The sequence below is a fragment of the Rattus norvegicus genome, chromosome 4 (genome assembly GCF_021556685.1).
Source record: "Rattus norvegicus strain SHRSP/BbbUtx chromosome 4, alternate assembly SHRSP_T2T, whole genome shotgun sequence".
In the NCBI taxonomy this organism is placed as follows: domain Eukaryota; kingdom Metazoa; phylum Chordata; class Mammalia; order Rodentia; family Muridae; genus Rattus; species Rattus norvegicus.
Genome location: NC_141537.1, coordinates 79,029,219 through 79,281,859, shown reverse-complemented (window position 1 = coordinate 79,281,859; position 252,641 = coordinate 79,029,219). Strand labels below are relative to the sequence as shown.

Below are 252,641 nucleotides of genomic sequence, written 5' to 3'. Positions count from 1 at the left end.
ACAGAGTGAATTCCAGGACAGCCAGTGTTACACAGAAAAATCTTGTCTAAACAAACAAACAAACAAACAAACAACAAACACCACCAACAACAAAACCCCAACATGAAGTGGAAACTTATGGGTTTTTCAGAGAATCAGTTGTGTTGGATGGTGTTTTGCTGGAGCAAACACATGAAGGAGTGTTTTCCTGATGTGGACACAGGTGAAAAACTAAGGCAGACTCGTGAAGCAGTTTTTCACTGGAACAGACACAGAAGAGAGGATTTTCTGCTAAAGCAAACACATGAAAGGCACATGATGGATTGTTCGCTAAAGACAAGCATGTATTGGTCTGCCTTACATTGTGTAGTTGAGCTCCATTTGTCAGGACTCCATAAAGAGAAACACACCAAAAAGTTCTGGTGTTCTGCTGTGTGGTCTCAGGCTGATTGGCAGAGTGATGTCAGCTGAGACAGATGCACATGGTGAGGTGAGAACTGTGGAAGACATGTGGTGTTTGGAGGGTATAAAAGGACTCAAGGGACAGTGATGGAGGCTGAGCTTGGCTTGCTCATAGAGCTAAGCTGTGCAATGCTTGTTGGTCTCCACTCTTTGCTGATCTTCGCTTCCCTGAGGCACAGCTGAGAACTTCTCCTGGAGTCCCTCCTGGCCCCTGCTGCTGACTCGTGCCTCCTGCTATCGTGACTGTACAGAACTGGTCTGCTGGTGTATCTGTGAAGTGTTAGCAAGTGAATCAAGCTGCTGCTGCTGACCTGTGCACTGAACTGCTGGTTTCCAGACAACACAGAGGGGAGTTGCTCCACAGAACCTTTCTAAACAGGCCCACTTTCCCCGTATCCTTCCTTTTCCACTATCTCTGGTGGGTAGTAGGCTACAAGGAAAGTTAAAGTGTTTAAGAATCATTAAAAATAGGATTTGAAAAAAAATCTAAGTTTAGGGTGCGTCTTTGCACTTGAAATCAGTTCAATTTTAGTTAATTCCAGTTATAGTCAAATTAATAGGCCCAAAATAGCCATTACAGAATTCATAATCAAAATGTTTTATTTTATGCAACCTACAGAAACTATAGGATCTATAGAAATACATGGTGGAAGTTATAGAATCAGTGACTCCCTCACCCCGGAAAAGACCATAGACTGAATCCAATTTTAATTAAAAGGTTTATTGAGGGGTTGGAGATTTAGCTTAGCGGTACAGCGCTTGCCTAGCAAGCGCAAGGCCCTGGGTTCGGTCCCCAGCTCCGAAAAAAAGAAAAAAAAAAAAGGTTTATTGATTAGCTGCTCGTAGGACTATCTCTGAGCCAAATTTGAGATTGGCATGAAGGAGAAGGGAAAAACTACACAAAGACCTTCAATATCTTTGCAAGCAAGAAAAAAGTCTGTTCTGTTCTGCCGAGTTAAGTGGTTAAGGCAACTCAAAACAGGCTTTTGGTGTCTGTGTAAGAAAGTCACAGAAGCAAAAGAAAAGAAGAAGAAAGCAGTCATAATATAACAGCAGATAGTCTCAGCTGTGCATTTTTAGGTTGGGGGGGTCACCGAGTCAGGATTACTGGGAATTTTGTAAGGGTCCATAATTCGCCTAAGAATGATAACCCAGACACGAATAGTATGCAAAAGTGAAGAGCTTTTTATTCTGCAGAAGTTCAATATGGGGGGGGGTCTACTATTTACTAAGATGGAGACACCCAAGTGAGCTCACAGGCCCAATTTAAAACACACTAGGGGAATTCCAGGGAGAGGTAGAAGGAATTCTGTCGGCGCCAGCACTGACCTGGTACCGAGAATCGGGCGAAAGCCTACGGGATGAAAGAAACACACACACACACACACACACACACACACACACACACACACACACACACACACACACAGGTTATCCTGTCAAGCCAGGAAAGGGGGAGAGAGAGAGAGAGAGAGAGAGAGAGAGAGAGAGAGAGAGAGAAAATGGAGAGCGGAGGGAAGAGTGAGAGTGAGAGGAATAGTGAGAGTGAGGAGGAAGAGTGAGAGAGAGAGAGAGAGAGAGAGAGAAAATGGAGAGCGGAGGGAAGAGTGAGAGTGAGAGGAATAGTAAGAGTGAGGAGGAAGAGTGAGAGACTCCTATAGCTTTATTCACCACTTATATACTCAAGTCTTCAGGTAGAAAATGTCTGGGAAGCACAGTGGGAAACCCTGGCTCGTGACTACCTGGCTCATGACTTTGGTAACAAAAGACCAACTACGAGACCTGAATTAATTAGGGAGAAATCCCAGAAGACCAGCCTAAATCTCAAGGATAAAGGCTGAGGAAGTAAAAGGCAGAAGTAAATTGACCACCACCCAGGTGTGGTCCAGGTGTGTCAGTTCCACATGCATCAGCGGGGCTCAGCAGAGGTCATGCAGTGGAGATATCGGGTGTTTACTACTTGGTCTTTTCTTCCTGTGCCATAAATACATGGGAGAGGCCTCTGTCCAACAATCCCATGACTTTTACTGTGGCCATGCAGTTACAAAGTGGCCAGGCCCAAATCCAATATGGCACTACAGAATTCCTTTATGTTGTTTGGTTGGCTCCATCTCTAGGAGAGTGGGGGTCCTCTGGATTGGCTCCAGAACCGTTGCTGGGCTTGCGGGGTTGAGGGGAGGGCACAGCTGGGAACTGGGGTCCTGGCCTTAAGCCAGGTAAAGGGCAGCTCTGACGGCAGGGCAGTTTCTGATTGACTGCCCTTGGCCTGTGGTTTTTCCAGTAATCGGCTTGCCTGGATTTGCCCAGTTCTAGGAAACAGAGATCCTGAACTGCAATGACTGGGAGTGCAGGGGGTGGCAAAGCTTCAAGGATGTTGGCAGTAGACGCTTAGGTGATCATCCTCGTAGCTTTATCAGCTAACCTGTTCCCTCGGGCTATTTCTGATGCCCTTTGAGAGGAAGCCATAATGCCTCCAGTAAAGCAAGTATTTCTCCCTTATTTTTGATGTTGTTTTTTTTTTCTTCAGCAGCCAATAATCCCCTCTCTTAGTACATGAACCCATGTACATGAGCTGTAGTAAAGGCGTATCTGCTGTCAGTGTAGATGTTAGCTAAGGCGCTTTTGCCAGCTTTAAAGCCTGGGTTGGAGCCTTTAGTTCAGCTTTCTGAACTGAGGTTCCTGGCAGCAAAAAACAGTTGCCCAGATAACAGTCCAAGTCCACTGCCACGGCCTCTGCATACCTGACTCACCCTGGATGAAGCTGCTCCCATCCATACATTCCACATCTGGCCAGGGTACATCAGTCAAGTCCAGCCTGATGTTCTGGACGTGCCCTCCAGAACTATAGCACAACATGACCCATCTATGGATGGGTCAGGTAGCAGGGTGGCTGAGTTAAGGGCAGATGATGGGTTAGCTCTATGCAAGGGGGATTCAACAGAGTCTGAAAGAGCACAGTCTGGTGTTGGACAGCCACTGGCTGGGTGGATTCTTGAGGGTCCCCTCGATAGTATGGGTGTGTGTGTGGGGTGATAGATTCCTGCCCGTTGGTTATTTTTGTCAGTGTCCTTGACTAGCAGGGCAGCGGCAGCCATGTTCTAGAGGTAAGCTGACTAACCATCCTTGGGCCACCAGGTCCAGCTTCTTAGATAAATAAGTCGCAGGTCTTTTCCATGGCCCTAAAGTTTGGGTAAGCACTCTCTTTGCTATGCCCTTTCTCTCATCCACATGCAGGTGGAAAGGTTTGCGAATGTCTAGGAGAATCAGGGATGGCACTTCCAATAAGGCTCTTCCTAGAACCTTAAAGGTCATGTCCATCTCAGGGGTCCATTCTATTTTTTCTTCTTGGCCCCTAGTAGCCTCATATGGTGGTCTGACTCCCTCAGTGAACCCTGGCACTGAGAGTCTGCAAAACCTGGCAGATCACAGAAATTCCCATACTTGCCTTCAGTTGATGGAACTGGGTTTCTAAGGATGGTTTCCTTCCAGGCATCCAGCAGTAACTTTAATCTTTTTAAGCAACTATTTTTTAATGATGGTTCTTAAATGTTTTAACCTCTCTTGTAGTTCACCACCCACCAGAGGTGTAGTAGAAAAGAAAAGATGTGGGGGAAGTGGACCTGTTTAGAAAGGTTCTTTGTAAGCAACTCTCGTCCATATCGTCTGGAAATGTGTGGTTTAGGTCACAGGTTAGCAGGAGCAGCTCAATTTATTCACAAACACTTTACGGATACACCATCAGTCCATTTCAGTAGAGTCGAGTTCATGAACATGAATCAATGGCGGTGACACGACCTAACAGAGACCAGTCTTAGCCTTGGCTGGAGTCAACAGGAGTGACCAAGAGGAATGCCAAGGAAAGTTCTTGGCTGTATGTCTCTCAGCAAAACAAAGAGGGCAAAGGCAGGAGACCTTACACAGCTAAGCCTATAAACAAGCCTAGCTCCTCCTCCATCACTGTCCATGGAGTCCTATTTATCACATGTCCTCCATGGGTCTTGTCTCAGCACATGTCTTGCCTCACCATGTTCATCTGTTTCAGCTGACATCACTCTGCCAATCGGCCTGACTCCATGGAAGCAACACGAAACCAGTGTTTCCTGTAGCAGAAAATCCTCTCTCCTGTGTCTGCTTCAGTGAAACATTTCTTCACAAGTCTACCTTAGTCTTTCACCTGTATCTACTTCAGGAAAACACTTCTTCACGTGTTTGCCCCCCAAAAATATCTTCCAACACAACTGACTTTCCAAAGAACCCTTAAGTTTCCACTTCAGGCCCCCCTTGAGTTTATACCCCAGATAGGTGACAACGTTAGGCCTTCTTAGAAGACATTCCATTGCCAAGTTGATTCAACTCCTGTAGCAGGTCTCATGTGGCCTCTGTCATGTCTCCAGGTCAAGAGCAACAATCAAGATGTCATCTACATACTGGAGCACAATTATTTGGGGGTGGGCCAACCGGTACTCCTCCAAGTTCTCAAATAGTGCCTTGTAAAAGATGGTGGGTGAGTTCTAGAATCCTTGAGGCAGACATATCCAGGTCAGTTGTCCTTTGAAGCTTCTCTCCAAGTCTTTCCATTCAAAGGCAAATAGAGGCTGGCTTTTGGGTAGACTAAAGAAGGCATCCCCAGGTCAAGCACCTGTACTTTCTGTGCTTGGGAAGGAAGCTGCTCAGCAGGGTGTACAGATTTGGAACTGAGAGATAAAAATCTGCTGCTGCCTTATTTACCTCCCTTAAGGTAACCTGCACAGGCGAATAGTCATTGGAATGGGACTTCTTGACCAGAAGGAGGGGAATGTTCTATGCTTTGGCAAGGAACCAGAATCCCTGTCTCCCAGAGCCGGTTAATATGAGGGGTGATCCCTGTTCTGGCTTCTCTGGGTATTGCCTGATTCAGGCTGGGTAGTTCCAGCCTTTAATTGGACTAGAACCAGGGCCTCGTGATAGGCAAATCCCACTGGATTTTTTCTGCCCTGACCTTGGGGATTTCTGCCAGAAATCTCTGAAGTAACAGCTTGGAGATGGGGCTAGTTGAGGGAACAATTTGTATTCTTCTTTCTAGAGCCAAGGTCAGAACATGGGTGGGACCGTTCTTATCTAGTACTTCCACTCCCTCTGGACCAAAATGGGTTTGGCCTCCCATTTTGGCGAAGAGATCTCTTCCAAGCATGGAGTATGGGCATCCAGGGGTGACCATAAATGAGTTACCTGTCACACTCCCAAGTCCACCTTTCTTTGTGTAAGTCCATGGATAGGACTCAGTGCCAGTTGCCCCTTGCACCCATAACTATTGTTTCAAAACAGAATATTGTACCCCCATGTCCAGCAGAAAGTCTATGGGCTTCTGACCAAGCCAGCTCAGTCAGTCAACAGGTTCTCCAGGAGGGGACTGAGGATTAAAAAGAAAAAGACAATTAGACAACACTGTAGCATGACCCCAGCCAGTTCTGAGGTTGAAGTGGGTTTACTTTTTCCCAGTCTGCTCTTTACCATTTTAATTACATGCAGATAATAAGGTCAGTTCTAGGTCAAGGAACAAACCAGGTACTAAACACAAATAATCAAGAACAAGCAAGGCAATAAACAAAGCCCCATGATCACTGTTTCTAGGGCTTATCAGGATGACCAAGATACCTGAGCCTACTTCCCTGTCCTAGCCCAATGTCAAATTCTTGCCTGAAGCCTACTTCCTTGTCCTGGCCCAATGTCAAATTCTTGCCAAGTTTCTAGAAGCAGCCCCAAAAGCTCTCCACAGGCTTGCCCTCCAACTTTAGGGTTACCCAGGGCGCATGCGGCAGGTGTGTGTGTGTGTGTGTGTGTGTGTGTGTGTGTGTGTGTGTGAGAGAGAGAGAGAGAGAGAGAGAGAGAGAGAGAGAGAGAGAGAGCCCTGACTCCCTCAGTCATCTAGGTCTTCTAATTCCAGAAATTTTGGGCCCTCTCTTTGATTATTTTCTTAGAATACTTATCTTAGCACACTCATTCCTCCAAAGGCCTTTTCCTTGCAATAGGCACATTGGTCCCTCTCTAGTGGAGGATGGGTTTTTCCTTTAGTGGAGGCTAGTTTACCTCTGATCCTTCTAAAAGCGAGGTTTTTCAGCTCTCTCTTATCAGGACTGCCTCAGCTCATGGCATTGAGTAGTACTTTACCAGTCCTGTCTGTCGATTGATCCTCGGGGGTCTCCTGGTTGTTGAAAACCTCAGTTATGGCTACTCAGTCAGTTGCTTACTCCAAAGCCATCCAGGCATTGTAGCTTCCAATGGATGTCAGTAGCAGCTTGCTTAACAAAAGCCATGTTCACAGCTGACCGGGTTCCTGGCTTTTGGGTCAAAAGTAATGCAGGTCTTATAGGCCTCAAAAACTTTTTTTTTCTTTTCTTTTTTTCAGAGCTGGGGACCGAACCCAGGGCCGTGCGCTCGCTAGGCAAGCGCTCTACCACTGAGCCAAATCCCCAACCCCTCAAAAACTCTAGATATTCTCTGGGGCTCTCATTCTTTCCCTCCATTACCTTGCTTACCTTAGACAAGCCTGGCCAACCGGCAGCCTCTTGGAGGCCCCCTATCAGAATCTGGTGGTAGACACAGAGCCTCTCTACCTTCAGCAGTGTTAAAATCCCAATTGGGTCAAGTCAAATAGAAGGCTGCATTGATATCAGCCTGGGCATGTGTAGGCAGCCGATTTGCTCCAAAAACCATTTTCCAGGTTGTTCTCACAATCTTCTTTCTCTCCTTTGTCATGATGAAGACCTGGAACAGTTGCTGCCAGTGTCTAACCTCGATACAGGATGAGAGTTCTCAACTGGAAGCAGGGATATCTGGAAGGTGCATAATAAATATACACAGACTATTCTTTGGGTACAAACTGACAGGCAATTTCAAGGTTTAAAGTCTCTCTCTCTCTCTCTCTCTCTCTCTCTCTCTCTCTCTCTCAGCTTAAGGCTGCACATATTCTGCATTCTCTTGCACAATCTGCTTTTTTTTTATTGCGGTTTTCTTTTCTCAAACTCCCACACTCCCACACTCATGCACACCTCTGTTCATTATCCTTTCACTCTCACACACACTCTTCATACACACCTCACACACATCTCACACACACCACACACACTCTCCTTTCACTCACACACACAGTCTTCATACACACCTCACATTCTCTCTTCACATGCATGATCTCACTCGATCTCACATTTGTTCTCAGACTCGCTCTCTCATTTGCTCTCACATTCTCTCTAGCCTTTCTCTTGCCCCAGTCTTTTATTGATAATCCAAAAGCAGGTAGAAAAAAGACATTGTATAATCATTGCCAAATCAAATTCAAAAGAATAACCCCATCCCACAAAGAACTAAGAATTACAATTGTTCCCCAAAGTTTCAAGCTTCCCCTATTCCCAGGCCTGTGGCCAAAATAATAGTAATTGTAAACTTATCATTATTTAAACTTTAACTTTTAACTTATACTTCAGAGCTCAAAGTTCCAAGGTCAGCTATTTGCATTTTCCTGTGAAGCTCTAATGATAAATGACAAGGACAAAGCTGCCAGGCAGTGGCCAGAAAGAATCAAGTTAACCCTTAACTCAATGGTTTCGCTAGCTTTCTGTTCCTTGCACACAATGACTCTCATAAGAGTCCCAGCATTTTGACTTAGTTTACTAGTGTATAATTTCATATATTCTATACTTCCTTATCCAGGAACCACTCTCAAATGTTATGTGAAACTTATTTCTTAACTTCAATAACTTTTTCCTTTCTAAGATTCCAATGTTGGCTCTAATTCATTTTCTAATAATTTCTTTAAAGTTGTTTTGCAAGTGAAGCATCAATCTGAAACTACTATTGTGCAGTTATTACATTGTTTCCAAGATGAGAACACACAGCATGCACCTGGGCCATTAGGGCTGTGCTGAGCTGTGCCCCTATGGCTCAGTTTCCAATTGTTTGAGAATCATAACATTAGTGAACATCTAGTTTCACAGAATTCATCAGAGCAGAAGGAGAAAGAAGTAGGAAAGTCAGATATGATAGAATAATTATGCACACCGAGGCCAACTGAAAGGTAGTCACACACAAATGAAATCTATACAGCCTTTGTCCAGGGCTAAGGTTAAGTTTAGGAGAAATGGGAACAACCAGCTTTTACAAAGAGCTGCTGAGGGCTACTGAGATGTCTCCATCCCGGCCTACTGCAGGCAGCCTCTTTTTTCAGATGGTGGGTCCCCTGGAGGGATGTGTCCCCTGCTTCTCAGGGTCCCAGACACCACCCTACTTTATAGGGAGCTGCCTCGGGCTTCTGAGATGCCTCCATCCTGGTCTACTGCTGGCAGTCCCTGTCATCGTATGTTGTCCCCAGCAAGTTGCTAACAGTCATCCCAAGTGGGCTGGTGAGTCAGCATGACTGAATCTAGGAGACTGTAGCTGGTTCAGAAATCAGATGAGATCTAGCAAGTTCTGCTTCGGGTTGGGCGTTGGGGGCATTCTCAGTTGCCCCTGGCTGAGTAACAAAATAGGCCTCCAGATTACTCCTGAAACAGAAACCAGAAACACAGAGACAGACAAGGCAAGAGACAACACAGTGCACAAACTTACCAATTAGGAAAACACTCCGTGGGGCTGGAGAGATGGCTCAGTGGTTAAGAGCACCAACTGCTCTTCCAAAGGTCCTGAGTTCAAATCCCAGCAACCACATGGTGGCTTGCAACCATCTGTAATGAGATCTGATGCCCTTTTCTGGTGTGTCTGAAGATAGCTACAATGTATATAATAAATAAAGGAAAACACTCCGTTTGGGTCAGGGGGTTCTCCAGCGAATTCCAGACCAGCCCCTAAATGTAATGGTCTGTAATTCAGTGAAGAATGGTAACCTAGACTCAAATAGTGTGCACAAGCAATACTCTTCTTCTTATTCTGCAAAAGTTCCGCATGCAGGGGTCTACTATTTATCAAGATGGAGATGCCCAGATGAGCTCGAAGGCCCAATTACAGCACTTTAGGGAAATTCCAAGGAGGGGTAGGTGATCTTTACCTTGATTTGTTGGGGCTCTTTGGGGTTGCCTAAGGCCGTACGGACATTCCAGAACCATACTGGGAAGCCTGGAAACTTTTGCTGGAAAGCTTAGAAACTGTTGCTGACTCATTGCCTTGCCCTAGGCCAGGTAACAGGGCAGCTTCTGATGGCTGACCTCCGCCTGTGGTTTTTCCACTAACTGACTTGCCTGGACTTTCCCGGTTCTGGGAAACAGAGATCTAGGCCTAGTCTCCTGAACTGCCAATTTGAAGTCTGTCCTCAGCCTGTTTCAGTCCTCTCAATGTATTGTCCAGGGACTGAGTCAGAAGCAAACAACTGGTAGGTACCAGCATGAATGGAGCTCCTTTACCTATAACAATGGCCTCATTTGTTTAATTTTTTGTATTTGTAATATCCTGAAAATGTCTCTTACATTCTAATGTAAGACTCTCAGAGAGAATCTTCCCTCAGGAGGGAGATCCTCAAGCCCCAATGACCAGTCCGAGTCCACCGGCTGTAATCTGTAAGAGGATTTTTATTGATCAGGATACACAGGTATCTGTGGGCGTCCCAGTCAATTTGGAAGACTGGCGCGCCTACCAGAACCAGGGACGGGCTTTTTATAGTGTTTTGGGGAGCAGAAGCAGGCTTACAGAAGCAGATGTATAGTTACAGGGATGTGATTGGTGGAGTAAATGGGGCATACGTGTATGTTACCTATTTTGGCTATAATCATAACAGTGAGTTAGCAAAAAGTACATGGTGGTCAGGGCTTCCGGGGGGTCAGGGACTTTTTCTTTTTCCTGCCAGGTGGCCCATGGAGCAGTGCCCATAATTTAGTCTGGTTTCTGCATTTTGTTTTCTTTTTTGGTCTGTTTCGTCTAAATGATGGGTCAGCTTGTCCCACATATCTAAAAACTTACTTTTTACTTCTATGGTTGAGGGCCTTGGGCTTGTACAATTCCCTTTCTGGGAGGGGGGTCTTTCATTCCCCCATTTTCTTTTTTTTGTCCTTGAGTGGAATCTTCCACTCAACTTGGTTAAGGTACCTCTGTTTTTTTGTTGTTTTACCATCTGATATTGTTGTCTCAGCACAAAAGTTTGAATAACTGAAAGACTATATCTCTTATTATTTTTGTCTGATCTGTATAGAAACAACATTTTTTTAGTGTAGCACACAGACTCTTTTTTTAAGGAATATCAGGTCTAATCTCTTATTTTGAAGGACTATCTCTGAGAGGGAGGTTAGGTGTTCTTGGAGGTCAGCTAAAAAGTCTTTTTTATTTTTTTTATATCTGAGTCAATGGCAGTTTTGAATTTTTTATAAGCCTTGTATTATAGGGCAACAGCAGATGTCCTTGTGTTGCCCTTGTAGCACCTAGATAGCCTTAAATAATTTTTAACTCTCTTTTGTGTCTTATTAAGTCTTTAGCATCAGGATTTTAATCTGGACACTATCTGAACCTATACACCAAGGTCTTTTAGAACTTTTAAACTTATATAGGTTGTGATCTCTGAGGCATAGTCCCAAGAAGTGTTAGGAGTACTAACATATGTAATGTTATATCATTTGTAATAAAAATCAAGCCTATCCTTATACCTATTTCGAGGGAACCCAGGGCAAACAGGCAAACATGAAATTCTTGTTTTTAAAACACACTCCTCAAGTGAGCATTATAGCAACCTCCCAATCACTTAAGTCTAGGGAGCTTTTTGAAGATCTGAGTGTCCCTCTAGGTCTCAGCTCTCAGCCCCAACAGCTAGTACGCTGCTGGTGAGGGCTGAGAATTGACGGCTGTCAGGGTGGTCAGCAGCACCAGGTACGGTCTTTTCCAGCGAGGCTCGAGTGTCTGGGCTCAGTGTAGCTGTAGTCTCTAACCTGGAACTGATGAAATGTCTCAGGGGTCCCCGGGGCATAGGCTGCTGTCAGCTGTGAGCAGATTTCTTTCTGTATCACCTGTAGGTCTTTTAGCCTGGCATACAAATCATTATTACTATGACATGTTGGTTCAGTAACATCATCTAATATAGTCAGGGGAGCTGAGGCCCCATATAAGATCTCAAAGGGGGTAAAGCTGAATCTGGAAGGGGTATTTCTTGCTCTGAAGAGAGCAAGAGGGAAGGAGTGTCACCCAGTCTACGCCAGTCTCCATGGTCAATTTGGTCAGGGTCTCTTTTAGAGTCTTATTTATTTATTTTACTTGTCCTGAACTTTGAGGTCTGTAAATATAACGTAATTTTTAATCAACCTCTAAATATTTGGCCACACCCTGGCTTACCTTGGCAACGAAAGTAGGGCTGTTGTCTGACCAGATTACCTTGGGCATTCTAAATCGGGGGAAGATTTCTTCTAGTATCTTCTTGAGGACTATTGAGGCCGTCTCTTGCTTGGTGGGGAAAGCTTTTACCTATTCCTGAAAAGATATCTATAAACACTAGGAGACATTTGAAATCATATTTTTTTGGTTTTATCTCTGTGAAGTCCACTTCTCAGTAGTATCTAGGCCGTTCCCCAAGGAGCCTCTTATCACAGTCTACTTTCTTGAAAATAGTTATCTTTTGGCATGGTATACATCAGTGTACTATCTGTTCTACGAGATACTTGAGACCTGTAACATAATATTTAGTTTTTGAAAACATCTGGATGAGTTTGTTTACCCCTAAGTGAGTCTATTGATGCATTTGTTTTATTATGGCCTCTGCCTGTAAAAATTGTAGCAGGATCTTTTTTCTCGTTGAGGTGTACCAGAGTCTCTTCCTCGGCCTGGCTGGGTCATGGAGGGCCCTTAACAGAGCCAGAATCTCTTTTTTTTCTTGTCCTCAGATGTCAGCAGGCCCCTCTGTTGATGGGCTGTAGCAAAGGCATATGTGCTGTCCACATAGATGTTAAGTCCCTTTCTCAGTCCAAGGGCTTTGGTGAGGGGAGCGAGCTCTACCCTCTGAGTAGAAGTGTCTTCTGTTAGGGCCTGAGCCCATATGATTCTGTTTTTATTTACCACTGTTGTCCCAGCCCATCTTTTTTTTTTTTTCTAAGAAGCTGTTCTCATCTATGAACCAGATGGCATCTACCCCATCTGTTGGCTGATCAGTCCGATCTTTATGCCACTCCTGTGCTTTAGTGAGCACCTGGTGACAGTCATGAAGGGGGGTGTCTAGGTCAGGGTCTGGGAGCAGGGTTGTAGGGTTTAGACTCGTAGGGGCAGTCTGGGATCACAAGGAACAAGTGGGATACCCGGCCCACGCCAAGGTCCACCGTTCTTCGGGTAGTCCATGAGTATCATTTGTTGTCAGTAGCCCCTTGTACTCAAGGTCTTTTGCTTGACACTAGCCCATTTGGACGTAGGAGCACAGAGTGTTGGGCCCCCGTATTTATAAAACAACTGGGCAGGCTTCCCTTCTATCTTAGCGCATAGCCAGCACTCTAGGACCAAGAGGCTTGCCTTCTGGGCTGCTGGAGAGGCCCCTCTTGTTCTTTCTGGGGCAGTCCCTGACCCAGTGTCCTTTTTCCTTGCGATAGACACACTGATCTTTAGCTAGGAATTCTCTTCTGTTGCCAGGTACTGTCTTCCTAGGTTCTCTAACTACTGTGGCCAGTATATAACATTCTTTCTGGCCTCTAGTAGGATTCTGTCATCTCAAGTGGGATGGTGAGAAAACAAGAAGAGAATCTAGAGAATAGAGGTCTACTGAAGAGGACAAATAGCATTTAGTCACACAGCTAAACCAGGAGGACTTTTTGGGACAAAAAGGCTGTTGTAAAAATAAGCACAAGCTTTGTGTCTGTGAAACAGAACAGCAAGCAGAGAGGGAGCTGATCTGTTACCAACTATCTCTCTGGACTTAAGAACTAATAACAAAAGGATGGAGAGATGGTTAGGACCTGGGTGCTAGATGCCAAGTGGCTGACATAAGAATTGTAACCAGTTCACCTGGGACTTTCAGGACCTCAGTAGCAGCCCTTTACCAAACTGTCTCAGTGGGCTAAAGGCCCATGGAAAAGAAAACATTAATCCTGACCTTGGCCACAGCCAAAGCCTGAATTCTAAATTTTGACTGGCAAAACAAAATTCTTTACAGTTTGTTGTAGATTCTTTTTTGAAACTATTTTAGGGGCTTCTCTGTCCCCCAACCTGGGGCATTTTGACCACAGGGGCAGGAACTGGCTACTGTGGGGATAGGATCAAAGGCACTCTCTATGTCAATGATGACTAACAGGGAAGGTTACTTAATGTTGGAGATCAACTCCTCTCTTGGAATAGGGCCAGCAGATAAGGCAGGCTCCCTTAAAGAACTTCTCTTAATGAACACTCTCCTTCTGTGAGCAAGTGTTGAAGGTCTGGTCACTGAAGGCAGTAACTGGAATTATTATTTTTTTAGGGCCAAAAGTCTCATAAAACAACCACTAACTCTATACCTATCTTTTTGTTGTCAAAGCGTCAACCCCAGCCGGCCTCATCACCTTGAAACTCCTCTTACGCTGACTTGGCCAGAGCTGCGCCACTGCCCACGCGCAGCCTGCAGCTTGCTAGCAGGCCTGTATGTTCACCACCCTCAGCCCCTATATTTTTCTACTCTGTGTTGTCCCTTCCTTAGAAGCTGTGAATGTTTAAGCAACAGGGAGAAATTTTTCTTCAGGATCCAAGGTAAAGCTTTCAGGCTCTTGTTAATACCTTCTTCAGACAGGGTCACTCACTAACCTGGAGTTCTTTATATACAACTGTTAACAGCAGCTAGACTGGACAAGTGGAGCAAAGGGAGGGGCATCTCTCCTTGGGGAGGAGGCTCAAGAGAGAAAGATAAAACAATTTTTTTCAAGCAAATTATTTCCAAGTTGAGCACCAAGAGGACCAAGTAAAACTCCTTGACAAACAAAGCAAACAGTTTTATGATTTTAAACACAGTCGTCAGTCTAAGATTTTAAACACAGTTGTCTGTCCAAAGTCCAAAAACGAAACAAAAGCCAAAAAGACACTCGACAATACCACAGAAAACAACCCAGACAAACAAGACCAAGACAAAGCATCCTATAACCAATTTCCACAGATGTTCAAAGAAAATTAGGACACAAAGAAGACAAACAATTCTAACAGTCAGACAGACAGACGCACCTCGCGGCTTCGGTGTCAAACTGAAACCAAAAATTCAGACAGAGGCGACGAGGGTCCGGATCCTTCAGCGGATCCGGCTCTCTCCTCTCTCCTCCAACCCAAAACCACGTATCCTTCCGATACAGGCTGAGCCCCGAAAAACCAGGCTCCAAACACCCTTGGAACGTCTTCCAGGGCTGCGGGGGAGAAGTCTGAGCTCGTCAGCTCCTTCTCTGGCCCGCCCAAATACAAACGGTATAGACCCAAGCCAAGTAACTAAGCATTTACAGAACAAGTCACAAAGCAAGACAAGACAGGACAAGACAAACACTGGCCAGCTTACCTCCCGGTGGGTGGTCGGTGGTCTCTAGGCAGAGGATCTCCAATCCCGGACGAGCCCCCATATGTAAGACTCTCAGAGAGAATCTTCCCTCAGGAGGGAGATCCTCAAGCCCCAATGACCAGTCCGAGTCCACCGGCTGTAATCTGTAAGAGGATTTTTATTGATCAGGATACACAGGTATCTGTGGGCGTCCCAGTCAATTTGGAAGACTGGCGCGCCTACCAGAACCAGGGACGGGCTTTTTATAGTGTTTTGGGGAGCAGAAGCAGGCTTACAGAAGCAGATGTATAGTTACAGAGATGTGATTGGTGGAGTAAATGAGGCATACGTGTATGTTACCTATTTTGGCTATAATCATAACAGTGAGTTAGCAAAAAGTACATGGTGGTCAGGGCTTCCGGGGGGTCAGGGACTTTTTCTTTTTCCTGCCAGGTGGCCCATGGAGCAGTGCCCATAATTTAGTCTGGTTTCTGCATTTTGTTTTCTTTTTTGGTCTGTTTCGTCTAAATGATGGGTCAGCTTGTCCCACATATCTAAAAACTTACTTTTTACTTCTATGGTTGAGGGCCTTGGGCTTGTACAATTCCCTTTCTGGGAGGGGGTCTTTCATCTAAGAGAGTAGAACTTTTTGCTGGATCTCACAGCCAAAGTTAATAACACAACTTGAGGTCACTTATAACTTAGACTGTACCTACTGTACATGCGAACTGTTGTTTAACCTGCCCCTAAGCCAACCCACTTTCTTGCTTTGGATTCCCATGTAATCGACTTTTACAACCTAAACTACAGCACAGGTGTGATCTTAAGTTATGTACCTTTCTATTCCCTGACCCAGAGTAATGCATGTGTTTCATTTCCCAACAGCAACAAATACAGAAGTTAAAAGCAACTACCTAAAATCTACCGTTAACGTTGATAAACAAAGGTATTTGTTGTCTGGGTCAATTGGGTTCAGTTGGAGCCAGTGACTGAATCCCTTGTAAGACTCTGTTAAGGATTTCTGTAAAGTATCCTGTTCTTTCTCCTGTATGATGCTTTCTGTGCTAGGCAGACAGGCAGACAGTCAGAGAGAGAGAGAGAGAGAGAGAGAGAGAGAGAGAGAGAGAGAGAGAGAGAGAGAACAGACACACGGGGACAAATGCAGGCATTGATTCAGACTCATAGAACAAACAGGAGACAGAGGCACAGGGAGCATGAAGGAGAGAAGTCCAATTTGGACTGACCTTGATTAAATGAATTCAAGGAAAAGTGTTTTTACTTCCTTACTTCCTTCCTTAATGTGATATCAATGTACAATTGGTAACTTGGAGTTAATCACTAATGTATGTATAATCTACACATTTTTCAAATCATTTTATTATCTCACTTGTAACACCATAAAACTGTAATGTAGACATTTTTTTTTTATCATCAAGGACTCTAAGGCTTAGAGTAGTGAGATGGCTGGGCCAGGAAGACAGCTTCTAAGACAGGATATTTGATTAGTACACATAGAAAACCTAAGTGTTAGCAAAATATAAAAGCTTAAATAGATGCTGTGTGTCAGATGCAATTAGATGTATCATGAAGAGATGCAGTTTGGGTGCCTCTAAAAGCCTCCAGAGATAAGAATGCTCAAGAATGGCAAGTTCCTGCCTGTTTTAAAGCAAGCTGCTTGGGAGAGGTCTTGTGGTCTTTGCTCTATGACCTGAGGTAGAGCCAACTGGATGGCCTTGAGCTGCACCACTGTAAAGGTGAAATGGTCCAGCCCCTACTGACTTGGCTTGGAATCCCCACCATGATGATGACATGATTCACCCTGCAAAGGGTGTGGGAGAGCCAGAGACATCTTTTATAGCAACTGGACCTTCCATAGGCTCAGTCTCCTTTCCTTGGGAGAGACTTCACGGGAGGAACTCTGGTAAGAGATAGGGACTCTCTCTTTGGGCTTGCAGGAACAAGACAAGCAGCTGGCAGGACACAGCTGAGGCGGTGTTCTAGGAAAAGAGAGCTAAGGAGCATTCTCGGCTTTGGAGGAGCTCAGAGAAAGGTAGACTAGCTCCATAGTAAGACACAGATAGAGATTTTAAAGAGCTAGCAGTTTAGGTGTAGAAGCAGTTTAGGTAAATAGATATTTTGTATATAGTTAAAAAAATTAAGTTACCTCACTGAGCTAGCAGGTTTTTACCTCAGTTTATGCTTCCCATGTCTTTACTGGTATAAATATTACTTTAATTTAAATGGATAAATATTACAGTAGGTAACAGAATCAAGAGCAGAAACTAGGTATTTTGCTTTCGTATCTGGTATTCAACAGTATTCTTTGTGGATGAGGGAGGACTTCTGCAGGTGAAAACCTAAGTTTACACTGCCAGAAACAATGTAAAACTGTTCATGTAGCACATATCTGTAATCCCAGCCTTCCTGGAGCTCGATTGGAAGCAGGACAGGAGACTCCTCAAATGTTCACAAGCCAGGTAGCCTTGGGTACACAGTGGCCAATGAGAGATGAGAATCAACATCCAAGGTTGTCTCCTCTGACCTTCACACACACATACACACACACACACATGGCATAGGCATGAACACATAACATGAACACTCGCACACGCATACACACACACACACACACACACACACGCACACACACACACACACACACACACACACACACATATCTGTCTTAGTTTGGGTTTTATTGCTGTGAAGAGAGACGGTAACCAAGGCGACTGTTATAAAGGCTGTGATATGCTCAGCCCAGGGAGTAGCACTATTTGAAGGTATGACCCTGTTGGAGTAGGTGTGTCACTGAGTGTGGGCTATAAAACCCTCATCCTAGCTGCCTAGAATCCAGTCTTCTGCCAGCAGCCTTCAGAGAAAGATGTAGAACTCTCAGCTCCTCCTGCACCATGCCTGCCTGGATGCTGCCCTGCTCCCACCTTGATGATAATGGACTGACCCTCTGAACCTGTAAGTCAGCCCCAATTAAATGTTGTCCTTTGTACGAGTTGCCTTGGTCATGGTGTCTGCTCACAGCAGTAAAACCCTAAGACAAAGGCAAACATTTAATTAGGGCTGGCTTTACAGTTTCAGAGACTTCGTTCGTTATCATCATAGTAGGAAGCATGGCAGTGTCCAGGCAGACTTGGTACAGAAGGAGTTGAGAATTCTACACCTTGATCAAAAGGCCGCCGGGAGGAGACTCTCTTCCATACTGGGTGCAGCCTGGGCATAAAAGACCTCAAAACCCACCAACACAGACACACCTCCTAATAGTACCACTCCCCATAGCCAAGCATTCAAACACTTGAATCTAGGGGGTGGGGGCCAAACCTATTTAAACTACCACATTACCCTTCCAATATTAGTACCAATCTGTTATTTCAGACAGTTGTGGAACTGAATGGGATTTGTTTTGTTTTTCTTTTTAAGAGAGTATTTTCCTATGCCTAAGAAGAACTAAATACTACATGTTCTCTTCCCCACTCCCTCCCAACACCTGTACCAGACTGGCTCATATGAGGTGCTCTCAACAAAATCTGTTGACAAAACCAATCATTCAGCATTTAGGGAAATTCTTGTTTGCTTAAAGATAAGTTCTCAGAGACTTGTCTACAATTAATTCCCACTAATTAAATATGAACATGACACAACTTGATAGGGGGAGGGAATGACGTTTATTTTTCCACCTTAAAGGGCACACTCTATCAATTACTCAGAGTTCATAGGGGTGGGGATTGATGCTGGCACTCCTCTTATCTGAGCGCCCCCCGGTAGCAGAGCCAGGAGGCTCTAGTTGGACCAGTAGACATTTTACAAAGATGTATACATTGTTATTCATGTCCTCATAGTTTCTCTTTTTAAAAATTTATTTTAATTGTGTACACTGTACACTGCTGGAGATTAACCAAGGGCCTCTCACATGTTAGGAAACTCATGTACCAGTGAGTTAAATCCACAGTACCCAACTGTCCTTAGCAAGGATAATCTAACCAACAGCTCTACCACTGCGGTAGGGCACTACTAGCCTCAGAAGGAGTATTTGGCAAAGCTCAACCATCTCCCTACCTGGGCAATGTATGTCCAGTTCAAACACCAAAGCAGAAGAGGCCGAGAGCTCAGCCTAGGCTCCCTGGTTGTCCTTTGACAGCAGAGCGGGAGGGGGAAAAGCCACCCCCTTGTTGGGCAATCAAGGGCAGAATGGGACTGAAAGACAGCTCAGTCTCCCCTAAAGTTGCCATCTACCAAGAGTATCAAATTTAACTATAGCCTCTGGTTCTCCAATCTGAATGATGCCTGGCACACCCCTAGGGAAAGATCATAAAACCAAATCTGAACATGGATCCTGTTATGTTTCAGAATACTTATCCACCAGACATAATTCCAGGGTGTTATAGACCCATGTGTAAGGCAAAAACAAAATGAATCAAAAGTGTGATTCTTCAGTTAAGTATCCTTAAAGTTTACAAGGGGAGACAAAACATTGAAAAATAAAAATTCAAGGGCGGCAGCGCGGGCGTAAGAGCAGAGCTTGCAGGGACAGGCCTTGAGCCTGGACCATGCAGAGCCTACCAATCATTCCTGTGCCGGTGCCGGTGCTGCGCCTCCCTCGGGGCCCGGATGGCTTCAGCCGAGGCTTTGCCCCTGATGGACGCAGGACCATCCTGAGGCCAGAAGTCGGAGAAGGTCGTATTCAAGATCCGCCAGAGTCACAGGAACAGCGGGCCCGAGCCGCTCTTCGGGAGCGCTACCTCCGAAGCCTCCTAGCCATGGTGGGCCACCCTGTGAGTTTCACACTGCACGAAGGTGTACACGTGACTGCCCAGTTTGGTGCCACAGACCTGGATGTAGCTAACTTCTACGTTTCCCAGCTGCAGACTCCCATAGGCGTGCAGGCGGAGGCCCTGCTTCGATGTAGTGACATAATTTCCTATTCCTTCAAGCTGTGAAGACTGTCTGCTCGTTCTCTTGTGGGCATTGCCGCAGTAGTCCAGGCCTCTGTTCTCAGCACCTTCCTGGACTTCGAAAGCAAGCGCCAACAAACTCTGGCTTTGGACTCAGAGGCACACCAAAGCAGAGACCACCTGGGGCTGGATGCTGATGACCCTGGCTCTCAAGAGGCTGCGGTGGGAAGATCATAAATTCAAGGGGGGACAGGCTGTGCCACAGTGGGAGGCTGCAACCACAGACATCCTAGGTCTTTCGTGTTGAAAGGAATGTTCTTCCTCACACTAGTGAACTTTACAGAAATAAATTCCAAGGCTAGGCCTTGCAGGCTGAAAAAAAAAATTCAAAATAAAATAACATGTTTGGTTTCAGACCCTGGGGACAAGGGACTGATATGTATATTGTACATAACAAAGCAGACCTGGCCTTCAGGTTCTCCCCACTATCTCTCAGTCTCTATCTGGTATACCATGCCCCAACCCTAAACTTTCCAGCCCAGGGCCTGGGCTGCCCTTCCCCTAGAAACTCTTCCCAAATATAATCCAGACATTTTGTTTCTCCAGCTTTTTTCTTCTACTTCCTTTCTCTCTCTGCACTTTCTCTCTTTCTCCCTCGTCCAACCCCCAACCCCCATGGCAACTGCCCTGGCCTCAGTCATTGGGGCCAGTGAACTCGCCCAAGAGCAGCTTCCAATATACCTGCCTATATGTGATCTAATCTGGTTTGAATTGGCTCATTTCACCAGTGGAGAAATAACCTCTCACATGTATCACAAGCTGAAAAACATGTTATGTTAAAGGAGCCAGTTCAGTGTAATGCTTAAAAACCCAAAGTGTTAACCTAAGGAATAAAGTAAGATGAAGAAATCAAGGGTATGCAAATAGAAAAGGAAAAAGTCAAATTATTCCTGCTTGTAGATTATGTTGTTCTATACTTACAAACTTTAAAAATTCTGATAGACACTTTCAGCAAACCAGTAGGATAAAGAATCAACATATAGGGCTGGAGGGATGGCTCAGTGGTTAAGAGCACTGATTGCTCTTCCAGAGGTCCTGAGTTCAAACCCCAGCAACCACATGTTGGCTCCCAACCATCTGTAATGAGATTTGATGCCCTCTTCTGGTGTGTATGAAGACAGCTACAGTGTGCTAATATATAATAAATCTTTAAAAAAAAAAAAAGAATCAACATACAAAAATCAGCAGCATCGCAATACACACCAGCAATGGATTATATGAGGGAAAGAAACCAAGAAAACAATTTTGCCACAATAGCTCCCATGAAATGAAATGCTCAGGAATGAATGTAAGTGGGTGACAGTCGGTCTCCGAATTATTAAAACATGTCAGTCAGGCATGGTGGCAGACATCTGTAATCCCAGCATTGCAGAGGCAGGGGCAGGAGGCTCACTCTGAGCTGAAACCTTACTCTACATAAAGAGATAGATAGATAGATAGATAGATAGATAGATAGATAGATAGATCGATCAGAGCCTATCTCAAAACAAACAAACAAAAAACAACAACAAAACCATTGTATTGTTTCTGAGATGAGAAATTACATTATACACTCACAATTTAGTGACCTTTGTATTTGATTTTTAAAAATAAAACCTTTAAGTGTGATGGAAAAAATAAATTGAGATGCCCACTTACCCAGGTCAGAAAGGCTGCCACCAAGAAAGATATGTTGTCAAGGACCCAGAGAAAAAGAGAACCTTCACACACTATTGACACAGTTGGGAATCAGTGCAGTCACTGTGCTGGCTGACAGGAAGGTGTCCCAGGTGCCCTCCTGACTGCCTCCTCCTAAGCTCTACCTTTGCCTACTAGATTAGAATGCCTTCCTTTTAAAAGTAAGCTCATGGGTTGGGGATTTAGCTCAGCGGTAGAGCGCTTGCCTAGCGAGCACAAGGCCCTGGGTTCGGTCCCCAGCTCCGGGGGAAAAAAAATTACCCCTGGGTGAAATGACTAAAAGTAAGCTCATTCAGAAAACAAGGGCAATTTTTTTAAACTCCTAGGAACCTGTGCCAGTCAGGCTGCTTACCAGAGGGTTAACCACTATTTAACTGTTTCCCATACTTTCTTTAAGACATGAAAAATATACCTAAAGCAGCTTTGCTTTCTTCCACAATTAAATATAAGCTTTGGAAGAATATCAATCAGTCAAATCAATAATCAATCAATCAATGGGGACTGATGAAATGGCTCAGTGTACATACTGCAGCAGACCAAATTCTCAGCATGGAGTAACATACAGACATGCATGCAGGCAAAAACATTCATACATATAAAATAAAATAAATCTTTTTTAAAAAATCTTAACTGGCTAATAAAAATACTTCCTCAAGGGCCTGGAAAGATGGTCTGCTGGTTTAGAGCACTGGCTGCTCTTCCAGAAGACCCAAGTCCAATTTCAGCACCTACAGGGTTGATCAAGACCTGCTGTAATTATAGTTCCAGGAAATTTGATGGACTTTTCTGGCCTTGTGGACACCAGGCACACACATGGTATACAGACATGCATGCACTCAAACACTTACACACATAAAAAAAATAGATAATTTTTAAAAATTAAAAATACTTAGGTTTTATTACTGTGAAGAGACACCATGACCAATGCAACTCTTACAAAGGCAAACATTTAATTGGGGCTGGGTTACAGTTTCAGAGGCTCAGTTCATTATCATCATGGTAGGAAGCATGGCATCATGCATGTAGACATAGTGCTGGAGGAGCTGAGAGTTCTACATATTCATTCAAAGGCAGCTAGGAAGAGTCTCTCTTCCGCACTGGGCAGAGGTTGAGCACAGGAGGCCTCAAAGCCTGAGTGCATAGTGATGCACTTCCTCCAACAAGGCCACACCTCCTGATAATGTCACTTCCGATAGGCCAACCATATTCGAACTACCACAAAGACTTAGCGTTTTAAACTGAGACAATCCATATAAACCCTCTATACTGAGGGTATAGTAAACCCAAGTGCAGGTTAGTTCATTAACAGATATCTTGTTCTTGAGTATCAACCTATGTCAAAAGTTATAAAATACACTGTTTTTTCATGAATGACAATGAAAGAAAATCACTCCCAATGAAACAATAAACAATGCTTTCTGTCAGTTTGGATCTTAAACATCCCCAAAGACTTGTGTATCAGAGGCTTTGTTCTCAGTGTGGTTCTACTGGGAGGTTGTGAAATCTTTGACAGGTTGGGACTTGGAGGAAGTCCTTAGGTCATCGGGGTATACCTATAGGGAGACCATGGGTCTATGGCCTCATCTTCTTGCTCTTCTGCTTCCTAACTATGAGAAATAGAATATGGTCTGTTGTACCATATGTTCCCCACCATTGCCACCCAACACCCCAACTGGAGGTCTCAAATCCGTGGGTCCATTTGATCATAGGCTGAATTAAAAATAAACCTTTTCCATTTACAAGCTGGTTTTTTTTTTATACAATGCCATCCATTTTGCCATCAAGAGTATTGATATTGAAGGCTTTTATTTTCAAGGCAGTTTCCTGTATCTCAGGCTGGCCTCAAGTGCTGAGAATGTCCTTGAACATCTGATCCTCTTGTCTCTGCCTTCTGAGTGCTAGAATAACAGGTATATTCCATCGTACTCTGTGCTGGCTAGCCTTATAACAACTTGATACAAGCAAGAGTTATCTGAAAGGAGGAAAACTCAAATGAGAAGATGCTCCCATGAGCTCCAGCTGTAAGGTATATTCTAAGTCAGTAATCAATGGGGGAGGCCCAGCCCATTGTGAGTGGTGCGATCTCTGGGTTAGAGGTCCTGGGTTCTGTAAGAAAGCAGACTGTGCAAGCTCCGGGGAGCAAGCCATTGAGCAGCACCCCTCCATGGCCTCTGCAGCAGCTTCTGCCTCCAGGTTCCAGCCCTCATAGAATTCCTGTCCCGACTTCCTTTGATGATGAGTTATAATACAGAAAAGTAAGACAAATAAACCATTTACTTCCCAAGCTGCTTTAGTCTCCGTGTTTTATCACAGCAGTGATAACCCTAAGATACACCCTGTTCATACAGTGCTGGGATGGAATCCAAGGCTTTATGCACACGAAACAAGCAGCGTGACCACTGTGTGACATCCCCAGGCCCAGTGGCGCAGCATTTATTAAGAAGTCTCCTCACGTGTTTCTAGGATTCACTACTAAGCTCCTGGCGTCCGTTTTGCAGGGCAAGCAGAGCAGCGACCCAACGCAACATGTGATACCAATAATGCATTTGGTTCAGCTGCAGTGGTGAAAATCTGAACAACTAATGACCGTGCTGGTGGACATCTGAATTCTGCTTTAATATATAACTGCCGCCTGGCTGATGATGATCGTAAACACATCCTGATTTCAGGGATGGCAAAGCGAATGATGAAAACAATCAGTCTTAGATTCTTTTTTGAAAAACTAATTCGCTTTTGTTTTTTGTTTTTTTTATTTTCTGGTATAAAAAAAAGTCTTATGTGGAGGCTGGAGAGATGGTTTAGGGGTTATGAGAACTGACTGCTTTTCTAGAGGTTCTGAGTTCAATTCCCAGTATCTACATAGTGGCTTGCAACCGTTTTGGCTGGACCCTGCTGGAGCCTGGGTCCTCTGAAGGGAGACTCTTAAGATGGGAGGTGAATCCTTGAAAGGAAGACTTGGTGGGCATGGACTCTTTCCTGAGGTGGGGGATGAGATCAGGTAGCTGTAGGTTTTACATGTGACTTTATGTGGCAAAGTTGTCCAGAACGGCATGCCACCTCTTGCTGATGTGTGACGGTCAACAGTCTCAGCAGCAGCCCCTTGGGTAGAGTCAGAGAGACACCAGGGCCTCTGGCAGAGAGGGGAAGCACACTGCTTCCCCAGTGACTCTCTCTCCACAAGGCCAAAATGACAGACCCTTTGATGGCAGAGGCTACCTCCTCACAATGCTTAAGACCAGGAGCAACCTGACTGAGGTAGTCCTAGAGGACGAAAGCCCTGAACCTGGTCCACTGACCAGTCTCAGTCTGCATTTGCACTAGTGAGATCTTTAGAACCTCATCCTTTAGGGTTGCTCCAGGGGAAAAAAAATGACATCAAATTCCTTGACTGGCAGGAAGTAAAGGCCAATATCCTCCAGAGACTTAATCCTTGACCACGTGGCCCAGCTGAGAGATCCACTCCCTATCTGCAGTTTTGCCTTCATCCACCCCACAGCCTTGGCTTGGGGCCATAACCATGGCCTCTGTGGCCTCAGGTGCCTGGGTCCTCAGGTCCTCCTAACCACCAACCGCACCAGCTCCATCTACCATTACTGTTTCTCCAAGAAAGAAGAGTTTGTTCTTTGACAGGATCTCACTGTGTAGATCTGGCAGACCTTGAACTCACAGAGATCCTTCCTCCTCTGCCACTACCTCCTGAGTGCTGGGGTTAAATGGAGTGCCACTCCCCTGGGCAAGAATTTGTGAGATTCTAATAAACTCAGAAGACAAGGTAAGTCTTTTTAATTAACCGAATGGTCAAAACCAGGCAGCTGACACAGATGTCTGCAATGAACAGAAGTTGCTGTAAATTTTGTAGACAAATGTTAAAGTTTCACTGTTTGCGACCACTAAAAGGAGTCATGTTCAGAGCTTCCAGCCAACGCTGTGTACACACATTTTCAAAACTCCAAACCTGTAAGGGCAGGGAGGATGCAGACAAGACTGAACCCGCCCTTTCCTCATCACTTCTTTTTTTTAATATTTTATTTATTTATTATATATTATGATTACACTGTCACTATCTTCAGACACACCAGAAGAGGGCATCAGATCTCATTTCAGATGGTTGTGAGCCACCATGTGGTTGCTGGGATTTGAACTCAGGACCTCGGGAAGAGCAGTCGGTGCTCTTAACCCCTGAGCCATCTCTCCAGCCCTCCTCATCACTTCTTACCTCTAAGTTTCATTCTGTCAACTAAAACAGAGAAACCAGAACCTCCTCCACTGATAATAAGCACTTTTAAGCGAAGTTCATTTCATCTCTAAGACGATTCATTTAAAACTGTCCTGCACCATCCACATCTTGGCTCGAGATCCATCCTTGAGGCTAGCAGTCACTAGGATCACCAGGAAGTTCCTCTCCTTGACCTCTGTATGCTCTTTGTCCAGGTCTCAGTTCTGAGTTTCAACCACTTGGGCAGAGCCCAGTTGTGTGTGGCTCTTCTGTTGATCTCACTCACGCTTACTGTTGAAGTCATCTGGTAGGCCTCCCGGCCTCACTGTAAGATAACCTCAGCCACATGTTTGGCCCCTGTTGTCAGTTTGTCTTTCCTCTCCTCGGAATGACCTAGCAGCAAAGAATCTTGGTTTTTTTGTTTTGTTTGTCGTTGTTGTTGTCATTGTTTTTCTGATAGTGACCAAACAGAAAGAGCAGAAACCTTCTGGACTCTAGGACCCTCTACCAAGAACTGAAACCGTGATTGCCCTGAACTGGTCTGTTGACTGAAACCATCACCAGGGAAGCCCAGATGAAAGCATGGCAAGAAACTGTCTTCTGGGAAGAGGATCTGAGTCAGTGCAAGGGTAACGCATTCTGTGAGGGGAAAAAAATGTGTGACTATTGTTTTATATATAGTGTCACACTTTATATATTAAAAGACAAAGTCCTGATCCTCCATTGTTGCTGTGGAATATTGGCCGTCCGTCTTCTCCAATCTAGCAACATACTCCAACTCTCTTTGTTCCTCCTAGGGCAAAAGGCAACCAACAATGAGTACAAGACGCTCTCCAAATACCCTTTCTCTTTCCAGAGCTATACATGTGGTTGGTTTTGTTAAATCTAGAGCCAAGTTATTGGACCCTCCTGAGCCCCCTCAGTGTTTGCCCCCTGCTGAGTCTTGCTGATGCTTGTGGATGCTTTTGTTCCTGACAAACAAACATCCCGATCTTTTTGTTTGGCACCTGGGCAGTAACCTAGGTTAATCAGTTGCTTTTTTTTGTTCCTATTTTTCTTCTGAGGGCGTAAACTTGTTTTTCCACTGTGCTTCCTGAAATTCTCCACTTGGTGAACTTGGGGTATATATTCTGTGAACCTCAGTAAAGCTTTGGCATTCTCTTAGACCTGAGTCTGTGTCTTTTGCTAAATCCCCCAGTTCTCAGAACCTTGGCGGTGTGGGCGTCATCACCAAATGAGACCTCCAACCCCCTTTAACTGTACCCTGCTGTAATTAAGGGATACACGCCTTTGATCCCAGTGCTCAGGAGGCTTAGGCAAGTGTAGCTCTGTGAGTTCAAGACCAGCCTGGTCTACAGAGAGGTTCCAAGACAGCCAAGGCTACACACAGAAACCCTATCTCGGGAGGGCGGGGGGCGGGGGGGGGAGACTAACTCTTGCTCTAACTCTACTGGTACTTGACACAGTGAGAACATCAGTGAAAGCATAGATGTCTATACCACTGGGAGTTTACAGATGTAACTACCAAGCATTATGTCTTGCCTTTTTTCATGAACAGCATGGCAAAAGTAACTGTCTTTTCTTTCTCTACTTTCTATTCAAATATGTTCTGTAAAAGACTGTATGGTCACACATGCCTGTGATTCTAGCACTTGGGAGGCTGAGGCAGAAGGATTTCAAATCAAAGTGCAGCCTGAGCTTTAAAGGTAATGCAGTCTATTCAGCAAGACCTTGTCTCAAAAAGCAAAATAATATTCGTCATCATCACCACCACCACCATTATCATCATCATCATCGGCCAACTCCTATGTTAAAGCACACCTTTATATATGTGTGTAGGCCAAGGAACAAGCTCAGATCTTCTTCTTCTTCTTCTTCTTCTTCTTCTTCTTCTTCTTCTTCTTCTTCTTCTTCTTCTTCTTCTTCTTTTCTCTCCTCCTCCTCCTCCTCCTCTTCTTCTTCTTCTTTTCTCTTCTCCTCTTCTTCTTCTTCTTCTTCTTCTTCTTCTTCTTCTTCTTCTTCTTCTTTCTCCTCTTCCTCTTCTTCTGCTTCTGCTTCTTCTTCTTCTCCTTCTTCTGCTCCTCCTCCTTTTCTCTTCTTCTCCTCCTCCTCCTCTTCCTCTTTCTCCCCCTCCCCCTCCTCATCCCTTTCCCTTCTGTAGGCCAAGGAACAACCTCAGATGTCATTCCTCGGTTGCCATTCACACACTACCACCATCCTGCCTGTTTGATCTCATGTGTCAGTCCTAGCCCCCCCTACTCCCGAGACACACACACACACACACACACACACACACACACACACATGCACACACACACTGCTGCCCCCACTTGCTCCTAGTAGGCTGGCTGGGGCCTCTCCTGTCTCCATATCCCATCTAGCTATAGGAGCACAGAGATTACAGTCAGAAGACACCACATTCAGCTTTGTATGGGTTCTAGGGATCTGAACTCAGATCCTCATGCTTGCACAGCAAGTGTTTCTTCCATAGAGCATCCCCAGACCAGAATGTAAATCTTACACTGTACATGCTCTATCAGGAGCCTTTGGGCGTGCTCTCATTTTCCTTCCGAGCCTCTGTTCCAGCTATAGGGGGGGAGGGGGGTTGCTCGTTTGTGGGGTTGTTCTTATTTAAGACAAGATCTCACTCACTATATAGCCTTGGCTGGCTCAGAACTCACAATCTAACCTTAGTGGCCTGCTTAAAATAATTCATCACATGGAATGCTTACATCAGATAAGTTACTCTGTGGTTGTGATGGATTAAGACAAAATATTAGCACACTTTAATCATTTGAACACAGAGAAAACATTTGTATGTTCTAAAACCCTAAAACTGACCAGACATCTCTTATTATGGGACATATGACTGAGAACTGCCTCTTTGCTTCCTCTAGCTCTAACCTTACTCCAGCTGTGTCAACATTAGCTAAGGTTTATTAATGTAAAACCCTATAAGGCCAGGTGTGATGCTGCATGGCTTAAATCCCAACACTCTGAGACAGAGGCAATTACCCTATGTAGGATAACTACGAAGAAGAATTACTTCTGTTTCCTCATATCATCTAACAGTTGTTCAAATATTGCCATATTCTGAGGATCTGGAATACTGACATCTGGAAGGCCTGGGCATGATCATCTTCATTCTTGGACCACTGACTGACTATTTTGTTCCATTAAAAAGTCCCCTATTAAGAGCTATAAAGATAGCTCAGTGGTTAAGAGCGTGTACTTCTCATGTAAAGGACCTATGCTTGGTTCTGTATACTCACACTGAGTTGTTCACAACTGCCTAGGACTCTAGCTCCAGTTTATCTGATGCCCTCTTCTGGCCTCTTGTGTGTGACATACATCACACACACACACACACACACACACACACAGCGAGAGAGACAGAGACAGAAACAGAGATAGAGACACAGAAAGAAAGACAAGAGAGACAGAGAGACAGAGTGAAGGAAAGAGAGAGCTGTAGGCATAAATTTTTTGCAACCTACTTTTAATAAGGGTTCAACTTCTCCTCTTGCCCACCACCCAGCAAAGGTAATGGAAAAGAAAAGTTATTGGAATATGGGGAAAGCGGACCCTGTTCAGAAATAGTTCTTTGGGAGCTAGCTCAATCTTCTTTCTCAGCAGTTCAATCCTGTAACAAACATCAAATACAACTTGGCAGCTTCAGTCCAGTCCTCTAGGCAGACAGACACCAGGCAGCTGAAGAAACTGCCAGGCTTGCGATCCGGTCTGAGGTGAGGTGGCAGAAGCTGAAAGCTGGTGCAGGAACCTCATGAGGTTCCTGAGCGAGTTTCTTTCAGTGGTGTCATTACCATAAGTTGAGCTCAACAATGCTATGTAAAGCAAACCAATACATGTGTGTTGTTAATGAAGAATAGCAAGGTGGAGCAAACCAATGATCAGTGCCCGTCTCCCACTGTCTGTGGGGTCATATTCACATTCCTTCATCAGGCGTCCTTTCACGTGTTTGCTATAGCAAAACATCCTTTCACCTGTGTCTGCTTCAGGGAGTCTTTCATGAGTTTGCTTTACAAGCCATCCTTTCACCTGTGTGCCCCAGCAAACATCATTTGACATAACTAACTTTCCAAAGAACCAGAAGTTTCCACTTCAGAGAAATCTTTAAAAGATTTACATTCTCACATATAAATTACAGATACTGATTTGTATTTCTTTCCAAATAAGGAGAGAGAGAGAGAGAGAGAGAGAGAGAGAGAGAGAGAGAGAGAGGGAAAAAAGAAAAAAGAACAGAACAGTCTTAGATTTACCCAAAATGATTGGCCTAAGTTCTTGATTTCTGCATCATTAAGCTGTTAGAACAATTTTAATGTGCTACTATTTTCGTTATCTGGCTAACTCCCAAATAAATGAGGCAGAGACCATAAATTTATTTGAAAAGCTTTATGGCACAATAGCTGATCAATTATTAATCTATTCTTTTTTTTTTTTTTGGTTCTTTTTTTCGGAGCTGGGGACCGAACCCAGGGCCTTGCGCTTCCTAGGTAAGCGCTCTACCACTGAGCTAAATCCCCAGCCCCTATTAATCTATTCTAATCCTCTAAACTAATCTAACCACCTTCCAGCCAAAATCCCCGAGATACTTGAATTTTAGTATGGATCTGCTCCATGTGTGCTCTCCTGGGGGCTCTTGGACCCTCTCCATTTGGTGAATTCTCTTCTCCTTTCTCTCCCATCCCCTCGCTGGAACTGGAAGTCCAGTCCTACTCCCTCCCCTGCTCAGTCATTGACTGACCAGTTTTTATTGACAAATCAGAGAATAAATGCAGAGTAATGTTTACACTATACTGAGACAGGAGATACTTGGAACAAGCATTACAGTGCCATGTCTGGATTGCAGACAGATATGATGGCAGAGAAATCAGTATTTGAATAATACAAGGATAATCTTTACATAGTGCTCAGTAACATTGTGCCAACATTAAGCAAAACTAAACAATAAATAACTGAGCAATCTCTGTACCAAGTATCATTTGAGCAATGTGGACTTACTAACACCTCACAATCATCCTAAAATATTTTTTGTTTCCATTTCACACATGAGAAAGCTAAAATTCAAAGATTTATTAAACAATTTGCCCCAGAACCTAAGTGGTAGATACAGGCTTTGAGCCCAGATATGTTTCCTAATATTTGCTTGAAAGATACTGAAGGCAGAAGTCAGACATATTTGTTCCCCAAAGCACATAATCATGCCTTAGATTTCTGATACCTGTCTGCTTCCCAGAGCACAGACCCTGAAAATACTGAGGAGACTAGTAGTGCTGATACAGAACTAAACAGGGTCAGATGGAAAACGTTTCTGAAAATCCCCCATGATCCCCTCCACACTGTGTAACTCCGAGCCCTTCGATGTTATTTTTTTTATTTAAATGAATGCTATAGAGATTGGAGGATCCTATTCAGTCTCCCTCAGTCATATCTCAGCTTTGCATTTACCAGCTGGGTGAGCATGGGGAAATTATCAATCTTTCGGTGTCTCGTTTCCCCTTCCCCCTCCCTGGCCAAATGAAAAAAGAATAGGAGTCGGGCTGTGGCACATGACTATAATCCTAGCATCTGTGGGGCTCTGACCAGAGTTTGAGGCAAGTGTGATTACACAGCAAGACTCTGGGGAGGCAGGGTTGGGGTGTTGGTGGAGAGAGTGCTGAGTGACTCTGCACTTACTTCACAGGATTACCAAGAGCCAGTATTTAGTCGAGCATGGTGGTGCATGCCTGTGTCCCCAGCACTAGGGAGGCAGATGCAGGCAGAGCTCTGTGAGTTTGAAGCCAGCCTGTCTGGTCTACATTGGGAGGCACACACCTGTAATCCCAGTACTCAAGATAGTGTGGTTGTAGGACCATGGATTCAAGGCTAACCTAGGCCAAATAGCAAGACACTGCCTCAAAATGGAAAGACATAAAGGAACCTTTCTGTAGTTTTTCTCTTTTTTTTCTAAAGTTATGGCATGCGTGTTTGCAGCAGTTTTTTGTTTTTGTTTTTGTTTTTTTTTTTTGCTTTGTTTTTGTTTGGCTTTTAGTTATTATTTGTTACATTGGTGTGTGTTATGCAAGAGAGAGAGAGAGAGAAAGAGAGAGAGAGAAAGAGAGAGAGAGAGAGAGAGAGAGAGAGAGAGAGAGAGACTGAGCATGCTGCCTTCCTCTTACATCCTCCCCTAACATGAGCTCTGGGTTTCAGGAATCAGTTCTCTTCTTCTACCCTGTGGGTTCTGGGGATTGAACTTGAAAGACCCCAGCTTAACAGCAGTAACGCCATTTTGCAAGGCTGTACTTAAGATGACTGGTTCAGGGAAAGGTTAGAACACTGAGTACACAGCGGCTGCCAAGCAAGATATGTTTGGTTGAAGGCCTGGCAACAGGACGACTTCGGTTGAGCACCTGACAATGAAAAAAAGCCCCAGGAGAGGTCCCACACCCTGGTGGGGGGCCGAGTCAGTCGTTATGTTCCAAGAAGGTAGCTAAGAAACTTGCCCCCGGGCTGAACCCTTGGGGGGCCGAGTCAGCCGTTATGTTTCAGGAAGGTAGCTAGGAAACTTGCCCCCGGGCTAAACCCTTGCCATATTAGAATCCACCAATTATATCCCTGTAACCATGCATCTGCTTCTGTATGCTTGCTTCTGCTCCCCAAAATCCTATAAAAGCCCATCCTTGGTTCCGTGGGGCGCGCCAGTCCCCCGAGTGACTGAAGCGCCCGCAGGTGCCTGTGCCTGTGTATCCCAACAATAAACCAAATCCTCTTGCTGATTGCATCCTGTGGTGTCTCGGTCTGGTCTTTGGAGTTGGAGGGTCTCCATCCCGAGGGAAAGTTCTCCCTGAGAGCTTTTCATTTGGTGCGTTGGCCGGGAAAGGAGATCCTCCACCCAGGGACCACCGACCACCCACTGGGAGGTAAGCCGGCCGACGTCTGTCTGTCTGTCTAATTTTGTCTCGTTCTACCTTATTCTGTCTGTTCTGTGAGCGCTCAGCCAGGTCTGTTCTGTGAGCGCTCAGCCAGGTCTGTTCTGTGGGCGCTCAGCCAAGTCTGTTCTGTGAGCGCTCAGCCAGGTTCTGTGAGCACTCAGCCAGGTCTGTTCTGTGAGTGCTCAGCCAGGTTGTTTGGAATTTGGGCGGGACGAAGAAGGAGCTGACGAGCTCGGACTTCTCGCCCCGCAGCCCTGGAAGACGTTCCAAGGGTGCTAGGGGCCCGACTTTTCGGGCCCCAATCTGGGAGAGGAGAAAGATCCGGACTAACGGCACCTCTGTCTGTATTTTTGGCTTTCAGAGGGCCCCGGACCTTTGCCACCTCTATCTGAGAAAGATCCGGACTAACGGCACTCTGTCTGTATTTTTGGCTTTCAGAGGGCCCCGGACTTTTGCCACCTCTATCTGAGTTTTTGCTTTCAGTTTGGTACCAAAGCCGTGCAGCACGCCTGTCTGTTGTTTGTTTGACTGTTGGTGTTGTTTGTTTTCTCTGTGTTCTAATCTTCCTTAGAACTAACATGGGACAGTCCCTAACAACGCCCCTAAGTCTCACTCTTGATCATTGGAAAGACGTCCACGACCGGGCACACAACCAGTCCGTCGAGGTTAAAAAAAAAAAAGGAAAAGGGCAGACTCTCTACACATCCGAGTGGCCCACTTTCGGAGCGGGATGGCCAGTGAATGGCACATTTAATAAGATCATTATTTTACAGGTTAAAGATCGGGTCGTCCACGGACATCCTGACCAGGTTTCTTATATTATCACTTGAGAGAGTCTCGCCTTAAACCCCCCCCCCCCGGGCGGAACCCTTCGTGGACCCGAATTGGCCTCCCCTCAACCCCCAGCCTGTCCCCTCGGCCCCGCCCGGTCCGCCGGCCACGTCTTCCTCTCTCTACCTTTGTGAAATCAGAGCCTTCTAAGAAACCTGTCCTCCCGGCAGACTCAAACTCCCCTCTCATAGATCTTCTCTCTGACAGGCCCGGCTAAAACGGAGGAGACAGAGCCGCCGGCCAGATCAGTTGCCGGGCCACAGTCTGATAAGGGTTTCTCCCCTGTCGCAGGGAGATTGCACAATAAGCTCGAGGTGATGCCAGATACAACCTCCCAGGCTTTCCCACTTAGACAGGGAACCGGTGGCCAGACCCAATACTGGCCGTTTTCAGCAGCTGACATTTACAATTGGAAACAAAACAACCCTTCTTTCTCCAAAGACCCGGTGGCACTCACCGACCTAATAGAATCTGTTTTACTTACCCACCAGCCTACTTGGGATGACTGCCAACAGCTCTTACAGGCCCTCTTAACCTCAAGAAAAAAAAAAAAAAAAAAAAAAAAAAACAAGGAGTGTTCCTAGAGGCCAGAAAGCATGTTCTGGGAGATGATGGGCGTCCCACCCAGCTGCCTGAGAAAATTGATGCTACATTCCCACTTAAGAGACCAAACTGGGATTTTAATACAGCTGAAGGTAAGGGACACCTACGCCTTTATTGCCAGTTGCTTCTAGCGGGTCTCCAAGGGCCTATACGACGCCCTACTAATTTGGCTCAGGTAAAACAGGTATTACAGGAAGCAGGGGAAACTCCCTCCGCCTTTCTAGAGAGACTTAAGGAGGCCTACCGTATGTATACTCCCTATGACCCAGATGACCCAGGACAAATGACGAGTGTCTCTATGTCCTTCATCTGGCAGGCTGCTCCAGATATCAGGACTAAGTTACAGAGGTTAGAAAATTTACAGGGCTATACATTACAGGATTTACTTAAAGAAGCTGAAAAGATTTTTAATAAGAAAGAGATAAAAAAAGAAACAAAGAATTGAGTCGAATCTTGGCCGCCGTAGTTCAGGGCCAAGAAAGGAAGGGAGATAGGGGGGAGCTCGAAAGGGGCTGAAGCTGGATAAAGATCAATGTGCCTATTACAAAGAAAAAGGACACTGGGCCAGAGAGTGCCCCAAGAAGCCTGGCGGACCCCGAAAGCCTCGACCACGAACCTCCCTCTTGGCTCTAGATAAAGATTAGGGAGGTCAGGGCCAGGAGCCCCCCCCTGAGCCCAGGGTAACGCTTAAAGTTGGGGGGCAGCCGGTTACTTTCCTGGTAGACACAGGAGCCCAACATTCAGTCCTCACTCAAGCTTCAGGACAACTCAGCGACCGGACAGCCTGGGTACAAAGAGCTACTGGTGAGAAAGAATACCGATGGACTACGGACCGCCGGGTTCAGCTGGCTACTGGTAAGGTGACCCATTCCTTCTTACATGTTCCGGACTGCCCGTACCCTCTACTGGGCCGTGACCTGCTCACCAAACTAAATTCATTTTGAGGAAGGAGGGGCCCGAATAACTGGCCCCCACGGAACTCCCCTTCAAGTTCTAACCCTATGAACCGGGACAGGACACTGGCTTGGGCAGAGACTGGTGGGATGGGGTTGGCGCTCCAACAGCCCCCCTTAATTACAACTCCAGTTTCCATAAAACAATACCCCCTGTCACATGAAGCTTATCAAGGTATAAGGCCTCACATTACGAGGCTTCTAGATCAAGGCATCCTAGTCCCCTGCCGGTCGCCTTAGAATACGCCTCTTCTGCCTGTAAGAAACCTGGCACTGGAGATTATAGGCCAGTACAAGACTTGAGAAAGGTCAACAAGAGGATAGAAGATATTCATCTGACTGTTCCAAACCCTTACAATTTGCTCCTGACTTTAGGGTTCAACATCCCACCCTCATACTCCTGCAAACCTTTTGAACTGTTCATCGATGAGAAACAGGGGTATGCGAAAGGGGTCCTAACACAAAGGTTGGGACCCTAGAAACGCCCTGTGGCCTACCTGTCTAAGAAATTGGACCCTGTGGCCTCCGGCTGGCCACCGTGCCTAAGGATGGTGGCTGCTATTGCTGTCCTGATCAAGGACACTGGAAAATTGACTTTGGGACAGCCACTCACCATCCTAGCACCCCATGCAGTGGAGGCCTTGGTAAAGCAGCCCCCAGACCGCTGGCTCTCTAATTCTCACATCAAGCCTTGTTACTGGATGCAGAACGGGTTCAGTTTGGGCCCGTAGTCGCCCTCAATCCTGCCACCTTGCTTCCTCTACCAGAGGAGGCAAAACAGCATGACTGCCTACAAATCCTCGCAGAAGTACATAGAACCAGGCCGGACCTATCGGACCAGCCTCTTCAGAATGCTGACCACACATGGTACACGGATGACAACAGCTTCTTGGCAGAGGGAGAGCGAAAGGCTGGAGCTGCGGTCACTACAGAGGACAAAGTGATTTGGGCGAAAGCCCTGCCTGCTGGTACCTCCGCACAACGGGCTGAACTCATCGCCTTGACTCAGGCGCTCAAGATGGCAAAAGGTAAGAGGCTAAATGTATATACAGACAGTCGTTATGCCTTTGCCACAGCACACATCCACGGGGAGATCTACCGGAGGCGGGGGCTGCTCACATCTGAGGGTAAAGATATTAAAAATAAGGCTAAAATTCTGGCCCTCTTAGAAGCTCTATTCTTGCCCAAAAGACTGAGTATTATGTATTGACCAGGACACCAGAAAGGGCACAACCCAGAGGCACGAGGAAACCGGCTGGCCGATGCCACGGCGAGAGAAGCGGCCATGAGCAAACAAATCTTGCCCTTAAATAGCCCAGACCAACCCACGCCCCCACCAGTGGGACAAACCAGTTGGGTTTACGCCCATGAGGACATAGAGCTCCTAAAAAAAAATGGGGGCCATCTACCACCCTCAACTAAAACAGTGGGTCTACAAAGGACTTTTGAATTGATCTCCTTTTTACATAAATTAACCCAATTGGGGTTTAAGAAGATGAAAACCTTACTAGATCGAGAAGAGATAAATCTGTGTTTTTTGAATCGGGACAAAGCGATACAAAAGGTGACTGAGAGTTGCAAAGTGTGCGCTCAGGTTAACCCGGGAAGGACCAGGATTGGACAAGGAGTTCGTCCTAGGGGACACCGTCCCGACATCCATTGGGAAATTGATTTTACTGAAATTAAACCAGGTATATATGGATACAAGTATCTCCTAGTGTTTGTAGACACCTTCTCAAGATGGGTCGAAGCCTTCCCCACAAAGCACGAGACTACAAAATGGTCACCAAGAAGCTCCTCGAGGAAATCTTTCCCAGGTATGACATGCCTCAAGCGTTGGGGTCGGACAACGGGCCCGCTTTCGTCTCCCAAGTAAGTCAGTTGGTGGCCAAATTGCTGGGGATTGATTGGAAATTACATTGTGCCTATAGACCCCAGAGTTCAGGTCAGGTAGAACACATGAATAGAACAATTAAGGAGACTTTATCCAAACTTACGCTTGCAACTGGCTCAAAGGATTGGGTGGCCCTCCTTCCCCTAGTTCTATATCGGGCCCGGAATACCCCGGGCCCCCATGGTCTAACTCCTTTTGAAATAATATATGGAACACCACCCCCATTTGTCCATTTCTTTGATTCAAACATTGCTGATTTTGCTGACAGCCCTTCTCTGAGGGCCCATTTACAGGCCCTACAGATTGTGCAGAGAGACGTCTGGAGACCTTTGGCCACTGCTTACCAGGACAAGCTTGAGCATCCGGTGGTGCCACACCCGTTCCAGATTGGAGACACCGTGTGGGTACACAGACACCAGACCAAGAATCTCGAGCCACGGTGAAAAGGACCCTACACCGTCCTCCTGACTACCCCGACCGCCCTAAAGATAGACGGAGTCTCGGCTTAGATCCACACACCACACGTCAAGACAGTCCGGTCTGAGGAATTGACTAATAACAACACTACACCCCAGACATGGAGAGTTCAGCACACTCCAAACCCCTTAAAGTTAAAACTCCTACGTGGCTCCTCCTAGCCCTTTTGTGGCCTAGAGTCAGTGAGGGAATAAGCCCCCACCAGACAGAAATTTCTTGACCAAGTCGAGTGAAAGATTTCACTCAAAGTTAGCAAAAAAAAAATGGGGGAATGAAAGACCCCAGCTTAACAGCAGTAACGCCATTTTGCAAGGCTGTACTTAAGATGACTGGTTCAGGGAAAGGTTAGAACACTGAGTACACAGCGGCTGCCAAGCAAGATATGTTTGGTTGAAGGCCTGGCAACAGGAGGACTGCCGTTGAGCACCTGACAATGAAAAAAAGCCCCAGGAGAGGTCCCACACCCTGGTGGGGGGCCGAGTCAGTCGTTATGTTCCAAGAAGGTAGCTAAGAAACTTGCCCCCGGGCTGAACCCTTGGGGGGCCGAGTCAGCCGTTATGTTTCAGGAAGGTAGCTAGGAAACTTGCCCCCGGGCTAAACCCTTGCCATATTAGAATCCACCAATTATATCCCTGTAACCATGCATCTGCTTCTGTATGCTTGCTTCTGCTCCCCAAAATCCTATAAAAGCCCATCCTTGGTTCCGTGGGGCGTGCCAGTCCCCCGAGTGACTGAAGCGCCCGCAGGTGCCTGTGCCTGTGTATCCCAACAATAAACCAAATCCTCTTGCTGATTACATCCTGTGGTGTCTCGGTCTGGTCTTTGGAGTTGGAGGGTCTCCATCCCGAGGGAAAGTTCTCCCTGAGAGCTTTTCAAACTCAGGTCATTGGACTTGGCAGCAAGCCTCCTTATCTGAAGAGTCACCCTACCAACTCTGATTTTTATTTTTTTATTATTTACATATTTATGTGAATGGATGTTTTGCCTACATGCAAATCTTTGCACCATTTGTGTGCCTGGTATCATGGAGTCCAGAAGAAGGTGTTCAGTTCCCTGTAACTGAAATTACTGACAGTTGTGAGCTGTCACCTGGTTGGGAATCAAACTTGGGGTTCTCTGCAAGAGCAGCCAGTGCTCTTATCCACTGAGTCACCTCTCCAGCCCCCAGGACCAGGCGCTTAACAGTTAATTTGAAATAAAGTTAGGGATTCATTTGGCTCTAAATTAAAGTTTCTTTCCATCTAGAGCAGTGGTTCTCAACTTTCCTATACTGCCACCCTTTTATACAATTCTCTGTGTTGTGGTGACCCAACCATAAAACTATCTTTTTTGTTGCTATGTAACTGTAATTTTGCTTCTGTTATGAATCATAATGTAAATATCTGATAGGTGACCCCTGTGAAAGGGTCATTTGAGCCTCCAAAGGAGTTGCGACCCATGGGTTGAGAACCACTGATTTAGAGTGTACCATTAGTAAAGTGGCAGTTTTTTATTTTTTTATGTGTATGAATGCTTTGACTGTGTGTATATGCATCATGTGCCTGCCTTGTACCTGAGGAAGTGAAAGGGGGGCTCAGATCCCCTGGAACTGGAGTTATGGGTGGTTGTCAGCCACTGTACTGGTTTGAATAGGTTTGGCCCCCATAGACTCATGTGTTTGAATGCTGGGCCCACAGGGAGGGGCACTATTAGGAGTTATGTCCTGTTATACTAGGTGAAGCCTTGTTGTACAAAATGTGTCACTGTAGGGGTGGACTTTGGGGTGTGCTCAAGCTCCACCCAGCAGGTGAGTCCTCTCCTGGCTGCCTTTGGATCAAGATGTAGAACTCTCAGCTCCTCCAGCAATATGTCTGCCTGGACGCCGCCATGCCTCCCACCATGACAATAATGGACTGAACCTCTGAAGCTGTAAGTCAGCCCCAATTAGATGTTTTCCTTTATAAAGTTACCTTGGTCATGGTGTCTCTTCACAGCAATGAAGCCCTAACTAACACAGTCACCATTTGGATGCTGGGTCCTATGCAAGACCAACAAATGCTCTTAACCATCGAGCCATCTCCCTGGCCCCAAGTCTTTGGGTTTTAAATGACACTTGTGGTTACTTTACATCTAACATTTTAGATCTATTAGAATGTTTGCCAATTTCTAAAACTTTAGGGAAAACAGACGGCTATATTTACCCATATTTACCTCTTACTTTCTGCATATCTAGTTTAGTAACCTGCATGGATATAATTTACCAAGCTTGAATTATTCACTGCATTGGCATAAATCCTGTCCTTCTCAGGGCTTAAAGCTAAAGAAGCATTGCTAGGAGTTGCTTAGACTTAAACTTGTAAGATGCAGGTTTGTTTTTTTAATTTTATGTGGATGTTGTTTCCCTGCGTGCCATATGTGTGCCTGCTGTCCACAGAGGCCAGAAGAGGGCATCAGATCCCCTGTAACTGGAGCTACAGACAACTGAGTCTCCACGTGGATACAGGGTGTCAAACCTGGGTCCTCTGCAAAAGCAATATCCACTCTTAACTACCGAGTCATCTCCCCAGCCTCAGAATTGCTAACAAGCACGTCCATCTTGTCACGAGTCCAAAAACCCTCTGCTCGGTGTATGTTACTAAAGGCCATGTATGCGTTAGGATGTTTTTTTAATTTGCTATTTGACAATTGCAGCCATGTATATGTTACATTCTGATCGTGCTCACTCCCATACCTTCTCATACCCTATGCTGCCTCACCCTCTTTTATCCCTGAGACTCCCACCCTGTGCCCCTCCTATTTTTGTGTCTTTTTGTGACCCACTGAGTTTAGCCACTGCTGCTCATATGAGCATAGTATGGAACTATCCACTGGAGATGGGGGTGCACCAGTGGCTATGACACTAAAGACAATGACTTCCCCTCTTTCAGCAGCCATCAACTGCCAAAAGCTCCTCAGAGAAAGGTGGGTGGGCAGTGCAGAGACTATTTTCATCTGTTACTGCCAAAAGATTGCTAATTGTCTACAATTCCTTTTTTGTAAAAATATCTTCAGACTTATTTTATGTGTATGAGAACTTTGCCAGCGTGTGTGTGTGTGTGTGTGTGTGTGTGTGTGTGTGTGTGTGTTTGTGTGTGTGTGTGTAACATGTGTATATGCCCGGTACCCACTGAGGTCAAAAGAAGGAACCACATCTCCTCGTACTGGAGTTATAGATGGCTGTGACACGGTGCTCAGAAAAGAACCAGGTCCTCAGTAAGAGCAGCAAGTGGTCTTTGCTACTGGGCCTTCCCTTCAGCCCCTAAACATATTTGTTCGTTCATTTGCTTTTGAAACGGGGTCTTACTATGTAACCCAGGTGGCCTTGACCTTCTTGGCAGCCCTCTTGCCTCTGTCTCCCTGAATCATAGGATGGAGATGCACAGCCACACACCTGCCGTTTTCTTAAGAACTCTTCAAGAAGGAAGTTAGGTGTGGTGGCATACACCTTGGGAGAAAGGCAGGCAAGTCTCTACGTTTGGAACCTGCTTGGTCTACATATGCGGTTCTAGAACAGCCAGGGCTATATACACTTACCTTGTCTCAAACAAACAAACAAACAAACAAACAAACAAACAAACAAACAAGAATTCTTTAAAAAAAAATCTGTTAGTCCAGCTATGGTGGCACTCACCTTTAATCCCAGCACTTCGGCAGAAGCAGGAGGATCTCTGTATATTGAAGGCTACTCTGGTTTACATATTAAGACCCTGTCCCCTAGACAAAATACCCATTTCTTTTCATGACTGCTATTGGGTAAAACACAATGAAATGAGTAAGAAGGACAGAAGCAAGGAATCCTGCAGTCTCCAGCCAGATAACACTGTTCTAGAATCTTCGTCTTTCCAGAGACATTGTTTCTCTTCTGTTTGTATACATAATTCTTTAGTATATTTTAAAATATAAGACAGTTTTTCAATCTTAACCTAGAGAAACTATAGAACTTTTCTCTTAGTGGCAACCTACAGTCAACAAAATATGATAAGCACTTGTCTACTTTGATCAGATGTGAATATTGTAGGAGTCCAGGAGTCATCCCTCAAACCACAGGAACATCAGTCTCAGTCACACAGGGAGAGTTCATTGAGCATTTGCCCCAGGACTGATTGATCAGGACCAAAAGTCAAACCCAGAAGTTGATTGCAACATTGAGTCAGATTCTATAGGGCTTTTTAAGCCTGAGATCTACAAACATCTGTAACAAGTTATTCCACTGATCAGGATATATGGATGGGAGATTTCCTTAGGAACATGTCTTTGTCATACATATTTCTTGTTCTCATTGGTCAGAGTATTTAACTGTTGCAGGAGGCTTGCTTTGCCTAACATTCATGTCTTAATTTGCCAACCAGGATGTCAGTTACCCATATACATGTCTCTTTGTGCCAAGCAAGTTGTCAATTCCCAGGGAGATATTGGGAACTTAAACTTTACTGGACCCCTACTCAAAATAGAAGTCTTATTCCAAATAGCTACAGGTATCTCTCTTATGGGGTCCAACCCAGGGGCATCTTATAAAAGCAAATACCTTAGAAGTTCACGTACAAGTTCAGGAAGTGCTGCTGGATACATGGTTCAGATCCAAGTTTATTGTGGCTAACTATACAAAGGAGTTCTAACTGACTTCTGCTGAGATTGGTTTCCAAGAACATGAAAGCTTAAAACATCCTAGAAATAGCAATAACAGCATGAGAAAGTTTCTTTATCTTGGGGTCCAGGAGCCACCCCACAAAACAGCAAACACCAATCTCCATTAAATAGGCATGGTTTATTGAACACATACCCCAATACTGAATGAGCAGAGCATCAGCTCAAACCTGTGTGCTGGTCATGGCCAGCTTATAAAGGCTAATAGTGCAAAAACTACAATAAACTCATACATAGGGGCTGCCTGGTGGTCAGCCCTGACTCAAGCCATTTTAGACAACAGTTCATATTGACCTTTAATGTAATGGGTCCTATGTGAAGCTTATAGTTGTAGAATTTAAGATTAGCACACCTCATAACTTACAGAACATAACAGGGTGTGACCCTCCTCTGAGTCAAGTTATTTTTCTCTGTCAATGAATGGCAGGAAACAGTATGAAATAGCTGTCAGGCATATAACAAATGGCTACAGCTATTCCAGGAGTCAGGCTTCAACACTTATGACATCAGTAAGAGCGCGAAATGGCAGTATAGACAGGTAATAGTTACGTAGGCCTTAACAAATATAAAGTAGAAAAGCTTTAAGATTTACTAATATAGCCAGGCAGGGTGGCACATGTCTTTAATCCCAGCACTTGGGAGGCAGAAGCATGTAGATCTCTATGAATTCAAGTCCAGCCTGGTCTACAGATTGAGATCTAAGACAACTAGGACACTGCAGCAAGACTCTGTCTCAAAAAACAAAACATAAACAAGACAAAAAATTACTAATATAGTGATTTTACATACACACACCCCATTTATAATGGACTTGTAACAGTGCAAAAAAAAATCTTCTGCATATGTTGGGGTCCAGGAATCACCCCACAAATCATCTGACACCAATCTCAGTCAAACAGGGATAGTTTATTGAATGCACACCTTAGGATTGATCAATCAGGGACATAGGTCATACTTGGGAGCTGAGATTGCAACCCCAAGCATGAATGATACCTAGCTTTTAGGTCCGAAATTCAAAAACAGCTGTGCCAAGTTATTCCACTAATCAGGATGTAGGGATAGGGAGCTTCCTTAAGAACATGTCTTTGTGGTACATTTATCCAGTTCCCACTGGTTGGGTTATTCAACTGTAGTGGGGAGACTTGCTTAGTTAGCACTCATGTCTCAACTTGCCAACCAGCATGTCAGTTACCCAGGAAGGGTCTTGGGAACCTAAACTTTACTGTCATTGGTTCTAAAGAAGGACAAGGGTTTGGGGAGTTTCCAAAATCACCAAAGCATAGAATGTAACAGAATATACAATGAACTCAGGCATGAGAAAGTTTCCTTGTAACAGCATAAGATGGCTGGCCAGAGACATAAGACAAAATGGCTACAGTATTATCAGACAGGCAGCAGTTACCCAGGCCTTAATATTTTTTAAAAAAATACATGTCTTCAGCCTTAAATGTTATAGAACTAGAAAATCGAATTGAATTAATTGTTGAAACTAGTTGAATTGATTTGAATTGAACTATTGAATGTATTAACACCAAAGTATCTTGCTTATAAATGTTCTACTGTAGCTGGGTGTCATGGCAGATGCCTTTAATCCCCTCACTCAGGAGGCAGAGACCTCTGAGTTCAAGGCCAGCCCAGTCTACAGAAAGAGTTCTAGGATATCCAGGGCTAAAAAGAGAAACCATGTCTCAAACAAACCAAAAACCCCACAAACAACCAACCAACAACAAAAAAAAACAAAAAACAAAAAACAAATAAAAATTAAAAGCAAAACCAAAAAAAGTTAATTGTAAAATAATCTTTGTGGCATTTCATTACTGTGAGATCCATATTTGTTGTTGTTGTTGTTTTATTGGGGGTTTTGTTTGTTTATGAACTAGTCTGGCCTGAAATCTTCTGTGTAGCACAGCCTGACCGTGAATCCAAGCCTGCCTGTCTCAGCCTGCTGAGTGGCTGGGATCACAGGTGTGAGCCATTGCGGCCACTTTGTGTTCTTCTTACTCATTTTAATTTTATTTGATTGTAGATGGACTTGTTGGGGTAGGTTTGGGGGGGTACTTTTTAGACAGGGTCTCACTATATAGGTTGGCTGTCCTGGAACTCTGTAGACAAGGCTGGCCTCAAACTCAGAAATCTGTCTGTCTCTCCCCACCCCACCCCACCCCACCCCAACCCCTTTGCTGTATGGGGATTAAAGGTATAAGCTGCCGTCACCACCTGGTGCAAATTCACATTTTATAATTACATTTATTTGTTTACTTTTGGTGGTGATGATGTGTTTGTGTGCCATAGTACACAGGAAGGGGCCAAAGCAAACCTTTGGGAGTCATTTCTCTCCTCCTACCATGATTAAACTTAGACCATCAGGCTTGGCAATGACTCTTTTACTTGCTAAGCCATCTTGCTGGCCCCCTAGCAAACTTACTTCTAATAGCATATGTCTTTTTAGGAACTCATAAGTTATATTTTAAATAATCTTCTCTTGAAACTTGAGAGAAAAAAAAATCAATGTTACAAGTACGTAATTCAAATATCCCTCCCTCCCAGGAGACTGTCATTGTGCTTGTAATATCCACTCCTAATTTGATTCTTTTGGTTCGGTTCGTTTTTAGAAATGCAGATTATCTGTTCAGCTACTCATTGGGGTTTGTTAAGTATCAGCTGACTATGATGTCTGCCCCTGTGTTCTCAATTGTTAATCACTGTGCTGGTGGGACCAGACAGGTGGGATATGTAAATATTTGTCCTTTCCTCACCTGCCCAAAAAAGAAAAAGCAAGCTGCCAAGGTAGCCCTCAGTCTAGCCAAAAGGCAAGGAACCCTACTGCTAACCCTGGCCTCCAGTTCTCCCAGCATCCCCATCTGGCATACCATGACTTCTGTCCTGAACTTCCCAGCCCAGGGACTGGGCTGCAATTCTCCCAGAGCCTCTTGTATAATCCAGACATTTTCGTCTCTGCCCAACTTCTCTCTCTCCCTCTCCCTACACATGTGCAAACATTTTCTCTGTTTCTTTTCCCCTCCCTTCAGTTTGGTGACTTCCTTGGCCTCCTTGCCTGCCCAAGAGCAGTTTCCCAATAAATCTGCTTATGCATACTCTAATCTGTCTTAAATTGGCTCATTTCACCAGCGCATTTCATAACTTATCAATGTTGGCAGGTGGTACTGTCTACATGCTGCGTTTTATGGCCTTTTAAATAGTCCTTCCATCATGGAGTCAGTATGCTAAGGCCTGGGGGCCTACTAATGTCTGGGGCCATTATGTCAAAATGGAAAATACCTTAGATTCCTGCATAGTTTTAAAGAGTCTTCCTTTCAGGGGCTCCAGAGCCTCCCCACAAACCTTTGACCATTTTCAAGATCATTCTTTTTACATGGAAGAAAAACTCAAGAGTCCCGGTTACCTGTCACTTCATGTGACACAGCCAGCCCCAAGCATCAGACACCCTGTTCTCCTGCTCTAAATGTGGCATAAAACTCCTTTGCAACCTCTGCTCACTCAGGGTTTCACATCCCTGGTGACGTTCTCTGTGCACCCTTAGTCCTGTTTTTCTCTCTAGCATGTCTACCTTGTCTATTACAAGCAGAAGTGATCAGAACATACCCATTCCATCACGACTCCTTCAAGCACCTTCTCCCTTCTACTCTGCCATTTTTAAAATTATGTAACCATAATTGAATTTTTGAGGGCAGGTCACTTCTCTTGATCATGGAATGTACAGTACAGTTCAAAGCAAAGAATAGGCACTTGGTAAATATTTAATGAGGGATAATATATCAGTAAAATTCTCATTTGATGCCCATCTTTTCTTAGAAATCCTTTCATTTTGGAGGGGATGTTCTTTCTAAAGACAGGGTCTCATTAGCCTAGGCTATCCTTGAACTCTGTCGGGGGACCAGACGTCAGAACTAAGCAAAGCTAGAGCCCTGCCCTGAGCAGATTCCTGAGAAGGGCTTGACCTTTTCAAAGAACTTGTCCCTGGAAGACTGTTGCCTCCTTGTCTAAGGAGAAGATCTTGCAGTTTAATGATTCACCTTATACCCCCGTTGAAGGAATCAGAGAAAGAACTGGAAGAGCTTGAAGGGGCTCGAGACCCCATATGTACAACAATGCCAAGCAACCAGAGCTTCCAGGGACTAAGCCCCTACCCAAAGACTATACATGGACTGACCCTGGACTCTGACCTCATAGGTAGCAATGCATATCCTAGTAAGAGCACCAGTGGAAGGGGAAGCCCTGGGTCCTGCTAAGACTGAACCCCCAGTGAACTAGAGTGGTGGGGGGAGGGCGGCAATGGGGGGAGGGTTGGGAGGGGAACACCCATAAGGAAGGGGAGGGGGGAGGGGGATGTTTGCCCGGATACCGGGAAAGGGAATAACACTCGAAATGTATATAAGAAATACTCAAGTTAATAAAAAAAAAAAAAAAAAAAAAAAAAAAAAAAAAACTTATGTCCTTGGGCACTTCCCAGTACCCCCCCCACCCTAAGCTTCAGTTCCTGCTTCAATTCCTGCTTCAGAGCTTTAAATGCTGTACATTCCTCTCAATAAACAGACCTAGACAAGGATACTGCTTGGTCTCGCTCCTCTTTCTCGCCCGTTCTCCCGCAGGTATGGGTCCCCCTCAACCCCCACAAATAACTGGGTCCCTGCTGGCGGGGACAAATGGCGCCCAATGAGAGACTCAAGGTATTTGTCCAGAAACCGACGCAGATAAAGTGAAAGTAGCTGTGCCGATCTGGTGTTCATGGCTGCACGCTCTCACTGCTCATGAGAGAAAGACGTAGCAGGTAAGAGTTTTCTGTCTAATTGAGAATGGGCAAAAAATGTCTAAGGAAGCGGTCTTTATCAAGGACCTTAAGGCTTCTCTCAGAAAGGGGAGTAAGAGTTAAGAAAAAGGATCTCGTTAAATTTTTTTTTGTCTTTGTGTCAGAAACTTGTGTCTTTGTGTTTTGTGCCGGCTAAACTCTGAGTCTGTATTTGCTACTCTGGGTCTGTATTTTCTCTCGAGTTCTGGAGTTCTGGTTTTGCAGTTGCTTCCATCTCGGGCTGAGAGGGAGGCTCCTGTCTCAGGAGAGACGCGAATGTGAGCGGTAGATGTGCCAGGGGCTTACCGATTGCACCCCTGGGAGATGTCCCAGGAGCTGAGAAGGGACCCCAGGGACGCCTGGGAAATTCCCATCCGGGTGCTGGTGAGGACTCCTGGTGATTCTCCTGGATTGAGAAAAGAACCGCCCTCCTGGCCGTCTGTATTTCCAGAGTTGTCTTTGTCTGTGTGTCTTAGGTCTTTCTTTTGTGTTAACTTGTGACTTTGACAATGGGAAGATTCTAGTTGGGAAGGAGGAGTGATTTGGAATCTGCTCCCCTTCATCTGTCTTTGGTGAGCTTGTGGAAGCTCCCATCTGAATCAGTTCAGTTTTGTGGTAATCTTGCGGCGGCCGCTTGTTTTTTGTTTTTAAAGGTTTGTTTATTTATTATATATAAGTAGCTGTCTTCAGACACAACAGAAGAGGGCATCAGATCTCATTCCAGATTGTTGTGAGCCACCATGTGGTTGCTGGGATTTGAACTCAGGACCTCTGGAAGAGCAGCCAGTGCTCTTAACCGCTGAGCCATCTCTCCAGCCCTTGTTTTTTGTTTTTGTGCGCACTTTTTTTTTTTTTTTTTTTGTCTGTTAATCTTTTGATTGTCTTTCTGTGTGACTGAATGCTATTTGCCCTCTTCAGCAGACCTCTATTTTATGGACTCTCTTCTTGTTTTCTCACCATCCCACTTGAGATGCTTGTTAGTAGCTGTTACAGGAAATCTATATGCTCACTTGAGGAATGTGCTTTAGAAACAAGAATTTCAAGTTTGCCCTGGGTTCCATTGGGATAGGTGTGGGGATAGGCTTGATTCCTATTGCAAATGATGTAACATTGCATATGTTAGTACTCCTAACACTTCTTGGGACTATGCCTCAGGGATCACAACCTGTATAAGTTTAGAAGTTCTAAAAGGCAGTCATAACCTTGGGGTGTAGGTTCAGATAGTGCCCAGATTGGAATCCTGATGCTAAAGACTTAGTAAGACACAAAAGAGAGTTGAGAATTACTTAGGACTATCTTAAGACTGATTCTAGGTACTGCAAGGGCAGCTACAAGGACATTTGCTGTTGCCCTGCAACACAAGGCTTATGGAGAATTTAGAACTGCCATTGACTTAGATATAAAAAGAGTAAAAAAGACTTTTTAGCTGACCTCCAAGAATCCCTAACCCCCTTCTCAGAGATAGTCCTTCAGAATAAAAGAAGATTAGACCTGATATTCCTTAAAGAAGGAGGTTTGTGTACTACACTAAAAGAAAAATGTTGCTTCTATATAGACTATTCAGGAGTAATTAAAGACTCCATGAGTAAACTTAAAAAAAGGTTAGAGAGACAGACCATCAGGGATGGTTCGAGAGCTGGTTTAGTAGATCTCCTTGGATGACTACTCTGATATCTTCGCTTATGGGACCCTTCTTAATTTGGCTTCTGTTTCTGATTATAGGTCCATGTGTATTAAATAAGCTAGTTACCTTCATTAGAGAAAGAGTAAGTGCTGTTCAGATTTTGATGTTACGTCAGCAATATCTTGTTTTAATTTAGTTCTATGATTAGAACTAGCCACTAGAAGAAGTGGGGGATGAAAGGTAAAAGTTTTAAAGTTGCCCCCCTAGACACAAGGTTTTAGAGCAGAAGAAACAGGTTAGGCCCCAGAATTGTATGTTCCAGGAAGATTTTCCTAGGACCATAGAATGGATAATTACATCGGCTGGTTTGACAACTCTCTCCTAGTAACTAGCTGACCATAAAGTTAGATTAAAATCTTCGAGAACAATCTTGAGAAGCAGGAAGCTTCTCCCAGGAACTAGCAGACCATAAAGTTAAATAATCTTGAGAAACAGGAAGCTCCTTCTTGTGATTTTTCACTGGTATTCTCGACATTTTCCAATGATGTCCTTCCTAACGCCTTTTCCCCAACAGCAGTTTTTTGGCAGCAATATCCTCTTTACTGGATACATTACCCACTTCCTTAACTTCCTTCCCACCCATCCCTTGCTGGTGGCACAAATCATACTTCTTGGAAGAGAACAGTCCCGTAAGCTCTTTGGAAGGGACCCTGATGCTTTAATCTTACCCTATAGACCCTCCCAGGTCTCTTGGCTCAGTCAACATGTAGATGAATGGACAATTAGCTGCATTGCCTTTCAGGGTAAGATAGATAATCATTACCCCTCAGATAAGTTGATACAGTTTTCCAAAGGTAACATGTGATCACCCTATGTTGGGAGTCCACCTTGTCTTTACAGATGGCTCCTCTAATGGACAACCCATATTTTCCATTGATGGTCAAATACAACAGTTTTAGATTCCGCTCAGCTGATAGAGCTTCAAGCCATCTTTGCAGTGCCAGATGTGGGGGCAACCTGTGTAGACTAAGACACAGGGTTTCACCAACCAGGTGCTGGTTGTGGATGCACACCATATAGACAGAACTTCCTCCCACTGAGAGTTAAGGAAAGGTGGAGATGTTGGGGACCGGACGTCCGAACTAAACAAAGCTAGAGCCCTGCCCTGAGCAGATCCCTGAGAATCCGCTGGCAGGGGCAGAACTCCTTGTCCTACAGCTCTTTCTACTCCCAAATGCTGGAGTTGCATCCTCAGCCACCATGCCAGCTAAATTTCTTTTAAAATAACTTTTGAGGCAAACCTGGCTACTCCTATTGTTGGCTTACAGATAATTCTACTAGGCTCCTTCTCCTTTTCCTTTTCTTCCTTCTCTTCTCCTCCTTTTCTCCCTCCCTCTCTCTTTCTCTTTCCACCCACCCCCTTTCTTCTACTCTCTGTGTTCCCATATGTTCCCAGCTGGTCTCTCTGTCCTTCTCTGCCCCACCCCCTGCGTCTACCCCCTTTCCAGGTCTCCACTTTCTTCTCTTCCCCCACAATAAAATACCAGATCTGTTGAATGGTGTGACTTCTCAGAGGTACACCTTGATCTGGAGCCCACTAGGTACTCCAGATACTCCAGGTACTCCCTTATTCTGAAGGACCCTAGTTCTTACTGAAGCGTAAGAGCTATTAAGAGGTTTGGACTGGTAGAAAGTAGGTAGGTTATGGGGTTCCTGTGAAAGACCCTAAGGGCTTTCACCAGCTTTACACCCACCACCTCAGGTCAATATTAGGCCAAGTACCAGCTTCCCACCTCTGGTCAAGGTTAGGCCAAGTTCCATTCTCCGCCCACAGCTTGCTAGCCTGTACCCCTAAAAAATATAAAAACTGCTTGTTTTAGCCATTCCGGGTCACCTTCTAGTCACTCGCCATGAGGGGCTGATTGAAGGTCAACCCCGATTTGAGGGAAAATAAAACTCTTGTATTTGCATCAAATTCTGTTCTCTTGTCTCACTTGGGGGTTCTCCCGAAAGTTAAGATTCACTTCGAGCCTTACAATTCCTGCTGCCACTGCCACTTTATATTTTATAACACCCATTCTCATAAAATTTCTGATAACAATAAAAACTTTAAGTTTTGGTTTTCACTCTGTGTTCCTGTTGCCAGTGATACTCCTCTTAGCCTGTAGTGCCTGGTGCCTCTCACTTCTGTATACAGGATTGTTTTCTTGCTTTTGGGCAACAGCAGAATTAGCAACCAGACATGAACACTTTGAAGGCATACTTGTGTTCTAAGATATGAAGTAACTCTTCTGTGTTAGGAGATAATATGAAAGAGATCCAACCCCACCTCCCTGCTTGCATCTTGTGTGAGAACTTCTACTTACTCTTGTTCTAGATGTGGTTGGTCACCTATGCCAATATGATGAGGAGCTCATTTATTTCCTGTTTGTCCCCATAAGATAGATGAGGTTGCTATGAGTTCACCACTGTTGCCTTTGGTAAAGCTATAAGGCAGAAACAACCTCTTCCCCCGACATTTGCTAGATAGCCCAGCTGTTCCTGAAACGATTAAGCTATGAGCTGTGGCAAAACTCACCAGAAACACTTGTGGCCAGCTCTGGGCCCAGAGCCAACAAGACCATGAGGAAAAGTCCACCCTCAGGAGAAGCCAGAGAGCATTGTGGGTAATATCTGGCTATTACTTGTCTTTTTATGTTCCAGGGAATTAAGACTCCCTGAACCTTTCTCAGTCACCTGAATTTCTCTGCCCCTAACTAATCACAATTTAAAACCGAAAACCAAGGGGGCTCTCAGAGACCCCCCAAAGAGCATACATGGGTTGGACCACGCCCCCCCAAATGTAGCAGATATGCAGCTCAGTCTTCAGGTGGGTCCTGAACAACTGGAGCAGGGTCTGTCCCTAAAGCTGTTGCCTGTCTGTGGAGTCCGTTCCCCTAACTCAGCTGTCTTGACCGGCCTCGGTGGGAGAAGTCCCTAGACCTGCAGAGACTTGATGTAACCTCTGGGTAACCCCATTCTCTCAGAGGAGAAGGGGAGGGGAGAGGGGTTAAGGGGCTGTGGGAGGGGAGGATGGGGGGACAACGATCAAGATGTAAAGTGAATAAATTAAAAATAAATAAAATTTTAAAAGAGGGCTGGAGAGATGGCTCAGTGGTTAAGAGCTCTGACTGCTCTTCTAGAGGTCCTGAGTTCAAATCCCAGCAACCACATGGTGGCTCACAACCATCTGTAATGGGATCCGATGCCCTCTTCTGGTGTGTCTGAAGACAGCTACAGTGTACTTATATATAATAAATAAAATAAATCTTTAAAAAAAATGTTTTGGGGCTGGGGATTTAGCTCAGTGGTAGAGCGCTTACCTAGGAAGCGCAAGGCCCTGGGTTCGGTCCCCAGCTCCGAAAAAAAGAACCAAAAAAAAAGTGTTTTAAAAGAAACTAAACAAGCAAAAGCAACAACAAAAACGGTGTTCCTATTTAAGAGAGCAGAAAAGGCCAGTGGATAATGCAAAAAAAAAAAAAAGAGAGAGAGAGAGAGAGAGAGAGAGAGAAAAGATTATATTATGAAAGTATTATTTTGTTAAATTGTTACTGATAATTCCAAAGTGTTTTTTCTATTTATATATTACTTTTTAACGTTCTAGACAAAACTCAAAACAAGCAAATAAAAAGAACTTCATCACTAATGTCAGAGGTAAGTCTCTGGCTGACATACTGAACCCATTCATATAAAATGCCCACAATGGGGTATCTACGGAGACATACGGCAGGTTTTCGGTTACAGCAAGATGGGAGTGGAGTGACTATTTCATAAGGATGGGTTTTTCTGGGGTGGGTTAGACAGTGGTGTTTGCAGGACAGCATGAAAACACTGAACCCATCCACTCTTGACCAACACAGTGAATGACTCCCTCAAACTCCTGGAAGTGCGTTTAAATGAGGACGCGCTGTGACTTTGATCTCAGCGCCCTCTGTTCTGCTCCAGCATTTTAAGTTTAGCACTATCAGAAGAGTAAACATAAATCACACATTGCAGCCGGGCACAGCGGCACACACCTTTAAGCACTGAGAAGACAGAGGCAGAGCTCACAACCATCATGATCTGTCTACATGTGAGTTGAGTTCCAGGACAGCCAAAGCTCGTGAAACCTTGTCTTGAAATAACAAAAAGAAAGAAGATATGGAAAACACATTTGCATGACTCTGTAGAAGGGCAATACTAATAGACAAGTTGATCAGAATGAAAAGGAAATGCAGTCCTAGCAATGTCCACGCAGAAAAGACTAGGGGGACGTGCGCTGGAGACCACTGTTGGAGAGCCCGGCAGCCTGCATTTCCAGCGTGTTCCTACTGCCACCTGGTGGCGGCCTTGGTCTGCAAACCTGGCAAAGTCCTACACTGAGGACATTTCCGTTGCCTGGCAATTGCTCTTCTCCAAGCTTGATCTAGTTGGAAGGGAAGCAAAGTGAAATTCTCAGCAGGGTTTGACAAGCCAACAGGTTAGTAACCTGGGAGGTCTTAACTTAGAGAAGAGGCAGACATCAAATTTCAGACATCCCCATTCATCCCAATACGCACGTTTGGAATTTGCCTTGTGCTAGATACTGCCCCAAGCTCCAGCAACAGGGCAGAGACTAAAACTAATAGACATCTGTGTCTCACATTGGTGTTTCTTTCAGCACTTCTCACATTGGCCAAAATACGGAATCAGCCGAGATGTCCAACAGGTGAGTAGATAACGTGAATGGAGGTTTTTTTGGTTTTTTTTTTTTTTGGTTTTTTTTTTTTTTTTTCGGAGCTGGGGACCGAACCCAGGGCCTTGCGCTCGCTAGGCAAGCGCTCTACCGCTGAGCTAAATCCCCAACCCCGAGAATGGAGTTTTATCCCACCATAAAGAACAATGGAATCACGATATTTGCACGGAAGTGTAAGGCGCTACAGATCATACCATTAAGCAAAATAACCTGGACAGAAAGACGAATAGCATATGTCTTTCACATGTCTGCTTTAGCGGAACATCCTTTCTTCTGTATGCCCCAGCAAAACATCGTTTGACATAATTAACTTTCCAAAGAATGGAAGTTTCCACTTCAGGTGTGATTTAATCATGATGACCTCTGTGCTACCCTTAGGACAAGGATACGCCTCCCTGCCCCTCCCTGCCCCACCCCGCCCCGCCCCCGACAATTATGTTCATCTCAGTTGTCCTTCCCAGACCCTTGTCTTGAGTTCTGTTTCTCAGTCATCTGTAGAACCTATCCTTCCAGAGCTGTGGGAATGTACTTCACAAATGGGAGCAGAAGTGGTTTACAGCTGTTAACCACTACACTGTGTGACTAAGGACACACCTCCCCCAGATCCTTTAAATGTTACAGATAATCTGTTGAGGTTTAGTCTTTTGCTAAATATTAGTTGCTCCCAGAGACCGAACATAGATCCAGGTAATACTAAGTGGCTTTGCCCCCAAGTTATCCGAGATCGGTGAATAAGGGTGTCTACAGCCTATAGCTATACAGAAGAGACATGGACGGGGTCAGAGGAAAACCACGAGGTGGAGAGGGAAGAAGAAAAATAGAGAAGATACGGGGTTGAGGGTAAGAATCTTAAGTTAATGGCCGTGTGGATTGGCTCATTGGAGTTAACAGCAGCCCTGAAGAAACATGACAAATTATATAATGGGATTATTGGTTGGGAAACAGACATAATAGCATAGAGGATAGATATCTGCCCAGCTCTGTGCTGATTAAGGCTTATGATAAATATAAAGGTTGTGTATGTTTATCTGGGAACTAAATGATGGGGTGGAAAGGCGGACTGAGATTAAATAATTTGTACAACAGTAGTCAATCTACGGGACTCATCTTTACAGAGGAGGCCAGGTACTTTACAAAGATTTTCATGTACACATGCCTAGGCTTGTGATACACACGGGACTGAGCTAATCATCAGGAAGCATTTTCCCAAAGTTTTGCTGTGCTTAAATATGCCTAAAATAAACTGCCTGGCGTCAGGACCAAGAAAGTTTGAACCAACCCCAGCTACTGAGTCGTCGTATTGAACCAGACTTCATTCTGGCCTCAAGTAGATCAATACTCTGCTGGTCTCAGTGGTCACAGATACACCCACCCCACATATATGTGGAACAGAAACTGACGTGCGTGTGTGTTTGTGTATGTGTGTGAAATGTCATAACAGTTATTTTTAAGAATTATTTTTATTTTATTTTGTGGGAATGTGTTTTCCCTGCATGGAGTCTAAGCACCACTAGCATGCCTGGTGCCCATACGGACTAGATGGCGGGTATGGCGCTCCCTGAAACTGGAGTTATAGATGGATATGAACTACCATGTGGGTGCTGGGAATGGAATTCAGGGCCTTTGGGAGAGCAGCCAGTGCCCTTAATCATTAAGCTATCTCTTCAGCTCTGAAACCTATTTTCTACATTAACTAAAACTTTTCATTTGTTGCTGTTCTGAGGCATAATCTCACTTATGATGCTTAGGATTTATCCTGAAGCCCAAGCTGGACTCAAACTTGTAGCAATTCTCTTCCATCTTCCTTGAAAGTACGGGCTAGATAGAAAAAGAGAGAGAGAAGCAAGGCTTTGCACCTCAGGCACACCCTCCACCACTGAGCTGCGTCCGCAGGCAGTCCTCAGATTGTTTCTTAAAGGTGAAGCAGGGCAATGTCATGAGTGAATAAATGGGAGTTGCACATACCAATTTCAATGCGTCTTATTATCCCAATCTTGTGTGCAAGAGAGGATGAGATGTCACATCCCTGTAACCCAAGCACATGACAGGCTGATGCAGGAATGGTCATGCATTCAACTCCATCCTGGAGGACTCCTTTCAAAACAAAATAAAACCCACGTTGCTGTAGGGGAGTTAAATAAGAAGCACACTATAGTAAGTCAGGAATGTGCAGCTTTAAATGCACTTGCAATAACACCATATCTTAATTTACATGATATTACATGAATAGAAGGGTATTTAGCAATGAGCTCTGTGAAAGAGGAAGAAAATTGATTTGTAACATTTGCCGACGCTCACAACATAAATCTTTCTGTTGTGGCTGAGTCCAAATCATTAAGAGTTTAATAACTAGCTCTCTGAAATGTCTGATAGGTTCTCTTTTTATATTCCAGGCTGGCCTTGAACTCCCAATAATCCTTCCTTCTAGACTCCTGAGTGGTGGGATCACAGACACAGATCATCATACCCAACAAATTACACCTATTTCAGGTCTTGATGAATTATTTGTGCTGGTGTTGCTTATTTTTCTTGGGCAAGAAGTATGGATACTAATGTTGCCAAACAATGTATTTCCCCAATTTATTTTTATTTATTTACATGTTTTACAGTGTTGAGGACTAAATCCAGGGCCTAGTACATGTTAGATGTGCTGGATAATTTGGCACAGATAAAGTCACCTGAGAGGAGGGAACTTCAATTAAAATGCCTCCAGCTGGGCGGTGATGGGAGTTCATGCCTTTATTCCCTGCACTCGGGAGATCTCTACAGAGTTTCAGGGCAGCCTGGTCTACAGAGGGAGTTCCAGGACAGCCAGGGTTACACGGAAACCCTGACTTGAGGTTAGAAGCCGAGAAGAGCAAGAAACTCACAGCTTTTCAGTATAACCCCATCTGTACGTATATTATTGTTTCAAGTTTAAAAGGGCAAATAATGGAAATGAGGAAAGCTCAGCTGGAAAACTGGGGTTTGGTTGGGTTTGTTTGTTTGTTTTGGTTGGTTGGGGTTTTTGTTATTTTTGTTTTGCTATGCAAGCAAGACCTGAATTCCATACCCAGAAAGAGCAAAACAGAAAGAACAGAAAAGAAAAAAAAACCTCAAAAACAAAAGCCCACAGTTGCCTGGCCAGGCGGTGATGCTCGCCTTTAATTCCAGCGCCCTGAGGATAAACAGACCAAAAACCAAATTGCAGGCTCTTGAAACCCGCCAATCTCCCGCGCGAGGCCAAGCGAACACAAAGCCTCCCGGGGAGGAGGCGGAGTTCGTGACGCCATCGCGGATCCGCCCCCTGACGTCAGGCGCCGGGGACACCAGGAGGTTTCTGGCGGTACCGGCGCCATTTTGCCCGAGCGTGCGAGCTAGTGGGAGTGGAACGCACCGGCCGTTGTAGCCGTCGCCTTCTTCCTCCCCACAGTCAAACAGCGCGGTGACTAGGCCGTCGGCCCTCGAGCCGAGACATATCTCTTGTTTAGTGCTCGGGAGCGCCTGGCCAACATGAGTGATGTAGAGGAGAACAACTTCGAGGGCAGAGTGAGTACAAAGCCGCGGGAGCCGTCTTCGGCGGCGGCCCGATGCTCCGGGGCTCAGGGACGAGCGCGGTCGGTCGGGCGAGGTTGCGGGGCCCGCAGGAGCAGCCTTGAGGGCCACCGCGAGCGCGTCACGTCCCAAGATGGCTTCGAGGTCCCCCTGCCTGCCCAGATGCCCCACTAACCCGCAGCGCTCCTTTCTGGCGGCTGACTGGTACCTGGCCTGGTCCTATCCTCTCCTGTCGCTCCCTTTCCTCTCAGCTTCCCATCTCTGCTCCGAGGTGCGGGTCCCCTGCGCGGTGGGGCAGGAGGCGGCGGGGCGCTCCCTCCGGCCGGATAGTGGTAGGTGCTTCCATCGGTGGCATCTCAGGCCACCACCCCTCCGGCCATCGCAGCGGGGTCCCGGGGTCGGAAGTGCGCGGGGCTGTTGTCGGGGCGGGGAATTGCTGGCGCGGGACTAGCTGGGGCCTGTGTCTCCTTGGCTGGCTCTCTGTTGCAGTGAGCGGCCGCGTCTCCGTCGGAACCGGCGGCGTCGCGTCTGTAAAGGCGAAAGCCTTGAGGTTGAAGGTGGGACCGAGCCCAGTGAAGTGGTTAGTCAACTACGCAAGAGCCTTTTCCCTTAATGTCCTCTAACCTTTCGCTTCTAAATGAATGTGGAAATGCAGTAACGCCTGTTTTTTTTAGCTGCTAGATGTTGGGCTCTTTATGTCTCAACTTCTAAAAGCTTTCTTTCCTGTGACCATTCATCTGAAAACTCCTTTACAGGTTTTTATGGCTAAACTGCCAAGACATCTTACTTTAAACCTTACATAACTGAACGAATTTCTTGTCTCAGTGTTCAAAAAAATAACTAATCAGTATTAACTCAAAAGATTACCTGAGATTTACAGACCCTCCCCCGTTTTTCTCACCCGTTCCCCAAGAAAAGGCTCAAGGTTTTCATTATTTGAGGTCTTGTGGCTATAAACAGTATACTCAGCTTGCGTATATTAGAAGTTACCGGTTTTTTGAGTTTTTTTTTTTTTTTTTTTTTTTTTTTTGGTTCTTTTTTTTGGAGCTGGGGACTGAACCCAGGGCCTTGCGCTTCCTAAGCAAGCGCTCTACCACTGAGCTAAATCCCCAACCCCCGGTTTTTTGAGTTTTATCCCGAAGTTACCCTAGTATTGGAAATTAATGGAAGTGAGCCCTGGTAAAACCATGGAAGGAAAAGGGAAACAAAAGTCCCTTGGTACTTACTGGAGGTCCAGCTGTTGTGCTGGTAGTCTAGTGGAGGAGGGGCGGGTGGAAAAAAACCACTGGAGGAGTTTGCTGGAAGGAAAGAATTTGTCCCTTTTGGAAGCTCAGGATTTAGCCACCTGTAGTCTGTCAGTCAAGTCGTACGGTCAGTTAGGTTTTTGATCTTTTTTATTTAATGCACTAGGACAAGATTCTAACTCCGTTTAACTTTGATTGGATTATTTGAATGAAATTTGCATGCAATGTAGTTGAACCTGCCTATTGTTTTTAGGGTTGTTTTGTTGTACTAACAAGGTTTTTTTTTGTTTTGTTTTTTTTGTTTGTTTGTTTGTTTGTGTTTTTTTTGAGCTGGGGACCGAACCCAGAGCCTTGCGCTTCCTAGGTAAGCGCTCTACCACTGAGCTAAATCCCCAGCCCCATACTAACAAGTTTTTAAGACCATGAAGTAAAATAAATATTTGCAGGTAGTTGTATTACTTGTGAAACTATTAGTAATTAGGAAAGGATATTTCGGTTTGTTTTGGTTTGGTTGGTTGTTGGTTGGTTAGTTTTTGTTCCTGGTTTGGTTTGTGGGCTTTGCATCAGTGTTTGTCCGATTGCTCTGCTTCTCTAATTTGTACTCTGGTGGAAGGAGTAGTGGATAATCACCACCTTACCCACCCCAAAATATTTAAGATTCCTATTCACTTTTTAGTTAAAATGTATTTATTAACCTAGTTAACAGATAGGAACTTTTCTAGCTCCCCTCTTCTGCCATTCATGGTAACAAAAAAAATTTTTTTTGAACTTTTTACAGCAGTATCAGTGGTTCAGTGAGTTGTCTCACCAGCACATTCAGGGTCAGCTCTTTATGATGCAACAGATATTTTGCTTCGTATTCTTAAATTGTAATTGAACAGACTTGTAATTACATAAAGAATTAGAAGACTAGAGGCTTTTGGGAATGTTCACCTTGATTTTTGTTGAACTTTGTGGGAGTGGAACACTCAGGCCTTTTGCGTGCCAGGCAAGTGCTCTACAATCCTTTTCTTTTTTTTTTTTTTTTTTTTTGGTTCTTTTTTTCGGAGCTGGGGACGGAACCCAGGGCCTTGTGCTTCCTAGGTAAGCGCTCTACCACTGAGCTAAATCCCCAGCCCCTACAATCCTTTTCTTAAAGCAGCTCAGTATTTAAATGTAGTTGTTGTTTGGTGGGTTTTTTGTTTGGGTGGAGGGTTGTATGCTTGTTTTTCCCTGCTGACCATAAATGCTATGCCCCCTTTTCATTGCCCGGGAAGATGTCTGAGGGCAACAAGATAAACAAGGTGTTTGAATGATATGTTGTTGAAATTATTTTTGTGGTAGTTAGTCTTCAAACTCTTCTCATTACAGTAAATTAGGAAGGCATTGACAGGTCAGTAGTCAAATGTTGGGCTTATGGAGTAGTTTTAACAGATTACTAATGTACAGATTTTTAGTTCTTTCCCTTCTGTAGGGATTTATTGAGAAGACTGCAGTAAATGACTGCACTGTATCTTCAGGTGTGACAGGGAGCATGTTAATCCCACCTCAGTAAAAGTGTTCAAAATTAGGTGGAGGCGTCCTAGATGGACCAACACTGAAGATAAAATACAACATTTTGGAGTTCAAACTCTTTTGGGTGCATTTTAGAAATAACCACCCAGGTGGTGCTGCTGGTGCACACCTAACACTTGGAGAGTAGAGGCAGGTGGATCTCTTGAGTTTGGCTACCCTGGTCGACTGATCGAGTTCCAGGACAGCCAGGGCTCCAAAAATCAAAGCCAGGAAAAAAAAAAAAAAAAAAAAAAAACCAAGAGGAGCTGGGAAGAGTGGTTAAGAACACTAACCTGGGTTCAGCACCTACATGGCAGCTCACCGCTGTCTGTAACTTCAGGTCCATCACTCACACAGACATACATGCAGGCAAAATAGTGCACATAAATAAAAAGTAGAAAGTTATAAAAGGAAAGAAGGAACAAGAACCAACCAAGACGTGGAAGACCACATGAGTCAGCCCCAGTTTACGTTTAGATTTTTCTTTGTGAAATGCACATTGCACTTCACTGTATTGAACATTAATAGAGTTTGCCAAAAGTATTCAAGCCATATTAGATTGATTGTGTGTTTTATTTACTTTATGTGTACGGGTGCTTTGCCTGCATGTATGTCTGTGTCCACACATGTGGAATGCCCAAGGAAGCCAGGAGAGGAAGTCACATCCTCTGGGACTAGGGTTGCAGGTGGTTGTGAGCTACCAAGGACTTGCAGTCTTAATTTTGGGTGACTGTCAATTTAAGTCTGGATTTAAAAACGAAACACTGTCATCAAAGTGTATCAGGTTAAGTGCTGAAATAGTGACACATGTGTAGTCGTGATGACAAAGGGTTTCGAATTCAAGGAGTTAGACTTGAACCCAACGTGCAATAAGAGCCACCTATGAACTTCATTTTGGCAACTCTAATTATTTATGGCAGAAACTCCTCTCAAGGAACACAGGAGAGTAATTGTGTCTTTACAAAAAGTCACAATCTGGATCCAGGGCTGGGTGTGGTGTGGCATATCATTGATTCCCAGCACTTGAAAGCCAGAGGCAGTCAGATCTCTCAAGTCCAAGTCAACCAGGGTGCTCAGTAAGGTCCTGCCCCCAAAACAAAATAAAAATCCAGACAGGCGGTCCCCAGCTCCGAAAAAAAGAACCAAAAAAAAAAAAAATCCAGACAGGTCCATAAACAAGTTACTTGGTGGGTGCATATATCAGTTTAGCAAGATGTGACGAAGATGTTTTGAGACAGGGTTTCACTGAAGCTCAAGCTCTTGCCTTAACTCAAGATCTTTTTGTTTCAACTGCTCCTAGATACTGGAATTTACAGCCAGAGGCTACCACACCCAGTGCTCTTTTGAATGTGGGAAAGGTGACTTGGTTTGACTTTCTTTTCTCTTTAAGTATCTCACTGTTTACTCCTGACTGACCTCACAATCTGAGATCTATTTGCCTCTGTCTCCTGAGGGCTGGCATCTGTTTATCACCTTAATAGAAATGATGAATTGTCTGCTTTATAAAACTTACCCAAAGTTAAGAGTTTTGCTCCTAATGTCCCTCATAGAATGTAAGAAGAACTGACATAACCCTTGTAATTCTTATTCTGGCCTCTTAAAAAGGGAGTCCGAGTGTAACGTCTCTTTGCTATGGAATGATTCATTGATGAAAGTGAAAAATTTACCTTTACTAATTGGAATTAAAAGTTGTATTTGTGTGCTGTAGAAGATGGCTCAGTGGGGAAAATGCTTGCTATAGAGCATATGATCCTAAGTTCTGAAGCCTGTCACCTAGATGTAAAAAGCATGTCTTGGCAAAGTGTGCCTCAAATCCAAGTGATTAGGGGATTCTCTGGAGTCCTTAGGCAGTTCAGCTAATGAGTAGATGAGCTCTGGGTTCAGTGAGAGACCAACCCTATCTCAAACAGTAAAGTGGAGTCCCAATGGTTCAGGCACACTCTTCTGGCCTCTGGGTATGGCAAATACAGGTTACTCAGAAATATATGCAGGCAAAACACACATAAAATAAAAAATAATTTATGAGCCAGGTGGTGGTACACACCTTTAATCCCAGCATTGGGATGAAGAGGCAGGCAGATCTCTTTGAGTTCGAGGCCAGCCTGGTCTATAAAGCTAGTTCAAGGACTACACAGAGAAATGCTGTTCAGAAAACAAACCTAAACAAACAAAAGGGGAGATCTTGTCTTTAAATAAGGAGAGATGGGATGTGTTTCCTTCACTTCTGGAATTGATTTACTGGCTTGTTTTTAAACAGTTTATTTGGGGTTTAAGATTTTTATGAGAATTGGAGAGTTGGCACAGCCGAAAGGAACCAGATTTTTTCTTGCACTGGCATCAAGTAGCTCACAAGGACTTTAGTTCCAGTTTCCAAAGGAACCAATGCCCTCTCTAGCTTCTGTAGCACCGGGGTGTAAGTGGTGTGCATAAATACATGTAACACAATTTTAATGGGAAGTTTGTGTGAAATTTAGAAATGAGATTTGTCATACTGCTTTAGTTAAGCCTCAGCAACTTAACACTTAGATTAATATGCTTAGGGAGGTGGGTAGTGTGGAAGTAAAAGAAGTGGCTGGGTTTTAAGAGTGTTGCTGTTTCTCCAGAGGACCTGAACTGGGCTTCCAGCACCCATGTCTGAAAACTCACCGCTGTCTGTGACTCCAGCTCCAAGGAATCCGTCACCCATTTCTGGCCTCTGCAGGCACCCACATGCACTAATACAGACATGTGCACGTCAAATCTTGAAGCTGGGTGTGGTGATACATGCCTTTAATTCTAACACTCTAGAGGCAAAGGCTGGCCCAATGCACATAGTAACACAGAGGTAACCTTAAATGAAAGAAAGTCGATCTTTTTTAAGTCTCTGGGAATGTTAAAGGCACTTGCCTAAAATTAACCCTGACAGCCTGATTTCAATACTTCCAACCTTCATGGTGGAAAAGGAGACCAGACTCCTCCACATGCACATGCTTACCGAGACACACAGACCAACACTCCCAGTAAATAAGTAAATAAATTTACAGAAAAGAGGTAAAACTAGCCAGGCATTGTGGCCTGTAATTAATCAACTTGTCTATAATCAGCCAATCCCTCTTAAAAGGGACAGGAGGAACAGGAATTGAAGACCAAGTTAGGCTAATGGCTAGCCAGCTCTAGTGACTCAGACCTATATTCTGCACTGTAGGAGAATTGCTATAGGTCCAGCTCATTGTGGGTTTCAGAAAACCTAAACTACCAGAAAAAGTAGGGGAAATGGGGGAAAGGTAAAGCTGTTTTACTTATAGTAGAAATAGTACTAAATTTGGTGTTGGGTTTCTTTTCTACTGTATTAAATGCTATCATTAAGTCAGTTGAACTACTGTTCTTTCTCTATTTCATCCCCTACTTTTAATTGTACAAATTTGCAAACTTAAAAAAATCTTAAAGCTTGAGTTTTTTAGATTTAAGATTTTTTTTTCACTGAAGGGTTTTGGTTTGCTAAATGGAAAAGTAGGCTTTTGGGGGGGGGGGCAATGCCTGTAACTCTCCACAGTGCATTGCTGTAGCTTTATAGGTTTGTGTGAGAAGTGCTAGGCATGGTGGCCCATGACTACTTCAAGAGAACTATTTGATAACTTAGTTTGACGAGAGAAAAGTGGCATGAATAATCAGCATAGTAGTTCCCTTGAACCTGGCTGACTAAAAATGTTTGATATTTTCAGTTGATGCTCAGGCATCTTGATCACCCTTAAAAGGTATTTATTTCTACTGCTGAGTGAAGACAAGTAGAACTGAAGTATTAGTGAAAAAAAAAAGTAACTGTCACATTGAGGCGAGGTTGTTAAATACTAGGAAGGTGGAAGGCCAATAGGAAATGTGAGCTGCACATAGGCTTTTGTCTATAGTCATGCCTTCATTGGCCGTTGGTAAGTTTTCTCCTGATAGGAGAAAAACAACGTCCACTCAGCTTCCTGCATGTTAGGAAAGCTCTCAAACAACTGAGCTATGTCCCCAGCAGTAGACTTTTGAAATCATTTTCACACCAGCTTTTGAAATAGCATTTTATCAAAACACGTATGTAAGCTGGCAGGGTTATGGGCAGCATTTAAAATTTATACTGAGGGGTTGGGGATTTACTCAGTGGTAGACAAGCGCAAGGCCCTGGGTTCGGTCCCCAGCTCCGAAAAAAAAAAAAGAAAAAAATTTAAACTGAAAGATTATAAATTTTACAAATATAAACTCATGTCACAGTTATGAGTTGATTGCTAGTTAAGAGTTATCCAGTAGTCTTTATGACATCCTAGTATATTAGACAAGTGTGATCATAAATGAAGTTAAGACCTGCCCCATTCTTCATAGAGAAAGAACTCAAAAAAAAGTGTCCCTGCTTGTAGACTCATTAAATAGAGTAAGCATGGTGTTTGGACAGCCAAAGTGCATTTTCTTCTTTTTAGTATATGATTTAAATTCACTAGTTTATTTTTATGGAAATTCCCACTTTATAAAGTACTGGGAAATAACAGGAAGTTTGTTTCATGTGATGTACATACTTGAATATATATAAATTTACTTTGCCTTACTTACTACTAAACTCTAGCTAAGCCTCTGTACTTTACATCCACAGTATACTGAGCATCCTGTTGTTCTTGTTCTGCAACAGTTTGTTCAGATAGCAAATACCAGAACCTGTTTGAGTTGTGCTTAGCCTTCTGCCTGGCTTCTTTCTAGTTTGTAGTATCTAAAGTAGATTGAAGCCTATTTAGTGTTTCTTTTATAATCTGTGATATAGGTCAGTATGAGTCCATGTTTCATTCAGCTGGGCAGTGTATTGTAAAGGGTTATTGGATATTGTAGCCAGGATACTAAGGACTTGTTAACATCCCTTCAGTGAGACAGCTTTAAGAGCTGGTTAGTCTGATGGGAGAAGACAGACCACCAACTCTTTCCAGCTTTTTTCCCCCTTCTTTGTAATTTAAATTCTCAAATTCTAAATAGTCTTATGAATTTTTTTTAAATTAAAATTAGCCAGGTGTCCCACATGCTTATTAAAATAATGCTTTTGAACTGGATGTATAAATCAGTGTGACAGTGCTTACTTAGCATGGGACAGTTGTGGGTTCAGTCCTTAGCTCTGCCAGAAAGAAGAGAACACCTTCAAAATATTTTTAGAGGATATTCTGCTATGCAGTGTATTTTGTTGCTACTCAAGATCTGGGGCTTAAGTTTATATTTAAAAAAAAAATTACTGAGTTTTTTAAGTCTCCAGAAGAAATTTTGGAGGCCAGCGAGATAGCTAACAGTAGGTAAGAAGGCATTGCAGCCATACCTCACAGCCTGAGTTCTGAGTACCAGTGGACAGGCTGCTCTTTGTCCACATGTGCACAAAACACAAATAAAATGTATTTAATTTTTGAAAGAAGTCGTTTTTCAGTAACAGTACTTATGAGAAGCTTAGAAATTTAAAAATGTACCTGGGCCATTACATTTTTGTCATGTTAAAGGGTTCATTAATCGTTTAAGAGTAAAAAGTACCTCAGAACAGGACCTTCTAATGCCTAATTGTATAACAAAGGCTGTGGTGCTTACATAAATGCTATTGTGACCTCTAGAGGGCCTTTTTGTTTTTAATTTATGTTTTTATGCACATTGGTGTTTTGCCTGCACATATGTCTGTGTGAGGATGTCAGATCCAGGAGTTACAGACAGTTGTGAGCTGCCATGTGGGTGTGGGTGTTGGGAATTAAACCCTGGTCCTCTGGAAGGGCATTCAGTGTTCAGTGCTCTTAACCTGAGCCATCTCAGCCCAGAGGAGGGTCTGTTTTATAGAAAGGAAAGGCAACAGAAAAAACAGGATTTGAACCAGCCCCTGAGACCGGTTACAAGCAAAATTAATTTTTTTCCTGTAAGTAAATATGTTGTTCCATGCTTCTGTCTAGGCATTTAAGAGTCTAAGATATGAAAGACTTAACACTGGATAACTAAATGGAAATGCCATTGACCAGGAAAATAATGGGTGGAGTTCTTGTTAAATATATCTTTTGATATTAAACTTCAAGAAAGGGGTCCCAGGATAGGGTGTTTACCTAGCACTAGGCCCTGGTTCAATTCCAGCACTGCAACTCAAGTTTGGTTGTACATGCCAATATATACTTGGGAGATAAAGGCTGGAGAAGTGGGATATCTTACTGCATAACAAACTGGTATGAATATATACTTTTGTAAGATTGAGCTAATTCTTTGTATTAATAACTAAGTCTTAAGTAGATGGATAAACCAAATCTTCATTTCTATTTTGGTTGTTTGGCTCTCATTTTAGTCAAGTTACATGGTTTTAGTCAGTTTTAAGCTATTTGGTAAGTTTTTACTTAGAACTTTCTCAGAAACTGATTTGTCATGAAGATGTATGTTTGTTGTCAAGAGATGAGATGCCCTTGGAAGGAGTGCAAATGTGCATACATGCAAAAGAAATAGAGGCAACTGGCGTGATACACATTTTCTTATTTGTACCCCATGGTATTTAAGTGGTACAAGAGCCAGGGATTTCTGTGAACTATAGTCCACCCTGGGTTATGAAATGCAAATGTGTCTCATAAAACAGCAGTGCCATATACTTGAGGTATTTATGAGCCAAAGTAAGGACTGTTAGAAACCTTGTTCTTTTCCCTTTAGTTTTTCTATGCTTACTTCAAAACATCTTTCTGGTTAATCAGAATAAGTGAAGATGGTAGTCAAAATTGGGAGAAGGTGTAATTTTACTATTTGTTGTGTCTTGATTTCTGGCATATGTGCTGTCACTTGAGTTCAGATGGTGTGCACAGTTATTTTGGCCTGGGATACTTTGATTCAGCAGTGCCTGAATTTCTTAATGTGGCTTATTGAAAGTTAATTTTAAGATCAGTAAGAGCCTTCAGCCTATAAAATAGTGGAAAATGAATATTTAGGTGGGGGGATTGCAGCTTATGTTGGAATTACCTATTTATATTAAAATTAGGGACTAGAATGGAACACGAGAGGGGAGGAGGGTAAAGAGGGTTAAAAACTTTAGAGAAATTCAGTGAATTCTGTTAGACTACACTTTTGAACATTTTTAAATACTATAAAATTTGGGTTTTTTTAATTTATTTTTAAATAAACTAGTTATTTGCACTTTACCTGCTGGCCTTCCCATTTGGTAGATAACATTCTGAACTCCAGCAGAGTTTTATAATCCCCACGTGCTTAAATATACTAAATGTTCTTTTTCCATTAAGGTTAATGTTCGTGAAGAAATTGAAGAGTTTTTTCCAAGAATGTGGAAGATAAATCAAGATAAAAGAAGGCTAATGAAAAGTATTAAAGATCAGAAAATTAAAATTGAATGGGGGAAAAAATTGAACAGAAGATTGGTCAGATAGAAGCACTTGAATATTTTTTTTAAGGCTATTTTGAATTGTTTGAATTGGGGAAGAATACACGAAGTATGAAAAATGAAAAACTCAATGAAGAATGAAGAGAAGTAGAAAGCAAGAGTGAAGTAGAATTAAAAGAATCTGGAAGAATGAATGGGTCCTAGGTTAAGTAAATGTATGGTTTATGTTCCAGTGTCTGTATGATCAAGTTGTAGATGAATTTGCATGATTACTTAGTTAATAGAAAATTGGTGATCTGGTTCAAGTAGGGAATTACTGAGGACAGTTAGCAGTATTAACAATGGGATATTAATGAGCTGAAATTTTTTTCTGGAGGGTATTGCCTAACCATTTGTTTTTCAGGAGCAATCAATATAAATAATTACCGTACTTTAAATGTTAGGTGTTAGGCATCTGCATGACCAGTGCCATTTGTAATACTGTCTTCTTTGTTAGGAGTCTCGCTCTCAGTCAAAATCTCCAACGGGAACTCCTGCTCGTGTAAAATCAGAGAGCAGGTCAGGATCTCGTAGTCCATCAAGGGTTTCCAAACATTCTGAATCCCATTCTCGATCAAGATCAAAATCCAGGTAAGCTTAAAATTTGTAAACTGCTTTCTTGAGTGTAAGCGGGGTTTGTCAGATCTCCTTTTAGCTTCATTTCACAGAAAGTTCACCATAGGCTTAGATTGCAGCATTTAGAAACCTTTCTTGGCATATCTGTTAGCTGCTACCCATTGAGTAAAGACACCTGCCACCATACCTGATTCTCTGAGTTTAGTCCTTAGAATCCAAAGGTGGAGCTGACTACTGCAATTGTACTCTGACCTCTACCCATAAGCCCACACAGGTACATGGTACATATACACACAATCAAAAATAAATTAGCAGGCCCGGACACACACACATCTATAATCCATCTCATTTCAGTCGGGCCAGAGCTTGCCAGTGTGGCTGTTGTAGCCAAAGAGCTTGCTCTAAGGATCCCTACCTTCTAAAACTGGAGTTACATGTCAGTCACCACACCCAGCCAACATTTATAGGGCTTCTGAGGGTCTGTACTCTAGTCCTCTGCCTTACATGGGGATAAGCCATAAGCCATCTGCCCACGTCAGAAACTGATTATTTTAAGGTGGTAGATTGGGCTACTATTAGTATTAAGGAAACTAAGGAACATCCCATTCAAATGCTTTTGCTCAGGTAATATTTTCGGTTTTATTTTATCCCTTTTTTAGAAGTCTCTATTCAAAACTTAGTACAGGCTATCTCAGTACTCCTTGCTCTAAATCCCTTTAAAGGTCTAGCACATTTTACTGTTTTGCTATTCTCCAAGTGCATCTCCATCTCTCTCCTTTTCATTTTAGACAGGTTCTCATGCAGCCCAGGCCGGCCTGGAACCCGCACATGTTGTAGCAGTGAAGGCATGGAGCACCGTGCCCTGCTGCTACAGCTGATCATTTCTGTTTTCAAATGGGTTCTCCTGCCTCTGTCTCCTGGGCCCTGCTTAAAGTCATGTGTCACCATGCTCTGCTCTGTCTCTGTGTCTTTCTTGCGTTTAATGGAAGGTGAAATGAGAGTGCAGAAATAGACTGAACGGGGATTTTAAAAATCAGGACCTGAATTTGATTCTAGTTCTCAGGACACATGTTTGACAGCTTATAACTAACCTCCTGTAACTACCTTCAGGAGATCTGCAATCCACTTCTGGATAGCTGGATGGCGTCTACAAACATGTACACATAGACATGTTCTGTGTGAACACAAGCAGGTGCCCATGGAGTCTAAAGGGGGATTGAATCCTTTACAGAAAATTGAATTGGAAACCAAAGTCCGGTCCTCTGCAAGTACAGTGTGCATTCTCTTTTTTTTCTTTTTTTCTTTTTCTTTTTTCTTTTTTTTCAGAGCTGGGGACCGAACCCAGGGCCTTGCGGTTGCTAGGCAAGCGCTCTACCACTGAGCTAAATCCCCAACTCCTACAGTGTGCATTCTCAACAAGCAAGCCATCACTCCAACCCCCAAAAATCTTTTAAAAATATTTTCCCAGGTCAAAGGAAGTATTAAAACTTCTCAGTTGTCACAGCACAACAGAAATGAAAGACAGAGAGCTAAAAACAGCCTGCTTTGTATGCAGTCTGGAATACAGAGGGAACAGGTCTAGTACTTTTTTTTTTTTTTTTTTTAAGAATTATTTTATGTAGTACACTATGAGTACACTATTGCTGTCTTCAGCCACACCAGAAGAGGGCATCAAATCCCATTACAGATGGCTGTGAGCCACCATGTGGTTGCTGGGAATTGAACTCAGGACCTCTAGAAGAGCAGTCAGTGCTCTTAACCACTGAGCCATCCCTCCAGCCCCTGATCTCTAGTACTTTATAAAGATTACTTACTAAGAGTGTTCTTTTTTTAAATCACGTTTTATGTCTATATATGTGTATCATGTGCATGTAGTGCCCTCAGAGACCAGAAGAAAGAGTCATCCCTGAAACTAGAGTTAGAGATGGTTGTAAGCCATCCTAAACCAAACCTGGGCCTTTTTGGAGACTCTTAGCTGCTGAACTCTCTCTCCAGCCTTGAGACCCAGTATTTTACCTGAGTTTGTTTCTTTAACAGGTCGAGGTCACGGAGGCATTCTCATAGACGCTACACGCGATCCAGGTCACACTCTCACAGAAGACGGTCGCGAAGTAGGTCCTATACACCAGAGTACAGGCGGAGGAGGAGCCGGAGCCACTCCCCCATGTCAAACCGCAGAAGGCACACTGGCAGCAGGGTATGTGTGCAAGAGTTAGAGGACATTTGTTTTCTCTTTCATGGATGTGGTCATGGCATAATACCTTGCTTTTTGAAAAGCTTCTGGGCTTTGTACAATCTTATTTAGGCCTAGAATGTTTTCAGCCTCTGAGACTTGCTGCTGAGTAAGCTCACCCCTTCCTAGTTCTGGCTGGCTGGTCTCTTCTGACTAAAAAGAAAAAATCCTCCACACTGATTTCAAACTGGCTTCTCACAGCTTTGACTGCATTGCTCTGCTTGGCCTCCTTCTAACCTTGGCAATATGTTCTAATCTTCTGGTTCCTCATTCTCCGACTTGTTCTCTCTGCAACACCTGTCCAGTCAAACTGCTTGCTCCTTGTACTGACCTCTCCTAAGTAGCTTTCCTTTCTGCCCTTAGCATGTGTGCTCTATGTGACAGGTGTTTGATGTGAGACACTGGAGTGTTTTGGTTTAATAGTTGGCTGTAGCCCAGCAAGTGGATCAGGGTGCTTGGCTGCCATGCTGGATATCTTGAGTTTAAACCTAGAGTCCACATTTTAGACATTGTAGAAAGAATTGTCCTGACTTCCACGTTTCGTAGCACAAGTCCATTTATACACACAGTACATGAATCTGTTTTTTTAAAAAATAGGTGACAGAGTCCAGGTTTCTTGGGTTCAACCTCCAGCACCACCATAACATTGGGTATGGTTCATGGATAACCCGAGCACTGAGGTAGAAATGAAAACAAGTCAGATAAGTAGTGAAGGATTAGGCATGGGAAAGGTGAATTCTTTGGGTACATTCTGAAAGTTGCTGGGGTAAGATAGAAAGCAGGACTGTTTGTAAGGCTATCAATAGCTATACAGTGTATTCCCGAAAGATCTTCATGTGTTTTGATCTTATATATTGAGTTCCAATTAAATTTAATTCTTTCATTCAACAGGCAAACCCAGATCCTAACACTTGCCTGGGAGTATTTGGCCTCAGTCTGTATACAACAGAGAGAGATCTTCGTGAAGTTTTTTCTCGATATGGACCTCTGAGTGGTGTTAATGTGGTTTATGATCAGCGAACTGGGAGGTCACGCGGGTTTGCTTTTGTGTATTTTGAGAGGATAGATGACTCTAAGGAGGTAAATCTGGTCTTACAATTTTCATTTAAAAGAGTTTTTGGTATGCATAGAGTATTAGTACTACTATGTAATTTCTAATTAGTAATAGCATTACTGTAAGAGGTCTATTAATCTACATTTCTGTAAACATGCCTTCTGATCCTGTGACCTGACTGGAGCTCTCAGTGTTGCAGTTAAAGTTGGTTAGTTTCGCTCTTCAGTTTTGTTTTATTGTATAATTAGATGCTGATTGAAATCTGACCTTATGAAGTAAATCATACAAATTAATGTCAAAAACTACAGTTGTATAAGTGCTCCTTTTTTAAATAAGCCCATATTCATGTTTAAATTAACCTAATTTTGATCTAATTCCCCATGTACAGATGCATACGTGGCTTTTCTAATCTGTTAATATGTTTGTTATTCTGTTCTATACTCAAACATGAATTGATACAAATCATAATAAAAGTTGGTGCCTAGTCCAAAGATAGTGCCCAATAATGGCATTTGGGGCTGAGAGGACATTTAGTGTGCTGGTGTGTAGAACATGTCATATATCTTAGTTTGTAAATTTTTTATCTAATGGGCACACTAATTTCTCATTATCAACATTTTTATTTTTTATTAGTGTGTATTTGGGGCTTTGCTTATTCCTGTTTGTTTTAAGTCATGGCCTCACTATGAATTGCTGGCTGTCCTCAAACTCACTAAGATCTGCCTGCCTCTATCTCTTGAGTTCTGGGATTTGCCTTATTTCAGTTAGGATATGAGCCAGACTTGGTATATAGTATGACTGTAGTCCCACTACTTGGGAGATAGATAAACAAAAATAGATCAAGGTAGGTAGAGGATGGGTACAAACATCCAGGCAGGCAGATAGGGGCAGAAACAGAAGAACTATCATTGCGCACGCGCGCACCCCAAAGTGGAATGAGAAGCTCAAATGCAGACGGCTGTGTTCCTTTACACTTGGCAATCACTAGGGGGCAGTATTGGCTTAGCTGTGTTAATTTTAAAACGGGGGAGGGGAGAGTGTAAAGTATTACAGGGATGTTTGCATCCCTTTAAATCGTTGCCTTTTTTTTTTTTTCCTCTCTCTCTCCTTTTCGGAGCTGGGGACCGAACCCAGGGCCTTGCGATTGCTAGGCAAGCGCTCTACCACTGAGCTAAATCCCCAACCCCTAAATCGTTGCTTTTTAGCTACTTAGTTTTACCACAAATATTGAACTACAAATTGAAGAGCAAGAACAGGTAGGTTAGGGTGGGCATGGTGGGGCACACCTATATTCCAGTATGAGGCAGAAGGACTGGTATAATTCCCAAGCCCTTCATGGTGACATTGATACCTAGTCTTCTAAGCAGGCAGCTGAGGGTATAGATAAAAGTCTGAAGGTTAAAGCTTAGTTCACTCTTCTGAATATCTGAGATGTTTGTCAGGGAAGCAGAGCTTAGTGGCTTTGTATCTGGGCAACACAAGTAGGTTCCAAATAATACTGAGCTGGAAATACTGACAGTCCCTATGCAAGCTACATTATTACTGTGCTGTTTTCAAAGGCAGATTTATTTCAATTATAAATACTTAATGCTTGATTTTAGCTAAAAAATGGCTTCAAGTTTAGTGAATTATGAGTCGCTTTCTTTTTCTCTTGTAGGCTATGGAAAGAGCAAATGGGATGGAGCTGGATGGTAGAAGAATTCGTGTGGATTATTCTATCACCAAGAGAGCACACACACCTACACCAGGCATTTACATGGGCAGACCAACTCAGTAAGATTTTGGATTTTACAGGGTAGAGTTAGGCTAGCATGTTCAGGGCTTGGGTGTAGGTCCGGGACTCCAAAGCAAATAAAGCCAGTTTATCAAAGATAAAACTATACTCTAGGAATGTAATAATGTGTGTCAAAATTTGACTAGGAAATTGAAAACATCTGCATCTCCCTCCCTTCTGTATCATTTTATTTTTATTAGTATATATTCGTATATATATATTCGTATATATTAGTATATATTCGACTGAAAGATGGCTTACCAGTTAAAAACATTTGCTGTCCCACAGAGGAACCAAGTTAGAACACACTTAGTTACATTTATGCATGTACTCCCTGTTAGCAAGATCTGTGCTGTGTTCTTTGCTGGGCATGGTGGTTTGGCTCCAGTCCTAATAAAGAATACCAAGGAGGCAGAGGCAGGGAGTAAAGACCTGCAAAAAACAGACTTGAAAAAGTGTCCCTTACTTGAAACACATGAAGAAAGAGGACTTAATTTAAATTCACTTCCCAGGGTTCTATATATTTGATCTTTTCTTTAAATATTTATTGTAGGGAGGGGCATATGGCTTGCAGAATTTGTTTCTGTCCATCCATATAGGTTCCATAGGTAGAACTCAAGACTTGTCAGCCTTAGCAGCAAGTGCCTTTACCCACTGACCCATCTTTCTGTATTTGTATTTCTTCCTTGCCTTTCAGGTATACTTTGTTTCTACTTCCCATGCTGTTACCATCTTCTTTGTTTAAGACAGTGTCTCTTCAGAGCCTTGGTTGTCTTAGAACTCACTCTGTAGACTGGCTGGCCTCACACTCACAGAGAGCCTCCTGTCTGCCTTCCAAGTGCTGTGCTGCACTTAGTTTTATTTTTCAGTGTGTGTTGGGAAGGGTATACATGAGCACAATAAATGCCCTTGGAAGCTGAAAAATGGTGTCAGCTCCCCTAGGGCTAGAGGCAGGCTGTTGTGAGCCTCCCTGAGGAGTGTGGAGAATGGGATAGTGAAGAGTAGCGGGTACCCCTGTCCTGCAGTTGGTACTACATGATCTGGGTGACAGCCTTCCCCCTTTGTGTTTCTGTAGCAGTGGTGGTGGAGGTGGCGGAGGAGGAGGTGGTGGCGGCGGTGGTGGTGGAGGTGGTAGACGGCGAGATTCTTACTACGATAGAGGATATGATCGAGGCTATGACAGATATGAAGATTATGATTACCGGTACAGGTAATATTTTAATTTGGGATATCTTTACTTTGCCAAATAGTAGCATTATTCAGCACTTTAATGTTGAATGTGTATGAATAAAAACTGGATGTTGGGGGTTGGGGATTTAGCTCAGTGGTAGAGCGCTTGCCTAGGAAGGGCAAGGCCCTGGGTTCGGTCCCCAGCTCCAAAAAAAAGAACCAAAAAAATAAAAATAAAAAAAAAACAAAACTGGATGTTGGAACTGGGTAGTGGCAGTTGTTTGAGACACAAAGATAGGATCCCTTGAGCCCCACCTGTCAATATGGTTGGTGATTTTATATCTTTTCCAGTGTGGCGGGCAGGAGCTAGAGTAGATTTTAGGGCTGAGAGTGTCACTTGGTGAAACTATGATTCTCCAGTAAGTGTTAGTCCTGGGCTCAGTCTTTAGTACTGCTATGTGAGTTTTGGTTGGTTGGTTGGTTGGTTGGCTGGTTGGTTGGCTGGTTGGTTTTGAAGACAAGGTCTCAATTATGTAGCCCTGACTGGCTTGGAACTGGCTGTGCAAAGCAGCCTGGCCTCCATTAACAGATTCTATCTTTCAAGTATTGAGATTTTCTTTGTTTTTTACCTGTCTCTGTGTTGATGTGATGTGCTAATTCAGCTCTCATTTTTTACAGAAGAAGGTCGCCTTCTCCTTACTACAGTCGCTACAGGTCACGATCAAGATCCCGTTCCTATAGCCCAAGTATGTAAACTTTACTTTTGTATCATTGAGACCATCTTTCTAAGCAGTGGTTTATTTGGGGTTACTTGGCTATGGTCGCTGTTCATAGTTGAGAAGATATTAGACAAGTCAGACTGTAAGTAATTGTTTTGTTCTCTTTCAGGACGCTATTGATACCGGAGCGATTGTGCCCCAGGACTTTGCTTCCTCTTTTTGGTTTTTGGATTTCCAAGCTTCCAATGTTTCCTTTTAAAAACAAAAAACAAAAAAACCTGGTTTATTTAACCTCTGTGTGGCCAGTTGTGTTGCTGTTCTTCACCCTTTGTTATACTCTTAAAGGTGTAATTGTCTTTTCAGTAGTTGAACATCTCGAGTAAAGGAGCACCATGCTGTGCTTTGTGGTTCTTCTTTGCCTTACAGAGGATTAACTTCTTACGATGAGGAAAGAAACCATCTTTTGAAAGCTTTTTCTGATGGACATTGTAGTAGACATTAGAAATCTGTGGTATGACAAACTGCTTTTTAATCTTCTTTGGCAGAAGACAACACTTTGGATAGGTCAGTCCTGTCAGGCTTGTCTGGAGTGGCATGGAGCAGTTGAATAGTTGAGTGTAGAAAGTTTGAAGCTCTAGGAGAAAATATGGGACATTTCTTTTGAAGAATATAACTTTGAACGTAAAAATTAAGTCACCTTTTAGAAATTAAAAGCTTGTAATTCCTATAAGACATGTTGTATTTGAATTTACATGTTAAACCTTATTATAAACTTAAAGTGTGATTTTTATGTTAAGTTTACGGAAACTTTATTCCCTTAATCACTGAAGGACAACCTTTATTTATTACCTAGAACAATTGTATAACTTGCTGTTAGAAATTTTGGTATTGGGACATTGGTTACATGGGTTATTGTATAGGATCCTAAATAATACATGTGGGGAAGAGTAATTTCAAATAAAAGTTAATTTGAAAATGGGATTGTCTCTTTGATAACAGTGGAAAATACATATTTTATATACAATTTTGCTTGAGTTAACTAATTTCCCACCTCTTCCGAATTGTGTGTGTGTGTACACACCAATCCTTTTTCCTTTAATCTTTAAAAACCTATGTGGAATGTGAGCCGAGAGCATGAAGTAGAAGCAAGGATCATGGGATCAAGGATCATGGGATCAAGGATCATGGGATCAAAACTTCTGTGGAATTAAAGTATCAAATGTCCACCTTTTATTTCAGCACATGGGGGCAGAGATGGGATTTTTTGAGTTTGAAACTAGCCTGGTCTACTAGTTCTAGCACAACATACACCCTATCTCAAAAATAGTAAACCTCGGGTTGGGGATTTAGCTCAGTGGTAGAGCGCTGCTTTTTGCCTAGCAAGGCCTTGGGTTCGGTCCCCAGCTCCGAAAAAAAGAAAAAAGAAGAAAAAATAGTAAACCTGCTTTAAGTGTGTACAGTGGTACAGAACTCTAAAGACTACAATTGCCTCGAGCCCAAGTTTGGGCCAGTCTTGAAGGACTATGGGGTCAAACCCAGCCAATGAGGAAAAAACCTGCATTAGAATAGAAAACAAGTCTGTTTGCTAGCTTGGTTTGAGTTTACAAACCTTAGCGAATACGGGTGCATTCCATTATGAGATGATTCATTGCTGTGAATGTCCTTGGGCATTTTCTTGACCAATTACTGGTGTGGGAGGGTTCCCACTGTAGGGAGGTGGTGGGAACCAAACTCAGTTTTGTGAGCCAAGCCTTTTAACAACTGAGGCCTCTCTTCAGCACTTAAAAGTGGATATTCGAGGAGTTGGGGATTTAGCTCAGTGGTAGAGCGCTTGCCTAGGTAAGCACAAGGCCCTGGGTTCAGTCCCCAGCTCCGAAAAAAAGAACAAAAAAAAAAAAAGTGGATATTCGCTTAGGACAGCCATGCTACAAACAGACCCAAAGAAACCAAGTAACAAAGAGGGGCCCCTTGGTCTCAGAAGGGGAAGAGATTAGAATTTGGAGTAGGTGGAATGAGGGGACCGGGTGGGGGGAAGGGGTAAGGTTGAGTAAAAGAGGGATGAGACGGGTAGGATGGAGGGAGAGAACTGAATTGGGAGGGGCTGCATTTCTGGACAAGTGAGAACAATGGAAACTACCAGGAATCTACAAGGGTGACCTTAAGCCAAGACTCTTGCTGTGGGGGATATGGAGCTTGAACCAGACATCTCCTAACCAGGCAGGACTTCCAATGGGATTGGGACACCAACCCAGCCATGAAAACCTTAGAATTTGTCCTACCTATAAGATGTACAGGGGTAAAAAAGGTGGAACAGAATTTGAGGAAGGTCAACCCGTGACTGGCCCAGCTTGAGACCCATGTCACGTGACACTGCTTTATCTGCAGACAAGAATCTAGTATAACTCATCAGAGAGGCTTCACCCATCAACTGATGGCAGAGACCCAGAGCCAAACGAGTTGGAAATCCCGTTGAAAGGGGGAGGAAGGAAACACAGAATCAACTAACCTGGGCCCGCAGGCATGCACAGGAGGGGCTTAGGCCCTCTGCACACGTGTAACAATTGTGATTGAACTGGGGCCAGGGGCGTCTTGACTACACGCCTGCCTTTGGATCCCTTTCCCCTAAGTGGACTTCCTTGTCCAGCCTTAGAAGATGTGCCTAGATTTACTGCAATTTGATATGCCACTCATGGAATGTCCTGAGGAGAAGGGGAGGAAAGGTTGGATTGGGCATCTGTGAGAGAGGGAGGGACTGGGTGGAGAGGAGGGAGGGGAAGCTGTGATCAGGATGGAAAGAAAAAAACGGAGCAAACCATGGTAGCAAGTCAGTATGCAGTGTTTCTCCATGGTCCTTCTCCAGTTCTGCCTGGAGTTCCTGATCTGACTTCCTCATGATGGACTATAAGTACATTTGCTGAAACCAATGTTTCATTCCCCCAAGTAGCTTTTAGCCATGGTGTTTATCACAGCAAAAGAGAGCAAAGTAATGGAATATCTCGCATACATGCCGGCATTTACACTGCATAGGCGCACACAGAGGCTAGAAGAAAGGAATTAGAACGGGTTAAAGATGCTTGTCAACCACCACATGGGTGCTAGAACCTGAACCTGGGTCCTCTCCGCACCAGCAACAAATGTTCTTAACTGATGAACTCTCTCCAACCTCTAGGATTTCTTTAATCTGTGTAAACAAAATAAAAATAGGTAAGTTGGATGTGATCATGTATGGCTACAATCCCAGCCTGTGAGAGGGGAGGGCAGGAAGGTCAAGTGTTTGAGGCCAGCATGGGCTAGGTAAGATTGCCATGCACCTTGAATTCTAGCATGTAGGAGGCAGACAGGCAGTCATTTGGAGGTCAAGGCTATCCTGCTCTACATAAATAGTCAATGCTTCATAGTGAGACCCTGCCTCTAATAGATAAGTAAAAGTGATAGGCTTTAAAATAGTGGCAGGAAACACTGAAAATGATTCATACTCTGGTTTCCCAAGGTTTATGGCTTTGTCTTTTTGGTTCTGAGGAATGAAACTAATGCTTTGTGCATGGTATTAAGCAAGCACCCCACCACCGCACTGCCTCCTCCACCCCTCGGCTCTTTTTTTTTTTTTTTTTTTTTTTTTTTGGTTCTTTTTTTTGGAGCTGGGGACCTAACCCAGGGCCTTGCGCTTCCTAGGCAAGCGCTCTACCACTGAGCTAAATCCCCAACCCCCACCTCGGCTCTTTTAAAACAACCATAACGTTAAAAAGTTCAAAGCTCAGAATGAAGGAAACCGAGAGCATCACCTCCTATGCCTAGACCCTCCTTTACATTACTGGATGGGAAGACCACCATAAACATTACAGTCTGCTCCAAATTCACTCTTAAAACCTGAAGGCATTTCAACCAGAGCGTGCTGTACACGCCTGTTTTGGGAGTTGAGGCAGTAAATTGCTGGAAGTCTGAAGCTAGCCACAGCCCACCTAAAAACAAAACCAGCAAAAACAAACTTAAAAGAATAACACACACACACTCTCACGCACGCACACGTGCACACACACACACACACACACACACACACACACACACAAAACCACTGAGAATTCAGCATTCCTCAGGAAGTCATTTAAGGTTCAAATCACCCTCAGACCATGCTTTATGGGGCTGGAGAGATGCTCAGTGCTTTTGTTGCTGTTGTAGAGTACCTGGGTTCATCTCCCAGCACCCACTTGTCACCCCTGGATGCCTGGAACTCAGGTTGCAACAGATCTAGCCCCTCTTCTCACCTTGGACGCCTGCACACAGGTAGTGCACAGGCAGCAGACACATGTACATTTTTAAATAAAAAAAATTATCTTAGGGATGGACATGGTGGCCCATACCTTTAATCTCAGCCCTCAGGAAGCAGAGGCAGGTAGATCTATATGAGTTCAAGGCCAGCCTGGTCTACATAGTCCTTTTCTAGAACAGATAAGACTATATAGAAACAAGAAACAAACAAACTATATTGTCTCAAGAAACAAGCAAGCAAACAAAAAAAATCAACTATTAAAATAACTATAGTTCTAAAAGATACAGATGAAACTCTACAGAGTGAGTTTCAGGACTGCTAGGTTTTCAAAGAGAGACCCTGTCTTGAAAAATGTAAAATTAATAAATTAACAGGAATTGAACCTAGGGTTTACAAATGCTGGGAAGCGTTCTACAACTAAGCAATATCCCAGACCCTCTTAATGTTTTTTATTTTGAGGCAGAATCTTGCTAAATTATAATCCTCCTGCATCAGCCTTCCAACAAGCTAGTAAGTAGTTCAGGCTTGTGTCACAGGCCAGCTTCAATTTTTTTTTTATTCTAGGAACTAATACCATTATTTATTGAATTTCTTCTATCATTTCTTTAAAATCACCTTTCATGGGCCTATAGGGAAGGCTCAGTGGTTAAGAACCCACATGGTGGCTCACAACCATCTGTAATGGAATCTGATGCCCTCTTCTGGTGTGTCTGAGGACAGCAATAGTGTACTCACATACATGAAATAGATCTTAAAAAACAAAATCAAAAACAAAAAACCAAAACTATGTGGCTCAAAACCCTCTGTAACTCAAGTTCCAGGGACTCCAATGTCCTCTTCTGGCCTCCATAGTATACCACTTATATATAGGCAACACACCCATAATATATAAAATAAAAAGTAAAATAAACTTAAAATTTTTAAATCATCCTTCAGATGGGGAGATGGTATTCTAGTCAAGGTTACTGTTGCTGTGATGAAACACCATCTAAAAGCAATTGGGTAGGAACACACTTTCACATCATAGTCCATCACTGAGGGAAGTCAGGGCAGGAACTCACACAGGGCAGGCAGGAGCCTGGAGGCAGGAGCTGATGCAGAGGCCATGGAGGGGTGCTGCTTACTGGCTTGCTCAATCTGCTTTCTTATAAAACCCAGGCCCACCAGCCCAGGGATGAAACCACCACACTGGGCTTGTTTCTCCCCCATCAATCAGTGATTAAGAAAATGGGCTACAGGCCTGCCTACAGCCTGACTTTATGGAGGCATCTTCTCTATTACGGTTCCCACCCACCTCACTGATGACTCCTACTTGTGACAGCATGGATGGCTCAGCAGTGAAAAGCTCTCCTGGAGCACCAGGCTTGGATTCCCAGCATCCACATCTGTAACTCACAACCGTCTCTGACCCAGTTCCAGGGGCTCTCAGTCCCTCCTCTGACCCTTTGAGGCAAAACAGAAACTAAACTTAAAAAAAAAAATTTTGCTTATTTATTTCTTTCATGTACATGTACATTGTGGCTGTCTTCAGACACACCAGAAGAGGGCATCGGATCCCATTACAGATGGGTGTGAGCCACCATGTAGTTGCTGGGAATTGAACTCAGGACCTCTGGAAGGACAGTCAGTGCTCTTAACCACTGAGCCATCTCTCCAGCCCAAGTCTATGGTTTTTAAGATCAACCGAGTTGGGAAGGAAAAGAATGTTCAATTCCATTTTAAGTAAAAGTCACCTGTCTTTGTGTAAGAGCGCTAGGCTAGATATGTGCTATGAGAGAATGAACTGGAGCTAGGCATTGTAGCTCAAACCTGTAACCCCTGTACTGGGGAGGCAGAATTCGAAGGCCTGGGGAGTTTTCCAGGCCAGCCTGAACCTCAGAGTGAGATCTTGTCTTACAAACAAAGTCAAGGGGCATGGAGAAGAGGGGTTTAATTCCCAGCCCAACATGGTGCTTCTGAGTTTGAGGTCACAGAAAGCATCCCAGTAGGGCCAGGGAAAACAGAGAAACCCTGTCTCCAACAACAACAACAACAACAACAACAACAACAACAACAAAACAACCACCTGTCTGCAGCCCTGCTCTGAACCCAGAGGTCACCTGGCATGCAGCTGATGCACACCTGTAGAGGCACACGCACACACACATACAGTAAGTGAATAGTTTTTCAGGTTTTAGGAAGGGAGAAGGTGGGTGTGGCAAGGGGCACGCTTTGCTGCCGTTTTGTTTGGTTTTTGAGACAAGGTTTCTGTATTTAGCTCCCACTGTCTTGGAACTGCCTATGTACACCAAGCTAGCCATGATCCAAGGGGGATGTTTTCAACCCCAGCACTCCAGAGGCTGAACAGGGTTCCAGGGCAACCAGAATTACCTAGTGAGACCCTGTTTTAAAAACAGAAAAAGAGGGGCTGGGGATTTAGCTCAGTGGTAGAGCGCTTGCCTAGCGAGCACAAGGCCCTGGGTTCGGTCCCCAGCTCCGAAAAGAAGAAAAAAAAAGAAAGAAAAAAAAAAGAAAAAGAAAAAAGAAAACGAGAAAGAAGAAAAGGCAAGGGTTAATACGAGGGAGCAGGACCCGACAGATATCCAGGATACCCTCCAGACCTTGCAACCAACCCCTGGAGAGTTTTCACTGGGGACATGGCTGAGCTGATCTGAAAGGAGCTTCACGGAGGATTGGAGAGTCAATGGCTGTAGCGGGACTTGAATAAATCCTTGTTAGGGGACAGAAGCCTGAAGTACAGCTAACAAAGTATCACAAGGGAGGAACCGCTGTGCTTGTCAAACCGGAGCTGAGGGCGGCTCTGGCCACCTTTGGGAAGACGCTGGGTTGTTCACAGCTGAAGTTGAGCAGTGCGAATCCCACCTTCTGAGCCCGAACCTAAATCAGAGCAACAGGGGGAGCTCCTTGCTCAGCAGCAGTTCTAGAGATACGCAGCAAGGGCAGGGGTGGGGACTGCTAGGAGGGCTTGACCCTGGGGTTGGGGGAGGGGAGACCTGGGAAGTTGGTACAGCAAGTAACAGCACTTGCCCTGCAAGCCCTACAACCAGAGTTCCATCCCCCAACCCAAACAAAAGCTGGACTGCGTCAGTGGTGCCCGGCTGTAATCCCAGCATTGCTGTGTGAATATGGGAGGTGGAGACAACCCACTATGCCAACAAGGTCGGCAGAGAGACCCCTGACCTCCACAAGTGCACCATGGCATTCATGAGCCACTCATACAAAAATAAAAATTTAAAAGTTAAGAGTTAGTAAGCAAGGGCTGGAGAGATGGCTCAGTGGTTAAGACCAGAGGTCCTGAATTCAATTCCCAGCAACCACGTGGTGGCTCACAACCATCTGTAATGAGAGCTGAGGCCCTCTTCTGGTGTGTCTGAAGACAGCTACAGTGTACTTATATAGAATAAATAAATAAATCTTTTTAAAAAAAGTTAGTGAGCAAGGTAATTATTTTTTTTAAAGATTTACTTATTTTATGTATGTGAGTACAGCAGAAGAGGGCATTGGATCCCCATTACAAATGTGGGCCTCCATGTGGTTCCTGGTTATTGAACTCAGAACCAAGAGCAGTCAGTGCTCTTAACTGCTGAGTCATCTCTCCAGCTCTAGCAGAACTTATTCCGAGTTTTATTCTACGGCCCTTAATTTGTAGAAATTTACCAAAGGTTCAGCAATGTTCAAACTAAAATACAACTAGGCTATCCTCAGGTATGTATATAGAGTTTTTGAAATATTTAAATTTACTTAAAAATTAAAATTGTAATAAAATAATTTCATTATGAAGTTGCTTTGCATATATCATTGTAGCTTGTTCATGCTTGCCCCTCACCCACTGCCCTTTCCCATCCCCCACCCCCAATCAGTTGCTTTCTTTGCCCCAACTAAGGCCTCTTTGGCTTTCATGCCACATGTATGTGTGGAACACATGTATGTATAGACTTAGATATATAGACTTACTTGTCTTTCATTGTGGGTATTTGACTCATTTTTGCTCACTTATTAGTCTGTAGACAGCTAGGCAAGTTCTGTATCTTGGCCGAGAAGTCATATCTCAAGATCTCACAGTGGTGGGGCTGGAGAGATGGCTCAGTGGTGAAGAGCACTGACTGCTCTTCCAGAAGTCCTGAGTTCAATTCCCAGCAACCACATGGTGGCTCGCAACTGTCTGTAGTTATCTTGGTGCACTCTTCTGGCCTGCAGGCAGAATACTTTATGTAAACAAACAAACAAACAAGTAAATAGAATCTCACACTAGTGCCTCTGTTAGTTTTTTTAGGAACCTCCATATTGATTTCCATAGTGGTAGGCCAGTTTACATCCCACCAACATGATGTTTTCTCTTTCTTCCCGTGCTCGTCGGATCTTTTTCTTTATAGCCAGTCTGACTGGGAAAGATGGAGTCTCAGCGTAACCACTGTCACTGTCATCTTTTAAGACGAGTTTTGTTTTTTCCAGACAAGGTTTCTGTGTGTAGTCACTCTGTAGACCAGGCTGCTGTTGACCTCAGACATAGATCTACCTGCCTCTGCCTCCTGAGTGCTGGAATTAAGGTGTGCACCACCACCACGGGGCCTTAGATTTCTTTCTTTTTATTTTCTATGTCTGGGGGTTTTGCCTGCACATATTGCCTGTGTTTATATCTGTGCACAGTGCTAGCAGAGCCCAGAAGAGGGTGTCTGACCTGTTGGACCTGGAGTACAGAAGGTTGTGAGCCACCTTGTAGGTCCTGGGGATCAAACCTGGGTCCTCTGGAAGAGCAGTTCAAGCTCTTAATGACTGAGCCATCTCTCCAGCCACCACAATGCAGTTTTAGTTTGCATTTATCAGATGACTAAGGATGACTGGCATTTCTTCTTTGGAGAAATGTTGGTTACACTAGCTTATTTATTGATTGTATCTTTGGTTGGTTTTGATATATATTTTTTTTCTTTTCTTTTTTTTCGGGGCTGGGGACCGAACCCAAGGCTTCCTAGGCAAGTGCTCTACCACTGAGCCAAATCCCCAACCCCGTTGATTTTTTTTTAAAGACAGGTGCCGCACTGTGTAGGCCTGCCTATCCTGGACTTCGCTCTATAGTAGTCCAGGCTGGACTCAAACTCAGAGATCTCCCTGCTGCTGCTTCCTGAGTGCTGGGATTAAAGGCATGAGACATACTCTATGTATAAAAATGTTTAATTTTGTGCAATCTACTTGGTATTCTTGAACTGGCTTTGTTCAGTCTGATACCTATGAATCCCATTCTAGTTTCCATGTTGAAACCCGGTTTCCTCAGCATCATTTATCAGAGAGCCATCTTTCTCCCATGTGTGTATCCGCTCTTCTCTTCCATTCCTCCTGACTACCTGTACTGTCTGTCTGTCTGAGACAGTAGCCCTGGCAGACCTAGAACTATGTAGACCAGGCTGACCTCTGCAGTCTGTCTGCCTCTGTCTTCTGAGTGCTGGGATTAAAGGTGTGTGCCACCGTGCCCACCCTGTGTGTCTGTCTGTTCTGTGCAGCTTCTCGATGGTTTTATTTTTAAAGCTCTGTAATATAATTCGAGAATCAAAAGATCCTCTCTTGTATCATTGTGAATAATTTCCCCCTGATATTTATTTTATATGTATGCATGTGTGTATGTGTGTATGCACACATGCACACACATCACACATGTGCCAGGTACCCACAGAAGTCAGAACTGGGCATCAGAGCCCAAGGGACTGGAGTTCAGATCCCTAGCACCCGTGTAAATGCCAGGATGTAGCAGCCTACTTGCAATTCCTGCATTCAGAAGAAGATAGAGGTAGAGATTACGGTGCAAGCTGACCAGCTACAGTAGTTGTATTGGTGCTCTCAGAGTCAAGAGAGACCCTGCTTCAGTGAGTAAGATAAGGACCAACTAAGACTCTCAAAGACAGCCTGTGGTCCAACACACCACACAGGCAAACAAAGAAAACAGAAAATGTCCACTACTGTATTTGGGTGACATTTCATGCAGGCTATTGTGTTTTCTCCTTAGTAGATAGTAAGCTATTCTAGGAGCTGGAGAGGTCCTCAGGGGTGTCCTATGGACAAGGCTCTGGGTTTCCTCTCTAGCCCTGCAGAAAGGAAAAGAATCCTATTGGTGGAAACAGGACTGGGGTTACCTGGGCACAGTGGCACCTACTCATATTCTCAGGACTTTAACCCTGTCTAGAAAACAAAACAAACCAGAACACCAAAACAGGGCAAATAAAGTAGCAATGGCTGACATAATTTCAATGCATTGCTTTAATATACTGGCTGCCAAGGTGCATCTATTCCATTTGTGTTCCCAGGAAAACAACAGATGCAAAAACAACTTAGATAGGGAATGAAGAGGGGGAGGAGAGGGGAAGGAGAGGGAAAGAAGAGGGAAAGGAGAGGGGAAGGAAAGGGGAGGAGGGGGAAGAGGGAGAGGGGAAGGCTCTGCTCTGAGCTATCACCACACCCCTGGAAAGAGACAAAGTTCTGTAGTGTGGCATTTAATCAGCAGCTGGAAAGAACTCCCCAGAATGCCATCTGTCACCCTGGGAGATGCTATCATGTCACCAACACCCGGCAGGAAGTAGAGCTTCCCTCCAGTGTTCTACCTGCATTCTACAAGGCCTGGGTGTGGACTACTCAGAGCCACACAAAGAAAACAAAAATCTGGGGAAAGGTGACATATAGGTGGGTGATTTGCTGAAATGCACCCTGCACCCTTTAACGGTGGGCGGTCTGGAGAGCTGAAATCAAAGGGTGGACGACTGAGGCTCAAAATTGCTGGTAGGAAAGAGAATGTCAACTTGTTCATCAAATCCTGCATTTAAAGTTAGAAAGTAGGGGGTTGGAGTGATGGCTCAGCTTTTAAGAGCCCTGGCTGCTCTTTCTAAAGGTAGTGAGTTTAATTCCCAGCCACCACATGGTGGCTCACAATCATCTGTAATGGGATCTGATGCCCTCTTCTGGTTTATATGAAGATAGTGTATCCACAAACATAAAATACATAAATCTTAAAAAAACAAAAGTTAGGGGTTGGGGATTTAGCTCAGCGGTAAAGCGCTTGCCTAGCGAGCGCAAGGCCCTGGGTTCGGTCCCCAGCTCCGAAAAAAAGAAAAAAAAAAAACAAAAAAACAAAAGTTAGAAAGTAGGCTATCAATTCAGATGTCGTGTGTGTGTGTGTGTGTGTGTGAGAGAGAGAGATCCTATAGGCGGTAACTGAGTTTCCCGTGGCTCCTCGCTACCACTTCCTTTAGCACAATCCTGAGGACCAGGTGTCTCCCCAAAAACCTGTACCTCCAAGGGACACAGTCCTTTCTATTGGCCTCCATGGACACACTGTGCACATGTGCACCCTCACCGTCTACCATATACACTTCCCCCACAACTTTCTGTGTGTGGGAGAGGATTTAGATAAATCCTCCAAACAAAAACTTTAAAGATTTATTATATGAGTGCACTGTAGCTGTCTTCAGACACCAGAAGAGGGCCTCAGATCCCATTACAGATGACTGTGAACCACCATGTGGGTGCTGGGAATTGAACTCAGGACCTCTGGAAGAGCAGTCAGTGTTCTTAACCACTGAGCCATACCTCCAGCTCCAAACAAAAGCTTTAATATGGGTCCTTAGGGACGTCTAAGGGACTCTTTGGGCACAGCACTGACGTTTTTAAGGATAACACGCATGGCAGAGTGCTTCCTTGTAAGCCTCAGGGTGAGACCATACCTTAGGTAGCCATTTCTTACCCCCACATGGTGCTGCACTTGGGATACAAATATTTCTTGAATAAGTAAGTATACAAAACATTTTTGATGACAGCAGAGAGAGAACAAATGTATCTGTGCACTCAGCCAAGTGTGCTGAGTTCTGCCATTGACCTTCAGGTCAGTGCTGACCTCAGGACTTGGAAGGCACCTTAGAAAATGATGAAGGGTTTAGGGATTTAGCTCAGTGGTAGAGCGCTTCTTGCCTAGCAAGGGCAAGGCCCTGGGTTCGGTCCCCAGCTCCGAAAAAAAAAAAAAGAAAAAAAAATGATGAAAGATTGTGTGGTGCTCTGTGGTAGCCCCGCACTGCCTGCCTTTGACTGAAATTAAGACTAAGGTTTTCGGTGTCTTTAGAAAATTTAATACGAAGCTTAAGGACATTTTGAGTTGAAAAAAGTCAGTCTGTATTCCCAACCCCGTCCCTTTCAAGGTGGGATTCTCAAAGGAATCTCCAGAGAAAAATACTCCCCCACATACACACACCAGTCAGGGTTTCTTTGGTTCAAACTCTAATGCATAGGAGATCCCCCTCCTGAGGGGCTGGGGCCACAGACGTGCGCCACCACGTGGCTTGCAATTAAAAGGCACCAGTACTTTTCAGAGGGCTGGGGAGTATGCACTTGTCAGACTTGAACACCAACAATTAGATTTAAGCCACTTTTACTGAGAATTTATACACTGCAGGCTGGCCACTAAATAGCACCACACATCCGTTCAACAGGCATTTGTTCGGCAGATACTTTGTATAAAGCAGCATTTAAAGTACTGGGAGATTAGGAGTTATCAACATAGACGTAAAAAATAAAAAATCTCTCCTGAAGTTTACTTCCCTGTGGAATAGGTGAGACAGCCAAGGCTCAGACGGAACGGCTTGCCGAGGCACTGCTAAGAATGTAGGCTGTGCAGTGCTCATGCTTTAATTGGCTTTACAGTCCTTCATGCTACAAAATAAAAAGAACAAAGACAAGGGTGTTGAGCTGCAGGTGCACCGTCTGTCTGTCTGCCTTTGACTGTGTTAGGAGTTTGAAAGGTTTGCAATGCCTAGCAACTCAAAAATTAACAGCTCTAAAAATCAAGGAGAAGTGGATACAGGTTTGGTCGTTGTGTTTTTAAGTTATTACTTCTAATGTTAGATGATAATACCTCTTCTCTTACAGAGTAAATGTAAGAGCCTAAATAGCAAGATCCAGTCTCAAAACAAACTAGCAAAAAATAAGTAGTAAATATTTAAGTTTCTGAAGTGGAATAAAAGTTTTATAGATTTTTTTTTTTCTGTTTGTATTGCTGATAACTCCAAGGTGGCAGAGCCAGGTGACTTATTTTTTCTTGCCATTTGGGGCTATAAACCAATTAAGCTTTTCTACTAATTGACCGGTTTGTTGTCATTTGCATAATAAAATCCGTGTTAACGAAATCTCCTCTCAGCCTGCCTGAACTCTGAAAATTTTAGTCCCTCTAAACGTGTTAAACATCATAGGTGGGACCCGCAGTTAGAGCATTTTCGATAAATTCCAATATTTGCTTTAGCCCCTTCAGTTTTAAGTGAGAAAGAAATGGCTCCTAAACTGTTTTACTCCATCAAGCTCGGTTCGAGAACGAATTACCTGGGTTCCGTGCCCTGGCTACCCCTCCCAGCCCTTCCGACTGCACTTATCCCGGTTCTGAGGCCCCCTGCAGGATCTCCTCCCTCACAGCACCCGGGTCGTCCCCTTGCTTTTTGCGGTCCTCAAAGGCTCCCATCCTTGAAACCGAACAGAAGTTTTACTACGTCGAAATTCTTTAATTCTACATAAAATGTCTTGACTCTCAAAGGCAGTTCAAATGGATGTTTCCGTTTTGTGGGGGGAAAGGATAAGCCAGAGCTACTCACTGATTCACAGATGAATTTCTATATCTGTTTTTCTTAACAATTCTTACATCATACTTAAGAAAACAGCAAGAATAGAAGTGAACAGAGAAGTGAACCTGTGCTGAACATGGTGATTTTTCTTTTTTTTCGGAGCTGGGGACTGAACCCAGGACCTTGTGCTTGCTAGGCAAGCGCTCTACCCAGCCCCCATGGTGATGTTTTAAAGACCTACAGTCTTGAACTTAACCAAACCAACCAAACCAAACCAAAGCCAAAACCAACTAAGTAAATTGTGTAGACTTTTGCTTTGACTAGAATATCTTCTACTGGTTTCAACGGGTTACAGGTTTTTGTTTCTTTGTGGAATTTTTTGTTTTGTTTTGTTTTTTAGTGATCTGTAGTTTCTTTTCTACAGAATTAAGATACACGAGTAAAAATGTCTTCAGGAGCCTAATGGAAAGCCAGGCAGTGGTGGTGTATGCCTTTGATCCCAGTGCTAGCTGGCAGAAGCAGTTGGATCTCTAGAGTTCTCGAGGCCAGCCTGGTTTACAGAGTGAGTTCCAGGACAGCCGGGACTACACAGAGAAACCCTGTCTTGAAAAACAACACAACAAAACACAACACAACAAAACACAGCACAACAAAACACAGCAAAGGTGATGGAAGCAGAAAAGCAATTTTAAACATAGGAGGTACTGAACACGCACATGATTGACCATCCTTTGATATTTGATTCATTAATATTAATATTCACTCTATAAATTGTCTTATGGTAATAATTTGTTTTTGAAATATAAAGGAGACACAGAGGGAGCTCTTCTATGAAGATAGGTGGTTTTCCTTGGAAAGTGAAGATGTCCTTACAGATTTCTGTCAGGACAGTGGTCTGTGAGAGTGGCTGGCACCAGGGAAGGACAGGGTTCTACTCTACTTCTATTCTTCTGTAACTCCTCCCTCTCCCTCATTGAGCACTGTTTCTTGGTGTCAACCCATAGGAATTCCTTACTCTCTTGCATTTTTAGGGCATTCTATAAAATGTCTTGATGGTACACAGAGAGCGATCCAAGAGCCATTTCTTTCTCATTTATTTAAAATAAGGGAAAACTAAATCCCGTTTTCTGTTCCTGTCTTCCGCGGCGTTGGACCTAGCCTTGCTTTATGGCCAGGCAGGCAAAGCGCTCTGCTTCCGCGCACTGGGATTTATTGGATGAGATGTGGCCGTTGTTTCCACCTGTGAATATTTTAAGGTTTTACAGGGACTAGTGTTTCCAGGCACGGCACTGTGCACTGACCATAAAGCCTTCTTAAAGTGCAGTGGCCCAACAGCATCACTGACAGTCCCCATTTTAGTTTCCTTGCTGAAAACCGAATTCCACAAATATTTGCTGAAGGCTACTCAGTGGCCTTGTGCTGTAATAAAGACACAGAGAGAGGGTTGTATAAATCGTTTAACTCCTTTTACAGCCACGTAAACAAAGGCCTAGGAGGTGGGGAAAAGATACACCTAGGGTCACAGCAGGGCCAGCCACAGCCAGAGAAAACAGGCGTCCAGGCTCCGGATGATTTACAGGTAGATGAGGTGATTTTGGAAGAACACTCCCAACAAAGGACAGTCCAGGCCTTGAGTCATCAGCCTGCTCACTTCATGTATCTAGTCAGGAGTGAGAAGCCAGGACTCACGGCCAGTGTCCACCATTTCCAAGTGTCATCCAGCTAAATCTCTAGAAGGGACTAAAGGGAAGAATCTGAACCATGCTCTGGACACACACACACACACACACACACACACACACACACACACACACAGATATACACACAGACACACACACACACAGACACACACACAGAGATATACGCACACACACACAGATACAGACACAGACACACACACACAGACACAGAGACACACAGACACACACACAGAGACACACACACAGAGACACACACACAGAGACACACACACAGACACACACACACAGAGACACACACACACAGACACACACACAGACACACACACAGAGATATACACACAGACACACACACACACACAGAGACACACACACAGAGACACACACAGAGACACACAGACACACACACAGAGACACACACACAGAGACACACACACAGAGACACACACACAGAGACACACACACAGACACACACACAGACACACACACAGAGATATACACACAGACACACACACACACAGAGACAGACACAGACACACACACAGACACAGACACACACACACACAGACACATCCATTCATAAATAATAATCCACATTCCCCCACCCCCAATACACATACACCTTGCAAGGAAAGTAAAGCAAGAGCAACTCAAGGCCACAAGGAAGGGAAACAGGACTAAATCTAAACATTACATTTCTTGCCATTTGATGTGGCGAGGACTGGCTTAGCTCACCACCAAGTGTGGGCAAGGCAGCTGTTTGCAAAGCTTATCCCTTGGCCCTCAGACTCTGACCCAGCTGTGCACAGAAGTAAGCTGCTGGAGACATGAGCTGAGATCATGGGACCCTCTCCCTACCCCAGCTTTTCACATCTGATGTTATGAGGTGGGCAGAGACTGGGGTCAAAGTCGGGTCTTTCCCATTAGGCAGACATTCCATGTCTGGGCTGCACCTTCAGAGCTGGGTGGGACTTAAATCAGTCTCTGACTGAAGTTATTGAGGTGAAGCAGATGACTCTGTTTTCAAGAACTCCTCCAACCTTGGGTTTCTAGCAATAGTTGTCAATGACATCCAGAACCTCTGGCCAAGAAACACGAAGGCATTTAAAAAAGGGTAATGGTACCAGTTGGGCAAATCTTACCTTTGGGTTTCTTTCCCTGAGAACAAAATTAGGGGGAGGAGGGAGATGATATTACCACGATCTGAGTTAGCACTGTCAGGTGACATCATTCAGTTCACTAACCTTGCTGCTCTGAAATTATCTTATGAAATGGGTTCAATCTCAAGTCATAGAAGAGATAAGCTCTGTGTAATTCACATTACTAAACAGTCTCTTTAAATAGAACCTTTGGCACAGATGTGCAGCATTTTCCCACTCGGAAGACATACAACTTAACTCCTTTCTATTAAAGACAATGTTACAGGATATACTATGTGGGGTTTAGATCTTCATGTGTCTACTACCTGTTATAAGAGCTTTAAACTCTTGACTTTCCCTTACAGGAGTCTCATTTCTTGATTTTCCATCCATCCTAGCCTAGTCTTTTGAATATAAAGTTATTAAAGGAATATGTTGTTATACATACCAGGATTCAAAGTGTGGAACTTATAATTCCATATTACATTGCAGAGATTTTTTAATTTTTGTTTTTAATTTTTGTCTTTTTTGAGACAGGGTGTCTCTATGTAGCCTTGCAATCCTGGAACTTTCTCTGTAGACCAGGCTGGCCCAGAACTGAGAGTTCTGCCTGCCTCTGCCTCCATAGTGCCAGGATTACAGGTGTGCACCATGGCATCTAGCACATAATCCAATTTGTTTGAAATTGTTTTCAAAATGCTTAAATACTAAAACCCTAACCAGCTACACATATATAAAGCAAAAATCTCAAAACATAAAACCAACTTCTCAAATTATCTGCAATATTAAAACAAACACCAACATAATCACTTGCCCGCTGGGTATGTAATCCTGGCACTATGGAGGCAGAGGCAGGCAGAACTCTCAGTTCTGGGCCAGCCTGGTCTACAGAGAAAGTTCCAGGATTGCAAGGCTACATAGAGACACCCTGTCTCAAAAAAGACAAAAATTAAAAACAAAATTAAAAAATCTCTGCAATGTAATATGGAATTATAAGTTCCACACTTTGAATCCTGGTATGTATAATAACATATTCCTTTAATAACTTTATATTCAAAAGACTAGACTAGGATGGATGGAAAATCAAGAAATGAGTTATAGTAACTTAAGAATAAGGCATTTGAAGATAGTGTTTCTGCTGTCTGACTACAGGGGACAACTGTGTGCTTCAAAATCTAGAAGAAAGAACTTTGGGTGTTTTCATCATAAAGAAATGATACATGCTTTAGGAGCTAAGTGAATTTCATCTGACTGAAACAGATATAAAGTATGTTATGTACTGAAATATTAGATAATATCCCAGTTATATGTGTCCTTTTTATGTTTTTGTACAACGGTTAAAATTAAAATAAAAAAAAATCAACAAACTTGTTTCGTAAGTTAAGTCAGTGCTATTCACTCTAGCTTTTAGTAGGTTATATACCCGCAAGTTAATGCACATGTAACAGATTTTTATAATAACTCTAAGAGTTTTCAGCTAGACAGCCTTGGCTAAGCAAGCAATGTGTTTTGACTTTACACATAAAGTTACATAAACTGGAAAGACAAAACCCAAACAAGAACCTGAAACTATAAACTATTAGACTATTCTTCCTATAGTTAACTTCTCACCTGAATTTTTATTCTCACAAATTTGTAAGTAGCACACTAAAGTTGACTAGTGGATTTCTAAGATTGTTAAGAGGTAACAGCTCCAGAAATCTGACTTTGCTCTTTCCCCCTTGCTATCCATCCTTTTTGTTTGTAGTGCATTTACTTCTATTGATTGCCTCACCCAAGACAGTGAGTCAACCTCACACCCTGTTAGCAGACCAGATCGAGGTCACATATAAAGACAACGTGTAAGGTGGGGTTCACCTTTAATCCCAGCACTCTGATCTCTGAGTTCAAGGACAGCCTGTTCTTTCTACTGATTCAGTTACAGGATAGCCCCAGCTACACAGAGAAATCCTGTGTTTAAAAAAAAAAAAGAAACAATTTTATTATTGTAACAAAAATAGTCTAATTTTCTTAAAAAATGCAGTGGTCATTTATCTGTTTAAAGGTTCCATGTGTTAAAATGTTTCTTATCCTCACAATGGTGTTTCTCCTCCACTTTGTACTAAAATAATGCAGGAATACTTAGTAACCAAGGAAAAGGGAGTGCTATAGCAATACCGGGAGGGGCTGTTACTAGACTGCAACATCATCCTTCATTTCTAACCACTTGGAATTGTGTTAGTGACCTGCCTGGCAGCAACATTAAGGCTTATTCCCAGCTCCATTAACACAGTAAAAATATAATAAATCAAGACAAAAATAAATTACAGGACTCAGATTTTTACTTAAAAATGTCTTCTCTATATATTAAATTTCAAACATTGTTTTCACAAAAGGAGACCAATATTTCTGGCACTTCTTTCATAAGGGTGTTTGCTATGATTTTATTTACTAATAAAACAGTCCACATGAGGGTTATGTGCATATAGCCCAGAGAAAGGAAGACTCCTCATTTAATGGACAAATATAACACTTATTGAAATATTAGTCAGGATTACTTTTATTGGTATTACAAGTGATTATATTTATGTTTTAATAATGTTGGATATTTTACAAATATAATGCTAACTGAATATTACAATTTAGAAAAACAGACCCAGGAAGCTAATACTTGAAAAGATGTTCCCATTATTGTAGTGATGATACATGGAGGTACTGACAGTCACTAATTCCGCCTGGGTCTGCAAGGGAGCCTTATCCCCTCAGCTTTCAAAACAGTCTGAATTCGATGGTTGAGGAAAAATCCTTTGAAAACGTTGTGTGTCGTAGCCTGTTTTAACCTGCAACCTCAGATTCAGAGCACAAGTTCCAGCTTGCCTGACTCCTTCACCAGCTTCCATAGAGGGCTTCTCAGCGGGGAGGATGTGACGGGCTTTCTAAGTGCTCAGTAGCAAGCACAGATTACAGTCCAGCCCCGGGCCAAACTGCCCTCAGCAGAAGATTTGTTTATCCAGGGAACAGAGATAAGCCTTTAGATTGGATATACCTGTCACCAGAAAGTCAGCTTGTTTCTTGTTAATGTTCTATTAGTATTAAAAACAAAATTCAATTAAAAAGTTACAATATGGGCTCTGGTTAATATAAAATTTGAGTGTATTTCTATGGTTGCCTGAGATAAGCACCTTTAGTATTAATATTTTGGTTTTTTGTTATTGTTATTATTATTATTATTTTAGTTTATTTTGTTTGGCTTTTTAATACATGACCATGTATTTCCATAAAAAACAAAGACGTGATTTGAATTGTGGCAGTGCAGAATTATAAGAGCAAAATTCTAAGACTCTTTCCCAAAGACCAAGGCTGTGCATCTCTCTGGATTTAAAGCACATAACAAAATGTGACAATGGCAGGCAGGGATCATTCCTATTCCTGATGTTTTTGATGGACTTTGATGCTGTTATTTAGCTCTTGTCCTTTCTATGAATTAGACTTTAGTGGCTGGACTACGATAAACTGTTTATGAGGGAAGAACCATATGGTTATTCTAGCGACATAGGGAATTTCAAACTAAGACTTTTTAATTCTTGTTTATATCAAATACCTATCTTTCTAAGTCCCTGTGCATTCAAAACTTATGGAAAAAATATCCCCCACAACTTTGGAAAAGGAAAAACATTTCAGACTTTAAAAAGATAGGATGTTTACATTACCATGGAAAAATATTAAAAAGAAAGATTGCCTTAATGATTAACACTAGACCTCCAAAAATCAAAACTAAATAGAACTTGTATAAAACAGTTCCAGTATTGATATTAAATTAAACCTCCATCCAAACAAAACGTTCTCTTTGAGGAAGGCAACAGTACACTTTAACTGTTTATTGGCATATGCCTGTAAACTTGGCCCTCAGGAGGGGGAGGAGGGGAATCACCAGTTCAAAGTCAGCCTGGGCTTCAAAACAAAAACAAAAACAGTATCTTAGCTGATAAAAACAAAACAACAAAGCAAAAAACTGCTACTAGCATTTATATTAACTGTAACAATATATGATTGTTAATTTAATTAATAATATCGTTATTTTCATGTTAACAACACTAAAAAAGAGGAAGCAAATGTTTTAGAAGTATGCTAGGTTGATTTTGATAAAGATCTCAGATTAGTTTTTTCCCCCCAACTATATCTAATGGTATTATATTCTTTATGAACTTCAGCTAACGTACTTTTAAATGAAATCAAATCCTCAAACTTTGCCCCTACTGTGGGTTGGGCTCCCCAGCATCAAAACGTAATTGAACTCAAGAAAGAATGAACTTCGGTGAGTAAAGTGGACTTAGTAGTGAGGCATCATTATTTTTGCAAGCAAGGAATTAGAAAAAAAACTACTTTATTAAATCTAAAACGGAGCTCTTCATGTGTTAACAACATGAGGAATTCATCTGCTGGCCTCAGAGATTCCTTAGGAGGGGCTCTGTTTGGTTTTATCGAGAGAACTTTAATTCCTAAGGTTTGGAGAACAGAACTCTGGGATGGAGCACTCCAGCTGGGAGAACAGTAACCCAAGATGTGTCTGAATTACAGAGGGTGGGAAATGCCGAGCACCCCAGCACGCCCCTCGCCTTCCCATCCTCCTAGCATAGGTTTGGAGTATTCTCTGCAAGATTTTTCATGCTTGGATTCCTGTCTCACTCGACCCCTTTAAGTTAGTGCACTCTCTCTCAACCGGTCCTTCCACGTTTGTTGTGCAAGGGAAGATGCACAATAAACAAGTTTAAATACCCAACTCTCCAGCCTCCTCAGGCCCCTCCCCCTACAAACAAATGCCTAGCTCTTTTGTTTTCTTGGTCAGTCTGGAAAGACTATGAACTCGCCGATCCCCACCGAGTCTTTTTATGGAAGGTCTCATTCTCCCGGTCCCTAGAAGAATGGGCACTCTACAGTTTTCACCCATGGGAAGCAGTATAAAACAAGACACAGTTGCAGTAAGAGCAACCCTGCTAGCTACTACTTACCAACCCTACACAACTGATGAAATTCCAACTTCTGACTTAACGCTGAGCTTTTAAAAAAAGATCAATTTCTTAGCCTGATGAAAGAAAAGTGCTGTTTATACAAACCTTTGTTTTTGAGAAGACATTTGAAAATCTATCAGACTTTAGAGTTTTGGCTTGTTAGATTAATTTTGAAATTTATTTAAAAAAACTGCAACCTTTTCTTTAAAATTCTTTAATTTTTTTTTTTTTGGTTCTGCAAAACTACAAAAAATAAATCCCAAGCTAAAATTTCCAAATAACCTTACTTTTCACATTGAAAGTGTCTTAAGTTTCAGCTTATTTAAATACCTAGATTTTTAGTCTTGTACTATAAATTCAGTCTCTACGTTTTAATCAGTTTGTTCAACTCAAACCATTTGTGACTCTTTCTGGGGAATGATTTTTTACATAAAACCTTAGAAAACACCATTTATTTAGCCACATTAGTGAGATGTGGTTGAATTTTAAAAATGTGTTAAACACAGATTACCTCTATTTAAGTTCTTGACCAGCTCATTAGATATTTACAGTGTTTTTAAAAGCTGCTTGGATAAGTGCTTCACTACTAGATACATGGCAAATTGTTTACATTCGGTCCATATTTGAGACTAGATCTAAACAGTAGACTGAACAGTTTTCCAAGAACTTGAATCTGACTTACTACAGCTCAAAGTTAACAATACACAGAAAAATCTTTGAACTTATTGATTTAAGCCAATTTCCTCAAAGTCTTAACTATTTGCTGAAGAATAATCTTTTACCGGGTTTTAACTAAACTGAAGTTTTTTTTTTCCCTTGCCAAGACTTAAAAAAAAAATGAAAATTACCTGTGGATAAATCTGTTACATTTCTGGCTGGCTCGTTTCTTTTTGTCCAGATAAAGATTGGTAAAATCTTTTATGAATGTAGACAAATCAAACAATTTTATACTTCCTTTCTTTCTGTCACGACCAGAGTTCTGATCGTTATATTTTTAAGAGAAAAAAAACAATAGAAATGTATTTATAAACAGAAACCCACCAGCACCTAACAAACATTTTGGCTGTTTACCTTCTCGGTTACTGATTATTTCGTTTGTTTCGTACTTTTCCAAACCAATTTCGTATTTATTTTTTCTCACCGTTTCCACCAAACGTCAGTGAAATTAGTACATTTCAGCTACAGAATCGTTAATCCTTCAAGGTCGGTTTCAACTTCACCGGTCTTTGGGCAGCTTCAACGAAAACGTGGTCTTAGCATAGCTGACTTAACCCGGAATTTTTCGTTTGCTCTCTACCCCCGCCCCCCCAGAGGTTGTTTGGTTTGGGTTAAAATAACCCTGCGGACCACAAAGGGAGCTGGGGAGGGAGGGGGTTGAACGAGTTCTCCAGAAGTTTAGTTTCAGGCACCGGGGAACATATTTGGTTGTGCTTCTTTGAAATTAAAAAAAAAAAAAAAGGTAAAAGGAAAAAAGGAAAAAAGACAGACACGTTCGAAGACCTAAAATAAAAGATGAGCTCGGGGCAGTGTGTGTCCGAAGCCACGACCTCCAGGCTGGCCCCGGGTACCACGCGCTCCCGGACTTGGGGAGAACAGTTAAAGGGCAGGGAGCTACGAGCGGAAGCCCACCCCTCACCCACAGCACAGCCAACAAGGGAGCAAAGGGTTATTTTCGCGCCACAAAATATGCAAATACAGGGGCGGCCGGAGGGCCAATGGGTGGAGACCAGCTAAGACTCTAGGGGCGGCAACTATCGATGATAGGCTCGCTGCCTCCACCAATCGGCGAGCTGCTCCGGCGAGGGCGGCGCCTCTCTCGGCGCTGGGTGAGGGTCTGAATCCTGCGGGGCAGCCCGTCAGCGTCGGAGCCCCGCCCTAGGTCGCTTTTCCCCGCCATCGGCGGCCGCCCCGCCCCGACAGAGCAGACATAGCCTTCGTTCTTTCTCCGTGGGGACCGAGCATCCTCGAGCGTGCGCCCGCCTCACGAGTTTACAGGCAGTCTTCATGCATGGATGCGGCCGGGTGGTCAGGGCTCCAGCTGCCCATGAAGACTTTCCCTTTCGACCGGTTCGCCCTCTCGTCCTCGCTGTGCCGAGCCGGAGAAAGGAAACAAACCACCCCATCTTCTCAGTTCCCGGGCACCATGTTTAATACAGATAGAAGTGACAGATTCCGGAGTGAGAGCACACCCAGGTCTCGGATCTCGCCTCTGGTTCGAACAGAGTTCTAGCGAGCGGTACTCGAGAAGAGTGAAACGCGCCCACCCGCGTGAGGGTGTCGGGCCCGGGCCCGGGAGACTTAAGGCCGCCCTCTGCCCTGCCCACAACCTGTGGCTACAGCAGCGGTAACGAACCTCCTTCTAGGCATACTTTAAATTACACAGAACCTCAAACATTTTACTTTTTCTGGTCATCAGAAGAAATGCAGCTGTCGAATGTGTAAACAGATGGGTGGGAGTCCATCCTCCGTGGAATTAATATTAATTAGGGAGCTACAGTTGCTGAAGAATCTGTAGTGGTCCATATACAAATAATGTGAGAAAATTCTTTAAGGCAGCCATACAATTAATGTACGAATTTGAACAGTTAGACATTGACTTCATATACGTTTTGGAAAATTCATCAAGTATTTTTTTCGCTCGAAAAGCTAAATTATTAATTACCCAGTTTTTTGGTTTGTTTTTAATTTTGCCACGGCGTATATACTCAACCTCTCACATGTTTGGAAGATTGGAAGTGGTTTATGTCTACTTCCTTTTTGATGTTTCAATATTACTGGAGTGTTAAGGTCCTAGACAAAGTATCCAGTTTGTTACAACAATAATAACATTAAATTCACAGGAGCCCAGGAACGTATTCATTAAATCGCCACACACTTGGTTTAAATTCCAGCTGTTAAGACTTGTTTGACAGTGACAGACAAACATAATTTATCCCATGTTTTAAAAGTAGTTATTTCGTTAGGTATCATTTTTAATAAAACAATACAGTTATAAGGGGGTCATACAATTTGGTAGCAAGCTGATCGGTTATTAAAAAATATTAAGTTATATGATCAGACTCTTAAAGTGATGTCCAGAAAAGCAAACATTACGAATAAAAACATTTCTCCAAATAGGCACATGAATTAAGTACTACAAAAATAAATTCATAAATTTTATATTGATATTTTTGAGTGCCACAGAAGCTTAAAGGAATATATATTTTCCTTGAGAGCTATTTCTCTTTCAAAATGCATAAAGGCGAAGGATAGCTTTTTTAAATAGCTAACTTATAGCCTTAAAAATTCACTTCCAAGGTTGTTATTTTCAGATTTTCAATAGTTTTGAATACTGTGTCATAATTCCATGAAGACCAATTTACTAAATTAAGTTAGTGAAAATACTGTTAAAGTGTGTTTATATTTATAGTTGGGTTTGCTTAGCAGGAAAGAAAAACACGTTAGAAAGAGCAGTTACATTTAAAATGGATGATCTGACATCTTCCGGTTACTTAACACAAAATTGTAAGTTCCTTTTACAAGACAAAATACTCTAGATCCGTTCAATAATTTCACGTTTAAAAAATAAGCTGCTACTTGTGTTTTCTTTGAGAGATATTTTAAAGTATTAATAAGGTTTTTTTGAAAGAGTACACCATATCAAATTATCAGTTGCTGAAGGAGTTTGTAGTATGAAGCCTATGTTCTCTATTCACGTTTTTTCAACTTGCAAGAGTAGCAAAACATTAGATTTTTTGCCTATATTTTCTGGTTATATAGAACTTAATTTCAGTCATCAAAACCCGGCAATTTCTCTTTTCCATAAAATGCCTGTTAAAAATATATCACAAGTTGTCTTTGAAGCCTTTGAGTAGAGCACACAACCATTAAACCACAGTTGAAGGTGCTCACAAGGACAGAGGAACTGCCTTCTTTCCGTATTCCTGCTCTCTGGCTCACATTTAGTAGGCTCAGGAAAGGCTCCACCGGGCCCAGACCCAACCCCCCAACCACCATTGTGCTCGTTACCTACAGGGAAAATTATGAATGGCTCTCATAGTCAAAGGAAGGGAGAAAGAGCCGAGGAACAGTTCCCCAGCGCGGCCGCCACCTAAGGCTGACGCTGAACAGGGTTCCCTGAGAGTCCCAAGTTCTTTATCAAAAATTATTTAAATAAAAGTATCAGACCCCCCCATCCCGCCCCCCCCTCCCCCTTCGAAAAAAAAAAAACCACAGGAAGCGAGGGTTTCCCTTTAAGTACCGACTTTTCCCACTCGGCCACCCCCAGCCCCACAGCCTCCGCCCCGCGCCCCTCCCCCACGCGGCCAGCCCGCCCCCGGCCTCATTTATCCAGAGTCTTCTCGCAGCCGAGCAGCCAATGAACGGCGAGGCGGAGAGCCACCCGGAGCGCAGGCGGAGGAGGTGTCGCGTAGACACCCGCCCAGGACGCCGGCTCCCCTCCCCCACGCCGGCCCGGGCCGCCCCGTTCGCTCGCTCGCTCGCTCGCTCGGTTCCCGGGGCCCGCGAGGGGAGCGGCACTCTGCCCCCGGGTTCTACTTTCCCCGGTCTTCAGAGCCACCGTGCGAGTTCGAGATTGTCATTCAGATTTCGTTGTTAAGTGGCCCATTTTTCAAAAAAAAAAAATCGAATGGTTAAAACTACCGTAACTGCAACCGGCGGGACCCCTTAACCGCTTCCTGGTCTTAAGAGAAAAGGATCGTTCGTCTGACCCTCCCGAAGCTCGGACCCTTTCGCAACTAGCCGTGCCAATCGCGCCTGGCGCCGGCTGCAGCGGCTGGGCGCTCTCCACCCCCTCCCCGGCTCGGGGTCCCTCGCCCAATCTCGCTTCCCCTCCCCCTCTCGCTTTTTTTTTTCTCTTTCCTCCGAAACCCACTCTAATTGAGGCGCTGGGATTCCTCACGTGAGACGTTGATTTGTAGTTTGAACACGTGGCTCATTCAAAAAGCCGGACACTCGGAGCGGCTGCCCCCGCCCCGCTCCCCTCGCCGCTGCCAGTCACCCCTCGGGGTTTTTTACGGGGAGGCGGCGCCTGCCCCACGTAGTGTGATATTTTCACAGCCCGCTGGCCGCTGCCAAAGGGGCTGGGGAGGAAGAGACAAAAAGTAGTTTCCCCCCCCCCGCGCCTCCTCCTTTCTCTCGCTAATCCCGCCTCCTCCCCAGAGTTAGGAAGACTCGACGCTGGGCTCGTCGCTAGGTTTTTTTCTTTCTCTCTCTTTTTTTTAATACCCAGAAGAGGAAAAAGGACCCTGGGATCTGGTTTTCGCCCGCCGCTCCCGTGCTTGGGTCACTGTGTGTGGGTTTGAAAGGCGAGGGGAGAAGAACAAAATCCACCGGCTCCATCCTCCGCCGTGGGTGCTTTTTAATTTAGCATTTTTCCTCGGGTTTTAAAACAACCCCCTCTTCACAATGAACAAATTGTACATCGGGAACCTCAGCGACCACGCCGGCCCCGCGGACCTGGAAAGTGTCTTCAAGGACGCTAAGATCCCGGTGGCCGGCCCCTTCCTGGTGAAGACGGGCTACGCGTTCGTGGACTGCCCGGACGAGGGCTGGGCCCTCAAGGCCATCGAGGCGCTTTCAGGTGGGGCCCGCGCGCGTGGTCGGGGCGTCCCCACCTCCGCAGCTGCCATCCGGGACTCCGCTTGCGGGGCGGGCGGGGGTGGGGAGAGGGACGCGCTGTCAGTCGCGGGGTGCGGCGCGTGCTGCAGGCCGGGCCAGGCGGGCCTTGGGGCCCAGCGTGGACGCCCGCCGGGCCCTCTCTCTGCCCGCTGTCCCCCAGCCGTGGGGAACAGAAAGTGGCCTGAGCCTCACGCCGGAGGGAGGCCGCGTCCAGGCAGTCCGGCTCCACCCCGCTGCGTCCACCTCGCGGGGTCGTTGGAGCGAAAGGGGCAGGTGGGCGGCGGCGGCCGGCTGTTGCCAGAACGGCAGCCTTGCCACGCGCGGCGCCGCAGTCCCGGCCCGTGCGCGCAGCCGCGGCCGGGGTGTCTGGGTGCGCTTTGCCTGGATGCCCGAGGGGAGAACAGCTGTCCGTGCCTTTCGGTTTCCACGGTCCCCGCCGGACTGGAGGCCGGTGCCTTGATGGGTCAGCGCGTGTGGACCAGCACCCTGGCCGCCCAATCCCCTCCAGGCACCCTGGCTCTTTAATCCCACCGCCCAGTGCTCCAGGCCAACCTGGACCGGGACCAGAAAGAAGGCCGCGCGCCCCCATGGCAGGCTGTTTGTTGGGGGTCTACCTCTTGTAGATCTTGGGGTGCTGGGTGGCCCTCGGAGGGGGCCAGGAGACAAAAATTGCAAGCCAAGTGGTGAGCCTGACTATTGCTCTCCCTCCCCAGCTTTCTGCAAGTTAAAAAGCCACACCCACCCGAAGAGTCAGCTCTGCACCGTCGCCTTGCCCTGCTCCTCCCTTGTCCTTGAGTCGGGTGGGAATCTTGGGGCCCTGCTGAGGTCACCGAAGCTGGCTGTGTTTTCTCTTAGAGACTAGATTTCAAGGTGGGGAGAGCCGCTGAATCTAGCTAGTCGTCTTGCCTCTTGTGTGTCCACAGGTAAAATGGAACTACATGGGAAACCGATGGAAGTTGAGCACTCGGTCCCCAAACGGCAGAGGTGAGCCGATTTACCTTTTTTTTTTTGGCCCCTTTTTAGGGAGGAAGCACTGAACACAAATGAAAAGTAGGACCCTTTGGCTCACACGCTGGGGCCTCGGTTCAGCTTGCTCTTTTTCTGCTTGCGTTTAAGTTTATGGCAGGTGTGTGTGCGCGCGTTGATCATTCTGGGACGTAAATGAGGGCTTGTCTGCGGCCCTTGCTTCTGGGTTATTGTTCCTGTTATAAAAGCCTGTCAAGGAAGCTTTCGCAGCTATATGTTCTTGGCAGAGCAGGTTTAGCCCCTTCAACTGACAATCCGAGTTTCAAAAGGGAATAGTCTTTGAGAACCTACGGGATTTAGAATGCAGGGCCAGGACAGATGTGGAGAAGCTGGTCAGCCGTGGTGGGCGCTTCTAAGAGAGGAAGAACACAGTTGGCTTTGCTCTGGTTCACTGGCCAGCCAGCGGCCATTAGAACACAGTGAATGCTAGGGTCCTGGGGCCTTTCAAACACTCCGAAGTTTTTTTGTTTTTGTTTTGTTTTGTTTTGTTTTTTTCAAACAGTGCCTTTGTTCCAGCTTCTCCTGCCCCTTACAAATAATCACCAAGAGACGGTGAGGGCTGGGGGGAATCTGCTACTTCAGTGAGATTTCTCTGAGAACATTTGTAGCTGTCACTTTACAAAGTATTTGCAGGCTATTTTAGCTACTGAAGCTTTTTGGAGAAATGGCTCTTTTTCCCCCTCTGGACTCTGTAACTCTTAACTGGAAAGACTGTTAGCCTGCTGGGTTTTGTAAGGTGGGGCGGGTTTCTGGCTTGCTTTTCAATCTCACCCCCCCCACCCCCCTAACCTGGAGCAAACAATAAGCTTGAAGTTAATTCAAACCAGGGCTGTGTGTGTCTGGTTAAGTATTTCTGAGAGTGTGCTCTGGGGGACAGAGGGATTTGCCCTGCAGAGACAGAGAGGGCAAGAAGAATGCTATGTGACTGTTTTGAATGAAGCTCTCTTCCACATGAATCATTTCACATTCCTGGTTTTAGGAATAAACTGGTGTGGATACTTGTAGATTTCTTTTTAAGTCCTTGCTTAATTTCCCCTAAGATAATTGGGAAGATATTTGTGTAACCTGATTTCATATAGTAGAATGTAGTCTTTTTTTTTTTTTTTTTAAGTCTTCTAAAGTAGATGTGGATAAAAAGTATCAAATTGATCTTGGTTTCATAGGAATTTAAACAATTGAGGGACAAATCATTTGCCCTTAGGAAGTTTAGAGACCTAACCTGTGAATCAGCCATTTTGGAAAAACGAAACTTATTGTACACAAGCTTAGTTGGTTTTATGTTTATCCAGTGTATCTTAGTGTTTGTCAATCAGTGCCCCACTCCCCGCCCCCATCATTCTGTGGCTTCATTTATGCAGGTGAGCACTCTTCTGCTTGAGCCACATCCCCAGCTCTTGGCTTTTTAAGCAACTGTTGAATTAAAAGTAAGCAAAACAACAAAACGAAAAAACTGGTGCCAGAGGCCTTCAGCTTCAGAATCCTGGGTCAGGGCAAATAATTATAATTAACAAAGGAACTGTTCTGAACTTAAAACATTAAATGTCTTTTTACATTTAAATTTAAAAACCTTAAATGAGTTTTTCAGCTACAGCTAATGTGTTGACCTCTATTTGCTGTATCCTCTGCCTTTTATTTTCGGAGTTAATGTCTCCCCATGTGTGGAGAATTAATTTAGGAACTTTGGTAACAACTGCTAGTCTTACTCCTAAAGCTCTGCTTAGCCTGAAAACAGTTACTTGTTACTTTTGAATTGCAGGGTTCCTCTTTTGGAAAGCTAGGAGACAGTAACAAGTGGGGGCAAATGTTTACTGGAAGCTTCTTCAGTTTATTAATAACGAGCTTTTCCTCCCCCCCCCCCCAAATGCTTAGCCCAGTGACGTAAACCTTACAGGTAGATGGAAGTAAATTGACTGACCTTTTCTTTCTGATTTGGGAGCAGTTGAATGCTCAACATCCTTTACTGAATTTTTTTTTTAAAGATTTATTTTCATTTATGTGAGTACATTGTAACTGTCTTCAGACACACCAGAAGAGGGTATCGGACCCCATTACAGATGGTCATGAGCCACCATGTGGTTGCTGGGAATTGAACTCAGGACCTCTGGAAGAGCAGTCAGTGCTCTTAACCCGTGAGCCATCTCTCCAGCCCTTTACTGATATGTTTTGCATGAAGACTTTTTTATGTCTCTGGGAAATTTACTGTTTATCTACATTACAGTGTAGGTTTAACTGAATCTTGGGACTGTGCAGTTTTCCTTATCTGAACTCTTCGGTCATCTCACAGGCTCTGGAAGAGGGTCAAGAAGTGACCTGGCATCTACATGCTCGCTCACACACCTCTGGCAAGGCTAAGAGGTGACGCTCATGCAGATTACTTTGATAGCGATTGCACAGCACAGGCGGACGGAGAGATGGCCAGGCTGGCCTGCTGGACTTTGGGATGGAGTTGGTTGTGCCTTGCGGTCATTTTCCACCACTGTGTTGGCATCTGAGGCAGGCACGCCTACTTGTAGGCCAGTGACCTTTATACCTGTTTGCAAGGCATGTCGGGAACTGGGTGCTGGGGAATACTTCTGGCTGCACTCTGAGAGGGATGAACGGGAGCAGGCACAGAGGTGATTGGATGCTTGCAGGCTAGCTGAGTTGGGCGGGGCCCTTCAGGAAAGGGTATTGTTGAGTTTGGTTCAAACCAAGCTTAGTTCCCCATTACTGAAGTCTCGAGGGAATGTGGAAGGAATGTGGCTTTTCTGCATTCAGATGCCCCTCTGTTGTAGATTACAGCAGAGTGCACAGGGCCAGAGGACCCGTTTGCAGAAAAGCATGCTTTGGACTGTGAGATGGTGTTACACACCCTCGGCTCCAAATTCAGAAGACACAGCATGGGAAGGCTTGATAGCTTCCTGAGGCAGGCCTGATTTTTTCCCCCCTCTCAGATTTAAGGTGAGTGAGGAAGAAGTCTTGCCTAGGAAGGATTGTAGCAGTGCGTTTGGGCGAGCCAGTGGTGTCTGTGGGGCTTCTGGACTCTGCTGTCGGTTTATGTGCAAGGCACTGCTGCCCTGTTTTTGTTGTGCTGTGGGCTGTTGGGCACCAGAGAGGGAATGGCAAAGTTGCTGACGCTGCAGAACTGAGACACGGTGGTTTTAGCTAAATTTCCATGACTTTCAGATTTGTGTCTCTTGTTTCCTTTTTCAGTTTTTCACAGCCTGCTCATATTTGATCAGACTTGTGATTTATTTAGCTCATAACCTTGGTTATGAATATTTGAGTAAAGGAGAGAAATCTTAAATGTTATAGTTGATGCGTACGGAGAAAGGTCCTTGAAAATAGTTTGTGGTACTAACACTCAAGTGCTTCATATTCTTAATAAGATAAAGGGAACAACCTATTTTGATACTGTAATCTTGGTCTTACGGTGTCAGTTGAGTAGAAGTTACTGGGTTACTGAGTTAAATTAATCTCACTGTAAGTAAAATGGCTATTTAAACACCAGTGGGTTGCTTCAGTGGCTGTTAAATGTAGACTAGGAGAATGCACTGTGCTCATGCCCAGGACATTGTAACTGCTGACTATGGGGCCAACTTCAGAGTCAGGATGGCAAACCCTGTTTTCAGTACAGAACATTTAAGCACAAGGTATTCCCTAGTGGTGTGGGACAGATGAGTCTCACTTTTGAACTGTGGCTGGACAAGAATTTGAAGCAGAGTTGTCCTTTGAGTGCAGAGCGTGAGTGACTAAGTGGTTGTGGCTGGAGGGTTTTTTGATTTATTTCTTTATTTACTTTTTAAATTTCCTACTTGCTCAGTACAGTTAGAATTTGTGAGATTTCTTATTTTGGCCTTAAAAGAATTTTTAGGAAGCAAACGGATGTTGCTAAGTAGCTTCTTCCATGTTTTGTTCACAGTTGCTCCGAGAAAGATGTCACTGAAATGTCACATGGGAATGGGGAACCTGGCCTCTGATCTTGGCCCTTGCTTTTTACCTGTGTGGCTGCAGAGGCTCAATTCAGGACCAGACACCTTTTGTAACAAACTCCAAAGGGCATCATTTGATCCTAGGTTTGGTCATTTTCTGGAAGCAAATGGGTTCTCAGATAGGCTTCAGACTTGAAAGTGTACAACAGTCAGGCAGTCCGTGAGTGGAAAGTCACCTCTGCTAGGCTCGACCCCCTCCTTCGTGAGCCCTGCCTGCCTCTGCGCACTGTGTTGGTTTAGGTCTGGGATCTTGAATTAAAGTGGGACTGTTGAAGCACCTCCTTTTTGTGAGAAGCTCTCTTGCAGCATCCAGGCAGCAGCTCCAGTGGTAACTAATGCTCGAAAAGTATGAATTTTCCCCTCGCTCACTCTGACAGTTGCTTTGGACTGGGAGGAAGGAGAAAGATGGTTTGGCTGTGCTATTCTTAGCTCTGTTTCCTCTATCGACTGTTGCCTCTGATTCAAGCTTCCAGAGTCACAAGACAGGAGGTGGCACTGTGGTAGCAGTGACCAAAGGATTGGCATTCTTAGTTAGGATTTCTGCCCCATATGTCCGATGTTTACAGACTGACTTGTACTGCCAGGGTTTTGCTCTGAGGCTGGGGGTAGGCCTACTTTGCAGTGCTCTATTAAAATTGAAGGTGTAATTTATCATGACCGGAAGTTCTGTCTGGTAAGTGCTTAGCATTAGTGAATAAATAGTATCAAATATTAACATGGTATGTATGTGAGCTTTATTATCTGAAGCGAGGGACTCATACCAGTCCTACATGTTTTAGAGAATTATCCTGAGACCATTTAACTTGATTAGAAAATAGTTTGAACTTACTTTGAAAACCGTAGGAGAGCTATAAGGTGAAATGGCCAAGTGTAGTGTTTTTCTTTTTCATTGAAGGGTAGATCTTGCTGTGTCACCCAGGCTCACTGCAGATTCTTAATTCTCTTGCGTCAGGCTCCTGGGGGCCATGATTACTGGTATGTATTACCATGTACCAGACTCCAAGTTGCTTACATATCTGGTTTTATTGTCACTTAATACTTGTCTAGGGAGAAGAGTCTGCTGTCATCATAGTATTGCATTTATCTGTCTGCCCAGCAAACTTTAGCAAAACTTACTGGTTTAAATAAGTTTTCTCTGGTGACTGGGCTTCTTGTTTCTCAGGCTGGGCCTCATGCTTGCTGTGTAGCAGAGGATGATCCTGAGCTCTACTCCTGCAGCCTCTACTTTCTGAGTGCTGGTTACGACATCAGCCACCACGCTTGTGTGCTGGGGGCTGAACTCAGGGCTTTGTGCATGCTAGGCAAGCACCCCACTAATGGAGTTACAGCCTCAGCCTTTTTTAGTTCATTTCTTTTGAGATAGGATCTCACTCTAATGCAGGCAGACTTGGAGAGCCTTCCACCTCAGCCTCCTGAGGTCTGTGTTCATAGGTGTGCACTCTTACACTTAACTTGCTCTTTCTACGCCCTCCTTGCCCCGCCTCCCGCCCCCATCTTTCTATTGTCAACACGCAGGTTTCTCTGATTAGCTCTGGCTGTCCTGGACCTCATGTTGTTGTAAACCAGGCTGGCCATTGAGCTCAGAAATCTGCCTGCCTCTGCCTCCCAAGTGCGGGATTAAAGGCGTGCGCCACCAGCTGCCTGGCTCTTTCTATGTTTCTGTGAGTCTGTTAGGTGGTTGGTTCTGTCCCACGTGATTTCATTTTGGGTGATTTACTAAAGCTGGAATAAAGAGTCCTAGAGGAGTCTCCCCCATAACTGGCCCCTAAGTGCTTATCCTTCTAAGATCTTGGTGGCATCTAATTATTCAGTAGCCAAAAAGGTCCTCCCCTCCACCTCTCTCCCGAGAGATTGCACATTGTTATCTCTGTCTCGTTCCATTAATTAAGGAAATTCATCAGACCAAACTGGGTAAAAGAAAGATAAGGAAATAGTCTGTCTGCAGATGGTAAAGTTGTGTGCAAGATCAGCAAGGGAGGAGTTGGTGGGAGGGGCCATCTTTACATACACAGGTGCTGGGGATTACAGTCAGCATAGGAAGCTCTACCACGGCATTCTAGCCCACCCCTTTATTTTTTGGACAAGTTTTTTTTCCCCACATAGCCCAAGACTGGCTTTGGGATTGCCATGAAACCCAGAATTATCTTCGGTCTTAACATATACTTGGGAAATTTTTTGATGTTATTTCTGCTAAAGGGGCTACTACTGGCTTCAAATGCTTGGAACATAAAACATGTGAACATTGGACCAAAGGTGTACCCTAGTGGTAGAGTGCTTATCCACCATATAAAAGTCCAGGGTTTACTTTTCAGTACTGAAGACATTTTAAAATTGTTTTTATCAATAGAAAGCAGAGTCAATCACCATTCACCAGCAGGAGCATTATTGGAGGGACAGATGCTGGGGCGCAAGTAGGAACTTTACTTTGGGCAAGTTTCTAGTAGAAATAGAAAAGAAATGGAGAAGATGTTGTATCCTTCAGTCTGGAGCTTGAAGGAAGAAAGAAGGTGGAGATGAACATTAGGAGACTGACTATATGAGCTTGAAACCATCAAATTGTTCGAGATCCTCAAGGGACTGAGCCTGAGGCTCTGGGCCAGGTGAAAGGAGAAACCACCATGTGTGGGATGAGAACTAGCTTGGCGCCACACAAGGAAACTCACCAACAAAGTGAAAGTAACTTGGCAAGGCAAGCTCTTTTTGTAAAAAGGGTTCACCAGAGGGGCTGGAGAGATGGACCCGTGGTTTAGAGCACAGCTCCTCCACGGCTCCTCTCCCAGAGGATTCGGATTTGGTTCCCACCATCTATGTGGCAGCTCACAACTGTCTGTAATTCAGCCCAAGCGAATGCTTCCTCCTGACCTCTCCAGGCACCAGGTGCCCATGTGGAACACATACATAGACAGGTAAAAAGACTCCTACACAGAAAATAAGAGTAAATCAGGCTCTAAACGAGTGGGGAGGTGTCTGTATGTGACTAGCAAGTAGCAAGAGAGATAGTCACGTTGGTGGTGACTGTGTCTCATCCCTGATGAGAGTTTGACCTCAAAGTCTGATGTGATTGGCTACTCAGCAGGTAGAATGGGGAGAAGTTTCTGGGAGTAGGAGACCTTTTGGGGCTCATTGCCTTGATAGGAAAAAACCCCTTTTCTTCACAGTGGTCAGATAGAGGGAGTGTTTTGAGGAAAACACTGGAAATGGAGGTGCAGTCGCCTGGGTTGGGTCCTGCTCAGGAGTTCTGTGCAGTAGGTGAGTGAATATGTGGGTGGAGGGAGGGTTAGCTCTCAGGCATGGGTGCAGAGGAGATGGCCCAACACTCACGAGGTTGCTAACGCAGAGGACCCAGGACTCACCTGGTGGCTCACAACCACCACTACTCGAACAGCCTATTCTGACCTGTAGGCCCCAGTCACCTACATGATGCATACACAGACACACGTATTCATGTAAAATAAAACGGAAAATGAGAATTTAAACGATCTGCCTCCCTTTGCTTCCAGAGTGCTGGATTAAAGACATCACCACCACACCGAGTTAACCAAAATAAATAAAAAAAAATCTTAAAGAAAAGTAAGCAATAACTCGGTCTTCTGGCCCTGCTGCTCTGAGAGAACGGTGTTATGATGTCTCAGTGACCTGACATAGGGCGTTTCTTCCAGATTTCATGTGTTAAGCTCTTGGGTTGTGGTCTTAATTTCTAGGAACAGTTATTAGCTTATTATTTCTAATCTGTTAGAGCAGCAGGGAGAGCCCCTAACGTTAGTAATCCTCTTGTTCAGCAGACAAAACCTGTGTGTGGCATCTGACCATGCCTGGTACCTTTCAGTATTTCTGGTGGCTGTGAGCTCAGTTTCTTTGACAAATCACACTGCCTTTTACTAACGTACGTTTGGCAAATCCCCCAGAGCTGTCTTAGCCAAAGAGTGAGGTGAAGTTCAGCTCTCCTACAGAACATGATGCGCTGACAAACAGAGGTTGAAACTGGTGGTCAAGTCATTATGCGTAGCATAGGCTAGTTTTAATTAGTTTAGTTGAGTCTTACTCTGTAGCTCAGGCTGGCCTCGAACTCGAATTCTCTAGTCACAGCCTCCCCTACTGCTGGGGTTACAGGCATCTATCACTATACCTAGCTCTTTTTTTTTTAAGTTTTATTTTGTTGTTTTGTCTTTTTTTTTCCCCCAGAGCTGAGAACCAAACCCAGGACCTTGCACTTAAGCATTCTACCACTGAGCTAAATCCCCAACCCCTTAAGTTTTATTTTATTTTTGTATTTTTTTATTGATTATGTTATTTATTTACATTTCAAATGTTATCTTTTTCCTGGTTTCCCCTTCACAAACCCCCTATACCCTCCCCCTGCTTCTACGAGGGTGCTCCCCCCCCCCACTCTTATCTACCCTAGCATCCCCTACACTGGACATCAAGCCTCCACAGGACCCAGGGCCTCTGATGCTAGACAAGGCCGTCCTCTGCCGTGCTGCCTCATCACACCCAGCTCTTCTAAAGCACTTTAATCATTTGGTTGTTTTTGGATGCTGGGAGAAGTTAAGTATAGCTTTTATTTTACTCGTAAAACATGAGCTACAAGAAATATGATCTTTTGAAAGTGCCTAAATTCCTCCTTAATTTTTGAAAATCTCATTCTAGATGAGAGCAGGCTCCTCAGTTGTAAATTTTACCTTTGATGGCCACCTTAGCTGAAGGAATGAAGTACTTTCTTAGCTTAACTGATCTTGAGGGACTTGGCTTCCTGTCATGACTTGTGTTTATCTCTGTAAGTTCTTGATCAGTATCAGTAAGATGCTATTTGGGGCTGAAGAGCTGGCTCAGCAGTTAAGAACAGGTTAAAAGTAGGCTTTGCTCTTCCAAAGGTCCAGAGTTCAAGTCTCAACACCCACTCATAACGACCTGTAACTCCAACTCCAGGTGATATAACTTCTGCCTCCTCAGGCACCTATATACACATGACTTACACAGTACAACACATACATACAATTAAGATTAAAATCTTTCTTTAAAAAGTGCTTCTTTCGGACTGGAGAGATGGCTTAGCAGTTAAGAGCACTGGCTGGTCTTCCAGAGGTCCTGAGTTCAATTCCCAGCAACCACATGGTGGCTCACAGCCATCTGCAATGGGATCTGATGCCCTTTTTCGGTGTGTTGGAAGACAGTGACAGTGTACTCACATAAAATAAATACACCTTTTTTTAAAAAAAAAATGTTGCTTTTTTAATATATCAGACACCTACTGTTTTCAAGGAAGGAAAATTAAACAGACAAAAATTCTTCTGTGGTATTAGTTGCTTTACTGGAGGATTCTTCACAGAGCCTTGGGAGAGGAGAATGGCCCTCAGCACTACATCGAGGAGTCCACGTGGCCCCCTCACATTGCCCAGCCCAACTGACGACCCTCTCCTCATTAAGTTGTGCAAATCCTCGAGTGGATTACACGGCAGCCCCATCATGTTTGTTAGGATACGTCAAGGCAGAGACTTGTCTCTTGCCATATCTGAGGCCTGGAAGTCTTTGAAGGATTGGCTTATCACTGTTTTGCTTTAATAAAGACAGGCAAGATAGCTGAGAGTCACAGTTTATAACAGAGTGAAAACATTCAGGGGTCCTTGTTTTGTTTTTGGAGACAGGGTTTCAGGAGCCAAAGCTGGCCTTGAATGCTTGGCACTCCTACATCCCCCACCTATCCCCTGCCACTGTGATGCCACACCCAGCTCGCACATCAGTGTGAAGAAAGAAATCAAAGCCTGGTATAGTGGTCCATGCCTTTAATTTTAGCAGAGGAAGGTGGATCCCTGAGTTCCAGGACAGCCTGGACTACACAGAGAAACTCTTCCTTCTAAAACCACTGCCACCACCAAAGCCGAGACATTCGTCTTTGCTGTGTTTTTAGTGGCTTCATCTTACTATGAATGAGTTTTGTTCTCAGTGGGGTTGGGGTGCTGGCAGCTGAGAGACGTGACAGGAGGGTAGAGGCTGTAGAGAGGGATGGCCTGGCTTTTCCCTAGAGTGACTGTTACTCTGGGAATCCATTCTTAGGTTATAAAATGGCTCCTTTTTGTCCCGAGTTGCTTGGTAGGGTCCTGTTTGTGTTCTTGGAGTACTGAAGAGCCTATGCCCTAAAGGGTATTGGATATGAGGTCTTTGCTTTGGGTTCAAATCATAATTCCCAGTAATAGAAGACATGACATGACAATGTTTCCTTCCTTCCTTCCTTTTCTTTTTCCCTTTCATGAAGTTTTTTTTTTTTTTTTTAATGTGTGTAAATGTTTTGCTTGCTTACATGTGTGTGCTGGAGGTCAGAAAGGGGCACTGGACTCCTGAGGCTAGAATTGCAGCCAGTTGTGGGTGCTGGGAACTGAGCCTGGTCTTCAGGAAGGGCAGCACGTGATCTGAACTCAAGCTAACTCCAGCCCAGGCCTGCTCCAGTTTAAAGATGAGGAGGTTCAGGTCTGAGACAGTTTCTTCCATGGCCCCTGTAAGATCCTAGGGGACTAAAATTTTATAACACAAATTCTTTTTTTTTTTTTTTTTTTGGTTCTTTTTTTCGGAGCTGGGGACCGAACCCAGGGCCTTGCGCTTCCTAGGCAAGCGCTCTACCACTGAGCTAAATCCCCAACCCATAACACAAATTCTTAGAACAAGTATTGTTATATCAAAAATATACATTTAGCTGGGTATAGTGGTGTAGGCCTGAAACCCAGCACTTGGGAGCTGGAGGCAAATTTCTGTGAGTTTGAGGCCAGCTTAGTCTATAAAACAAATTTCAGGCCAGCAAGTGAGGCCCATCTCAAATAAAGCAAAAGAAAACCCAAAACAAAAACAACAAAAAACAGATTTGTAAGTGCAGTGTGTGCGGGGGCTGGGGGGAGCTATAACATTTCTGTTATTGACAGGATTGTCATAGGTTGACAATCAATAAAGCCTCTGGTGATGGTATGCAGGGTAGGTAGGAACTGCTGTGATGTGATGGTGCACCCTGTAATTCCCACACCCTGGAGGCAGGTGCAAGAGAGACTGTGAGGTTCCTAGGTCACATAAATGAGATCCTGTCTCAAACAAAACACACCAATACAAATCAAAACCAAACCTGTCCTTCAAGACTACGTCAGCATAGAAATGCTTTCCTGTGTTCACTCTGGTAAGTCTGCATCCCATCCCATTCTTGTTCTTGTTCTCCCTCTCCCTCTCCCCATCCCTCTCCTTTTCTCTCTCCCCTTCCCTCTCCTTTTCTCTCTAACCCCTCCTTCCTCCTTCCCCTCCCTGTGTGTGTGTGTGTGTGTGTGTGTGTGTGTGTGTGCGTGTGAAAAGTCCTATAAAATTAAGCCTGGTAAGTTATCCCTCTTGTGTCTGGGTTTGTGTTTTTTATAACTAGCACTCTGAAGTTTTTATCTTGCTTCAGAAGAAGTCACCAGCTCTCTGTGGTAGGAGCGGTGTTAAGTCATCTCCCGGGGGGGAGATGGTGCTGTTTCTACTCTGCTGACTTGCCTGTGTGGCCCCCTTGGTGAAGTGACTGACTCATCAGCCACTCAACTTACCTGACCTTGGGCTTCTAAATGCATCTTTTTTGCTGGATATTTAGTTTGCTTGGTTCTATTTTTAATTATATTTGCGTAATTTTAAAATGAACTTTCAATGTTAAGTTAAAGTAAAACCAGAAGATTCCTTGGAACAACAAAAACGAAGATGTGTCCAGCTTGCAGCTGGCAGATATCTGAGAAGTGAAAAACCAACAAAATAAAAATACATAAAAATAGATGTTGAGCCCGGTATTCAGGAGGCAGGCAAATTTCTGTGATTTCGAGGCCAGCTTGGTCTATAAAGTGAGTCTAGAACAGCCTGGGCTGCTCAGAAATCCTGTCTCAAAACTAAACCAAACCAAACCAAACCAAACCAAACCAAACCACCATCACCACTGAACAAAACAAAACACCCCAAACTAGGAAGTGATTGAGCTTCCCCAGAGACTCCCAAGCACTGGATTTAATTTAATTAACTTAGTTTACTTTGGAGATGGAGGCCTTGCTGTGTTGCCACTGGCCTCAAGTCATCAGGCTCCAGATTCGGAGCTCAGCCTCCTGGGTAGCTGGAGCTGCATAGGGTTGTACCACTGTGTTCAGCTGCAGTTCTTAAAATATAATTTTTATTTATAATAATTATTTTCTATAAATATGTGTTTGCCTGGGTGTATGTCTCTAGATCATGTGCATACCTGGTACCCAAGAGGGCCAGAGAGGGCATCAGATTCTTGGGACTGGAGTTACAGATGGTTATGAACATCAGGTGGGTTCTGGGAATTGAACCTGAGTCCTCTGGGAGAGCAGCAAGGACTCTTAGCCACTGAGCCATCTCTATGGTGCCTATTTTTTTTTTTTTTTTTTAAGATTTATTTTATGTATGTGACTACACTGTTGCTGTCTTCAGACACACCAGAAGAGGGCATCAGATCCCATTACACATGGTTGTGAGCTACCATGTAGTTATAGGGAATTAAACTCAGGACCTCTGGAAGAGCAGCCAGTGCTCTTAACTTCTGAGCCATCCCTCCAGCCTATGTCTGCATTTTTCGAGGTGAGAAAAGAATTGTTAAGGCCATGTGCAAATGGAACAACCATGCTCACAGTTGTTTCTCTGGTAGTTTCATGGGTTAAAAAGAGTGCACCCCTGTCCAGAACAGAAGTATAGCCACGTTCATTTTGTTCAACTAAATTACTGGGTAATGTCTATTTATAATATCTTTCAAGATTTTTTTGTTGTTTTTGTTTTTTTGAGACTGTTTTTCTGTGTAGCTTTGGCTGTCCTGGAACTCACTCTGTAGATCAGGGTGGCCTCAAACTGAGATGTACCTGCCTCTGGGGTTAAAGGTGTGTGCCACCACTGCCTAGCTCAAGATTTATTTTCTTTTGCAGTTATGCATAGGTGTGTGTGTGCGTGTGTTGTGTCTGTGTGCCTGTGTGTCTCTGTGTGTGTGTGTCTGTGTGCATGTGTGTTTCTGTGCGTGTGTATGGGTATGTGTGAATGAGTTTAGGTGCCTGTGGAGGCTGGAGGCATCAGATCCCCTGGACCTGCAGCTAGACACAGCTGTGAACTGCCTGACTGGTGCTGGCAACTTAGGTTCCCTGGAAGAGCAGCAGGTGTCCCTACCACTGAGCAATCTCTCCAGCCCTAGTTTTTATTTAGTGGCTTTAGTGGTTTTCTGTAACAGTGATCTTGCAAGTAGACTGACATTTCTGCAAGAAGTTATAATGTGTCAGGTACCCTAGGACCCGGCAGAGGGGCTCGGCCAGGCTATAGAATGCAGAGACCCAGGAATAGATAATAGAGAGGGGTGTGGAGAACAGCAGATGCTGGCCCATCCAGGTATGAGGAAAGGGACAGCAAGGGCTAAGGCATTTAAGAGTGTGTGTGTGTGTGTGTGTGTGTGTGTGTGTGTGTGTGTGTCTGTGTGTCTGTCTGTCTGTCTGTCTGTCTGTCTGTGTTAGAAGTAAATAGACTACAATCTGTTCAGGATTAAAGGGGCTCAGACGTGAGGCAGGATGATTTTGATTCAGGCTTGGCTTGGTGGCCAGAGCTGTGGTGGGCCTCTGGGAGGGACCTCATTACATGGGTAATTTCAGGAGCTCTCAGTTTAGTTGATGCTGTGTGCTGGCCAGTTTTATGTGAACTTGACACACCAACTAGAGATATTTGAAAAGAGAGAACTTCAATTGAGAAAATGCCCTCATAAGATCTGACTATAGGGCATTTTCTTAATTAAGAGTTGATGGAGGAGGGCCCAGGTGGTTGAGTGCGGTGCCATCCCTAGGCTGGTGGTCCTCGGTTCTATAAGAAAGCAGGCTGAGCAAGCCAGTAAGCAGTGCCCCTCCATGGCCTCTGCATCAGCTTCTGCCTCAAGGCTCCTGCCCTGTTTAAGTTCTTGTCTCGGCTTCCTTCAACGATAGACTACCATGTGGAAGTGTAAGCCCAATAAACCCTTTCCCCCTCAGCTTGCTTTTGGTCACAGTGTTTCTTCACAGCAACAGAAACTCTAACCAGGACATGCTGTTTGGTTCATGGTGATTTGGGATTATTATGGAAAATGTGGTGTCTGGGTCAGGTTTGGGGTCTGCTCCCCTGACAGTCTGTTGAGTTGCTTTTGCCTCTTTTTCTCTCTGTGGGAGTGGCTGTGCCCCATAACATTCCATGGCTTTCCTAGCCTTCTAGGGTAACCTCTGGTGAGGTAATCGGGGTAAGGTATGATTAGTGCTACCAAGCCTGTAATAAGGATGACTGCACTCATGTTATTAACGTTGGTTATGGTAAGACAATTGTCAACGGTGATGATTAAAGCTCCTGGTATTATTTGATTTTTATTGAAGAAACTCAAAATGAGGTAATGAGCTTTTAAAGAAAAACATGACTGGTCCTTTTATCTGCACATATTACTAACAGTGAAGTTAGGGACCACAGCTAACACAGGGAGGAGAGCCAGGGGCGTGCTGGTTTTGGAGCCATACAAACCACTGTTTGTATGAGTCCCTGCTAGCTCTGTGGTGCTCAGCAGAGTGATGGAACTTTCTGCCTAGTTGTTATTGGTTTTGGTATCTGAGAAGAGGGTGGTGACATTGATGCACAGGGTCGGTAGCAGTTAGATGTCGGTGGAGAGCTTCTTGGGTTCACTGACATCTACATGGAGTTGGCACAGTGGTGTTTGTGAATTTACCACATGGCAAAAGAGAAGGAGGGAGGAGTCTGTCAGTTCTTCAGAATCCCATCTGTGGGGCAAGTAGAACTGGGCCACCAGACAGAGGAACTAGCAAGGCTGATTCAAAAAATCTGCCGGTAAATCTCATAATTGAGAATGGTAGGCGTTAGAATCAGTTCCTGGTCAGACACCTGTCTTGGAATATGACGTGACACCCCACTAAGAGGACCGTGACAACCGGATCATATAGCATAAAAACCTAGAGTGCCCTATGCTAATGGGGTATCTAGATAGGTCCCAAGTGTTTAGCCAATGAGTTTCCCTTCCTGGGCATTTCTTCCTGAAAAAGGTATTTAATCTCTGGTTCACCCTGAGTAAGACACGCATTCTCACTTGTATGATTCAAATGGTTTGGACAAGCAAGGACTGTCTTCTTCATCAAGGGTGGCTGTACGGGGAGGCCTTTGTTGTAGGGAGCCACACCTAGATCTCCCTAGGAAGGCCTCTCTTCCAGCCTTTCTGTACTTTGGCATTCACTCAAAGTTAAACTGGATTTTGCCTCATGCTCAGCACAGCACGGCTGTGGACTCCTGTTCCCAACTCCTCGAGGTCCTGGTGCACAGGAGGATGGGAACCACTATTCTCAACTCCTTGAGGTTCCCAGCAGTGGCTGGGTAAACAGGAGTTTGAGAACCACAACGTCAGTCTATGTTTCTCTCCCGGAAGACTACAGACCGGGACCCCTATCCTAGACTGCGTTCTGCTTTCCCTGCGCAACATTCTGGCAGCACTCCAGTTCCCAGGAGCAAGGCAAGATAAGAGTGGGTTTCAGAGGGACATATCTGGAAGCTGCCTGTAGAACAGATACCCAATCGTAATGGTTAGGGAGCGCCAGTTAGAGCGGCATTTTCTGTCTTCACTGCTTGGAGAAGAGTGAGTGAGTAAGAACCTGGGGGTGGCAGGAGTGTGGGGAAAGGATGCTCATGCAGCCAGAGAGTGTGCACGCTGGCAGATGGGCGGCTGGCGGGTGCTCACTCTGGCAGTACAGGTTATTATATGTTACCTAAAATACTTGGGACCAGAGACATATCAGATTTCTATTTTTATTTTTTGGATTTGGGAATATTTATGTGAACTTTTTCAGTTTTCTTAATCTGAAAACTCCAAAACCTAAGCTTGTGAACTGTGATCTCAATAGTTAAAACAGCTTGAGAATTCAGAATTTTAGAGATGTTTGGACAAGGGCAGAAAGCAGCCACATCCTTTGCCAAGAGTGGACAGCTGCTAAAATTCTCCCTTCCGAAACCTCCTGAGCGTGTCCCACCTTGATCTCAGCGCGACTGTCTTCCAAGCTCCTACCAGGACGGACCATTAAGCCCTGCTTACAGTGTTTATCTACTTTTCTAGTCCAAAGTCCCAAAGTCTTTAATATTCTGCCAACAGGCAGCAAAGTCAGCCCTGTTACAGAAGTGCCCGAGTCCATGGTACCAACCTCTGTCTTTTTTCCCCTTAAGACAAGGTTTCTCTGAGTAGCCCTTGGCTGTCCTGGAGCTTCCCCTGTAGACCACCAGACTGGCCTTGAATGTGCAGAGATCCATCCCCCTGCCTCTGCTTCCTGAGTGCTGGGATTAAAGGTGTCCACTACTGCCACCACCTAGCACTGACTTCTGTCTTAGTTACTATTTTGTTGCTATGAAGAGACACTATAACCAAGGTATCTTATAGAGGAAAGCATTTACTGGCAGGGTTACAGTTTTGGAGGGTCAGTCCGTATCATGGCAGAGAATATGGTGGCACACAGGCAGACATGGTGCTAGAGAAGTAGCTGAGAGCTTTACATCCTGAACCCCAGGCCGGTGGAGAGCGAACACTGTGTTTGGAGTAGGCCTCACCTCTAATCCTTCCCAAACAGTTCCACTGATTGGGGACCAAGCATTTAAACATATAAGCCTATGGGAGAGACATTCGCATTCAAACCACCATGCTCAATGTCTTCATTAGGGTTCCCATTGCTGTGAACAGACACCAAGACAACCCTTATAAAGGATAACATTTAATTGGGGCTGGTTTACAGGTTTAGAGGTTCAGTCCATTACCGTCAAGGCAGGAACATGGCAGCATCCAGGCAGAAATGGTGCTGGAGAAGGAGTTGAGAGTTCTAGATCCTGATCCAAAGGTAGCCAGGAAGAGTGTCTTTAGGCAGCCAGGAGGAGGGTCTCAACTTCCCTCCCACCCCCGACCCCCAAGTGACACACTTCGTCCAACAAGGCCACATCTCCTAATAGTGCCACTCCCTGGGCCACGTATATTCAAACCCCCACACTCATCACATTTTAATTTTTTTAATTAAAAATACTTTAGGTGCATGAGTGTTTTGTCTGCATGTTTGTGTATACGGCATGCATACCCACTGAGTTCAGCAGAGATGTCACATCCCTTAACACTGGAGTACAGATAGATGCTTATGAACCACCATGTAGGTGCTTGGGAACCAAAACCAGGCCTTCATCAAGAGCAGTGCGTTCTCTTAACCGCTGAGCCATCTCTCCAGCCCCTTTACCTCAGCTTGTCAAGAATTGCTTAGGGGATCCTGAAGGCTGCTAACTGAAATCTGCAATGTTGGTGCATTTTGGGCCCTGTGACATCAGGCCCATTGGTTCTCCTTGTGTTTTGAGAGGATTTTAATCTGTGAATATTGAGGAGCTATTTGAGGTCATGGTAATGGGTAAAAGTTATTCAAAATTCTAGTTTTACTTAAAGCTGAAATTCAGTCATTTGGAAAGAAATATTGGAGGAAAAACCATCTTATAAGTGATGTGTCACCCGATTCTGGTTTAGAGTCTGTCTGCCACCCACTGAAGTATAAACAGCCACTGTGTTCCTGAAGCGTCCTCAGGTGCACATAGTGCTTCGTGCTGATGTGCTTTCTGTGCACCTTTGGTTTTTAGTTCATAGCGGTCTAAATGGTGTGTCCTCAAGAACTTATTTTCACAGCTTTGATGTTAGGACATTATGAGAACAAAATATGTGTAATGTTTTACTGCAGGTGCCCGTGAGGCCCTCAGGGACTGGGCAGTGAGACTCGCTGCTTTGCTTCATGCTACTGGCCTGGCCAGCAGCACCAGCCACACAGATGCCAGCACAGTGAGCGGGGCGGAGTGACATCCACCCGAGCGATGTCATAATAATAGTCTTGACTCCCGCTCGCCCTCGGGTGCACAGCCTGCACCGTGGGAATAACAGTGCACGCTAATGTGTGCTTTGACAATGCTTGGATCAGGTGTTCTTTGTGAGTGTGTGTTTACACCATAGCAGCAGATGGCAAGAATTTTTATACAACTGCCTGGTAGGGGATTTCATACAAAAAACAGATGTGAAGGACAGAAATGTAAAACACTAAACTAAAGAGGGAAAAAACTAAATTCATAAAAATATTTAGATTAATTAAAAGGAACCTAAAAACAAGTGTGAGGGCTGGAGCCGTGGCTCAGTGGCTCAGAGAACTTACTGCTGTTGCAGAAGACCCAGGTTTGGATTTCTCTCACCCGTACGGCAGCACACAACTGTCTGTAACACCAGTTCTAGGGGGGTCTCAAGCCGCCTTCTCACTGCCTTGGGCACCAAACTCACGCGTGGTGTACATATGTAAGCAAAACCAAACAACAACAACAAAGAAAAGCTCAAAACATCCCACTGTAGTGGTTTGAATGGGAATGGCTTCTCCAGGCTCATATGTTGAATGTTTAGTCGCCAGGGAGTGGAACTAGTTGAGAAGGATTAGAGGTGAGGCCCTGTTGGAGGAGGTGTATTACTGGGTGGGCTTTGAACTTACAAAAGCTCAGCGCTCTCGCGCTCTCTCTCTCTCTCTCTCTCTTTCTCTCTCTCTCTCTCTCGTCTCCTCCTATGGATCAGGTATAAGGTCTCAGCCTCTGGCCCAGCCTTGCCTACGGGCTGCCATGCTCTTCGCTATGATAGTAATGGACTGGCCCTCTGAAACTGAAAACAAACTTCCAATTAAGTGCTTTCTTCTGTTAGTTGTCTTGTCGTGGTGTCTCTTCACAGCAATAGAGCAGTAACTAAGACAGACAACAATAAATAATCAAAAGGCCAGCTGGTGCTGCTTTATTCACAAGATAAAGTGCAGCCTCGGATATAAAGGGCCTGCTTCTTATAATATTTGCACTGACTTTAGCGTGAATTGACAGTTCCTGTTTCAAGATACCATTTGATGGCTGCACTGCCAGTGGTGACTGTGGTTCTGTTTCTGAGCCTAACCTGTGTGTGTGTGTGTGTGTGTGTGTGTGTATGTGTGTGTGTGTATGTGTGTGTGTGTGTGTGTATGTGTGTGTGTGTGTATGTGTGTGTGTGTGTGTGTGTTTGGTGTGAGCCCATGGCTTTTACTTCACTACTGCCACGATTTGCTGAGGTAGAGATTGTGTTTAAAGATCACTTATTTGGGGCTGGAGAGATGGCTCGGTGGTTAAGAGCACTGGCTGCTCTTCTAGAGGTCCTGAGTTCAAGTCCCACCAACCACGTGGTGGTTCACAACATCTGTAATGGGATTCGATGCCCTCTTCTGGTGTGTCTGAAGACAGCTACAGTGTACTCACATACATTAAGCTCACATACATTAAGTAAATAAACTCTTTAAAACAAGGGGGCGGTCGTCTCACTCTGTAGCTCAGGTTGGTCTGTAATTCATGATGTGGCCCATGCAACCTCCAGTGGTTCCCCTCCCTTCCCCCACCCTCATCTTCCACCTTTACCTGCAGAGCACCTGGCTGAAGTGCCAGTTTACTTTTTTTAAGATTTATTAACTTTATTTATATGCATACACTGCTGTACTCTGAAGAGCAGTCAGTGCTCCTAACCAATAAGCCACCTATTTAGCCCTGAAGTGTAGGTTTTTGGGTGAGATTTTGAGTATGGCAAAGGCAGGGATTTCGTGCCAGGGACATGATTGTGGTCTGCGGTTCACTGGCAGGTGCGGGGGTCTTTGTTTAGGCTTCATTTTGGGTGAATGTTTTTAACTTCTTGTATACATCAGCTACCTAGAGGCCGTAGAACTAAAGCACCTAGCAGTTCCTAGGATATGTCTGTAAGGTGGAGGTCATTTTTCATATGAACGATGTGTTAAGTCGTGAGTACCGCGTTTGTCCTATTGTGTATTGTTTCTGTTGCCTCTGACAGTGCTGACCAGATATGGGCTATTTCATTTCACGGTAATGCATTTCCCCAGACAGTGCTGACCAGATATGGGCTATTTCATTTCACGGTAATGCATTTCTCCAGTCTGCTGTAGTATGAGGGACTGTTCGTACAGTCACTGGAACCAGCAGACACTTTAACGGCCACACACACCCCCACCCCTGCACGCGCGCACACACACACACACACACACACACACACACACACACACACACACATGCTTATTTTTGAAATGGTCATGATTAACCAAAGGCTGGGTAGTTCTAATCTTCAGTCTGCTACCTCAGGCCCAATCAGGGAAGTGACCAGTGACCACTTACCTGAAGTCTTACATGGCTCGTTGGCTCTCTCTCACCTGCAGCTCCAAATCTGATTCATCTCCCATTGCATCCTTGTGGTCCTCCTCTGTCCTAGCCCATCTCCCTTTACCCAGCCATTGGTCACTGGCTTCTTTATTGATCAATCAAAACCCAACTGGGGACAAGGGCCTTCAGTGTCGGACATGCAGATTCCCAATCAAATCACAGCATGGGAACCAATCCCCAATGGGGCTCGTCACGCAAGCCCCTGCGTTCAGGCTTGTTCTTGGATTTTTGGGTGAGTGAGGAATGGACCAATGCAGGATGGTATTTGTTTATTTAATACTGTGTGCAAATCCAGGGGCATAAGTTTAAAGGACATTTTTGTATGACGATGAAAGGTTAGAAAACTTAAAATTACATAATATACATGCAGACGTTGAACCCATACAGTAAGTAAAATTGCCCCCTCAGCTGTCACAGATGCAGGCACCACCATTTTCTCTGGGGAAGATTTACATGCACACACGAGCATCTGTTGGTTGGAAAAGCCATTTTAAAGGCACCTTAGAATTTGGGAGGGGAAATTTGTTTTACTCCGGGATGTTCAATACTATTAAAGTACCAAATCTCAGTTTAACAGTGTCGTTCATCATCTGTGGTCTGCTGACGCAATCTGCCTGCTTAAGGGTCTTGTCCCAAATAGGACAATATTACAGTAGGACAATATTACAGTAGGACAATATTACAATAGGACAATATTACAATAGGACAATATTGTAACATCTTAGTTGTTTTCTTTTTACATTTATTATCTGGAGTGTGTGTCAGGCACATATACCATTGCATACATGTGAAGGTCAGAGGGCAACCCAGAGGAGTGTGAGTTCTGGAGATCAAAGTCAGGATGTCATCTCTGTTGACAGTGCCCTTACCAGTGCTGGCCCCATACCTTAGTAATGTTTTTTAAATATACGTTTGTTTTTAAGGATGTATTTGTTTGCCTGACAGTATATATGTGTACCAGTACATGCCCAGTGCCCATATAGGTTAGAAGAGGATGTTGGGCCCTGGGATTGGAGTTCGGTTGGAACCACATATGCTAGAAACCAAACCTGGGTGTCCTTAAGCACTGAGCCTCGCTCGTCCCTACCCCCAGGCTTCATTAGTGATCTTTGTGCTGCTTCACATTATTCTGTTGAGAGAACTCCAGCACGCGGCTTGCCCCATTACCAGTTGTGAAGGAAGAAAGGAATGTGTAGTTTAACCAAAAGCCCAGAGCTCTGAGCACTCCCCAGGTAGAGCTTCTAAGGAGCGCGTGAGTGTTTCTTCACCAGTTGGAGCTTGCTTAATGCTCTGAATTAAATTCTAAACAAGATGAAAACTCGTGAGCAGCTCTCTGGCTTGGTGAGTTAATGCTACCTGTGCTGGCTTGGGAGCCTGAGTTCAGTCTCTAGGACTTGCCATGGAGACGACCTGGTTCCTGAGCACTGACCTCTGACCTCTACATCCACATACTTCACAGTGATAATTAAAAGCGATTTTTTTTTTTAGAAGGGTTCACTTTGTATCTCTGGCTGTCCTAGAACTCACTCTGTAGGCCAGGCTGGCTTTGAACCCACCTGCCTCTGCCTCACGAGCTCTGAACTCAGGCCTGTGCTGCCAGCACCGCCCAACATAAGATAATTTAAGTTTTTTGTTTAAAGTTTATTTTGTGTGTGTCACATTTGTGTAAGTGCTCACATGTGTCCAGGTATGCCCCACATGTGGAGGCCAGAGGTCTGATGTATGTAAGTGTGGGCGTGTGCATGATGAGTGTGAGTGTGAGTGTGAGTGTGTGAAAGCCAGAGGCCAGCGTTTAGGAGGCCGTTCTCTCCTTCCACTGGGCATCAGACTGGTGTCTGGCTGGACGCTTTTACCTGAGGGCTCATTTTGATGCCTCCGCCTTATGTTTAAGGCAGGATGCTCTGTGGACCTGGAGGTCACCAGTCGTCTAGATTGACCAGCCGGGCAGTATGCCCCACTTGCTTCCACGAGGACTTGGGTAGCAGATTGGGTGGGGTTAAAGCCACTGTACCCAGCCAGCTTTCACATGGGCGCTGAGGGGATCTAAACTGAGGTATATCCATCCAACCATCTTCCCAAACCCTTAAAAAAGAAATCTAAGCCCACTTTAAAGTTAATTTTCATTTTATTCTCATTTTTTTTTATTGAGACAATCTCCCCAGTGCTGGGATTAAAGATGTGTACCACCACTCCAGATTTTTTTCCTTTTTTAAAAAAAAGATGAACATTTTTATTTTATGAGTCTGAGTGTTTTTGCCTTCGTGTATGTCTGTGAACCATGTGTATGCATGCAATGGCTGAGGAAGCCAGAAGTAGGCATCAGGTGGCCATCTGGAACTGAAGTTAACAGTTATGAACTGCCGTAGGATGCTGGGAACCCAGCCTGGGTCCTAAGCTATAAGTTTCTTTAATTACTGAGCCATCTCTTCAGCCTGCTATTTTTCCTCCCCCACACCCCAAATCTGTGCATATGTGCACATAGGCTTGTGTGTGAGCACCCAGATCTGCACACGTGCACATAGGCTTGTGTGTGAGCACCCAGATCTGCACACGTGCACATAGGCTTGTGTGTGAGCACCCAGATCTGCACACGTGCACATAGGCTTGTGTGTGAGTATGGATGTATGTGGAAGTCAGAGGACAGGCTCGAGTGTTGGTCCTTGCCTTCCATTTTATGTTCATGTTGTATGACACTGTGCAGTAAGCTAGCTGGCCTGTGAGCTTCTCAGGATTCACCCATTTCCATATTCCATCACACTGCAGGAGGGCTGGGCTTATACACATGGACTACTGTGTCCGGCTTTACACAGAGGCTCTGTCTACACTGAGGCTGTTATGTTTTCATGGCAGATGCCCTCTAGCACCCCCCCATGTTTATTTTACTTGTTTATGTCTGTCTGTCTATACATATGTGGGTGCTGGTGCCTGCTGAGGCCAGAAGACTTCATTGGATGTCCTGTCACCTGACAAGGGGCTGGGACTGAACTGTAGTGCTGTTATCACTGAGCTGTTACTGCAGCCCTATTTTTCTTTCTTTCCCACTTGACAGGGTTTCTCTATTATGTAGCCCTAGCTGCCCCAGAACTCAACATGTAGACCACGCTGGCCTTGAACTCAGAGATCCGCCTGCCTCTGCCTCCCAGTGCTGGGATTAAAGTGTGCACCACTATGCCCTTAATGGTGTATTTAAACTTGTTTTTTGGGTGCTAAATCTCCTATTTAATGCTTAAATTAGTAGTTTTAGAGACAAATTTATGCTTTTTTTCCCCAAGAAAGAACTATAAGCTGAAAATACTAAAATTTGACTTGTAAGTCTAAATGAAGTCATGATTTTAAAGAAAACACGTGAGTCTTAAAGTCTTAGCAGCATACTTCCTTGTGTATGTATGTGACGTATGTGAATGCCCAGCTGTTCATGCAGAGGTCAGAGGACAACTTTGTGATGCTGGGTCTCTCTACCTCTCCATGGGTTCTGAGGGTAAATCTCAACTCAGGTCGCCAGGTTGCATGACAAGGGCCTTTGCCTACTGGTCCATTTTGACACCTCTCCCCTCAATTTATCTTCAAAATGAATATAAACAACTTGTTAACCAGTGAAATAGTAACGTGTTTAGTTCTAGATGGAGACTAAAATGTTCGCTCGGTGCACATCAGTCTGACTGTTTCTGAATTTATGAACTTGTTTAACAGTTTTAAAATAAAATATGTAATTAAATGTAATTAGAAACCTCACGATGGAGTCATAGGTAGTAATTTAGTGCTGTAGTCTGTCCAAGATTAGTTGTATGTCTTTAATATTAAACATTGAATTCATTTTAAACTCTTAACACTTTACAAGCTGTTTTTAAATTATTCATTCATCATTATGCATTGGGGGTGCCATGGTGCGCATGCGGAGTCAGAAGACAGCGTCATGGAGCCGGCCCCCCCTTTCCATCTTTATTCCTGTTCTGGAATTTGAACTCAGGTTCCCAGGTTTGTGTGGCAAATGATTTTACCCATGAGTCATTTCACTGGTGGTTGTAAACTCTTTAAATATACAGAACCAAAAACAAAACAAAAGGGGATGAAAGATAGATTCAGCTGATATATTTTATATTTGACTAGGATAACTTTATTTTCTGTATTTGTATCAGTGTATTTTCAAAACAATTTACTAAAGGTGTATGAGTGTTTTGTCTGTATGTTTGTCCGTGTACTCTATGCTTCAAGTGCCCATGGAGGGAATGAAGTTACAGTCAGTTTGTGAGCTACCATGAGGGTCTTTTGGAAGTGTAGCCAGTTCTCTTAACAGCTGAGCCATCCTCTAGCCCCGAGAGTGTTTTAGTTTTTGATTTTTTGTTTTGTTTTGTTTTGTTTTTCTTTTTCTTTTTCTTTTTTTGTTTGTTTGGTTTTGTTTTGTTTTGCTTTTGAGACAGGGTTTCTCTACATAGCCCCGTCTGTTCTGGAACTCAATGTGTCGACCATGCTGACCTTGAACTCTCAGAGATCTGCCTGCCTCTGCTGGGACTAAACACCCATGTGTGGCACCATGTGCAGCTTTAAGTTTAATTTTATGGTAGCTTAAGTGACAAATGCAGGTTGAGTTTTCACAAATGATTTAAACACAGTTCTTGTTGCCTGGTTTTATAGTGAATTTTAATTTGGTTTACGTACTTGTCTTAGCTACTTTTCTATTGCTGTGATAAAACATGACCAAGGTAGCCTATAAAAGAAAGTGCTTAATTTGAGGCTCACAGTTTCAAAGTGTTAAGAGTCTGTGATGACGGAAGCAAAGGAATGGTGGCAGGAAGAGCTGAGAGCTCACACCTTGATCCACCAGCAGAAGGCAGATTTGAATCTTTTGAAATCTCAAAGGCCAGTGACATACCTTCCATCAAGGCCACACCTCCCAATCCTTCCCAAATAGTTTCACCAACTGGAGACAAAGTATTCAAACACATAAGCCTATGGGGCCATTCTCATTCAAACTACTACACTTACACATTCTTGCTCTGAATTCATGAAAAGACTTATGGGAATTTTGGTAAAATGACATCAAAATACCTAAACTTAATAACTGAACTCTTCAGTTAAATTTGAAATGCTACAACTTTTTTTTTAAAAGATTTTATTTATTTACTTCATGTATGTGAAGTACACTGTTGCTCTCTTCAGACACAACAGAAGAGGGGATCAGATCCCCATTACAGATGGTTGTGAGCCACCATGTGGTTGCTGGGAATTGAACACAGTACCTCTGGAAGAGCAGTCAGTGCTCTTAACCTCTGAGCCATCTCTCCAGCCCCCACTACAACTTCTTAAAATGTGGAACATTTGAGCAAAGTCATCAATACACAGCCACCTGATAAGGAGTGGCTTGAAGGGTTGGGTTTCTTTAAAATAATTTATTTTTATTTTATGTATATTGGTGTTAAGTATGTTACCTGCACTTCTGTCTGTCTGAGAGTACTGGATTCTGTAGAACTGGAATCACAGATGGTTGGTAAACTGCCATGTGGGTGCTGGGACTTGAACCAGGGTGCTTTGGAAGAACAGCCAGTGCTCTTAGCCACTGAGCTATCTCTCCAGCTTCAAAGGGATTGTGACTGATGTTTGCAGTATCACCCTGATACTTATTTGTGGTTTCAATGTTCCCCTGCCCCCAACCCCATGGTTTTATATTTGTTTTTGAGACATGGGCTCAGTGCGTAGCCCTAGCTGTGCTAGAACGCACTGTGTAGACCAGGTCGTCTTTGACCTCACAGAGATCTGCTTGTCTGGGATTACAGCTGTGCACTACCATGCCTGGCTCATTTCCCTTTAGATTATCTGTTGAGCCCAGCCACGGGCAATTATGTCCAGATACTAGGAAGAGAGAAAAACATGAACCTAAAACATTGAAAGAGAAACATTTTACTAAGTAATTTTATCCAATTAGGAAGGTAGATTTATGTGACAGAGAACATTGACATATCTGTAAGCATTGTCATAACTGGTGGTAATTTTAAATAGTTCCATTGGGCTTTTCAAACTGATAGATAATTTGTAGTTTATGGAAGAGAAGGGAGCTTCCCAGGTTCCACAGACTCTGATTAGAATCATTAGAACTTGAAGATGTGCTGATTGTCTGCTATAAGTAAATCAAAATTTCCCCCTTGTGATCTGAATTCATAAGCTCTTGGAATATATATTGAGCCATTTTTTTCCTTGTAAAATTCAGTGATGGTGATTTAAAAGAAAGTTTCTTTATATTTAAAAACAACTCGAGGTTCTGTACCTAAAAACATAGGTTAACTGACAACTCAAATGATGTCAGTCGCTAGAGAGATTTAGAATCAAATACTTGTCTCACAGGTTGTCTTTGTTTTTTAATTTTTATTTTATTTGGATGGGTGTTTCACATGCATTTATGTCTATGTACCATGCATATGCATTGCGTACAGAGCTCCTGGGGCTGGAGTTACAGATGGTTGTGGACTGTCACATGGGTGCTGGGAATTGAGTTTGGGTCCTCTACAAGCAGCCAGTGCTCTCGTCCACTGAGCCATCTCTCCAGCTTTCTCCGAGATTGTATTCTTAAATTTAAGATGTATTTGAGTTTTACTTAGCAGTAGACTCAGTTTTAAGCAGGTGCATATGATGCAAGGCTTCTTGGGAAAATGATTTTAAACTTTCACTCAGGCATGATTTCAGCTCCAGAAAAGTGTTTGTGAAAATACAGATGCCCTGTGGACCATGGCTAGTGGCGTCCTGCTGCGCTGCCCCACACCCCATAGATAGCCTGCTCATTTTGCCCTGGTTTCTTGCAAGCCAGTCTTGAGGCTGTCATTTTACCAAGTAGCCATTTAACACGTTCTTAAAATCGTATCCCTTTCCAAAACACTTAACTTTAACATTTTTACAAGGTGTTAAGGTCTAAAGCCCAGCGTACTAAAGTTTAATGTCCTGTACAGATTGTTAATTACAGATTTAGTTTATGATCCTTTTTCTAATTGTAAAGCTTTAAAAAGAAAGGGTAAAGGGCACTTAGCAGCAATGAGGAAATCACCATTTTAAATGCTTGCTGTCTGTACGAGAAGAAGTGGAGGGCAGGCAGATGTGCCTGGATGCTCCTGAGAATAAGGGTTGTGTGTGCAAAGGACAGCCAGGACCTCATGCCTTGGACTTTGGTGCTAGTAGCCCTCCCCCAATGCTGGGCGTTTTGGCCAATTATATCAGTATTGTAAAGGACACCAAGGATTTCTTTGCAAGAACTGTACATTTATGGGTGTGTTAGTTAATTTTTTTGTTGTTATTTGATTTCAACTTGACACATTCTAGGGTCATCTGAGAAGGGGGATCCTCAATTGATAAAATGCCGCCAATGGATTGGCCCGTGACAGGTCATTTTCTTGATTAATGATTGATGTGGGAGGTCCCAGCCCATTGTAGTGGCAGGGTGCCATTCTGCAGGTGGTCCTGAGTTGTATAAATAGGGTTAGGGTTAGGGTTAGAGCAAGCTACGAGAAACAAACCAGCGAACAGCATTCCTTTATTGCTTTTGCTCAGTTTCTGCCTCTAGGCTCTTCTCGAGTTCTTGGCTTGGTTTCCTGTCTTGGTGGGTTATGACTTGGAGTTGTAAGACTCCTTGCCAAGTGTCAGTGTTTTATCACAGCATTAGAAAGCAAACTAAGACAGTGAGCTTAAGGTGTGAGCTTCACTTGCAATCCATTGACTGTCCATGCTGTGAGGTTAGGAGGATGTCATAAGAGGCATGATTTTCAGATTTTTATTAGTTTGTATGTGCATGGGAGCCACAGTAAGTGTGGGAATCAGAAGGTAACTTTTAGGAGTGGTTTCCCCTCCTTCCACCTTGCTTTTTAGATTTTCTGCTGGGCTGTGTACTCCAGGCTAGCTGGCTTCCAGACATATGGGTGATTTTCCTGTGTCTGCCTCCCATGTTCATATAGAAGTGGGATGTATCCACTGCCTCAGGATTCTGGGTGGTTCTGGGCTCTCAGGTCATCGGGCTTGAGAGACAGCACCATCTCCAAGGCCATAGTTTTAGTATCCTTTAACGTACGTGTGTGTGTGTGTGTGTGTGTGTGTGTGTGCGCGTGCAAAGCAGTGAGCAATGCTGGGCAAGTGTTCAACTACCTAGAATCTCCAGTTCTCTCTCTCCTTTTTATTTTGAGAAAAGTTCTCATTAAGTAGCTAGGTGTGGTGCATTTGTAATTCTCTTGCCTCAGCCTTCCAAGAGGATGGCATTATAAACCCCCTAGGCCTCCATTTTTGAAATATTATTATTATTATCATTCAATTATGTTGCTTTTTAAATTTTAGATAAGATTTTACTATATATGCCAGACTGGCCTGGAACTGGATCTTCGACTGGTTCCGCCTCTTGACTGCACAAAACACACCACATCTAGCTACCATGTCACCTTTTAAATTGAATGGTATGCTCTAGCCATGACGTGTGCCTTTAATCCCAACAGCAGAAGCTGAGACAGAGAGAGTGCCAGTTCAAGGCCAGACTGGGCTACCCAGTGAGAACCTATCTCAAAATAACAGTAAGTCCATTAGAACAATAGGTAACTGGTCTTGGATACAACGTAGGACCTCTAGTGGAGATGGGAGGCCAATGAGCCACGGTTTCATTCATCCATTGTCTTACATCCTGTATGATAGTTACTAAGTTTTAAAGGTAAAAGACACTGTCTGGGTTAGATAGACAGATAATATATTTGTTTATTTATCTTTTAATCTTGTGTAGCTCTGGGTGGCAGAACTCAACACCTCTTGCCTCTACCTCCTGAGTGCTGGCATGGAACATCCTACATCCCCCAGGGCTGTGTGGTTCAGTGGATAGAGGCACTTGCTGTTAAGCTGGATGACCTGGACCCATATGGTAGAGGGAGAGAACCAGCTCTTGTGCTTTGTCTTGTGATCTCCACAGGTACGCAAATATACAACAAATACAGGTACTGAAATGTAAAAGAACGGACAAGTGACGTGGCTTAGCAAATGTGCTATTTAGCTTTTGTGAATTTGACACAAACTACAGACACCTGCGAAGAGGAAACCTCAGTAGAGGACTTCCTCCATCCCACTGGCCTGTGGGTAAGTCTGAGGGGCTCTTTTCTCAAATGCTAATTGATGCAGGAGGGCCTAGCTCACTGTGGGCCCTGCCATCATAGGCAGTGAGGTCTGGTTGTACAGAAGAGGTTAAAACAATCCCTAGAGCTTGTATTTTTATCTGTGAGGCGAGAACCTACGTGTTTACCTGTCTACTGTTTGCTGTAAGGAGTAAACTGCCTGGTACAGCTTTTACCCACTAAGAGTCCTTGAGTAGGGCTGGAGGGATGGCTCAGTAGTTAAGAGCACTGGCTGCTCTTTCAGAGGTCCTGAGTTCAATTCCCAGCAACCACATGGTGGCTCACAACCATCTGTAATGAGATCTGGTGTTCTCACCAGATGACCTGTGGTCATACATGCAGGCAGAGCACTGTATGCATAATAAATAAATAAATAAATAAATAAATAAATAAATAAATAAATCTTTTTTAAAAAAGGTCCTTGAGTAAATGGTAATTTATTATAGGGTTTTTCATTACAAGTATTGATGAAATTTTGAAGTTTATTTTGAGATGTTTTCTTAGAACTCAGGCTGGTTTTTTTTTTCCCTTTTCTTTTTTTCAGAGCTGGGGACCAAATCCAGGGCCTTGTGCTTGCTAGGCAAGCGCTCTACCACTGAGCCAAATCCCTAACCCCGCTCAGGCTGTTTTTTGAGTGTCCTCTATGGCCTAAGTTGACCTTGGACTTGTGGTCTCTCTGCCTCAGTATCTTTGAATGTTGGGATTAAAATGTATTCCTTTTAAACATTTTATTACCTGGATCCTGGGTTCTCTGCTAGAGATTGTTTTTTTGAGCAGAGTGTCTTTTTGTAGCTCTGGCTGCTTGGTACTCACTCTGTAGACCAGGCTGGCCTCAAACTCATGGAGATCTATCTGCCTCTGTCTCCTGAGTGCTGGGATTAAAGGGATGTACCACCGTGCTGACTTGTTTTATTTAAGCATAAGAGCTCTTTTGTTCAATGAGACTGAAGATTTCTTATTTATTTGTTTTTGTGTATAAGCATTAGTAATTATTTGTCTTTTTTTTTTTTTTTTTTTTTTTTTTGGTTCTTTTTTTTTGGAGCTGGGGACCGAACCCAGGGCCTTGCGCTTCCTAGGTAAGCGCTCTACCACTGAGCTAAATCCCCAGCCCCTATTTGTCTTTTTTATACAAAAGACTAAGCCTAGATGTGTAAACCATATGATCTGTAGCACTGTACTTCTGGGAAAGAGTTTTTAAACTTTGGTAGTCAGATTATTGTAAACTTTTTTTAAGGCCTTACAGCTGGATTTTATGGGGATTTTTTTAAAAATTTTTTTGTGTTTTTATTTTATGTGCATTGGTGTTTCCTGTATATGTTTGTGTGAGGGTGTCGGATCCCCTGGAACTGCAGTTACAGGCAGGTATGAGCTGCCATGTGGGTGTTGGAAACTGAACCTGGGTCCTCTTGAAAAGCAGCAAGTGCTCTTAACCACTGAGCCATCTCTCTAGTCCTATATTGAAGCTTTTAAAGTTAATGAGGGGCTGGAGAGATGGCTCAGCCATCAAGAGCATTGGTTGTCCTTGAAGAGGACTGATTGAGTTCCCAGAACTACACAACTCCAGGTCCAGGGGGCCCCATGTCCTCTTTTCCCTGAAGGACACCAGGCACACACATTGTACATAATGTGCAGACAAAACGCTCACACACATAGGGAATAAAAACAAACATTTAAAGTTAATAAGAAGGTAGTAAAATTTGATAAAGATCAGTCTCAACCTTCCCATTTAAAACAAAAAACAAACAAAAACACCACTAGAGAGATGGCCCGGGGCTAGAGGAGGCTCAGCAGGCACTTGCTGCTCCCTCAGAGGACGGGCACCCACACTGAGCTCAGAACCGCCCGTAATTCTAGTTCCAGGGGTCCATTGCCCTCTTTTGACCCCAGAGGGACACCAGGCATATGAATGTGTTTACAGGCATATATGCAAACACTCATACAACTTAAAAAACAAAACAAAACAACCCAGAAATGCACCTTGGACCTGCTTGGCAGCTATGGAGTTAGAAGTGCTGCTGTGCAAACGTGCACTGGGGCCGCAGCAGCTTTGGCTGTAAAGCTCTCACATTTGTTTGGAAATCACTTCTCTAAAACATCTTCCCTCCCTTCCTCCCCTCAGACGGCCATATATGACCACTTCTCAAGGACTGGGGATTACAGCATGTACCCCACAAGAAAGCACATCGCTGGGGATTGAGTCTAGGGCCTCTTGGGTGCCAGGCAAGCACTGTACTGAGCTGCATCCTTAGCCTGATTTTGGTTTTAGACTTATTTATTTTATGTGTTTGAGCATTTTGCTTGCATGTGTGTATGTGTACCACACGCATACCTGATGCTCGCAGAGCTCAAAGGAGGACTTCAGATCTTCCTGAACTGGAGTTAACGATGATTGTGAGCCACTTGTGGGTACTGGGAGCTGCAAGAGCAACACTGTCCTTAATCACCAAGCCGGCTAACTTGTAATTATCTGGATCCTGCATTCCTAATGCTGGTGTGACAGGATCACACCACCACGCCTGGGGGCATTTGTAATGCCATTTATAAAGAACATTAATAAGTTTTTATCTTTTTCTAAGTTCGATGTCCACTTTGTCCAACTGAAAACACATGAACTAAATATGTAGCATTTTTAGTACCCACATAAATCAATGAAAATAGAATTTATATAACCTAATATATCTAAAACATTTTAACATGTAAACAGTCTAATAAAACATAGAGAACATTTTCTTCTTCTTTCTCCTCTTCCTCCTCTCCCTTCTCCTTCTCTTTTCTGTTTGTTTTTTGTTTTGTTTTGTTTTGTTTTTTGTTTTTTTGAGACGGGGATTCTCTGTGTAGCCTTGGCTGTCTTGGACCTGGCTCTGTAGACCAGGCTGACCCAAATTCAGAGGTCTACCTTGCTCTGCTTCCCAAGTGATGTGTTTAAAGGCGTGAGCCACCGCTGTCTTGCTTTTTAACTCTTAAGTTCACTCTGTATTTCATACTTTAATAACTGTTTGTACTAGCTGTATTTTATTTGCTAATACTCACACTGAAGAGATGGCCTTTGAAATAACTTTAAAATATGCTGTGTGTTGATAGCAAAAATGTAATGCTATTTATTTTTAATTTGTATGTGTGGGCATACACATATGAGAGTCTAGCTTTCAGGGCTCACTTCTCTCCTTCCACTACCATGGGTTCTGGGGATTGAATTAAGGTTCTCAGATTGGCTGCAAGCACCTTTGTCCATTCAGCTAGCCCCTGGAGCGCTTGTAAGGGGAACGTTTATTACAGAAGACATAGGAACAGTGAGTTTTTAAAAATTAAGTGGGGTGGGGTTGGGGATTTAGCTCAGTGGTAGAGCGCTTGCCTAGGAAGCGCAAGGCCCTGGGTTCGGTCCCCAGCTCCGGAAAAAAAAAAAATTAAGTGGGGAATGTGTATGTGTTTAAGCATGTTTGAAGGCTTACTATTAGGGTTGATTTAGCTGTGTGGTAAGAGTATTTCCTTAGCACGCATGACGCCCTGGGTTTCACTCACAGTGTGAGGAGAAGTTTGGGAGGGCTTTGTATCTGAACTCTTCTGTTTTATGGCTGTCTCTCTACTCTGCAAGGAAGCGATGTGATTTGCTATGTGGTATCAGACCTTTGAAGGTACTTGTTCACACAGGCAACAAAGCTTTAAATAGTACTGGTTTTGACTGAAGTTCTCTGGTTACTAGAAATATTGGCAGTGACTTGTTTAAAGGAACATTCTTCTATCCGTCAGTAGATGGCCACATACTCTTTGGTTGCTGAGGTATAAAGGGTCAATTTGTACCATATTCAGTGATTGTGTTTAACTTTTGGTTTCTAAGTTTGATGTTAACTCTGTCCAACTGAAAACACATGAACTAAATATGTAGTCTTTTTAAGTACCCACATAAATAAATGAAAATAGAATTTCATTTCTGCCTGTTTCATTTTTAAGGAGACAGGTCTTACTGTGGCTGGGCTGGCCAGGAACTGGCTTTGAGCTCTGTTTAGCCTGGACTGCGCAATTCTTCATCCTTAGCTTCCCAAGTGTTGGAGTTGTAGCTGTCTGTCGTGTGCCAACTACAATCACTTACGGGATGAATCTCTTTTTAAAATTATTTTTACTTGTGAGTTCACAGTGTTGGGGAGTGTCATTGTGCACTGAGGCCAGCAGAGAATGACAAGTGTCCTGGTCAATTATACTCTGCATTATTCCTTTGAGACAGGCCCTGTCACTGAGCCTACACCCAGGCTGTTGGCCCCAAGCCCTAGTGTTACCCTGATCCAGCTCCCTACTCCTCTGGGGTTATGAGGGACTATAGCTACACTTTGCTTTTTACGTGAATGCTGGGATTTGAACTTGGTTCTCAGCAAGTGTGCCCACTTGTAACGTAGGCTTTTCCGCTTGCGCCCCAGTTACTAAAATAAGTACTCTAAGATTTAATTATATATGAGTAAATACGTAGGCCCTAAGTTTGGGCTTGTTCCCTGACCAGCTTGTATCTTAATTGACTCCGTGTTTGATTGTTTCTACTCTGTGAGGGCCTGTGGCTGGTTACCTCTTCTTAGTTTCACAAGTCTGTCTCCTCAGAGTTCCTGGGGAATCTTTTCCTTCAGCTGACTTGTTTCAGAGGTTTAAAATCATGGGCTGATGTTACAATGCCAGTTAGAACTGTTGGGCCCTTAGCTGGTTTTTCTGTGGGTTATTTCTAATGTTCTATTTGCAGGCTGGGGCAGTAGTGCATTTTCCTCTTAACAATTAGACGGGTTTATTATAAATTGTAAGTAAGTTGAAAATTTCCTGTGACTATAGTGGCCAGGAATTTCTGGGGTTACTGTTTTAGTTAAAACTCCCTCCTTGTCTCTAGTAAAGTTTGTATGTCTTGTGTTTGCCTTCTTGAGAAAATTTTATTGTTAAGTGTGCACTTTGTTGTGTTTTGTTTTGAGACAGTTCTTCTACATAGCCCTGGTGGTCCTGGAACTCACTGCACAGCCCAGGTTACCTTCCAAGTTCGATTTCTTCTGCCTCGGCCTCCTGAATGCTGGCATTGCCAGCATTGGGTTGTGTTTGCCACTTTGCCTGGCTTATATGATGTGATTTGTTTAGTGAATCTCTTTTGTCTCGACTTCTAGGCCCTTCCTAAAAGTTCAAGCCCAAAATTAAGCTTTTGAGCATATCTCAACTTTCCCTAAGGAGGTCATGTAATGAACTGAGGCCTGGTGTTGGCGACCCCTTTGTGAGAGGATTGGGTAAGACTGACCTTAGTCAGTCATGGTGCCAAGTGACACAGGCAGGCAGGAGTGAGGTGCTGATCATTTCCCCATGTATTTATCTATGTGGAGAATTAGCAATTTTAAAAGTTGAATGTTGATCTTAAAAGATGATCTGGATAACTTAGTGGACAGATGTAAGTACACAAAAAAGCATGTATTAGTTAGCACCATCTTGTATGTGTGTGCACCATGTCTGCATGTATGTGTGTGTGAGTGAAGATGTGCACACTTGCATGCAGAGCAGTACTTTGCTGTCGTGCTGTGTCTGCTGTATTTGCATGTGGCTGGAAGGCTGACTTGCCAGTGATCTGCCTGTATCCACCCCTCAAGGCCAGTTACAGACAGTTGTAGCCATAATCAGCTTTAATATGGGTGTTGGAGATTCGAACTTGGGTCCTCAGTGTCTAGTATAGCTCCAGGCACATAGAAGCACAGACAGAACAGCCCTGGTTGGGTAGATCAGCTTCTCTGCTGGAGAAGCTGCAGCACCCTGAAAACTCAGTGTATGTTTATTATATATAGTTGAACAGGGAGATGGGATTATTGTATATAGCTGATCAAGGAGGTGGGGGTATTGTATACAGACGAACAAGGAGATATGGGGTATTGTATACAATTGAACAAGGAGATGGGGTATTGCTAATCTTGGTAGGAGTAGCCTCTGTAGGGAGCAGTCTTTAGGCTGTAAATATCTGGGAGAAAAGGCTATGATCGACATTTTCTGTACATGCCATCAACACCCACACAGAGACCAGAAGAAAGCTTTGCCTCCCTCTGGGCCTTATGGGGGTGGGAGACAGAGTTTTGCCATCTTCCCATGGGTCCGAGGCTGTGGTGACATGGATGTGCCCATGTTCCCATGCCAACAAACATTCATCCAGATTTTGTCTACCCTTACACGCAGGCTTCTGCATTTTATCCACTGAGCCATCCCCAGCCCAACAGCATCATTTAGGATAGCAATGTGTTCTCTGTGGTTTTGCTTCTGTGTAACACCCCCAGCTGTCCTGGAACTCACTCTGTAAACCAGGCTGGTCTCAAATTCACTGCGATCTGCCTGCCTCTGCCTCCTGTGTGCTGAGATTAAAGGTGTGGGCCACCATGGTCTTCAGTTTTGCCCCTATAATCCTTTTATGAGTTCCAAGATGTCTATATTCTGACTTTTCACAGCAGTGTTTTATTACAATAACTTATTTCTAACTGAATATCCTTTGTATTGAATTTTTCTAAATAAAAATGAAATTTCATTTTATACCTACAATTAGAAGCAGCATTTACAGTGAGAGCACAAATTTAGGTCAAAATGTAAATGTTATGTATTTTGTGGCTTCATAAGACATCATCTAATGTATCTTTAAGGACAGGAAGGAAAAGTAATTTATGGAAAATGATGGTTTGATAACTGTAAGTCACTGCAGTACAGCCATGCCTGTCTTGTGGACAGTGCACTGTTAGGCTGACTTCCCATACAGACAGGAAACAATATTCAGATGGAGTAACCATGCACATATACCAGGTTTGTTCAAAGAAAACAACTAAAAATTGATTGGAACATTCATGTTTTAAATTAATGCTTGCTCTCCTTAACAACGTCCATAGACTCTCCTGATGGATTGCTTCAGTCTCCAGGTCTTACAGAGAAGGCAAGTTCCACTGTTAACTGTCACAGCAGTTTAGAGAGCTAGTTCTGCACTTCATAGAGAGAGGTATATAACTCGGATGTAATAGTATTGGTTGTAGCCAAAAGAACAGATCCTCTTTGGGTGTGAGATGCCTTTGGCACAGCTCAGTGACAGTGTGAAGCCCACAGAGAGCCACTAGGGTGTGGACAGCAGAGGCTACACTGAGTGCACACTCTGTGTGCGTGGTTTGGCATAACTGAAGATGCCCTGTCTGCCATGGGCAGGCTTTCACTTGGCAGCAGAGGATGGCTGTGCATTTTCTGACCACCACTGGGAAGGCTGCCCACGTTTAGGGTGGGTCCTTCCATTTCAGTTAACCCAAAAGCAAAACCTCTCACAAAATGTGACCCTGTGTGTGATTTTTTTTTTTTCTGACCCATAGATGATTTTAGGTCTTAACACACTGACGAGTCACTGCATTGTGACATTAGCTCCACATGTGGGGACAGATGTGATGTGAGAATGTCCTCCTGTGCCGTCATGTCATTGCTCATAGAATTCCCGCTCTTGAGCCATTTGGATTTTTGGACTCAGGACAACTGAAATGTCTAACTTACTCACATATTATTACTGGGATGTGGTTACTGGGCTAAGCAAATGGATTGACTCCAGAATGCCCAGAGGTAGTTCCTGACCCTGCTACACATGAGCTTTATGTATCTAAAATAAAACCACCTCTGCCTTTGTGTCCTAACTTACAAAATACTGACTGTGAGGGTTAAATGAGATAATTCATTTTTCTCTGTGTTTATATTTTTATACCTGATATCAAGCTTATCCCTAGAGGTAAATATCAAAGACTTTATACAAGTCTAAAGTTTGAATTAGAAATTATCAGTAAGACTACATGATATTTCTGTACATTCTCTCTCTCAAGATGAGATGATTGACCACTTTAGTGATTCAGATTATAGACTCTGCACTGTTAATGACCAAAGGAGATCAGTGTCTCATGTAGATTGCAAAAATACAATTGTAGTTCTTGAAATTCTGTAGCTGAAAGCAAGGGGGTGTAAGGTGCTTGACTAGCACAGAGCTCTAGGTCCAAGCCCAGTACTTGCCCCCTCCACTCCACCAAAACCAGACAACAAAACTGTTCTCAAAGTGGAATTTTATCCAAAAGATGTAGGAACCAACAGGAAGAGGCAGTTTCACTGGCCAAATGTGGGGCAAATTGAGTATCAGAAAGGATTAATGAGGGCTGGAGAGATGGCTCAGTGGTTAAGAGCACTGGCTGCTCTTGCAGAGATCCTGAGTTCAATTCCCAGCAACCACATGGTGGCTCACAACCATCTGTAATGGGATTCGATGCCCTCTTCTCTTCTGGTGTGTCTGAAGACTGTGACAGTATATTTACATACATAAAATGAATAAATCTTTTAAAAAAAGGAAAGAATTAATGAAATTAAATAATGCACAGAATGCTTGCATCTGACTTTGTGACACTGCTGAACCATTTGGTCTCTTTAGAATCAGCAGGGCACAGCTCATTCTGAAAGGTGAAGAGGTGTCCCTGGCCCACCCCTGGTGGAGGTGTGTTTGCTTTGAAGTGATTTCAAGAAGCCAGGATCGAAGGAGTGAGAGAGAGAAGTGAGTTAGGCAGGCAGTTCCAGGGTATGCTTGACTGCATTTATGTAAGGAAATGGGAGTCTAGGGAGCTTGTACACATGCCTCCCAGCTTCACTTACTGGAGAGACTGGGTGGGCAGTATCTCACTACAGTCCTTCGTGTGTCCCCTTCAATCCTTGCCCATTAAAACTGCAGAAGCTTCCCTCCCCCCCTCTTTTTTTCTTTAAAAAGAACATTGAGGGCTGGAGAGATGGCTCACTGGTGAAGAGCACTGACTGTTCTTCCAGAGGTCATGAGTTCAATTCCCAGCAACCACATGGTGGCTCACAACCATCTGTAATGAGATCTGGTGCCCTCTTCTGGCCTGCAGTCACATATGCAGGCAGAATGCTGTACATAAAATTAAAAACAAAAAACAAAAAACATTGAGCTTGGTGATGGTAGCACACGCCTTTAATTGAGGCACTCAGGAGGCTGAAGTAGGAGGATCTCAGAGAGCTTGAGGCTAGCCTGGTCTACATAGCAAGTTCCAGGACAGCCAGGACTGCTTAGAGAGACCCTGTTCAAAAAACTAAAAAGAAAAAGCAAAGAGAGTGTGACTCTCAGGTCAGCAGGGGCTACTGAGCGTGACCCTGTTTCAGAGGTAGATCTTAACTTGTATACAAATTTCAACAAATAAAAACCCAGTACTGAGCACTCCTCTTCCTCCCCAGACAAGCAACAGTAAAAACATCATCAAACCCTGGGGTCTGACATTTTATATGAGACAAAAAAATTAGCAAAATCTAGACCCTTCGTGGAGAAAGAAAGGTGAGATTGGAAATCGAGAGAACAGAGGAAGCCAGGGAGTCATGCGCTCGTTCGCCTGCTGCTTTATTTACTTATTTTGGTTTTTGAACAGGGTCTCTCTATGTAGCCCTGGATGGCATAGAATTTACTATGTAGATAAGACTGGCTTTGAACTGCTTCTGTGTCCCGAGTGCTGAGATGTAGTCCACCATGCCCAGCCTGACACTATTTTTTTTTTAAAAGAGACACATGTATTTATACATAAATTATGAGACCGTTAACAGTTTAAAGCTAATGCTTATACTCAGGGAGGAAGAGTGAGGAGAAGTGTGAGGTCAGCTTCAGTTGCCTTCTGGGGGTGGGAGTTACAGACAAGGTTTTGTGGTGTAGACTGGTTCTGAACCCCCCATCCTTTTGGGGGATTCTAGGCGGGCTCCACTACACGCTCGAGTTGTTTCTGGGTATTTTAGGGAGTTTATGTGTGTTTTGTGCTATCCTGTATATCTATTCAATCTACTGAAAGGTTATTGAGGTGGATCATAGAGGAAGCCATAGGCAAAATCTAGGGTCAGATAGGATTTACGACTTGGCACTGTGCCAAGAAAATGTAAGCCGTGTTGTCAAGACATGGGTGTGAACGAACCCAGAGGAGGTGAGCGTTGTGAGCGACTGAGAGTAAACACGGAGTGGATGTGTACTAATGAGGGTTCTAGGTGCTCAGTCTTGGGGTGCTCTGGAGTCGTGGCTACGGTGAATAAGCCCGGTTTCTTAGAGCCCTTCACACTGTTTCAGCCTGATCTGCCTGCCTGGGGCTTGTCGGGAGAGGGTAGGTGTTGTTGACTCAATATGATCAGATCGAACTTGGTCCGGGAAGCCGAAGGAGGCTGGGAGCAGATACGTGGAGGCTCGTCTTACTAGTGCTTCTGCTTCAGTGTCTGTTGTCTTTTGTTTTGTTTCTGAGATTCAAGGTCTGATTGTTTGTTACTCATTTTAATGACCTAAGGGCTTTTTTTTTTTAAAGATTTATTTATATATTTTTTTAAGATTTATTTATATGAGTACACTGTCACTTTCTTCATACAAACCAGAAAAAGGCATCAGATCTCATTCCAGATGGTTGTGAGCCACCATGTGGTTGGTGGGATTTGAACTCAGGACCTCTGGAAAGAGCAGTCAGTGCTCTTAACCACTGAGCCATCTCTCCAGCTCCCTTGTTTGTTATTCTTAAAGCCTTAATTTTGACTGGACTTAGATTTAGAAGTAGAAGCTCTCAGCAAGGGTGGTCACTACCTCTTGACAGTGTGTTCTTGGCGCTTGTCTTTGACTTCCTTCATGCCCTTGGCTAAGAGTTGAGCGTGCCCCCCAGCCTCCCCTTTGTTTCTCTTAGTGCACTGTATCTTCAGAGCGGTACGTCATCTTCTGTGTTTGTGTAGCAGGGCACACGGAGTCAACATGATGCTGAACCTTGGGTGCTCTGGTTCCCGGCTTCTTCCCTTCTTTGCTTAAGAGGTTTCTGACAGCATCTTGATTTTTAGAGAGATTGATAGCTTTTGTGTTCTGCTGGCTCTTCTAGGCCCCAACTGCTGAGCACAGTAGTACTTGTCAGTTAGGAATATCCTTCTTCTTTCCCCTGTTCCTGCTCCTGCCCCTCTCTCTGTCCCTGCCCCTCTCCCTGCTCCTGCCCCTCTCCCTGCTCCTGCCCCTCTCCCTGCTCCTGCCCCTCTCCCTGCTCCTGCCCCTCTCCCTGCTCCTGCCCCTCTCCCTGCTCCTGCCCCTCTCCCTGCTCCTGCCCCTCTCCCTGCTCCTGCCCCTCTCCCTGCTCCTGCCCCTCTCCTTGCTCCTGCCCTTCTCCCTGCTCCTGCCCCTCTCTCTGCTCCTGCCCCTCTCCCTGCTCCTGCCCCTCTCCCTGCTCCTGCCCCTCTCCCTGCTCCTGCCCCTCTCCTTGCTCCTGCCCTTCTCCCTGCTCCTGCCCCTCTCTCTGCTCCTGCCCCTCTCCCTGCTCCTGCCCCTCTCTCCCTGCTCCTGTCTCTCTCCCTGCTCCTGTCTCTCCCTGCTCCTGCCCCTCTCTCTGCTCCTGCCCCTCTCTCCCTGCTCCTGTCTCTCTCCCTGCTCCTGTCTCTCTCCCTGCTCCTGTCTCTCCCTGTTCCTACTCCTCTCCCTGCTCCTCTCCCTGCTCCTGCTCCTGTCTCTCCCTGTCTCTGCTCCTTTCCCCATCTCCTCCCTCTACTTCTCTCTCTCCTCCCTCTTCATCCCTCTCTCACCATCCCCCGAAACAATAACTAAGTTGAGAACACTCAGATTGGTGTCCACAATACCTCCCTGAACGGACTTGCACTTCCCTCTCTAGTTCTCCTTGGTCTGTAACAAGCATGCCCTGTACTCAACAGTAGATAAACTGCCATGGGTCAAGCAAGACACCTATGTCATGGGAAAACCTTGGTTGTGGTTCCCACCACTGATCCAGGCACTCACTGTTCACCCAGAGCATTAATGGCTGCTTTGGTGGCCATGAACTTGTCATCGAATGTACAGACTTAGGACATGTGTGTTCATCGTCCCCTGGAGATACTTTGCTTTATCTTGACACAGCCAACTGCCCAAGAGTTGCCGTGACTCCTTGGTGTCAATTTGAAAATGTACATAAGACTGTGTCAGTTAACTAAAGATCTTGAAGATGCTGTTTAGAATTTTTGAGTCTCCTTATCCTGTAATAAAACTCGTTTGTTTTTTTTTTTTAAATCACTTACTGAGTTTCCATGACAAACATTTCAACATATGAATGTAAGGGATGGAACTGGGGCCTTGCACATACATGTTGGGCATTTGCCTGCAGTACACTGAGTCATGCCTCTGCCCCAGCTACATACAAAGAGGTGTTTCATTTTGCTCCCTCAGGGGAGAAATCTCTTAAACTTATACATAGATTGTGTTGATGTGTTGAAAGTTGGTTTTTGTTTCTTAAAGGAATTCGTGTACTTAAATAATTGGGAATTACATAGTTTTCATCATATACTAAATGTGACAACCGTTTTCCTTCCATATGAGACCTAAGAAGCTCATTGAAAATGCCAACTGCTGTTATGCATGTGTTTTTCTTTCTGTTTAGGAGATCCAGTTAGTGTTTTGAAATACATTAGTAGCCCAGGCTGGCCCGGAACATGTTCTGTGTGTAGCCCGGACTGACCTTAAACTTCCTACACCTCCTGCTTTTGTTTCCTGCCAGGAATTGCAGGCACACTGGCTTTTCTTTTCCTTCTATTAAATTAAAATAACACATGGGAGTTTAACTCTGTTGAGTACTTACCTGGGGCCACTGATGTTCCGTATTCCCAAGGATAACCCTGTTATCCTGTGTCTTACGTGTGTGATGTATATGATGTCAGAGGAAATGAAACACTGTTTGGCTGATATTTGAACTGAACTATGGCATACATGCATGTATAAAGTTTCTCCCTGCTTCTAGTTGTGCGTGTAGCTAAAGCTGACGGTAAACATCCGCCCTCCAGAGTGCTTGACTTACAGCTGTGCATCCTATGCTTGGCACGCCATGATGATTTGAGTAGTCGTTTTCATAGAAGCCATCCATAAATATCAGTATTCTCTTTCTTGGCTCCTAAGCATTGAGAATCAACCTAGATGTAATGTAATTCTAGTAGCTGGGTTGGAGATGTCCAGAGACACTGACTTACTAGCATGCGATGAGCAATGTAGGTTGTTTTGCCTTTCTCAAGTGCTCTCTTGGCATAGATGGCACTGTTCTGCTGCCTGAGGACACTTGACACCTTTGGTTGATAGGTTTTTGTGTTGAAGCAACTGTCTCCTGTCTGTTTAGAGTGTGGGGCAGGGGTCGGGGATTTAGCTCAGTGGTAGAGCGCTTGCCTAGGAAGCGCAAGGCCCTGGGTTCGGTCCCCAGCGCCGAAAAAAAGAACCCCCCCCCCAAAAAAAAAAGAGTGTGGGGCAAAGGTAACATGGAGATTAGTCACTGGTAAGTGGGAGAACCATTCTCAGGTCAGAAACAACTCTGGCCACAGTACCAGTCCACTTAAGATGAAGTTTGAAAGAATCAGAAACTTATAAACTGGACAGTATTTAGGAAATGACTATTCCAGAGGAACTTTGAATCAGTAGAGGAGAGTTCTGTGCATTTTAAAACATCCTTGAGAACCTGGCTGTTTCTCAAAGATAGTACCCTACAGAATTTCTTAGATATTTGCTTTTATAATCTGAGTATATGCACATTTACACATTAACTTTAGGGAAATTTATGAAGAGATCCACTCTCCATAGTGAGTCCAGAGTGGGTTCACTCTGCTTCCAGGCCTGCAGATGCTTGAGTAAAATAGGTTCACATCTGCATATGTAAGGCAAATTTCTCTCATCTCCTTAGTTACCCAGGGTAAATATTTACAGTGTGAATGAAGCAATATATAAAAGATCCAAAACATACATTAGAAAACTTATTACGGGGGTTGGGGATTTAGCTCAGTGGTAGAGCGCTTGCCTGGGAAGCGCAAGGCCCTGGGTTCGGTCCCCAGCTCCGAAAAAAAGAACCAAAAAAAAAAAAAAGAAAACTTATTACGGTGTATCTGTGTGTGAGTGTGCATGTGCACACACTCAACTGTGTTCATTCGTGTGAATTCAAGTGTGCACGTGGGGTCAGGACAGCTGTGGGTCTTCATTCCTGCCTTTCATCTTGTTGAGACCAAGTCTCTGCTGTTCTTGTTGCCTAATCCAGACTAGCTGAACCACAGCATACGGGGACTTTCCTGTCTTGTCATAGGAACATTGGATTTCTAATATGAGCTACTGTGCCTGGCTTTACTTGGGTTCTAGGAATTTGAAATCCAGGTCCTCATGCTTGTGAGGCAAGCACTTTGCTCACAGGCCTGTCTTCTAACCCTCAGGTATTGTCCATCTTTTATAAAACAGCAGAATCAATAGGAGCCTGATGACAGGTGGTAGTGGCTTACGCCTTTAATCCAGCGCTCAGGAGGCAGAAGCAGGAGGACCTCTGTTAGTTCGAAGCCAGCCTGGCATACAGAGCAAGTTCTAGGACACCCAGAGCTACACAGAGAAACTCTTTCTTGAAAATCTAAACAAAACAAAATGTGATCCTGAGTTGTTGTTGCTGTGATGATGATGATTGTTTGGTTCGTAGCCCAGGATAGCCTCGGGTTCCCAATCTTCCGTCTGGGCCTCCTGAGCGCTGGGATTATAGTCCTAATTCACATGCCTGAATGCCTGACACAGGAGTTACTTCTGAACAAAGCACCATTTCCTCTGTATATTATAGTTAGATGGTTAGATCTTTTTCTTTTTCTGAACTGATAGAATATATACTTTTTTTTTTTAAATTTGGTCTGTTCTCCCTGATGATTTGCTGTTTTACTGTGTGATAAAAACAATTTGAGTGTTCTTCCCATCTACTTCGTGTAGATTATGAGCAGGGAGTCTCTGATTTGAGTTTATGTGTCCTTTGGTGTCTTTGAATAGGGAGCAGCTATGACATTAATCCTATTACTCTGTGGGAGAGGAAAGAGGTGATAACTCACTAGAATCTACACCAAACATCATAGGCTCTAAAGCTTCCAAATCATAGATTACTTGGTAGGGAAAGGGACATTCACTATGGTTCTGATCTTTGTGAGTTAAACAATTGGACTGCTTTCATTATCGTTACTGTCACCATTCTGTCCATCCATCCATCCATCCATCCATCCATCCATCCATCCATCCATCCATCATTTTTCTATTCATTCAGAGATCTGCCTGCCTCTTCCTCCCGAATGCTGGGGTTGGAGGCATGCACCATCACCACCCAGCTCTATTATTACTTTTGATTATGTGTAAGTGTGTGTCTGAGCACAGGTGCCCACCGAGGCTGTGGCCTGGAGCTAGAGTTACAGGAAGTTATAAGCATCTTGATACGGTTGCTGGAAACCGAGCTCAGGTCGTCTGGAAGAGCAGTTCATGATCTTAACTGCAGAGCCATCAATCCAGCCCCTGAGTTACTTTCTTGATTCTCAGGTGCCTAGGACACTCACTGTTGTCTGATTTTATGGAGGCACTGGTCACTGTGTTACCAAGGTTGGCCCAAACTGAATCCTCCTGGTTCAGTCTCCCTGTGGCAGGTTTGTCGTGGTTTTGAGCAGCTGAAGGCTGACTTCATGCGATGCCTGTAGAACCCTCTCACATACTCCAGGCACCATCTCTCTCTTATTCTCCGTCCTTTTTATACCACACAGATAGTAAAGGGTGAAGAGCTTTTGAACGAAGGAAGAAGATTCTTCATGGATTCTGTGCTGCAGAGTTCTTACCCTGAAACCTATCTTCTTTATTTTGATTTAAAGCTTTCTGTTGTTACTAGTCTGGCCTCAATCACAATAGTTCTCCTGCCTCGCCTTCCCAAGCCCTGGTGTCATCATCATCATTATTGTTAGTGTGTACGTGTTCACGAATGAATGTGAGGACCAGAGGTCAAAGCTAATTAGTCCTTGTTGTTTTTGTTTGAGGCAAGGTCTCGCTATATAGCTCCGGTTAATTTAGAACTCAGTATTTAGCCTGGCTTTGAACTCAGAGAGCCTGCTTTGCTTCCTGATGTTGACATTAAAGGTGCACCAGTGCCTGGCTTCTTAAATGGGTGGTGGAGATAGAGGACACGCCTTCATGTTGGTACACAAGTACTTTACTGACTAAGTCATCTCCCCAGTCCTAGAATGCTTTTAAATGCACAAAATGGGTAGGGTTGCTAAAGAAACTATCTCAAAATACAGTTACCTAAGCTGGGTGTTCAAGTTCAAGCCTGCTCAGGCAGAGAATTGCTGCAAGTTCCAAGCCAGCCCAGAATACAGAGCAAGAGGCCCTGTCTCCAGAGAAGAAAACCATGCCCATACAGTTAGCTGAGTGTTGACTTATGATACAGTAATATGTGCTTTTCATCAGTATAATTGTGGGAGGTCGGGGATGTATCTCAGTAGGTGGTACTTTCCTCGGATGGTAAGGCCCTGAGTCGGTTCCCAGCACTGCCTGACTGGGTGTGATGTTGGTGTACACCTGTAAGCCCAGTGCGCAAATGTAAAGGTAGGTGTCTCAGGAGCTCAAGGTCCTTCGAGGCTGGCCTGCGTGAGACCATGTGTGTTTGTGTACACATGTATGCATGTATATGTATGTATAGCTTTTGGCACTGAATACAGATGATATTTAATGATCTATTGTACCTTTTGTGGCATGAAAATACATGATTTTCATTGATTTGAAAATTACAGGTACTGTGCCTTATTACACTCATGATTAAAGGTTGTGTTGAATTTTATACTCAGGAGGATGGGAAAAAATTCAAGTCTCTCTCCTTTCTCTGCTCCCAAGTTCTCTAATGAGCCTCTTGGCTGTGGTCTCAGAACAAAAACATCTGGAAAGGCTTTGTTTGTGCTCTGGGAGGCTTAAGTTGAGGAAAGGAGGCTTGAATGCTAAACTTAGTCATCAAAATAAGTGTATTTTATGTGTCTGTTTTAGTGCTTTATAAAATACCAGTCACTTAACAATTCTGGGTCCAAGTGTCTCAGCAGGGCACACCTTGGGGTCATTTCGCCTTTTCTGTGGGCTACATTTCCTCAATACATTTTGGTGTACAGTTAAATTAAAATTCATATTTTAAGCATTTTCTAAGCTTCTGTGTTGCTATTGGTATGTGTTGCTTTTGTATGTTTTGTTCCTTAAAATGTTTTAATTCTTCTGCAGGATTCGGAAACTTCAGATACGAAATATCCCACCCCACTTACAATGGGAGGTAAGAGCTTCTATGTTAAGGTCTTAGTGTCGGGCGGAGCCTAGTGTTTTGTTTTTCTAAAGATTTTTCTCCTTCCTTCATCTCTCAGGTATCCTAGAACCCAATTCTTCTCTCTAATGGCTGTGGTATGGGCTTTTCTTTGTAGGATTAAATCCCTTAAAAATCTGTTCTTTGAAATCTTTTTTAAAATGCCCAACAATTAGTAGTAATTGTTATCCTTCTGACCCAGCTCCCTCCGGACAGCGTCTTGTTGATCTGAGTTGCCCATTAGAATTAAATATGGCACTCCTTCCTCGGCAGAAGACACATACGTACTACTTAATGCTTTATTTTAAAAATGTGGGTTTTGTTTTTTGCTTTTTTGTTTTTTGTTTTTTGTTTTTGTTTTCTTTTGTTGTTGTTGTTGCTTAGATGATGGTCCTTCAGTGATTATATATCAACAAAACTGTATAGCACAATTTACTAGCCTGTGTCAGCAGTGTCCACAGCATCATGACAGTGTCATGGTGAGAACTTGAGAATTTGAAGAGGTCAAAGTAAATGTTAACTCTTCCAGACCATGAACTCTGAAAATTTAAAAAAAAAACCCAAAAACCAAAAAACCTCACTATTGTGGTTACTGCATGTGTCTGTATCCTTACTTGAGGTCCAGGCCCACTTTCAGGAGTTGGTTTTGTCCTCCCACCCTGTAGGACTCAGGGATTGAACTCAGGTCCTTGGGTTTGACTGCAGTAGCACCCTTACCACTTGAGCCATCTTGCTGGCTCCCCTGAAAGGCTTTAAAACTTGCCGTGAAGCCTGGTGAGGGAACTGCTCAGCGTTTGTATCATTAGAACATAAACACCCAGAGAGACTTTGTTTTGTGGTTTTAGATTAGGTTTCCAAATGATTTTGCTGTGTCATTAAACTGGAGCCCTTTGTAAAATGCAAAGCATGATTTCAAGGTTTCCTTGAGAGTGAGCTGAGGGAAGTTGTGAATTTTGATTCCTCGAGGTCCCTGCTTAGCATCAAACCATTTGTGCTTAGAACATCTCACCCACTGCTGGTTCCACAGCTGCTACATTCTGGTCTGGGAAGGATGGTTAGTTCCTTAGTATGTTCTGAATGTTTTTGTTATATATAAAAACACACATTGTAGGTTGTGTGTGGCTTCAGAGATTACATTATATGCATTTCCCTGTTTTGGAGTAATATTTGTTTAGGAAATTCATTAGCTTGATGGGTGGGTCTCAAACAGTGTGAGAGCATCAAAATCATAAATTTGTGCCCTGGTTAAGATGGGCCACATTAAACTTGGTTTAACCAGACACTCTGTTCAGGAGTCATGTCTAGTGTGATGCGACTTTAGTGAGATAGTCAGTTACAGCAGCCACCTGAGTGGTTAATGTCACATGATCTGCTGGAGCCAGGCAGAGTCTTCATGACATTTTCTTTCTCGGATTTTCCCTTGTTCTGAGTAAAATCTAATCAGTAAGACAAACCTTATTTGCCCTAATTTTTTCATAATTAATTTTCTCTTCTCTCCCTCCCTCGCTCCCTTTCCTTTCTCCTTCTTTGACAAGATCTTGCTATGTAGTTTAGACTGGCTTTAAAATTAGGACCCTCAGCCTTTCAAGTGCTAGGATTCCAGGCATGTGCCATCACTCCTGGTCCGACAGTCCTTAAAGGGGCAAGGGAGATTGACTACGTGAGAATGGGGAAGAGGATTGGAACTTGAATTTGGAGTTTTTTCAGCTGTGATCCCCCCACCCTTTTTTTTTTTTTTTTTTTTTTTGACATTGATTAACAACAATCCTTCTGCCTCAACCTCTTGAGTCCTGGAATTATAGGCATGTGTGAACATGTATGACTGAAGCCAGGTTGAGTCAGGGCTTGTTAGGGGTAGGCTGGGTGGACGGTCCCTGTCCCTGAGGACTTGCAGAGCACCTTTTCCTCTATCCCTTCCCTGAAGGGTCACTTTGTACTCTCTCTGTGCACTGCGGGCATGTGGCTGTCTCGGGCCAAACCCTCACTGTGGACCGTGATAATTGCGCTCTTACAGTCCAGATTCCATTCTTATGGAGGGCTTAGAGTTTGATCCCACTGATTAATGTTAGGACTGCAGAGAGTGACGCAGCCAGACATGTGACCCATGGTCAGATGGAGGAAATGCATTGCACAGACAACATGCTCCTGCCTTAAAAAGAGGTTTGATTACATTCTGTTTTAAGTAGATTTTGCAAGGAATAGGATGCTGGGATACAAGTTAAATAATAACGAGCCTGTCCTATGAGGCATCTTATGGCGTAAGCAAGACTGGTTAGGCAGTCAAGAGGTAGATGGCATCTAGGCCATGTCTTGTGCATGTGCCTGAAGTGAGCCGTGAGCAGTGTGTAAGCTCAGTGGACAGTGTGCCCAAAGCATGGCAGCCTGTAGGGAGACTTAAATTGTAGCCTAGCACCATGACTTTATCTCTGAACAGGGTTTTTACATATGTACGTGCGTACATACATACATGTATGTGCACGTCGTACACACCGTGACATGCGCATGATGTGGGAACCAGTTCTCTCCTTCTACCGTTTAGTTCTAGGAACTTGACTCAGGCTGTCACCTTGGCAGCAAGTACCTTTACCCACTGAGCCATCTCTGAACATACTTCAAAGTATCTGAGATGCATTTTCCTTATTTCTGACCCAGAGATGATGATAGCAGCCCCCACTTACTTATATTCCTGTAATCTCAGCACTTGGGCAGAGGCAGGTGGGTCTCTGAGTTTGAGGTCAGCTACATAGAGAAATCCTGTCTCAGTAAAACAAAATAACAACAACAAGACTCACACTTACTCTGGCCATAAAAGAGTGCTTGGTCTATATGAACATCTAGTACATTAGTGTATGATAGAACAAACTGAGCACCTCCCAACCTTGAATCAGTGCTTCATGTGTCCATCAGGTCCAGCTGATCTCACAACACACACAGTAGGCCTTCACCAGGGGATTTGAAGGCAGAGGATCACATGAGATCTCAAGAGGTTAAAGAGCGAAAGGGGTAGAAGTAGCTATGACTGAAGGGAACAACAGACATTCTGATCCCTAGAATATGAGCCAGAGTAGCTGAGACTCAGTTCTCTGAGCTGTGCAAGCTCACGCTGGAGCTTGTGAGTCTTGTTCTTGGAGCCTACAGCCATAAACCGCTGGAGCCAATTGCTGAATTGTGGATGAGCAGCGGACCAGAATGAGCTCCTCCTACAATCTATCTGCCCCGCCCCCAGCCTCCCACTGCCCCGCCCCCAGCCTCCCACTGCCCAGTTCCTTCTGTGGCAGGAATATACAGGGAAGAGATGGGAAGAGAGATGATTTGAGTTCCCAGAGTCTCAAAGAAAAAGTTGATTTGGGATTGAGAACTTCTTATTCTGCTGCTGATCTGCCCTGGAAACAGAAAGTGGCAGCCTCCATTCTACTACCACTCACCTTGTGAGCTGTTTTCTGTGAGGTCTGACTTCTCCACAGGATCGGAGCAGGACAGAAAGACCTCAGCCCCAGCGCTGTGTGCTGGTCTGTAGGTGGTCCCCTGCTTTCTTAGATTTCCCCGCCATCCTGCTTAACTCTTGTCATCTTTATCCCTCTATACTTCCCAGAAATGAGAAACACAGTCCTCCCAGGTCCTTTGGGTTTTTCCATCCTTTCAGGCTGCGGGGCTTCTAGTGATTTAGCTTTTAACGTTGGTAAAGCATTGTGAACACCAGGGCAAGGAGCTTTTGTGTCTGTGGCAGATAAGATTACGAGGAGACTTAACTTTCTGGAGGACCTGGTGCTGGAAAGCTAGAAAAGCTTATCCCCTCCCCAGCACCCCATAGGTAAGATGCACAGAGGAAATAGAATCGTCTTGTTCGTCCTTCACCTCCTGAGTGCCTTGAGGACTGAGCACTCCCCTCTTAGACAGGCGGGCACCGAAGCACCATACTTTCATTCTTTCCTTCACGTGTGCTTTCTCAAGGTGACTCCACCGTTAGATTTAAGGAAGGCACATGTGAGATTAATGTCAATGTCTTAGGAAAGAACTTCTATGCAAGAACTTCTGATTGTCTGTTTATTGCTTTCTGATGAGAAAAATCAGAGTCCTAGTAGCATTCATGGACTGCAGAAGGAAAACCCCACGAAGACCCATAACCACACGGAAATGGTGGTCTTAGAATAAAGAGCAACTTTAGATCTTCAGTGAGGAAGCAGAGGGAAGTGTCTCCAGACTGAGCTGCAGGTCGGAGCCACGGTTAGTCATCGCGATTATAAGGCTCCCCTTGCTGATGACTGAGATGACCAAAGGCAGATAGGTGGTTTGACAGACACTTAAGAGAATGCGTACTTTATTTATTACATTTCTCAACTTGAATGACGTAGTTTTTATTCATGTGTATGTGGAATGTGTGCTCATGTGATGGGTGGATGTTGGAGGCAACTTGCAGGGAGTCTGTTCTCTCACTGTGCCAGGCTTGGCAGCCAACACCTTTACCTGCTGACCTACCTGTCTTACTGACCTGAGGATGCATACTTTAAAGTCATAATCTCGCTTATAAAACAAAACAGAATCCACAGTGTTTTTTTAGCTTTACCTCAAAGCCCGGACTTCCGATCCTGGGACTTAGTTGATTGGGAGGACAGTTTATCTTAGGAAGAAGTTCTGAAGACGCCTTCTTTTCCTGGTTGTTGTCTGGTGTGGCTCAGGACGTGGGAACTTTCCTGGCTGAGCCGTGGGCTGAGCTCTTCATAAACTGAGGGTCCTCAGATTATCCAGGCTCTGCCATGCCAGTCGGCCAGCCTTCCTGTTTGGTGTAGAAACCATGTAACCAGTGCACAAAAATAAGAAGCTGGAGGGGCCAGGCGGAAACTGAAACATAAAATACTGTTGTTAGAGACAACATGTAGGAATCTTTAATGGGGTGCCCCATCTGTAGGGCCCCATAAATGCCCTGATAAAATGTCTTATTTAGCATTTCTGCTTGGCACCTTATCTCTGGGCCAGGGGCCTGGAAGCCGCACTTTCTCCTGGTGGTTGCTGTTTCCTCTTGCACAGTCAGCTCCAGCTCTCACTGGCCAACAGGAAGCTTCCCTGGGAAAGGCAGCAGAGCCTCCCTCAGTTACTCTCTACTGGTCCTGCCCGCTCGACACACTAGAAAGATTCTCATTTAGGCAAATCAAAAGAAGACAGCTAGGCAGGAGAAGGCCTAGCGCTTCTGTCAGTGACACGGTTAACACCAGAGACCCCACCCTCCCAGCTAGTGACCTAGAAGATAGGTGCTACCTGGTTATCCAGCAAAGCCTACCATATTTACTACAGAAGGCCCATTGCCAGCCAGCCTTGTGAATGTGAGCTGAAACTTGGAAGACTTAGAGATTGGTGGGCTGCTGGGAGGCGGCCAGCAGGAGGCTAGGATGTCCTTGATGGCTGGAGCCACCATTCTTCTGTCCACAGGGTGATTGTGGCACTGTGGTCGGATACCACTTGGTCTGTGATGGATTTTGAAATTAATGCTTAAGGGGATGGACATGACTCAGCAGTAAAGAGCACTTACTGCTCTTGCAGAGGACCCAGGTTCAGTTCCAGTCACCCCTAGAATGGCTCACAACTCAAAGGATCTTGGAGTCTGCACAAGACACACCCCAAGACCAAGTTCTCAGCACAAAGGAGATTTATGTGCCCCAGAGGGACAAAGACCGGAGATGAGGAAGTGGGAGAAAGGAAAAAGGGATATTCGCCCCAGAGGGATAAAAGACCTCCTCTGGATAAATAGCAGACAGACATGGCCTTAGGGAAATGGCAGGTTATAAAGGTAAAAGGAGAACACACACTCTGAGTAGTCAGTCAGCCTCTGTAGGAGGAAGTGGCCAAGTAAGGGACTGGACCCTGGGGGCTGGCTGTACTCTTAACAGCTTTAGCAAGGGAAGAAGGAATGGGGTAAGGGCAAGGTTTGCCAGAGCCGTGTTTGCCATGCTCAGGCCGACTAGACTATAGCTCTAGTTCTGTAGTGCTCCATGCCTCTCTGACTTTGGTGGGCCCTACAAGCACATGCACACGGTACATATACATACATTCAGGCACACACACTTACAGTGAATAAGTGTTTTTAAAGGAAATTAGTGCTGAATGGAAACTGAGTGAGACAGGAGTAAAAAGCCTTCGCATAGCTAACAACAGCAAGTTTTTTGGCGTAGTCACACGGAGCAGTGTGTTAAAGCAGAATGGATCGCGACCACGAGTGGGTAAGAGGTCATGGGAGTCATTGACATTGAACATCACAACTGACTGTTTAAAGATCTCCTTGTCCAGGACTTGGGTTAGAATTGTAAGTGAAGGAGATCCAGATGAGCCAGGGTCCTGTGTGAGTGGTTGTCTTAGAGTGCCCTGTCTTTGACCACTTGCCCAGTAAATACCCATCTGTGTGCTAGGTACCAGATGGGCCCCATGTCTTCACGCCGGAGGTATGGGATTCCAAGTTAACCATTTGCTAGGCTTTGAGCTGGAGAGGGCTGGAGTCTCTGCATGTCACTGACCGAAAACCAAGTCTTTTCTCTTAGTTGTTGTTTGGCCACTTGGTCATTTATGTCCAGAAGCTGGACATAGTGGCTTATACCTGTAGTCTCCATACCTGGGAGGCTGAGGCAGAGGACTTCTGTGAGTTTGAGACCAGCCTGGGCTACTTAACTGAGTTCCAGGCTAGCTTGCGCTGCAGAATAAAACCTACTTGTGACCTCTCTGGGCACTAGGCATGTACCTGGAGCACAGGCACGCATGTGGGCAGAACACATACCCACACACATGAAACAAAAGCTTAAAAACAAGAAGCACTCCCTTGAAAATTGGGTAAGGAGCCTGACAGAAAAAGCACCCTCCAAGGTCTGGGGGAGATCTGTCATTTTGAGTGGCGAATGATCTTAGAGGAGTTGGGGGTGTTACTGGGAAATCCTTATTTAGAGAACTGTGAGGGTTGCATTGTCTATGAGTGGCCACTCTGGGATGGTCAGTCTCTAACATCATTAGAAGTAATTTGCCCTTTGGTGTGTCTGTGTAGGGGTGGATTGCAGTCCCCATGGCTGGTACGTTATCTACAGGAATTTACGGTGCCATTTTTCCAGAGCCCTATGATGCCTTGCTGTTTGTTCTCCTGCTACTTTGAGATGTCATGTTACAACTTCATAACTTATTTATTATGAGAAATATCACATATAAAAGTAGACTGATAGAGTGAAACTCACCATTACCAACGTGTGGTTGGCTGGTTTTGGTATGTGTGCACACATGCACCCTTTCCCCTGTCTACGTTAGTTTGAAACAAACTTTTTACATCGTGGCATTGTTAGGTATTTCAGTTTGTGTCTCCAAAAGACATGGTCTCTATCTTGGATCACCTGGGCTTCCATAGTATAGACCTAAACAGGAACTTCCTGCCTCAGCCTCATCCTTCTGGAATCTGGAAGCCCTAGGGCCAAGGTGCCTGAAGGTTTGTCATTTTCTGGGGTTGTGAGTGAGGGAAGGAGCACTCTGTGGTAGTTCTTAGCTTGTAGCAACAAAACTCCCTTTCTCATTGTGTTCTGACTCCAGACCCCCCCCCCCCCTTTTATAAAAAGGCAGTCAGTCTGGGTCTGTCAGACCTCACTGTAACACCTCTGTGAAGGCTTTTGAGGTAAGGCCACATTCTGAAAATTGGAATTAGGATGCATTCATATAGAGTTTTGATGGATAGAATGTATCATTGAATCCAGAAAAGTCTTTTTAAACTTAAGGTCTAACTCATGATAAGGCTAGCAATATGGCTCAGCAGGAAAAGGCTCCTGTTGCCAAACCTGACAACCTAAGTTCAACCCCCAGCTCCCAATCTGTGGAAGGAGGGAACTGACTACATTTGAAGTCACCCTCTGGTCTTCACTCATACTTCATGGCATGTGAATGCCCATGTGACACACACACACACACACACACACACACACACACACACACACACACACACACGAGCAAACACATAAGCAAATATATAAGTAAAGAACTGAAAGGTTCATGTTGAACTTGATGCGTCAATGTTTCCTAGACTTTCTTTAAAAGTTGATTATTTTAGTTAATCCACTTCCTTCCTTTGTGGCTACATTTTCTTTTCCGGTATATTTGTGGAAGTTGGTTTACACTGTAGAGCTCCACATTCTTTCTTTGCTGAATATGTCCATGTGTGGTTACTTAACATGTCCCTGAGACCGATGTGGAACTTGGATTAGATACAGTGTCTGTGTGCATAACGATAAGCCCGTGGGTTTAAGGCTCTGGGTTTCAGGTTGGAGTCATTGTTTTCAGTGTTTACATTCTGAGATGAATGTGGTAGCTTCTTGAAACTAGTGCTGTTCTTATGCCACCTCAGCACTTAGTACCTTACTTCACTTTGTAGCACAAAGCCCCAGGTTTATTTGAGAGTTTCCTGGTCTTTAAGGGGTCTTGATAATATATAGTGTTCATAGTGAGGCCGTTCCCCTCTTGGGACCAAGTCACCAGCCTTCCCAGGACTGTGTGACATTTATGTCCTCGTTCCTGTAGGCTTAGTCATGCTTTTTGTTTTCTCCCCTCTGTATCACTATGTGTTCTCTTGTCTGAGAGTTTATATTGATAGCCCATCTCACTGTCCTCCCTCAGTTCTGGAGATGCAACTCAGGCCCTTCTGCTTGCTAGGCAAGTACTCTAATACTGAGCACTACCTGAATTTTTATTTTATTTATTTATTGATTGATTTATTATTTCACTTCTTGACCTTTTGGCTAAGATCAGATTTGTTTGTTTGTTTGAAACAGGAGTTCTCTGTATTGCTCTGGATGTCTTAGAATTTGCTCTGTAGATCAGGTTGACCTCCAACTCATAGCAATCCTGCTTCTGCCTTAATAGTGCTGGGATCAAAGGTGTGTACCGCCACTGCCCATTGCACCCTGATTTTTTTTTTTTATTGGATTTCTGTGTGTGTGGGTAGGTCCTGTGCATCTGTAGAGGCCAGAGAGCACCTTATAGCATTTGTTGTTCTTCCCTGTGGGTCCCATGACTCTGCTTCACCCTGGGTGAAGTGTTGATAAGAATTCTTTGACTTCCTCTTTCCTTACCTGCCATGGTTATTGGACATTAAACTTGGAGCCTGTGCTTGCTAGACAAGTGTCATATCACTGAGCTATGTTCCCAATCCTGGTGATAGTCTCTGCAAAGATTGGCTTGCTTTATGAAGTTAATAAATAGAGCAGCATGTTTTGTAGCATTCTTTTATTGGCCTGTACAATTCTATGGGATCTGTAGTGGTGCCTCTTAATCCTCACACCATTCATTTCAATGTCTTAAATCTGTCAGTCTTGCTAGAGGTTTTTAAGATTGTTTTATGTGTGGGAGTGTTTGCCTATGCATATGTGTGTGTACTATGTGTATTCTTAGTGCCTAACAGAGATTCAGAAGAATGTGTTGAATCCTTTAGAATGATTGTGAGCTGCCATGTTGGTGCTGGGAACCGAACTCAGGTCCTCTTGCATGAGCAGCAAATGCTCTATCCCTGTTTGACCCCCTTCCTTACTTGCTCACTTAAAGAAAAGAAAACAGTACTTGGTTTCATTGATTTTACTGTTGTGGAAACAATTTATTACATTTTTATTTATTTTGTGTATGTCGCGGGTATTGGCATGGTCATGCCAGGGCAAACCTGTGGGGTTAGAGGACATATTTCAGGTGTGTGTTAGTTCTCTCTACCACATGGGTCCCAGGGATTGAACACAGGTTGTCAGATTTAGTCGTCTTTACCTGCTGAGGTATGATGCCTTTACCACCTTACCTGGGTTCTCTATAAGAGCATTAAGTGTTCTTAACGACTAAGCGCTTCCTTCCTCCCTCCCTTCCTTCCTTCCTTTTCTTCCCTCCCTCTCTCTCTTCCTTTCCTTTCTTTCTTTTTTCTTTTTTTTTTTAAGCTTTATTTATTTTATGTATATGAGTACACTGTAGCTGTCTTCAGACACACCAGAAGAGGGCATCAGATCTCATTACAGATGGTTGTGAGCCACCATATGGTTGCTGGGATTTGAACTCGGGACCTCTGGAAGAGCACTGAGCCATCTCTCCAGCCCCCTGAGCTGTTTCTTTTGCTCCTGATTTTACTCTTTTAAGAATATATAGTTTTGTTCTCTGCACCCAAATCCCGTGGGAGGGAGAGCTAAACCTTCAGAGAGGCGGACACGCCTGGGAAACCAGAAGAGACTGCACTCTGTGCACATCCAGACGCCAGAGGAAAACACCAAACGCCATCTGGAACCCTGGTGCACGGAGGCTCCCGGAAAGAGCGGCGCAGATCTTCCCGGTTGCTGCCGCCGCGGAGAGGACTTAGGCAGTACCCCACGAGCAAACTTGAGCCTTGGAACCGCAGGTAGGACCAACTTTTCCCCTGTAAGAAACCTGCCTGGTGAACTCAAGACACAGGCCCACAGGAACAGCTGAAGACCTGTAGAGAGGAAAAACTACACGCCCAAAAGCAGAACACTCTGTCCCCATAACTGGCTGAAAGAAAACAGGAAAACAGGTCTACAGCACTCCTGACACACAGGCTTATAGGACAGTCTAGCCACGGTCAGAAATAGCAGAACAAAGTAACACTAGAGATAATCTGATGGCGAGAGGCAAGCGCAGGAACCCAAGCAACAGAAACCAAGACTACATGGCATCATCGGAGCCCAATTCTCCCACCAAAGCAAACACGGAATATCCAAACACACCAGAAAAGCAAGATCTAGTTTCAAAATCATATTTGATCATGATGCTGGAGGACTTCAAGAAAGACATAAAGAACTCCCTTAGAGAACAAGTAGAAGCCTACAGAGAGGAATCGCAAAAATCCCTGAAAGAATTCCAGGAAAACACAATCAAACAGTTGAAGGAATTAAAAATGGAAATAGAAGCAATCAAGAAAGAACACATGGAAACAACCCTGGACATAGAACATCAAAAGAAAAGACAAGGAGCTGTAGATACAAGCTTCACCAACAGAATACAAGAGATGGAAGAGAGAATCTCGGGAGCAGAATATTCTATAGAAATCATTGACTCAACTGTCAAAGATAATGTAAAGCGGAAAAAGCTACTGGTCCAAAACATACAGGAAATCCAGGACTCAATGAGAAGATCAAACCTAAGGATAATAGGTATAGAAGAGAGTGAAGACTCCCAGCTCAAAGGACCAGTAAATATCTTCAACAAAATCATAGAAGAAAACTTCCCTAACCTAAAAAAAGAGATACCCATAGGCATACAAGAAGCCTACAGAACTCCAAATAGATTGGACCAGAAAAGAAACACCTCCCGTCACATAATTGTCAAAACACCAAACGCACAAAATAAAGAAAGAATATTAAAAGCAGTAAGGGAAAAAGGTCAAGTAACATATAAAGGCAGACCTATCAGAATCACACCAGACTTTTCGCCAGAAACTATGAAGGCCAGAAGATCCTGGACAGATGTCATATAGACCCTAAGAGAACACAAATGCCAGCCCAGGTTACTGTATCCTGCAAAACTCTCAATTAACATAAATGGAGAAACCAAGATATTCCATGACAAAACCAAATTTACACAATATCTTTCTACAAATCCAGCACTACAAAGGATAATAAAGGGTAAAGCCCAACATAAGGAGGCAAGCTATACCCTAGAAGAAGCAAGAAACTAATCGTCTTGGCAACAAAACAAAGAGAAGAAAAGCACACAAACATAACCTCACATCCAAATATGAATATAACAGGAAGCAATAATCACTATTCCTTAATATCTCTCAACATCAATGGCCTCAACTCCCCAATAAAAAGACATAGATTAACAAACTGGATACGCAACGAGGACCCTGCATTCTGCTGCCTACAGGAAACACACCTCAGAGACAAAGACAGACACTACCTCAGAGTGAAAGGCTGGAAAACAACTTTCCAAGCAAATGGTCAGAAGAAGCAAGCTGGAGTAGCCATTCTAATATCAAATAAAATCAATTTCCAACTAAAAGTCATCAAAAAAGATAAGGAAGGACACTTCATATTCATCAAAGGAAAAATCCACCAAGATGAACTCTCAATCCTCATCTTCGATTGGTTTATATACAAGTGTGCAATTTCTAGGCTTGAAAGTAAAATGATGCTATCTGGTGCTGGATAGAGGAGCCTTATTTTTTATTATGGCAGCTTGCTATTTTTGTAACATGGTGATTTGGTTGAACACAATAAAGTACAGTAGTAACTGATCTCCCCCTCTTCCTGGATGAGTGAGGAGATGATTAAATGTTGATGTCAGCATCCATGAGCATATTCAGATGAGCTTCTGCTTCTGTTGAAAAGGATGCTGTGTTTGATTGTGGTCCGAAGCTTTGAAGCACTACTTGGCATCTCCTTCCTTGGAGGTCTCACTGTTTAAACATAACAGATTTGATAGCTTGTTGGTAAGGTGAGGTCCAGCTTGTCTCCACTAGGTCATCTTCATGTGAATCCGGTGGTTATACTGTTTTGTTCTAGGGATATTTCATTTTTTTAATAACGGTTTTAGCTGACATTCATGGAGAGAAAGAATCCTTAGAAGTGTGCCACTAGTGAAAGGAAATCCTGTCTAGAGTATGTTTCTTTACAAAGCTGTGTCACACCATCCTTTGGGCCCTCTGCTGGAAAAGTAGAATCAAGTCTCAAATAATGCCTTTTAAATTGTATCCTCTAGTATTATAGATGTAGGACAGTACTGTATCATACCTCTGTGGATGTAAAATAGCTTGTACCTGCTTTATGATACGTAGTAGTGACCGTGCTTTATCAGAGCTGTTTTTAATGATGTTGCTCAGAATGTTTTCTTTCCAGATGATGATTGAGAAGCTAATTTTAAAAAAAAAATGGTGCCAGGTACCACAAGAGTAACAGAACTGTGCTGTTTTCTCGGGTTTTGTTTTTTTACTTTTTTTTTTTTTAATGGAGTGTGCTGGATGTCTCTACAGTTTTGTTCAGATGACTGCAGAACCTGGAAAAGCTGTTGCTGCTGTTGATGCATAACACACTGCTATTATTGGTCTTTTAATATAAATATAAATATATATATACAGATATATAATTTGAATTTTTTGAAACTTTACCTGTGCTGTCAACTTTCGAAAAAAGTATCCCCGTTTACTGTGTTGAGTTGGCACTGTACAGAAATTAACAGCCATATTGGTCTAGAAATGGTGAACTTAAGTTTTTTCCATTTGTACAGGGGTAACACACTGTATTAAATATGTAAGGTCTTATATACGTGGGTTTGATTACAAAAACTAGTAAAGTATTCTCTAAATTAAAAACAAAAGAATATATAGTTTTTTACTTTTAAATTATTGGAAATATTCTTGTTCTGTCCTATTGATGACTTACAGTTTGATTTTTAGGCTGTGTTTTTTCCCTTGGCTTTCATTAATTAGTTATGATATAGTAAGAGATGGGTTTGGAGGACTGCTGTGTCTTTTGCTCGTCCTTACCCCTCACTGCTGCGTGTTCTTTTTCTGCAGACACCTCCATCCTTCTTTCTTCACACTGATGCTGCAACGCCACCCTTCTGATTTTTCCCACAGGGTTTTGAGCCTTTCATTTTGTTCAGTGTCTTCTCTGTGAGTTGTTCAGAGTAATTACATTTGGTCCGTGTGTGTGTGTGTGTGTGTGTGTGTGTGTGTGTGTGTGTGTGTGTCTGCAGCCTACTGGGGACTCATCTAGTACCTTTATTAATGTCTCTTATTTCTTATTCTTTTAAAGAATGTTCACCCTTTGTGGAACATTTTTATAGTAAACATCTCTAAAATCTGTCAAGTAACTTTATATCTGTGTCAGTCTTGGTATTTGTACTGACTTTTCTGTATGAACTGATTTTCCTGGCTTTCATATGCTAAGTGATTTTGGGGTTGTATTTTGGATATCTTAAATATTTTGAGAGTCTGCATGTGTGTTGTTTAAATCCTATGGAGAAGACTGATGATAATCTTGTGGGGCGTCCTCCTCTTAGCTGGATTCATATTGCAAGTTGGAACCAGTCTTAGGCTTAGGGTTCCAGTTTCTGTTGTCTTCAGAGTTTGGGGGTCTGTCTGATTTGTGTACCACCCACTTGTAGTCAGTCCTAGACCTAGGCGGTGATCTAGTCATGGCTGAGTGAGTGCTCACAGTCTAGAGTATGCTGCCGAGCTCAGATCGAGCAAGGGGCTCTGGCTGGGGTAACCTGGGGTAACCTCGTGAGTTTCTAGTAACTTTTGAGCTTCCCCGTATATCCCCCTCATCGTGTTGGACTGTGCTGTGCCCTGGCCCTTTCCTAGCTAGAGAAGCTAGAGTCTTGAATCCCAGGCTCCTTGATTACACTTCCTATGTTGATTGGAGGGTTTAAATGATAGGACAGAGGAAATAGCATAGATTTCAACCCAACCTTTGGGACTGTAGCTCCGTCTTCTGTGGGAGGTTTGTGTGGCATCCTGTCCTCGCGAGGATGGCAAGGCTTCGCCATCCCTCTCCCCAGGTCCCCATCAGAGGGCAAAGGATACATGGCACACCTCAGACCCCATAGTACTCTCACCCTTGCACATCGCCAGTTGCTTGTAGTATGGTAGAGTTCAGATCTTATAGCTGTGTTCAGTGAGAGAAACAGTGGAGTAGACCAGCTTTTATTCCTTCTAAATTTCAAAGGGAATGAGTCCTTCATTTCTTAAGAATGCAACACTGTTGTCCATTGGCTCTAATGTTATCTCTTACAGATAGGTTACAGCAAGGCCCAGTAGGTCTTTAGCTGACTTTTAAGATGTGAGTTAGGGCTGTCCACATACGTGATTCAGCACAAGAACCATGTGAGTCACATGTGCTGTTTGCATGTGTAAACCCTTTTGCTTGGTTCTCTCATTTTTATTATTTCCACTTCTGATTTAATGAATAAAATAAAGTTAACTTGGGAAGAAAAGAATGGTCCCCAGGTAAGGACTTAGCACAGTTGTCAGTTGAGAATGGCCTGTTGAATTCTGTTTCTAAATTTAGCACCAGAATCCAGAAAGGGAAGTGTGCCTCAGTACCAAGGACATTTCTATCCTTTTATTCTCTGCCTTGCTGAAGGGCCTGCTTTATCTCATGCAAATATGCTTTTGTCATATCTCCCTTGTGGGAACTTTACTTTTCATTGTCTTTACTGGACGTCAGTATGTGTGCTCTGATGGCTTCTCAGACTTCCTTTGTTATGGCGTCTGCATAATGGACGGAGATACTTAGTGTTGGTTGAACTGAGGAGGTGTTCTGTCCTTCCACAGTCTACGATCAACTGAGACCAGGTTTCTGTGTTCATCTGCCTAGTGTTCTTTATAGCCACAGTCCCTTCCTAATCCGTATTATAAAAGTGTTCTGAAGGTGGAAGGCAGTGGTTGTAATGTAGGTGAGTGTGTACAATGTCACTAACTGTACTAAAGTCTGCTATTGGAAGTGTACCACAGTATCAGAACTCGCAAAATAAAACACTGCAAGCAAGATTTATTTGGATATGAATGGTGCCTAAAGACTGAAACTCTTAACAGTGAAACAGTCAAATAGTAGAACACACAGAAAAGAGCCTGTTGTGGAGCGGTTTTGTGCTAACAGAAGGACAGCTTGTGGTCACCTCAGCTCACATAACTGATATGCTGCTTATATGGGCACCTGTGTGCGCATGACTCTGGAAGCTGGAGGATAGTCCCTGAGGTCATTGTTAAGGAATTTTTTTTTTTTTAGAGACATGGATGGCCTCTTATGAGCCTGAGACCCACCAATCATGGCTGGCCAGTGAACCCCAAATATCTCTACCAGTTTCCATCTTTCTAACACTGGGGTTATGAATGTGTGCCACTGGGTCCAAATTATCGTGTATGAATCTAGAGGGCTTGAACCCCAAGTACCCATGTGTAGTGGTTTCATGAGCTGCTCCCTGCAGTCTCAGGCATTGAATACTTGAGTTCTATGGTGATTCTGTTTGGGAGACATAGGAGGGAGGAATGACGTGGTTCGAGGAAGCCTGTCACTAGAGCTGGATTTTAAGAGATTGTTGACTTGGCTGTCTCTGTTTTCTGCTTATATTTTGAGATGTAGGTCTCAGGTCTCAGCTTTCAGCGCTAGCTGTCATGTCTGTGGCATGCTGCCATGCTGCCGTGCTGCCGTGCTGCCATCTCTATAGTTATAGACCTTAACTCTCTGGAAACACAGGTCCAAAAGACCCTTCCTTGTATGTGACGCCTTGGTTATGTAAGTTGGTACCAGAGAGTGGATGGTCGTTGTAAAGATCCTGTTGTCCTCACCCCCACCCCACCCCCTTTATTTGAATGTGGAATTAGATTTCAGAACTTTGGATCAGAGAAGGAGTTGAATGCTGGAAGCAGAGTTTAACGAGCCAGTTCAGTAAGCCCCTGGCAGGCAGTAGTACCAAGAGGAGCACAGACAGGAGAAGCCCAGCTTGATTAAATAGGGGAGCAAGGACCTTCACAGCCATTCACGTGATGTTTTTACAAACAATCTGGCTGTTTTAGTCCATGTTATAAGGCTAAATTAAAAAGTAATTGACTAGTTTCTTTGGCAGGAAATTTCAAGATAGCATAAGATTGAGTCTGAGACTTGGTTGTTACTAGTAACTTACGCAGATCTTCAATGAAAAAGAGAAAATGAGGCCGAAAGAAAGAACTACAGAATGTACAGCTTGGAGAGGAAAAGAACCCTGGCAAGCTTGTTGTTACAGCCAAGGCTCGTGCTAGAGGAGAGGCTGCCAATGCTAGAGGTTAGCAGGAGAGGCGTGACCCCCACTGGAGCAGTGGGAAGGGTGCCTCCAGGGACCGCTCCCGCCCAGCTAAGCTTCCAGTTTGCTTCACCACACACAAGCTGACGCTATGTGGTCATAGCCAGCCAGTGTCCATCCCAAGCTCACAGCCAAACTTGGCATCAGCATCCATGCGGTGCTGGGTTTAGATGCACAAAAGGTAGAAGAGATTGGGTTGTTGTGCATGAGGTCAGGACACTTGTGGCAGGGAAGTCCCCTGTGTGAAGGCCCTGAGAGGGCAGGAGTTGGCTTTCTCTGACTCCTGCTTACAGTTCAAGATGTTGGGCCTTAGCCCTGAGCCCTTATGGACTCTAATCCCTTGGAGAACACTAAGCGCAAATAAACCCACCAACAAAAAATTAGCTAATTCATCATGTAAAAACCTGTGTGGGAAATAAATGAGGAAGTCACGAGTGCACGCATACATGCATATACACACTTAAATGTGCATCTGCATACATGCGTGGACATACAAACATGTAGACAAAAAGTATTTGAAAAATAGCTGGAAATTCTGGTGCCTAGTAGCAAGTCAAAATTCACTTAAAGATCTTAGAAAGAAAGAAGAAAAAAAGAAAAAGAAATTCAAGTTATTGATCCAAGTTGCATATTTTGGGGGGTGGGTGGGTGCTGACCGAACCCAGTGTGTTGCACATGCTAAGCACTTTTATCACCGAGATAAATGCCCAGCCCTCAATCGGTAATTTTTAACATCAAATATTTAAATATACAAAGTACAATTCAAAGACACCTGAATTTGATACATGCCAAAGAATGACAATCTGAAAAAAAAAATTTTTTTTTTTTTCCGGAGCTGGGGACCGAACTCAGGGCCTTGCGCTTGCTAGGCAAGTGCTCTACCACTGAGCTAAATCCCCAGCCCTGAAAAATTTTTAAGAAATGTTTTCTACAGTTAAACTATTATGCTTTTGTAAGAACTGAAAACTTTGCATGTCCAGTAAAAACACTTCAAGTCATAACACAGAATAGGCTCAAATCTTGGGTGTTATAAGCAGCATTCATCCATACTGGGCGTCGTGATGGTTTGCACAGTGCACACTTTGTGTTCAGAGCCAAGGCTGCAGTGCAGCACCAGAAACACCCAGATTTATTCCACAGTCGAGTTTGGATTTTGGTTGTTGTGCCTTTAGAAATCTTCCCAATTGACCTGTGCTACCTCCTGGTTAAGACTATCTTGTTTTATATGAATATTTTGCCTGTGCGCGCACGCGCGCGCGCGCGTGTGTGTGTGTGTGTGTGTGTGTGTGTGTGTGTAAAGAGAGAGAGAGGGAGGGCGAGAGAGGGGGGGAGAGAGAGAAGGGAGAAGGAGGAGGAGGAAGTGGGGAGGGGGAAAGAGAGACAGAGAGAGGATGTGTGTGTGGGTCCAAGTTGAAGGCTGACATTGGGTGTCTTCCTTATGTATAGAACTGGGGCCTCCCACTGAACCCAGAGCTCACCATTTTAGTTGGTATAGCTCAGTGGTTCTCAACTTTGACTCTTTAATACAGTCCTTCATATTGTGGTGACCCCAATCATAAAATTGTTTCATTGCTACTTCATAACTGTGATTTCTTATTGTTATGAATTGTATTGTAAATATCTGATATGTAGGATCCCATGGGGGTCACAGCCAACAGGTTGAGAACCACTGCTCTCGCTTGTCCTGGAGATCCTTTCCTTTTCTCTTGTGCCCTGGGATCACAGGTCCTACCCTGCACTTTAAATATGTTCTAGGGATCACAGTTTCTGCTCTCATACTTGTAAGCGTTGCCTGCAGAGCCTTCTGTCCAGACCTAAAACTGTGGTAGTTGTGACATATGTCTTGGTTCACCGTGGGCCATTCCCCGTGGTGTTGGATGGTTGGCTCTAGGTGTTTATGGTTAGACCCAGGGGTAGTGATTGAAGTGCTTTTACGTCTAGGTATTTGGCTGGGTCCTTCTGAGTTGCTGTGTAAATTACAGTGGACCAGTGCTCATAAACACCACACACACTGCTGTTCAATCAGGAGCCTGGGAAGTCTAATGACGAAGGCACCAGCAGATCAAGTCCAGCCAGGCCTGCTCCTGATTCCTTGGTCCATGGACAGCGGTTAAGGAGCTTTCTGTGCCCCCCCCCCCCTTTTTATCGGTACCCATCCTACCCTGAAGCTTTGGCCTCTTGACCTAGTCACTTCCCAAAGGTCCCATCACCATAACTTCCATTGTGCTTGAACAGGACAAGGCACAAGAAGCCTACCACAGCTAAACTTTCAGGTTGTTGCAGTTTTGGTGGCTGGAGATTTAGAATGTTTTCTATCCTGTGCTCATGTAAAAGAGTACTAGGTATAGTGTCTCCTATGGGTCAGGGACAGAGTCTCAAACACTAAAGCAACAGAAGTTAATTCTTGGGCAGCTATGGCAGCCAAAGGCTTGAACCCTGAGTGGATGTCAGTAGGGCTGGGTGAGTGTAAGGGAGTCTTACTTTCACAGGTTTGAAGCTGCCTGTCTTCCTTTGCTCATGGTCTCTTCCTCATCTTCAGACTACAGTATCCTATCTGTGTCTTCTCTCAGAGCCTTCTTTTTAATTTTTATTTTTGAATTTTATTTATATAAGTACATTGTAGCTGTCTTCAGACACACCAGAAGAGGCCATCAGATCCCATTACAGATGGTTGTGAGCCACCATGTGGTTGCTGGGAATTGAACTCAGGACCTCTGGAAGAGCAGACAGTGCTCCTAACTGCTGAGCCGTCTCTCCAGTCTGAGCCTTCTGATTTTTACCAACGTTTCTTGTCCTGGACAAGAACTCCTGTAGTCACATCAAGCCCTCCTGGATGAGCCGTCTGATTCCCTGAACACTAGGACCTTGATTACACCTCCAGAACCCTTTGCTGTAGGAGAGGGCATCCCTGGTTTGGGGAAGTCGTAGGCGGTTGTGTGAGACCTGTCACTCTGGGAACACTGTAGGGCCACAGTGCAGTTAGCACTTAAATATCACGTAAACCCCAAGAGTGGGAAATGTAGTCAGGGAAAGGCATGAAGAAGATGTTTTTCAGGACCTAGAGGGGTCTCTGTGCAGGGTAAACGTCACATCGTGTCACACCACTTAGAGGAAATGTACTCCAGCAGACAGGTCCTTGGAGGATGAGCAGGGCCTGTCTGCAGCTGATCCCCTTTGAAGATTGGGAGACAGATGCAGTCCTTACTGCTGAGGTGGTGCCAGGGCCTTTGATCTGGGGTTCTACTGGAGCCAGTTTAGAGCTGGTGCTCTCTTGTCTCTCCCCACCCCACCCCCACCCCACTCCAACCCCTCTCAGCTGGGTGTGGTGCATGCCTTTAATACCAGGAGTCTAGGGCAGAGGTAGACTGGTCTCTGTAAGACAGGAGTCCGGCCTAGTCTATATGGCCAGTTCAGGCCAGCCAAAGTATCAACAAACAAACATGTGCTGGGGTTCTAGGAAGGCAACACTGCCCAGGGTTCTCTTTAAAAAATATTGTTTGTTTGTTTGTTTGTTTGTGTTTGTTTGTGCATGCATGCTCAGACTGTGCCACACAGGGAACATGGAAGTCAGAGAACAACTTGTAGGGTTGGTTCTCTCCTTCCATTGGGTGGGTCTGACAGTGGAACTCCTGCAAGCAGGCTGCAGCAGATGCCTTTATCTGCATGAGGCTGCTTCGGGATCTTACCCAAGTCAGTGCCTCTGAACTGCACAAAGGAACCAACCAATGTCTTTATTTAGACATGCACTGTTCCCCAGGCCTTGCGTATTCTCCATGTAAATCTCCACAGCAGTTTCAAGTATGTGAGCCAGGGGTGGTAGAGTTTCCCTGCTATACATTATCAAGCCTCGGAGTGCGGAGTGGAGCCTTAGGACTTTGAGGACAGCCCTGTATTGACTGACATTTTGGGCAAAGGGACAGAACATTGCAGAACACTTTCCTGTCTGTGCAAAGGGATTGTCAGCAAGACAGTCTCTGCAAGGCCACCATGAGAACAAGCACATGACACAGGCTCAGGTATGTGCATTCTGAGTTAATCAGCTCCTCAGGCTGCTTGCTTTTGACCAGTGTCCGTGTGTCCTGCTGTGTAGACGAACTTTTTCCTTAACCCCACCTCACACTTCATTTTGAAGCTCTTAGCACTGTCTGCCGGGAATCCCTCTACGTCTGTCCACCTCTCTCAAATCCTCTTACTCTTTTGTTCCCACGATAGCTGTCATTTCTTCCACAAAGCCTTCATTTATCTTCTGGCTGTGCCTGGGTCAGGTGTCTCCAGCATTTCCCCCCCACGGCACTGTGGTAGCAGTTGCTGCTTTTTATATTTTTATTGCCTTCTGACCTTTGTCTCTGCCTTGCAGACTCCAGGGTTTGGGGACAAGGGTTGTAGTTCCCCCCATGTTGTTTCCAAAGAACATGGAAGGATGCCAGATGTAGGTCAGTCAGTTCTCAAAGAACTCATCTTGGCCAGAAACTTTTTCAGCCCTATCATAGGCTGCTTTTATTTATTGCTTTTGTGTGCACGCGTATGTACACATGTTTGTGCGTTCATGTCTGTGTGTGTGTGTTTGTGAATGTGGGTGTGTAAGTAGAGGCCAGAGGTATGTAGGTGCCCCACCTCAGGAACTGTCTTCTGTGGTTTTTGATACAGGGTGTCTCACTGGTTCAAGGTTTTTAGTCAGGACAGGCTCTGGCCAGTGAGCCCTAGGGATCCTCCTCCTGGCCCTGTCTCCCCAGTGCTGAGAGGACAGGCATGCCACCATGAGGGGAGGGATTGAAGCTGGGGCCTCACCTGCGTGGACAGTTCCCGAGCTTGGTGCGAGTGCACACGTGTTCGTAATCCCTATGTTTCTGTGTGCAGAGAAGATGAGTATAAAGCAACAGAATATAAATTTGTTGTTTCGAGTTTTATTGGTATAGAGGTAAAATTCTTTTTAGGTAATTTTCGTTTGGGTTTTGGGGGGAGACTCGATTCACAGTGTAAGCTATGTGAGCCTTGGCTGTCATGGGACATGCTGTCCTGTACATTTTCATCTCCTGTACATTTGGTTATTGCTTCTTCTTTGTGTTTGAAGGTCAGAGGGCAACTTTTCTCTGTCCATCTTCTTTTAGTAGTGTAAGTCCCAGGGATTGAACTTTGGCCATCAGGTTAGTGTGGCAAGTGCTTTGCCCACCGAGCCACCAAGCCAGCCCCGGTTAGACTTTGGGATAGTAGTTTGCCTTGATACTGAACTTGGTCTTTGAAGGCAGCTCCTGACTCCAGTGTTGAAGTGAGTCACAAAGAGTCTGAAGCATCGCTGAGGGACGCTCCTTGCAGCTGTGTTACTAAAAAGGCTACCCCCACACGCAGCTTCTTCAGGTGGATTTGCGTTAAGCCCTCCCAAGCCTATGTCCGTCACTGCTCTTCTGAGCAGACGTCGTCCAATGACTCCAGACACTCTGGACTGAGCGTCAGCTGAGCAGACAGTTCCGATTTGTAATAATCGTCTTCATCTCTTTCCTATTAATGGTGTGATTTCATTGCATTCAGTTCTCCTGGCTTGACACAACGTGGGCAGATCCTTTATCAGTCACAGCTTTGTCTCTCTCTCATAGGAATTTTATCTGACTTGGTGTTTAGCCAGTGTTTGTTTAGAAAGAGGACCTTTGCTCCACTGCCCCTTTGCTCCAGGAGACAGAACTTTGCAGTGCTTGACAGAGTCTGAGGCCCTTGCCAAGCAGGTTTAGTTTGGGAGTGATTGCTACCGAGCTGAAGGGTCACCTCTACCTTATTGTATAATTTTAGAGTGTTATCACTGACTTCTTATTAATTTTTAACTTTGTTTCCCTGCCTTCCCCCACAGGCCATGCATATTACACAATTATAGTGGTTCTAAGTTGCTTCATTTTTTGAGAAGTAGTTATTTCGAATCTGTGTTTTTTTTTTTGTTTTTTTTGTTTTTTTTGACAAATTAAAAACATTTTCGTCTAAAGGACCTCGGCATCCATGGCTCACCCTTACAATCTCACAATTGTAGCTCGTGTGTGTGCTCATGCTGTGCGTGTGCTTTGGAGTATGTGTAGGCCGCCATGGCACTCCACGTGGGTCAGAGGACCTCTGGTGTTGGTCCCTGCCTTCCACCTTCTCTGAGACTCGCTGTTGATGGCGTGCTCTAGCTGGCCTGAGAACTCGGGACATCGTCTGTCTCTCTCCTTCTCACCACTGAACCTTACCTGGGTTTTGGGTTCTAGGCATCAGAACTCAGGTTCTCACACTTGTATGACAAGCACTTTACAGGCATGAGGCAAGCATGCACTTACTCAAACATTCTTTTTTTTTTTTTTTTTTTTTTCTTTTTCTTTTTTCCAGAGCTGGGGACCGAACCCAGGGCCTTGCGTTTGCTAGGCAATCGCTCTACCACTGAGCTAAATCCCCAACCCCTTACTCAAACATTCTTAGTGCCTAACAGCTAACTGTAATCAATGGAAGTCTCATGTTTTAATCCCATGTTCCCAAGGGAACATGTTTTAATCCCAGCACTTGGGAGGCTGAGGAAAATCTTTTCCCCCTTATCAATGTATACTTAGTGTTTGAGGGTTTGTAGATTGAACTAATAATATGAAAGAGATGTGGGCCTTTGAACAACTGGGGAGGGTTTTTTTTTATATGCCCCAGCCGAGGAGAGAAAGCAGGGATAAGTACATGACTTCTAGGGGAACAAAGAGGCATCAATCACAAAGGAAACCAGAAATCTGTGCTTACAGAGAGATCCAAGTGAGTAGTGACACCTGGAGCACAGGTAGTGATGGAGGAATGGATAAATACTGTCATCTCAGTGTAGGAAGAGTATTTAGGGGGATCACTAATTTGTAGGTAGCCTGGCATACTTAATAAGGTCAGGACCCTAGACTATATAGTTCCTGTCTCGATGATGGTGACAAAGATGATGATGACAATGATGAAGATGATGATAATGATGATGAAGACAAGGATGGCCGCCACCACCTCACACAAAGCAGAAGGCTTTTGGACAGGCTCTCAGGACAGTGTGACAGTTAACCTCTTCAGACATGAACCCTCAGTGAAACCCACAAAGAACTTTATGATGGTGGGTAAAGGGTGGCAGATGCCCTCCTTAGAGTCATGCATCATGGGTGCAAAGGAGAACGTGTCATTCAAAGATCTGAAGGAGACTGGGGAGAGCTTAGGTGAGAAAGTGCTTCCCGTGTGAGCATCAATGTGGACCCCACATCGCAAAGCAGGGCATGGCTCCCAAGTGTAATCTCAGCACTGGGAAGGCAGGGACAGGGTCCCTGGGGTGACTGTGTGTGTGTGTGCGTGCGTGCGTGCGTGCGTGCGTGCGTGCGTGCGTGCGTGCGTGTGTGTGTGTGTGTGCGTGCGTGCGCACACAGACATCTTAAAGCTTTCAAATGAAAGTTGTGTAGTGAGAACAATAGTTGGTCAGCATTCAGCTAACCCTGGTACATCATCAAGCTGAGCAAAATGGGGTGATGCAATAAGGATGCAAAACTGATGTAATGTTGTTTCTCCTTTTTTCCTTTCTCTTGTCATTTATTTAAGGAAGGGAACAGTCAAAACTGTCTTCCAGAGCACTGCTACCTATGCTCACCAGGAGATCCATCCCATACATGTACTTGGTATTTTAACATTAGCTTTTCTAATTTGCTGAATTTCATTTTGTGTTGATGACAGCTTTATTAGGAAATTCATATGTCATAAAATCACCTAACTTTTTTTATTACTTATTGTGTATAGTGTGTGTGTGTGTGTATTACACATGGAGTGTGTGTGTGTGTGTGTGTGTGTGTGTGTGTGTTACATATGGAGATCAGAGCATACATGGTTGAATATATAGGTCAGTAGGCCTCAGTGGCAAGCTGTCTCTGAGCTATCCTGTTGGCTCCAAATGCACACCATTCAGTGACTCCTGGTGTGTCCGCTGAGTTGTGGTAGAGCACCATTGTCTAGCTTTAGAAGGTTTCATTACCCCTAAGAGCCTTACCAATAAGTACCCACTTCCTGCTTCCTTCTCTTCCCAATGCTGGAAAGTTCACCTTCTATTTCCATAGGTTTCTGTATTCTCGACATTTTATAAACTGCACCTGTAATGTGTGCTATTTTGTGGTGAGTCTTTTCCCTTAGTTTTTCTTCAGGGTTCATGCACATTGCAGTGTGTACTGGCGCTGTATTCCTCTTTTGAAATGAAGTTTGCATTTCAGAATGGCTGGCTATTTACAGAAAAACGAAAGCAAATAGAGAGGCTTCCCATGCACTTCAGACCCAGTCTTGTCGCTGACAGGCCGCTTCAGTGGGGTGTACCTGCCAGCACACTGGGAACCTGTGTTATCAACCTTATAGTGAAGCTGATGCCTGAAGATCATGCCATCTATTCTGTGCATCATTTGTGCCTGAGGCCATTCTATTTTGCTGCTTGCTCCAGGGTCCTGTGCAGGATCTGTACTGTGTGCAGCTGCAGTTTCTCCTGCTTCCTGCTGCTGTGGCAGTCTCTTGACTCAATGTTTTGATGACCTTGACAGTTTTAGCAGTGTCGAAGATGGTGTAGAGGGTCTTAGTTGGAGTTAACTGAGGTTTCTCTCCTGGCTAGTCTGAGCTTATACATTTGAGAGAAAACGCCACCATTAGTCTATCGAGTGGACGGACACTGCTGCCACACAGCTTGCCACTCCATAGCAGTCCTGCTCTCCTGGAAGAGGGGTTGAAGCAGTGAAGCTAGAGTGTTTGGAGTAAAGCCACCTTCCTTGCCTTCCCACAGACCTGGAAGAATGTCACTGCAGGCCTGGAGAGATGGCTTAGCAGTTAAGATTGCCTGCTTCTCTTGTAGAGTGTCCTCCTCAGTGTTTGGACCGAGAGCCCAGGATCTTGCGAGAGCTACTTGTTTGTTTTTTCTTTTTTTTTTTTTTCGGAGCTGGGGACCAAACTCAGGGCCTTGCACATGCTAGGCAAGTGCTCTACCACTGAGCTAAATCCCCAACCCCGAGAGCTACTTGTCCATGAAGAAGCGTCTACTCTGTGTAGTCATTTGGGGTTGAGGCCATTCTATTTTGTATTTTAGGGCATAATTCCAATCTTTCCCTCCCCCTGAAACCTCCTTTGATTGTTTATTCCTTTTCTTTTTAGTTTATGTGTGGGTGTTTTGGCTTCAGGTATATTTGTGTGTGTGTGCTGCCCCAGGAGGCCAGAGTGTGTGTTGGAGCCCTTAGAACTGAAGTTACACACAGCTGTGAGTCACCGTGTACGTGCTGACTGGAACCCAGGGTCTCTCTGCTGTCTGACTGGGCAGAGGCCTTTCCTCTTTGAAGCATGTTCTACATCTTGAGGACATGGTTAGCATCCACACTGGGATAGTTGGATGACTGAATGGGATGGTGCGTGATTGACTAATGGTGTGTAGCGGTGAATGGAGAGTCTCTCCCGCCTTTAGAGCCTTCAGTGTAACTGTCTGAGCAGCTTGTTCTAGACAGCACGGAAGCAAGGACTCTTATCCAGACATGGACAGTGAAAGACCTGTTGGATTGTGCTCAGACAAGCCCCTGGCCTAGGTTCAAGGTAGATACTGTGCACATTGAGAAGGTGATGGTTGTGTCCACAAGGCAAAGAGGCCTTAAGCAGCACATTCATTCTCTCAGCATTCTGGAGATAGCAACCCCAAATGGTGGCACAGGTGACCTGGAGGTCCTTTATCTCCTAGCCATGGCCATGCCCACTACAGTCTGTCTTTGCAGTCCTGCCATGCCTTTGTCCAACCGTCCCTCTTCTCACACTGTAGCAGTCATGCCTGCAGGTGCTAATGACGTCAGTCCTGATGACACCAGGCCAGAACACAGTAGAGTGGTTATCGGGAATGAGGTAATGCGCTGCACTCCAGAGTCAAGGAGCTCTACAATGTGTTCTAGGTGAAGGTGTTGGTGAGGATTCAGTGGGGAGTAGATGAGAGTTGAGGCTGTAATACTTGATCGCAACCTTGAACCTCATTAAAGTTTGTGGATTTCTCATCCCCTCCCAACAAGCCAGAAAGACTCTAAAGTTTTTAAAGCAGAACCAGATGAGTGCCCAAGATTGCTAGCAACCCCAGCTAGCAGCCAGGCCTCCTTGTGCACTGATTTCAGACTTAGAATCTCAGAGACTTCTAGTTTGTAATAGAATGAGTTTCTTGTTTTCTGGGAAACAGACCTCGGAAATTAAATGTAGTCCCAGAGTCCTCATAATAAGTATTTTGACCGGGGTTGGGGATTTAGCTCAGTTGTAGAGTGCTTGCCTAGCAAGCGCAAGGCCCTGGGTTCAGTCCCCAGCTCCCCCCCCCCTCCAAAAAAAAAAAGAGGAAAAAAAAATAAGTATTTTGACCTAAATATCTATGGAGTTGTCTTACCCAAGGGCCTTTTTTTTTTTTTTTGCACAGCTTGTGCATGTGCGCACGTACATGTGTGTGTGAGTGCAAACACATGTACACATGTTCATTAAATATACTAGGTAAATTTCAAATTGTAAGCATTATGGTAAAGCTAGGCATAGTGGCACTGGTCTAATTCCAGCACTTGGGAGGCAGGAGAATCATCAGTCCCTGGCTAGTCTGAGCCATAAATGTGAGGCTCTTAAAAAACACAAAACAAACAAACAAACGAACAAACAAAAACGAAAAACAAGCAGAAAAAGGAAAGAAGAGGCTGGAGAGGCGACTCTGCAGTTAGGAGTGCTAGCTGCTCTTCCAGATCTGGGTTTAATTCCTAGCACTCATGACCACAAGTTACAAAGGAGTTTGACTTCTTAGGAAATGTGGGTGAACTTATCATGGGAGACAAATGCTGTGAAGGGGAGAGATTCCACTGGACCTGTGCAAACCAGGCCTTGTCTCAGTAGTTTACTCAGTACTCCAATGGGTGATATGTGCTCAGTACTCCAGTAGGTGTTATGTGCTCAGTACTCCCAATAGGTGATGCGGTAAGCAGCTTTCTCTTTTCTACTGATTTCCAAGTCATTTCTGTGTGTTGTTCTGCCTGGCTCATCGTGGTTCTTTTGCCTGTGTGCTCAGGGATCTGAGCTGAGCGCTTCTAGGTTTCTGTTCCTTATTCAAGGGATTGAACTAAAAGCTCATATTCAAAATGAAGCAATAGTACAAATGAGAAGCAGCAATCAAGAGTATGGTCACTTAATGTTTAGGTAAACAAGCATTTTGCTTACTGCATTCAGTATCCTATTTTTTGTACCAGGAATCTTAAGAAATACATTTGGATAAAAACTTCATACCAAAAACGGGGGCACAGTTTGTATTTTGATAGCGTGTATGGAAAACTTACTCCACTTTCCAGAGTATTATGTGCAGCTGGTGTAGGTAGATCCTTAGGAGAGTGGTATGTCCCAGCCAAGTGGAGTCCTAGATTGCTAATCTATTCCTTGTGCTTGCCTGCTTCACTTCTTCAGGGAGAACCTTAAAAATAAGAAAGAAGACACACCTATTTTCTCTTTTTCTTTTTTTCTTTTCTTTTTTTTTTTTTGTTTAAAGATTTATTTCTATGAGTATACTGCAGCTGTCTTCAGACACACCAGAAGAGGTTCCATTACAGATGGTTGTGAGCCACCATGTGGTTGCTGGGATTTGAACTCAGGACCTCTGGAAGAGCAGTCAGTGCTCTTAACTGCTGAGCCATCTCTCCAGCCCCCACACCTGTTTTCTTGGCATTCTTTATTTCTTAAAACAATTTCTGGAAGTCAGTATAACCTATATAATTTATGTTTTCATTTTATTTTTTTCTTGTTAAGGGACTCAGTTTCTTAGCATGGTCAAGCATGTTGTATTTTATGCCTTTATTAGATTTTTAAAATAGAGCCATAATTCATAGAGTATAAATTTTACCCTATAGAGTACACAATACAATGGCTTTGAAAGGTATCCACAGGGTTGGAAACATCACTGTTAATTTCAGAATATTTCATTGTCCCCTAACGTCACTGTGGTTCCTATCATTCTCTCCTTGCTACTTGGCCACCTCTTCCTAGATCATAGAGACACTGGCATACTCTTTGCCTTTACAGACTGCCTGTTCTGATATTTGATGTAAATGGAGTTATTCATGGTGGCCTTGCTTGCCGGCGCTTGTTGTTTGGTTTGCTGTTTTAAGCATGGTCCCACTGTGTAACCAGGGTAGCTAAGTGTTTGCAGTTTCTGGAGTCCTGGCACCACCGGTGCTCATGTTGGTATCTTTTAGCATAGTCTTTTCAGGGTGCCATGTTTTAGCATGTACATTATCCCTCATGACTAGAAAGACTACTGCTGTGTGAGTGTACCACGCGCAGTCTTCCCTTGACCACACAACTGTACAGCTAGTGTGTGTGCTCCTGGGAACATTGGGTGCTTGTGTGCGGTGAGGAGAGATTTTCAGTTAGAAGGGTGTGTGCACCTAAAGATGGGATTGGGGAGGTGTGTGGTAGCTTCTCGAGGAGCACACACACTGATTTCTAAAATGGTTGTGTCGGTTTATATTCCTACTAGTGGTGTTTGAGTGATACAGGAAAATTTGGGGTGTCCTAGTTCTTTAAACACCCTACGTACACATCCCTCAATTCATAATTGTCTGCAGACATCCTTTCCTGTGGCCATCTTCATTTTCCTGAAGCATTCTGCAAAACTTTGGGGTTAGTACTGGGCAGCTGTGCTCTCATTTTAATCGGTGATAGGATCTCTCAAGTTCTGGGCTGGCCACGTCTGTACCAGCAGGCCCAGCTGACGCTCAGTTCTAACACTTTAAAAGTGTACTTGGCCTCTAAGTCTTATGGTGATTGCTAATTACCACGTTCTCTGTGTGGTTTGTAATTACAGAAAGCACTCCACATTGCTGCCTATGCGAGTGATTTTTAGTCTCATTCCAGCAATTGGCCTGTCAGTGAACATGTCTGCACCGACCTTCACTTACATTCTGCATGAGTTCTTTAACGCTGACTAAGCAGAAATGAAGTTAGTGCATCAATCATAAGGAATAGCATCTCGACGTTTTGTCCAGGCTAGTTTCCAACCCCCTATTCTCCTGCCTCAGCCTTTTGAAGGCTGGAATCACAGATGCACATCACCACATATCTGTGTAACTGGCTTTGTTTTCTTTTTACTTGTTAAATTGGTGTGTGTGTGTGCATGTGCGTGCGTGTGCGTGTGTGTGCGTGTGCCCTGTGAATGTTTGAAACAGTCTCACCTGGAAGCTCAGGCTAACCATTGAACTCACAGCAATCCTCCTGCTTCTCTCTCCTAGAACAACTGGTATGAGCCACTACAGGTGTTTCTGTAGTTTCTTTCTGGGCTCTTCTGTGCATTGTCTCTAATATTTATTAGCTGAGATCTCTTGGGCCTGTTAGTTTTCCTTGTCTTTTTATAATTGGAGCAGCTGTGATTTTCCTAACTACTGGTGCATTTTAAATTGTACCCAGTTGCGTATTTTGGTGGTCTGATACTTTTAACTAAACTTGTTAGATGCAACACTGAGACCTCCTTATGCTAAACTCAGTTCTAGTACAGAGGGATGCTGAGTGCCCCTTCTCTCAGTAGTATTCCCGTGTGCGTGATCACAAGGCGTTCATCTGTGGGAATCATTCCTGACAGTGCTGACTTTGGAGGTCAACTCATTATCTTTCTGTGTTTGCTGTTTGGTTACCGCCTTTAAGCAGGTCTGGAGAAGGCAGTTTGGTGTTTGCCTCCAAAGCATGGACAAGTTTGCTCTGTCCTGTGTAAAATGCCCACTTGGTGGCATATGTGTGGGTATCGTCAGCACTGGAAAGACAGAGACAGGAAGGTCAGTGGGGTTTGTTCGCCTGCCAGTCCAAGCCAGTGAGAGAACCTGCCTCGCAGTGTCTGCATGGGTCCCAGTGCTGAGAGTGCAAGTGGACACAAGCCCCCATCTCTAACCTAGAAGCTATCTACAACTGATAACCGCTCGCAGATGAGAAATTCGTTTTCTTCAACAGAGTCTCACTGGGTGAAAGAAGAGTGATTTTTACCCAGAGTTTTGTGAGGATTGTAACTGGACATCTTTCTTTTCCCTTGAACTCAGGGCCTCTCACATGCCAGGCAAAGGCCCTGCCACTGAGCCACCCGCCATGACTAGGCTCTGCTTCCACCCATCATCCCCTTTTCCGGGGGCAATGGTGGTTCTTTGCTGGTTGTTAAGGACTAAGTTAGTGGGTTCTGAATTGTTTGACTTTTAGGGTTTTTTTTTTTTTTTTTTGAGATAAGGTCTTACCATGTAGTTCAGTTAGTTCCTGAATCACAGTCCTCATGTCAAAGCTTATCAAATTCAAGAATTAGAGGTTTGTGCCACCACACTGGCTAACAGAATTTTCCAGTCTCTCATCTTTGGGTTTAGGGGCCGAAGCCTGGAAGGGGCCAGATTGTCACCACTGTCCTTTCTCTGAGATTCTTCTGTTGGGGGTGGACAGTGACTCATGGCAGGTAAAGGAAAAGGTAATGGTAACACTTGGCTCTAGAGAAGTCCTAAGGCCCTTGAAAAGAATAGTCAATCAACGTGACTTATTCAGATGGTCAGGGAATACAGGTGAGAAAGGCCGTGCTTCAGCCAGCAACTTTAAGTCCCACCCCAGCTGCTACAGCTACAATGGAGAAAGACATCAGCGGCATTTGGAAGAGCAACTAAGTATATTTAAGGGTGTAGCACAGAACTGTATATACACGTGTGAAAATGAGCAAAGGGATGCTCCTCTGAGTGTGTGTGGATATGTAAACATAAACATGTACAAATGTCTCTTAAAGAAGGGGGTAAAATCCACACCTCATAAAATTAACCACCATGTACAGTCATGTAGTATGTGACCACCACTAATTATAGAATCATCTCATCACCCCTGAGAGAAGCCCATGACCTTTCAGTGGTCACTCCTCGAAACCACGTTTTCTCTGGGCTCAGTTATTCAAGTCAGCAGAGCTGGCAGCTGGGGTTGACCACACTGTTAAGCCTCCCTGACATAGTTGATCTAACTGCAGAACGAGATGCTGATACCCTGTGGGATGGTGTGGAGTGAGTAATGGATGGACAGGGCTGCTTCCAAGCAGCACAGTTCACAACCACCGACTGCTGGTGCACTGCAGAGGGCAGTCCATTCCAAACAGGATGGCGGGTCACGTGCGTGGGTCCCGCAGGGACTTCCCAGGACTTGCGAGATCGAGGCGAGGGTGTGAGGGATCGAGGCGAGGGTGCGAGGGATCGAGGCGAGGGTGCGAGGGATCGAGGCGAGGGTGCGAGGGATCGAGGCGAGGGTGCGAGGGATCGAGGCGAGGGTGCGAGGGATCGAGGCGAGGGTGCGAGGGATCGAGGCGAGGGTGCGAGGGATCGAGGCGAGGGTGCGAGGGATCGAGGCGAGGGTGCGAGTTGCTCACTCAGCTTTTAAAGCCATCGTGGCTTAGTGGAAACAAGGGAACGCTAGACGCTCTTATGACCTCAGCGATGGTGGGTGGGGCTTCTGGGAAGGTGACTCCTGCTTCTAGCCACCGACTGGGTGCTAATGCCACCTCTTTACCTGCTTAGAGGATCCAACTGGTGAAAGTACGGTTCCCAGAAGTCCTGCCTTTGCTCTAAAGACTCCACAGTGGACTGTATGTCTGTGTGAATAAGCCCAGGAGGGCTCTTCTGGTGATCAAGGTGTGTGCTGCCGATGATCTGTGAGGGCATGTCTCCTCAACCTAAAAGCTGTCCTCAGACTTGCTGTAAGAGAAGTCTTATCCAAAATATTGTGTTGGTGATAGTTTAGAGAAATAATGAGAAACCTTTATTTTCTTTTTTTGGGTAAGTTTTTACTAGAAATGGTTCCTGACATCTGCAATGTATGAGTGCTTTTTGTTATATATGTAGTTTTTTCAGAGATTCGATTCAAGAACAGACTTTCTGGGCCTATTCCTGAGGAAACTTTGGGTGCATCTGAAGGAAGTTCCTTCTGCAGAGCGGCTTCTATGGACAGGGTTCCCTCCTCTTTTGACAGGAGGAGTAACCCGTGTCTGTGGTGAGCCTTTCCTAGTATCTAAAACTAAGTTTAGTATTGGAAGGCCGTCAGGTGGGTGAGCAGGCTTGGGTGCCCCTGCCTTTTGGTGTACTTAACTTTCACCACAGCGTGGGTGCTCGGAGTGCTTGTGCTTCTTCCTCCTGACCCTGTAACAAGTGCACCTATTAGCTTAAATTACCATGGACTTTTGATGGAACTGAAAATTAGCTTTCTTTGCACTCAGGACAAAAGCCTTTTTTTTTTTTTTTTGGTTCTTTTTTTTCGGAGCTGGGGACCGAACCCAGGGCCTTACGCTTCCTAGGTAAGCGCTCTACCACTGAGCTAAATCCCCAGCCCCGACAAAAGCCTTTTTAATTATATTATCTTTTTTTATATATCACATACTGACTGAAGTGTCTTTTTCCTCCCCGCCTCCCAAGTCTCTCCCCCACCCCCCTTCAGAAAATAGCAGGCCTCCCAGGGACAGCAACCAAACAGGGCATAACAAACTACAATGAGACTAGGCATACACATCACATCAAGGCTTGACAAGGGAACCCAGTAGGAGAAAAGAGTCCCAGAAGTAGACAAGTCATGGACAGCTCTTGCTCCCACTGTTAGGATCCCCACAAGAACATCAAGCTACTCAGACATTATATATATGAAAAACACACACACACACACACACACACACACACACACACACACACACACACACCACACCTAGGTCAGACCCCTACATTTTCCCTGATCTCTCAAGTTCCCATATATCCTGGTCAATTGATTCTATGGGCAGTGTTCTTGTGGTGTGTCGTTGCCCTTCTGGTTCCCTGATCCTTTCTCCCCTTCCTCAGCAGGACTCACAGAGTCCCGCCTAATGTTTGTTTGGCTGTGGGACTTCACAGCTGTTCCCATCATTGGTGCTGGATGAAGTCCTCTGGTCTCTTTGAGGACAGTTCTGCTAGGCTCCCATCCCAGCATACTCTGCAGTCAGGACAGACTGGAGGCTGAAGGTTTTGTGACTGGGTTGTCATCCCAGTCCCTTCACTTGAGGCCTTGGTTATAGAAGATGGCCTGTCTTTACGAGAGTTACTCTCAGAGATTCCATGGAGTTTCCATTGCACTGGGTTTCTGTCTGCCCCCCAAATGCCACCGACTTCCAGTCTGTTGTTCCGGAGTGTGCTGTACTTCCTGTGCCTGGGGATCAGCCGCAACAGTTTTGTCGAGGTGGGGCTGGGGCAGCAGGGGAAGACTGACCACATAGGAGCTAGAGCTGCATGGATTTTCCCAGCTCTCTGTTGAGATAATCATGCACAGATAGAAATAAAGGGCACTCCGAGGCTGGAGACACATGAGGAAACTGACTGTGATGTTTCATGTGTGTAGGCATGTTGCGTGACAAAACTTTTCTTGGAGACACAATAGACCAAAGTACTGATACCACCGAAGTCTAGCTTGGTGAATCAGTGAGTTTTATTGGGGTTGCTTACAAGAATATGGGTGAGAGGTTACTTACAGGAGCAGAAGTGACTCAAAGACATCTGCATCACCAAGGCCCAGCCCAGCATGGGTGACAGCTCACAAAGCTGGAGACCAGGAGCGCACTGTACAGACTGCAGGCAGCGCAGTGGGTTGGAAGGTATTGGAGAGTGTCCTATCCAGGTGCCTCATTGATAGAAACCTCTTTGAGGCAGCCTAGCTGGTTTCTGCTCCTTCCTGGCAATTGATGTGATCTCAGAGTCTTGTTTGCAGCTCAGCTCTACTAAATCTGAGGCTGTTATTGTTTACTCTGTCGGGGAGGGGCCTAGTGAGTCTGGTCAGTTTCAGGGACTTCCTGAAGCTATTGAATCTTTCCTTTGCTTTTAAGGAACTTCCTCCATGATGGAAGATCCTCTTGATCTCAAGGAAACCGGAACACATCAATGTGCAATATTAAAATATATCAAATTTTGTGTCATTTGTTGATCATAAGTGATACTCAACAGCTTTGTTGAGATGAAGTTCAGGTACTCTGCAATCCCCCTTTAGGCATGCACAATGCAATGGTTTTTAGTGTGTCACTTTATTTCCAACCACCATTGTGACTTGAGAAAGTTTTATGACCACAGAAAGAACCTCCAGGTGTTGCTGGCTACTTTCCCTCTGTCCCCCTGTCTTTAAGCAGCCAGTTGTCTGCCTTGTGCCTCTGTGGGATTTGGTATTCTTGACATTGATACAGGTGGAATCAGACAGTGTGCCTGACTACTGGCAGTGGGCATAGTATTTTCAAGGTTCACCTATGCTGTCGTTTATGTAAATGCTTCCTTTTACGACCAATTGGTGATTCTTTTTTTGGTTCTTTTTTTTTTTTTTTTTTTTCAGAGCTGGGGATCGAACCCAGGGCCTTGCGCTTCCTAGGCAAGCGCTCTACCACTGAGCTAAATCCCCAACCCCCAATTGGTGATTCTTTATAGGAGAGACCATGTTTTCTTCGTTGTCACTCATCAGCTGATAGATCTGGAGGTAGTTTCTACTCTAGGCTGTTGTGAATGATCTTGATAGTCCTAGCTATCATGAAACTTGCTCTATAGATCAGGTTGCCTTGAACTCACTGAGATCCTCTTGCCTCTGCCTTGTGAGTGCTGAGATTAAAGGCATGCATCACCACTGCCAAACATGACCTTGACTCTTCACCACCATGTTCAAGAAAGCAATAATCTTTGCATTTATCATGTAACTTTCTTTACTATTCTTGCTTTTGAGTGAACAATGTAAAACAAAGGTTCTATATTTTTAGGTTTTAAGTCCTAAGTCCTAGTAGGAAAAATGTCTACCGAGACATTGTTTCTGAGGCTTAGCTTGTCTTGATGCATCCTGTCTCTTTCAGTTGGGTTTTAAACTTCACTGAACATGAAGAAATATTCCCTATTCAGCTTCAGTAAAGTAAATCCGCTTAAGTATAGATTCTGGTTTGTGAGAGATTTGGGTAGATGTTATTGAAATATGTAAGGGATTTGGGGGGAAGAGAAGGGAACACTCAACAGTATAGAATTAAAAGGAGTCCAGCTAAGAAGAAACCAAAGGTACACAGCACATCTTCCTACTTAATATATAGGATGGGTGACTCAGTAGGAGACACTTGGAGAGGGGCAATTTACCCCCCCCCAAAAAAAAACCATATTCAGACATGGCCTGATTTCATTTCTGAGAATTTTATTTATTGACTTAAGTTTTTGAGACAGTAGTATAGCCATGACTGGTCTGGAACTCCCTATGTAGACTAGGCTGGCCTCAAACTCACTTCTGGGTTCTGGGATTAAAGGCACCACCCAGTTGGAAGGGTGATTAGGCCATTGGTACCTCCCCCCATCCTGTGAGTGTTGATTATCTCCAGATTTGTCCATAAAACTTCTAAGGCACCAAGGACCCGCTGAGACCACTGTAGCTGGGTATAAGCCTCCCACATGGTGCCTGGTTATGTTGTGAATTTGTTCACAACTAAAGACCAAGATTGATGCTGGACCTTTTTTTATCCCTTTTCCATTCTTTCTTTCTTTTTTTAGGATTACAGTTTTGTCGGTTTTGGTTTTATTTTAAAGTCATGCTTATTTGAGTATGATTCATATACCATGAAGCTTGCCACTTTTAGTGTAGTTGGCAAATTTTATACAGTGTATTCAAGCCAGTAGCATTTACTTATTCTTGGGAATAACATGTTTAAGTTACAAGACTTTTTTGGTTTTGTTTTTGTTTTAAGTCAGGGTTTCTCTGTGTAGCCCTGACTGTCCTGGAACTCATGTGTGCCAGTACTGCTAGGATGTTTTGTTTTGGATATGTAAACATAGTAAAATAATATGTAGTAAAAATGTGATACATTTCCTAAACTTCAAGTTTTCCTTGTACATGCACACACATGTGCACTTGTATGTTCACATTGTGTGTGTGTATATATATATATATTCTACATGCACATATGTGTAGATGCACATCAAACACCCTCTGCAGATGGAAGTCTTGGCCTTTTGCCAGCAGAACTTTTGGAGAATGTTGGCTCCACTGGTTTCCTCTGTAGGTGTTAGCCTCGTTGTCTCTGGAGTAGTAAAGCTGAGGTGGCAGGAGGAAAACTAAGAGATAATTACTTAATTACTGAGCAAATTACTTTCAGGAAGAACTCAGAATGATTAAGTAAACATATTAAATAGGTAATAATCCCTTACTGCCTGCTCCTCTACTCCACAACCACCCTTATACTGCCTCGCCTTTCAGCATATCCACGTCACAGCTACTTAGCGAGTTAGAGGCCAGCATGAACCCGAGGAAAGTCTCAAAGAAAAAAAAATGAGCATTCTGTTAACAAGTTAGACGTCAACCTTCCTCGAAGAAGAAAGCACATTCCCAGACAGCTAGTAGGCAGAAGCACAAAACATACTACAGAAGGTGAAGGAGCCTTTGAAAAGTGCTTACGAAGGAAGGAACACTGATGAAGTAGGAAATTACCTTTATAATGTAGCATGCCTCTTAACAGTTTTCTGTGTACTGGGTCCAGAGAACATCTTCAGGGACTTCTGCCTTTCATATTTTGGCAATTAAATTAATAAGTAATTAAATTAATTAATTAATTGCTGTAGATACATAGAAACTAATTTTGCTTAATCTTTTGGGGGTTGTCTGGAAAGCCGAGAGCAGTTGAAGCTGGCTTGTATGATGAGACAGAGCCTTGGTTCTTGTTAAAATAAACCTATAATTACTACTTAATAGCTTCTCTGTCAGAACAGTCTACAGCTCAGGAGGGAGGAAACAGCTTCGTGTTTATGTTCTCCACTCTTGTTCAGCTCTAGAAATGGTCACATCACCTTTGTAAGCGTCTGCATGCTGACAGCTGCTGCAAGTGTGCTTTAGTTTGCTGTGTGCCTTGTGCTTACCTGACCTGCTAAATTCAGTAGAGCTGTCAAGGGAGTTCTTTGAAAAGGACCATCTTACAGATAGAACTCTTTAACAGAGACCCCATCTTATGACTTTGAATCCATGGAGGAAGTAAGATCTGTGTATGAGAAATAACATGCTCTTGCCCTGTGCCTCCAAAGCTGCTCCCAAGTTTGCTGAGGCTGGCAGGTACCCACCAGAAAGAGGCAAAAGCTGGGATGGGGAACAGGCAGGCAGGGCAGCAGAGAGAAGCAGTGAGTGTGTTCCTTGTGGTTCTGTAATTCAAAGCCCCAGTTAATCCTTTTCTTTTTCATCATGATGACTTGTGGTTTGAGAGCATGTTCCTGCCCCTTTACTATCTTGGGAAACTCAAAACTTGACGATTTTCTCTCCCTGCTAGGTGCTGGATAGTTTACTAGTCCAGTATGGAGTGGTGGAGAGCTGTGAGCAAGGTACCTGTCTTCTGAATTGCTTTTAAATTTGTAAAGGGAAGGAAGTGGGAAGAAACTAACCAATTCTCTGTTTTCTCTTCCCTCAGTGAACACGGACTCGGAAACAGCAGTTGTAAATGTAACCTATTCCAGTAAGGACCAAGCTAGACAGTAAGCAGCCCGGAACTCCTTGTCTACCTGTTATAACTAGATTAAGTTATTACAGTCACTCATGTTATGTGATGTCCTAAATTGAAGACAGGCTGGTGGGTCACAAAAGGAAACCTTATTTTATATGTTTTGACTCTACAATTAATGCCTTTTTAAATCTGCACAACTATTGGAAATCTGCATGAGGTTAAGGTATATTCCCTTTTTAATTTATCTTTAATACCATTTGAAAGTGATGCGTGAAGCTAAATCACAACCTATTTGCAATAAGGGTCTGAATATTTTTCCAGGTTATGTAATTTGCCTCCTTACTCTCCCTTGGTGCTTTAGCACTGCATTGCACTAACAACAGTTAAATGTTGTCATTTTCCTCTCTGAAGTTGGTCGTGATTACCCAGTTCACTAACTGAGCAGACACTGAACTATTGCAACTTGTAGCTGACAGCTTTTTGGATCAACCCATGATAATTTTGCCAGCAGTGGGAGAGAAAAGGGGCCCACAGAAACTGCTGCCCTCGATAGTTCAGCCTAGGATGTGAAAGCAGCGGTGGTGCAGAGTCCCTGGCAGCCAGGACTGTGACTGGAAGCCTCACTTCCTCATGGTAGAGCTGGAACAGACTGGTCTTTTCTGTGGCAGAGTCAGAAGGACCATTTGGCCGTCCCTAAGCCCTAAAGGAGAAATGGGAAATGATCTTTAACAGTGTGATTTCAGGGATAACCTCCATGTGAAGGGGAGGAGTCCCATCCAGGTACTGGAGAGTATCTACTCTGGGTACTGCGTGTTTTAGGAGACAGTGAGCAGCCCATTGAAGCCCTGTTGCTGGCACGGTCTAGCCAGTTGTTCCTCTGCTGGAGAAGGAGATTTTTAGAAAGACCCTACCAAGTGGGTAGTCCCAGAGCAAGTGTCCTACACGCTGAAACTTAGCCGTCAGATGGTCTCTTGGGGAATGAACTTCCATCAGAACTAAGCATTGTTCAGTAGGGGAGCCTGGTCAGAGCCACAGTCTACAGGGCCACAGACGCAGGTTCCAGGATCTCTATCTACCAGATGTCATAAAGGACTGCAGGAGACAACGCCCTACAGAGAAAAACCAAGTTAAGACTTAATTGAGAGGCTCATCAGTTCAGAGCACTGGTTGTTGTTCTAGAGGACCCAGGTTCAACTCCCAGCACTCACATGGCAGCTCACAACTGTGTAACCCCAGCTCCAGGAGATCCAGTTCCTTACACATACATGCAGGAAAAACACCAATGCACATAACATGAAAATAAGTCACTTAAAAAATGTTGAGCTAAAAAAGGAGACATTATAACATCATTGAAATTAAAATCATTAGATGTTAACCTAAAAAACAAAAATCCCACATATTCCAGTGAGTTGGAAAATCTAGCAGAAATGGACATTCCTCTATATGTTTATCACCAAACAAAATTAATCTAAGACAACATAAAGATTTTAAGTAGCTCTGTAACAGCCCATGAGATTGAAATACTAATAAGAAAGTCGAGTGGCTCAAAGCGTTCAGGCTCAGACAGATCCACTGCTGAATTCTACAATCTGTTTGAGGAAGATTAGTGCTCCTCAAACTAGTCCATAAATTAGAAAATGTAGGAAAACTACCAAACTCTATCAAGCTAGTTCTAACCGCATACCAAAACTAGATAAAGAGACAGCAGAAAGAGAACGTTAGAGATAATTCCTCCTAATGGATATAGATGCAGAATTTCTCAATAAAATGATTGGAAAATAATTAAGTGATGCATCAGAAAGATGTTCACTGTGATTAGCCTTGGCTCCATTCCAAACATGTATTGATGTTTCAACATGTGCAAATCAATAATTTTATATATAAGTGACGTCAAAGACAGAAACCATTAATTACCATACATGCGGGAAAGGCTTTTAACAAAAATCCAACATCTCTTCATGAGAAAGTCCTGAGTGTGCTAGGACTAGGGGTATATCTCAGCCTCATCCACGATATTATGTCTCCCTGTCATACTAAATGGAGAAAACCTCACAGCATTTCCACTAGACCAAGTACAAGAGCCTCTGGGCCCTTTGCTCTTATCTAATACAGTGCTTGAAGTCTTTGTTAGAGCACTCAAACTAGAGAGAGACAAGCGTTACAAATCCAAAAGGAAGTCCAGCGATCCTCACTGGTAGATCTTATTATCCTACGTGTAGAACTGTAAAGACTCTACCAGGAAACCCTTAAGCTGATAACCATTTTGAGCAAAGTAGCAAGACACAAAAATATAACATTAAAAAAAAAAAATCAGTTGCCTTCCTGTATATCAATGACAGACAGACATACTGAGGAAGAAACCAGGGAAATAATCCCATCCACAATAGCCAATAACTAACTAAATAAAATACCTTTGAATAAACCTAACCAAGGAAGCAAAACAAAAAACAGAGCAAGTTAACCAATGACTGGCCCAACTTGAGACCCACCCCGTGGGAGAGAGCCAGCCCCTGACACTGTCAGTGATTCTCTGCTGTGCTTGCAGACAGGAGCCTGCATAGTTGTCTCCCGAGAGGCTCCATCCAGCAGCTGATGGAAACAGAGGCAGAGACCCGCAGCCAAACATTAGTCAGAGCTCAGGGAGCCTTGCGGAAGAGTCAGGGAACAGGATTGAGCAAACCGCAAGGGTCAAGGACAAGAGTCGATCTGGGCCTGTACCAACCAAAGAGCGCACATGGACTGGAGCTAGGCCCTACACATATGTGCAGCTTGGTCTTCATGTGGGCTCCCCAGCCATTGGAGCAGGGCCTGGCCCTGACGCAGACTCGGCTGCATGCCTTTTCTGGCCTCAGTGGGGAAGGACATGCTTAGCTTGTGTGTGTGAGGGATCAGAGAAGAGGGTCTCCCTTTTCTGAGGAGAAGTGGTAGGGAGAGGAAGGCGGGAGGATGGGAATGGAGGAGAGGAGGGGGTGGGCCTGTGATTGGGATGTAAAGTAAAGAAAGGAAAGTCAGATAGAAAAATAAAACAATATAAAGTATGTAGCTTTTCTGGAAAACAAAAACAAAAAAATATACAAGAAAATGTAAAACACTCGAAATTGAAGACACTAGAAGATGGAAAGACTTTATATATTTTTGAACTGGGTAAATTAATATTGCAAAATAAAAAGTTATCTACCCAAAGGACTACAGGTGAGCATGTTACTTGTACATAATGTCTAGTCCAGCATTATTCACATAGCTTGGACTGGAGCAGGTTGAGGTATCCAAAAACAGGGATGCACAAGGAGTGGGGTGTGTGTGTGTGTGTGTATGTGTGTGTGTGTGTGTGTGTGTGTGTGTGTGTGTGTGTGTATTCAGTGAAATTTTTTGTTTGGTTGTTTTTTATCTTTTTGAGACAGGGTCTCTCTGTGTAGCCCTGACTGTCCTGGAATCTGCTTTGTAGACCAGGATGGCCTTGAACTCAAGAGATCCACCTGCCTCTAGGTCCTGAACGTTGGGGCCAAAGGAGTGTGCCACTACACCTGACACACACGGTGGATTTTTTAAAGCTATAAAATGATGGTTACATATTTATAGGAAAATGGATTCAGTTCAACTGAATTAAGCTAACCTGAGAGAGAGGAATGTTATCTTTTTCATTTATGGTTCTAGATATTAAATGTAAGGTTGTATTTGCATACATGATGAGAAAATACAAGAGTAACTGTGGGACCAAAGGGGCCAACAGGGGAGGAAGAGATGGACAGTAGCATAGGAGACAGTGCTGGCCTGGTGGGAAATCCTGATGTGATACACAACCATGTGTCAAGGAGTAACTGGGGCTGGGAAGATGCCCACTCACGATGCTCAGGGGCTGGGGTTGAGTCTCTGGCGTCACATAGCAGCTCACACCTTCTGTGATTCTAGTGTAGGGGGTCAAACAGCATACGGTCATGTGAAATAACACGTTCTCCTCCTCCTCCTCCTCTGCTTCCTCTTCGAATTCCTCCTCTTCTTCTTCTCAGAGTTCAGCTAGCTTCTTCCCCAAAGGCAGCAGTCATTGGACTACTAGAAAAGGAAAGAGACACCCGGGAGGAAGATGGAAATTTGTATGACTCAAAGGGACTCTTAACTTTGGTGCTATTCTGTGAGTCAGGATGTTAAGGGAGTAGAGATGCGTGCAGTGCTCCCTTCCAGCAGTGCTGCAGGCGAGCTGGGCCTCTGTGAGAGGCCACAAGGAGGCCGACACTGGTGGTGGTCTTGCTTCTTTCACAGTAACCTACTGTTGGTATTTTTTTTTTTTTGGTTCTTTTTTTTCGGAGCTGGGGACCGAACCCAGGGCCTTGCGCTTCCTAGGCAAGCACCCTACCACTGAGCTAAATCCCCAACCCCTGGTATTTTTAAAGATGCCTCTGCAATTACATTGCCCTAAGTGCATAAAATGCGATTGTAGGGATATGTAATGCCTTAGTTAGCTAATTCCAAATTTGGTACTTAAAAACTTCACTTATTTTTCAGTTATAAACAGCATAGAAAACCAGTTATATATATATATATAATTTTATAGATATTTATATATTATAAATAATTATATATAAGGATATATATTACATGAGTGTATCGTTAGAACATTTATTTAAAAGTTGATTAGAGGTGGATGGTGGAGAGAAAAGGGGGAAAGAGAGAGGAAGTGTGTGCCTCCATGATCACAGAAGTCAGAGGATGGCTGTATAGAGTCAGTTCTGTGTCATAGTCAGTGAAGACCTTTATGTGTGTTCTGTGGGTTTGTGCAGAAAACACCTTTCCCCACTGAGCATCCTGCTAGCTCCAGAATTGTTTTCAACTGTGTGACCTTCATAGAGCTTAGACTTGTTGTGTGACTGCTTCTCTGTATTCTCCCCAGGCTTTCTGAAACCTTGCCAGTCTAACAGGAGAAAATGGTTGTGGAAATTTTACATATTCTCATTAGTGATACTGCAGCTTTTAACATGTTTAAACTTCTTAGTTTTCCTTGTCTGTATCTTTCTTTTCTTTTCCTTCCTTCCTTTCCTTCTTTCTTTCTTTCTTTCTTCCTTCCTTCCTTCCTTCCTTCCTTTCTTTTTTCTTTAAGTTACAGCATCTTTTATGAGTCCTTGGACATTATGTTATTGTAGGATTATAAAGTCAATGTTTTACAAGTTGTGTTCTTCAACTGTCATGTAAGAAGAGCAAGAAAATGCCACCTTTTAGGCCATGGGTGTCCAGCCATTTACAACTGTGATGATAGAAGCATGTGAGCAACAAGCTTAACCCTCAGGAGGTCAATGAGGGAGCGTCTTGTGCTTACAGTGACCTGTGTGCATGGTTGGTAGAGCCAAGATCCTGTTGGATGGAACATACAAGATAAACCTGGGGTTTGGGGAGATGGCTGGATGCCTGCCCTGCCCTTATGTCTCTGCCTCCCTCCCTCTCTCTCTCTCTCTCTCTCTCTCTCTCTCTCTCTCTCTCTCTCTCTCTCTAAAACCATTTTTTTTTCTTTTTTACCATCTGGTGGTGGTGTACACTTTTAAGTCCCAACTAGGGAGGAAGAGGCAGGCAGATCTTTGAGTTTGAGGCCAGCCTGGTCTAAAAAAAGCAAGTTTCAGGACAGCCAGGGCTACTCAGAGAAACCCTGTCTCGAATAAACAAAACATTCTACTATCTGAGCTCCATTCCCCACCCATCCTCGTCTCGAAAGTGGGGATCACCGTTACTCTTAGCTCATGCACGAGGCTGCTGTAACTAAACTGTTCCTTCTAAAACACTTGACTTAAAAGCTCAAATGTGGTGAGAGCTCCGGTGAGCGGCCATTGTGTTCGTTCCTCCAGCGTGTTCACCGCTGCTGAAGATCGCCCAGCTGCTCTTCACTACACTGTGCTCTGGGTACTGGTGCACCATCAGTTTTAGACCTCGGTTGTATTTGAGAGGAGTCCTATGATACAGCTTTGTCTAGGACAGAATCTACCCTGGAAATTCCTGCCACCTTGTGTCTAAGAAACGTCTGAGATCGTAGCACAGGTATCAAAAATACAATACCTATTTTAGGCTTAAATCTTAAATTACTAAATAATGAAATAAAAGTTCAAAAGCTGTTAAAAAGAGAAGTTTCTATTAAGAAACTGCTCGGTTCAGAGAGGCAGAGACAAAGCATTCATATGCTGTTCCGTGGAGGGTTTGTGTATGTGACAAAGAACCTACTGGAGTGTGTGTGTATTGATCTCACACACCCTTTGCTTATACGTTCTTATGCCTGTTTTCATTAGAAAACACAGCTCAGATACAGGATGTAGCCCAGTTGGTAGAGTGCTTGGAGTTTGGGCTGCAGCACTGCATAGAGTGGGGTGCTGTACATACCTGTCATCCCAGCAGGTCATCCTTGGTACAAAGCAAGTGGGGAGCTACTCTACATGAGACCCTGTCTCAAACCAAAACAAAAACCCAATTGTCAGTGCTTTGAATCCATCCTTGCAGATTGCTTTGGAAGCTCATAAAGAAGTTACCAATACAAGTGTTTGATGTGACTAGGTGGCAGTGTTGCACACTTTTAGTCCTGGCATTCAGGAGGCAGAGGCAGATAGATCCCTGAGTTCAAGGCCAGCCTGATCTATGGATTGAATTCTAGAATAGCCAAGGCTACACAGAGAAAACCCTTTCTCAAAAAACAAAAACAAACAAGAAATAATAAGTTGGCTAATGGCTACGAGGAGGAAAATCCTGTGTAGACTTTAAAAATTAGGTAAATCAATATATTATGGGAAAGGAGTGCAGAAGACTGATAAAAGAGAAGTGTTGGTTCTGAGGTAGCCTTAGCTATGTAGCAAGACCCTGTCTTAATAAAACAAACAAACAAACAAACAAAAAAACCAAAAAAAAAACAAAACAAAACCCAAAACATCAAAAGAAGAAATAGAAGTAGACCAAACAACAGGACAAATTTCATGTCATTCAGAAACGAAGTTAAAATTTCCACCTTTAGTCTTACTCTATACATTATAGCTTTCAAAGTCAGTTTTACTGCAATGGTTTGCATGCTTTTTTCTTTGTAAACTATGTTTGTTTATTTGCACATGTGCATGCATGCATATGCTTTAGTGTATATGGAGAAGTCAGATGACAGCTTCCAAGACTGGTTTCTATCTTTCTACGCTCTAGATCCTGGGTCTGGGTCTTGTATCGTCATCCTGACAGCAACCTTGACAGACTGGGCATCTCACTGGGCCACCACCTTGTTTTTGAAGCCACAGTTTCTTGCTGGGACCTGGAACTCGCTGAGTGCTAGGGATCCACCTTGTTCAGCTTCCCCTGTGCTGGGATTACAAGTAGTGCCCCTGTTCTTGGCCTTCTTTTGTGGGTGCTGGGATCAAATTCAGGTGCTCATGCTTCCACAGCAAGCACTTTACTGACTGGACTGAGCCTCTGGTATTGGATTTTTGTTTTTCCTGTAGTAACACTTTAGTCATAAACACTTTAGTCACGAAGCCGTCTGTAGGTCAGTGATTGTGCTTTGTCTCTAAGATTTGCATCCATGCAATAGTGTTCTAGGACTTTGGTAGTTTGTGCTCAATTTATTATCAACCTCTAATTTTTGGTATGGTATGCCACCCTGTTTCCTGCAATGACCACAGAGTGCCACAGACAGGAATAAAGGCTTAAATGATTCAGAGCTATATCTGATGAGGTTTTTCTTGCCAGTGGAGGTAGAGTACCAAAGTGGTGCAGGACCTCTTGTGGCAAAGCTGACCATTCTGGCTGTGGTGGTTTGAATATGCCTGGCCAGTGGGAAGTGGCACTATTAGGAGGTGTGACTTTGTTGAGGTAGGTGTGGCCTTGTTGGAAGAAGTGAGGCACTATGGGGGTGTGCTTTGAAGCTCTGCTCAGTGTGGAAGAGTCAGTCTCTCCTGGTTGCAGTCAGATCAAGATGCAGAACTCTAGCACCATGTTTGCTGGATGTCACCATGCTTCCTGCCATGATGATAATGGATTAAATGTCTAAAACTGTAAGCTAGCTACAATTAAATGTCTGCCTTTATAGGAGTTGCTTGGCTCATGATGTCTCTTCACAGCAGTAAAACCTTAAGCCAGAAGTTGGTACCAGGGACTGGGGTATTGCTGTGATAGGTCTGACCATTTTTATTTGTTTGTTTGGAGGAATTTAGATTTTGGGATTTTGGATATGAAAATCCATGGAATGCTTTAAGTGGGACTTAATGGTCCACCTGAGTAGAAATTTGGAAGATATTGGTGCTGAGGTTTATTTGAATCTGGAGATAATTTTTATGTTTTGGTAAAGAATGTGGCTGCTTTTTGCCCTCATCTGAAGAGTGCACGTGAGGTTAAGGTAAAGAGATTTCAACTAATTGCATTGTCAAAGTAAGTCTCAGAAAAGCCCAGCATAGATTTTTTTCTTCTGGTTTACTCTCATGAAGAACATTTAATTAAGAATAGCAAGCTTAGAAAGAAAAAATACAAAATGTATGGGTCAAGTATTAAAGGGGCACCAGAAAGTGCAGTGGAGCTAAATCCTGTGTTCAAGGAGATACACAGATGAAGTTAGTGGTGTCTTTGGGGCGGGATCCCACCCAGCTAAGCTTATTGTTCTCATGTTTACAGTTGAACAATGGTTACTTGTACTGTGACCTGGTAATTGCTTTCATTTGGACGCAAAGAGATATGATTGTGTGTCAAATTGACATGGGATGACAGGAGCTTTTAATCATGATCTTGAGGCATAGTCACCATAAAGAGCTTAGGTCCAGACATGGTGGTGCATGCCTTTAATTTTAGGATACAGACGCAAGCAGATCTCTGAGTACAAGGCCAGCCTGGTACAGAGAAAGTTCCAGGTAAAGAAAGCTTAAGTTTAGGGGTGGTGGTACATGCCTTCAATCCTGTGTTCAGGAGACAGAGCCACACAGATCTCTTGAGTTCAAGGTCTATCTTCAGAGCAAGTTCCAGGATAGCTAAGCTTAGGCAGTGAGGGAGTTGGAAGACAGAAAGCTAGTGATACCGTAATAGAACAAGGGGACTGGGGGTGGGGATGTTCTAGCCCTAGCAAGCAACTTTGATCACGTAGCTCTGGCTTTAGAGTCAAGATTAGAAGGGGTTACTGGGACACGTGATGCTGGTCAGCTGGAGCTATGAAGTTAGCAGTGATTGAGAAGAGACCAGCATCACCGTGGTGAAATCTTCTGGTGAGTGTTTTCTGAGAGTACAAAGAAGCTGTGTTCCAGAGATAGCCAAAGTTGTACTTCATGCTACAGCTGGGCTTAGTAATGTGCAAGAATCACCCTGCTGGTACTAGATTTGAAGGCATAAAGGGATCATGGAGAACAGCTGAGGTTTGGTGCTGTGAACGGCCATGGAAGGCTGTTGGTGAAACTTCAGCCTCAGTTGGAATTGATGGCCCAGGACTTGTCACCATGAAGGGAACCTGTAAGAGGCTATTGGTGAGCCTAGTTGTAGTGGAAAACCTCAGCATATTGGAGACAGCAGTACCATGGGATGATCACCAAGAACAGCAGCAGCAGTGAAGTGGATCAACCTGAGCTTAGAGTGCTACAGAGGGTAGAGCTAGAAAAGTAATGCCAGCCCTTTGGAGGAGCCCAGAAGATCATGTGTGAATTCCAGAAACAATAAGGTGTAAAGTTGAACTTGCCTTGGATACCCCAAGATATTAGAGATGTCAGAACCATGAAATCCTTGCTGAGGAAAGCTGCTAACAGGAAGTGGAACCCAAGAGAATGAAGTGTTTGCAGTCATCAAAACTGAAAGGAGTTGGAGATCTACAGAGTGCTTTGACATCAGACATGAAGATGCAGAATTTGGAGTTTGCCCAGCTGGCTTTTGGTCATGCTTTGGTTCAGTATTTCCTCACTCTGATGTTTCAGAGTGGTAATGTATATCCTTTAATGTTGGAAGTATGTGATCTGCCCTTTTTTTATTTTATAGGTAATTACAATTAAGAAATTGCATGGATCTCAGAAGATGGGGACTTTTGAAGTTGGACTAAATATATTTTTTATTATGCTATGGCTAGGTATGGCCCCCAAAGACTCAGGTGTTTGAATAAGCCTTTGGGGGCCAGGTAGTGAAATATGGTGGTTTGCATATGCTTGGCTAATGGGAAGTGGCACTGTTAGGAGGTGTGGCCTTATTGGAGAAAGTGCATCACTGTGGGGATGGCCTTGGAAGCTCCACCCAGTGGGGGAAGAGTCTGTCTCTCCTGGCTACAGTCAGATCAAGATGCAGAATCCACACACCTATGGTCGCTTGATCTTTGACAAAGGAGCTAAAACTGTCTAGTGGAATAAAGACATTTTCAACAAATGGTGCTGGTTCAACTGGAGGTCAGCATGTAGAAGAATGCAAATCCATCCATTCTTATCACCATGTACAAAGCTCAAGTCCAAGTGGATCAAGGACCTCCACATAAAACCAGATACACTCAAACTAATAGAAGAAAAAGTGGGGAAGAGCCTTGAACACATGGGCACTGGGAAATTTTCCTGAACAGAACACCAATGGTTTATGCTCTAAGATCAAGAGTTGACAAATGGGACCTCATAAAATTGAAAAGCTTCTGTAAGGAAAGGACACTGTCAATAGGACAAAACGCCAGTCCACAGATTGGGAGAAGATCATTACCAATGCTACATCTGATAGAAGACTAATATCTAATATATACAAAGAACTCAAGAAGTTAGACTCCAGAGAATCAAATAACCCTATTAAAAATTGAGGGACAGAGCTAAATAAAGAATTCTCAACTGAAGATTATCGAATGGCTGAGAAGCACCTAAAGAAATGTTCAACATCCTTAGTCATCAGGGAAATGCAAATCAAAACAACCCTGAGATTCTACCTCACACCAGTCAAAATGACTAAGACAAAAAACTCAGGTGACAACAGATGCTGGCGAGGATGAGGAGAAAGAGGAACACTCCTCCATTATTGGTGGGATTGCAAGCTGGGACAACCTCTCTGGAAATCAGTCTGGAGATGGTTCCTCAGAAAATTGGACATAGTGCTACTTGAGGACCCAACTATACCACTCCTGGGCATATACCCAAAAGATGCTCCAACATATAACAAGGACACATGTTCTACTATGTTCATAGCAGCTTTACTTATAATAGCCAGAAGCTAGAAAGAACCCAGATGCCCTTCAACAAAGGAATGGATACAGAAAATATGGTACATCTACACAATGGAATATTACTCAGCTATCAAAAACAATGACTTTATGAAATTCGTAGGCAAATGGTTGGAACTGGAAAATATCATCCTGAGTGAGGTAACCCAGTCACAAAAGATCATACATGGCATGCACTCGCTGATAAGTGGATATTAACCCAAAAGCTCAGAATACCCAAGATATAATCCACAGACCACATGAAGCTCAAGAAGTTGGAAGACCGAAGAGTGGATGCTTCAGTTCTTTTTAGAGGGGAGAACAAAATACTCACAGGAGGAAATACAGAGACGAAGTGTGGAGCAGAGACTGAGGGAAAAGTCATCTACCCCACCCAGGGATCCATTCTATATATAGTCACCAAACCCAGACACTATTGCGAGTGCCAAGAAGTGCATGCTGACAGGAGCCTTATATAGCTGTCTCCTGAGAGGCTCTCTTAGAGCCTGAGAAATAGAGTAAAATCCTGTGAACCAACCATTGGGTTGGAAACAGGGCTCCAATGGAGGAGTTAGAAAAAGAACTGAAGGAGCTGAAGGGGTTTTCAACCCCACAGGAAGAACAACAATATCAACCAACCAGACCTCCCCAGAGCCCCCAGAGACTAAACCCGTGGCTCCACCTGCATTTGTAGCAGAGGAAGGCTTTATCTGACATCAGTGAGTGGAGAGACCCTCAGTCCTGTGAAGGTGCAATGCCTCCATGTAGGAAATGCCAGGGTGGGAGATGGGAGGGAGTAGGCAGGTAGGTGGGAGAACACTCAAAGAGGCTGGTGGAGAGGGGAAGGGATAGGGAGACTTCAGAGGGGAAATCGGAAAGGGGATAATATTTGAAATGTAAGTAAAGAAAATATCTAATAAAAAAGAGAGAAAAAAAAGATACAGCACTCTTAGCTCCTTGTCTAGCACCATGTCTGTCTAGATGGTGCCATGCTTTCTGCCACTGAGGATAATGGACTAAGCTCTGAAACTGTAAGCTAGCTATAATTTAATGTCTATCTTTATAAGAGTTGCTTGGGTCATGGTGTCTCTTCACAGCAGTAAAACATAAGACACTAGCTCAGGTCTTACCTCTTTGCATGAAGCCATAGTTCTGTTGGATTAGGGTCCTACCTGGTCCCCTTATTTATTTGTATCCATCGACCCCCAAAGATTCCATCTGATGGCAGCATCAAAACTGTATCGTGGTACAAGGAGAGAAGTGCATTCGTGACTTTCAAAGGTGGTTAAAGGTCGTCGTGTTAGCATGTTAGCATGTACCTCAGCGGTAGTACAGAAGTAAGAGCAAGAGACCTTATGGGTTCTTTCTGTAGCACTGTTCTGTGGGAGACGTGTGCTTAGTTGGCAGACACTGGGTACAAAGTTCTAGCGAGACGCTGAAACAGCCCATCAGTTTAATCTTTAATTTTTTTATGTTGGGCAGCAAATACCTGATTGAGAAAATGGCCCCTCTAGGTAGCATGGAGCATGTTAGTCAAGCTGGATGTGAGCTGCTTAGCCATCCCTCGTCTTTGTCACTCACATCACTGTGTGGCTGAGAATAACTCCTGGGTATCATTTCTTCAGTCTTTTCTCCCTCTTCTTGGTCCTCAGGTTGAACTTCCTCTTCTAGGAAGGCCTTTTGTGTTATCCCAATAAACTTAATACAGTTAGTTATTATAAACCAGACAAACACAGTTCATAGTTTTAAAAGTTGCATGTATTTACAATTGCCCTGTGATTATGCTCTGTGTCTTAGTTAGGGTTTTACTGCTGTGAACAGACACTATGGTCAAGGCGACTCTTACAAGGACAACATTTACTTGGAGCTGGCTTACATCATCAAGGTGGGAGCATGGCAGCATCCAGGCAGGCTTGGTGCAGGAGGAGCTGAGGGTTCTACAGCTTCATCTGAAGGCCACTAGAGAAGACTGGCTTCCAGGCAGCTAGGACAAGGGTCTTAAAGCCCATGCTCACAATGACACACCTACTCCAACAAGGCTACACCTCCTAATAGTGCCACTCCCTGGGCCAAACATTCAGAGCACCACAGGTTGTGCCTCCGTTTGTGTACAGATGTATGAGGGCACATAAAAGCCTGGTCATGTGTGGAAGTCAGGAGAAAACATCCAGGGTTCATGCTGTCTTCCAGTGGGATCAAACCCTGTTCTCTTCTGTTTTGTGTCTACAAGTGACAAACACCTTCACTCAGTAAGCCGGCTCATTGGCCTTCAGCATCTTGTGACTGATTGAGAATAGCAACAGAGCTAATACAAGAGCTGTTGAATAGCAGGGTGTAAGCAGCACACACTCTGGATGAGGTGCCCGAGTTCCGTTTGAATGGTTATGACAGCTCTTCTCTCAGGTCTTACAGAGGCTTAATGAAAACACTACAGGTTTTCCTCATGCACTTAGCAGACCACCCCCACATGACAGTGCTAGATATCAAACTGCGTACAGGAAGGTTTCAGCAGTTGCTTTAAAGTCCGTACGTAAAGTAGGGAGCTCTGCCACTGTTCTGCAGTTAGGTTGACTCCCGCACTCTCTTAGGTTCTGATCTCATGGAGCCTTGTGGTCTGAGGGGACTCAGCTTGTGTCCATCACACACACAGCTGGGTGCACCTGGTATAGCTGCTGTCTCCTTGCTCCCCAGAGACGCCTGCGCTGAGAGTGTGGGTCCCTGACTGAAGTGGGTTCCACACTTTTGTGCTTTCTCACTTCTTTCCTGGGAGAATCTTTCCTTCAGGGGAACACTGTTTAAAGCAGTGCAGTAGAAAGTACAAATCATAGTTTCTGCCACGTTGAGAGAGTTGTTTCTTGGGAAACGTGTCTGTATTTAGCGTGATCTAGAAGACACGTGATCACAAGCATCTGATCATGTACACTTCCCTCTGTTTATCCCAATGAGGAAGGTGTCTGTGTATCTCTCTTTCACCCTTCTGTAACCTTCCTGGCTTCTTCCCACAGTAAGGTCCTGCTAACTGCTGAAGGCAGCAGTGCCGGGTTTTATAATGGAGGGCAGACGGTAAATGGCCTCCTTTTCTGTCTGTAGAAGGATTTGTGATTCTTTCATTTAGTTGAGTTTCTGGAAGACTCATGATTTCTTCTGACCTTCAGAACAGCTTTAAATCTTTGCAATTGTTGAGGCTCCGATTTTGTAGAGTAGATAGGTATCCATTTATTAATACCCTCCACTTTCTCCCTGCAGATCCAGGCAATGTATTTTATAACCCTGGTCTACATGCTTAAGGAGAAAGCAAAGACCAGCTGTGAGGTCCTGTTACTGGGCATTGGTGATAAGGCAACCTCTGGTGTCTGGGTAAAGCATGCCCTCTGACATAAGATCCTGTGGAAGTTACCCCCCACCCAGTATATTGGAAGAAAAATCGGCCACAGAGCACTGCATATCATAGCTACAACCGGGCTTCAGCAGGCACTGGAGATCACATGTTTGTGAAATAGGCAAAGGGCTGAGCTGTTTGCAGAGATGCTGTGCTTAGCAGCTTGAGAAAAGCAGGGCTGGAGAGATGGCTCAGCCACTAAAGGCTAGGCTCACAGCCAAAAGTATGAGAGAAAAGTGACAGAGCGCCTTGATCCTACTGTATTTTGGAACTCCAGATCTTGGCAAGGGTTCATTTGTGTGCCAGGGGACATAGGGCAAGGAAATGAAGGGAAAACCTAGAATTCTGTGTCTGAAAACGGCATGAACTTTCATGGCGGCCTGCCTGGGCCTCCCTGGGCCTCCCATCCCATATTCTCAGACCCATTCTTAGTGCTAAGACCACCTTGTATCCTCCTCCTCTTTCCATCTAAGAATTGAAAAGTAGATGTTCAAGTAAGGAAATGAATTAAGAAGCTGGAAATGACTGCATGGAGCCTGCAGGAGCTGAGCTCAGATACCGCTCAAGCAGGATATGACCCGGAAAACTGGAAGAGTCCCCCTACCCCCATTACATTTCGCTGTGCTCCAGGGAGTTAGAAAGGTGTACCTTAAGAGCACAAGTATTTGAACGCTTGAAATCTTGGCTCCATATACTGCAACATCTGAAGTTTGTAATTTAGACTGTAATGGGGTGGAATGTAGGTTACATTAAAACAAGAGCAGACCTGACAGGACACTTAGTGTACGTTCACAGACTTTTTTAAAAGGCAAAATCAATCTGTATTTGTGGTGGAAGATGAAGAGTTACTGAAGCAGGACCCTGACAGTTACTCCTGTGGTGTTGGCATGTCCTAATTCTTGGTTTGGAGGAACCGTGGGATGACTCGGCTGGTAAAGGTCGTTGCCTCCAGACAATGCAGCCTGAAAACCTAACTTTGATCTTTAGATCTCACAAAGAGAAGGGGGGAGAGGACAGACTCCACAGAGTCCTTCTCTGACTGTCACATACACCCACATACCCCTACTAGCAATACATTTACTTTTAAAACCCACTGGGATGCTTGAATTGTGTGCTGTCTCCTATAAATGTTACAATAACGTTGAAACTGGGCAAAGGCTCAAGTTCTCACCAAGCAGATACAAAGTGTCATGGGTGGATGAATAGAAGAGTAGCTTCCCTCCTTCCTTTCCTTCCATCTTCCTTCTCTCCTTCCTGTTCCTTCCCTCCCGAGATCAGATCAAAATCCCACCCGGGGTTTGGGCATGGCTCAGCATGGAATCTTACTGTGTATACAGCCAGTGTCCTCTAGTTGTAGGAATGTTTGCTCAGTGATTCTCTAAGCCCTTTGGGTGGAGTGAGGGATAAGTTACCTTGGAGCTCCTGGCTCCTTTTCTGGGGTATTTCCAAGCTATTACTTCTTGATTTAGCCAAATGAAAAATTTACCATGATTTCTTGTTCTGTTTCACACTGGTAGATAGAAAGTGTGTGCCTTTGGAACCTGCTGGCCTCCCTAGGCATAGACTTCAAATGCTGGCCTCCCTAGGCATAGACTTCGAAGAAGACTGTGGGTGTTGGTAGGAGTTGTCCAGTGCAGGGACTGTATTCATCAGCTCGGGACTGGTAGTTCCTAGTGGAGGAGCTGGATTCCGCTGTGTACAGGTTCACCATGTCTCTGCTTTCCTTCCCAACCTCTGCTTCTTGTGACTTTCAGAGCCTTAGACAAACTGAATGGATTCCAGTTAGAGAACTTCACCTTGAAGGTTGCCTACATCCCAGATGAAACTGCTGCCCAGCAAAGCCCCTCACCTCAGCTCCGAGGGCGCCGGGGGCCAGGGCAGCGGGGCTCATCCAGGCAGACGTCTCCAGGATCCGTGTCCAAGCAGAAGCCCTGTGACCTGCCGCTGCGCCTGCTGGTGCCCACCCAGTTTGTTGGAGCCATTATAGGAAAAGAAGGTGCCACCATTCGCAACATCACCAAACAGACCCAGTCTAAGTAAGTGTGTGGGATGGGTGGCCACTGTCCCCTTTGCTCAGCGTCAGGCTGTGACACAGGAACTTGATGTCTTTCTGGACAGAGTTAGGAGCCCTCTTAAGCCTTGTCACCTGATCATGCATTGTCGGTTGCATAAAACCTCTAAGAAAACTCATTTTCTCACATGAATGGAAAGCAAGTAGTACTCGATGCTACTGTGATGGGAAAAGCCCTAGTGGACTACAGGGCTGTGTGTGGGTCATTCTCTGTCACTTGTCCCTCCTGCCAGACTGCAGTGCTCCACCCATCTTATCTCAGCATCAGTGTAGAGATGATTTTAGCCTGGGTTTACTTCAGTGAAGAATAGTTCATCCACTGCGTATGGTAATATACACCTGACTCGGGAGGAGCAGGAGGAGGGGCAGGTGTTCCTGAACATTCTTAGCTATCTAATGAATTTGAAGATAACTGGGGCTGCATGAAACAAACAAAACCAAAAAGGGCTGAGAAGTTAGCTCAGTGCATCAAAGCACTTACCCTGGGGACCAACTTCCGTGGCCATCTGCATCCATCCCTGCACCCTGTGATAGAAGGTGAGAATCGGCTTCTGAAAACTGTCTTCTGACTTTTCAGAAAATGTTTTACATTTGTGTGTGTGTGTGTGTGTGTGTGTGTGTGTGTGTGTGTGTGTGTGTGTGTGTGTGTGCGCGCGCGCACCTGCCTGCCTATAGTAGCCAGAAGAACTAGAATCATAGGTTGTGTGAGCTTCCTGACGTGAGTCCTAGAGCCTGAACTCAGTTCCTCTGCACAAGCAGTGTTTTTAACTGCTGAGCAGTCTTTCCAGACCCCCACATCTCTTCCCATGTTCTCCAGGCACACCCACCCCCATACTCACACACCTCACACACACACACACACACACGTGAAGAAGAATGTTTTATCCTCCAGTCTAAATTTGTCCTGTGATTAAGCTGATTTTATAATGGCTTTTTCTTGAGGATGTTTGATAATGTTATTTGTCAGGTTTTAAGGGATAGGAAAATCATGTTCAAACCTCAGAAATCACTTGGGTGGAGTCAGGCGGGAACTAATGTCATTTTTTTTACCACATCCCCAATGTGTACAGAGCCACTGCCCAATACACAAGAAGCCACTGCATTTCTAAATGATCAAGATGGCTGTGCATGAATTATGTTTGAGACCCATTGCCCAGATCTAGGATCCTGTCTCAGATTGCAAGTTCCAGCACATTACAGTTTTCTTGTTTTATCCTGCGCACCACTCTTTGTGCAGTCTGGATATTTCTATTCAAAGAAGCTTGCTGCTAAAGTCTGCCTCCACTTCTACCTCTGTAGAGTGCTGCATGCCAGACACATTACCACATCTTTCCTCAGCTCGATCCATCTACAGAAATGACTAGATGATCTTAGTTTTTAAATGTAAGAATAAGGGTTTCATATGATCAGAGAAATTAAGAACAGTCTTTTTCTGAAAAGAGCACCGTGGCTCTATGTCGCCCTTCTGCCTGACTCTGCTCCACGGGCCTCAGAGAGATGCCTGTCTAGATTGTGGGCACCTTGCCTGAAGATGACCGGGAGACTCATTTTCATGCAGAACGGAAAAGAATTGTATCTAGTGATGGTTGCCTGTTTAGCCAGCCTGCTGGGGCATCCTGCCCTGCTTTGAAGCAAGAGACACTAAGTGTTGGATACCCATACACAAAACTAATGATTCCAAATTCATAATTAGTGGGTGGGGAGAACAACTGAACCATTATCTAGGTCAAGGCCTCTTAAACTTTCCATGTGACTCCTATTTACCTAAGAAAAATTTACAGATCCTTCAAAAACAGATCTATAAGGTTCAAATCAAGCATTTACTGATAATAAATCATTAAAAATGTATTTAAAATAATTCTTTGGCACTCGTGTGATTTTGCCATCAATTAAAGCTGAAAACTGATTGTGCATGGTAATGAGATGGATGCCTTGTTTGTTGCCACAGAAAGAATTAACTACTGGCTGGGTAGTTGACCCTGCAGGGCGTGGAGCAGCTTCGAGCTTTTCAAGGGGATCAATGCTTTTATTCTGTACTCAGCATGGAGCACACTGCTTCACATAAATATGTAGGACAAAATGGCACAAGTATATTTAGACCCTCTAGAACTCGTTGGAAATTCTGTCCTAATCCCAAGCCAAAATCATTTAATGATTTTTTAAATGCAACTCAAAAGAGCAACTCAAACACCAATTTCTGAAATATCAAATATTCTTACACAGTACAATCCAAAACATGCCAATTTGATGTGTGTTGAGGAATGATGGTAGGAGGATGTCAAAAGTCTTTGTTTTTCTCACTTAAACCATGTTTCTCTAAGAACAGAATCCTTTAGGTGTGCAGTAAAGACAGTAATCCTGTCTCTGAGGTGTTGAATGCCGTGTTCTCGGTGGAGAGGAAATACACACAGGGTGAAGTGCAGAGTGTCTGTGTTGTTCGTTCAGAACCAAGGCTGCGGTACAGTTACCGGATCCGTGTCCGAGTGCTGCCGGAAACACACTGCAATCATTCCACTTGAGATTGGGAAATGAATTTTGGTCACCTCCTTTTCAGAAACCTTTTCTGTTGCAAAAATTTTCACAGCCCTCACATTTAGTAGTGGGACCCATGTGAAGTTGTGACCCACAGTTTAAGAAGCTGGGACGTGGACCAGTGTACCTAGCTGTCATCTAAAGTGTAGCGTGACCTGCTTCCTTCCATACTTTGGGAACTTAGTGCATGGTTGCTCCTTGGTATAGCAGCTTTCGTTCCTTCTAGCCTGCTAATGAGGTCTGTCAGATAAAGGACCTTACGTTGAACTCAAGGTAGGCAGATGGGGCACAGCAGAAAGGAGTGGCTTTTGTCATATCTGATGATTCAGTCGCCAGGCTGTGCCAGTGGACTCAATTAAGTCTTGCCACTGAAACTAACCATTACCAGAACCTGTGACTCTGGAACAGTCCCAGGGGAGGGTGCTGGTCACCAGAGCAACATTCGTTCCCTTCTCAGAATCAGAGCTTTATAGCCCTTAGCCCTGTGAAGGGTTGGAAATTATACCAAAGGAGGGCCATGAGCATGTGAGAGGACAGCCACATGGCCGATGACTAGCTTTAAAATCTGTTAGGAAAATGGCATTGGAGCTGTTATCTAGACATACTTTAATGTATTATATGTTCATAGTACTTGTTTGTTTCATTTCAATATTAAGTTACAGGTTTTAATTCTGAGGCAAATTCTAATAAAGTGAAAGCCAAGCTTAGTTTTATTGACTTCTTGAAGTAGCCGTTCTTACGGCAGTGAGTCCCTAAGAGAGGAGAAAGCTCCAAGACCACCCAGCCATTGCTTAGGTGTCCCAAAAACACACACTTAGAGGCAGCTAATGTTCATGGTTAATTAAAACTGTACAAATGCACAAAATTTTAAAAGAATGAATTAGGTTCTTGTCACCCGAGTCATTAATTTTTGGCCTTTGTGCCTGTATATAGGACTTCTTATATGCATCTGTTAACTTGTAACTTTAAAAATGACTCATGATATTTTCACTTAAGATCAAGGGCTTCTTTCTGTTGCTATGGTCTGTAAAACACAGGTGTAGCTTATGGTACTTGTTCCCTGCTCCCGGTCCTGGGCACCATCCTGGTATCATACAGCTGTGTGATCTGTGCAGACAATGACTTAACCATCTTCATTCTAACAAGCAGAGTAGTAATTCCAACATTTTTCTTTCTTAGTAGAAATAGTACTACAATAAACATTACCACACCAGTGATTTCTGCATGAACATTTGGCAGTTTCTAGAGAAGTTTTTGATTGTCACATTTAGGTAAAGGGTATTACTGTCTTCTCGTAGAGAGAGGCAACAGCTGCTGCTAGGTCCACAGAAAGAATGAACTTGGCATAAAATGTATGAGTTTTGAGGATGAGAAGTCTGCCCTCAATCAGTTCACTTTTTGGACCTTTAGGTCAGAAATGATGAGGACCTGTGAGGTGGCTCAGCAGGGGAACGTGTTTGCAGTGGGAGCCTAATCGGAGTTTGACTCCATGCATCCATGTGAAAGCTCGATGCAGGTGCACATATATCAGGGCCCTGGTACTCCTGCTGGGACATGGGAGGTGGAGACAGGAGACTCCAGAAGACTGCAGGTCAGCTAGCTTGGAGCACAACGAATGGCAGAAACAAGAGGGACCATTCATCAGTGAAGAGGAACGTGAGAGCCACTTTCTCTGATCTCCACACATGCATTGTGGTCTGTGTGAGTGTCCTGCTCACAGACATCGCCCACAACAATGATACTTTTTTAAATCAATCAACGTTACACTTCAGCTGGTCCTGCCATTTGCCACCAAAAATGTAGATCAGTCTCATTGCCCGTCACTTCAAGAGTATTTCATTTTATGCATCTTAAAATATTTACAGGTCTAGAAAAAAAATCATGTATTAATTGATATAGATATAATTACTAGCTGGTTTAAATATCAGTTGAGTTTATTGGTGACTTGCTCTGTGTGTGTGTGTGTGTGTGTGTGTGTGTGTGTGTGTGTGTGTGTGTGTGTTTCTGAGACAGGGTTTCTCTGTATAGCTCTGCCCATCCTGGAATTCTCTGTAAAGCAGGCTGGCCTCAAACTCAAGAGTCCTGCTTGTGGGATTAAAGGTGTGCCCCGCTACTACCTGGTTCATTCTTTTTTTTTAAGTCACTTTTTTGGTCACCTCTTTAGTTGCTGTCACCATTTGTTGTCTCCTTTCTCTGTGAAGGAGGAAGAGCCCTGTAAACAGATGCTGGATGAGTGAAGTCTGTCACAGGGTGATGGGTGAGCGCTCTGTGTCTGACGGGACCAGCCTGGCTGTGGGATTCTGACTCTGGCGCACTTGACAAGCACTGTTCCCTGCAGCTCAGCTCTTGACACTACATGACTGCTCCGAGCATGTAAAGGGCTCAGGCAGAGTGAAAATATGCTCACACTTGGCTTGGATCGAGAAAAGGAGCATTCCTGGACTTGAAGTTTGTCCGTGGGCAAAGACTGAAGTTCAGTGTTGCTGAGTGTATTAGTACAAGTCTGGTTGCTGTGGTTAAACCAGCATAAGTCAGGAAAGGTTTTCACTGACTCAGGCTGTAGGGAAGACAGCCAGTCACAGTCCGGGGGTAGAGCAGGAGGCATTTTGTCACATTGTATCACAGTCAGGTAGCAGGGAAGGGTGAAGGCTCCTGTCCATATTGCTGTCCCGGATCCCAAACCATGCAGTGGTGTTTCCCCCACTTAGAGCATGTTCTCTCCAATCTGTAAACTGTCAAACATGCTTGGAAGTTTGTTACCATGGTGACTGTAAGCCCCATCAAGATGACAGTCAATATTATCCACCACAACAGGAAGAATGCACAAAACTTCCCAGGTTTGCAAGAACTGGGCGTGATGGTGAATGCCTGTGGTCTTAGCACTGTGCTGGCAGAGGCAGGAAACTGCAAGCCGAGGTTCCTTCCCTACTTTGGACCTTGTCTTAAAACATCCCCCATCCCGTCTGTAATACACCGGTGTTGACGCTGATCACGAGTCTCTGCTTTTTATAAAAGTGCGTCTTCCTTGCTTCCCCTATTAGTCCTGGCGTTTGTAGTTGGTAATCGACGCCTCCCTGTGGTGAATATACACTGACTGTCGTCATTTTCCTTTCTTCGTGCCTGCTATCAGGATCGATGTCCATCGTAAGGAGAATACAGGGGCCGCGGAGAAGTCCATTACTATCCTCTCTACCCCTGAAGGCACTTCTGCAGCTTGTAAGTCTATTCTGGAGATTATGCATAAGGAAGCGCAAGATATAAAATTGTGAGTAACGAGGTCCAGCCTGCCAAGAGGGCTCTTTGCTTTGTTGCAGATTTCTCTGACACAGTTCTTGGGAATTGCTAAGCAGCAGAGGGGAATGCTATCCTGATGAGATAGTGGTTGTTACTATGGACTTGGTGTGAAGCATCAAGTCTTTTAGAAACTGAACTACTCCATTTTCATTCATACTTAGATATGGAATGAGCAGCCATCTAAGGGGGAGACATGCAGCTGGAAGCCGGGACGTATAGCCAACCGAGGGCTGAGAAGGAATTTGGGATTCACCGAGATGGGCCTCAGGCCTTTATGGGCAGGCCTTGGGCATTCTGTTTTTGTCTACACCCAGCCACCCAGCCCCACCATGCACAGTAGGGCATGGAGGAGTGAAAGGACCTAATCCTGTGCCAAGGGTAACTGGAGACTGATCTGGGAGATTAGTCTAGAGCTGAGTGTCTCTGCCATCAAAAAGTTAGGTTGGGTTCTGTGCCACTTTGATGCACTGAACAGAGCAAGGAAGGCTCAAGGAAGTAGCCTGGGACCTCATTGCTTTTATTTACTTTGTAATGTCCACTGTATGTGTGCTTTAGTGATAGGTGTTTTGTGTGGGTATAATAATGTTTTTAGTATAGAGAAAATAAAGGGAAAGCCCACTGCCATGGAGTCCCTGGTGGCATTTAAAAATTGGGATATGTAACGTGGAAATTCTGAAAGGGGCGCTGGGGACGAAGTAAGGTGTCTGCTGAGTAAGTTTGATGACCTGAACTTGGGTCCCTAGACCCATGTCAAAGCTGGGTGTGCAGGTGGCATCTGCGCATCTCTAGCTTTGGGGAAGTAGAGACAGCAGGTCCTGGGGTTCTCTGGCCAGCATGTCTAGCCAGTCAGCGAGCTCCAGGTTTAGTGAGAGAGGCTGCCTCAAAGATAAAGTGGTGAGCGATGGAGACAGACATGTGACACCTCTGGCCACATACATGCACTCATGGGTGAGTACACTTACATGCGTGTGTATACACTCGCACCTAAACACAGAAAGAGAGAAGGGAGTCAGGGTTTCTCAGGCGCAGCATACAGAGGGCAGGCTCCGCTTCTGCTCAGTGGTCTCCCCATGTGGGGCCACTGCTGAGTTTTGAGTACCTGTTTATCTCTAGCTCTGCCGTTTCAGGGTTGTCCTGGCATTGCTCTTTGGTGCAGTGTTTTTTATTTTTGTGCGGTATTTTGATTTATACACTGTGTTCCACTTTGACTGGGAGATTCTATCACTGAGTATAGATATTACTTGATGTGACTAAAAGAAAAACTGTCTTAAAGATGAATTCCTATGTAAATGACCTGCTATTATTTCCCTCCGACCTGCATGAGTTGCTGGAATGTAGGGTAATTGCCAGCTCTTTTTAAGCTGGAGCCAGGGTGATATTTCTTATTACTGCAGTTAGGGAGGGGATGTTTCGTGAAAGAACACTGTCTTTTTATCCAGCGTTTACTCTCCCTGACTTTCTGACCACTTTTCTATTTACAGCACAGAGGAGATCCCCTTGAAGATTTTAGCTCACAATAACTTTGTAGGCCGTCTCATTGGTAAAGAAGGAAGGAACCTTAAAAAAATTGAGCAAGACACGGACACTAAAATCACGATATCTCCGTAAGTGCGTCCTGCTTGTGAAGCAGGGCTTTCAGATCCTGCTCTTAGGCCGTGTGTAAGCTCCCTGCTTACAGCTGTTTCTGCTCTGCTGTTAGGCTGCGAGCCCATTTCTCAGCCCGCTGCCTGCCCTGTTTGTAACCATATTGAAAGAATTGTGTGTTCTCACAGGGGTGGCAGGCATCTTCATACTCAACATTCATATTTTCCAGCCAAAGTCTTCATGGTATCATTGGCATCTACTTCCCGCTTTGGAATTTTAACCTAATTTATTTTCTTTCGCTGAATTACAAATTACGCCATCATTTGACAGCTTAAGACAATAGTCGCGGGGCTGGGGATTTAGCTCAGTGGTAGAGCGCTTACCTAGGAAGCGCAAGGCCCTGGGTTCGGTCCCCAGCTCCGAAAAAAAGAACCAAAAAAAAAAAAAAAAAAAAAAAAGACAATAGTTGCGTATGTTGCATGGCTTGTGCATGTGGGTCCTCAGTGTGGGGCCTGTCCACAGGGCTGCTCTTGAGCTGCAGCAGAGGGAGCGAGCAGGAGAGGGAAGGTACTGGGAGCCGCACTGCCTTAAGATGAAACCTAGAGTTTATCATACGATCTACACAAGTCAGCCCTTTTCCATGTGTGTAGGGACCGCAGGTTTCTTTGTGGGGAGCATACTTTTTGAGGTGTGCTATCACAGCTGGGTACATGCCTACTGTGATAATAAGGAAAAGCTTCTCTCTTCTGGGTAATAATCCTTGGTTTCTATCACAGGACCCCAGAAGGTGGGAAATGGCTGGTGAGCTGTAAGTGGATGATTGATAAAATTACAATACAAAATGTTGGCAGGGATGGCTTGCAAGTAGAGGCTTGAATTATATACTTACACAGTCTAAGCAAGTGTAGCCTCTGTTATATTGAACTCATGCCTACCTCATAGGCTTTACATTTCAAACACGAATGAGGAAAGGAGTAACAGCCCACCCATCTGGTGCAAGGCTAGTTTCCACCAAGTTCCTAGCAGAAAAAAATGGCAGTTTAACTCAGATCAGAGAACAGTCACGCCCCCCACCCCACCCCCGTCCTTTGAGTCTAGGTACACACATAGTCCCCTTTCTATGGTAAAGTTGCTTTTCCTCTCAAGACTACTGAAGGCTTAGGCATACACAGATATAACTTCTCATGGCTTTTGAAACTTCAGTAGGACCTGAGCTAAGCAAAGAATTTCTTAACGTTGTTGTCTGTTTAGGGTTTAAGTGAGGTTACCATAGACCATTTTAAAATTTAGTCAAGATGGCTTGATTTATGTTACTTCCTTTAGCCAACTTTAATCTAAATTCTGAGAATATTGGAGAAAATGGAGCTCCTCACACAGATGCTGGTCTGCTTCGGGGGAACTTACTGTATCCACGGCTTATTTCAGAGAACACAACTGAGGGCTGCTGCTGACCGGGATGGACCAGTGAAGCCCAGGCGCTTCCTGGCGGCAGCAAACATCCTTTGCTCACTCCTCCTCAACTCACTGCAGGGGTGGAATGAGGGGCTCAAGAAGTGTGCTGCACTTTATAACTCAGACATCATGAAACCACGTGCCCAGTCACTGCCATGGAGGGAGGAGAGGGAAGTTGGTACAAGTCTCAGACTTGGGTCTGTGGTGCATGGTCCCTGCTTTCTCCTGATGCTGGGCCAGCATTGGGTTTTAGTTGCCATGTAGGGCTGAATGGCTGTCACCCGTCTTCCTTCTGTCACTCTTGTTTTTTCTCTCTGCCCGCAGATTGCAGGAACTGACGTTGTACAATCCGGAGCGTACCATTACAGTTAAAGGCAATGTTGAGACGTGTGCCAAGGCTGAGGAGGAAATAATGAAGAAGATCAGGGAGTCCTATGAAAATGACATTGCTTCCATGAATGTTAGTTCTGGGGTGGGGATGGCACTTTTGTGATGGAGAGTTAAACATGTCTTGCTAGGAACTCTTTCAGTGGCTCCAGTGCTACCCGTGTTCTGAGTGTGTTGTGAGGACCAGACCAAGCCCTAGGTGGCACACAAGCCTTCGCACTGGGCTCAGCTGTCTCTGCGATCACTAACAAATTAGGTAGCTCTCATGCGTGGCTTCTTGATACACACGGGATGATTAATACCTGCCTACCAAAGGTCATTACCCCTTCTCTGTGTTAATTTGAGAATGTGAGCATTAGAAGGTGAGTTAGGTTCTGTTTCCCAGCAACAGTTGTGAGCCACAGCTTTCTTCTCTGTATTAGATGGCTGGTATCTCCTATTTTGCGTGTTCTTTAAGATTACAAGTACTATGCACGTAGAATTACTACTAGAAAAGCACAGTGTGGAGAGCAGGCAGCGACTTGGAAGGCTGAGGTGGACGGATTGCAAGGTCAAGCCCATCTTGAGAATTTAGAAGTTCCGTGTCTTGAATGTAGTACTGGGTTAGGGGATAGTGTAGCTTCTGTGCTAGAATGCTTCTCAGCATGCCTCAGCCCTACACTGCAGAGTCATCAAGCAGAAGCACGGGTTTGGATATTACTGTGTTACCATAGAAACCAATTCCTGCCACTACTTAGTGGACGGAGTGGTGCTAGCAGTGGGACAGTTCAAAAGCCCACAGTGTAAAAGATGCTCCTTAAATTCGAGGTGAGTGTTTTATCAAGCTTCAGTTGGGCCTGTCGTATGTCACAGTAATCTGAGAAGGGAATAGGACAGTATTTTGTCTGTGTGAAGAGCCTGGAGTGCTGGTCATTTTATCCCACATGATGGCCATGATTGCTGCTTCGCTAAATGTTTCATAAATGACGGAGCATTAGTCCACACTCCAGATCTGCTAGTGTCAGATGCACTCCAGTTCAGTTCTAGTCTCTACCTTTTCTAACGCTTGTAGATTAGGCTGCAGAGGTGGCTCAGTGTTTAGGACCGCTGGCTGCTCTCCAGAGGAAGAGGGTTTGGTTTCTAGCACCCAGAGTGCAGCTCACAAACATTCAATTCCAACTCTAGGGCCTCTACCACCCTCTTCTGGCTTCTGTGAGCACTGGATGCACGTGGCGTGCAGCTATACAAGCAACTGGAACGTCTATACACATGTATTTAAGGGATAAATACACCGACACAGTATTCCCTCGTGGTTCCTGTATCCTCCCAAAGGTGTGCTTAGACTGGGCCTGATTTTTGAAGGATTCAGCCAGAGGCAAGGACTGACGCTCCTCCCAGTGCTTGTTCTGAGTACTTGGTGTTATTTCAGAAAGTGCAGCTTATTAGTTCCCCCCGGCCAGCGCAGGACTCTGGGGTGTTTATGGAGGACCTGCAGCATGCCGCGCACCATTCTGTCTTAGTGCTCCGAGCTGATGGAGAAGGGGGGCACCACGCTTCCCTTGCATGCCTTTAAGACTCCTCAGTGCAGTGAACCCAGCCCTCAAATTTAGCCGTGCTGAGAAGTGTCAACTACCCATAATTCTGTGGGAATACCTACTGTGTTTAAAAAAACAAAAAATGAGTCTTAGTGTGGTATTTTTTTATTAGACAAAAGGTCAAATTCTGAATTCTGACATTTATACTCACTCCCTTGATTCTTTTGATAGAAAATTAAAGGTCCTCTTTACCATTGCAGCTTCAAGCACATTTAATCCCTGGATTAAATCTGAATGCCTTGGGTCTGTTCCCACCCACTTCAGGGATGCCACCTCCCACCTCAGGGCCCCCTTCAGCCATGACTCCTCCCTACCCTCAATTTGAGGTAAGTTTTTTGGCCCTTGCCACCACATTAAGTGCTCTAGTGGTGTTGTAGTCCGAGCTAGGTGGTAAAATGTTCGTGCCAACTCTGTGGTGTGATCTATCACTTGTCAATGGAAACTTTTAATTTAATCCCCAAATAAAATGAGCATGAGTTGTTTTGAAATGTGTGGGGTGATAGAGTTATGCAAATACGCCCTTTCTTTTTTTTTCTTGTCTCAAGTTTATTTGTAAAAACAGCATAGGACACTGGTCATCTGCAAACAGTGTGTGGGTAGGTGTGTCACAGAGTCCGTCTGTCTTTATACTGGCAGGAGCCTTTTCTATGGGGCCTTCACAGGGGCCTGGGCTGGAGCTTTGAATCTTGGGCTTTGGTTGGCAGAGCCTCCGACCCTTGGCCATGTAGCTTCGAATCTTCTTCCCAAGCTTGGGGTGAGCGATGAAAGCCAGACGGCTGAGTTTGTGGCTGGAGTCCTTTGGCATCTTGGGCTTGATGGCCTAAGGCTTCACGAGGGCCTTGATGGCCTCTGTTCCTGCACCCACTGCCTTGGCATTGTTGGCCTGCATCTTCTTCAGGCCTTTCTTGTTGTGCTTCTTGGCAAAGCTCACGTTCCTTAGAAACTTGGGATCGACCCCCTTAAGAGATTCGTATCTTTGTGACCAGGGTTTCTTGATGCCATTTCTGTGCCATTTGTGGGACTGGTTGTGTGTGGTGTGGTTCTTAGACTTGGCCAGGTCTGCACTGAAAGCCAGGGCTCCTGCAGCACCTGGGACCGGAAGAGAAAGAAAGCAAATACGCCATTTCAATAAAAAAAAAAATAGTTTTGGTAGATTTACTTTGTTGGTTTGTCCATTGGTGCAGTACTGCAGGGTCAAGGCTGATGGTTTTAGTGTTGAAGCTAAGAGGTTTTTAGAAGACTTCCATGCTGGACACAATGTGCACACTTGTAAGTTCAAGTACTGAGGCAGGAGGATTTTGAGGTTAAGGTAATCTGGCTTCCACAGCAAGACTTTGTCTCAAAGAAAAGTTTTTCTTTCATTTTTGCCACCTAGAAGTTAACTGCTTTAGGCTAGGCTTGTTTTCCATTGGGTGTGGGATGTTCCTGGTCAGTGAACCAAGGGAGTTTGCCTCACAGCTCTATTGTGTTCATGTATAGAACATGGAATCGTTTGTATTCTGTAGAGATTGTATGACAAATGCTTTTGTTTATTGAGACAGGACTTTTAAAATTTATTTTATGTGTGAATATTTGCACACATGCGTGTCTGTACCATATGTGCTGGTACGCACAGATGTCAGAAGATAGGTGTTGGGTCTCCTGGAGCTGTAGTTGTGAGTGGCCATGTGGGTGCCAGGGATTGAACCCAGCTTCTGTTCCTGCCTCTAGGTTTCTGCCTTGAATCTTGTATCTTTCTCTACAACTCACTGGCCATAGCTAGTTGTTTAAGTCTGGAAACTATGTAACAAACTGAGGATGGCTTTCACAGTGGGAACTGAATAAACATGTAGAAGTAATAGTGTGCACCTATATCTTCAGCTTCTTGGTGAGGGTGGACTAAAGAAGGGAGGCCTGCTTGAGCTGACAAGTTCAACATCACCCTGGACACCTGGAGAGCCTGTCTCTTCACCATGCGAAGCTTTCAGCTCAGATTTGGTACTGTGAAGTAGCTGGCAGATTTTCGCCTGATGGTGACAGTCTTGGGGAAATAAGAATGGAGTTCCCTCAAGTCTGACCTAGCTCTGCTGTGAATTTGTGCTGCTGGAGGTCAGGCTCCTCACTGCCCTGCGTCTGGTTTCGCAATGAAAGACCTGTAATCTCAGCCTCTAGTGGCTGGGGCATGAATACTGCTGTGAGTTCTTGGGCAGGTTGGGCTCCTTGGTGGGAGCAGGCAAGCCTAGGCTACAGAGTGAGACCTGAACTTGAAAGCAGGTACAGGGGATAGAGACCTGTACGGATGCTAGCACTTAGGAATGGGGCAGCTGGCTCTGAATTCAAGGCCAGTCTGATCTACATAGTTCCAGGAGAGTCGGAGCTAAACACAGATTCTTTATGTTCTTCCAGAAAGCAGCTTAAAACTACATAAAAACATATGTAATTACTTATTTCCTTAAAGAATTTCCTTCAGAATTGCCAATAGAATCATAAGGTATTTTCATGAGGTATATTTAGATTGAGAGGTCGAGGAGAATACAAATACAGGTAAAGTCTAGGCCACAAACATTCTTTCTATAGGAAAGAATTATAGGCTAGTTTTTGCTTTTTATATCCTGATGGTGATGTCTTTAAGAAACATTCATTGGTTTTAGGGGGCTGGAGAGATGGTTTGGTGGAAAAGGGTACTGGCTGCTCTTCCAAAGGATCCAGGTTCAATTCCCAAGTCATGACTTAACCTGTAACTTCAGTCCTAGGGGACCTGACATCTTCCGGCCTGCACTAGGCGCACACGCATGCACACACACACACACACACACACACACACACACACACACACACACACACAAATAATAATCATAATCATAAACAAAGATTGGTGTTGCAGTAAATATTTAAAAAATTGGCTAAACCTTTTATTCCGTGCTAATGATGGCACCTGTGGGGCCACGTGGCACTGCAGGGTACTTTTATCTCAGTGGCTCCACACTGCCCCCAACTACTCTCTGACCCAGGCAGTCCATGGGCTGTTCCAGTGTGGCATTTGCCACGATGGTCTCTAGTGTTAGTTCTAGTTAGTTCCCTGTGGGGCCAAATGGAGCTAACCATAATTTATCTCTCATTAGTATTTCTCCTGGTGGCTCTCTGTTAGCCGTGAACTCTCTGGTTCCAGGTACCCGGTAAAATCAAGACTCAAACTGCAACCCAACAATCAGATTTATGTTAAATTCTCAATCGACAATACATCCGAACGATAAACTCACAGCCAGTTGATAAGGATGTAAACCACCCACCTAGATAGGATAAATTTTCCTATAGAAATCCACCCCTTAAGAAATAAACATAAACCTTGGCAACTCAAGACCACCTGGATCTGGTGTCCTCCTCTGTCTCCATCTTGCTTCTCCTCATCCTTCCCCTTCTCTCCCTCCTTACAAAAGCTTTGTCCACGCCTTATTTTCTTACTGTCCAATCATGGCCTTGACCTACTTGTTCCAGTCCTCACCTGCGTACAGACACCCACCTACACACTGGTTTTTATGAGTCCTGTGGCAGTCAGCAGGAAACGTAGACTGGGCCTTGGAGTGAGGGCTTCTTCCCTTGCTTTCCCAGCCTTTCCTTTCTCTACTCCCTCACTGTCATCCCCTTGGCCTTTCTCATCCTTCCACTGCAGTCTTCGGTGGAGTTCAGCAGGACTACCTCCTTGCCTGAGGGGAAACTAGCTTTCTGTGGCTCCCCTTCCCCTGGGGCTGCCTGGTTAGAATCCCCTGGGAAGGGCCCTACCCAGCTTCCTTTTCAAAGCTCCCCAGGTGGCTTGATCTGTAGAGAGGCTGACAGCGCAGCCACCCCGTGTCCCACTTTCCTGAGCCAAATCTCAGTGGGAGAGGGCAGAGCTTGGGGTGCAGCTTTGTAAACGCTGAGGGAAACTTCTTGCTGCTCGCTCATTGTCAAGAGCTGTTCTCGCAGAGGAGACATAATTGCTGGAGGGAAGCTTATTTCCTTTTCACATCCATGCATGTGAGAAGAGATTTGAGGAGCATAAACACCCTGCTGATGTGTTCCTCTTTCTAGCCTGTTCTGTGTCTTATTTTAGAGAATAGTTTAAAAACCACCAGCAGCAACAAGTACCCTTACCCTTTCATCCTTAGTCATTCAAACTCTAGGCATCTGCCAAGCCAAAACACGTCTGTGGGATGCTGCCACATGTCTGTTCTCACTCTTCCAGATCTATGGTGGTATGCTGTGTGGATGCAGAACAAGCTTGCCTGTGTGTTATGGGAGGAGAGGGCTAGCTTACTTGCTGTCCTAGGGTCAAGGGTAGATGCCCTACTGCTCCTCCAGGACTGTGTAACACCATTCTCCAGCCTAAAGGAACTACTCAGACTCTAGCCAGCAAAGAGACAAAAAATAATGTCAGTGTCTACAGCGTGTGTTGATATTTAACCCTTGATAGGCATAGGGTCACCTTCACCATTCCCAAAGTAAATACCTGGGAACCCTTAGCTCACACCCAGAGATCCACAACACCACATTCTTCAATGAGGTAACAACAAAGGAACAGACAAGGAAGCTTTGGCTAGCTGCAAGGAGGCTAGGAAGCAGTCACTCTCGTGGTAGCAGTGTGTCTGTTAAACATGAATAGGAAAAGAGATGTTGGAGCAGCCATTCCTGTCAGTCTAGGTGGACTTAGCCTTTTCACCTCTTAAAGGAAACTCCAGAGTCTGTGAGTTCTTTCAGAGAGAAAGGGAGACTCTAAATTGTCAGGGAGGACATTTCATGTTGCAGTCTCCACACCTATGGGGTTGTTTTTTTATTTGTTTTTTCTTTTGACGTGCAGAGCATAAACTGGCATTCTGAGGATTATCTTGTATTTGAGGATACACCTGAAATAAATTCCTCTTTCACATGGCTGTCTGTGATTCTCAGCCTTATTTCTAAATCTAAATCACTGATGTAGTCCCCCAGTTTGAATTAACCCACAGTTGACCACTGCTACATATTCATTGAGGAGAGAAAACTCCTTGGTATAGCTTTTTTCTGTTTTGTTGTTGTTGGGAAAGAAACTGCGCAGCTTCCGTCTGGACAGACCACACCAGGCCAACACAGGCCCACGTGGACAAGCTTTATTTCGACAAGGGAGGGAGTGGGGGTCAAGGGAGGGAGAAGAAAGAGAGGAGGGAGGAAGGGTCTGCCTTTTATTTGAACTGGTGAAAGTGGGAGCTGAACCAATGAATGCTGGGAATGTATGGCCATTGCCACAGCAGCAGATGCACAGGTGACCAGGTCACTGCTGGAGGCCAGGGGTTCCCGATACCAACAATTGTTCTAGTGTATTCTTCTCTAGCTTATCTCAGAAAGGTGTCTGTAGAAAAATCACATTGTGTGTAGGGTTTTGAAGGATCCACTGGGGTCTTGAAGGCAGGAAGTAGCATATGTAACTGTACTCACCTATTAGTATCTGGTAGGTGGGACTACTCTTGGAAATACATTTTAAGAATTATATGTATATAAAGTAATTGGCCTGTACGTCTGTATACCACATGTGTGCCATGCCTGAGAAGGCCAGGGGAGGGTTTTAGATCCCTTGAAACTGTAGTTTCAAAAGATTGTAAGGCAACATGTGAATTCTGGGAATTGAACCCAGGTCTTCTCGGGAAGCAGCAAGTGCTCTCTCAATTGCTAAGCCATCTCTCCAACCCCAAAACTAGAACTTTTAAGGGTAACAGTTAAATTTACCAAAGCCTTATCATTTTGTTTTGTCTTGTTTTGAGACAAGGTCTCATATAACCCAGGCTGGCCTCAAACTCACTGTGTAGCCAAGGATGGTCCTGAACTTCTGGTCTCAAGCTTCTTCCTCTGAAGTGCCAGGATCACAGACATGTACACTGCCCTATTTAGTGTTCTGTTGTATGGGGATTGGACTCAGCTGTGTACATGCTAAGCTGGCTTGTGCCAACCGAGCTACACCCCAAGCCTCAGCACTGTCTTGTCTGTTCCTTTGTTCTTACCTCATCAAAGGATGTGGTGTTGTGGATCTCTGGGTGTGAGCTAAGGGTTCCTAGGTATTTACTCTGGGAATGGTGACGGTGACCCTGTGCCACACTGAGGTAACCATACGTGTGATAAGAAGCTTTCCTGCTTCCTGTCCCTGTTTGCTCCTTGTTCCTGGCTAGGAGGTAGCTCAGTGGTAGAGCTCTGCACTGTGCTAAGCTCAGACCAATGCTCAGTCCCCAAAGAAAGACCTTTCTATTAGCACTTATGTCAGAGACGTCAGAATATTTATTAAAACCATCTTCATCCTTGATGCCGTGTGGGATAAGAGTGAATTTCTGCTTGCATATTGCCTGCTAAGAGGTGTTCGAGTGTGCACATGTGTGTGCATGTGCACGTGTGGTTTGTAGGTGCACGTGCATCAGTGCGCACGTGGAGATAGGGATTGGTTTTGTGCCCCATCCTCTTGATCTCCGTCTTCATTGTTCTATTGTCTGTTTGTGAGTCTGCGTGGTGTGTGTTTGTGCTTATATGGCCTACGTGTACATGTAGGCATGCACATGTATGTGGATGTACAGCTCAGGTGTGGGAGTTGGAATGGGGCAGGGGTCTTAGACTTCCACTTTGTCTGAGGCAGCTGCCTACCTCAGATCCTCAGGCTTATGTGACAAGTACTTTGAGCCACCGAGCGATCTCTGTAGCCCTCCCTCCACGTTATTTTTGGAATAAAGTTCTTTCACTGAATCCGGTGCTTACTGACCTGGCTCAGCTGTCAGCCCTCAGTGAGCTCCAGGGATTCACCCGTGCACTTGGTGCTCCGATGTATAGATGCATGCCACCGTGCCTGGCTTCTCATAAGTGCTGGCTTCCAAACTCAGGTTTTACTTTACTGACTAACACATCTCCCCGTCCCTGGGAAGTCCCCTCCACACACACTCACACCACCACCACCACCACCATCAAGATGTTTTATGGTCTTTTAGAATTGTCTATGTTCTTTATGTAGACTTATTCATTTCTTCTTTGTGAGAGGAGAATGAAGTGTACTGTCTATGGATAAATGTCTTGTCCATGTTCCATTCCAGAACTCTATCCACTCATCCTTCCAAAGTAGTCTCTCTCCCAGAACCTATGAGGTTGATTTCTCCAAACAGCCAAAGTGATGTGTCTTCAAAAGACTTCAGACAGTCTCTGTTTCCTGCCTGGAAGCTGGTTCACTCGGTACTTAATTGACAAGACCCTCGTTTATAAACGACAGGAAATGCTCCATTCAGAAATGCCCAAACAGTAGGGAAGTAAGAGTTGGCAGCCAGAGAGGCAGACCAGAGCTGGAGCTGGCTGAGTACGCGCACAGTGTCTTAGCTGGCCATGTTGGCAGCTTGCAGTTGGGTTGGCAGGAATAAACCTGTGGGCTCTGGTCTTCACAGCTCTGATAGCTTCTTTACCCTTTTTTCTGAAGGTTCCAAGATAGTAGATTGAACTTGAAGTGGCAAGCATTCTGCTCTGACAGGACAAGGAAGCTGAGCGAGAACTTCTGTGTGGGTCACCAGAAGTCTGCTCTAAGGAGCAGACTGGAGCTGCTGTCTAAGGCCAGGGAGTTTCTCGGATTCCTTAAGATTTTTCATTGTGGGTGCAGTAAAACCTTTCTAAGCAAGTAAATCCCTGCATCATGTGAAGCCTTGGTTATGGGGAAAACTTCCTTTTTCTTTCTTTCTTTCTTTTTTTTTTTTAAGCTTTTTAGTATTTTGTTCAGGTCATAGAGTTGAGTAAACTTCGTTTTAGTTTCAGATCCAAATCTAGTTAAAAACAACTCCTCCCTCCCCCAAGTACCTATCTTACAGGCCAAAGGAAAACACTGGCACCCTGCCAGGTTCCTGGAGGCTGAGCTCTTGGCTGCCAGGCACGTCTCCATGCCTTTGTGATGCCTGAGATTTTGTTCCCTGCAAAGTAAATACACTTAACCTCACTGTTTGCTATTGCTTGTATCTTCCCATAGTGGGTGACTAGGAATTATTCACTGGCAGCCTTCGCCAGTTACACAAACGTTCAGCCTCACGGCTCAGCCTCTCGTTATTTCAAGACACAGCCCAGGGCTTGCCAAGAGTCCGAAGGGAGCCTTGCCACAGGCACCTGGCAGCAATCCCCTGGGAAGCAGCTTGCACCCTGTGACGACTGTCTTTCACCCTCACAGAGTATATGCAGGAACGGCCTCCTGTGTGTTCAGGACGGGGAACTTATACCCAGGAATGTGTGGGAAGGAAGGATGCTAGGAGGCTTCTCTCCTGTCTGCCTAGGGCTGCCAGTCAAAAGGAAATGGTGTGCTCATCTGGGCAGATCCTGGAAACATGGCTTCTCATGCTGGACTCTGTGAGAACACATTTTACAGACCGTCAAGTGGATGCCTGTGTCTCAGAGGGAAATTCCCTCGGGAAATAGTTTTTAGCCAGAGACTGCTGGGGGAGTGGAACTGGGGCCAGGGGAGATGGGTGATGTTTAGAACACCCTCATCCAGCTCCAGACGGCGGATGAGTCATTTAAGATGTACGGCCAGCAGTGTGCATGACTTACCATCGGTCTGCAGCACCATCTCCTGTATGGAAAGGACAGATGCTTCCAACTTGGCTTGTTCTGTTGGGCGGGCCCTCGTGCTTTCAAGGCAGCAGCTTTCCTCACATACAGGGCGTTCAGACAGCAGAGACTCCTCACGCATTGCCCTTTGCTGCTGCTGTGATGTTCTGTTGTGGTCATTTCAGCCACTCCTTTTCCATAGCTGGGGTGGGGTACTGCAAGAGACAATTCTGAAATTCTCACCAGGTCATTCATGTTTAAAACTCAGCCACCACCCCGTTCCTTTTTTCTTTGATACAGGGTTTCTCTATGAAGCCCTGGATGTGCTGGAACCAGCTCTATAGGTACACTAGGTTATCCTTGAACTCAGAGATTCACTGCCCTTATCTTTAAATTTCTTATTACAATTAGCTTCTTCTACCTCTAGAGATGTAAACATAAAACATTTTCTTTAAAATACAAATGATGTATACACTGCTTTATTGATGACTTCCCCCCCCCCCCCACCGCCACTGTATTTTTATTTCAGAACTCGGTGTTTGCGTAGGTGGTTTGCTCGAATGTCTGTCTGTTCACAGAGGTCCAAAGCAGAGGGTGAATCTCTTAGAACTGGAGTTACAGATGGCTGTTAGCCATGTGGGTGCTGGGAGTTGAACCTGGGTTCTCTGGAAGAGCAGCCAGTCCTGCTGAGCCATGGCTCCAGTCTCCACTTATATATGCTTTTCAAAAACAAACTTCTTATGTGCAGCAAGCTCCAGAACAATGGTTTATTCTAACTGTGGGTGACAGGGATGTTCAAACCGGACTAGCCACAGGTCACATGATCTCAGCCACATGCGCAGCTTCCTTAAGCCTAATCATCCTTCTCCGTCTCAGCTTCTTGAACTCTTTTCTGACATCTTCATGGCTCTACATGACATCTGTGGCCCTCTCCCAAGACCCCTCTGGTGGCCGTCTTAGGGTTTCTTTTGCTATGAAGAGACACACACCATGACCACGCAACACTTACAAAGGAAAACATTTAATAGTGGCTGACTTATAGTTCCCGAGGTTTAGTCCACTATTATGGTGGGAGCATGGCTACATGCAGGCAGATGTTCTACATCTGGACTGGCAGGCATCAGGAGAAGAGAGCCACTGGGCATGGCTTGGGCTTGAGCTTCTAAAACCCCAAAGCCCATCTCCCAGTGACACACTTCCTCCATAAAGCCTCCATGTCCCTAAGAGCCTATGGGGACCACTTCATTCTGAGCCCCACTGTGGCTGAAGTTAAATCTTCCGGCACAGGCTTTCTGTGGTTAGAAGGTGATGGACGGTTAGCTGCCGTGTGAGCCGTGGTATTGCTCCATTAGAACTCTAGTCACTACTGGCACTGCCCCCCGGGATGGCCTTGTGTTGTCTGAGTGACTGTGTCCTTTAGCCCTGCAGAGGGCATGCGTGACCAGTGTGAGGCAGGGAAGCCAGAGTCCGTCTGTGCATAGCCTTTCAGGACTCTGACTAATTGTATGTAAGATGCCAAGGAAGTGCAGAGACTGGCATGGGAGGGTGTGTCTTACAGTGTGTTCTGAGGTAAATGGACTTCCCTCCGTCGTATGTGTGGGAAGTGTGGAATGATAATAGTGTGGTCTGTCCATGTGTGGGAGCTGTTTACTCTTTGTGTTTAAGAATGAAAAGCCTGGGGTCGGGGATCTAGATCATAGAAGAGAGCTTGTCTAGCAAGTGTTCAGTCCTTGGCTTTGGGGTACAAAGAAGGAAGGAAGGAGAAAGAGGGGGTGGGCGCTAGACTCTGGACTTCCTTATCCTTCACTCCTGTCTAGTTTGCGATGTGTAGGCTGAAAGTCACCTTGGATATAGTCTATATGTTTTAAATATTAATAAAAGGAAAGCAAAGTATCGATAACTCAATGAGATTCTGAAGTCTAGGAAAACTATGTAGACAAAGGTGAGATCCTAACGACTGGTCCTTTCAGGACCAGCTTTGGCTTGATAGGTGAGCTCTGGTTAATTCAGGTTTCCATGACCTTCCTAGTACTCCACTGTATGAGAATGTTCCCATGCCAAAGGTGATGTCTCAGGGAGTCTCTGCAGCAGATAAGCACTCATGTCCTGCCTCTCTTCCACAGCAATCAGAGACGGAGACCGTGCACCTGTTCATCCCCGCCCTGTCGGTCGGTGCCATCATTGGCAAGCAGGGTCAACACATCAAACAGCTTTCTCGTTTTGCAGGAGCTTCGATTAAGGTATTGTTGTGCACACGGTGGCTCTCCTGATTATATGAGAAAATGAAAGTGGGAGGCTGAATTAGGAATATGGCAGGAGCCCTACAATGGTGGCTTCACTGTGCTTAGTTAACATCTCTCTCAGAATAATTGGTCTGTGGAGAAGCCAACTGGACAACATCTCAGCGCCTCTGATCCTGACTTACAACTTCCTTCTAGCTCATCTCTTTCCGTGTTCTTGAGAGGCATGTGTGAGCTGGGCAGCGGTGGTGTACTCCGTTAATCCCAGCACGCTGGAGGGGGAGGCAGGCAGATCTCTGAGTTTGAGGCAAGCCTGGTCTACACAGAGAAGCCTTGTCTTGAAAAACAAAAAAACAACAAAAAAGAGCCATGTCTGTCACCCAGCCAATGAGGATGGGAGGATGTAGTGAAGTCTTTCCCATTCTGTTCTCAGAACCTGGCCAGGCAAAGCTAAAGGGGCAGCAGGGGAGTGAAGTTTTGTGTTGTCAACTAAACATTTATTGTGTAAATGCAGGACCGCTAGTGTTTGTCAAAAGAGATCGTTGTGTCTCTGCAGGATCTGTATTTTGATGTGTTGAAGCAATTCACTATTAGACAAAGGGGTGTTTGTGTGTGTTCGTGGCACCTCTGAGGAGGTGCTCGACTCTGTACACAGGGAGGATACTGTCTGCTGCTTCCCCAGTCGCAGCGCTTTATTTCCTGAGATGGTGTGTTACTGATCAGCTTACGGACTCAGTGGCTGCCTGGCTCCTGTCTCTGTCCTTTCCAGCTCTGGGCTGTTTATATAGATGCTGGGATCTAAACAGTCTAACAACTGAACCATGCCCCCCATCCTCAGATTCTTGCTTTAAAACAAAGGTTTCCAGGTTTGATAAGCTCACAGCTTTCTCCAGGAAATGGTCAGTGAGAGATTTTAAAACCTCCTTTAAAAAAAAAAGATTTAATACAATTTCTGTACAACATATAGAGTCCACTTCTGGATATCTATCCACGAGAAATGAAACTTAGCATACACTCTCCTCCCGCAAAGGAAACGACAGTGTTAATAGAATTTTTATTGGTAACAATCACAAATGCCCTTCATGTGCAGATAGAGTGGAATCCTCCATGCAGTGAGTCTGCGCAGTAGAAGTCACTGAGTAACATGGAGGTAACAGTGTGAGAGAAATGTCATGTATTGTGGTGATGGAAGTCAGAAAGGAAACCCTCACACTGTACGGTCCATTTATGGAATATTCTGGAACAGGCAGAGCTACAGGGACAGCAAGGAAGTCTGGCTGCTAGATACTGACATGGGAGATGCACAGAGACACTACTTGAGGGTGGGGGTGGGGGTAAGTGAGGACTGTTCTGTGATTTCATTGTGGAGTGGGGGAGGGGGACTGTTGTATGATTTCATTGTGGAGTGGGGGAGGGGGACTGTTCTGTGATTTCATTGTGGAGTGGGGGAGGGGGACTGTTGTATGATTTCATTGTGGAGTGGGGGAGGGGGACTGTTCTGTGATTTCATTGTGGAGTGGGGGAGGGGGACTGTTCTGTGATTTCATTGTGGAGTGGGGGAGGGGGACTGTTCTGTGATTTCATTGTGTGTGTGGCAGGGGAGGGGGACTATTCTGTGATTTCATTAAGGAGGTAGTCAACCTGAGTACACATTTGTCACCCCATAGAACTGGACAACAAAAGGTAAAATTTGCTTTATATAAATTAAAATTCAAAACACAGAAACAGTCTTTAAATATTTTCTTGTAGAAGAGACAGGAAATCCAGTTACTATCAGTGAGTGGTAGAAGAACAGGCCGGGATGATGAAGTATGAAGTCTTTACTGCCTTGTTAGTGCTTGAGTGTTTGCAAATCAGTGTTTGACAGACAGGCAGAGAGATGGCTTAGCAGTTAGGAACACATACTGCTGTTGGAGAGGACCTCAGGTCAGGATCCAACAGGCTCTTCTGGCCTCTGTGAGGATCTGTGCTGAGGTGTATAATCCATGTCCAACAAACACTTTTTCTTAAGCTGTTTTGGAAAGTTAACCTAACACATTCTCATTCTCTCTCTCTCTCTCTCTCTCTCTCTCTCTCTCTCTCTCTCTCTCTCTCTCACACACACACACACACACACACACACACACACACACACACACACACACACACACACACACACACAAACACACACAGTGAATTATGCTCACTTCTTCCTGCCTTCATTAGGTCTCCTAATTGGGCGGAAAATGTGTGTTTTGAGAAAGCCACACAGACTCCAGGATCGGCTGCCTCTTTTCCTGTGTGATACAGCAGGACTGGCTATGGTTACCTTTTTGTGCAGTTTTATTACACAGATGCTGGGGTCTGTTTTGTGTACATGTGCACTCACGTGTGCACCTATGTGGACCTCAGGTGTCTTCCTCCATTGCTCTATGCCTTATTTATTGCCTGGGATGGGATCTCTCACTGAATCGGAACTGTGTGGCCAGCCACCGTGTTCTGATGACCACTGTCTCTACCCTCGAATGCTGAGGGTACAGGCACATGCAGCTGTGCCTGGCTTTCTTTGTGGGTGCTGGGGATTCAAACTCTGGCCCTTGTGCTCACCCAGCCATCTCCTCAACCCCGAGGCAGTTATTTGCTGCTACCAAATCATAATCATTTAATGTGCTCACATTTTGACATTTAAGTTACTCTTAATTTATCCACAACAAGTAAAATAACCAACCTTATTCCTTTAACAGAAGTTTATATGAATAGACTTGGTTGGTCAAAGGATATGAACCCTTTTCCATGCTTTAAGAACGGGTAGCCAGCCTGGTGGTGGGTGAACACACCTTTATCCCAGCATTTAGGAGGCAGAGGCAGGCAGATCTCTGTGAGTTCAAGGCCAACTTGCTCTACAGATTGAGTTCCAGGACAGCCAAGGCTACCCAGAAAAAAACCTACCTTGAAAAGAATCAAAAAGAAAGGAGGGATGTAGAAGCCACAAGTACTGTCACTGTGTGCACCCCCTCAGCCTTGGCTCTCTATCATTGAAAGTATTTAAAATAAAACAAAACAAAACAAATAACTGGAATGTTAAAGAATGACACCTTTACAGAGTTTCTTGTGAACAAAACCTCAGGAATCTGGACTAAGTGCAAGGAACTCTATTGGCTTGTTCTTCTGACTCAAAACACGTCAGTGCCCTGCATTAGTAGGTCTAGGTATCAGTTTGACTCAAGAATGGTGGCTTTATTTTGAAGGGAGCAGAAAGCAAGAATTGATTTATCCTAAAGTCTTTTTCTAGAAAAAGTACATCCAGTACTTTTTCTACATCTAGTACTTGGCAGTGATGATCTTCAGTGGTAGATTGGGGAGACTTTGTTTTTACATGGTTTTAAAATATAAAGATTAGGTTTTATTTGCACAGTGAATGTCAGGGTCTCTCCATTGAACCCAGAGCTTATCAATGAGGCTATTTCTCTGCCTGGTTGATCTGGAGAACCCACTTTCCTCTTGGTGCTGGAATTGTTCGGGTGAGCACCCACACGCCAGTCCTTACCACTGCACAACAGACTTTTTACTGAGCCATCTCCTTCACACGAATATCCTTAAAGTAACTCCCTAACTGGGTGACAGAATCCTTTCTCCTGACTCTGGGCATGCTGGCTCCTTTCCCTATACATTTCTGCACCGTTTTTTTCCCTAGCCTGAGCTTTTGATTTCATATACTCCATGAAAACTTAGAAGTCTGTTTATCTGTCTCCTGCTTAATTAATACTGGTTAATGTCCTATGTTCAATGAGTACACTTGGGAGCAATTTACCTAGTAGTCTTAGCAACAAAAAGTATACAAATAGTTTGAGCAATCCAGAGAGGATCTTCCCCCTCGTTTAAATGTGAGGACAGCTGCCTTGACAGCATCACCCTATTCTCTGAAAGCTAAGGAGACAGCACAGATGTGTTAACCTCACAGCTTAGGAGCCAGAGCTTCCACCATGTTACCACACTTCCCGTATCACTGCAGTTATGATCAAGAGCACGGGGAGTGGATACAGGGAGTTAAAAGCTCTCTCAGGCTTTTAACTAAAGAGTTATGGGTCGGGTCCTTTAATTTCCCCAGCCTTCCGTGCTCCCAGTGGGCAGTGATTACTCTCTAGCTAGATGTGGTATGGGTGGCTTCAGTGGCTGTATGTGCAGTTTTACATTAGAGTCAGACACCATTTTAATACTCAGTAAATAGTGTGCTATCCCTGACTGGCCCATATTAATCATAGCCCCTCCATAATCCCTTTCCAGAAGCATTTAATTCCGAGCTCAGTCAATCATGTGCAGATGTCAGGCTGGTCTGCCTAAGGTTTGTCAGTGACACCTGACAGAATCATAACTGGCTGGTGATGGGTCTATTACAGATCGCGCCAGCCGAAGCACCAGATGCTAAAGTGAGGATGGTGATCATCACTGGACCACCAGAGGCTCAGTTCAAGGTATGTGCTGTGGAGGGCACAGGCAACGAGAGGAGCCTTCTCCAGCCCCCGTATCAGTGCAAAGGTCAGAGTGGAGCCACACCAGGATTATTTCAGAACCATAAACCAAGAGCCTTTAGTTTGGAGTTCTGTAACGGTTCACTGCTTGAAGATCTGTTCCTCGGCATCACCATTCCATCTTGGAGATGGTCTAATCTTGAGTTACAGTGGCCCCCTTTCTCTTACCTTCACCCAGCACTGTCCTTGGGTTTTAGTTAGAAGGTTAGGGCTGTGACGGCATGAGACCTGCCTTTAACTCCTGAACATTTATTGGTATCTGGGTCCTTTGGAGCTGGAACATCTCCGTGTGTTCTGAGGTAACGGAGGCAACTTAGCAGCTGGACTCCTATTTCAGATCCTAGTCTGGGCATTCACCATGTGTGACCTTAGCCCACATGTCCTCTTCTCCCCAGCTCCTCATATATACAGTGGGCAGAAGCATCGCTCTCCTAGGTAGCTAAACAATGAGTAGTGCTTACAGTAGTGCCTGAACAAGCAGCACCACCTCCCTCTGTGTTCCTGTGAGAACCAACTCTGAGGCAGTCGGTGAACCACCAGTCACGGGTGCGTTCATTGTGGTGAATGGTTAGTGTGGAACACTTTGTCTTAGGCAGCTAAGTTTTGAGTTGTAATGGTGCTAGTTTGCTATCACCATGGGGATGGTTGGGACTTTCTATTCTATTCATTAATCCAACAGCTGTGTAAAAGATCGAGCATTCACTCTTAACCTTAGTCTCCTCTGCTGTTAAGAAACACTCCATAATACCGCCATAGCTCACCCCACCATCTCTGGGAAGGAAAAGACTAAACCAGAGTCTTGCTATGCAGATGCTCTGCCTTGAGCTATATTCCAGACCCTCTTTTTTGTTTTGTTTTGAGTCAATGAAAATCCAAAGCTGCTTTTACATCATTTACGGAGAGAATGGAAGAACACAAATGTTACTATGTTGAGCACCACTGCCTATGTGTCCCAGTGAAGTGCTCCCTCCCAGCAGCCTCACAGTCCGCAGTTCATGTCATAAATTGGAAATGTTAAAGACTGGCTCTGGGTAGGGTTATAGTGCCTTTCTAGCATGAGAGAAACCACAGGTCTGATACCCACCATACACATGCACATATGATACAGATGCACGTGCAGGCAAAACGCTCATACACAAAAAAGTAAAATTTAAGAAGGAATGTATAAGTGGTAGAGCGCTTACCTAGGAAGCGCAAGGCCCTGGGTTCGGTCCCCAGCTCCGAAAAAAAAGAACCAAAAAAAAAAAAAAAGAAAAAAGAAAGAATGTATAGAAGATTGGATAGTGGGGATGAATTTTGTCTTCTCTCTAATCCTCCAAATGAACCTAATTAGCATCTACACCAGTGGAAATCTGGCTATTTAGGCTTTTGTGGCTTTCTTGGCAGCTTGTCAGATTAGCCCAGCTTCCCCACTTAGAATTCCTTCTCCTTTGAAGTGTAGAGGACAAAGTAATGGTTGCACAGAATAGGGGGTTTCTTACATAAAACGTCTGGTTGTACAGGACGTGTGAGTTGAGTATTAGAAGTGTACATTAACTTGACTTCTGGAGCCTCTTTGGGGGGAAGCAGGAGACAGGCTCTTACTCTGTAGTCACAGCTGACCCCACACTTGTAGCTATGCTCTTTCTTGGGCGTAAGTCCCTCAGGGCTGGAACTACTGACGTAAGTGTCATACCCAGCATTTTAGCTTCCTTAGAGCTGAAATCACCTGAGGAACAGATCTGTTTAAGTAGAAAATGTCCATGTTGGCCAGTGCCTGTCCTGTTTAGACTTAGCTCCTGTGAACCTGGTGTCCCTGACTACATAGTTCTTCCCTGGTTTCTTTTGCTCATCTCTTCTTTTCAGAGTAGGAGAGCCTTTGTTCAAGACTAGAGTGTGAATGGTCATTTGCCCCTAAAGTCATTTTTCATTAGACCTCTTACTAAATGCCTTTATTTTCAGCATACAGCTTACTCTTGAAGTGTTGGTGTGCAGTGGGTCTCATAATGACACTGTCACAACAATATTCCTCGCTGCACGCTGCCCATGTCCTCTGCTTGTCAGTAATTCAGTCACCTTTCCTGTAAAGTTATCATCAACCCTCTCTGAGGCTCCTGACTACTCTTACTGTTGTCAGCCCTCATTCCCGATGTTGATGAACCACTACAATGGATACTGTAGGCTCCACAGGCTGCCTTCCAAGTTAACTGACCTTTGTTTCCAGTATGAGTGATACTGATAAGCTACATTGTCATCGTAGGCTCAGGGGAGAATTTATGGAAAAATTAAAGAAGAAAACTTTGTGAGTCCTAAGGAAGAGGTGAAACTTGAAGCTCACATCAGAGTGCCGTCCTTTGCTGCTGGCAGAGTCATTGGGAAAGGAGGCAAAACGGCAAGTACCCCATGGCAGCCTGCCATGCTGGAAGGAGGCAGCGTGGCAGGAGCCGAGCTCCACCCCGGGCTTTGTCCAGTTTATAAAGTGGAGGTCATCAAAGTTTGGAGGTCTCCTCTTTCTGTAACCTGCCAATGAAACTGCTGCGTATTTCAGACCAGGGCACTGGCTTGGGACTTGAAAGGGGCATGCAGTGTTCTCTCCTACATATAACCTTAATGGACAGGAAGTAAAGTTTTACAAATATCTTCAAATTGCAAAAAGTGGGTTGTAGTCTTTCTCAACTAAGTCATTTCCAGACCCTGAGCAGAACTTGAGGACCTGAGTCTGTTTTTGCTGTTTACTTCTGTAATGGGTTTCTTTGTCCAGACCTTAGTTCTAGTCACGTTCAATGGGAACTTAAACTGTTAGTGGATAAACTGAGCTCTGTAAAGCCAGCGCTGCGTCTGGCTTACAGGAAGTGCTTGGGAAATAAACTTTTAATGCTTAGTGATATGATTGTATCTATTTCAGGTGAATGAACTCCAGAATTTATCAAGTGCTGAGGTTGTTGTCCCCCGTGACCAGACACCTGATGAGAATGATCAAGTCGTTGTCAAAATAACTGGCCACTTCTATGCTTGCCAGGCAAGTGGCTTCTAAAAGGACAAGCTCTGAAGCTCTATCCTAGGGCTACCATTGCACGTGTATGAGTGAGCCTCTTCGGTGCTCATGGGTCATAGTGTTGGGTGGGGATTGAAGTGTGCTGTTCCTGCTGCTAACCAGGCTAGCCTTGAACTTCTAGGCTCCAGAGAGCCCACACCTCAGCTTCTGTCCTCACGCACCGCTGAGCCTGGCTGAGCTTGGCACAGCTAGTTTTCCTTTCAGCCAGCACACTGTTAAGTACTGGGCTCATGGATTTCACCTTGATGCTGTTGCAATAGAGTAGCTTGGTAACTTTGGACCATGCAGATTCTATGAAGTTCTATCCTTTTGTAGGTTGCCCAGAGGAAAATTCAGGAAATTCTGACTCAGGTAAAGCAGCACCAACAGCAGAAAGCTCTGCAGAGTGGAGCACCTCAGTCAAGGCGGAAGTAAAGGCTCAGGAGACAGCCACCACAGAGGCAGGCGCCAAACCAAAGACAGATCTGCTTAACCAACAGACGGGCGCTGACCCACCCAGAATCACATGCACGAGTTTTTACCTAGCTGGTTGTTTGTGAGGACCAGGCAACTCGAACTCCTGTCTCTGTGAGAATGTATACTTTATGCTCTCTGAAATATATGACACCCAGCTTTAAAAAAAGAAAAAAAGTGGGGGTAGGGAACGAGAACTCTGCACTTCCCTTGTGATATCAGAGTATAACAAATGTGCTAATTTTTCTTAATATCCTTCCATAATGCCAAAAATTGGCATAAATGGTACATTCACTAAATTTATCAAATAAATTTAAAACTAGGACGTTCCTAAGTCCAATTGTTGAAGTTGGATCAAAGTAGAACTGTCACAGGAACACAGCATGAAGCCATCAGAATAGAAGAGCTGTTGCTTCCTGTTACTCTAACACTAACGTGGTTAACCTAAGGGAAGTGCCAGCCGCTGTTGGCGGGGTATTCAGCGTGCATTTTTTACTCAACTACCTCAGGTATTCAGTAATACAGTTAAAAGCAAAATTATTCCTTTTTTGAAAATTTTATATACTTTATAAAAACTCCAACTGTTTTTTTAAAAAAAAATAAAATCTAACAGTTATCAGCTGATAGGCAAGTAATTGAAAAAGTAATTTTACGTCTGGCTGGTGACAGTAAAGTTGGAAAAATAATTTTGCATTTTTTGAGCCTTTTGACAGTAGTTGGAAAGTCCACTAAATGTTCAAAGACAAGGAGCAGTGCCTATTCTCGGAGAGCAGCAATACCATGTATCCCTTTGTTCATATGTGGGAAGGCTGTTGATGGTGCTGACCATGCAGCGTGGCAGCAGGTCTGGGACTATTAGTATAAAGGGCCCAGAAGATGTGGGGATTTGTGTTTAAGCTATGTGTGGGAATTCGTAAATGCTTTGTGCTTTGACTGTCACCACGGAAAGGAAGTGTGTCAGTGAAGAAATGCAGAATTTAAACAAAACCAGCTTGAGTTTGTTTCACAGGATGCTCAGCTTGCCAACACACGTGAGCTCAGACTGTACTCTGAGCAGACATGGAAAGAATTGCTCTGTGAAGACCAGGGGGAGTCAGGCGGTATGACGGTACTGAAGGGCAACAGAAGCTCCATGTCCTTGTGCCTGGCACTGTCACGAGCCTCGGCTATTTTGAAGGTTTTTAAACAGTGGAAGAACTAAGTCCACCAAAAGTCTTCCATGAAATGTAGCAGAGCTTTTGTCTACTCTGCAGCTATTGTGACAGTGAATCAAGGTAGGGCATCCAGCCAACAGTTCTGACTTCCCTTTGCCCTTCCATAACTTAGTGGCAAAGCCCTGTGTGGATACTTGTGGGTGTGGGTGGTCCTCAAGGCCATGCTGCTTTCTGAATCGTTTTTGTTGCCATGTTCATAAGGTGGTTACAGTCGTATTACACTGACCTTGAGGGTATTATGTAACCCTTCAGAAAATCACTTTGCCTCACTTGTGTTTCAGGATTAAACTTTACATGCTTTTAAGTTTTTCTGAACATCAGCATATCATTTAGACATTGTGAAGATGGTTTCCTAAACATTTTCATAAAACCAGTCTATTTTGTAGTTTTAGCCAAAAAGTGCCCCCTTTTTACAACTGGATTCATCTAGCATTTTCATATAATGGATTTAAACTGCTTAATAAAATGTGACCTGCTCTCCTGCTTGGATCTCAGGGGAGGTATGCTTAAGGCCAGAGCTCTTCCTCAGTATTTGATTTTTCCAGTGTTTGTTTTTTTAAAAACTGACAGGTGCTACATTTCTATCTGTTGGTTTCAATTCTGCCATATTTCATGTCTAGCCTTTTAGAGTGGCCAATCATGTTTTACTTTCTCTTAAGCACTGGTGGTCTGGAGTACCTGGTACTGAGTAACTATAATTGTGTTTTGTGTTCATCATATACAGATCATTTCTCATCTGTAGTGTGCCCCAAATGCAGCTTCATTTTCCAGGTCCCCTGATGCAGAATAAAGCTTTCATCATAAGCCACAGCTTCTGTAGTATGTTTTCATTCAGATGATTGTTCTTGAGTTCTTTTCTATGATATCTTAGAGTAAACAGTAATCTACCAGTGAGTTATTTTTTCAGCTCCTGGTACAAAATATGAACCTTGGTTGTCCCATTTAATACAAACATTGTACTTGTACCACCTGGGAGCACTCTGGAAGGGTTATAGAAACGCTACCCTCGTACCCTGCTACTTACTACTGTCCTCAGACATCTCTGGGGAAGGGAGGAAGGCTGATATGGGTGGGGTTTTTTGTACTTTTTTTTTTTTTCCCAGGCTTTGGCCATACCAAGGCAAAGAGGATTTGCATTTAAACAAAATGAATAATCTGAACAGAGAACTGGATCCAACATGGGATCAGTGCTACCTGAGGCAGCATGCTAGACTCTCAAGAATAAAGACAGTGTGCTGGAACACTGGGGTTGAATTGCTGGTTCCTGGTCTGTGAGCTGATTTACCCAGTCTCCGCACAGCTACCAGTGTGAGTGTCCAGAGGCCGGCGAGAACTTGCAGTGACCAAGCGGATGGGGCTAGGACTGTATGTGCACATGGCTCGGTCGAGTCAGAGGGATGGACGGCATTAGCTTTGTTTTATTTACATTTGAACTCCATTGGAGTCAGGGATGAAGTGTCATCTTCTAGTCCAAGAATGAAGTCTTCAGGTAACGTCTCAGCTGCTATCTGAGCTAACTGGTCATCAAAAGAACGTAGAGTCCATAATTTCTCTAATTCGTAGGTTTCTCTGGTTTCCGGAAGCATCAAATGGATCACCATACTGCCTATCAGGAACAGACAAAAATTCCAATGAAGAAAATTCATTACTTATATTTTTATCAATGCACATTCCTCACCTCCGACTTCTCAGAAGGGCAAACGGGAGACCCCTTCCTTGCAAAGTGATGCTGTGGCTTTGTTAGAACATCTGCCACTTAGCATGGAAATGAGGTCACCTTGTAGCTTGAATGATGGTTGCTAACTTTAATCCATGGAATGCAAGTTGGGTCGGTCAGGTTCCTCTTTTCTGTACATCTTGTGAGCAAAGGTTTCAAAGTCAATGGTCCTACCAGACAGGGCTTGCCTCCAGGACAGCTGTGCTCACAGCAGAGCTTCAGTGCCCACAGACATCTTTGTTTTACTGCAGAGAGAGGGTGGATACTGCTAATAAGCATCCTGTTCTGCACTATGTAAGACGTCCCCAAGCACACAGAAAATATGTGACAAAGCTGGGAAACCCTGGCCTACAGCCTTGAAAAGCACGTGTCTCACAGCACAGCAGGAAAATGGGCCTGCTTCCTCCTACACACACATCTTCTGGCCTGTGAGCTACCCTATGGGCTCTGAGGCTCAGACAGCCAGCACACAGTTTACTGGTCATGGCCATTGCCATAAGAGACACTATGCTTTTCCAAAATGGTCTTGTCTTCATGAAACTGGAGTGACAACTTGTGAGCTAGCAAGTTTCATGTCAATGTGACACAACTATAGTCATCTGAAAGGAGAGATCCTCAACTGAGAAAATGCCTCCAGAAGTAGGCTATAAGGCAAGCCAATAGGACATTTTCCTAATTAGTGCCCAGGGGTCCTGGGTTATATGATAGCAGGCTGAGCAAGCCAGTAAGCAGCACTCCTCCATGGCCACTTCATCAGCTCCTGCCTCCAGGTGCCTTCCTGCCCTGACTCCTTTCAATGATGAACTGTTATATGGAAGTGTGAAGGAGACACATCCTTCTCTCCCCAAGTTACCTTTGGTCATGATGTTTCACCACAGCAGTCATAACCCTAATTATGAAGCTTGCAAGTAGGCTAAAGTCTCAGACACTTGCTGCCTGGCCCCAGAGCAAGTTCACAGCTACTGCTTCCCTTAGTAGTTCCCAAACTGTGATATCTTAATACACTGTTACTCATGTGTGTGGTCCTTACATACAAGGCATACAGCACGTGTTCTACCAAGAGTGAACACATTCTTCCAGAGTTCTTTGGGTAAGCAAAACTCTCACATGTGACTAATACTTCCTGATAGAATCAAATCAAACTTTTATTACATGAAACAAATTCAAAATTATTACATTGATATGTACTCACCAATTTTATTTCTACCTTTTTTGCAGCTGAAAACAGAGTTTAAATAAAGGGTATTTATTTGTAAATTGCACACTAGTAACTTACCGAAGTCCACACACAGCCAGTCGTCAGTGTCCTTCCCCTCGATCTTGACATATGGATCGCTTCTGCACTTCAGGTGTTTATACTGAAAAACAAGCCATGCGTTTAGGGAGGGAGGAAAGTCTCAGCTCCTACTGTCCAGGGACAGACTGAATTTAGGGATTAATTCACTTCTCACAGACATCATCTGCCACATGATTCATTAGTTTAGAGAAAATAATTTCCTGCCCTAACCTTCTCCTTGGCTGTGTTTCAAATGACTGCTCACAGAATGGCAGCACTGACAAGGAATTCATATGCAGAAAACCCAACTCTTCACAACAAAACAGACTTTTAAAAAACACATAATGTATAGATGAACAGACATTCTCCAAAAGAACTTACAGCACAGTGGTGATCACATTACTAATAATGCAAGCCCACACTACAGCATGCTGTTTCACACCCATGTGGATGCCTGCTATCAGGAAAGCAAAGTGGCAATTCTGATCAGAATGTGGAAAAAACTTATAGTGACAACGGAAACTACAGTGTAGTCAGCTGTATATAACAGTTCGTAAAAAGTTAAAAACTGCACACAGGACATTCAGGCCTTTGGCTCTAGCCAGATCAGACAGCACCAGGTGATCAGGCCTTTCTGGCCTCTTGTGGTCCAGAGAATGCCATCTGTCTAGGCCTCTAGCTTCCGAGGATCAGAAATCACTCAGCAGGCAGGACTCCAGCCTCAGGTCAGTGCAGGAACCTTGACTCCCAGCTCCCTGTGACCCTGATAGACTGGGGCTTTGGTTCCAGTGGTATCTAAGGTCAGTGTGGTGTGGAGTTCTGACTTGTAAGATCCCAGGGGTCACTGCAGGATCCTGAGTACACTGCTATGCTCTCAGAGGTTACTTTAGGCCTGAGACTATAATCATAACCTCACACCCCAGGTGGTAGATTTCACTGGGTCTGAAGTTTAGTATCCTTTCTTTAGCAGTTCAAACTACATGGTTGCCTTAGAGCTTAGTGTGTAGGCCAGCCTTTGGTCCTGATGACACATGCCCAAGACAGGATTACTTCAGCAATTTCGGTAATCAATACTAAGTTTTACTAACAGCTAAATTTCAGGCAGATATTCCTCTTAATGCTGTGACCCTTTAATATAGTTCCTCTTATGATGACCCCAACCATAACATTTTTATTGGTACTTCATAACTCCTTTCGCTATTCTTAGGAATCATAATGTAAATATCTGATTTCTGATCACCTTATGTGACCCCCATGAAAGTGATTTAACGGTTACTAAATTGAAGGTGAAACCCTAAAATGTGGAAGAAAAAATTAGCAAGGAGATTGAAACATTGAAAACAATCAAAAGGGAAATGAAGGAAGGGAACTTGAAAAGAGATGGTTAATCAAATAAAAAACACATAACATCGTTAACAGACAAGGCTGTGCAGAACAATTCCACTGTAACCAAATGGGCTGGAAAGCAAGATTAGTTCAACATATACAAATCAATAAATATAATACACCATATAAGCTTAAGGAAAGAAACCACAATCATTTCAATTGATGCTGAAAAGGTTCAGCGTGACTTTGTGATAAAAGTTCTGGAGACTGTACGAATAGATGCCATATACCTCAACATAAGCAAGGCCACTACATACAACCATAAACTGGTAGCCAACATTAGGCTGAATGGAGACAATCAGGACCAAGAATACTCACTCAACTGCTTATGTAATCCAATACTGCAAATCTTAGCTACAGAGATCAGATAAGAGAAAGACATAAAAGAGATAAAGTAGGAAAGAAGTCAAACTAGGCCAGGCATGGTACCACACACCTTTGCATCCAGCTGGAGGTCAAGCAGAGACAGGCACATAACCTCTGAGAGGCCAGCCTGGTCTACAAAGTTCCAGAACTGCCAGGGCTACACATTAAAACCTTGTCTTGAAAAACCAAAAAGTCAAACTGTCTCAATTTGCAAATAAAGTGGTTGTGATGGTGACACCTTTAATCCAGCATCCAAGAAGCAGAAGTAGATGGATCTCTGTGAGTTCCAGGCCAGCTGAGACCTTGTCGATAAAATAAATAAATGGCAAACCAGCCCCTACATAAATAGCATTCTTTACATAAAAGACCTACAAGTCTACTAAAAAAACCTTTTGAGCCTAATAAAAACTTCAGGTACAGAATATAAAGTCAATCTGTATAAGTAATTTTTAATCACCTTTGTGTGTGTGTGTGTGTGTGTGTGTGTGTGTGTGTGTGTGTGTGTGTGTACAATAATCTGGGTAAGCAAATGGGAAGCACATTAAAAATAACTTCAAAAAATCAAATATTTAGGAATTGTGATGGTTTGTATATGCTCTGCCCAGGGAGTGGCACTATTAGAAGGTGTGGCCCTGATGAAGTGGGTGTGTCACTGTGGGTGTGGGCTATAAAACCCTCACCCTGGCTGCCTGGCAGTGACTATTCTGCTAGTAGCCTTCAGATGGAGATGTAGAAATCTCAGTTCCTGTTGCACCATGTCTGCCTGGATGATGCCCTGCTCCCACCTTGAAGATAATGAACCCAATCTCTGAACCTATAAGCCAGCCCCAACGAAGTGTTGTCCTTATAAGAGTCATGGTGTCTGTTCACAGTAGTAAAACCTAAGATAGGGATATATGAAGTCAAAGAAGAAAAGGATCTCTACAACAGAAATTCAAGACAAAAAAAAAAAAATCACAGAAGACACTCAAAAGGACAGACTTTCCCTGCTCCTGGATTGGCAGATAATGTGAAAATGATTTTACTATCAGAATTATTTTACCAATTTAATGCAATACCTCTCAAAATTCTAGTGCTATACTTCACAGGTTTAGAAAAAAAAAATAATGGAAGAAGAAAAGCCCATGAACAGCCAAAGCAGTCCTAAGGAGCAGAGCGCTGCTGACCCCGAGTTACATTGGTGGAGACAGCCTGCTCTTGGTATTAAGATGAACAAGTGGGGCTGGACAGCTGGCCCTATGGTTGAGAGCTGGCCCTGTGGTTGAGAGCCTGTATTGCTGTGGTTGGGAGCCTGTATTGCTTTTGAAGGGCCTGGTTCAGTTCCCTGCACCACAACCATCAGTAACTCCAGTGCCAGGGCATCAAACACCACCTTCTGACCTCCAAAGGCACCAGGCACACAAGTGGTACACATATATACATGCAAGCAAAATACTCAGACTCATAAAATTTAAAAATCTAAAAAATTATAATAAATAGACGTGTAGGCCAATGGGATAGTAGAAAACCCAGAAATAAAAAGCTATGCTGTGGCTACTTAATTTTAAGGAAGACAAAAACAGGTATTGGGGAAATGGCAGGTTCAGCAAAAAACTGAACCTCAGTAAAACTGGCCATTCACCTCCAGAAAACAGCAACTCAGCTCACGGATCCATGGCCTTTAATTTAAAACATGAAAGAGTGAAGCTTACAGGAACTAGCTCCAAGGATCAACAGATGGGGCTACTCGGAAATAAAAGACTTTGAGTCTGGTTAATTTCACAGTGTGGTGTTTATTATTCACGGGTTCTCTATAATAAATTATAATTTAAAAGAAGTTAAAAACAATGACTATATAATCCAAATATTCCACTTCTAGGTGTACACCCTAAGTTAAAGCAATAGACAGTTGTATGGCCATATGTAAAGTAGCAATCAACAGCAGAAAGCTGGGCATAACCCGAGTGCCCATCAATGGGTAAATGAGTAAATAAGAAGGTACAGACAGTAGGATGTTACTGGGCTAGGGGTACTCTGCGCAGAGCATTAGTACTCACAGATCCTGGGCCCAATCCCCACCACTGAACAAGGAAAACCAAAACAAACAAAATCTAGCACATGCTACATACAACACAGGTGAACCTTGACCACACAAGTTGAATGATATAAACTAATCATGGAAGCCTGAAAGCTATGATTCTAACTGTAAAAGTAATCTGTACTTCTTTACTCTTGTGCAACTTTTCTGAAACCTCCCAGGTTTTAAATATTCAAAAGCCTTACACACTTGGTAACTTTTCATCCACCCCACAGTTGCATCTGAGAGATTTTTGCCTTACGACTCTCTCCACCTTTCCTGGTCTTCCTGTCTCCAAACACTTCCTAAGAGTGTTCCTCCACTTGACTGAGGGTTGTAGCACATACCTTTAATCCCAGTACTTGAGAGGCCGAAGCTGAAGCAGGAGGATCTCTGAGTTCAAGACCAGCCTGGTCTGTAAAGTGAGTACCAGGACAGCCATGGCTACACAGAGAAGCCAAAAACAAAAAAACCCACTTTCTCCACCTTCCATACTGCCCTAGGTTTGCTTTCAACTCAATTTTATTTTAACAGCCTTCTCTAGGCACCCCCAGCTGTTCTTAACTGCCTTTTCTTTGTCCAATTGTTAACAAAGAGTATCTAGTCCCCTGTAGAATGGTGCCACGATATGCCGGAAATACACTTTTTTTTTTCTTGTTCTGAATCACAATCAGTCCAGCTCTTCCTTCTACTGAGACCCGTGAACTCACAGGGCAAGGACTACATGTATTTCACATTTACCTTCCAAACACTTCACAGTGTTTGGGTAACTCCTAGGCAGATGGCCTGGGTTGTCAGCTGAACAGGCTAGAGTAAGCAAGCTGGAAAGCAGGTTCTTCCATAGGTTTCTGCTTCAAGTTCCTGCCTGAGGTTCCTACCATGGCTTCTCTTAATGAAGGGCTATAACCTGTAAGCTAAAAAGACAAACACCCTGCCTCAGATGCTTTCCTTCATGGTTGTTACCACAGCACAGAAAGCAAACCGGGACAAGAAGCGTTGCCCAGAACTTTTTGGAAATTATGGAAATTTATATGGCTATCCAGTATAGTAGAAAACACAGCCGCAGGTGGGAATCAGATGTCTGAAAGCAGCAAGCGTAACTGAAGAACACTTCAGAGTATCCTCTCCATTCGAGTGGAGAGAGCTGAGCAGTTAAGAGCAGCTACTGCTCTAGTAGAGGACCCAAGTTTGGCAGTCATGTCTGGTGACTTGTGTGCATATACCCACAGAAGCATACACATCCATATATTGAAGACAGGGTTTCTCTGTGTAGCTCTGGCTGTCCTGGACTCTGTAGACTTGGCTAGCCTCAAATTCGATCTGTCTGCCTCCACCACCCAAGAAGCTGAGATTAAAGATGTGTCACCACACACACCTAAATCAAAATGAGTCTAAGGGCTTGAGAGTTGACCTAGAGGTTAAGAGCATGGGCTCAATTCCCAATATGGAGGTCCACAACTTCCTTTGACTCCAGTTCTGGAGGACACATGCTTTCCTCTTAGGTATACATATGATATAAAAAATAAAAATAAACCTTTAAATCTTTTAAATAATTTTTAAAAACCTTTCAATAGCTAGAGGCTATCACATCGATGCTGCCCTAGAATAGACTCATACAGTCTTCTGACTTGTTTCAGATGTTACTAATTTTTCTTGTCACAAAAGACATGAATTAGAAATTATCCGAACTTGGGGCTGGAGAGATGGCTCAGCAGTTAAGAGCTCTGACTGCTCTTCCAAAGGTTCTGAGTTTAATTCCCAGCCACCACACAGTGGCTCACAACCATTTGTGATGGAATTCAATGCCCTCTTCTGGTGTGTCTGACGGTGTACTCACATACATAAAATTAATAAATAAATTTGAATAAAAAGAAATTATCTGAACTTAACAGAGCTAAGTACTTATATCCCAAACCTTTTACTCTGAGAAACCATCAAAATCAAAATCACTCTGGAAAATTCTAGATTGTGGGCTTCCTCTGTAGCCTCTTGTGTGTTACTCCCATCCTAATGTACCAAGTCACTCTCTAGGTAAAGGTTCAAAACAAAGGAGAGCATCCTACCGTCTTCACAATGTAGTGGACCATAGCATGTAAGTGTCGGGTGGAAGTCCCACTACCAATTACAAAGTAGTCTGTGTATCTCATTTCTGGAGGAACCTTGATCACACAAATGTCTCTTGCATTTTCTTGCTTCAGAAGTGAAACCAGCATATCGATGTCAAACTTGGCACCAATGTGATCTGAAATGCAGAAATGCTTGTGTCAGATGTTGGAGGAAAATACAGACCTGCATTAGTCTACGGAACCGGACTGACACAACTGCTCCTCTAAGAGTGGATTTATATCCAAAATGCTTTGGTGAATACCAGGAGGATCCCAGGTTCAATGCTAGGCTGAAATCTCAGGAAAGCAATGTCTACAGATTTTGTTTTTAAAAGACTGAAGGTGTGTTCCTCCACTCAAAACAAGACCAACCAACCAACCAAAAATCAGCTCAAAACTGAACCTGGACCACAGTTTATTAAAGTACTACTCGGTTTTTCTAGGCAGGATGCTCAGATTACAGACACTGAATACTGCTATTACCAAATGGAAACAGTAGCAAATGGCTTTCTACTCACTAGTGCTGACATGAACAATATACGACAAATGCAGAGATGCTACACAACGACCAGCGGCATGATTTGGAGGAAAGTACAATATCCAAGGGGGTTGGGCACTTTAAATTGAATCACGGCTTAAAAAGGTTACTGAACTATTAATCGGGAAGTAGGCGGGTTCTCAGACAATACCTAGTTCACAGCCTTCAACGGATATGAAGAAACGTGGCTGCTACGACCAGTGCAACTATCAGTCCATCTGCTACGACCCTGTGCAGAAGGTGAGGCGGGATGAGGACCCTGGGTTATGATGCCACAGGCCGGATGTGGCCAGCGATATGACTGGGATTTTGAAGACAAGTCACCTGGCCTCCCGGTCTCTTAGCTATGCAAAGGAAAGTTGGTGCCAACCACCTCACAAAACCCTTCCAGCTCTGCGTCTGCGCGAAAGGCTATTTCTCAGGCCCCTGAAGCGCACAGGGATGCCCAGGGCAGCATGGGTCAGCCCAACCACCAGCTGTCTGCCGGCGTACCTGCGGCTCCCGGCTGCAGGCGAGCATCGCCTTCGGTTCGCTCCTCAGGCTGAGGCCCATGGTGCAGGCCGCGCGGGCTCGGGGTCGGGGTCAGGCAGGTCGCGGGCCCCGCGAGAAGCCATCTCTCTGCCAGTCGCGGAAGCCAGGGAACCGAAGACACCTTGGGGCTCGCTCTCTGGGAGAACACCCTGCGCCACAGCAGCGGCCACACACGCCGCGCAGGCGACCAGCCCGGACCCATAGCTGTCGCCGTGACTTCTCTTGGGGGCGGGGCTTCCGAGCAGCTCCGGGATTCTACGTCACGAATGGACGGGGTTGTAACCGGAAGTGGAAATTTAGGCGGCTTGGCTGGGGAATAGTTTATTAAGGAATGACAAGGATGGTGTTGGCCGTGCTAGCTTACGCTTTTATTTCCCGCACTTGGGAGGCAGAAGGATCTCTGAATTCGAGGCCAGCCTAGTCTACAGAGTGAGCTCCAGGACAGTCAGGGCTACACATAAAAATCTTGTCTCTCTTAAAAAAAAAAAAAAAAAAAAAGGAAGGAAGGAAGGAAGGAAGAAAAAAAGTTAGCTCAAATAATCTGTATGGGGCTGATGGTTCTACAGTTAAGAGCACTGTCTGCTCTTCCAGAGGTTCTGAGAATTGATTCCCATCAATGACAAGGTGGCTCACAACCATCTGTAATGTGATCTGATGCCCTCTTCTGTCTTGTAGGTATGCATAAATAAAAAACATCTTAAAAGGAATTAAAGGGTTTCTACCTCTCTCTCCTTTCTTCTTTCCTTTTCTCCCTCCTCCTTCTCTCCCACTTTCTCCAGCCCCTTTAAACCCTCTCCTCTATCTTTTTCTTCTCCTCCAAATATGCAGAAATTAGCCCTGTTGGATAAGAATTAAATATTTTTAGCCATCTCCCACTGTCAAAAAAACAAACAAACAAACCCTAAATTCAAGAATTAGAAGGCTGAGCGGTCAATAGCACAGACCACACTCTTCCGGGGGATCTAGATTTAATTTCCAGCACACACATGGCACCTTACATCCATCTGTAACTCTATTTCAGTGGCATTAAATACCCTCTTCAGATAAACACCTGAACAAATAAAACTGAAAACACAAAACAAAAATGACTCATACAAAAAAGAAAGAAATGTTTGAGCCGAGGCATCAGGTATGGTTGATTGCTTCCAGCAGAAGATATGGGTCATTAAATAAACACTCAGTGCTGGGTTTGGGATACTATCCTCCCTACATTATTGGTCAGGGTGGCCATAGACCCACCTAAAATCAACCTAGGCTATTGGTGGGGGGCGGTTGTCTACCACAACTAGATGGTACCACCATATTGCTGAAGACAACACTCCTTGTTTTCAAGCTGGAACTAATCTAAAAACTTCTTCCCCACTGGCCAGCTTTCATCGAGTCAGGAAGTGGCATGCAGGTCACTGGGGGAGAAAAGTCATCAGCAGACTTACCCTTAAGATATAATCCCAAACTGCCAGGGTAGATGTGCCCACCGATTTAATAGTGGAAGAGTTATGGGGTTAGCCAACCACTTTCTGATTAGATTTGAGCTCTGCCTCACAGGAGGGAATCCTTGCCTAAACAAAAACATCACTGGAGGGGTTGGGGATTTGGCTCAGTGGTAGAGCGCTTACCTAGGAAGCGCAAAGTACTGGGTTCGGTCCCCAGCCCCAGGGGGGAAAAAAAAACATCACTGGAGAGGCCGTAGGCCCTGGGGAAACCTGTTCCTATTGTTTTGTTAGTGAGCCTGTTGTCAAACTACCTTTTAAATATTTACATGTACACTTAATGCAGAGCCTCATAACTGGTTAAAGTGCCGAGACTATGTGAATTACCAGGAATTGTAATCTTCTAGGACCAACATGTAGACCTGCCTTCAGCCCCATATTCTCATAGAGGGCATTTACATGTTTGCCATGACAACTTGAACTTCTGATATCACATTGTTCCTTGTGTGTGTTCCTGCTTCGTTCATCCTAGACTGTAAACATGTAGAGGTCAGGGAATTCATAACATGTTCCTTTGTGCCCAGACAGTATCACCATAGACGTGCTCAGTAACATTCTCAGTGATCTCCCTGCAGAGCCTGACTATATAATACCTTGCTCTGAATTGGCCTCATGGGAAAGATATTGTGAGAATTCTGGAATTTTGGTTTCTTAAAAAAAAAAAAAACAGAAATATTGTAAGAAGCTGTTTTCATTTTAATCCCAGAAGGTGTAGAGCTGTGAGGCTGCTTCAGACTTTCTGAGGCAGCTGATTGTGATTTGCCCTGTGCTCTAACAGAGGCATGGTTTTGCCAGCTGCAAATAGGTTCTGCGACTGTGTGATGTTTGGAATTCTGGGAATTTTTCAGAGGGTACATACATGCTAGGACCCTGAGAGGCAGGGTGTGGGTGATTGCTGGTCACTAGGGGAGCGGGGAGGGTGTTTGTTAGTAGTCATGCTCAAAGAAGAAACAAGAAAAAAGAAATTAGATTCAGAGCTCTCTATCTACCCCCACCCCATCTTTCTTTTTCTCCTATCTAGTGTTAGGAGATGAAACTGGGGTGGGGAGATAAAGGATGGGAAAAAGAATAACCTGCGAAGTAGCAAAGACTGACTACAAGCAATGTGGAAACAGGAAGAAATAAATTAGATTCAGAGATCTCTCTATTTCTCTCTCCCCCGTGTCCTTCTTTCTCTCCTATCTTCTGATAGGAGTCAAACATTGGGATAAAGGGTGGAGGAGAAGAACCCACAAAGCAGCAAAGCCAGCTACAGGGAGAAATGCTTCAGACTTAGGCATTTGTATAAAGTCTATCAGAAAAATCCCACCAGGCATACATGGTCAAAATCAACAAGTGACAGTATGCCCAAAGGAGTACAGAACATGTCAGTAGGTTGGAAGAGGGTCTTAGCTTAGGATTTTTGCTTGTGCTGCCTCAGGATAAAGAGGCTGGGCAAGTGGGGTGACCTGTGGCTTGGGAGCGGTCCAGAAGCAAATTAACAATCAGTCAACTTTGATCCTGAAACCAGGATGTTGTGGGTCAGCCACAAGCACTGTGTTGTGTTGGGAAGACTCGGGTCATATATGACACTGTTGTATGATCCGCAAGAAACATCACACTTTGACCACCAGCTGGACTAAGCAGCAGTCCCAGGTACCTTAGAAATATGAGTCAAGTGGTTAGAAGCCCTGGCTGCTCTTTCAGAGATACCGAGGTCAGTTCTCAGCAACCTCAGGATAGATCACAGATATCTAAAATGTGACGCCCTCTTCTGGCATGCAGGTGTACATGCAGATGGAGCACTCTCACACATTAAAAAAACATACCCCCCTCTCGTGTGTGTGTGTGTGTGTGTGTGTGTGTGTGTGTGTGATGTGTGTGTGTAACTCCAGCACTTAGGTGACTGAGGAGGAGAATGGTTGGATGTTCCTGGCTGTCTCCAGCTATAGAGTAAGTTCCAGGCCAGCAGATGGTACATAGTGAGACCTTGTCTCCAGGAAACAGAAAGGAAAGGAAATGGGAAAGGAAGGAAGGGAGAAGGAGAAGGGAAGGTATTGGACGGTAAAACCATGCCAGGAAGCTTGGTAAGGTAGAGCGGGTTGACACCCAGAGACTCGGTGGGCACACACCTGAGGCTTAGGTGACTCCCCGCTCCCTGCCAGATTCCCGACCTGGAATATGTGTCGTGTTCCTTACATAAAAGAGACATGTCTTATGGTTACGTAGGCCCAAACAGAGTTCTCCATGCTAATGAGGTACCTAGAGGCCTGGAGGACTTAGCCAGACACTCCTCCCTGCAAAAGGTACTTAATCTCAGACCTACCAAGAGAAGTGGGTATGGTACATTATGCATCAATTTTCCACCATGAACAACCAATAAAACTGTTTAGAACCATGAACTGTCTCTTTTATCAAGATTCTCCGTGGTCATGGAGAAGGTGTTCCCCTACAGAACTGAAGCTTAATTCTCCCATAGAAGGCCTCTCAGTGCTTTCAGCCACGGACGCCACCAAGCCTGCTTCTGCCAAGCTAAGGACAATCACCCCACTGGGACAAGCTGGAGATTCCCCACGCCTACCCCTGGCTCCTGGCGCCCAACTCGGTTCTCTGCTCTTCTGAGACTCCCAGCAGCGCCTGGATGTCCAAGAGTCTGAGAACCCCATTCCCCTGGGCTTGTCACAGGACCGGGGATCCCCGAATAAGTTCCTGCTTTACCACTCTCCCACCCACAGAGTGGTACCTCGGTGCTTCCCTACAGCCCAACCCCCACCCCAGCAGCTGCACAGGGTAAGCACTTCAAACTTCCTGCATTCCGCCTCCCCAAGAGGCAGTGCCCAATGGTGAAGCAGATGCAGACCCACAGGAAGGTGTGGAGTGTTAAGCCTGGTGGAGGAGCAGTGCTGTGATATCAAAAGGAAAAGTATGAGGAAAGCAATACCAAGAGAACATTTGAAGTATGGCCGGAAGGCCCCAGAGAGGCAAGGCAAGCATGGTTCAAGAATGTGAACTTTGCCACCTCCACCTGAAAGAATAAAAAATGCAGCTAAGTCAGAAGTTTAAAAAAGCCCCAAATACCTCAAATTCCAGACCCTGCCCTCTACCTGTACTAGCTGACCATAAAGTTAGATTAAAATCTTAGAGAATAATCTTGAGAAACAGGAAGCTCCTCCCAGGAACTGACGGACCATAAAGTTTAACAATCTTGAGGAACAGGGAGCTCCTCCTTGTGATTTTTCATTAGTATTCTCGACACTTTCCAATGACACCATCCCTGCCCCCTCAGGTTGTGGTTTCTCCCTTTAAATACCCTTTCTCCCAGCCTTTCGGGGTCGAACTCCACTGCCCCTGCGTGGGATATGAGTCTCGACCCCAGTTCCTATCAATAAACCTCATGTTTATTACAGCAAGGACTGTCTCACGTGAGTTCTTGGGGGGTCGCATCATCCCAAGACTTGAGTGAGGGTCTCTCCGCTCCGGGGGTCTTTCACACCCTTGGCAACATCTGGAACAAATGCTTACCATATGTTAAAGACTCAAGACGCATTACAAGAGGCTATGGGACCCTTTAATGAATTTGTCTTTTACCATGAAGATACATCGTTTTCTTCTGTAACTCACCTAATTGATGAACAGCCCCTGTTCTCAGCTCTAATAGTTTTCCCACAAAAGAATGTTTACTGCCTTGTAATAGTTACTCATATGACATGAACCCCCACCTTCTCCATACCCTTCAGAACACAAATTCGGATCTCTCTTAGCCTATGTCTCCTGCATACTGTACTGCACACATGTCTCAGGGTGAACCCAAGATTGCAGACCTTTTGCAGGGATGGAATGTCCAGGAAGGGCAGCTTATTGGCTAAACCCTCAGGCCTCTAGCTACCTTATTAGCATGGAGAGCTCTGTTCTGGGCCTCCATGACCTGTGGTCACGTTTCCTTTGTGGGAGTGTGGCACGTGTTCCAGGCCAGGAATTTGGCAGGAAGCAGGGAGTCACCTAAGTCTCAGGTGTGTACCCACCAAGTCTTCAGGTCTCAGACCTGCTCCTCAAGGTTTACTGTTCCCCCATTCCCCTCCCACTGCCTTCCTCCACCCACATCCCCCGCCCCCATGACCATCTTGTTCACCTTCTAAGTGTGATTCAAGCACCTTCGTTTGGGCCTTTTTCCTTGTTTAACTTCCTGGGTCTGTGGGGGTTAATCATGGGTATTTTGTACTTTATGGCTAATATACACTTCTCAGTGAATGCATACCAGGTGTGTCCTTTTTGATCTGGGTTACCTCACTCAGGATGATATTTTCTAGTTCCATCAATCTGCCTGCAAAATTCATGATGTCCTTGTTTTCAATAGCTGAATAGTATTCCATTGTATAGATGAACCACATTTTCTGTATCCATTCTTCAGTTGAGGGACATCTGGGTTGCCTTCAGCTTCTGGCTATTATGAATAAGGCTGTTATGAACATAGTAGAACAAGTGTCCTGGGGTTGGGATTTAGCACAGTGATAGAGCGCTTGCCTAGCAAGCGCAAGGCTCTGGGTTCGGTCCCCAGCTCCGAAAAAAAGAAAAGGAAAAACAAAACAAAACAAAAAACAAAAAAAAAGTGTCCTTGTGGTATGGTGGAGTATCTTTTGGGTATATGCCCAGGAGTGGTATAGCTGGGTCTTCAGGTAGAACTATTTCCAATTTTTGAGAAACAGCCAGATTGATTTCCAGAGTGGTTATACAAGTTTGCACTCCCACCAGCAATAGGGGAAGGAGTGTTCCTCTTTTACCACACCCTTGTCAGCATGTGCTGTTGCTTGAGTTTTTAATCTTAGCCATTCTGATTGATGTAAGGTTGAATTTCAGGGTTGTTTTGATTTGCAGGTCCCTGATGACTAAGGAGGTTGAGCGTTTGCTTCTCTGCCATTTGCGATTCTTCTGTTGAGAATTCTGTTTAGCTCTGTAACCTATCTTTCAGTTGAGTTGGTTTTTTGAGTCTGACTTCTTGAGTGCTTTATATATTTTGGATATTAGCCCTCTTTCAGAGGGTGAATATCTTGTCCCAATCTGTGGGCTGCTGTTCTGTCGTGTTGACAGTGTCCTTTGCCTTACAGAAGCTTTTCAGTTTCAGTTGTTGATCTTAGAGCCTGAGCCATTGGTGTTCTGTTCAGGAAACTGTTTCCTGTACCAATGTGTTCAAGGTTATTTCCCACTTTTACTTCAGTGAGATTTAGCATATCCAGTTTTATGTTGAGGTCCTTGATCCACTTGGACTTGAGCTTTGTGCGTGGTGATTACATATAGACATATTTGCAGTTTTCTGCATGTAGACATCCAGCTAGACCAGCACCATTTGTGGAAGATGCTTTCTTTTTCCATCTTATGGTTTTGCCTTCTTTATCAAAAATCAAGCGTCCTTAGGTGTTTGGGTTTACTTCTGGGTCTTTGATTTGATTTCATTGATCAACTTGTCTGTCTCTGTACCAATACCATGCAGTTTTTATCACTATTGCTCTGTAGTACAGCTTGAGGTCAGGGATGGTGACTCCTCCAGAAGTTCTTTATTGTTCAGGATTGTTTTAGCTATCCAGGGTTTTTTGTTTTTCCATATAAAGTTGAGAATTGCCCTTTCAAGTTCTATAAAAAAATGTGTTGGAATTTTGATAGGGATTGCATTGAATCTGTAGATTGGTTTTGGTAAGATGGCCATTTTTACTATGCTAATTCTACCTATCCATGAGCATGGGAGATCTTTTTATCTTCTAATATCTTCTTTAATTTCTTTTTTCGTGGGCTTGAAGTTTTTGTCATACAGCTCTTTCACTTGCTTGGTTAGAGTTACACCAAGATATTTTATGTTAGTTGTGGCTTTGCAAAGGGCATAGTTTCCCTAATTTCTTTCTCAATCCATTTATCATTTGTATAAAGAAAGATTACTAATTTTTTTTGAGTTAATTTTATACCCAGCCACTTTGCAAAAGTTTTTTTTTTATTTTTTTTTTTGGTTCTTTTTTTTTTTCGGAGCTGGGGACCGAACCCAGGGCCTTGTGCTTCCTAGGTAAGCGCTCTACCACTGAGCTAAATCCCCAGCCCCAAAAGTTTTTTTTTTTTTTTTAAATTAGGTATAGGAGTTCTCTGGTAGTACTTTGGGGGTCACTTATGTACACTATCATTCAGCCTTGAATCGTGATATCTTGCATCTTAGTTAGGGTTTTATTGCTGTGAACAGACACCATTACCAATGCAAGTTTTATAAAGGACAACATTGGATTGGGGCTGGCTTACACTCCATTATCATCAAGGTGGGGCATCCAGGCAGGCATCGTGTTCTACATCTTCATC

The 252,641-nt window shown here is 44.3% G+C and overlaps 5 protein-coding genes and 1 long non-coding RNA gene across 38 annotated transcripts; 3 read left to right on the top strand and 3 right to left on the bottom strand.

The window, feature by feature from the left end:
- Positions 1–4,747: 4,747 nt before the first annotated feature.
- On the bottom strand, positions 4,748–15,088 carry LOC147994842 (uncharacterized). Of its 2 annotated transcripts, XR_015686550.1 has the most exons (6): positions 14,870–15,088; positions 11,719–11,853; positions 9,022–9,181; positions 6,957–7,253; positions 6,589–6,758; positions 4,748–5,830 (listed from the first exon to the last, which is right to left on the bottom strand). It is a non-coding gene; the product is annotated as an uncharacterized LOC147994842 (long non-coding RNA). The 2 variants fall into 2 exon arrangements; XR_015686549.1 differs by lacking the exons at positions 11,719–11,853; positions 14,870–15,088 and having other exon boundaries at positions 9,022–9,343.
- A 4,262-nt stretch (positions 15,089–19,350) lies between these two features.
- On the top strand, positions 19,351–20,122 carry Gemin7l1 (gem (nuclear organelle) associated protein 7-like 1). The gene is given in 1 exon segment (NM_001408798.1): positions 19,351–20,122. A coding segment is annotated over 1 exon segment (390 nt). The 5' UTR covers positions 19,351–19,407; the 3' UTR covers positions 19,798–20,122.
- A 36,447-nt stretch (positions 20,123–56,569) lies between these two features.
- Positions 56,570–75,468, top strand: Tra2a (transformer 2 alpha). Of its 25 annotated transcripts, XM_087658713.1 has the most exons (10): positions 56,575–56,769; positions 60,853–60,910; positions 66,782–67,094; positions 67,376–67,509; positions 69,532–69,691; positions 70,619–70,807; positions 72,439–72,554; positions 73,631–73,765; positions 74,404–74,471; positions 74,614–75,423. In XM_087658713.1, the coding sequence occupies exons 5-10, from the start codon at positions 69,659–69,661 to the stop codon at positions 74,622–74,624; spliced, it is 552 nt and encodes a 183-aa protein (XP_087514839.1). In that variant the 5' UTR covers positions 56,575–56,769; positions 60,853–60,910; positions 66,782–67,094; positions 67,376–67,509; positions 69,532–69,658; the 3' UTR covers positions 74,625–75,423.
- A 25,813-nt stretch (positions 75,469–101,281) lies between these two features.
- Positions 101,282–235,677, top strand: Igf2bp3 (insulin-like growth factor 2 mRNA binding protein 3). Of its 8 annotated transcripts, none has more exons than NM_001372112.1 (15): positions 101,282–101,697; positions 102,659–102,719; positions 149,165–149,213; positions 187,309–187,360; positions 187,447–187,510; positions 203,744–204,025; positions 209,723–209,857; positions 211,368–211,490; positions 213,247–213,382; positions 215,084–215,209; positions 225,542–225,658; positions 230,035–230,109; positions 232,406–232,537; positions 233,051–233,164; positions 233,516–233,978. In NM_001372112.1, the coding sequence occupies exons 1-15, from the start codon at positions 101,523–101,525 to the stop codon at positions 233,612–233,614; spliced, it is 1,740 nt and encodes a 579-aa protein (NP_001359041.1). In that variant the 5' UTR covers positions 101,282–101,522; the 3' UTR covers positions 233,615–233,978. The 8 variants fall into 8 exon arrangements, with proteins under 8 accessions (NP_001359041.1, XP_087513502.1, XP_087513503.1 ...); XM_087657376.1 differs by lacking the exon at positions 101,282–101,697 and adding an exon at positions 101,772–102,008 and having other exon boundaries at positions 233,516–235,677; XM_087657377.1 differs by lacking the exon at positions 101,282–101,697 and adding an exon at positions 101,781–102,418 and having other exon boundaries at positions 233,516–235,677.
- LOC147994841 (large ribosomal subunit protein eL29-like) lies at positions 215,412–223,633 on the bottom strand. The gene is made up of 2 exons (XM_087659738.1): positions 223,419–223,633; positions 215,412–215,972 (listed from the first exon to the last, which is right to left on the bottom strand). The coding sequence occupies exons 1-2, from the start codon at positions 223,558–223,560 to the stop codon at positions 215,704–215,706; spliced, it is 411 nt and encodes a 136-aa protein (XP_087515864.1). The 5' UTR covers positions 223,561–223,633; the 3' UTR covers positions 215,412–215,703.
- Positions 235,678–236,257: 580 nt separating the features above from the next.
- On the bottom strand, positions 236,258–245,073 carry Malsu1 (mitochondrial assembly of ribosomal large subunit 1). The gene is made up of 4 exons (NM_001106593.1): positions 244,804–245,073; positions 243,732–243,910; positions 237,861–237,942; positions 236,258–236,473 (listed from the first exon to the last, which is right to left on the bottom strand). Exons 1-4 carry the CDS (start codon positions 245,042–245,044, stop codon positions 236,286–236,288), a joined length of 690 nt encoding a protein of 229 aa, NP_001100063.1. The 5' UTR covers positions 245,045–245,073; the 3' UTR covers positions 236,258–236,285.
- Positions 245,074–252,641: the final 7,568 nt, after the last annotated feature.

Excerpts from the sequence above, each read along its gene's own strand:
- Tra2a (XM_087658700.1), top strand. The coding sequence starts at position 56,734 with ATGAGTGATGTAGAGGAGAACAACTTCGAGGGCAGA. Across the intron at positions 70,808-72,438 it reads GGATAGATGACTCTAAGGAG|GCTATGGAAAGAGCAAATGG; the intron begins GTAAATCTGGTC and ends TTTCTCTTGTAG. Across the intron at positions 73,766-74,403 it reads GATTATGATTACCGGTACAG|AAGAAGGTCGCCTTCTCCTT; the intron begins GTAATATTTTAA and ends CATTTTTTACAG.
- Igf2bp3 (NM_001372112.1), top strand. The coding sequence starts at position 101,523 with ATGAACAAATTGTACATCGGGAACCTCAGCGACCACGCCGGCCCCGCG. Across the intron at positions 232,538-233,050 it reads TTGGGAAAGGAGGCAAAACG|GTGAATGAACTCCAGAATTT; the intron begins GCAAGTACCCCA and ends TATCTATTTCAG. Across the intron at positions 233,165-233,515 it reads GCCACTTCTATGCTTGCCAG|GTTGCCCAGAGGAAAATTCA; the intron begins GCAAGTGGCTTC and ends ATCCTTTTGTAG.
- LOC147994841 (XM_087659738.1), bottom strand. The coding sequence starts at position 223,560 with ATGCGTGAGGAGTCTCTGCTGTCTGAACGCCCTGTATGTGAGGAAAGC. Across the intron at positions 215,973-223,418 it reads GATGGTGCTGCAGACCGATG|GTGCTGCAGGAGCCCTGGCT; the intron begins GTAAGTCATGCA and ends TTCCGGTCCCAG.
- Malsu1 (NM_001106593.1), bottom strand. The coding sequence starts at position 245,044 with ATGGGTCCGGGCTGGTCGCCTGCGCGGCGTGTGTGGCCGCTGCTGTGG. Across the intron at positions 243,911-244,803 it reads CCTGCAGCCGGGAGCCGCAG|ATCACATTGGTGCCAAGTTT; the intron begins GTACGCCGGCAG and ends TCTGCATTTCAG. Across the intron at positions 237,943-243,731 it reads TCCACTACATTGTGAAGACG|TATAAACACCTGAAGTGCAG; the intron begins GTAGGATGCTCT and ends CTTGTTTTTCAG.